The 209,252-nt window shown below is 43.9% G+C and overlaps 1 protein-coding gene across 4 annotated transcripts; it reads right to left on the minus strand.

The window, feature by feature from the left end:
* Positions 1 to 1,432: 1,432 nt before the first annotated feature.
* On the minus strand, positions 1,433 to 158,287 carry MYOF (myoferlin). Of its 4 annotated transcripts, none has more exons than XM_083149353.1 (54): positions 158,078 to 158,287; positions 127,798 to 127,853; positions 125,919 to 126,010; positions 96,642 to 96,750; positions 90,752 to 90,845; positions 86,547 to 86,701; positions 84,856 to 84,984; positions 75,518 to 75,580; positions 74,762 to 74,812; positions 73,679 to 73,709; positions 73,094 to 73,209; positions 72,039 to 72,165; positions 71,450 to 71,553; positions 71,285 to 71,353; positions 71,164 to 71,207; positions 68,937 to 69,019; positions 66,893 to 66,931; positions 62,807 to 62,928; positions 60,716 to 60,829; positions 58,859 to 59,036; positions 57,356 to 57,480; positions 56,920 to 57,026; positions 56,463 to 56,655; positions 53,928 to 54,083; positions 53,023 to 53,154; positions 51,445 to 51,608; positions 47,874 to 47,988; positions 47,311 to 47,416; positions 46,463 to 46,605; positions 43,400 to 43,570; positions 42,217 to 42,328; positions 41,048 to 41,125; positions 40,004 to 40,185; positions 39,761 to 39,919; positions 38,137 to 38,235; positions 37,761 to 37,922; positions 36,039 to 36,204; positions 33,761 to 33,837; positions 26,873 to 26,884; positions 23,080 to 23,178; positions 21,668 to 21,793; positions 19,733 to 19,888; positions 19,539 to 19,630; positions 16,798 to 16,968; positions 16,235 to 16,383; positions 15,668 to 15,807; positions 15,186 to 15,274; positions 14,114 to 14,209; positions 11,642 to 11,783; positions 9,110 to 9,209; positions 7,046 to 7,221; positions 3,426 to 3,535; positions 2,926 to 3,073; positions 1,433 to 1,978 (listed from the first exon to the last, which is right to left on the minus strand). In XM_083149353.1, exons 1-54 carry the CDS (start codon positions 158,163 to 158,165, stop codon positions 1,940 to 1,942), a joined length of 6,156 nt encoding a protein of 2,051 aa, XP_083005479.1. In that variant the 5' UTR covers positions 158,166 to 158,287; the 3' UTR covers positions 1,433 to 1,939. The 4 variants fall into 4 exon arrangements, with proteins under 4 accessions (XP_083005479.1, XP_083005478.1, XP_083005481.1 ...); XM_083149352.1 differs by having other exon boundaries at positions 62,807 to 62,931; XM_083149355.1 differs by lacking the exon at positions 66,893 to 66,931.
* Between the last annotated feature and the right edge of the window lie 50,965 nt (positions 158,288 to 209,252).

Genomic DNA, 209,252 nt, shown 5'->3' on the forward strand with positions numbered 1-209,252 from the left:
CTGACAGGACCATGGTTCGTGTTCCAGGGCTAATAATGGTTCCATTCGATTGTTTTTAAACAATTTATGGATGCGTCACTGTTCTCATGTTCTGCACCATTATAATGCAATGGTTTACAGATGTGAAGCAGGACTTTGTTATTAAGCACATTCAAAGGATCAAAGCATTGGCAGAACAAACTACCATGAAGGCAAACCTGGCATGTGGGTGGCAGCACAAAAATGGTTACATAGGTTGAGTATCCCTTATCCGTTATCTAAATGATTCCAAAACCATATTCTCCAGAATGTACTTTTCTTTTTTGGTACTTGTGTATTATCACGGCGCCCCCGATGTTGATCGCGCAATGTTTTTATCGCATCGCATGCCATTCACCCGATGGCATGCGATGCAACGCGATTTTACACCCCTATTCGATTAAAAGTTGTACAAGCACCCTAATGGGTGCTTTTAAGCACCCTAATGGGTGCTTACAATGTTAAATGCACCCCCACGCCACCCCCCACTGTAAACGTGAATCCGAAGCATGGCGAGTGCAGCGAGCACGCGAGGGGCGACGGTACGCGTCCTACGACCTTTGCATACCCCCACTATCCACGTCGGCGTGGAGTTGATTTTATATAGTGTGGCGAGCACAGCGAGCCCGAAGCGTGGCGAGCCCCGCGAGGGGAAGCGTATACCTGTGAAGTTATGCGCTGCGCTCGCCACACTTTATAAAATCAACTCCACGCCGACGTGGATAGTGGGGGTATGAAAAGGTCGTAGGACGCATACCGCTGCGCTCGCCACGCTGCGGGTTCACGTTTATAGTGGGGGTAGCGTGTGGGTGCATTTAACATTGTAAGCACCCATTAGGGTGCTTATACAATTTTTTATCGCATCCCATTGCATTGTATGCCATATACAATGTCATACAATTTTAAACGTGTATGACATTGTACAACATCGCGCGATATCGTATGCCTTATGGTATGGGATGCGATGGGCGCTGTGACAATACACAAGTACCTATTTTTTTGCTAAAAACCTACATCTAACTGGCACTAATGGAAAATAACATAACTGGCACTAAATATGTGCAAGGACATGATTTCTTGGCATTCAACTCAGTGTCTGAGATTGTACACAAACATGTTTTAAAACCTTGTTTCATGCACAAATAAAATATATTTGTGTGTTTGATGTGTTTATACAACATAAATGCAAGATACCTAATTCAAATATAAAATTACACCAAAATACGGAATAATCAGTTATCCAGCTGATTAAGGGATACTCAACCTGTATCCCTTTTCTATTTTAATGTTAAATCTCCCAACCAACAGTAAAACTATACATATGCCTGATTGGCAGTCAACTCTGCACTAGACCCAAGTTGTTATACCGAGCATACGAAAAAAAAAATAATCTTAATTCTGGACAGAAAAGTTGAAAAAAGTGACATTTATTTAGTGTATACAGTACTTCAATATAATTGTAAAATTACTATATAAAAAGTACAAGAATATAACGGTGCTTTGTTTTGTTCCCTCATTTACATGTACACAAACTTATCTTTATTAAACATTATTATTTATTACTATAATATAAACACTTATGGGAATACATATTTGGCCCTCTCGATTTACATTGAACAGTAAGAACGGAAGACGTGACTGGGGGGGGGGTGGCAGTAAATGTATTATGGACCCACACCTGAGGTGTTTCTTTTTTTTTTTAAATAAAAAATATTTTTCACAACTCAGTTGACAAGTTATGACCCTATGAACCTTCTGTAACCTTGGTTTTAGGTCTCATTTATTATATATAGCAGACAAGCGAACAAGGTTAAATCTAAGAAAAAAGGTTTTTCAGGATCCAGGCCAGTGTACAGAACATATAAAATGCAGATGTTCTTCAGAATAGTGTTTGGCCTCCATGTGTTCGGTTTCGCAATCGTTATTGAAACGGTTTCACAATCTTCATTGAAATATAGTTCTACAAAAAGGAGAAAAAAAAAAGTTGCCAATATTAACATGTGACGATATTTATGAATTGGTTATAAAACGAAGAAAAAAGTTACATAAAACACCAAGTAACACGAGTGTCAAAACAGCTTGGGTTGCTTTTATATATAAGTTATTAATTTAATATTTTACATATCTTGTTTTAACTGAAATATTTGACTATCGCTTTGTACTGTAAACATTCTAACAGGGGTAGGTGGCAGGTCACTGGTCTGTTTACAGTTCCACGAGCAAACATTTTATGTATAGAAAAGGAAAACATTAAATAAATCCAAAAATTAATTATAACTAATGTGTACACACGATTAGATTCCCTTGCTATTCGATATAGATTCCATCTCTGTACTATTTACATACAATTCATACAATCTGCATTAGATTTCCACTATATAGTTATTGCTGCCCTGTCTATCTGGGTTTCGATTTGTGCCGTCATGGGAGAGCGCATCAGGATTGCAAGGTAAAAACCTGTGCGATTTGCATGCGATTTTGACTATATAGACAAAATCTCATGCTGGATTGCACCATACGTACACACCATTACACTACCTGTAAGAATAATACATCTAGGAAACATAAGCCATCATTACGCTTTATTAAACAAGATCGTTAAGTGCGGTAAATACTAATAAATACTTTGATTGCCAAGTGAATTTGTCAAAATTGGTGTGAAAATTGCCAATCAAACATTTTTATTCATCATAACGACCTGTAATGTTTACTTCATACAGGAAATAATCTTTTTTTAGATATTTTTTATTTGAATTTATATAACAAATGTGAACAGCGCTGGTATTTTTAGCCAATATTTGGCACAGCTCACAGATGTTGGCACTCAAAAGGGATAATAATAAATCTATTCAATCGACCAATTGCAGAAGTGTAACAACACACACACACAAACACACACAAACCTACCGGCAAGGAATACAAAAATATTCCAAGGAAAAGCAGTACGAGCAGCAGGACGATAAGGCCAATGAAAATCCATTTAAATCTGCGCCACACAATAAATTTCATGGTCTTGCATGGGTTTGTGAACCAAAGGAAGGAGGTTTCTGGTCGGCTGCATTTTGAAAGAAACAATATTAATCACACTAACAAACAGCAAAGGAGAAAGAAAGAGTTTGGTAGTTTAAGCCGAGCAAAATAAATGCGATTCAATTAATAATTAACTGCATGAGAAGAAAGGAAAAAACAAAAAAAAGTCAGCCTGTAAAATAGGAAAGCAAGAGGATAAAGAATATCATGTTCTAGGAAGAACGGGAGACAGTAAAACCAGAAAAACTATAAAGCTATCAGACTGTTGCCAAACCAGAAGTCTGTTCTGGACCCAGTTGGCAGAGGATCCAAATGCAAGTACGATAGATACTACAGTCATTCCCAACACCAGTGACTGAACATGAAAAACCTCTCACTTTGGTGGGTCTAACTTGGGGTTCATGTTGGGTTCATCACGTCCCTTGCCAGCTGGCCTTTCTTCTGTCTCTTTTTCATTTAGGACCTCCAGAGTCAGCTCAATTTTTCCCTTTTGGCAAATGAAAACAGGTTCATGACATTTCATTAAACACCTTACTGTGATTGTTTAGGGAAAATAATGTATTGTAGCTTTTAAGCGACTCTCTCATGAGCCCGATCCGGTCATTTTGTGTGAAAGCAACAATGGCCGATATAATGGCAACAATGCTAATTAGTCCTTAAGTGATATAGCTTGTTGGTCTTCAATCTCTGATGACAGCAATGTGTAAACAGTTGGAAGACTGTTATTGCAGTAAAGTACAGCTTACATTTACACAGATGGCTACAAGTGTAATGTATGTAGTTCTATTACACACACCTACGTAACCAAGGGACAAAGCCAGGCCTGAAAATGGTAAAATGTCATAGTTAGTCAGTACTGCAAAAGGAAGAAATTAGTGCATAAAAAAGCCGGCGGTTGGGAGCTTTTGCCTGGTGGCAGGGTGGAAAGCGGCTGGTGAATTTGAAAAAATATTTTGAAAAAAGACTGGGTGGTCGGTTATTGGCTGAGAGAATTCTTAGCCAGTTGTCAGCCTCCCATCTTATTGGCTGAGAGAATTCGCTCAGCCAATCAGCGTCCGGCCAATCTTTTCAAAATATTTTTTTCAAATTCAGCAGCCGCTTCACCACTGGCATACCTAGGATCGGACCCAACACACTGCGGGTGCTAAAAATCACCCGCGATGTGCCACTGATTGGTCAGATCCGATAAATTTAATGTGCAGCCTGTCCGACCCCCACGGGACCATGCATCAGGTTGTAGGGGTTGTCAAACATCTGATTTGGGCAGGTTTCTTGGCAAATCGACCCAAATCGGTTAAGTATATGGGCACCATAAGTGATCAAGTATATATGAAATAGTTAAAAGATAAAAAGCTAAAAAACGGAAAAGATACTTTTAGAGTACATACACAAAACAACGTTTAAGGCTTTTAATTCTGACAATATAATGTATCCTATTAGGGCTATTTTAGCCTGATTTTGCTTGAAAAAATACCCTGTCAATAGAGAACACCTTGGAATCTATTCGCAGCGGTAAATAGCGGCTAATAGGATATCCCAAATGAATCTTTAGTAGCATAAAACAAACCTAATCCTCTAAAATACAAAATGCCTTACATCACAGTAAAAAAAATTTTTTTATATATATGATTTCATGCCACTTTTCCCACAAGTCAAAGGAAATTTACAGTACCACCATTAGATTCCTCTTGTGGCCTCAACATCCTGAACATCTTGAAAAAGACATATACAGTGCAAAATACAGTAGGGTCATTCACCTCTTCTAATCTTGGCAGAATTAACCAAGCTCTCCCAGTTATCTAGCACTGGAATGTAGATCATAGTTACGGCATCACATCTTTCGCATTAATATTCTCCCATTATAGCTTGAGGAGGTGCAGGATAACTAACAAAATCCATTGCAGTATCTGTACCCGGATTAGACAGACATTACTACTGAAGGAACTAGTTTATAATTGTTTGGGCTTTCAATGGGATATCTTCCAGATAGAAGACAATTAAGACTCCTGAAAAATGCCACCATGGTGCCCATGACTACAAGTCCATAGGTCCACAGGACATAATACTGTAGCTTGGGTTTCTACAGATTGTAAACTTTATGGCAGCAGCTTAACCCTGATCTTTTGCGATTCTAGCAGCTTTATAGTTAATCTTTACTCCTTTCTCCAGCAATTAACAAGCTGCACCTGTTGTCTGGCCATTACAATTCTGGCTTTCCCTGTAACGAAGGTTGTTGAGCTTCACGCTCTCCTGGGCCATGTTCGTCTGTACTTTATGTTCTTTATGTCATAGCGTGTTTTTCCTGTGACATAGCATCTAGTGTACAGCATGATCCTGATCTGTTCCTGGCTAACACTGCGATCTTCAGAGGCACATGCATTATATTGCATTTCTCCTACATACTTGACCTGTATCAAATCAGCAGATGTTTCATTCTCTAGTTTCCAACAAGGTACAGATTCCAATCTCCGCCTGCATTAAATGCCACTTACATTAATTCTATTCCCTGCCTGTGGTATATGGCATGACCGTTGGCCAACAGCCACAGGTTTCCTTACCCTATTGCTCAATTTCAAATCAGATTGCTCACTCTGGTCGAACGACTCCCTAACTACAGTCAATACAACTAACTGCATGATGTGCGCTACATTAAATGTATCTTGCACCTCAAAACTTTATTCTGAGGGGTGCTTGAAAGGCGCCCATGTCTGGACCAGGAGAGGTGTCCCAATTAGTAGTGGATCCCCCTTGATTTATTACCATCTAAAGCCTTGTCATTCTTAGAGAAGGAAGAGAGCCCCAAAACATAGCAAAGCACAAGAACATTTAGCTTGGGTATATCCATTTGCCCAACATTAACTCAATAGCAGGTCTAGGGGGAAGACAAATGGCCAGCTCTGTGGAGTCTGAATTTGACCATTCATATCATGGATATCCAAAAAGTATGTGGGAATGGTGTCCCCCCTCCTTTGCTTATTGAAGCTGCAACCTACACTGATCAACTGGAGACTGCTTCCCCATATGGAGTGTGGTCAGAATCCTGAATGTGAAATCCTAAGGATCACAATACCAAAAGGCTCCAGCAGTCAGTATTCCCGTTGGGTTATGTTTAATGGTAATGCTACCAGGAGAGGTGGGTACTCGCCAAATCTGCCATCATTGCGACCGTCAGGATTCTGACTATTGGCATCCTGACCACAGCCATTTGTAACAGAACCTTTCCCTACAACACTAGCATGGACTCTGGTTAAGGATTTCAGAACCGTGCACTAACCATTCCCAAAACCTCTATCCGTTACTGTAGCTGCCTTTAGATTTTTATAGACTGACAGTAAAAAAAAAAAAAAAAAAAAAAGAAGTAAAAGATGTACATACAGTAGGCCACATACCAGACGGGTACATTATTGCATCAGTCATTGGACAAGCTGCAATATGTAGCAATCTGGCATAATGAATCATTCATTTGCTAATAAAATAGAGCAGTTTCAAAGGATGAAAGATCTGAAAAACATGTAATTAGCAAGAAAAGGAAAACAGTAATGTGTTCAGTCATAAGAGGACCGGTTCTCTCAGCATTTCCCATCAGTACAGCGAGCCAGTTTCATATTCTTTGGATTACCTGTCATTCCAGCCTTGCACGAGCGCCATTGTTTGGATACTATTCTCTAGTTTGAATACGCTAATCTGTGCACATGCTTTCTAAATAAATGTGGTCGTTCTGTCTATATCGAAGTGATATAGGGCCAGATTCTCTAAGCTTCAAAAGTGATAAAATGGAGAGTGATAAACAGCCAGCCAATCAGCTCCTACCTGTCATGTCACAGACTGTTTGAAAAATATCAGGCAGGAGCTGATTGGCTGGCTGTTTATCACTCTCCATTTTATCACTTTTGAAGCTTAGAGAATCCGGCCCATAATCTGGCAAAGAATTACTGTACAGAAATACTGGGTTTAGTTGAAGAATAGGATTAAAAGTTAGAATGAAGATGATGCTTACAGCCATTATACGTTTCCCATCCTGCTCGGCGTAACAAGGCCACCATCCTCTCATGGACTTCTGTTCAAAGAGAGAGGCAACCTTCGATGGTTTGGCATTGTCCATCATATCCAGGCTGCACTTCTGGGAGGTTTTGGCTGGGATTACGGTGCGGTGTAAATCAAGTTCAACAAAACCTAGAGAGTGCAAATATAGATTTCATCACCGGTGTCTTACTGTGCATCCTGTATTAAATATAGTTTTCTTGGCATTAGAGTGAACAATATAAATCCCACCGAACACTATGTGCATTCACCGGATTCACAGTACAAAAAAAATGTTCTGGAGCCTCTTCCAAAAGTAGATGCATACAGTGCTGTGAGCCAATCTATAGAGCCGCAGGAATAGAGTTATAGTGACTGCCAACATCTGCAGAATGTCAACTTGTCCACAAAGTCAACATGAAAAATGTTGACATTCTTATGGTAGGTCAGGTTAGTAATAGGAACTAGAGAGGGTTACTGATTGGCTACATGAGGGAAGGTTGTTAGGGAATAGAGGGAGGATTAGGGGTAAATTGAGCACACATTACAGTGATGTGTACCCTGCCTATATCGTGGGTGACGGGAGTCGGGACTCTGCAAGTGCTGATGTAGGGGGTGATGGAGCATCGCTGGCCTACTGGTTGACCAAAAGACTTGGCTAATGACAGCGGGAACATGCAAATCAGGCATCCGCACAAGACAATGTGAATGATATATCATGGTGTTCCATGTCAAAAACGATATATTGGGATATATGGTCTTGTGTGTACCTAGATTTAGGCTGATGGAAAGGAGGGTTAGAATTAGGCACTGCGGGGGATGTTTAGGGTTAGATTATTGGAGTTAAAAGTAAGTGTTAGGCACAGAGGAACAGAGGGTTAGGAGTTACCACTAAACTGATAAACAACCAGCTCCTAACTGTCATATTTCAAACCAAGCCTGTAAAATGGCAGGTAGGAGCTGATTGGCTGGTTGTTTATCACTGTCCACTTGAAGCTTAGTGCATCTGGCCCCTAACTATACCTGAAACACCGAAGTGAGAGCTGCATCGGGACAGTTCTAATCATATTGTTACTTCAGTGTTGACAAAATTATAAATGTCCGCATTATGGCCAGATCGACATTCTCATGCAAACTTGCTTATCAGTAAAATACACGGAACTCCGTTATGCCAAATCAGTCATTAATGTTTAATGAGATTTATAAATGCTCTTAGGATGTAGTATTCCACCTACTTATAGCAATGGTTTTCCTAATCACATTGTTCTAAAGTACATACAAGAGGACAATTTGATTAAATTCCAGTAAAAATGGGAGGCATTTATATACACATCTCAGTGTGGTCAAGCTTCAAAACACTCCTAAAAGCTGAGCAGTTACCCAAAGCCAATGAGCCCTTTTGCTCGGAGCCTTCCACTGGACATTTTAATAGATTTGCCCTTTTGATTAACGCCATCAGCACCTCTCTGTGGAAGACCAGGTCAAAGACTAACAGGTTATTGTTAGATCAATAATTTGGGTAAAAGCTTTTTATGACTCAGTCAGCACACTAGTAAAAGTGTCTTTCTGATTTACAACTTTCCCCAGAGGCCATCGCCTTTCCTCCTGCACGCATGGAGAACATATGGCTTGTCATACATGTATTTTAGAGAAGCAACTGGTCAGTCTCAAGGCCGGGGGTGTCTTACTAATGAGAACCATATGCCTCACCCGATTGGCTGTTAAGAAATTAAAAGCGGACGTTGATCTCAATAAAAATTGAAAAGTTGTCCATCGTTTCATAAATACGAGGCAGTGTGTCACTTTGCCTGCCCACAGCATCGCAACAAATCAGCATATTTGTAAACATACTTAAATCACCCAAGAATATGAAGCACAGCGGTGTCACCGGGGGCTGCGCAGAGCGTACTCTGGAAAGCGATGGGGGGCCCTCTAGAGATGAAGGTTTAATTCAATTTCTTCAACTTCTTTTAATGAAGTGTATTAGGGAAAAGGAATTGCAACCATCAATGTATCAAAACTAAAACCTGGAAATCCATACCTAAGTAGTCATCCAAGGAAAATTTGTCATTGTCCCAGATTTGAAGTAATAGTTTTGGTGGTAGCTTAAATTCTGTTTTATCAAGGCTCCAGAAATGTTCCTGAAATATACCAGAGAGACGTTAGGTCATAGACACTCTTGTTTCTTTTGTCAATGGTTTCCAATAATTCAATATAGAACTGATCAACTTGTATTATATACAAGACGCCAACTGATTCCTCCAGCGTTAACCCATTAATAACTTAGAGTAAACGCAATAAAGCATCACTGAGAAAACTGACATTTTTTCTGGAGTTGTATTTAATCCGGGTTCTTAAAAATGTAATACTAACAAGTGCTTGAATAGAATGCTAAATCTAAACAAAACCAAAACAATTATACAAAAAAGGTGTACTCATACATCAATGCAACAGTCACGCCAAGTGGCCCCTTCAGGTCCCATAAGACACTGCTATTGTTGGAGTCTTTTTGCAGAATTGAGAGTTATGGGGCCCATACACCAGACTTGTATCTTGGAAATCCCCCCGGTCCCCTGACAGTTGCGCCAGGTGACCAGGGATATTAAACATGCTTAAAATATCCTGATTCTCAAGAGGTTCGCTGAACCTGGACATTTTTTTTACACATTGATTAGCGATCGCTCAGTGTATTGGCAACATTAAGCATGTTAGTCGGTTAAAGCGGGTCAGGGGATTGAGCCCACACATGTACGGGCTCCTTCAGTCACAAGGTTTAGAAATTGGGATGCACCAGAAAACCACACCGATTAATTTGATATGCAACGTTTGTATATTTGTGTGCGACAGTGTGACTCTACACAAAAGGACAACAGAATTTGTCATGAGAAAAGCTGCAGTCTTAGCATTTCGTATACATATGTGCACAGATATACAGTCAGGTCCATAAATATTGGAACAGTGACAGTGTTCATATTTTGGGCTCTATACACCACCACAATGGATTTGAAATGAAACCAACAAGATGTGCTATAACTGCAGACTTTCAGCTTTAATTTACATCTAAATCAGGTGAATGGTGTAGGAATTACAACGGTTTCTATATTTGCCGCCCACTTATTAAGGGTCCAAAAGTAATGGGACAAACTAAACAATCCTAAATCAAACTTTCACTTTAATACTTTATTTCAAATCCTTTGCAGTCAATTACAGCATGAAGTTTGGAATGCATAGACATCACTAGACGCTCGGTTTCATCCCTGGTGATGCTCTGCCAGGCCTCTACTGAAAAGGTCTTCAGTTCCAGCTTGTTCTTAGGGCATTTTTCCTTCAGTTTAGTCTTCCTGTTTTTGAGGCTTACCAATGGTTTACATCTTGTGGTGAACCATCTATATTCATGCATATAAGTCTTCTCTTGGATATTGACACATACACCTACCTCCTGGAGAGTGTTCAACTGTTGAGAAGGGGTTTTTCTTCACCAGTGAAGGACTTCTTCTGTCATCCACCACAGTTTTCCATGGTCTTTTGGTGTTGCTGAGCTCTCCGGTGCGTTTTCTTTTTAAGAAAGTGTCAAAAAGTTGATTTGGCCACACCTAATGTTTTTGCCATCTCTGATGGATTTCTTTAGATTTTTCAGCCTAATGATGGTTTGCTTCCCTGATCGTGACAGATTTCTCATATTGAGAGTCGTCAGAAACAGAATCCAAATGTCAACACCTGGAATCGACTACAGACCTTTCACCTGCTTAATTGACAATTAAATGACGAGGGAATAGCCCACACCTGTCCATGAAATAGCTGTTGAGTTGATGGTCCCATTAAGGTGCGTACACACGGGGGCGATTTTGTGTAATATCGCTAGAAATATGGTCGCTGAGCGACCATATTGCCCGCGATGGGAGTGTGCACTGGCGGGCTCCCCCTGGAAGTTTCTGTTTCATCAGCGACCATCTCTGGTCGCTGATGAACAGGAGACACAGAGCAATATATTGCTCAGCAATATATCTCCCCCATGTGTACGGGGCTTTACTTTTGGTCCCTTAAAAAGTGGGTGGCACAAATAGAAACCTTTATAATTCCTACACCGTTCCCCTGATTTGGATGTAAATACCCTCAAATTAAAGCTGAAAGTCTAAGGATGATATTTGGTGTATCAGCGGTATAAGCGCAAGAGGACACATCTATATATAGACGCGCATACACAAGCACACATAAAAATGCACAAACAAAATATAAATAGGATGAAATGTAATAGGGTGAGCGAATCCGAAAACGAGAGATTTGGCAAGAAATCTCAAATATTTTTTTTAAAGCGGCAATCCTTTATACTGCAAAATGAAACTGCTTTTGCCGTGGAAATGATTGCCGCTTTAAAAAAACATATTACATTTCACCCGTAGTGTTCACCCAGTATCTTTCCCTTGGCTTCAACAACCTGCGTTAGGCACATTGGCAGCGCTCAACTCTTCATCTTATAACGTCTGCAGGAGCATATGTCTACCACACACACAGGAATCTGGTGCTTTCCGCTCAGCGTATATAATACAGGCACGGCAATGTATGAGGCGCCCACCTTCTTAGAAATAATACAGAGTTGTTCCGCTGGAAGATATTCAAATGGGAAAACAAATCGCCAGTTAAAGTTTCCTTCACCGTCCAGTGACCGATAGTGCACATCTGTTTTCTGCTTATTTTCTTCATTGCCAGGAATCCAACTGAAAAGTAATACGCAAACATATTTGGGTTTTATGTGACCTCCTTAACTAGCGCTTTTGGTACTATCCAAAAAAAGGTTTCACTGATTACAAACTGCAGACTTATTCCACATGCTGATCTCCGCCGCCCAGCCATGAAATCAAGTAACAAGTGCAGGAAGCTGAAATCTTTAGACGCAGGATTGGCCTGACCTCCGACGGCTAGTGTACTCATCTGGGGCTCATTTAGCCAAAACAAACACCAGAGATAATAAGCCAATTCAGGGCACCAGTCCCGGTCCTTTTACATAACTAGTTTTAGATGCTGAAAACAGCATTAAATAATTCAAATAAAAAAATGTAAAAAAAATAAAAATAAATTTCCTAAAAAATTCACTTTGGACCTGAACAGACATTTTTTAACCCTTTGAGTGCCAAGTGAATTTGTCAAGATAGGTGTGAAAATTGCCAACAAACATTTTTATTCATCATAATGACCTGTAATGTTTACCTCATAAGAATTATCTTTTTTTCCACAACATCTATTTGAATTTATATAACAAATGTGGAGTGATGCTGACATTTTTAGCAGATATTTAGAAAATCTCTCAGATGTTGGCACTCCAAGGGTAAACACAGCATGTATAACAACTTAGAAGAGGATTGGTAAGTACTTCATCTCTCTATGCTTCAATAAATACCCTCCTAGAAATCAGGGGTGAAATTTAATAGGATGAGAGATTCAGAAAGTGAGATTTGGTGAGGAATCTCCAGGTTTTTTTAAAGTGGCAATCTACATTGCAGAATCAAACTGGAAACATTGGCTTTTTATTAAATGTGTCCTTATACAATAAAAAGCCAATGTTTCCAACCCAGAAAGTTGATTCAACCCAGAAAGAGATTTTCTAAAAAATATCCAGTTTTTACTGGAGATTTCTTAGAAAATCTTTCACTTTCTGAATCGCTCATCCTATTAAAATTTCCCCCCAGGACTCCCAAGCAGAGACGGTTGAGCACAATGTAAGATATTAACATGCCCAAGTGCCGGAAGTTACTACACCAAATGGGTCACACTTCTAAATGCTACCTTATTTTCAGGGGACCTCCCAAAACGGAGGAAGATGGTATCCAACGATAAAGATTTAGGTGCAAAATGACAACGTTGATGCATAGAATAAGGCTTAAAGAATTCTTAAATAAAGATTGGCATTATAACGCATTCTTATACATACAAAGCTGCCCGACAGGTTAGCTTTTCTGCAGAGGTTTTTCTGGGTTGGAAACATTGGCTTTTTATTGTATACGAACAAAGTTAAAAAAATTTATTATCTTAAAAAAACTAAAATAAAAAACAAGAACATGGGGGAAAAAAACATTACATGCTAAACATAAATAAATAAAAATGAATTAAAGTAAAACATAAAACCCTTAACTGAACGTAAAAAATGTACATTGAAAACCGAGTCCGGTCTATAGTACGGATCTTTACATTCTAAAGGTCTCATTTTAGATTTAAAAAAAATACAAGCCTTGAAAACGTTTGCTAAAAAGCAATTAAAAAATAATAATTTCAACAATAAAATTGTCTATATAGATAATAACACATTATATTCAATGAGAATGTAATGTAAAAATATGAATTTCTCTTTATGTACAGGAATGAGAAAGTCCATAGCTTGGGTGAACCCCTCAAATCAGATATTTATTCACTCCGTGTTTGGTACAGAAATGAGGTCTACAAAACAGGATTTAGCCATTATTTCCAATTAGCCATGCGGGAACGGCAGTGTCCCTCAGCAGGGGGTGGGGGGTCTGCGGCTGTTGGGAGTCCCCCCCTGTCAGCTACTGAGCAGTGGTGAATAAACGAGCACCACAGCGTCAAAACAGGGGCATGGCCTCGTGTGAAGATGCACCTATAGGCCACTTCCCCTTTCTGGATAGCCACGCCCCCTGATTTTTGGGGCGCACGTCTGTGTCCCTCTTCAAAAGAGCCCAAAAATTGTGAGGTATGCAGAAGGCCATCACATGTAATCAGCAGACACCACATGCATGGCAGCATTGTGGAGGCACAAAATAAAAGGAGTCTGAACAGACAGTTCAACAGATTTTTCAGACTCCTTGAATCACTGACTGAGATTAGAGAAGTCATCAGCCTGATTGTCAAGAAACATGGAGTCGCAACCCCATGCTGAGAAGGTCAGGACCCACAGTAGCTGTGCTAAGCAGTCATTTGGCCAATCAAGTGACCTCTAGTAGTCACTGGCGGAACTTCACCTCAAAAAAAGGGAGGTGGATTTAGCCATTTGCCCTTCCTACCATATAATGGCAATAACCATGGATATATCACGTACCCTTTCACGTAAATGTCGCTCATTTCCTCCCCTGTAATACTCTTCTCATCCAGGATGACATCTTTGGTATTCCATACAATCACCCGGAGAATGTATCTAGTAACACAGAAAACATTAGAAAGAGCACAAGAAACATTTGTACTAATACTACTGCACTATGCAATATGTAAAATAAGCAATTATTGAGCATATATTTTTTGAAATGATATATACACACTGTATTTATATAAATATCTCCTGGGTAATTATTATGAACTAGGTGATTCATCACGCCCTACGGGCGCTCTTCACGCCGGCGTAAGGGGCTGCGCCCCCTTTATTTGTGAACGTTTGTATATGAGAAATATTGTTAGAATTGTATGAAAGATGCCTGTATTGCAACTTGGGTGTCCGCGAATAGCGGGAGGGGTTGCAGAGAATCGCTGAAGGGGGGTTGCGGTGAATCGTGGGAGGGGGGTCGCGGGGGGTGTGCCGCAAATTGCGGGAGGGGGGGGTCACGGGGTGGGGTGCGGAGAATCGCGGGAGGGGGGGGGTCACAGGGGGTGTGTGTGTGTGCCGTGAATCGCGGGAGTGGGGGGGGGGGGTGTGAAGCAAATCGCCACAAGAAAAAAATCAACACAGAAAGGTCAACACATGTAAATGTTGACATAAGTGTGGCACTTCATTGGTGTCCATGTGGACACATGACAATGAATATGAAAACGTAGGGGGGCGTTTTTGCCGAAACTCGCGGGAGGGGGGGGGGTCGCGGGGTAGGGTTGTGTTTTTGCCGCAAATCGCGGGAGGGGGGTCACGGGGAGGGATGTGTTTTTGCCGCGAATCGCGGGAGGGGGGTGCTCACCTGGTGGCTGTGGAGTAGCAGTGCTGGGCAACATGGGGAGGCAGAGGGTGTCTGGCACTGTGGGCTCACTGGGCTGGTTCTCTGTCATGTGAGTCAGTCATGTGAGTAAGAGGCTCCACCCAGCGTTATACACACACTCACACACTTTGAGTGACAGATGTAGCCAAATATATAAGAGATGTGCTTTGTATTTGCCATGTATTTAACCAATAACAGTTTACATAAACTTACTTTTTTGCTTTGCGGGGTGTGATATTGAAGGGTGGCCCTGGGTTTCCCAGGCTTTTGGGGAAGACATCAACCCACATTTCCAGTTTTCCCTGCGAGAAATGAAATCACAATTTAAGAAATCTAAAGGTTTGTGTTTTGGGCGAAAAGGTAAAACCTGCAAAGCTGATAAACTGAAGCAATGTGTATTCGATAATTATATTCTTACAAACTTGCTCTAGAGAGTAACAAGATCAACACAGAAACAGACGTTTGTATGAAGGCACATTTCCCACACCTGCTGGGAAGTGCTACCTTCTTTGTGAGCGAAAATACGCTTTTACACATGAGGACACACTGTAATCGGAGAACCGCATGTGGATAAAAGTTTCATTGAATGCAGACAGTTTTAATGGCAAATGAACTACCAGAGTTAGTGCGCTGCATGTTGCCATTCATACACTGTAGATACCTAGGAACAATCCTCCAGTACGAACCAGACTTACCTGTGAGAGGTTTGGCTGGAAGGTGCTATACAATGTCCGCGTTTCTACATGTTCCGGAACAAGACCTTGGCCTCGCACTACATAGAGAGCAAGTCTCTCGTTGGCAGGTCCAAGATGCTGATGTATTTTTTTGTTCGCTTCTAGATAGAAAATGGTCATGTTCGATTAATAAGCAGGTTATTTAATTAGGGACATCACAGTAAGGTCTGTGTGTGGGGATAACAGACTAGAAAAGGAATTACCACTTCTACCTGCTCTCCCATAGAAGCTACAGATAAGCCCACTCAGTCCAAGTCTCCCAGCCAGGCAGCAAGAGATACACAGATAATGCTACTAGGTATTCAGGAACTAATGTGTCATTTCATTTGTAATTGCCAATGCACTCGGACCAGAGTTTTAAATGGTTAAAACAAAAAGATTCTGCACATTGTATAAACCAGATTACTTTTTAAAATGTAAATAACTAAATAGCTAAAATGAAATGCACTAAATAATTGAAGGAGGACAATGGGATTGTGGAATATGGTGTGGACAGTACAGAGAATGAACGGGGGCTGATCAGCTCACCCAAATCTTCCAGCGAGTACTCCCGTCCGAGAAAGCTGACTTTAGTGCCATTCTCAGAATACACGGGTGGGGGAGTGCCCTTTAAACGGGCGACCGTCTGCAAAATCTCAGTGGGCTTTAGCTGATCCCTCCACTGATTTATCCCGGATCTGTAATGGGAAAACAGACAACTGCATTTAGGAACAATTTACTACTACTAAACAATAACCAACTTGACACATCTACATATGTGCAGACATTACTACCTACCCCTCCCCCACCCCGCCCTCTTAATCTCGCTGTTTAAGTGATTTGACTGAGAACGGTCTGTTCCTCCCATTCAATCTTTAGGATAGTCGATACATTCAACAGATGCAGAAATGCTTTTAATGTTGTAAATGTCTTGTACTGTAGTTTGCTATTGGCTCATTTATGTACTGTTAGGCACTACGGAACCCTTGTGGCGCCATATAAATAAATACAACCACTGCTATCCATAGTACATGTGCAGTTGCGCCTGAAAGTAAATACAGGGTGTACTACATGCAATTTGATCATGTTCAGGAGAGTACACAGATACTTACATACAGTAAGTCTGCGGCAACCCGCAGTGGCTCCCAAACCGAGACAGGAATCGGTTTTCCAAGTCTATTTTGGTTTCTCCGACTTTTTCATCCCGCGTCACAGTATCGTAATCATACACAGAAATCTTTAGGTCTTTTTCTTGGGGCAAGAAGCAGCTCAGCTCATACATTCTACAGGAACACAGACCAGAAGGACTTGGTGTCAGAACACATTTACTGTAGGTTACGGATACTGCAGGGATTTCCCAATATCAGAAAGAAGCACTTTTGTTTTCTACGTTTTGAACCGTCTAACTTTATACATTTGTTCTGCAGCCAAAAAGCAAAAAATTGTATCATGATCCAAAGTACAAACACTTAAAACAATGAGACTGGGATCTGCAATTATAACCGTAATGAGTGCACACGGCACGGCATCCTATGGCAACACCACCAGGATGGGGAAATATTATGGATAAGAGAAAGATTAAGCCGGCCATACATCTACAGATTCATCACATACTGTACAGTAACTCCCGGGGAGCTGCAGGCAGGAAAAAAAAAATACAAAAAATAAAACGCCATTCAAAACAAATGGGCGGCCGCGGATTGGCCAATCAGTGGCAGTCTATTCATTTGTATGGGTTTATTAATCTCCTGCCCGCCAGGGTGCAGAGCGGGGAGAGCGTCTCTCCTGCCGGGGCTTCACCGCTCTGCAGATAGTTGCAACTGCAACAGACCATATTGGATGGGATACATTATGGGTGCTGAAAAGAACCCACGATGTGCTGCCGGTGGCTGCACATACAACTTCTCTTATGTGCAGCCCCATCCAACTTCCGATTTAATGATCATGCGACTGCAGATCACACATGCGATTTCATCCAATTGAACCAGATTTCTCATCCCAAATTGCCTAGTGTATGGGGGCCTTAAGGCTTGCAGTAAGCAGGGAAGGAGATGGAGGTATTGGACCACCAGACACTATAGGGGAGGGAGATGTATTAAAGACTTGGAAAGTGATAAAATGGAGAGAGCTAAACTATCCTGCCTGCCATGTAAAGGCCCCCATACACTAACTCAATTTGGGCTGATTTCCCCGTTCCCGACAGATCGGGCTGTGAAATTGCCCCAAATCAGCTCAGTGTGATGTCCCCAATGTATGGTCCCGTGCGCATTGGACCAGAGTAGGAGGAGGTCGGACCGGCATGCAGGTCCGACCTCAGACCTCACTCCATCCTGGCAGGGGGCCGGGCTGGGAACACGAGTTGTATGTGATCTGTCACACGTTAAAGAGCAACCTGTGATGGATAGCATGCGACCCTGCCACCCAGGAAGGTCCAGAGCGACTCAGTTGGATCGGCTGGGCATACACTACTTAGCGGCTCCTTTCTCTTATCCACAATTCTATTGATGCTAGCATTTGACTTCCTGTAAAGTCGGATATGGGAGCTTACCCAGAGCAGGACATGTGTGCAAGTGTACCGTAAATATATAATTACAATATATACACACACGTTTTCCAAATTACAAACCAAAGCATAATTCCTGGACGATCAGAAATAGCGTCACACACCAATTCAATATTGGACCTTTCCGTCAGTTTTAGTCAATGCAGATTCGACTTTTTTTTTTTTTTAAGAAGCATGAAAAAAAAAAAAAAACTGTCAAAACTGTTGCCACCATCGACAAAATACACACGTGGATCGGCAAGCTTTCTGCCAATACACATGTTTTCTGACAGTCACAGGTTGAATACCGATTGTAGAATTGGCTGGTATTTCCAGCTGTCAGAAATGTTCTAACAGTTGAAAAAAAGGATTGAAGACTCCTGTGTGTCTAGGTTGGCAGTCAATAGATAGACGATAGAAGGCCAACACCAATTTTTGGTGATTGGTTTTAAACTTTCATATTTTACCGTCCACGTGGACTCAGACTGTAAATGGTAATGTGTGCTAAGTGCAGCAGAGGGAGGCATTTGGCCCACACCATCGGGGATCAAAGCGAACAAGGCGAGGGGATGTTATACGCTAATTGGGGTTTCGCATGTTCAGGTGTCAACAATAATATGAGACTTTCGTATTTCTGGTTGTCAATCTTTTGATGCGTCAACTTTTCGGCCCTCTAGCTCTTGTGCTTGTTGACCAAATGACTGGTCCGGTGAGCTATACAACACATGTATGCTAGATACCAAGAATAAGCATGGACATGGAAATGAAAAAAAAAAAAAAAAAAAAGACTGATGGAATTAATCCTACTGCTAGACCGTGGTAGATCTAGAGCAGTGGTAGCCAACCCTAGCCCTCGAGAGCTACCAACAGTTCACATTTTCCAGACAACCTAGCTGCTGCACAGCTGAACTCATTAATCACTGACACATTTTAAAAGATCCACAGATGGAGCTAATTAGCTCACTTGTGATTCTGTGAGGAGACCTGCAAAACATGCACTGTTGGTAGCTCTCGAGGACCAGGGTTGGCTACCCCAGATCTAGAGCTATAGAGATATAAAATCAGACCAAATGTCACATGCGAGGAAGTGACCTAGGTTGAAAGGCAGCTTTACCTCTTTTCCATATACATACACATATATACAGACATATATGAGCATGTGTCACTAATTTATATATATGTGCAAGTATACAGCCGCCAATTATTCATATAATTAGAGTCATCTCCCACATTAGAGTCAGCCATTGTATTTCTTTCCAAGAAGCTGGAATATACAAATCCTAGTGTTCCATTAATAAAAGTATTAGGTACCTGCCAAACACTGGATTCAGAGTATTTGGTATGTAGTTATCCCGATCTTCTATCACCTTCTTACTCAAAGTAATTTTAATGTAAGGATCACACTAGAAGCAAACAAAGTTCCAATTAATCTAAAATTCAGATAGCGGCCATAGAAACAAAACAATGGATGTAGAGAACGTTGGCTGTACGTAATGCACACTTACTAGCCCATTGCTGTCCTTGGGCTGCAAATCTATTCCTCTAACAATGTAAATGCGAACAATGCATTCCTGAGATACGCTGTCCGGCAGCTCACAGAATTGCCGAGGAGGGGGCGGGATACCGGGGTCATCCGAGAGAGGGTATATACGGAAGGAACCCTATAAGCAAAGACAGGATTTCTTTTACAATTATACATCATATAATACAATATTGACAATTTAAAAGCAGAGGAAAAAAGTCAGATTTGGGTGGCAATCCTGCATCGCCTGATGACCATGGGAGATGGTTTTTGCTCCTGGCATTATGTTATTGATAGCCAAGGATACCTCCTCTGGTATCCCTGGAGCATGCCAAACATCAGGAGACTCTCCAATGGAAGCCATTTTGGTACTTATGTAGTATCTGGGCGCCCGATTATTTGATTGTATGCCTTAACTTATGGCATACAATCAGATGCGATGCTCTGCAAAATCGCATCGCGACCAAATTGCATGCGATGGACGCGACTTTCTATAGGATTCAATGTTAAATGGTCCTGTCCATATCCCCACTATCCAAGTGGGCATGGAGTTGATTTTATATAGCGAGACAAGCCCGAAGCGTGGCGAGGGCAGCGAGCCCCGCGTGGGGACGCGGATTACTTAAAATGTATTCCACGTCCCCTCGCCATGCTATATAAAATCAACTCCATGCCCACTTGGATAGTGGGGATATGAACAGGACCATTCAACAAAATTGAATCCTATGGGAAAATCGCGTTAATCGCATGCGATTTGGTTGCATGCGATTCGATTTTTCCGACCCAATCATAACATCGGGCGCCCAGTTATTACACAAGTACCGCCATTTCTCCAAAGGATCATCATTAAGCAACGTAATGCCAGCAGCCAGCGCAGCTCCCACTAGGCAAGGCAGAAGTCTGGCACCCCCATGAGTTATACATACAAGTCTTATGGCGGGATGTATTCAAATACATCGCCGCCCCTCGCCATGACACAGCAGCAATGCTAGTGCATATGTACTAACATATGGGACTAGCATCACAATGCGGTGACTGAGGCTCCCCGCGATACCCGTTATGTGGTGTGGGGGGGGGGTGTGTCTCAGTCACATCCCTGGAAAGCGGCTGTGCCATGCGCTTCCTCCTCCCCCTGCAGCTGGAAGGACCCTCTGACTGTGACCTGTTGCTAGGGGGAGGAGGCGTTTCACGGAGGAAGGTAAGCCAGGGGGAGGGGGGTTTGCAATAGAAGCCAATAGGTGGCGATAACCTGCCCGGCAAAGACTGAGCGGCCGGGTCTTCGTACATTTGAAAATGCAGTAAAACCCCCGAAAAATGGGGATTTTACAGCATTTTTCCCTTAGTGCACCCGCCCTCAATCCTTACAGAAAGCACAGCAGCACCTTCTATCCGTAAAATGTTCCGTTGTGCTCCATATAGAGCAGCAGCCGCACACAGACCTATAATTCATATCAAATGAATCAGCAGTATCTAGTTGCAAGACATTTTGGAAAGAGTACGACAGCTGGTGCGGGTGACCCGTGCCACATGGCGGACTGAGGCTAGGTGTATGAGGAAGCATATGTAAAGGTATTCAGGAATGTGAACAAAGTGACCGTTAGCACATTATATGGGGACTTCATGTTCCTCTATACCAGTGGTTCTCAACCTCGGCCTGCAAGTTCCCCCAACAGTTCACATTTTCCAGGTCTACACACAGAATTGCATGTGTATTAATTAGAGTCACCTGCGGATCTTTTAAAATGTGTCAGTGGGTAATGAGTGCGCCTGCTGAGTGACCTGGAAAACATGAACTGTTGGGGGTACTTAAGGACTAAGGTTGAGAACCACTGTTCTATACCAAATTGTAAAAGGTTTGTAGTTGATATACAGACATGTCTCGTCACCATAGACCCAGATCAACCCAGGACCTGCTTACTTTAAATTCTCCAACCTCCGTGGGATCATCCTCCTCTTCAGACTTCCCTCTGTACAGCTTAAAGGTTTCACAAAAATCTGTCAACCCTTGAAACTCTTGAACGTCTTCCAGCTCACCGCTGTACACCTGGGACAGCAAAACAGATCAATCAGAGGATTAGAACAATATACAGAAATGGGACATTATCGCTGGGTAACTTCACATCACAAGGAAAGAACTTCACCTTTATATATTTTAGTGATTTATCAAAATGGCAGTATTACAATATTAATTTGGGTGGTTAGGGTACATGTTTTCTAACATGACAGCCAGCATGTCTGAACACTAATTATATATAGAGAACAAATATTAATGGTGCAAAGGAAGAACTAGGTTCCAAGATGATGAAAACATGAAAAATGGGGAGAAACAAGAACCACCAAGGTGGAGGACTCCAGAATCAGTGGATCCCCTAAGTGGCCATTCTCACGGTAAAAGGGGCATTGATCATAAATTGAATTTCTAATGTGATAGGATGGCATCCAAGATCACATTGCAGGATGAGAGATTTTACGGGTGGCGCGCATTAAGTGGCCCTTTCCATGTGATGTACTCAGTGTTGCAGTGGTTCCCAAATCCTTTTGAACCTTGGCGCTCTAGAGTATCAGAATATTTTTCACCCCTAGGTCAAAAGTTTCTTGTTGATAAATTTAGATAAAATATTAAATTAAGTAAATTGTGTTTATAAGTCATCAATTATGTAGCGAGGAACCAGATTTGCTTTTGTTGCCCACATATTTCATGATTGGTGGGCAGCAACTCTGGTTTGCCTATTGCTTTGCCCATAAGTATTATGAATTTGTCCTAGACCAGTAATTCAATGCACCCCTGCAAGTGTCCTAAGGCCCCCCCAGGGTGCCTAGACATACAGTTTGGGAACCACTGGTCTTATGGAAGTAATGACTTCTGCTGCAGTCTAACATATCCTAAATGCTTCAGGTCCTGAGCGTTTTGAACATCGGATTTTCCCATATTTTGGAATGTTTGATAATTCATCCCTGGGGGCTTACTCAATTAGCACTCTCGGGGGCTAGGTCTTCAACTGTCCGGAGGAAAAAATATGCCACTAACTGACCTTCTTGCATGAAACAAAAATGGCAATAAATGGCTTTTCACATGATCACAAAAAACTTAATGTGATCAATTAATTTCTCCCCCATAGCCTGAAGGCCATTTTATAATATTAAACATTCTACTTTTTTTTTTTTAAGTTTCATATAGCGCAGCAAATTCTGCTGTGCTTTACAATTGATAATCTTGTATACATCGAACCATGAGAAAGCAAAAAGGTGTCAATGTCTCAACTGTGGTCAAAAATCTATATATAAAAAAAAAAAATGTTATTATAATAATTGATATCAATGTCGTTTTACCTTTAGGGTGTCATAACCTTTCTGCAAGTATTGCCCACATTTCTCGTGTTCTCCTATGGACGAGTAATATTTGCTCCACCAATCAACGATTTCTTCTTCCTGTTGAGAACATAGAAATGGCTCAAGACTGTCTGCAGGTACAGCTGTTGAAATCCTGACATTACTCTTTATGTGTGATTCTGTTTGAGGTAAATGTTGCCCTCTACTGGGCATAATACAAGTTGCAGTACAATATTAACTTGGGAGCGCCTTTATTTTAAAACATGGGATTCTCACCCTATTATCAGTTATACAGCGCGCGCATTTCTCGGTGCTTTACAGAGAATAGTTTGAACATTCTGTCAACGTCCCTGTAGAGTTTACAATCTATATTCCCTACAACATGTACACTCATTTGTTTTGTTGGGTGCCAATTGACCTACCAGTATATTTTTGGATTGTTGGAGGGAAAAAAATTTCGTGAGCACTAAGATTAACCCTTTGTGTGCCAAGGGAATTTGATAAAAAAAAAAAGTGTGAAAATTGCCAAGCAAACAGTTTTATTAACCCTTTGAGTGCCAACGTTTCTGTGAGAGATCCTCAAAATATCCGTAAAAATGACAGTCGTTCACAGCGACTTTTTTTTGGGTGCAATATTTAAGTAATTGGCTTGTCTGTATTTGTACTAATAGAACAGTGGCTGTGAGTGACGCGATGCTGGCATATTTTGAGCATCACTCACAGCAACATTGGCACTCAAAGGGTTAAACCCACGCAAGTACGGGGAGAATATACAGACTCTCCAGACCTAGGGCCATGGCAGGAACCGCACCCATGACCTCATTGCTGCCCCGCTTAGTCCTTCGGTCTCCTAAACAGGCCTTGTTTCAGGGATTTCCTCAAAACGCACCAGTTATCACTAAATGCTGTAGATAATGTAGCCTTCTCATTACATTATTCGGTACTTGTTTCCTAGCACGGCACCTGTGGGGTCCCATCGCATACCATTACTTAAGGTATGCGATGTGACCCGATATTCAGGTTTTAACACCTTCATATACAATTTTAAAATCGTGTCGCATGCCATTACAATGGCATCCGATGCGACGAGATTTCCCATTGATTCCTATGTTAAATACCCCCCCAACCAGATTTTTAATTGTACACCCACCCTCATGGGTAATTACTATGTCAAATGCCCCCGCCCCCCCATTATCAACGTCAACCCGAAGCGCGGCGAGCCCGCGAGGGGCGGCGTTACGCGTCCTCCGACTTTTTCATACCCCCACTATCCACGTCGGCGTGTAGTTGATTTTAGATAGTGTGGAGAGCGCAGCAAGCCCGCGAGGGGATGCGGATTACTTCACATGTATTCCGTGTCCCCTCGCTGCGGTCGCCACGCTATTTAAATCAACTCCACGCCGACGTGGATAGTGGGGGTATGAAAAGGTCGGAGGACGCGTTGATAGTGGCGTGGCATTAACAATGGGGGGGCATTTGACATACTAATTACCCATCATGGTGGCTGTACAATTAAAAATGGGGTCTAATCGTATCTCAGACCCGATGCCACAAATCGGTGGCGGCATGCTAGGAAAAAAAAGTACCCATTATTCTGGTTGATTCGCTCGATGCAAATTTGCACCTTTGCGAGTCCACCAGAATCCGCCCTGCTATGGTAGGCCGCCCACCCGCCCCCCATTTGCATTCTCCTAAACCCTGCAAATGGATGTTTTAGATAAACAGCCATTCGCAGGCCGGGGGGGGGGGGGGGGGGGGGACACTCCCACATTTTTCGATGGTGTGCATGCATATATAAAGGGACTCTCAGGTCACACGTGTGCACATTCAGGAGGAACTGGGTGGGCAGCTGACATCCAGTGGCAATGGCCATGAAACGCTGGCCATTCCCATAGGGGAGTACCCCAGCCCACCGCCAACAATGTTGGGTGCGTGCATCCGGCGAACAGTCTGTTCACTGCGGCCGCACACACCTGGCGTGTGCACACTCTCAGAAATGCGGCTGTGCCAAACCATCAGTCCTCGTGCGAGTAAACGAACCTGAATAAGGTCCTGTATCTGAAGGTTTGCAGCAATTTCTAGCTGTGTGGATAACTAGAAGCGCCGTCAGCAGATAATGACTGCGCCTAGTTCCCAAATAATCCACCCTCTTGTTTAAGATCTGCTCCACGCTGGATCGTGTGACTGTAAAAATCTAGCGAGCAAACATTGGAAAAGTCATTCCAAGTGCTGCTAGTCCGCCAAATATGTAATACTATTCCTAGTTACAAACCACTGGATGGTGCAGGTCAGATTTGGTTTCTGTATGAATATTCATTAGCTAAACACATAACATGGAGACCGCCTCCGCCAGTCTGCAGCCGTTTGTGTACTTGCTACACACAGATAAATGACCTAAGATATTCCTACTACTGCATCTCAATCCTAGCATTCCACAGTCCTTCCAATAATTACTGTAGAACGGGTTCTCAACTGGAAAGCCACAAGTTGTGGCCATGCCCTTACATGGGATATACAGCCAGGCCGCCGCCTCCAAAGTACCAGGGAACCTTTAATTATCATCCCTGCTAGAGGATGCATTACATACAAGCCTCTGTGGATCAGATATGTGGAGAGGGCCCTCCCAGGATAATAACGCGACTCCGCTTCTAGTAAAGGAATGTAGCAGCAGCTCAACCACTCAGACGCATGAGAACTTGAAGTGGTGGGGAAAACATTTAAAGATTTCAAACTTATATTAAATTCACCTTAAACCGTTTCAATCAGCCCCCACCACCAGTTACATCATTCACCCTTAACCTTTGAGTGTTAACGTTGCTGTAAATGATCCTCAAAATAGCTGCATTGCTCATGACTTTTTTTTGGGGTGCAATATTTAACTATTTACCAGCAACAGTGTAACCCGCAAAATAATTGGCTCCAGTAACATTCATTACAAAGCAGCCTGTGACATCAACAAACAACCTCATTCAATCAGCAGTATTCTGAGGAAGCCGCTGTGTGTTAGGAGGCGGAGACACGCGCAAGTCCGATCTCTTTTGTTCACGGTACTTTCTTTCTGCACATTAATCAGTGACCATCTTGTGGGCGGATCCAGACAAGGCAAAATACTGGAGTGCTAACCAGACCAAGCCGAACCCGCACCCAGCCATCACCATTGGGTGCAATTCTAATCTACCTGGCTGATTTTGATCATGATTTTTATTACAACAAAGCGATAATTATATCGCACCATCTCTACCAACTCATTGTTGCAATATTGCACTGATTTTATCCATCTACTAACAAACAAATTTATCATTGACCTATGCCGTCTAATGGGACTGACCACATGCATCCACTAATCCATTAAACCTTCATTGCAAGGACTTCCATCCCACTTGGTGGTAAGCACCTCTGGACTAAAATGTGCGCCGATTGATTAATTTTGTTTATTGATGTTTTCTATTATAATTTTTTTTTTGTTTAACAAATTATCCTAAGTTTATATTTAAATAATATTTTAGCGCAGCGTCTGTTGTCTATTATATGTTTATCCCATACGTGGACAAAGTACCCACATTCCACTGCAGCCTGAATAAAAAATCATACCTTGCAATCATTTATTGGGTATTATACGCTGGGACTCTTTAAAGCGCATAACCACCACTTTATATTGGCCAATAACTGTTCAACATCTCTAAACTTTATCTGCAAATTGCATGGGAGCTGGATAATTTATAAATCTACAGCAACAGATTGCTATTGCTTGGCACTAATTCATTCTTCGTGAAATCCAGAATAGAATGTTTACCTTCTCTTGGAGCTGGATCCAGAGCAACATCCCGAAGCAGAAACATGAAAATCAAAACATAAAAAGCACAAATTAGAGCAGGATAAATAGTACAAATACAGTATATAAAAGACTGTCAGTCACCAAGGACACACAAAGGGTGGAGTTTAAAAAGGTTTATTACATAGAGTGCAAATCCGAACCATAATAATCAAATTATGATTCACAAACCTATTGTATGGCTTAATATACAATACATTTGAGAAGTTTTATTTTTGGTTGATTTGAAGCATTTGTATATGTACAGTATGTAATAAGGATATGGTGAGCTTCATTACATAACCATGCAAAATACCAATTATTAATTTTTTTTTTTTACCTGTAATTGGTCTTAAGATGGCAGAACCATTACAAACCTGAGATTATAGTAAAAAAAAAAAAAAACGAAGTATGAAGATATACAGTAGATATATGCTATGGCAGGTGCCTGGATCTCCTGGTTCGAAAGCTGCTTTGCCAGGCAGAGATGGCCTTATAAGACCATACCGATTCTGAACTGCACCTATGTTCCATATGGTCAGGCTTTACTTGTGTCTAATACAGTTGGGCGTTTTAAGCTATACCATGTAAACACTGTACAATGTCTGGGTCTAACAATGAGATTACTAATAATGCTCTAATAAAAGAAATGCACATTCTCCTGTGAATATCTCTTCTCTCTGACAACACTTCGCAACGTCCCTAAACGCTCACCATTGTAGTCACCCGTATCCATTCCAGACAGTAAGCCAATTTGAGCATGGCGTGCTGGCACCAATTACATTGGCCCTTTGTAGCTTGCGTAACACACACTACTTTACATAATTTTCTTCTAGAGGGAGCATGACCACGGCTCCTGTGTTTAGCCACACCCCCATCAGCACCCATGGCAGTCTCAACGACCCTGATCGGTTCTACATAATTATATGTATGTGAATGTATATGCTAGATTAGTTCATACTTCTATTTCTTATTGTCCGTGTTCTAATAGAAACATAGAATTTGACAGCAGATAAGAACCCTTTGGCCCATCTAGTCTGCCCATTTTTTAAACATGTTACCTCAAACCATATCTGATCCTTATTTTGTACAATGCTAAGAATCCCTTGTGATGCCATATACAATTTAAAAAAAAAAACGGCTATTGACCAACTGTGAACATCCTACTGATCTGACAGGGTGCATGTTGGTCTAGGCCAGTAGGCATTCTAGTGTTCTTAATGTCTAAAGATATGAGTGCACGCTAGCAGGATTGAGATAGAGAGAACTGAAAGACAAAAAAGTGCTAGAGGGCTTAAAAAATAATGGGGCAGATGTATTAAGCCTTAACTAGAGATAAATGCAAGGGTGATAAAGAGAGATAAACGTCCAGCCAATCAGCTCCTTACTGACGTTTTTCAAACACAGCCTGTAACATGGCAGTTAGCAGGTGATTGGCTGGACGTTTATCTCTCCTTATCACCCTCGCATTTATCTCTTGTTAAGGCTTAATACATCTGCCCCAATAAGAGCCAACAGGGATAAGAGGGCACACTGTAAAAATACTTAACATGTGAAATGTACTTCAATAGGTCATAAATTCTGTTAGAAGTTATCGCTCGGACCAAGTTAGTGTTTTTAGGTGTGAAATGGGTTCAGGTACAACATACAGAATTTCCCCAAATCAAATGTACTGAAAGCATCCAGGTAATTGAGAAGTGCCATCTAGCTACTACATACTGTACATAGGGTCAGCCATTTTGTCATGTTATCAATGCTTCGTGTGTATTCATATCCAAATTTATACTATATTGTAGACCTGAAGGGCAATGGCCTAGAATTATATGGAAATATAAGCAAATATTGGCCTAGAACTTCTCATATAACCACCCAACAAATATAACCAGATGGTGACCCTCTCTGTCTGGCAAATAAAAGTATTATCTGGGGATTACTGGCTCTGAGCCACCTCCCCCCCAAAAAAACAGATCATCAGCGATAGCATACAACATCAATCACTGCTAGGACACAAATGAGCCAAGTGATGGCACTGTACTCAAATACTACCATCAGCTATACACTGGGAAAGCGTACCTGTCACCTGCACACAAAGTTGGCCACAGTTTTGAGGACTGAGACAACTTTCAGTGTAAGAGGAAATATTTACCAATGGGACGATTCAATCATGTTCACAAAGAAGCATTGGCTGTGCAATAACGGCATGGTTAAACCAAGTAACCTAAAATGTATTCTGAAGATTGGCTCAGTCAACAAAATGGCTGCCTCCATGATTAGAAGACAGGTACACTTCAGTCAATGCTTCATAATGGAAATAATGTCTGTTAGATAAATGAGCTGCCCAATGACTTCTGTTAGGGTTAGCAATGAGGGTAAGATATCCACAGTGATGGTATGCATAGCCATACAAGCTCCATTTTGTGCTCAGTGATGTGATGTGGAGTTGGTTTAAAGTGATCTTTCCCCATCAACCCATTTGTGTAAATTTTGGAGAGCTTCAACTTGGAAAAATTCCACATTAGAAAAAGTAGGGATTGACTCATTTCTCTTAAGCGTATCGCGGTATGAGAAATGTTTTTTCCAATGTGAGAAAAAGAGAAAAAAATAAAATCAAATCATGTAACCTTGTAAATTGAGGATTACACAGTATTTAAAAGACAAAAAAAATCTCTCCAAAATCTTTCCACCATAAAATTCCAGGCACCGTTTATCATGAACCTGGAGATCACCCATCAGTGGTCCTTAAAACACGCCATACATACATGCACAGTGGCAGGAGAGGCCATTTTCCCGACTGCCGTTGACATGCTGCTTAACAACTGAAAATTGGAATATAACTTATGAAACGTACAATTGTGGTATTATTTACTTTTATTATACGGATATTGCAATGGTCTACTTTATGATCGTCGACTACATTATACGGCCCAATTAGGACTTCTCTATTTACAACTCAATGAATAGGATAAATGGTGTTCCAGCCAATCAGTTCACAACGGTTATGCATTTGAAAACGACAGTTAAGCCTGCAACACCTCAGAATGATACATAGCTGGCCAATCTGGCGGTCAATGGGACCATGCATCAGAAAGTGCTTACAATGCTTGCCAATGTAGGGGGGCTATGGAGAGGTAGGGGATACCATGCTGCACCAGGGCATGGTAAAAAGGCATTGCCAACAGTCATGGGAGTGCACAAAACCGGGCACACAGTGCCCAATATGCAATAAGCATATATCAAGCAGATATCAATGTAGTATGTACCCAGTCCTAAGCGCTGAAAGGCTGGCACAATCATACACCGCAAATTTTAATTCGCTAAATGGGTCTCTTTGTCCTCAAATGCAGCATACAAAATGGATTTTACTAATCCATATGGGAGATAAGACTATGAACAAAGTAAAATAAGAGCTCCATGATCAACTAGGAGAGAGACATATGTCCATTTTCAGAAACCTTTTAATGGACTTAAAAGTAATGTTTGTATTTTTGTTTGAAGAGAAAATGAATTCAGCTTAAACAAATCAAGTCATAACCTATACTGTATATCAAGTATCTCTCCGGTATAACCACTTCAGTCTTTACTGGAAGGGAGCTTCAAAAAATCTTTGTTTTCAGTATTTTAGTAAAGTCAGTTTGTAATCTCCTCTAGGAGAGAGTTTCCAATACCCTCTATCCCAAATACTTGTGTAGTTTCACAGTGGCAGTTACAAAGTTAGTGTAGCGTCCCTGTCAGAACCAGAGTACTGTTCCTGCGGCCAGCATAGTCAGCGTCTGAAAGAATCAGCGTAGAGTTGCCGCGGCTGCTTAAGTAGTTATCGCAATCAGTCAGATGTCCCTGTCAGTATCAGCCAGCGCTTATTACATTGTGTGGGAACCATTGACCATTTTTACATGCCTGACCCGACACGTCAAGTAATCCGGGTCCTCTCGCTGCGCTCGCCACACTTTATAAAATCAACTCCACGCCGACGTGGCTAGTGGGGGTATGAACAAGTCGGAAGAACGCGTACCGAGTCCCCTCGCGGGGCTCGCCGCACTTTGGGCTGGGGTGGATAGTGGGGGTTTCAAATGGAGGCATTTGCCAGTATGTAACATGGAGCACTGGCAAATGCGTCCTTTATTGTGCACGAGACGCACTTGCACACCACCCACCCCCCTTTGTACGGTGACTATGCTAACTACGCAGGGCTGCCGCGGAGACACTACGCTTACTACTCTAGGCAGCCGCCATGAAACTACATAAGTAAGGCAGCCGTTGGGCTACGCTGGCAACGTAGCTTCAACCATAGCTTAAGCTGCTGCCAAGAAACTAGACAAGTACCAAATTTTATATAGAACACTATCACATTTCCTCCCATTCCTCAGAGGAGCAATGAGTAGGAGCGACTGCAACCATGCTAATAACACACATAGCTCCCCCACTACCTATTGGATGAAGCCATCTAAAAAGGAGCCCATTAAAACTAAAGTTCTGAAGGTAGGCTAAAAAGAGCAGCATGTGTTAGAAGGGACATTTTAAGAGAGGATGAGACCTGTGTGTAGTCTCTTCCTCTGTCGATAGCAGCGCTGTGTAGTAGGGTGCAAATCTCCATAAAAAAAAAAAGGGGGCCATTTTTCCAGTGATTTTTAGATTACTGCTGTACTGCTCTAGTACTAGAGCGCTCAGACTAAACTGTGCATAGGCAGATACCCAGAAAAATGGCCACCATGGAATTTTTCCAGCGATTTCAGCAGCATTCCAGTCGCCGCTGGACTCCAGAGGGTATTCGAAAAATAGGTACATTTTGTGTGGTATATGCCCTCCTGGGACTCAGGGGCCCGTGCTTGCACCCTTTAAATAAGTAAATACGCCACTGTCTAAGCCTAAAATGATTGCAGATACCAAACAACGGATGGAGATAAACTATAACCATCCACACTATCTCCAAGGTTTGGTACATAGACCCAATAACAGGTGGCAAATACACAAATCACGGTAAGTTTATTTAAAAAAAAAAAGCATAAGCAGCTCACCAACATTCTTTGTAACTGAAGGTTAGTACTTTTGAAAGCGTTAATGTAGAAAAGTAGAAAAATCGCAAAAAATAGCTTGCTTGCTTCATTGCAATACTGCTAAAGGTATTGCAACTTTCCATTAACGCATACCCCTGTAGCACACCCAACGGAATATTTAATATTGCAAAATGTAAAAAAAATTACTCATGTTACAAAATATTCTGAATACGCAGCCATTCATGAATGTGGTCCAGATCAGGTCACCTTCTCAGATAGACATGCATTCATGAATGTGGTCCAGATCAGGTCACCTTCTCAGATAGACATGCATCCATGAATGTGGTCCAGATCAGGTCACCTTCTCAGATAGACATGCATTCATGAGTGTGTTCTAGATCAGGTCACCTTCTCAGATAGACATGCATTCATGAGTGTGTTCTAGATCAGGTCACCTTCTCAGATAGACATGCATTCATGAGTGTGTTCTAGATCAGGTCCCCTTCTCAGATAGACATGCATTCATGAGTGTGTTCTAGATCAGGTCCCCTTCCTCAGACATGCATTCATGAAGGTGTTCCAGATCAGGTCCCCTCAGAAACATATTAATGAATTTAATGCAAAAAACATAAGTGGACTGAATACATTTTAGATCACATGCTTACACATTATGAGAATTATAATATATCCAATTATAAAAAGGCCACACAACAGCTACAAGGCTCTCCGAAAGAAAGGCGCCACAGAGGGTTACGCTGCCCATACTGTGACAGGCTACATATTGTTCAACGCATTCTTTAAAATGCCATTATTAAAAAACAATAATGTAGAGAGCAACAAAAGTACAAAAAAACACAACATGAACAAGTATCAGGTCAGTTCTAAAATAACCGCAAATTAACTAAATTTCTTTCAGAACTACCCAGAGGTGAAAAATACATTTACTGGGATATTTCTCTCTACAGATGTAAATGTACAGTAGCTAGAAGGGACTTCGGGTGCTGCGTCAGCCATTGCACTAAAATGTATTTTTAGGAGAAACAGTAAGCGCACAGATAGGCCCCTGAACCAAGTCACGATAGGATGACAGACTGACAGAGAGGGACAGACATGTGTATAGATTACTACCTTGCTTGGGCTGCCCTTTGTGAGGCTCGATAGGCCCCACTTCTCTTGCTGCTGTAGGGGAATGCCAGCAGGGTAATGAGTAATACAGGTCATCTTACAATTGAGGCACAGCTTCAATGCTTAGGTTTTAATGAGGCGGGATATAATTGGTTATTTACTCATAGGGTTGGCATGGATCCGTTAATATACACAGACATGTGTCAAGGAAGGTAGTGGGAAGGAGGTCACCATTAAGGATAAGCGTAGGTCTCAAAACGTATTAATTGGGAACAACCAACAAACGAAGAGACATTGGGGCAGATTTATTAAGCTTGGAGAAGAGATAAACTGGAGATAACGCGGAGAAAAGGTAAAAGGAGATAAAGCAGCAGCCAATCAGCTCCCAACTGTCTTTTTCAAACACAGCTGATTGGCTGCTGCTTTATCTCCTTTTACCTTTTCTCCGCGTTATCTCCAGTTTATCTCTTCTCCAAGCTTAATAAATCTGCCCCTAGATCTTCACCCACCACTTTGTCAGTCCCAAGGTTACACACATTAATAGCAGTGGGTATGGGACGGGACAGATTTTGGGGGAGGTTTCGGAGAACATAAGGATAACACATGTTATAGTGTGAACACAATCAGACATTTGTGAAAGGGAGTTCGTAGTAACAACGTATTGCGGTAACAGTCTACAGTGCGCGGTTACTTGTGTGTTATATCCACTATGGAATTACGACATGCAATAATAAGGTGCGCAAGCACACATTACCTGACTCGCCAGAAGTGGTTTGGTGTCCTCCACCTCGATAACTACGTCACGAGGAGGTGATGAACACAAGAGTGCCACTGAAAGAGAACATGATGCACTTAAGTATTACTATGAAACCACCTGACCCAACTTCCAATTCTCCTAAACAAATCATTTAAAAGCAGAAAGTCTCCACTACACTGGAAATACAGAACACATTTGAAAATCAAAAAAGCAACTTCGAGAGCTCTGGGCAATTTTCAGCAGTTTTCTGAATGGTTTAGAAGCACTCATACTGTAGGGGAGAATTTAATTGTTATGGCTGTCCATGGTGTGTGAGCTGAAACGCCAGTGCCAGAGGCAGATGGCACCCAATGGAGCCATTCAATTGTAAACATTTTGGTGTAATCTGCCAGTGTGCTAAAAATAGAAATGCTCTCCTCCACACACCCCACAATGTTCTTACATAGTAGTGGAGGTTGGAAAAAAAATAATAATAATTTATTCCATCAATTTCAACTTCTAAATGACCCACAATGGTGGTCTAATTTATTACTGATCCACTATATTTTATTATGATTAAATGATTATACCCCTGTATACTTTTTTGCTAAAAAATTGTCTAACCCATTTTTAAACTTATCCATTGAGTCTGGCATCGCAACCTTCCCTGGCAGCATATTCTATACTGCCCTTACCATAATTAAACGCTTCCTTTTGCTGGGTGAGGAACTTCCTTCCCTGTAAACTTAAGGGATGACCATGTGTTCTGTGTACAATCCTCATGGTAAATAGATCACCCAATGTGCTCTGTATTGACCCTTTATGTATTTATATAAATTCCCCATCTTACACGCCTTTTATAATGTAAGTGTACCTAACCTGGCTAGCCTTTCCTCATAACTCAATGACTAACCCTTGAATCAATTTTGTTGTTCTTCTCTGAACCTTCAAGTTCCAAGATGTCTTTTTATGGAGTGGTGCCCTGAACTGTACATTGTATTCCAGATGAGGCTGTAACCAACTATTTATACAGTGGCATGATTACACCATCTTCCCTTGCCTCTATGCCCTTTTTACGCATGCTAATACATTATTGGTCTTTGCTGCTGCTCCTTGTCATTAAGCACTGCAGCCGAGTTTACAGTTTAGGAGAACCCCCAAAATACTTCTCCATTAATTATTCCCATAGATTTTACCCACTTCAATTATAGGTTGTACGCACATTTCTGGTCCCAAAATATATAACCTTAAAATCATCAATATTAAACCTCATCTTCCATTTTGCTGCCCAATCCAGTTTTAGGTCACCCTGAAGAGAGGAACATCCTGATCTGATTACCTTACCGTTTAGTGCAGTATTCAATGCACATTTACGAAATGTGCAGCGAATCCTGTTTAGGATTCGCTGCACATTCGCAGGGTTCCGGAGGGCTGGAGCATTCACTGCCAGCCCTCCGTGTCACCCTAATCAACTCATCAGGGGCAGCGAGCCCCTGGCGGTGAATTTTAACCCTGGAGGAAGGCGGCAGGCAGGGAGATGGAAGTCTCCCTGCCTGCGCCTGACTGAGGAAGGCTGCCAGGACACTGGCAGAGCCCCCCCAGAGCTGGCAGGGGGCTTGGATAATCAGCCGCTGCACTCCCAGGTCCCGATCGTGCATATGTATTGATCGAGACCAGAGTGCAGTGAATAAATGAATATTAATGAGCTGCTCTCGGCTCCCGGCCCCCTGCTGGCCAAAGCGTATAAAAAAAACCTATTAAATTAAAATATATATTAATGTGCTTTAAAGCACATGATTAAAAATAGCATGCCCCTTCTGATTTGATTTTTTGACCAAACTTCCCCCCCAAAACCCTTTATTTCAAAAGGTCACTTTCCTGTTCACCTAAAAAAAGATGTCGAATGCAAAACGGCGAATCATGGAGAAAGCAGTTCTCCATCCTAGCATTGAATACACTCTCGGCAAATCCCAGTGAAAACCCCATTGAAATACTCCAGCGACTTGCAGTGAACATGAAATGGAGAACTTGCCGGCATTCACTGTTTGCTTTCGGCGAACAGTGAACATTGAATAGGGTGAACCACATTTTCAGTGAAACAGATTCACCGCAAGGAGTGAAAACAGCCCGATTTGCCGAAAAAAAAAAATGAAGAATTGGGAGCATTGAATACTGGCATCTTCAAAAATCGGCTAAGACGCACTGTAAATAAATTCTGATCTCTTTTCTTGACTAAAATATAATTTTAAATACCAAGAAAAAAAGGTTTTAGCCATAATGGTCGTCATGCAGATACCTCTTGATTCCGGAACCTCATTTGGCCTTTTAGAGTAGGCATCACAGCGGAATTTATCTAGCAAATCAATTGTACACTGCCCCACGACCGGCTTCCTTCCGAATGGCCTATGGTCGATCACTTTGATGATTATAGGCGGGACATACATTTCTTCCTTCGGTAGGAGCTACAGGAAAAAACAAAATTTAGTCAGTCTGGATACTATAATTTTTATGATGCCAATGTACAAGTACGAAGCACATTCTCATTGGAGAACGGCATTCAAAATCGGACAGAAAAGACTAGAGAATATGCACTTTGGCCTGCTATAGAATGCATACATGGAGACGCAAACCCCTGATGTAACGTGCTACAAGTCGGCGGACGTGTGGGAGGCAGGTTGAACTCTTTTTTTTTTTTTTTAAAGGGGCATTCATTCACAAAGCATAGTTTTGCCTTGTAAAGGATTGCCTCTAAAAAAAAAAAAAAAAAAAAAATTATATATATATATATATATATATATATATATATATATATATATATATATATATATATATATACATATATACACACATATATATATATATACACACATATATATATATATATACACACACACACACACGTATATATATATATATATATATATATATATATATATATATATATATATATATATATATATATATATATATATATATATATATATATATATATATATATATATACACACACACACACACACACACACACACCCTCAGTCAGCCAGCATCCCAAACAGTCGCTAGACTTCTACTGCATTACATCCGGCCCATGGGGTTAACTATAGTGGGTGCAAGGGGGTGCTATTGTTATGGGACCCAGGGGGGCCTGGGGCCAGGATATAAAGTAACATACCTTTGCCAAGATTTGACTGCTAAGCAATTAGGTCTGATCCATTGCCCAGCCTGAATTGTATGACCTTATATTCTCAGATAGAAGTGTATTTAGTGAGTAATCTAATGGTGGTAAGGTGACACTTAACATACTGCACAGCTGTCCCAATTTTCAAGTTCCATTCTTTTGGGACAGTCCCACACACACCAGCAGTGTGCCATGGTGGGGGCAGTGGGGAGACCCCTGCCACTCATTGCTATGCTTAGCACACCAGTGGTGAATAGATGCTGTGTGAAGACAGAGGGACTGTGGGCATGGCCAGCTGCTCACAGGGCACTGCCCATGCCCCTATAGGGGGCTGGGGTCATTGTCTTACTGTGATGCCACACCCCATTACTGCGAGGAGCCTTGACTGCTATTTTTATAAAAGTTAGGAGGTATGCTGTAATGCAGCATAATATGAACTGTGGACACTGTATATCATGACATGAACTGGGGATAATGTGTGGTATAATGTGTACTGGCAGCCCTACAATGTGACATCATGAAAACTAGGGAACTACAATTGATTCAGATCCCAAGGCACTGCTATGGGACATATTAACCAAAGCATTATAATGGTTCAGAAAATGAACGAGGGCTCTATTATGGGGCATAAAAATGAATAACTGCTGCAGAGCGGCATCTCTCAAGAAGCACCAGGGCTCATTTAATATGTTGCTATGGGGCCCACAAACTTCTGGTTACACCCTTGAATGTACAGTTTCTAGAACAAAGATGCAACTGCAGTTTCAATATAGTTCCCACAGTAGTCGTCATCATCAGTCATGGAATACAGAGCTTCTTAACATAATACTCCGGTCTTACCACTTTCATGAAGAGCACAGAACTTTGGAAGTTGGGGGTCTTCTTAAGATTCTTGATAACCGCGGATTGGATAATCTCTCCACCGCACTCCACGATGAGGCTCGGTGACATGACAGCCGCCATCTGGTAGCTTTTCATGTTGCGCAATCCCCACGTAAGGATCTGAGGAAACAAACATTTTGTCTTGGAAATCTATCAATGTGTGAGACAGATCTTTTATTTAAAAAAAAAAAAGGCAAAGGAAACACAATATCGCCAAATTGAAAAAAGTTGATTTATAGATAAATGTTTTGATAACTAAAATATAATGCACCAAATCTATGTAACCAAAAAAAGGTAAAGGTTTTACACATCACACCCTGAAAAAGGGGCTTACCTCAATGGCGGTCAGCTGAACCACTGGGCGGATACCTTGAGGCACCATGTAAAGCTTTGGTGATCGTTGGGATGGCAATATTGGCAGATTTGATCCATCCTTATGAATTAAGGAGAAATTACATTAGCAAAAAAAAATTTTCTTCAAAATCATTTAATCTGGCTGTAGTATGTACTAAACACTTCTAGAAAAGGTGGATTAAGTTTGATCTCTCACATTACCTGATACAGCCAATCCTCAATCTAAAAATGTAAAAGCCAACACAAAAGCTCTACGCCCATGGAACAAGGTAATAAACAGTGTTCCAAATAAGATTGGTCAAATCTCTTATGGCCGGTCTGCTACTGATTTTTAGAGAATGGGATCTAGGAACAGACAGGAAACTCCTTATTCCCAGATCATGTTATTATGGGAGCTGCAAATAGACTAGTACTAATTTACTGGATTAAACGCTCTGTCCCATCGGTTGCAGAACTTAAAAGGGAGTTACTCTAGCTCATTTATATGGAATGAAGAGCAACATTACCGGATGTTCAAAATGGAATCCTTCGCTTCTACAAGAAACGCGGATTATATGTTGAAAGGTTAAACAATATTACCAAAGACCATATTCGAAAGCGTTTTGAAAACACCAACTGGTTTCTGTATAGGCAAATATCCACCCCTAAACCAGCTTAGTAAATATCTGGAATGAGAGCGAGCATTACAGAATCAGGCTTCTAAATGATCATTTTGTAGGTCATTCTGTGGATTATATCCTCATAGTAGTGATTTGCATGCCTCCAAGTCCCAAATCTACCATTTTAAGTGAGGCAGTCCTGATTGACAGTTGGTGAGGTAAGTCCCATACATAGCTGCTCGTAAACGGTCAATAGATGCCATGAGTACCTGCCATTCAATGGGAAGGCAATGGGACCCACATGGCCCATCATGTCTGGGATGGGACCAGTGTGCAGAGTTGTCCCAACTCACCATGACCATGTTTAGAGGAATTAAAATCAGTAAATCACTGGTTGAACGGTATTGTAGAATAGATTTAGATTACCCAATAGTGTTATTTGACATTTCACATACAGAACCTAATATGCAACTAAAAAATTGGACTTGAAAGACTAAAGAACTATTAAATGGTCTGAAACTTGTTGGTACAGCGTTCTACCACTGATGGATAGTCACCAATTGTGAACCTCTGCAGCAATATTCAAATGACAGCCATCAATGCCAGTGATTGTCCATCAATGGTTAACCCATACATGTCCATAACTACTGCTGAAGTCTCTGGGCAATGGGATGTGAGAAGATTTGCATGTGTAAAGCAATAAAATCATAGCGGTAAACCCATCAATAAAACAGCTTTCACACCAAAATTCCGTCATTGAACACTGGTTTCAAGAGCCATGAAACAGTGGCTAAAAAAAAAAAAAAAAACGTTTACACTGCAATCTGGACCCGGTATAGCAGCTGTATTCCCTCTGCCAGCGCTTTGAGACATTATCGTTGCCTCCAATTGCCGGTGAGCCAGCGGTCCACAGGCTTGTACTTGGACCCAGGTCGTACGAACCCGGTCATCTGTTTACACTGCCTGGTTATATGGGTCCAACCCTCCTAGCTTTAAAATACAGACCTTTTCACGAAGGATAAGTTCTGCAGCCACCAAGATGTCTCCACAGTGTTTTCCGGATTTCATTACAGGATACCAGAGGAGTTTTGGGGTGATGTCAATTCCAGGGTTCAACTTTACTACCGGCAAACAAACACTTCTCCCGAGAAATTCATCTTTCCCCTGAAACAAGCAGCAGAATAAGACATAAAGGGAGAGGCGGCCAGAAGTCAGCAAGCTACTATCCGCATGCGGCCTCATACGTACCACTTGGTCACTGTCAAATATTTCAAAGACTACATTGGGAGGACTCTGCGCTACTGATTGCGGATCACCATAAATTTCTACTTCATTGAAGATTAGGGTTTGGTCCCATGATGGATTCAGAGTTGATTTAATGATCTCTGTGGTTTTACTGCGGTGAAGGAATGACACGTGGGCATATGGATCTATAGGCAAAACACAAGGAGAACAACTGTGGGTGGACACAGTGACTTACTTTACCCTGAAACATACTTACATATCCAACTGCTCTCCAGGGGCAGAGGCTATAACCATCCCATTATACCATGTCTACCTATAGGTGCGTACACACGGGACAATATGATCGCTGGCAATATATTGCTCAGCAATCATATTGCTCAGTGTCCCGTCACACTGCCGGGAGAAGAGGCAGTGGAAGTCGCTGGTTGGAGAAGCAAGCTCCTCTGACCAGCGACCATTCAGGGGCTGAAAACAGGAGCATGTAATCGCCCCCGTGTGTACGCACGGAGTCAGGACATGTATTTAATAACCATTCCCTATCCTACATTAGACTACCCTAATTTAGGCCAGATCTATGAGGAAGACACCTTTGTTGTACTGAATGCAGGTGTTAGCTGTGGAACTGCTACGGTGCCACCTCCACACGGTCACTCGAGGGGTCGGAAACTGGGTTATGGTGGCAGTGACAGGTAGGTGGGAAGGGGGGGGGCAGTAGGTTGCCATTTTCGCTAGATTGTCAAGGATACGTTTTCAAAAATTACAGAAACAAGGAATTCATGGAAGAACCGTGAATGTGGCCCCCTAGTGTCTCTGGCCAGGCACAACAGCCTTATAACGACATCACTGTATCATCCATACAAACCAAACAGTATTGCTCAGTGGTACCCAACGGCAAACCCCACCCCCGATAACATAACAAATAAACTCGTTCGCCAACAAAGTTTGAGAACTCCCCAAAGTCCCATCTCATTAATAACTGGCAATTAGATATAACATCCTAAGCCTGAGCTTATAAAAAGGAGAAATTTCATGTTATCGGTGTCTTACCAGAAAAGCTGTCTTTATCCATGGCGGCGAGACCACGCGCCTGATACACGTAGCAGCGAAGGTGATAACTGAACATTCCTAGGAAATGAGAAAACTTCAATGAAAACTGAATTATTTTTTTTTATCTAGAAATTGACTAAATTGCGGGAAACAGTGGTATGTTCTAACCAGTCTGGTCTGGCATGTCTGATGCAGAGTTGACTGGAGTGCACATGAAGTACAATGGGGCAGATGTATTAAGCCTGGTAAAGTGATAACATGGAAGGTGACAAATGACAGCTGAATGGCTTTACTTTACCAGGTTTAATACATCTGCCCCATAATAAACATTACCCTCACCAACTGATAAACTTCTGTCCAGTCCGTGCTTTTACCATGACTGAATTGCAACCTTCCCCCACAATCTCTAGTAAAAATAAAAAAGTTGAAGCCAAGCTTCAGGTTGATTTCAAAATCAAGGTCTGTGAAAAGAATCAAAAATGTAAAGATGTACGGAATGACTGAATTAGGAGAGGAGTGGTTTAAACATCTTGGGATGGCCTTGTGGGGAGCATGCAAGTCGGCATCCAATTAGGATTCAGGGTTGGCAGAATGAGCTGGATTATAGGATCTGGTTAAAGAAGGAGTCAGCCTCTTGTTACGGATCTTGCCACCCTCCCTCACTTTTTGTAGGAGTGGTGGGTGTTTTTTTTGTGTTGACCATTTGGCTGGAAAGAACGGTAGGTTTACGGATTTCGGGTCTTATTTAAGGGTTGATCATGGTTGTTTTTAGTGCACTCACCTTCGTTGACTATAGGCATCTGTTGAATAACCCGGTCGGGGATAAAGACACCACTCAGAGAGGTGGGTAGTCAAGTTAGAAGGTCGAGTGGATACCACTTTGTTAGGCAGCATAGGTTTTATGGGTGGGGTTAGAAGATGGCCATTCTTTTTTTGCCACCATTATTTAAATCCTTTTAAGTATTCAAGTTTAGAGTTGTTTAAATAAATTCAACTAACATTTTCTGCCATACCCAAGTCTGAGTCTTTATTTTAGGTTAAGTATTATGCAAGCACAAGGTCATACATTAGTCACTAGGATGTTTAAGGCACACAGACTTCAGGTGCGTGCATTATATGGAGTGTCATCTACTGGTCTTCAGAGATCCTAGTAGACAGGGCACACTTACTAGAAAAGGTGCAGGACACAATGGGAGTGTTCGCGCCAAAGACAATTGTTGCGGATTCCTTCCCCTTCTCAGAACTCTTCTTCTCTTCTTCATCAGCACTCGTATCTGCCCCCTAGATACAATGAAGACACATGTAAAACAGCATATTCTAACCGGTAAAGAAGCTTAATGCTAGTTTGCACTTTTTTCTATAGCAGTGCTTTCCAAATCCAGTTCTCTAGCAGTACGTGTTTTCCATATTACCTTGCTGGAGCAATGGCTTTTTACTACTGACCGATTGATTATTAAAGATCCGCACATCATTTCAATAATCAATCTGATTCTTGGGCAAATACCAAAGATGACACTACGCCAATGTTTGCACAGTGTTTTGCGACTATGCATGCATTCACCTGATTGTACACAGACACTGCTGTTGCACACATAGTTGCTGGCAACAGAACGGTTGAGAGGTGGCCTGAATGAATGCAAATAGGCGCCTTGTCATATGCATATTATGGCAGTGTCAGTGAATGCAGCTGTGCTCTCAACGCAGTTCCAAACCACATAGGCAACATGTGCGAGACCCTGCACCTGCCATAGGCTGTTGCAAATGACAATGGTGTTTGCATTAGTGCACGATGGTTGAGTTTTCAGGACCAATGACTGTCTTATTGGAAAGATTTACATGGTCCGGGTCTCACACTATCATGTGTTGTACTCAAATACCCTGCTTATCATATGTTTACCAGATCATCTAGCTGTGGCATAGGCGTGTTAAAGGAATGACAACAGAGCTACATGTGTTGCAAATTCCTGATTTTATCTGGAAAACATGCACTGCTAGGGTTCCGTATGGACAGAGTTTGAGAAACACTGGCCTATCACATTAAATGCATCTATCAGCTCCTTAAGCCAGGCAGAGGTAGAACCACTCTTAAAAATAATGTTCTGACCAATTGGCAAGCAACCAACTGCTGAGACGACTAATCAGAATCACCAGGGTGTTCTCACCAAGGGTCTATACTATAGTAATATAGTAATGTTAAGGTGTCAAAATACAGTATAGGAAAGAATACCAGTGTCCCTAATGAACACTAAATCAAGTTACAACCTTATGTATTTAGGTAAATGAGCTACTGGAATATCATTAGTCAAACCCAGAAGTCCGTTCTCTCTTGCGGTTCCTTTTCTCATGACTTACCAGAGCTCCCTCCAGCTTGAAGATCGCTGATGCACCGAGACTTTCAGCAGGCGCCATCTTCCTCCGCCAGCGCCTTCGGCGGAAAGTGTCAGAGCTACGCGCCTTCAGGTGGAACTTCCAGCCTATGAGTGCAGCGTATTCCCAGCAGTCCTGGGTCTCAGAGAGGGTAGGCTATGTGGGAGAAGGAAAGGATAAAATGAATCAATGTTCACCTTCCATACATACTGGACATGGCATTCAGCTGTCCCTGACGTGCAGTGAGGTAAATGGCTGGGAAGCCACTGGATAGTATCAGAGCCAGCTGCACACACATGAACCTGATTGTACATATACGCATTATATAAAGCTGCAGCCGTATATACTGTAATACTCTGACTTTCGTCTTGCCAACTAATAACATGAAAACATTTTGATGCTGAAAGATTTAGACTTGCCACAGAAGGTTGGGTAGAGACCACCGTACTACACTAAATATTTTGTTACTATGTTATGCATGGTAATAAAGTGTATCGTATACTACACTAAATGTTGCCATACACTTGTACGATGTAATACTTGTTCATTTTGGCGATATATCATGTGAAAAGTGTCAAATTTGATGCCATTTATTTACAATTCCGATCAGATGCGCAGATGGTCACTGATGCACCAAGGATACACGGTATCCCGGGGCACTGAATGGGATGGCATGCAAAATGAGTGCAAATGATGCATGGCATGCGATCAAGTGGCCAAGGTACCGCACGTGAGGCTGCATGCGATACCTCAGCTACGTGTATGACCACCTCAACCCTTTTGTCCTCCGGGTTCTTACTCATGGTCTCAACACTAAAATGTCAAACTTGCTCTAGAGAACAAATCTAAATTTTTTTTAGCATGCCAGCACCAAGGCCAACAGCAACAGGTCTGTACAGCAACAGATAGGCAGGGCCGGCTCTACCATTAGGCAGCTTCAGGCATTTGCCTAGGGTGCCGGGATGTGGGGGGCACCACCAAGTCTGCAAATCAAAAAATCAAGGATGTTTATGAGAATCCTTGTTGTACTTAAATGCAGGTTGCGTCTAAGAGCTCACCTCCATACTTCCCTACATTGCAGCCCCCCCCCCCTCCTTGTACTCTGTTGTGGGTGGCAAAGGGGAGGGTGCAGATGGCCTCTAGGTAAAGCAGGGTACTTGCCCACCTTCCTGGTTGAGGATGGGAAGACCACAGGGGGGGGGGTAGCTTGAAGTTTTGCCTAGGGTGTTGAGAAGCCTTACACCAGCCCTGCAGATAGGGGGCTAGATTCTCTAGGCTTCAAAAGTGGCTGGCTGTTTATCACTCTCCATTTTATCAATCAGCTCCTACCTGCCATGTCACAGGCTGTGTTTGAAAAATGTCAGACAGGAGCTGATTGGCTGACTGTTTATTACTCTCCATTTTATCACTTAAGGGGTACTTTGCAGACCGGTTGGGGTACTTGAAAATAATATTAGTCTCCTGATGGCAGAAGGAGTCTTCCATTGTCATAGAGATGAACCATGTTGCATCATTTCCAGTTCTGTCTGCCGCATCATCAGCATCTACTCGTGCTTTTGCCCAACCACCAAGTCACTGGGAGCCATCTGTGCTGCCCTCAGAGCTCAGCAATTATCTGGCACCCACGCTGAAGGATGGAGAAAGCCGCTGCAGTAATCCTACAGGCATTAGCGGGAACCCCAAAGACCGTACGCAGCCAGCGGCAAGACAGAGGGTGACGATTCCTGAGCGCACATTACTCCTTAATAGCAGGACACGCATACTACTCACTTCCACTCCGCTCCTAAGTACTGTGGTTATTTCAATTTGAAAGGAGGGAATACCCCTAAATGAAAAGCCTAATAAAAGGGTACAGGAGAGAAAGAATGTTGGGAACCACTGCTTTAAGGCATCAGCCCGAACCATTTTGAAAACCCAATATATAGTGTAAAGCTATGCCCAGGAATATTAAGTATATTACAACTCCTTGCAAATACAGAAATTCCTTGTGTGATTTAGGCCAGTAACACCAGTCCAAGCACTGTAATGGAAATAGTCTAACATTCTGGAATCAGGTTCACTATAATTCATAACTTCTGCAAATCGTTCAGTGAGCTCCAGCGACCATTTTAAATATGCTAAAAACCGGGATGACATTTATGACATCCCAGCATGCCTTGCTACAGTTTTGCTATTTGGCAATCCTAAAACTGTTGCAGGGCATGCTGGGATGTGTAGTTCAACAACAGCTGGAGGGCCGTTGATTTAGGAGAAGAAAAGATTACTTATGTGATGAAAAGGTACCACTTATACCAAGACTAACCGTATACCGCAATAAAAAGGAATTTTTGCTGTGTTATCAAATAAATTCTAAAAGGATTTACAGGGCAGATTTTACCAAGTAAAACCTAAAACCTAGCATCTATCTCGGCGCAAAGTGAGATACAGAAAGTATCCCAAGGAGAATTGGGTATAAAAGTATGACAAGAGCTCCCTCTTGTGGGCTCTATCATTAACTACATCTATATGTACACACCAGGGCTTAAAGTGGTCCTGGAGAGGTGGTGGAACTCATTTCCCTCTGTCACCTAAATCTTCCCTTCCCCCCCAATTAGGCAAAGCCAGGATTAGTGGTAATGTTTAACACCCCCTGGTTCCCCAGGGCACTTGCATAGGTGCCCTGGGTTGGTCATCGAGGACAAATTCAAATTATTTATGGTCACTCGAATATACAAAACCAGTACTGATGGTTTTCAATCATAACAAACGTGTGCAAACAGAAATGAACCCTGTCCATCACCGGATAGCGACCCGAAGGATGATATACTGTATATAACAATTTACTTAATTATATTAAAACAAAAAAATTCTCAGTTAGAAATTTTTGATTTAAGGGTGCCACTGAGCTAGATCCATTACAAAAAACCCCCCACATATTACTACTTTAAAGGCATCATTACGTGCTAAAATAAAGGCTGATGAAGTAGAACATTTGAAAATGGAATTTGGTTTATATTGGCACGCCAACACCCTACAGTGGTTACTACATGTATATAGTGCGCCCCTTACCTTTTTAACCACTGCGTTTACATTGGGATCCTTCTTCCTTTTCCGCACTTGTCTGCAGCGCCTGTGAGTGTGATACATCTTCTCGCAAGCCACCCAGGATTTGGGTTTAATGTCTGGGGGGATGGTGATTCCATATTCCCAACCTGGAACAGCAGCTTAGTCTTAATTCATAAATCTAACCTACTACACAACGGACATGTATTCGAATAACATTCTGGCCTAATGGTCAGGAAAAAAAAAGAAAAAAGACCAATCACTCTTTCCTGAAATACAGGAATGAATGAAGATATCAACGTGCTAACAAAAGAACAGAACACTAACCTTTCACTAGTGTGATGCCATGGACCAGTTGGCCTGAAGGTCCCAAGCTCTGAACTTGGACCTTAGTGTTGGCCATACACTCTACGAGGGGAGAAGTCACACGCAATCCACCCCCCCCCCCCCCCTAAATCCCCTTGGGCAGCAAGATCACATGAAATATATTGTTTGTGGTCCTTCTCCATAGAATATATTGCATTCGGTCCCAGCCAAGCCTGCCTGGATTGGTTAGGGGACACATTTTATCTTTAGCCCGTGCGATCCTCAGGTGCCAATCTGATGCACACTGGACAATGCATTGTATCTAATGTCAATCGCATGGGATTTGGATGCTTTTTGCATTTGGACCCAAAATTATTCATTTTGAATAATGTTTAAACAAAGCAATGGTAAAAAAATAAAATTAAAAAGTAAACCAAGTAAAAACTGGAGTTCAAGAGGAAGGTAAAAAAGTTACTACTGTACATTATAAATTGTAGATTTGTGGTAAAACTGAAAAAAATAGAATAAAAATGAAATATATGTCATACCTTTCTCATCCACCGCTCTATTAAGGTCAATGATCCACGCGTCGTCATCCCACACCCATCCACTTGGGCACTCAAACTCCCCCGGAGAATGGCTTTTATCCCCATTCTGAAAAATATATTGACCGTCAAATTATGAAATAATGTGGATAAACAAGAAGTTGGATCTCAGTCCCCTTCCAAATAATAGTACCAAGAGCATTTGCTAGGGCACACTGGACGAGCGATATATCTGAACGATGCTGAGATATATATAACGTTGGGTCTTCAACACAGCCAATGCCTGATATATCTAGCGATATATCAGCACGCCATGCTGTGTGTACAGGCGATCCACCGACCACCTGTACAGCCGCACTGGGAGCCACCGGTGAGTGATTGACAGCTCAGTGGGCAGTCACATGCAGAGGCACCCACCCACTTGTGATGTGACTGAAGAATGCCAGGTTATGGACTACCAGTCAATGGTCTCATCTGCCAGTGTAGGACAGCTCAGACTGCACAGTATGCCACACTACAAATACTCTTAGAAAGTGTAATCTTTGTAAATCAGTGTAATGTCTTACAGCATCTGTGAACTCCTCATCAGCCTGCTTCCACTCCCCACCAGGATATCGGCTCTCATTACGAAACACTTCATCAGTGAACTCGCTGTGCCCAGCGTCTGCTTCCGTCAGCAAGCTGAAGAGACACAAATCCGCAAATCAGTCACAGCTACACGCTTATATGCCAGCAATAATCAGGGGACATCTCTTTATAAATTTAGTCACATGGTATTCTACAGCAGTGGTAGCCAACCCTAGCCCTCGAGAGCTACCAACAGTTCACATTTTCCAGACAACCTAGCTGCTGCACAGCTGCACTCACTAATCACTGACATTTTAAAAAAAGATACAGTTGGAGCTAATTAGCTCACTTGTGATTCTGTGAGGAGACCTGCAAAACATGCACTGTTGGTAGCTCTCGAGGACTAGGGTTGGCTACCCCAGTTCTACAGTATAACCTTATTTACATTCATGTTGATTTTTATGAGATTTTTTTTTTTTATCTTTAATAGTTTTTTTGGGTGCACTCTATAAATAGCAGTTATGAAAATTTATAATCACTCCTAATATATATATATGTTCAAATGCCTAACAAACCTGGAAAGCGATTGTGAACCTATAATTTTTTGCTACAATAAAAATAATAAAGTAAAAAAAATAATAAAAAAAAACACAACCCACACTTGTTCATCGGAGTAAAATACAATACACTGTCATTGTGTGGTTTGTTGCATTATTCCTCTTATTAGTGCAATATACATTTTTTTTCAGAGTTTAACCCATTCAGAGATTCAAGGTCCCCCTATGCATTTTGTCCTATGTAGACTTAATCAGGGGAATATTCTTGTGCAGTAAAATAAGATGCTCAATGGACTTTTAAATCTGGTGACCGTTATTGTGCAGAAGATAAGGAAAACTGTTTGGGTCACCCACATAAAGTAGTGTTCCCAGCTGCTTGCAATATGTTGATTGTTCAGAGTTAATGGTGTAAAGCAATAGTCCCAGCACTTTCAGTCTGGGGTATATAACTGATCTCCTTATTGAATATGCATGCTGTCTATAATCATAATCCGGGCATGATTATTTTTTACCATTTAGGATATGAGAGGGCTATTCAGAAACTAATACATAAAGCAGTGGCTCCCAATCTATTTTGCATCACAACACCCTATAGTATCCACGGCACCTCTAGGCCAATATTGTTTCTTATTTGGAAATAATTGATTGATAGATTGGCTGAGAGCGTCCGGCCAGTCTTTTCAAATCCAGCAGCGCTTCCCGCCCCGCTGCACGGAAAATAAAGCTAAAAGCGCACAGCCACCTCTGTCGGATCCCCGCAGTCTGGACCCCGCCACCCGGATCCCTGGACCACCGCTGTCCAGATGGAAGCAAGCCGGGATGCTGGGTAAGTACCTTTCACACCGGCCTGCTTCCCGGGCGCAACCCTGCTATCTAGCAGGGTTAAATTCCCAGGGAAGTTTTCCTGGGAATTCGGCCCCGGAACCTTGCACACCAGCGACAGTCGCGGTTTGTTCCCAGGGCCAACCTGGGAATTCAGGCTGGTGAGAAAGGGGTATTACTAGTAAATTCACCAGGTTTATTGTAGTGTCCATCCCAAGTTAAAAAAAAATTTTTTTGTTAGAACAGGACATTCTAGGGTTTTAATTGAACTAAGAGAGGAGACCGTAAAGCCACTACATTACATTTTTACCAAATCAATTTTGTCGTCTGATGTGGTCCTAAGGGACTGGAGATCAGCGGAAGTAGTACCAATAATCAAAAAGGGAACAAAAGATGACCCAGCAAACGTTCAACCTGTAAGCTTAACATCAATCATGAGGAAATTATTAGAGGGAATTTTAAGCAATAATATCCAGGACTTCTTTGAGACCCAGGGGCGGATTGGGACTCAAAACCGACCCAGGAGCGGGGTGGAGGCTGGCGTTGGCGGTGGTAGTGATGAACGCCTGGGGGGGGGGGGGGTGGCTGACCTGCTGCTTCTTTTTTCTGCTGGCCGGGTGGAGGAGGAACAGGAGCTGGGAGCCTGGGAGGTGCTGTGCACGCATGCACAACAGCCCTCCCATGGCCATTTTGGATTTGGACAAAGTGCTGCGGCCACTGCCCGCGGCCCAGCCAGCCCAGGGGCGAGCACTACCGGCCCCTTTTTGAGCAGTTTTGGGCGGCCCACCGGGAAATGGCCCGGTTTCCCGGTGGGCCAATCCGCCCCTGGAGAGACCTAGTATAAAGTGGAAACCAGCCTGGGTTTTTTAAAAATAGTTTGTGCCAAACCAATCGAATAAGCTTTTACGAGTTCAGCAAGAATTTAGATATTGGGAATGCAATAGACAGTCTACCTGGATTTTGCAAAGGCCTTCGATACCATACTACACAAGAGCTTTATTAATAAAATGGAGGAGGTGGGATTAGGGGAAAAATCTGTAGCTGGGTGAGGAGCTGGTGACAGGAGAGAGAACAGAGAGTGGTGGTTAACTGAGAATCTTCTGATTGGATACCAATACTAAGTGGGGTACAGATGGAGCGCCCCTTGTCCTTGCCCGGCACCCGCCAGAACATCGCCTCCATTGCCACAGGGTGCGCAAGCGTCTCAGGCGGGAGCTGGTGGCTGGCGATAGTTTTGCCAGCCACTGCAAGGAAGAGGCCAGCTACCTCTGTACCACAGGGATCGGTGCTTGGGCCTCTTCTATTTAAATTATTTATTAATGATATAGAGGGAATACTCAGCAACTTATCCATCTTTGTGGATGACACTAAACCGTCGTGTGATTTGTACAGATAAGGAGGTCTTCACATTACAAAAGGGACCTAAATAAACGAGACAAGATGGCAAAAAAAATGGAAAATTTGGTTCGATGTGGACAAAATGGAAGGTTATGTATCTCAGGAGACAATTTGCTACGTATGACTTAAACTGTGTAGAATAGGGTAAATCAGATACTGAAAAGGACCTAGGAGTCCAAATTAACAATAAACTGGGGTGCAGTGCTTAGTGTCAGGTAGCAGCAGATAAGCTTATAACTTGTATAAAAAGGGGCATGGAATCTAGAGACGTCAATGTACAGGGCACTTATTAGACTTAATCTAGAATTTGGAGTGCAATTCTGGGCTCCACACTACAAAAGCCAGAGAAGGGCAACCAAACTAAGAAAAGGGATGGAGACACTAGGCTTTGAGGAAAGAATAGTCAAACTGGGAATGTTCACACTAGAAAAGAGATGTCTAAGGGGTGACCTGATTTACATGTACAAAAACATTAAGGGCAATTAAATTGATTTGTCAAGCAGCCTATTTACAATGAAATCAGTTAAGAGGGCATGCACTTAGACTTAAGGAGAGAAGGGTTAGAACACTTAGAAGGAAGGGCTTTTTTTTTTACGGTCAGGGCAGTAAAATGATGGCACTCTTCCATGTGAGGTGGTGTCTGCTGATACAACAACGTAATTTAAATGAAGGCTAGGCAATCATTAGATAAAAACATCCAGGGATAGAACTGGTAATGAAAGGCCGAACTTGATGGACGCAAGTCTTTCAACCTAAACTACTATAATTACATAAAATTTAGAAGAAACCTCACCTCCTCTCTGGATCCACATCCCATTCCCCTTCCCACTCCCAGCCTTTGGGTGGGAGGAAACCCTCTTGTTTCAGCTTGATTGTTCCTGTAACGTCAGAAAACTTTGGCTTTTTCAGCAGACCCGTGGTTCCCCATTTCCCGAACATCAGGGCTTGGTTTTCATACTGATCAAAATAAGGATAAATGGACAAAAAACAATTAAGCACAACCAAACATTAAAACACAAAACAAACCATCTATGCACCACATTTGCCAATGGAAATACAAATTGCACGTCATCTAATAGCAGGTACAGTACTCCTTACTTCCATGCATTCAATGTGGCCAAGAGGGGAGATGTGTCAATTGGTCTAAAAATGGACAAGTGAAACAGGTGCCCAAAGAAACCAATACGATTCTTCCATTGAATGTAGCAGATAAATTAATGAAATGGTTTGGTAGCGATGGGCAACTTTCCCACTTGTCCTGTTCAGAAAGTTTGATGCATCGCGATTTACGTATAATATTCTATAAACAGGACAAACTCAAGTCAAGGCCCAAGTTCTCTCAAGAAGACGAGAGTTCTGCCTGACCAGAAACATCTGGGAGATAACTCTGACAAGCTGGACAGCACAAACTTTGTAAGCCCAGAGCTCAGGCTGGGTGTCGGCAACCAACAACAGTTGCACAAGTCCTGGAGGCAGCAACCACATCAAAGTTTAAGGGTAAGGAGGCTGCAAGAGGCAATGTCAGTCCCATCCTCATCAACATGAGGGCACAAAGCTTACAAATCCTAAGCACCTTGCTTTACACTTAAAACCAGAGTAATTATTGTGCAATAAGATTTAGTTTAAGTGGCATTTATTACATATGCCCAAATGTACATGTATAAATAACCAGCCTGCAGTAGAGTAATCCAGTTTTGTTGGTCTTTGGGATAGCAGTCGCCATTATGCAGCCTTGGGGCTGTCTGTTAAACCATCTACCACTTCTGTTACCATCTCTGCAAGCGCCAAGGCAGCAGTTACTCACTAGCTGCGGCACCTAGATTACAGGCCGCTGAGCTACGAATCGATGCATGCATGTACTGTATGTATGTAGTTCAGAGATACTATCCTTACAGGGTATGGGTCATTGGATTGACCACTGAAAGCTGACATGTCTTAGGTCGACATGGGCTTTTTTGCCCCGAATGTCGACATGGACATGTGTGCTGCGTCCTCTCGCATGGCTCCTCGCTTCGTTCAGCACACTATTCTATTCTCCCTTCACGCCCTAGTGGATGTCAGGGCATAAAATACCGCCTGTTGGCTCAAAAACCCATATGGACATTTAGTGGTCGACCCAACGACTGTACACCATCCTTACACACTGTGCTGTAATGTTACAACAGGTGGTCTCTCTCACAACAGGTTTGTATGCTAAGATTGCTTTGGGGTGAACAAAATAAAAATCCTATTACAGATATTTTATGATGCACTTTGGCATTTAAGAAATGTTTTACAGAAAGAATGAATCCTCTATTAAGCTCGCCCCTGTGCACTGTACCTTCCAATAGGCGTGAGCTGGCACACTGCGCTATAGAAGGGTCACACTCACCATTTCCGCGTACACACTGAAGGTCCCTTCTGCGTAGCTGTTAAATTTCTTTTCCACAGCAGATAGTCCCAGCCAGATGTTGGCTCTCAGCTGAACAGGAACCTTTACACCTTTGTTTTTATCCATTGGGTACTAGAATCATTTCCAAATAAAAGAAAGTGGTATTAGTACAGCACACACTCAGCCAGACATTTCTATAGGAGTCCGTGTCCAGTCTGGAAATATGGCATTTGGAGGATTTGCAACCACTATAAATGGCAACATTGAATAGATGGAAGTATAATGCCATATTTGCTAGTAAAAAATTTGCATAATAAAAATGGGAGGTATTCCCCACAGGACAGGTACCATCAGGATCCCATCACAATAGGTATTGAGGATTAGGGCACCTTTCTTGTGAGGTAAATGTTACAGTCTGGAGTTGCTGGACTTTGGGTGAGCGTACCTGTAATTTAAAAAGCAGCAATCATTTACAAAAAAGGCAAAAACCACCTGGTTTTCCCTTGCAGGGACTGGAAGACAGGTTTGTTTTGGCTTCTTAATGAATGCTGCTTAAAAAATACAAGCAATCTTGCTCAGAGCCCCACACATCCATCAACTCAGACCTAGTTAAATTTTCTTCTGTGGAGTGAACCTAAGAAAAAACATTGCCTACACAATACAATATATATAGGGGCCTTTGGAGATTAGCACACATCCATCAACTCAGACCTAGTTAAATTTTCTTCTGTGGAGTGAACCTAAGAAAAAACATTGCCTACACAATACAATATATATAGGGGCCTTTGGAGATTAGCACATAACAGTGAGGAAGGTGTGCTGAGGCCTCCATAAATTATTTCTAAAACTGTATTTTTGCGTGCCACCAAATTTACACTTTTACATAATCCTTTTTTTGTTTCTACCTGCAAGAAGATGGTCTGAGTCTTGCCACAGTATTTCCCACAGGCCTCTGGGCTGGTGGATGAGAAGAGCACTAGGTGGGCGGGAACACGTGCATACGCCAGTCTTTTCTCCGCTCTGATCATCCAGATGATTACATCTGGCATACTGTTCTGAGGCTGGGTGGAATATACAGAACAAAATTAAAAAATTATATACATAGACACACAAAAAAATGGGCACAAGAGCAAGATCTAGTTTAAATACATTAGGATACTAATTAGCACCATTAATTATTTGATCGCTACGAGAGTAATTCTGGGGTACTGAAAAGAGCGAATGTTTGACCACTGCACAAAAGTGGAAGCAAGGATGACGCAAGCAACTACCAACCAGTGAGCCTTACATCAGCAATAGGGAGACAGATGGAGACACTCTTAAAAAAGTTTCAATTTATTGAAAATACAACCATTTACAGGATCCCAAAAGGCATAGCTTTACTTGTGTGAGATTACATCAAACAAACCTTAATGATTTTTTTTGACTGGCTGACTAAACGATAAAGGAGGGGCCATAGACCTACAGATGGAGCCTTCTTCAACTAGCCTTCTCTGGATAGCCATGGCTCTCCAAAGCCTATTGTTCTCAGCTGCAGTACAATACATAGAATACAGTAGGGGATTAGCATAGGATTAAATCCAACAGCTCTGGCTCACTTAATTCTATTAAAAGTCTAGATGAGGAAGGCTCCATCTGTAGTTTACCTAAACTTTAGTAAGCTTTTTGACACTGCCCCACAACGCAAACTACTAAATAAACTCAAAAGCATGGTATTGAATACCAAGATGGTTGAATAGATAGCATCTTGGTTACAGGAGAGAAAACAGTTGTAGCAAATGGAGTGCATTCACAAGTGTGTAATGTTACCAGTGGAGTGCCCCAGGGATCTGTACTCGTCAAGTGCTTTTTAATATCTTCATTAGTGAAATTTGTAATGAAGAGCAAGTATGAAGAAGACACCAAAAAAGGTATGCAACAGGGTATATACAGGAGGGGTAAAAAAAAATTGAGCTAGGTATATTAAAGAAATGGTCAAGAGCATGGCAATTACGGTTGAATGCCAAAAAAATAGCAAAATCATGAACTTGGGTCTCACAAATCCAAAGGCTAAATATAATATTAATGACACTATTGGAAACTACTGGAGGAAAGGGATCTAGGAGTCGTATTTCAGGATATTTAAAAGGCAGGTAAGCAATGTATTAAAGCAATGAGGCATGCAAGTCAGTTGCATAGGCAGAGGAATCCACAACAGGAAGAATAATACCCCAAGTATGCGTCACAGGTATGACTTTATCAAAATTACGGTGTCCAGTTCTGGAGGCCATATCTCCAGAAGGATATAAATACACTATAGATGGTAAAGAGTAACTAAAATGGTGCATGGCCTACATTACAAAACTTATTCTGAAATACTAAAAAAAATAAAAAAATATCTCAATATGTATAATTTGGAGCAGAGAAGGGAAAGGGGGGAAACTCGAATTCATTGAGCGATTTAACATGGTCCAGGAGGGAAACATTCTACAGATGAAAGGAAGTATTAGAACATGAGAGCATGCACTGAAACTGGAGGGAAGGTGGTTCAGGGGAAATCTGGGAAAAAATTACTTCACAGAAGGGGCAGTGGACAGGTGGAATAGTCTCCCATCAGAGAAAGTAACGACAAATTAAACATGCATGGGATAGACAGAAGGACATTGTTGCTAATAAAAAAGGGATCAAATAGGGTTTGATGTAACAATATGGTAAAAAAAAAAAGGGGGGGGGGGCAGGCTAAAAGATATGCCCCCACCGAGCCCTGATCTTATCATCCAGTCTTTTTGGGTTTACATGAACAGATATAAGGTTTTAAAGGAAGCCTTCAGTGCCAGATGCACTTAGCTTCAAAAGTGATAAAATGGTGAATGATAAACAGACAGTCAATCCGCTCCTACCTGCCATGCCACAGACTGTTTGAAAAATGTCAGGTAGGAGCTGATTGGCTGGCTGTTTATCACTCTCCATTTTATCACTTTTGAAGTTTAGTGCATCTTGCCTTCAGCCATAGAAAATCTGTGGTAAGTTCCAAGATGTTTGGAACCATGTCCCTGCCAAGTTCCTTCAATACTGTGTGTGCGCAAGTTTTCCTAGAAGAAATTATGCTGCTATGAAGGCAAAGGGTGGTCACACTAAATCTTTATTTTATTTAGGTTTATCTTCTGTTTATTCGGCATTTTGTGAATTGATAACTATAAACCAGCTTCTAATTTTGAACACCATTTTACGGAGCATTATTTTTTCCACACCTGACTAAAACATTTGCAGCCATGTATATTAAGAGTTGCTTGAAAAAATGTTGCATGGAAGCACGAGTACCTGCATTTTTATATGGTAATTGAACTCTAACATCTAATAGCCTACAGTACAACATGCAGCCTGTATCATTAGGACATGTATAAATAACAATGGTATCACAGATGCTTCCTCACTCACTCACTACATTGCAGAGTACTGACCTCCTCGGCGATCTGTTGTAGCCTATCCAACCAGTCTTCAATTTCGGTCAGTGTAGGCTTTACCTCAATCGCTTCATCCCTCATCCTCACCGCAGCTTCTCCAATCAGCCTGAGAGAAGTCTGTCTGAGCTTCCGTAGCTGCATGTCCAGCACAGTCAAAGTGGACTTCCCTGTCACGGGGGGCAGTGGCTTCCTAAAAAAATAAATCAGTTTTTATTATTCAAAGACAAATTTTATAAACCTACAAAGGGACTGGCTAAACCTATTAAATGGAAACAAAATGAGTGAGAATCAATGAGAGCAGACGTGGAAATATAATCTGGGTGGGGATGGTGTGGATATGCCCCGAGTTTTATGTAAGCAAAGCATAAATGGTTGTTCAAACAAAACTCATCTACTGAAATAAGCGCTCTAGAACAACATTCCACATTTTTGTTTTTAATATAAAAATACATACATGGTATCTTCAATAAGCTGGTCAATTAGTTTCAGCCATATCTCCCCTAGTCGTTCCTCAGGAACCTTGGACTGGATGGCTGATTTGAGGGTTGAGATGTTGGATTGCTGCAGGAGAAAAACATACTAAAAGTCACCCACACATTTCTATGGACAGAGTAAGCCTAGAAAGCAGCAGCGGGAGGACTCCTATAGCAGTGAATTGCATGGGATTTGGCGGTTACTTACTGTATGTAGTATCATTTGAAGGGATATGGACCCTACTTATGAACCTTTATACGGAATCCCATTGGTTCATATTTTCTTGCATATATGTGGTTTTGCACCATTTTATTGCTGGGCAGGCTACCACTATAGATTCCCTTGGTTTACACCCCCTGGTAGCTATGGAGCCCTGTGGGAACCATGACATGCAGAGGAACAGGCAATGCACTCACCAGCCGTTCAGTCATGGCCAACAGAACATTGACTAAATCTAGTCGATGGCTAATGTCTTCCCAAAAAGAAGTTAGTGTTACCACAGGCTTGGTGGCGGACCACGGGAGGTAGTAGTAGAGGTTACCTGCAAGCACAGAGGAGGAGGTGGTTAGTGGATAATTATTACGACACAATCTGAACACTAAAATACTCTGTATAACTAGCTGTAAAGAGAAGGTCAAGTTGGATAATGTAGTTTGCCGGCATGAAATGAACGTTGCAGATTAGCATAAAGTTAGACTGGTCATTTACATAAAAATACAACATGGATAAACTGGGCAAATAACCTTAAGGCAATAACCTTGTGGCACACTAAATAAAATTTTAAAATTGCCAAAGGCACACCATGAGATCCCCACAGGGCAAAACACATTGGCCCCCACAGAAAAAAAAACTATGCCCCCATATAAAAAAAACAAAATCATACTGGTAAAAATAAAATACATTGTCCCTTTACATGAAAAGGAGACCAATAAATAACAGTTGAACTGGTGGTGGCTGTAAACTGGTTTGGGAATCTCTAGATCTGGGGGCACACTTGAGAACGGCTCAATGCACACTAGTGTGTGGTTGAAAAACACTGGTATAACGCTTATAATCAACATTTTACATGTTGGCCATCGGCAATAGGATTTGAACACTACAGGACAGTATAAAGTTCAGAAATCTTCATTACATACTGTATATTTGCAAAGTTTTTGTTATGCGACCAGGCTTTAGCAAGGCTTCCCCGACACTAAAGGTCCCTAATACTGCTTGACAAACAGTACTGGGTCATATACTGTAATTGAGTATGGCATGGACACACTATAATGTACCTAAAGAGAAAGCCAACTTATTAGGTCCCCAAAATGGCATTACAAGAATCAGCATGCTCTCCAAATGCTGGTCCCATTTGTGCCTCTCAGAGCTGCCATAGAACACGGAAGTTACTCAATTTAGAAAAAATTATCACGACGTGGCCTCACTGAACAATTGGTGGATTTCCACTAGGTACATACCTATGGGCGACATGCTGAGGGATGCAACACAGCATCTACACTTGCCACCTGCTAGTACAATGGTTTTAAACTTTGTAACTGGGAGGGGCAATTGTTAGTATATTGTGGTAGCGTAGGGTGTGCGAATAAGGTTGGTTCTGAGTTTGAAGTCGGGAGGGACTCAACAGGAAGGGGGTGACTGCTAATGTTGTGCCGAGTGGCGGTCTGATGCCTACATATGCCCATGGTCAACATGCAGTGTTAGGGACCACCAGTATCAGAAAAGTCTTAAATCATACTGTTGCAAATATATTCGGTACTTGTGTAGTTTCATGGCGCCGTGAAACTACACAAGTACCATATATTCAATGACCATGTTGTGTTCAAATGCTTATGCCCCTTGATGTGCCGGGGAAAACCGGTCTAAAGTAAAGCATTTCAAGCACCTGAAGGGTATAACTTATGTTCAATATATAAACATACCGTCAAATACGGCTCGGCTGTACTGAGTAGTTGATGCCAGGGGCTTACAGGTGCTATCAAACTTATTGCCGTAGTTGCCAATGCTGACTTCAAACTGTATGGCTTCTCCAATGTCTTGCAGCATGGTGGCCGAGTGGAAGACGGCGCACAAGCTGAACTTCCGTCTGCGCTGATATTTCTTTACAAGACAACAAAGCTGGATGTTAGTTTACTTACACACTTTAGCTTGAACCGTTATTCTAATTACAACATAGCGAAATGCCTTCTGGCCATTTCCTAAAGCTCCCGGCAGCTGCTCTTCTATTGTCTTTGCTTCCTAGCGCATTTTTTTAAGCTATACTGAGCACATGTATAAGAAGAGTCGGTACTCTTTACCTAGAACGGCGCCCACGATTGAAATCGCGGGCATCGCGGGTAAAATCGCGGTAATCGCGGGCATCGCGGGTAAATCGCGGGTACATGAAAATCGGGTACCCGCGATTACCGCGATTTTCCCATAGAGAACAATGTTAAAAAGCCTGATTGACCGCGATTTTAGCGTTAAATGCCTCAATGCCCGCGATTTTCCCATAGGAATCAATGTTAAATGGGCTACAGAGCCCAAATAGCCCCAATTAACCCTTAAATGTCCCCCCAATTTTTGTACGCCACCCCACGATCCACGCCAACCCGAAGCGTGGCGAGCGCAGCGAGCCCGCGAGGGGCGGCGGTACGCGTCCTACGACCTTTTCATGCCCTACTATCCACGTCGGCGTGGAGTTGAGAATAGAATAGTGTGGCGAGCGCAGCGAGCCACCGAGCCCGAAGCGTGGCGAGCGCAGCAAACCCCGCAAGGGGACGCGGATACCTTCACAGTTATACGCGTCCCCTCGCGGGCTTCACAGGTGTCCGCGTGGCCACGGACACCTGTGAAGCCCGCGAGGGGACGCGCTTACCTGTGAAGGTATCCGCGTCCCCTCGCGGGGCTCGCTGCGCTCGCCACGCTTCGGGCTCGGTGGCTCGCTGCGCTCGCCACACTATTCTATTCTCAACTCCACGCCGACGTGGATAGTAGGGCATGAAAAGGTCGTAGGACGCGTACCGCCGCCCCTCGCGGGCTCGCTGCGCTCGCCACGCTTCGGGTTGGCGTGGATCGTGGGGTGGCGTTAAAAATTTGGGGGGACATTTAAGGGTTAATGGGCTCTGTGGCCCATTTAACATTGATTTCTATGGCCAAATCGGGTGGATTGAGGCATTTAACACTAAAATTGGGTCCATCGCGGCTTTTAACATTGCTTCCTATGGGAAATCGGGAGCATCGCGTCGCGGGCATCGCGGGTACATTTATGGCCGGCCGCGACGCGACCGACGCGATTTTTCAGGTTTAACATGGTTTTCAATGGGAAAATCGCGGGCATCGCGTCGGTCGCGTCGCGGGCAGGCATAAATGTACCCGCGATGCCCGCGACGGGCGCCGTTCTAGGTAAAGAGTACCGAAGAGTCATTTCCCACAATTATACCATGCACAATAAAAACATGTGCCGTATATCCTTGTGAGCCTTTAGGGATTTAATGAAGCCTTTTCATGTTCAAATTGGTGTAACAAATAGAAACAAGAGTATTTTCTATTAGATCATTAAATAATTTAAATAACAAATGTAAAAGAAACCTACAGCCTAATTACACTAAGGGTAATTATTATATAGGCTGAACACTTATCACTAGGGAATGAGCTTCAGATGTTGGGTCACTCTAAACATGGCTGCCTGGTGGATGTTTTGTACAGTAATGTGGTAGTTATAATACAAACTATAGATATTTGCTGACAACAATTTTTATCCTTTGTAAGGTTCTCAAACACCTGTACGGGGGAGTTACCTCTACAACAAGTAGATCATCACTGGGTATATCCTCAAGCTTTGCAGAAGGAGTGTTATCGAGTTTGGTTATCAGTTCTACCAAGACTCTACCTCTGTATGCAACGCCTTCACCCTGCAGAAGAAATAAACCATACATTTAAAATGGAACAGTGTCTAAAATATACTTTGGAATGACAAACTATCACCTCTGGCTTAGATGTAAAGAACAGAGCAACTTCAAGCATACTACTCTTTAAAGATTAAAAGTTATGAACCAGAGATTCCACATAAATGATGGCGGTTTTGTTTTAGGTGTCACCTATAGGTCTTAAATTTTCAAAAAAAATTAAAGTTTCTGGCACTAATGATGCAAGCAGAAATAAAGCCAAAACAAAAGCAAGTGTCCAAACAGAAGTGCATAACGTACACAATCTAAGGCCCATATTCAATCCTGGACGTTTTTGTGGGTGAATTCTATTTGCCTATTCAATCCAAGTGCTGATTTTTCTCCTTGGCGAAAAAATGTGGTCTAGCGGTATAATAAATGTGATCTAGATGAGCAGAATAAAAAAGGTGATCTACATGTAGGTGTATATGAAGGGGAGTTACTGTAGGAGAAGAAGCAGAAACAGCTAGATCACCTGTTTTAAGTAGTGGCCAACTAAAATGAAACCTTGACAAAAATTTCAAAAACATCTCATCTGTTTGATTACAGAATATTAAATTCAAGCATATGCATGGATTGCAAAAATATAAAATAAAAATGTGTAAATCGATTTTTAGAATCATTTTATTATACAATTACAAATGTAGAGAGTTACAGAGAATGCGACATTGCCCAAAGAAGCCAATCAGCTTCTAATAGTCATTCTAGCACATGTTATGAAAGGAATGTTAAGAAGTCGATTGGAAGAGGTATCAAGCCTCTGGGGAGTGGAGAGGTTAGTCAAAGCAACCAATCGACTTGATACATTTCCCTTGTAAAGTGGAGAAGGGCTTGCACATGAGATTGAGTGCAGATTGAACGATAATAATTAAGCCGACTGAAAATATTGATTTGTGCAGAAGTATTCCAGACTTGGAATATCTATTCTTTTGAAAGGCTTTGTTCAATACAATCACCAAAGCAAAATTGCAATTCAATAGAATAGCATTGTGAAAATTGACAAAAATTTGTGACCGTCCCATTTACAAATAAAAATACAAATCACACCATCTTCTGTGTATGGGGACGATGGGGGACTGTCACTGCATTATTCTCTGCACTCATTAAACATTATGCCATTTAGAGCAAGGTTAATAATTTACGAGAAACATGAATAAACTTCCATAATGGATTATACAGTATATAAAATTACCATAGCTTTTTTGGTGACAGTTCCATTTTAATATTAAAGAGGGGTATTCAATCCCAGGTGAATTTTTCGCCAGGTGAAAAAAAAATCTGCAATGGTCACCCTTTTTTGGGCGAATTCGACTCGCCCTATTTCAATCCCAGTGCAGATTTTTTGCCTGGGTGAAAAATCCAGCATCAGCGATAACCGTGTTAAAATCAGTGAAATTGCTGCAAACTCCCTTATTTTTGGTGAATTTGTGGCAGCTTGCCCATCATGATCCGCTCCATCCCCCCCATAAAAAAAAGTGAAACCGCATCAGCAAAAATACTCAAAAACAGGTGAAAGCGCCAGTGATTGAATACAGATCGGTGAATAATTGCAGATTTTTGCCTGCCCAAGAAATTCGATTGGGATTAAATACGCCCCTAGGTCTCGTAAATTTATATTAAATCCTGCTGCCTGACCATCCACATGAACAGTGGTCTAATGCAGAGCCTGCAACCCAAACTCTTTTTTTATGGTCTCCAGGTTCAGAGCTTATGAATTTACAGGATAGGTAATCGTAGTATAAACCATGCGTGTGATATTTTACAGCAAGCACATACCGCAGAAGGATTCCACAGTCAGCTCTTCTGGAGCGTAAACCGAACCAAGCACACATAATATTTACACCAATCTAACTACATACTAATGCATTTCCCGCTCACATTCCCCTCAAACATAAAAAAAAAAAAAAAAAAAAGGAAGAGCAGCAAATACTTGATCAAAATTACCTTTCCAAAGTTTAGATCATCATATGGGTCAGAAAATCCAGTGAATTCTCTCAGACTACCGTATAAGTTCACATAACATGGTCCGAATGTGGGTAAAAATCCAACTTCCTTTTCATTAGTGCCTACTTGAAATAAATGGATACTAATTAATAAATTAGACGAAGAGAACAATTAAGCGATAAAAGGTATAAGTTGCTCCTATAGATTCTGATATTTTAGTAATATTTAAGGGTTTGTTTTAACATATCACGCGCCTCCTAAAGGAGGCAAATTTTTCATTGTACTTCTTCCCCCTAATTAGGAGGTGCCACGGAGGGAATGAAATTTTTTTTGACGTTAACAAAAATGACAGTTAAGAGATTTATTCAAACTTTCTTTCCTATAAGAGCAACTTATATTTTAGGAATAGTCTTCAATTAAAGAAAGGCTTTTATTCTGTATTCTCGTTGCCAGGTTTGTGGAATTTATATTCCCAATCAAAATATCCGCAGTTCAACATTACGCAGTACAACGTTTTACAGAATAAAAAAACAGCCTGAAACAATCTTGTTGTGATGAATAATACATTAGATTAAAAAAATTTGGTTTTCAAAACAGCACACAGTTAGTACGTTTAATATTTAGCTTTGTATAGAATGACCGTCGTCATGAGAGCAACCTGGTTAGAACGTAGATAGCAGCTTCTGTTGTAGCAGTGACGATTTTAGATGGTAGAATGAATTAGCGTTTTTTAAAAAAAAAACAAAAAAAAAAAAAACAACACAGGAATCCCTGAATAAGGGCATACATGATTAGCGGTAATAAGCAGCGGCAGCAAAACAAAATGAAGTATTTCATATCTTTACAATTTAAAATTTTCATTGATTTGATTAGAGACCAGGATTAAAAAGTATCATAAAAATCATCCGATAGTATTACCAAAAAGAGGAAAATCTCTTTTTGTACCAAAGATAATAGATGATAATAAAGTAGTAATAATGGCAGTCTGATTGGGTGCCTTCATTGGTAGAACAAAGTAATTTTTTTTGTAGGAAATCAATTTACAATGTAAACGTTAGAGTAGTGCAGGAAAGAACAGATGAAAGTGGTATTAATGGTTAGGGACTGTGCCCATTTATGGATTAGTCTATTACATCACAGTAACATGCAATACTGACTGATCAGGATCTATTTGTAGACCTGTATATACTAAAATAGTAATAATGGACTGTTATGTGATAAATATGCCAGGTGGCCTCAACTTGATAACTGGCGCCCATTGAAGGGCTCTCAGATCGTAAACTCCATATTGGTACAACTAGACTACAAAACTAACATTGATAAAACGGTACTTGTTTCCTAGCACGGCGCCCATCGCATACCATAAGGCATACGATGGTATGCGCTGCGAAGTTACGCAATGGCTGCCGATGTTATACAAATTTAAATTTTATACCATCGCATTGTATGCCATATACAGTACAATGGTATACGATTTAAAATTGTATAAGCACCCTAATCGTGGCGTGGCGAGCGCAGCGAATCCGCGAGGGGCGGCAGTACGCGTCCTCCGACCTTTTCATAACCCCACTATCCACGTCGGCGTGCAGTTGACTTTAGATAGTGTGGCAAGCGCAGCGAGCCACCGAGCCCAAAGCCGATAGTGTGGCAAGCGTAATACACGTCCCCTCGCCACGCTTCGGCTCGGTGGCTCGCTGCTCTCGCCACACTATATAAAATCAACTCAACGTGGATAGTGGGGGTATGAAAAGGTCGGAGGGCATGTACCGCTGCCTCTGACAGGCTCGCTGCGCTCGCCACTTTAGACATTTTAGAGTCAAAGCAAAAAGCTGGTTTGTGGGTACTTAAGCCAATTTATGTACTACCCCAATAGTTCATTCTGGGGATTGTTAACATATATATGCACTTGGTGGACAAACTAGTTTTTTTTTTCTGCAAGATTAAATGCGCAGAGGATATCAGAATCTTCTATAGCAGCAGCCACTAAAAATAAAATGCCAGGACGGTGTAATGGTTAGCGTTACTGCCTCGCAGCGCTGAGGTCATGGGTTAGATTCCCACCATGGCCCTAACTGTGCGAAGCTTGTATATTCTATCCATACTTATGTGGGTTTCCTCTGGGTACTCCGGCTTCCGCCCACATTCCAAAGATATATACTGGAAGGTTAATTGGTTGCCAACAAAATTAACCCTTGAATGACTGTACATGTGGTCGGGAATATAGGGGGTGATTTTGATGGACTCGGTAAGCTACGAAACTTGCAGCTTATCGAGTCCTTGTAACGCCGCCTTGACGAACTCGTCCCCCCCCCCCAATGCCAGGGGATGAGTCAGAAAGACACATCTGCTCACATTGGCCTGTAGCAGGGGAAATCATTCAAAGGTCAGCGACCATGGAATGTTTTCCCGTCCTCCACAAATATAAGTCAGTGGAGACAGACTTATATTTGTGGGCACAAAAACAAAGACATGATGGGCGGCTAACGTCAGCCAACCGCCACACTTCATCCTGCCCGCAATCCCATGGTAACTGCCATGAAATGCTGGGCATTCCCATGGGCACTACCCGAGTCAGACGCCCCAGACCCCCGTACCGCACTGCTCCATGCGAACAGCCTGGTGACATTTTAAAATGCCGTGGCCATGCGCAGGAGTGTGCCAACTCTGACCATCAGAGCAGTGGCCGATTTCGGTTGACTGCGAGTGAACCAGAATTGGCCCCATAGATTGTAAGCTCCACTATAAGAAACGGTAGCTTGTAACCTCCTATAAGAAACAGTTAATAAAAATAAGAGCCAACATCCAAATGGCAGTTTTGCAGGGTCTCAAACTCCTGCCCACAAACCGGCAAACCTAATCACTGAATTTAGTATTTAGCAAGGTTGATAGGCCTTTGTAATACATCAACGTCAATCTGCTTAAGGCAGGAGGTTTTAGCTATTTCAATTTCTTCAATTAAAAGGAGAAGAATCACAAAGTTTAAAATTAGGGCAAATTATTATGTATTGAATAAGAACACATATTGGGCAATTTTGTATTAAATAAGCAGGCAGATAATGCTGATCATTCTCGTAGGGGGTAAACATGTCCTAAGTGGGCATTCTTACGCTCTAGCATTACAGTTCTGTGACATTTAAAATAAAAATTCTGTCGAACCCATTGATTGGCCGTGGCTTTGAAAAACAGATTCAGAAACTGACAGGATGATTTCTCTGTTGGACGATGCGCAACGCCTCGGTAGCGATGCGTTGATGGCTTAGGTGCGGCCGTCCCAGAGAGGATTGCGCTTCAGAATGATTGTCAGACAGGGTGTGTTGCAACCATTTTGTGAGAGTGCTACAGCCAGTGACTGTATTTGTATGCTTTCACCTCTATCAGGTCATTAGGAATTCTAAGTCAAGGTAATTTAGCCTGAATACGCTACAATGTTTTCTATAAAAAGGTATTAGCAGCCTCTGGTTCTCAGACTGCTGTGGAACCTCCACAGCTGTACGCAGGGAGGTGCCAGGTGTGCCCGGAGACCCCCCTAATGTGCAACAAACCCACATCCCCTCGCTGTTTTGTCTGTGGCGGCCCCCACAAAAATGATCACCACCTTGGAGGAGGTGGGGGAGAATGACAATCGAGATCTGGCAGGCGGCGACATTTTTGAAAGGGCCACCACTGCCAGAATGTGTGTGTGTGGGCTGCTGTGGGTTGGAGGACAGACGCGGCAGTCAGTGGAGTGCGGTGTGCTGTTTTAAACTCCCTTGGCAATGAGCATGTAACCTCTCCCTCACTGGTGAAAAGACACGCAACTCCAATGGTGCACCCCCTAAGAAAATGGGCTGCCCATGCCTATAGTCACAGCATGCCCTGCCAGTCTTTGGGCTACAGGACTACAAAACATCCAGTCAGTAAGAGCCAGGAAATGTACAGAAATGAGAAAGCGCATTACATGCAGTTTAAGCAGCAACAATCATGCAGGTTCCAGTGCCAAAACCGTTTACGGGGAGAACTTTATTTTTTTTTCTATTATCTGAAGGGCTGAGGTACAGTTTGGGCAGTGGAGTAGAAAATCAAATCACGTCACACCACAATATACACCTTCCAATGCCGAAGACCCAACTCCCGAAGTCTCATAGTCTATATTGCAAAAAGAAAATGGTTAAAACAGTTTATGTTTGACAGAACTTCAGTTAACGGCAAGAAACTCAGCGACGCCTGTGACGGGATAAAATATAGTTAATAAAACAAAAACATTTTACTTTTTCCCAAACTAATTTAAAAACACAAAATTCTATATGTAGACAAAGGATTCTATTAACAAATTAAAACTCATGACTCACGTGCAATTTAAAATACACACGGAGATATGGACGATATATCATTCCAATTTATGACAAAAAGATATGAACGATATCAATTTGTGCGTGTATGGGTTGTACTCCTATTGTGGAGATGATGGCATACGAACGGTGTAACCGCACACATCGAGTATATGTATACAGTACCTGAGAGAGGTAGTTGTACACACTGGTTTTATATATGGATTTTTCAGTTTTAGATTATACTGCATATAATATCCTTGGGGCAGGGCTCCAATTTAATAGATACATTTTTGTATTTGATTTGCTGTCAGTACAGGGCAATCACATACCACATGCTATACCGGTTATTTACATACCATACACCTACAGATGAGAACACAGACTAATTTTTGGTCATGCCGACAAAAAGAAATATCATTTTTATACATGGTCAGATTAAGACAATGATACCGGATGCTTCCACCCAGTCTACAAGTCCGATCGTGTAAGTGACCATCAATTATTGGATATTTTGCACGTCTGACATACCGATAATGACTGCTCAGTCGCGGCAATACACTGTACAAATTATTGGCCTGATCAGCCGATGGCAGGCCAATAACGGAGCAGTATTCCCGGAATATGCTGCTGATTTACATATTCTACTATACGGGTAAATTAAAAAGGGTGCGCAATCAAAAAAGACAACTTGCTACAAATGTTGACATGAATGGTCGGTCGACTAGGAAAAAGGACCACATTCACAAATGTTACCAGGATAAAGGTTCATTCATTTAACAAGTTGACAAAACCCTACTTAAATAAACTAAAAATAGCATGTGTACGGGTGACATGCTGTTCTCGATATGTTAATGGTCTCAATTTTAACCATGTAGACATTCTAAATGAAACCCCTTCTAAAAAAAAAAAATGCAAGAAATCACAGCGCTAAGCCCCAATGTTACTTCTGGATATAGCGATTAATGATAGTTTATCAGCGTTACAACAAAAGGGAACACTCATGGGATCCCAATGAGTGTTCATGGATCCTGGAGGCTGCTTATCGGGGACTATGCGGACATAAGGAATAATACCCTATAAAAGTGGGTATCGGGGACGATGCCGCCGTTATAGGGTAGGCACAGGATAGCCCTCGGCAAACCCATTACTAACTACTTGACCTTGGGTGGCTGAACTGTATAGATCCCTGTCGAGACTTTACCAAATTACAGTTAAGTTTGTATTCTCACACCCCTCACATGGGAAGCAGGGCCTTGAATGGTTGCTAATTTAGTTTATAGTCTACAGATCATCATTGGCAGCCAGCTCTTTGCTATATATGTACAGTAGATTTAGGGGTGTTTCAAGTGATATTTGCGCCTTGTAGGAGTTTATTTAATCAATCTCGTTTATAGTACAGTATAGAGATTGATTTTCAAATTGGTTTTATATAGATTTGGGTTTCATTAACTTGAAGCGGTCATATATACAGTAATGGGAGAACTCTAAATTGCAGTTTTAAAGTGGTCCAACATTTGTGGGCTACATGCAAAAGCAGACATTATTTACCCTGCACAGAAAATAGAATTATAAGTGTTTGTTCCAGACACAAAAAACGATTGTGCTCTTTTTGCTTTACATGAACCAGGCCCAGAGTTCACACCTCTACTCCGAGGATGTGCAGCTGCTGGAAGGATTATGCCAATATCACATTATTGGTATTTCCACACTTTTATCCTGGGTCTATAGAGCCCAAAACGCTTGATTTTTCTACACATTGGTCATACACAAAAATTGTATTAATGTCTAGATTTGCCCCCCCCCCAAAAATAATAACTCACCGTCCATTTCTCCACCAGACGCAGCTATTTTTGACAAACTCAGGTTAGTCGTTCCGACAGCATCATCCTTGGTGAGTCTATCCCTGCACAAAGCATACGGCAGAGAATAAAACAGTTGATTGCATACTAAAGGGGATTTACAAATTATGCTCAGCTGTCTGATGAGAAAAATCTATATACTCTGCTTATTTCTAACATGCTTCTTTGTAGACCAGAAAAAATAGCTCTCATTTTATCAGGGTGTACGAGGATGATATCGCTCATTAAAAAAAAAAAAAATTTAAAGTTGGTTTTATATAGATTTGGATGACGGGGTTGTGTTGTGAAACCACATCATCGCTCGTATCTATGCCAATATGAAGGGACACCACCGCAGAGAGGACGGGCACTATTACAGCAGTGAGGAGATTAGGGACCAGCAATTTAGCAAGAGACCCAACGTAGCACCGGGAATCTACAGCAGTTCACTCAGACTGCGAGGGGAAGCAGAAAAAAAGACAAGCAGGGTACATAGCAGGGGCAGGTGGGTGAGGCAGATTCTGCTCTGTCACTATCTTGCTTGTATAATCTAAGGCAGAGCACTATATCAGAAAACCAAAAAGGGGTGTAGTCTTCGCATGAGGCAACACCCATTTAATGATTCATTTTTTAAATGAATATGGGGGTATAATTTTTGTTTTACAATTAACACTGGGAACCAAATGGTTTAGAAATGTCCTTCGATGTAGCTGCACGTAATGAAAGGCTCCGAAAAATGCAAGCGAAGCATAATCACATTAAAACATACAGTAGGAGGCAATTTAAAAGGATTTTAATCTGCACAAGGGAATTTTGTTAAAATCATGATGAATGTTTACTCTGCAGTGTGTAGGATGTTCTGCATAAAAAAAAAAAAAAAAAAAAGTCTACAGATGTAGTGGGTCCCATCTTTGCAGGGGATGGTGGAAGATTCAGCATCCGCTGCCATAAGGGGATGCGCGCGCATCCCCTTACAACGGGGCTCCCCGCCACCTTGCCGCACCCCCCCCCTAACCCTGTCCGTCTCCCTGAAGCGGAGACGGACAGGGTTCCCGTCCCCCCGCCGACAGGAAACTGAGACGCGTGTGAGACGCGTGAGACGCGTGAGACGCGTGAGACGCACGCGCGTCAGTCAGATGGAGCGCCTCTCCGCCGGCGGACAGATTCTGGCGATCCCGGCGCAATAATGAGAGGCGCTCCATCTGTAACACTTTTTGCGGTAATTATGTAATATCTGGGCTCCCGTTTTTCTTATGAGACCGCGTCCACTCGCCACGCTTCGGGCACGGTGGCTCGCCACACTATATAAAATAAACGTAGTTGGGTAGTAGGGGTATGAAAAAATGGGGTGCATTTAACATGGGAGCCCAGATAATACATAAGTACCCTTTATGCTTAATAGTCTTGCTGAAAGGACACTGTTGCTTTTCCCAACTGTAGAGGTCTTCGTACTAGTAGCTCTCCCACTTCTATACTTCTCTTTTTTTTTTTTATCTGCCTATTTCCTCACAAGCAGCATTTAGTAATGGCCATGGAAGCGATTATCATCGATGGTTTCAACTACTGATAGCCATACCTTTTATTTGATGGACCCATGGGCCAATCAGAACTTGGGGGATAGATAGATATCCACAATAGTGTTATTGTTAGGCGCACTATAGTTATTTTAAAGATGATTTCTGTCTTTCCTTATTTGCAAATTTTTTCAAAAGAACCATACATATATTTACACATAAAAAGTTTTTTATTAAAACATGAATTTCTTAAAACAGGTTCTTATTGTCATAGGAGTACAATCGTTGGTTTTACAGATGAAATCAGGGGTTTCTGATTTTGTAAACCCAAAGATTGTACTCCTATGACAAGAACCACCTGTTTTAAGAAATTCATGTTTTAATAAACAACTTTTTATGTGTAAATAAATATATGTATGGTTCTTTGGAAAAACTTGCAAATAAGGAAAGACAGAAATCATCTTTAAAATAACTATAGGGCGCCTAACAAGAACACTATTGTGGTAGTATTTGGGTAGAGGAAGCTCCGCTAGTAGGGAGCTAAGTGTTATTGGCGACCACCTACCGATAGCGCAATTCCTTGACATCAATGGGGAGAAACCATCTGGTTCTCCCCCATCGATGGCAAAAATATTCTACATTGGTAGAATCATCGATGGTCATTCCCTAGTAGCATTCAAAGACACACAACTTACCAGTCATAAACCGTGAGCTTTATATTTTCACACATTGAGGGGAACTGTAAAAGAACAACATTATCAGTTGTGATATTCAGACCACTGGTTCTCTTGGTAATAACTGCTCAGTAAATCTCACCTTTATCTGCAGATTGACCGCCTGGTTCCATTCCGGATTAGCGTTTTTTTCTATTATTTTAGTGGTGACCTGAAACACAAATTACAGCTTTAATAACACATTTATATGAACATAACACTCGCACACCAACACCACCCTGCACGCAATGAAATGTGAATGCAATACCTTTTTGCCAGCAAAGGCCACTTCTACATAAGGGTCTACTAAATTTTTCTTGTCAGAGTCTCCTCCAAATATTTCCTTCACCGTTTGTGCAAAGGCGTCGTCCACTAGGGCGAGAAAACGAAAACCTTATTGTATGAACAGCCAACGTAAAGACCGATACCATTCTTGTGTGTTCTAATGAGATGTGCTGCTCAGTTTCCCAGAAAATCACAACCCACCTAAAATGTTGTGCCTCTAAACCGAAAAAAAAAACCCGGTTCCAATCTTCTATTGGTTCTGAACTCTGAATTTAGGGTTTTGGAGTGCAAAAATTACACTTTTTGCAGTTTTATCAATTTATAAAATCGGTTCTAATTTTTTCCCCAACAACAAAAAAAAAAATTTGAGGATCTGGTGTTGGTAATGGATTCCATGCATTTCTCATCAAAATCACCATACGGGACATATCTATGCGATATCTATGGGCAAACCGACATTTGCTTTTACTGCCTAGGTGACTGCCGACCGGTGGCTACATTTTAGAGACAGACATGTCTTAATGCAAATCCCTTCTTATGCTTGGCTATGTATTGTATAGGGAGATACTTACTCTGTGGGATATCCTCCGCTCTGTAGATTTTGAGATAGAAGGTGACCCATCTCAGAGCTACTCCAGGTGGAAGCAGGAGGTTACTTTCAACATCATCTGAGTCAATGTCTTTGTCCCTTATTTCCACCTAGCAACAACATTTTAATATGTGCATATTAACAACCCAGCAGAAAATAAAATATAAACACTGGCTTAGGACATGAACCTATGATTGTTACGCTAACCCCTCTTCACAGGAGAACCCACAAGAGTTGGTGGCAGAACCCACCACACTCCCACTCCCCCTGTAAAACTAGAAAAAGCGAAAAAGTTGATAAAGCCAGGGAACTGGCGAAACGCATTGGTGGACTACCAGGAATACCCCTGTCCAGTTCTTAACCTCCCTATTGACCACTATTTTGGATCCGGACCAGTCTTTCACACTTTTTTCACCCCCTTCCCGCACACCAGGGAACTCCATCGGCACCTGGGGCAAAAACTACCTGAAGCCCTTCATCTAGAGGCCTATACTTGCCCTACTCAGGACATAAGGTGATACACCAGGAGATTGCCTCTCCACAAAGTACCTGCCATCTGGACACATTGGACCTAACCATTCACCTCCTATGGAAGACATTAAATAGGAACGGACCCATACACCTATGGTCACAAAAAATACGGTACCGTATGAACTGGACTTTTTAACCACATTTTTTATTAATACCATTTTTAATTAATTTTTTTCGTCATTCATTCTTTTAAGATTTTCATTAAAAGTGTTACTCTTATCCTACCATTGGCACAGTATTGGTAATTATTATCATTCTTTATTGTTATGCAATTACATTTTTTTATTGTCATTTGATTGTACTTAGCGCAGTGTTCTTCGCTTTTTCTTCTTTCCAGCTGGGGACTTACTATCCCCTTTTTCTTACACTGCAGCTTGACAGAGCAACCCATATCCCCTGCGCCCCCCCACACCGGTGGATAACTTGTTATCCACTATCCTTTCCTACCCTGTAAAAACTAGCCCTGGTGCAATCGGCGTACAAATGAATACATATCCGCTCACTTACAGGAGGGTCGTCTCCGGTCCCAATAACAAACATGCTGACTTTTAGGTATCCCTTCGCCCCAGAGTTCAAGTCTTCGGGATCATTGAGGAGAACCCATTTCCGCATGACGGCATGAGCTGTAAAAAGAGATGGTCAGAACGCTTGTTTCACATTACTAGGTGCCCGGCTATTCCTCACTCGCCCCCAGACTCCCAAATGCAACCAGTCAATGTCAGTTTAGTGGTTTGGTGTAAGTGAAGACGTGGTATTTGAAATGTTCCTTTGTAACTTACATAGGGTGGTATAAAGTTTACAAATGTAGCAGTATGAAAAGCATATTACTGGACCTCAACCTAAACCCAAAACAAAGTTGACCTGCCCACAGCAACCAGCTTATAGCTAGCATTTATCAAGTACACTCTAGAAGCTTATTGGTTGGTTTTGGCATCTTTTCCACTTGCTCATTCTTTAGAAGGTTTGGGTTCATCTTCCTTATGCTATAGTTTACTGATTATTGGTGATCCAAGGAGTATTTAAAAAAAAAAAAAAAAAACACAACAACCATCCAATTAAAAAAAGACAAAACCACAAAAAAGTAGTTCTTACCTGGCTCATCATATATATAACCAATGTCAAGCTAGAAAGAAACACAACATTTGTGAATTAGTGCCCGTTTCAGACTTTCCAAATCCCGAAAAACCCACCGATCCGATACCTTGACTTATCAGCCAGAATTTAGCACCCACTGTAGTCATTAATTTACATCACAAGTACTGGACCTTTTGAAAAATCCCGGGTCCAGAAACCTGGCAATCTGACCTGGGTTTATAGAAGAGCTTTACCCTGGTCAGACCTGGGTTGCTTGACAGTGTGAACGGATAACCCGATTCGAGTGACCCGGGTCTTGTTCCGTTTTGGGTGGAGGCAGCATCAGCTCCAATCGCTTCCTCCTTCGCCCCTCTGATGAAGTCAGCCACCAGGCTTACTGCGAGGTCACTGTCTGAGCTTCACCCTTGCAAATGCTGGGTCTCTCGCAGGACGGGCCCGGCATTTGCAATGTGAAAGGGGTATTAGTGTGCCTTGAGGGACGAGGTTGGGAATGTCTTCTCTAGATTGTAAACCCATTGGCTAGGAGAACAGGAGGGAGGAGGGCCCCGCTCCATCTGCTCTCACACTTCAATTACAACTCTTTACTCAGCTACCATCTACACCCGCTTCTCTTCTCAGCTCTACCAATGACAACCTAGCCCCTTGTAGCATGCGGGCAACTCCTATTTTCCTGCATCTCAGCTGTATTGTGCACTAAGAATTGTGCTACTTCTTGTTACCTGTGCTCAGGTTTGAGTTTTCAGTTACTGTCATGTTTAGTTCTCTGCACCCTGTGTTCTAATAAACAGAAAATAGAATAAATAATGAATGTGCACAAGGACTGGTGCAAGTGTACACCGCAGCTTTTGCTTAGAACACACTCGTTATCTTTACTGTCAGTATGCACAGTACCGTTCACTGCATCGGCAAATTCTGTCAGTCTGAACACGCTTCTGTAGAAGTGATCTCATGCGGGTCTGTACCATCTAGTTATGCTTATATAACAAGGTTTAAGCAATCCTTTTCATAGCCAACAAAATCTTATTCAAAGCACAGGAAAACTAATGCAATGGGGATGGCCAATTATACAATGTCATTTACCTTGAATTCTCCAATTAAGCTGTCAGCTCGTATGGACCCGGAGTTGTATAACTGAAGAGAATAAGAACAGTATGGGTCAGATGTAAGCACTGATCGGGAATGGAGGCTACCCCAAGACTCCCAGAATCTATTAAGTCAGAAGGATAATGGGAGACGCTGTTCAGGAAAGGTCAGATTACTTTGCGGGCATTAGACTGTACATAGAACTTGCGGTAGTGCATGGGGTCTTGTAACAACGAATGCAAGGCCCACTGGTGATTTCAGTAAAATCTATGATCACCTGCACTATTCAATCACCGAGATCTTCTGAATGTAGAAGTCGCCAAGCAAATCTTTTTATTAAACCCAGAGTGCCAACGTTAAAAATGCCAGTGACTTCTTTTTTTTGGATGCAATTTATAACTAACCTTCAATTAATTTACTTTTCTTTTAGTTAAATACAAGTCCAGCAAATTCGCTGTGAGCGGTGCTGGCATTTTTTAAGCATCGCTCACTGTACCGTTAACACTCAAGGGTTAAGTAAAAGGAGCAGGGAGTACAGTTATGCAAAAAAAGTGTAAACGTTACTGTGCTTCCCAGTGTACCACCTCACCGACATCCATTCCGTATAACTTAGATGTATATCTCCAACACACCCTCTCTTTATTCAAACACAGCCAAGCAGAACCCCATCTGTCCTAGTCTTGCAGTACCATCCCGAAGCCATGAGAATCTTACAGATAAATATTACAAGTAATACAATCAATTCAGCCTTACCCGGAGTATTACAGACTCGTCAAACAGTTCTAGCGGCGCCATATTCACGTTGTAGAAAAAAACCTGTCCAATAATGAAATAACCCACAACATTAAAAACACTTCCTACAGTAAAGAGGCGGAGAACATAATATGCAGAAATGAAGGATTCAGAGGTCTATACATTAATACGTCCCTGAAAATCGCCTGGCAACAGAGTTTAAGTATAATAGAATCTTTAATAACAGTGGCCCGGAGTGGTAACTTAGCTCCCAGCTTCACCTGCCCAGGCAGAGACTGTGGGCCAGATGTATCAAGCTTCAAAAGTGATAAAATGGAGAGTGGTAAACAACCAGCCAATCAGCTCCTACCTGCCATGTCACAGGCTGGGTTTGAAAAATGACAGGTAGGAGCTGATTGGTTGGCTGTTTATTAATCTCCACTTTAGCACTTTTTTTTTTTTTTAACTTCAATACATTTTTTATTGTAACAGAATTTTTTTAAATGGGGTACAGAAAAGAGAAAGGGGGACATTTGGGGGGGGGGGTGTCCAGGGGGGGGGACAGAGGTTCACATTAAATATACTTCTTCGCTTCGCAGAGCGAACACTGCAATAAATAACAGACAAACATAATTAGAAATCAATGAAGGATCCAAATATGAGAGGATATATGCAATCAAATGAATAGGGTAATTAGACATTTCCAAACCAGGGGGTTCCCTTGGTGGGAGCAGGGGCGCATACCTCCTAGTGCATCAGTCCTCAGGAGATTCAGCCAAGCTAAACTGACTGTGGTCTGATGTGGGGGGTGAGAGGAAGAACTTGACGCCCTCTCCCTCAGTTACATAGGCGTGCCATGGGAGCCAGCGGATGTGGGGGGAGGAATTCGAGGACGAGTAAGGGGTGAAGTTTGTTTCCATATTAAAGTGGAAATTGGTCTTCAGGATTACTGGTAGAAGGGAGGGGGGGAGGGCTGTTTCCATTGTTGGGCCAGATTGGCTCGGGCTGCGATAAGAATGTGGCCTAGGACCAGTTTCTTTTCTGTGGGGATGTCTTGGGGGTAGATGTGAAATAAAGCAAGAGAGGGGTCGGGGTTAACCTTCATTTTAAGTACAGATGATATTAGGTCGAAAACTTCTGACCAGTACCGGAGGATTGCGGGGCAGGACCAGAAGATGTGAAATATGGTGCCTATGCCTCCGCATCTTCTCCAGCAGCTGTTCGAGCAGGTCGGCCAAAAAGTGTGTAGACGGTCTGGGGTCATATATAAACGGTTGATAAGCTTAATATGCATCTCTGTATGATTTAGGCACTTTGACATCTTATAAGAGGTGATGAAGATCTGGCGCCATTGGGTAGGGGTAAAAGTTTTGCCCAAGTCTGTTTCCCATTTTATATGTGCAGTAGATTTAGAGAACTCTGTAGGGGATATGAGAATTCTGTACCAGAAGGTTATATCGCCTCTAGTGTGCGACAGAAAGGGTCTAGAGAGGACCGTCTGGGATAGGGCACTGGGAGGAGGAAATGCAGGAGAGTGGGATCTCCACCAGTGTGAGATTTGTAAGTAATGTAATTTTTCGGACTCGGGGATCTGGAAGAGGGACTGTAGGGAGGTAAATGAGCGTAGAGTCTGGTCGTCTAGTATATCTCCCAAGGTCGTGACTCCAAGGGCCTTCCATGTGCCCAGGTTGAGGTTGGGGATCAGTTTTGCTACAGAGGAGATGGAGATGTTATGAATGGGGTATGTCAGGACAGGTAGTGAGGATATTAGATGGTCCCAGGCTTGTAAAGTTGCCTTGGTGGAGGGAAGTAGGGGTAGATGGGCTGGTCTCATGTGTTTAGGAATTCTAATCAGGTCGACTAGGGGTATATGGTAGGTCTTTGTTTGTTCAATTGTAACCCAGTTTGTGGGGGGGTCAGTATCAGAGTAATGCTTGATGGGGGCCAGAAGGCACGCTGAGTGGTAGTGAAAAAGAACTAGGTGGTCCTATCCCCCAAAGGCTTTTGGTAATGACATCCTTGAGCGGGCGATTTTTGGAGGTTTGGTTGACCATACATATTTCGACATCAGGGATGTACATGCCTGGAGGGATTTCCGCAGGAAAATATAGGGGATGGTTCGGAATAGGTACATCAGCTTGGGTAAAAGGGACATTTTAAACGCTGCCATACGGCCCATCCAAGAGACCTCATATGCCATCCAAGATTTGGTTAAGGCCGAGAGGGTTGCGAACATTGGGGTCAGATTGACATTAAAGACATTGGATGTACAGGAGGGGATGAGGATACCAAGATATTTTATTGCTTCCTTTTGCCAGTTGTATTTGTATAGTGGTTGCAAGAGGGGCAGGGATCTGGACAGGTTAATCGGGAGGGCGTCAGTCTTGGTAGTGTTTAACTTGTAAAAAGAGGCGGCACTGTAGGCATCCAAAATGCTATGCAGGGGGGGCAGGGTGTTGATAGGGTCAGTCACAAACAGCAGTACATCGTCGGCAAAGAGGCTTAGTTTATGTCTAATAGATCCAATTTGTAGTCCTGGGAAGTTAGTATCATTGCGTATGGTAGTGGCCAGGGGTTCTATTGAGAGGACAAAGATAAGGGGGGATAGGGGGCAGCCCTGTCTGGTTCCATTAGATATGAGGAACTTTTCGGACAGGAAACCATTGCTGAACACCCGGGCCGAGGGGGAGCTATATAGTGTCAGGATAGAAGTGAGGATTCGGTCTTTAAAGCCAAAGCGCTGTAAAACCTCCCTCATATATTGCCAATTTAGCCTATCAAACGCCTTTTCAGCGTCAAGAGATAGAAGAAGAAGGCCTTGGTCTTCTTCTAGGGAGTCGACCAGATTAAACACCCTTCTAGTGTTGTCGGAAGCCTGTCTTCCCGGGACGAACCCCGTCTGGTCCGGGTGTATCAGCAAGGGGAGGAATTGTTTGATGCGGAGAGCCAGTGCCTTGGCAAATAATTTAATATCACAGTTCAGTAGGGCTATAGGGCGATAATTTTGGCATAGGGCTGGGTCCTTTCCCGGTTTGGGGATTGTTACTATCCGAGCTTCTAGAAGCTCTGGAGGGGCTGATCCCAGAGAGGACAGTTCATTAAATAGGTCTGTCATTTGGGGGGTAAGAAGATCTTTAAAAGTAGTATAGAAATCAGCTATAAAGCCGTCTGGGCCTGGGGCTTTGTTTCGGGGGAGGGATTCGATGGCTGTACTTATTTCCCCCTGCGACCATGGGGCATTGAGAGCTTTTTGCTGTTCTATAGTTAAAGATGGGAGTAGGGTCCTGTCTAGGAATGAGTCAATGGTTTCTTTAGATGGCTGGGGGGTGGAGGGGTCTGATGAGAGGTTGTACAGTTTCGAGTAGTACGAAGCAAACTGGTTCGCAATGTCCTTTGGGTTGATTATTTTCTCATTAGTGGGAGAGCGAATATATTTGATTTTATTTCTAGCTTGCTGGGCACGGAGTTTTCGGGCGAGCATTCTGCCCGACCTGTTACTAGAGAGGTAAAATTTGTGGCGAATTTTGTTTAGGGCTGCTTGGGTGCGGGCAAGAAGGAATTTTTGGAGCTGGCTGCGGGTGCTTGCAATTTCTTTTTTAAGGGTAGTAGATGGGGATTTTTTATTTTGTGCATCTAGTTCTGTCAGTCTAGACTCTAGGGATTGTTGAATCTGCATGTTCCTCCTTTTAAGGTTTGCACCTGCTTGTATCGCTGCTCCTCTGGTGACCGCTTTTAAGGCGCGCACCAGTGAGTGATGATTGATGTGTCTTGTGGGGAATTAGTAGAAAGGTATGAGGTAATGGAGTTCAATATGGTGGTTTTGGCTGTGGAATCTGTTAATAAGTGGGGAAAGAGTCTCCATGGTTTTGAAGGAATATTTGAGTTATTCATGTGTATTTTCCAGATGACAGGGGCATGGTCCGACCAGGTAATGGGAAGGATATCGATGTCTTTAGTATTTTGGAGGGACCATTTGTCGCAGAGGATGTAATCTATTCTAGAGTATGTGTTATGTACGGGGGAATAAAACGTGTATTCCCGTCCTGATGGGTAGGTAGCCCTCCAAACATCATATAAATCAAATTCTGTCAGGAGGTTGCGGAAGGCTAACGAGGGGCCCGAGGTTTGTGTGGAGTGGGATACAGGGATACTGGATTTGTCAAGCCTAGGGTCAAGGGCTAAGTTGAAATCTCCGAGAATTATCAAGGAGCCTTTCGCAGATTTTTTAATTAGGAGGAACAACTTGCGAAGAAAGGTGACTTGATTTGTGTTGGGGGCATATAGCGAAACAATGGTTGTCATCCTATCCTCCAGTAGGCCCACCAATATTAGGTATCTGCCATTCTTGTCTCGCAACTGGGAGTGAGGTACAAAGGAGGTGTTTTTGTTAAACAAAATAGCTACTCCGTTGCGTTTGGCTGGGCCGTTAGCATAAAAGGCTGTAGGATAATACGGATCTCTAAACTGGGGGGGGTTTAAGGAGCTGAAGTGCGTTTCCTGAATGGCTACTATATCTGCTTTTTGTTTGTGGAAATAGGAGAGGGCAAGTCGTCTCTTGTTTGGGGAATTCAGCCCCTTCACGTTTAAAGACATTAGGGTAGGCATTGGGAACCTGGGGGAGATGCTAATGTATAGCTAGGACCTGAGAAGGGGTGCAAGAAAAGGGAGGTTTGCGGGATTGCAGTGACCGTTGCGAGCCCTGGAGGGGGGGGAGATGGAGTGGGGAGGGAGACAGAGGCGAGGGAAAGAACTAGGGTAAAGGGAAAGACAAAACAAAAGGGTCCTGTGTATTGGACCCGCATGACTACTGCAGGGGAAAAAAGGGGTCTTGCAGTAGTGCGTGGAGAGTTGGGGGGCGGCATGGACTCCTAGGGAGGAGAGAGGGGCCGCCACTCACGTGGTATACATTTTAAATGGGTACGGAGAGACAACAGACATGCTAACTGCAGAATATAGGTCAAAAAAAGAATATAAAAAAGAAACTTAGTACCTATAGCATATTAGGTGCAACAAAAACAAGTTTAAGCTAACTCATGGCCCGTTAAATAGGCTCAAATTATAACGTAATTAACTGAATAACACATGTCTTGCATGGTGAACTAGGCTATGGAACTAATACTTATCGTAAATGACCCGTCCCAGTGGAGGGCACATCAAGAGCATGTGCATCAGCCATAAAGTTACTTGATTGGTCGTTCTTCAATGAACGGGGAGACTTCAGGTGGAGGACCAATCGTGCTGCAAGGTGTTTGGATGCTTCGGCTCCTGGTGGTCCGCGACAGATATACCCCAGTCCAGCAGGAGTCTAACCCCCGCGTCCAGGGAAGAGATGGTGTAAGACGTGTCTTCGTGGTAGATAATCAGCTTGACCGGGAATCCCCACCGGTACCGGATATCATTGGCTCGTAGTGCTACTGTGATTGGGGCGAATGCTCTCCTGCTGGCAATCGTTGCGGGAGAGAAGTCTTGGTAGATTTGTAGGCCACCAAGTGTGTCGTTGTTCTTCGAGTCCCGGGCAACTCTCAGGATACGTTCTTTTATTGTGAAGAAGTGCACCCTCAGCAACGTGTCTTTAGGCAGATCAGCGGAGACTGTTCTAGGTCTTGGGAGGCGGTGGATGCGGTCGATTAGGAGGTCTTTAGGGTCGGCGGTGGGGAGAAGTCTGCGGAACAAGGTGGTTGCGTAATCTTCCAGCTCTGCGTTTGTCACTGAATCGGGGATACCCCTGATTTTTATGTTGTTTCGTCTGGATCTGTCCTCCAAATCTGCTAGCTTAGACTTGAATTGATCCATTTCACGCTGCTGGCGGTCGTAAGAGTTGACTAGATCGTTGTGAGATGTGACTATCTCCTCAAGTTTACGTTCCAATTGGTCGGTTCTGTCACCTATAGCGACCAGTTCCGTTATAACCTCTCGAATTGCAGACTTTAGGTCTTTAGACATCTCTGTTTGGAAAGCGGAGAAGACTTGGCACAGGGATTTCACTGTAACTGGGGCATCCGACTCAGTGTCCACTCCTGCCAATCCTCTGAGGGACGACATGCTGGGCTGTATGCCCTGGGTGGGGGACATTTGGGGTGGTTGAGTGATTTGGGGTGGAGAGGGCTGGGGTGATTTCCTGGTGGGGAGGGATATCTTGCATGGGGGTGCCTCTTTTGGTCTCTTGGGAGGCATGTTGGGGCGTTGTAGCACAAGGAGGTAAAGTCTGATATAACCGGCACCGGTGGGACTCTTATGCAGGATTACATTAACCCGTTGGCCTCTGAGGTCGCAGCATTAGTGAGTGGCAGCCAGCTGGCTCGTAATTCACCTGGGTGGCCCTAGCAGGGGGGCCCCCGGGTCAACGCCCGTCTGTTCAATTATCAGGATCAGATGGCTCTGATCGTGGGAAAGAGGCTCAACTAATGACTGGGGGGTTGTGGGCTGCTGCTGATAGCTGGCAGTTATAGTGGGCTTCCTCTCCCCCCTGAGCTTAAATTGTGTTGCTTATGGGGATAGGGAGGTAGAGGAGGGCAGGAGAGTGAGGGTTGGAGTAAATGAGCTGCCAGGCACAAGCACTCTGCTCAAGGAGTGCCTCACCCAAGATGGCGGTTATACAGCCTGTAGGGGGCTTTAAACACTGGCCCCTGTATATGGTGTGGAGGGTAGGGAAGCTCCAGGTGTGTACTCACTGATGGCTGGGGGCCCTGGCGTCCGCCCAGCGAGTATTGATGTGATCCTCTGCCTGGATGATCTCTAGTAGGGCCGGCCTGTAGACGCTGCCGGAGGTTCTTTGGGTGTCCCCTTATCAGCTGTAGGTGTGAGGGGGTCAGCGGGGCTTTCCGACGCTGCTTCTGAGCAGCTCCCGGCGTGTAGTCGTGACGACGGGGATCGGCGTTCTCAAAATCTAGTCCCCGGCTCCGGCCTCCCGGCTAGGCCGCAACCCGCGGAAGCGCTTAAAAGCACTTCCCGGCTCTGCGACCGAGACCAGAGGCGTCCGGAGCACTTGGGGGCAGCTGGGGTGCAGGTGGGGAGAGTCCCCGAGTTGTGCTGGGGCCGCACTGCGTTCCGGCCGGTAACGAGCACAGGAGCTCCTGTGTAGCACGTCTGCTCCCGTCGGCGTCCAAGCCACGCCCCCCCACTTTAGCACTTTTTGAAGCTTGATACATCTGGCCCTGTATGAGAACGCATTGCCCTTGGACCATACATGTTCCGGTGCTGGAATGTAGAAGGTTACCACCATGGATAGCGCATTGTTTGACCACTTGAGGTATTTTTACCCTTTCATTAGTACATTTCAAATACTTTGCATGATTGCTTTAATAAAAATGTTACATTTAGAAAGTGTCAACAAAAAGTAAGTGATACGAGAAATGGACATGAACATACATGTAGCAATGGCGGTGGGGGCTCCAGCAGACTGACACCCAGGTGGTCCCTGCACCAGCCAAACACATGGATTTAGGTCATGCTTTGCTGTAAGTGTGTACCTAGGTACTCCAGCAGACAGCACATCTATGCCGGCCTGAGTGCATGCTGCATATCAGACTGTTCCTTATTAGCCGGCAGGTGGGTAAGAGCACCATTATGACCACACCACTTAACTTTTATAGTACAAGCAGATGGTTAAGAGCAGGAGGAGTACCTACATCTGGTTCTAACTATACAGGAGGACCTACCATCTATGCAGTGTCCCAGGGCCACTGAGGAATAAAGGGGCCCACTGCTGCCCCTGTCACCTACTGTTTTTACCTGCCTTTGCCCATCAACCTCTGTCTCTCCTTGTCACCCACTGCCGTGTTGTTTTTTGTGAACTTGGGTTAAGGTGGAGGAGGTGGGCCCAAAGTACATTGTGCACCTGGGCTCACCACCCAGAAGCCTGTCACTGTATCTATGTATTACACACACTTTTGCCACTGTATCTATATATTATATTACACACACTTTTGCCACTGTATCTATGTTTCTATGGGTTTAGTACTGGGAAGATGGAAGAGGAGGCGGCAGCTGGAGACCTATCAACAAGGAAACCACCTTGCACACTGCCCTCCCCCACTGGTAAGGTTTATGGCCAAACACTGTCATTAGACATTGGCAGGAGGGCATGACCAGGAACTGTATAGACCGCCTGCCACCTACCTACATCCCTGCTCGTGTATAGTACTCAAGGTAGACATAGGTACTGCAGGGTTGCCGACCCTCCCGGAATTTGCGGGAGTCTCCCGAAAATCGGGTCCTTCCTCCCGGCCCCCGGAAGGGTGGGCAACCCTCCCGGAATCAGGGGGACCCCCACTGAGCCCCACAATCGCGGCATTTATATGCCGCAATCCGCGGGTCTCAGGGGAGGGGGCGGAGCTAAAATGGCACAATCGTGACGTTTTAGCCCCGCCCCCTCCTTGGATATCAGTTATTTAGTCTATTTCCCGTAATGGGGGTGGGGCTTAATGAAGTCACGGTTAAGCCCCGCCCCCAAAAATCGTAACGAAAGCTTCCTCTCCGGGCTTCTCCCGGAGAGGATTTTCTAAAAGTCGGCAACCCTGAGGTACTGACACGAACATGACCAGATGAGAGAACACTGACAGAACCCAATTACATTTTAACCCCTCAGTGACTATAGTAAGTATTAAGGTAAACAGACGCCAAAACAATAGGCTGGTACTGTGCAACTACTGTAGGTTTATGATAACAAAAAGTGATTTAACCGGAGCAAATCTTTCATATGCATTGTTTTAGTTTGCTTTATATCATAAGCTGCAGTACAGCCGATGTGTCCCCATAGCACACAGGCAAGGGTTAAATTGAGGGGGAACAGGGTGGATTGAGTTCCACCACCTCTTATGGTGAGGTTGAACATTTTTACCTACACTTTGGCCCTACACAGTAATTCTCACAGAAAAGCATTATAGTTTGCAGGAGGATGCCAAAATCCCTACCACTGGCCCTGCTTCTGCCTAATGGGGGTAGGAAGTGGGGGTAATTAGGTGGCAGAGAGAAATTAGTTGACACACCTCTGCATGACCACTTTAAGCAAGGCTTGCCTACCCGCCCGGAATTGCCGGGAGGCTCCCAAAAATCGGGTCCCCCTCCCGGCCCCCCGGGAAGGTCGGCAATCCTCCCGCTTTTGCCTGGCAGCCCCTGCACCCCCCTTTTATTACCGCACTAATTACATGGGCATGGGACATGTCCAAGAGTAAAAGGTTTTATTTCCAGATCGGTTGAGCACCAATACATACTTTAACCCCTCTATTAACTTGAATGTTGCCTACTATATAACCGAAAGCTTGCAGCATACATACCCTTATAGTCTGTAATTGGAGAATATATACCACCAGGGGGCAGGAGAGGGACACCAGTCCTTCCTGCAAGAGCCAGGCACTTACCTCATCAAAAAAAGGGTTGTTTCCTCTTTTGATTCTTGTTCTGTGGGTCTGACCTCCCACACTGATCTTCACAACAGGTTTTATGTTGTTACCGGACAATTGGCGCCCTTCAATTACTCTAATACGAATCTATTCAAAGAAAATACAAAATTTATAAAAATAAAAAACAACATCTTCTGTAAAGCTGTAGGAAGGTGGTGTGTATTCATACCTATGAACATAATCTATGTAGAGGGTACATATGTCCATACTATGTGATTAGCTACTCACCAATGCTAATGTACTGTAATGTGGGCAGCACGGATGGTGTAATGGTTAGCAGTACTGCCTCACAGCGCTGTTATGGGTTCAATTCCCACCATGGCCCTAACTGTGCGGAGTTTGTATATTCTTCCAGTACTTAAGTGGGTTTCCTCCAGGTACTCCATTTCATCTCACAATCCAAAAATATACTGGTAGGCTAATTGGCTCCTAACCAAATTAACCCTAGAATGTCTGTGTGCGTGTACAAGTGGTAGGGAATATAGATTTTACGCTTTACTGGGGCAGGGACTGATCCGATTGTTCAAATATCTCTGTAAAGCGCTGCGGAATATGTTTGCGCTATATAAAGTACCGGCCAATCAGCTGCTGCTGTGTTTGGAGAAGGACAGTTAAGAGCTGGCTGGCTTGCACTTTAGAACTCTCCAATGCTTAGTACATAGATCTCTCTGGGATGCTGTGCTGTAAACCTGAAATTCTGCAAGTTAAAAAAAAAGGACGAACATGTCCAAACAGAAACCAGCGAGCCAGCAGAATTTTGTGGCGAGCCCTGCCGTTTTAATGTCCACACTCCCCATTTCCACCTCGCCGACAGGAACCAGTGAGTGAAGGGGAGGGAGTGGAATACTCTAACTTTAAGGTATCGGCACAGCGGGCTGGCATAGCTCGCCGCCAAAGCATTGAATACCCCTTAAAGGAGGTGATATGCACCAGCCAATAAACTCCTAACTATCAAACAGTCAAAAATAGGACTAGAAGAGAAAGGAGAAATGGTCTATACGCACAATAGACTGCATATGGTAACTATTGATTTTACTACATGTAGTATGCTAAATATTTGGCCACTGTACAATGCAGGAGAACCAGACATTGGCTTTTTTAACCACAGCGTCTATGCCTAATCTAGAATTCCACAGGCTATATCTACAATACACAGGTAAAATACATTCATGTACATTAATGTGGACAAACATTTAAGTTACACATTTTGCATTATAGCGCCTTACTATGCAGTGAGTTACCACCTTCATTTTATGTGGAACACTATAGAGGGCTAGCAAAGGGAATCATGCGTATTATTTTTATTAGAATTATATTATGGAAAGATACGATTTGTCTCTTGATAGGTGCTCTCTACAGAGATCCACTTATGACTGGGGTAGGAGTTATTCAGTGCTCAATTAGACAGATATTTAACCCGCTGAATCAAAATCCGTGTTTAAATCAGTAAAAAAAAAAATTAATTCATCAGAATGACCTGTAATGCTTACCTTATATATATAGGAAATATATTTTTTTTAAACACATTTTTTTTATTTTAATTTATATAACAAATGTGAGCGACGATGGCGTTTTTTAGTGGATATTTTGTGTATCTCACACAGATGTCGGCACACAAAGGGTTAATTATATTTTGCTGGCAAACGTACCTGGAAATCTTGAATCTTGTTAGAGAGTATCCTTCTGGTTTTTTTCCCTTTCGAAAGCCGCCGAGCAATTTGGTTTTCAGTTTGACCTGGAAGCGTTGGCGAACGTGGATTGAATCCAGAGTCAACAACATCTTCATCTTCCTCATCCTCGTTACCTACAGCATAAAAGAAAGGGAGATCAATCATTTTAAGACCGATCACATCCATAAACACTGGATCACCCTACAAAATAGACACCTGTACAAGACCGTGCATGCGAGTTCCTTTCCAGAAAACACTAAGACACAAAGTAGAATATCTCCAATTTCCAACCTTCTGTGATGGTCACTTTCCTCTGAAATTGTTCCAAGGTGGACATTAATATTACAGTGAGTTGCAAGCTCATCACGAGATGCAGGAACATGGCAGCAGCCCGATCCATCCAAGATTCTGCCATAAAGTTCCTGCCGGTGAATTATCCGCACAAGTTCAGAGGCCGTGATAAAACATCGGATAGCATCACTAATCCATGGATAAAGTACTGACAACACAGCAGAGTGCAAGAGATTTTCCAGAACAATTCAAAGTAGGCTGTAGTGTTACACGCAGAGTAGGAAAGTTCCTGTTCCAAGGGGAGAGGTCCAGGATAGCATCACATTGGTATGGAGAGATTGCATTTTTCTGGCTGAAGCTCAAGCTGTGTTGCATGCTGGTTGAAGAAACACCTTAAGACAGTGGTTCTCAACCTCTATCCTCAGGACCCCCATGCAGTGCATGTTTTCCAGGTCTCCAAACAATCACAGGTGACATAATTAGCTCCATAGCTGTATGTATGTATGTATGTATGTATGTATGTATGTATGTATGTATGTATGTATGTATGTATGTATGTATGTATGTATGTATGGTTTTTTTTGGTACTTATGTAATATCTGGGCTCCCTTTTTTCTTATGAGACTGCGTCCGCTCACCACGCTTCGGGCACGGTGGCTCGCTACACTATATAAAATCAACTCCATGCGTAGTTGGATAGTAGGGGTATGATGGTCGCTGATGAAAAGGAACCTCTGCTGGCGGTGCCGCAGAGGTAATCAGCTGGTCGCAGCAGCACCAGCGATTGGAAAGGGGCTGAAAACGGGAACGCGCACCCGGCGATTTATCGCCGGGGCACACTCCCAAATCACTGGCAATATGGTCGCCAGCGACCATATTTCCAGCGATTTCAGCCCCCATCTCCCCTGTGTGTACACCGCATAAGAAGGATATGTATCAAACAGTCTAAAAAGGAGAACAGGTGGTTAATTGCCCATTACCACCAAATTGTGCTAGATTAGAACTAGAAGCAGATTGGTTGCTATTGGCAACTTCTTGTCGTCTATAGATGGTTTGATGCCTCTGCCCCTAGGTCCTGGTTTTCTCTATGCTCAATGATGTAACAGGCTTCCCAGCAGAACACTCACTGTTATGGAGCAGACACAAATATACCAGTCACACCCGACTTACACCTCAGCAGGAGAGACCAGTGCATCCAACCAGAAGAACAGGTTCTGTCTGGTAACTGCAAACTAGGGTTTTATTTTGCTTTACAACAGAAGCCAAAACAATCTCAGTTTAGTGACATAATGTTAAAGATTAAAAGGCACAAACACGCTGGGTTTATGTAGCTAATTTCATGCAGCGGGTGTGTGACCAGCTCAGATATGATCCTACATGACAGAAGCTTCTGATCACCTCCTTTTAGGGGCCCATTTACCATTGGATCAGGGACGTAACTATAGCACCGCAGCCCCCGCGGGGGGGGCGCTGTGCATGTGCGGGCGCCGGGGGCTACAGTGCTATAGTTACACCCCGCCATCCCCCGCAGTCTTTACCTGTCAGTGTCTTCAGTACGCGCTGGTCCCGGCTCCCTTCTTCTGCTATGAGGACCACAACAAAATGTCCGCCCCCATTTAGCAGACTGTTCTGTGAAACTGTCTGCTGCATGGGGGCGGACATTTTGTGGTGGTCCTCATAGCAGAAGAAGGGAGCCGGGACCAGCACGTACTGAGCGTAGGTAAGACTGCGAGGGATGGGGGGTTTGCACGGGCGACGAGGCGGGGGTTGGTGCAGCGGGGTGCGTGGGCGCCCTCCCTTTAACGGTGGGGGGGGGGGGGGCGCCCAAAAGCTAGTTACGCCACTGCATTGGATCACATATGCAATGCGATCTGGGCGGAATCGCTTTGCAATATACGATTCTTTTGGGTGAATGTATCAGCCTGCAGACAGGGACTTCCGCTCTACTTTGACAAGTGCTGGGGCTCTGTGCATGTGCGGTTAGCTCTGTTTGCACTGTCCCAGAGGATACCACCATATCAGAATGGCAGTAGCCTCGGGACACACTGCGAGGCTGCCTGATGTTGATACAATCAGGAAGCTTTGTATCCCCCATAGTAACCTATAGACCAGGCTGACGCGAGCGAGGCAGGAGGGACCGGAGATTCCAGCCGCAGTCCCTCCTACATAAATTCTGGCAATACTTCACATTTGCGGCTAACCTCCTGAAAACTTTTTTTTTTCCCCCGGGGAATTGGCCGCAAATATTATATGATAAATGGACCCCTAATGCTGGCCACATATTAGACCAACTTTCCTCCAACTAGCTGGTTGGATGGAATAAAAACCTGGTAATGGATAGGAGCAAATGTAATTTGTAATTAAGTCATTTGTTTCCCAAACCGGAAAATGGACAACAACTGTCACTCAGACAATGTACTGGAGTTGGACCCATTTGAGGTCACTGAATGTTTTCGTCCATTCTCCTGAGTTTGAAAGTGAATTGCTTATTGGCATTTGCCCCGATCCAGTACCAGATTCTCAGTCTAACCAACCAACTAGTTGGATGGTTGGGGGAAAGTTGGTCTGAAGTGCGGCCAGCATTACAGTCTCCTCCCCAGGAGAAACACGGAGAGGAGACTAAGCAGTACTTCCAGAGGGCGGGGCCTGATCTTGGATGTCTGTGGGGTGGAGCTAAAATGAGATGGACGTTATTTTAGCCCCTCCAGGAAAAGCTGCGAACAGCTGTATTTAAAGGTCGGTGATGGGGGGCCCGATTTTCGGGAGCCTCCCGGCAATTCTGGGAAATTAGGCAACAGAGTGGTCGATACATTCCTCACACTTATTTGGGCAAGACATACATACATATTACACAAAATGACAGGTCATCATCAGTATTACTTAAACACCGCACAGGCCAGAAAATCGTTTCAATACGCTAATTTACCAGCCACATTCTCCAACAGCTGCCATAGCACACAGGAAGAGCGCACTATGGGCAGTCATCTCTGAAATATTTCCCCTCCAGGCTATGAAAGAACTATACAATGACAGGAAAAAGGCCTCGGCATGGCTACAGCTACAACATAGCATCAAACACAAGCCTCAGTAATGGAACATTGTTATCAGTGGGGAAAATAAAGAGCCAACTTCCTCTCCCGCACCACATGTTATCTGATGACCACTTAGGATTATATAGTATTAGAGCAGTATATATTAGCTCTATGTTAGTCTATTCCCGCTGTGGGAGGCAACACTTCCATGTACTATGCTGAAACATACATTTATTTCTATAACGGCAGTCAAGACACACCAAAATGTCCTTACAGGAGTGTCAGTTTGTCTAACCAGATGCGTTTTGTCGGGAGGGCAACTTCATCAGTACTCTGCATTTGGACTTACATTAGTGGTTGCTTGGGAACTAGGATTTTTCGATTTAATGTAGATTTAATTTCTGCAGTAACCGAAAGCCTCGCACAACTTTTTTATTATTTAAACTTCAATACCAGCTCCCAAGTCAATAGTAATGGACATGAACGTGTGTCATCCTCTGCAATGATTGTGTAAATATCTTCAGGAAAACCTAACCCACACCCCACCCTCCCTTCTAACTGGACCAGGCAGGGTCTGGACATAAACAGACCTGAGCATAGCGCGTGCACTATTTTCTCACCCCCATGAGCCCTTGATGCTGTAGCTAAACACTGCCCTCGCTATCCCCTCCCCAGAATGCTCACACTCTCGGCGCTATGGTCCCAAGCTACGCCCACTACTGTGTCACAAGTACCGTCTCATTGTGCTTCCTAATCCTCCTTTACAGAAAGGAGACAACATGACAATAAGCCAGAACATAATGAACAAACCAGATATATAACCAGCCACACACCCACAGATGTGTTTAAAAGTTCGCTTACCCCCTTCTGTGTGTATATTGGTCCCTCCTGGATCACTCGGATTGCCGATAGGGGAAGCAGGAGCTTCGTAGGAGACCATTAGATCAATATTTGCCTGTGAATAAACGCAAGTGATAATGGCTTAAAGTTAGAGATAGGATCGCCCAATATTAGGTGGGAATATGAATGTATGGCAGTATACGGATATACATCTACTAGGAAGAAAAAAAAAATCACTACACGGTAGACAACTTATTGCATATAGAAAATAAACCAGAAGAGCCAGGGCAGAGAATAAATCCATTACAGTAGATGCTATAATTGGGTTGTTTGCAGCCAATGCCAGTTGCTATGTATAGAAAACCGATGGATGATTAAGCCAGAGGTGACAAACCACCAAAGGTTGCTTGTGCTGCATCTGGTTTAACAGTTTGTAGGGGTTGTTGAAAGTGTGCTGCTGCTGACAGCCAATGGGTGCAAGGGGAGGAGTAGTCAGGCTAAGAGGGACTTGTGATCTAGGAAGTCTGCCTCTGAGGAAATTTCCCCGCCTCCCATCCCTATTTTCTGTCTCTACTTCTTCTCTTGGGCGGCGGTACAGAATAGTCATTTGTGTAGATGAAATAGTGTGTAGAGAGTGGGTGCGCTCTACCGACATCAATGGTCATGAGCCATACCTCTTTGCACGTAAGATGGCTGCTACTACCGACCAGGTTGTTTGGCTGGGAGAGTGGATAATCAGCGGTGTGTGAATGCTATGGTGATCCTACCCCCCCATTTACTTTCCTCTGACTTTGGTGCCACGACAGTTTTATAGTTTATGGTCAGTTGTCAAAAATAAATTTGACATTCATTATTTGAAACGCCAGCACTTGTGTCCGTTTCGTTATTTTAGTTTTAAGCTAAGTTTAGTTTAAGTGTCAATGGTTTAAGCAGAAGGATACCGATGGTGAGTTTAATTAGAAGCAGTGTGAACAGCACTGCATCTGACTCACTGGCCTCCCTTAGCTCCCATCTGTAGGGAGAGACGTCATCACCTCTCTAAACTCCATCAGCGACATGTAGTCCCCCAAGCATGCTAACTAGGAGAGTATTACCCTGTAGGAGAGAGTGGCAGAACACTACTAACAGTGTATAAGGGACATTTCTCCTCCTCTGTGGCATTATGTGTAAGGGGCACTAGTACTGTGTATGCATAATGTGTAAGGGGCACCAATGGATGGCATAATTTATACAGGGAACTGTGTGGAGGTATTCTTCAAGAGCTTAACAAGTCTCTCAGCGGGGAGCGCACAGAAACATCCAAAACCTCAATATCCGACTTCCAGACAGAAATAATCACCAAGACGGAACTTAGAAATGAAGGAATGTGGCTCAAGGCCTCAAGTGGAACCAGAATATGCAAGAAACTCAGACTAGAAACTATTTCCCTGAAATATGCTGCAGAAAAATCAAGAAATGAGCTGAACATATCTGCATAAGGGCATTTCACCCTGGAAGCATCATCCTTAATAAACCGTTACTTGCTGCCAGTATTCCAAACTACTGAGTATAGAAGGCATACAGAGATGGCGTGATAAGGTATTGCAGGGAGGGGATAGCTAGGTTGGATAACACAGTTGCATCCTGAAGCTCTGGCCTGGTTATATAAAGGAGAGATTACCAGTGGCACAACTATCAATTTTACAGCCTCCTATGAAATGTTTCTGATGCTAGAGTACCTTGGCAAGTGCAGCCTCAGACTTCGATGTTCACGCAGCTGAGCATTTATCGTAATCAGGCGCTAGGTCTTTTGGAAGTAGGTTTATGACCTGTGTCACATGTAAACTAAACTGACTGCCGACATACCGTAGATAAAAACCATTTGGTGTTTTTTAAATTTTATACCATCAAAGAACATCAAAAGTGTCTTTGAAAGTGTGGGCAGGTCCATGTGATGCCTAGGAAGGTTTATGATGACAGGGTTATCTTTAGGGGACCTGCTGGGTCCCAGGCAAGCACCTTGGTTGCCTTGTGGAAACTCTGCCTCTGGGCCTTATCGCTGATCTAATGTGTTATTGCAGGTCCAGTGGATGCTTAGCAGAAATTATGCTTCACGTGCCTAAAACCCCAATAAGTGCAGGTATAGGGGGAAAAGGACATTGGCAGTGGGGTTAATAGGATGGGCCGCAGCACACCTGTTAGCAGTGGTAAAGTGCCGTCAATAGGAACCCCCCCCTCACTGGGAGACTATGGCAGTCACACACACTATCAAATACTGTATACACATTACTCAAAAATATCTAAAAGAAATACTCAAGACTTCACAAGTCTCTCTCCGCAAGTGTGTAGCTTATAAAAACAATGCCCAGTACAGTTTTGAGCCATCCAGAAACAGATATCCTTTCCATCATAACAGGACTCATTAGCAGAATACCAATAGGTCTTTAATATTCAGAACCAACGCCTTTCCCAGTTACTTCTTCTGTATCTGGCAAACATATAGGCAGGGCCGGCGCTACCCACTCAGCAGCTCCTGCAAAGCAGGGAGGCGCCATGCTGAAAAGGCGCTGTCTCCCTCCCTGCTCTGCTAAAGATGCCTTATCCCTCACTGTCACTGCCTCCTGCACACCGCCCGCAGCGCCTGTCTGACAGCGGGCGGCAGTATGGAGAGGCTGAGCAGCTCCCTGCACCGCGCACACACTGTCCTCCTCCTGTGACCTGCCCCCTCTTCCTCACGGACACTTGTGCTGAGGCATGTAGCTCTGTCTGTGAATGCCTGGATGACATGTCATGTCCGGATCCGCCCCCTACCCATTGCTACCTGCGCCTGTCAGCTGTCAATCAAATAATGAACAGGCAGCAGCGCCGCTTCCCCTCCCTTCCCCTCCCTTCCCTCTTCTCAGTGTGCTGTGCCAGTTCCACTGCCAGTCCTCAACACTCCGCCACCTCTATCTCCTCCCCTCTTGCATGCCGTGCGATGCGATCTAGCCCATAACGTATGCGATTCTCACAGCGTGTATGGGCATCTTTAGTGCCTGCAACATTTTGTGGACACAGAACTGAGATGGTGTATGCATACATGTACATGCACCCGAGATCCTCCATAGGATCGCATGTTGCATACACTCTCACAATCGGGCTGCAACTTGTTGCAATGGCAATGTGAAAGGGCGCAAAATGTATGGTTTGCAGGAGGGCGCCGGACACCCTAGCACCGGCCCTGCATATAGGGCCTTATTCTAGTTCACTCTCTGACAAAATCCTTCTTAGATGGACAAAACCATGTGCACTGCAGGTGGGGCAGATGTAACATGTGCAGATAGAATTAGATTTGGGCGAGTTATTTTGTTTCTGTGCAGGGTAAATACTGGCTGCTTTATTTTTACACTTCAATATAGATCTCACTTTGAAGTAAAACCCCACCCAAATCTAATTCTCTCTACACAAGTAACATCTGCCCCACATGCAGTGCACATGGTTTTGTCCATCTAAGAAGGAATTTGTCAGAAAGAGTGAACAAAAATAACCCCCCATAGTAACGGTTAAAAATAAATAAAGTAAAAAAAAAAAAAAACCATGTCAACCTACTTGGTGGTGACCCAATGACCATATCACCCACACTAGTATGGGGACTTGCAGTCCAGCTACGAAAATGTATTTTCACAGCTTCAGGAGCATGCGCCAGCTCCTGATGGCATTTGTTCCCAGACCTGGTTGTGAAGCGCTAGGTAGTCCCATTGTAAGGAGTTTCCTCCATCTAGGAAAGAGACTCCCCTGCCTGTCGCACAGCCCAATCCTGCTTCTATGGGTTACAGCTGATGCCAGACCCATTGCACAAGTGTCAGGACCCAGGGCTGGTGAGGTCTCCTCTCAGCATAGGGGTAACTGCAGCTCCCCTACTAAAAGTAAGTAGAGGCCACCACTGGTAGTAACTAAAGGTTGGTACACACTGGGCAATATTGTAAACGACCATGCACATCATTTTCATGCACATCGCCCAGTCTATATGCACAGGGCTGGCAACAGAAATCTTGGGGCCCTGTACACTGATATTTCTGGGGCCGGCCGGCAAAGAGTTTAACAAACACCACGCCACCAACGGGGATAATAGCAAACAGACGGGCCCCGACCGGGCTCTGGGGCCCTTCAGATCGCTCGTCACACATGTCGCCTTTGACCCCCCCTGTCGCCGGGCCTGTATATGCACTATAGTTAATGATGCATGTGCCTGTGAATCTTTAACTACATCCTTTGTATATGCAGCTCTGAGAACATCATTGACAACACTGAGGAAATAGTTTAAAAAATTGCTCAGTGTGTAGGCACAATATTGTTTGTCCAGGAGTTCAAGGGAAATCCTGAGTGACATTGTATGGGTTTGCAGTGTTGTCTAGTGTGTACCAAGCTGTAAGCTGGGCATACACAATACAATTATTTGGCAGATCTACTTTATCGGCTTGGTAGAAATGAATATCTGTTAATGGTTTATTAGACCAAATGACAGTTGACGGATTTCTCCCAAAACCTGGAAAATGGACAAAACGGTTAATTGACAGATTCCCATTCCAACCAGTATAGTGCATGATCTGCTTTAATAGATGTGGGACACACTACTTCACTACTTTCAGATCAGCTCCAAGCTGGAGCAATGAGGATTTCCAGTCTAGAACAGAAAATGTAGCTTGTTAACGGAACCGCCCAGCCCCAGATAACTACCATAATGAATAGGTCCCCAAAAAAGAAAGTCAGAAAAAAAAAAAAAACCTACAAAAATTTATATACACATCTCCCCCCTCCCAAAAATTTTTTAAATAAAACTGGTCACTTACAGTCCAAAGTACTGAACTTTCCAAATCACAAGACAACATTTAATGACCAAATCTAAGCAAGTTAACGATCCCCTGAAGCAGTTGGAGTAACACAACTATGGAACAAAAACAAGTCTAGCTACAAACTAGAAGATATTACCAGTAAAATATAAAATCTATAAACAAGGGTTTTATTCCTTTCATTGCAGACTAAGTAAAAATCGATTATAGATCTTTACATAATTATATTTTTAGTTACATATGCAAAACCATCAAGGGAATCCGCCAACAAAATATTTGAGACAAAATGGCATTTGAACTCCTTTCCACAATCCATATTCCGAGCCCTGTACTCTGCATTTGAGGAAATGTAGCAAATTTTAGTACATTTGCTGACGCTACAATCTTTAGATGGCAATACCCAATCAAAGCCTAGGTCAGTGGTTCCCAACCCTGGTCCTCAAGTACCGCCAACAGTGCACGTTTTGGAGGTCTCCACAAAGAATCAGTGAAATAATTAGTTCCACCTGTGGATCTTTTAAAATGTGCCTGAATAATCTGTGCGCCTGCTGGGTGACCTGGAAAACATGCACTGTTGGGGGTACTTGAGGACCAGGGTTGGGAAGCACTGGCCTAGGGGATTATTTTTGCATTTCTTTATGGAGTAATCAAATTCAATCCCTCCCTGCACCTTAAGTGGATGAGCGTCAGACACATGGGCCAAAGGACTCCAAAGTCCTAAAACCAGAACTCCTACTGCAAATGATAGCTCTTATTAGGACAGTAATGCTTTGCAGTATCCCCCCCCCCCCCCCCTATCAGGATTTCGGCAGTCGGGATTTTGAACGCCGGGATTTTGAACCACTCCCGTGCAGCTGGCTAGTTAATGGACATGGAAGTAGATGCCGGGTTAAGTAGCCAGTTCATGCATCAGATATTCTTAAAAGAAGGATGGTCCATTTGTAGTGCCAGTAACAAGTCTTGCTCATCTTCATCATATTATCATATCCCCTAAAATGCTATTTTTTGGTGGTGAGTTAAAAATTAATCATTCATTCCTCCAAACAAACAAACAAACACAAACCCACACAAGATGACCACTCTGAAGAGACCTCAAGACTTACCCCAATGGGCTGCCCCTTTTCACTCATCAGAGCGATGCCTTTGAATGGGAGGGATCGGCTCTGTGGTCCAGCAAGCTCCTTAAGTGGTATATTTGCGCTTCCAATAAATCTGGTAAAAAAAAAAAAAAAAAGTCACTGCATAAGGAAAGTGTAATTTTAGGCTTGTACAATATATAGGACTTAATCAATTACATGAACATAATTACACTAAAGTTCTGTTCATCTCACCTGGAAAATGTGACCCAAGAGGAACAAAACTCCCTACTATAGAAATGACAGTCGCCAACAGAGGATGTGAATTTACAAATCTACTTCGACAGATGAGAGGGGGGGGGGGGGGCGATGATTGTGTTTACCCTCATTTGTAAAACACTGGCAGATCTGTTGTCAACAGGATGTTGGTATATTTATGAAGGTTCATAAAAATATAATACTTTATTTACAGTGAGGAGAGTTCTCATATGGTGAGCACTCATTGACCTTTATCATAACTTCATTAACCTTGAAGTTATGATAAAGAGTGGTAACAAATATCACTCGCTCGATGCCATGGAAGAAAGCGGTGGAAGCACTGTGCTGTTTCTTTAAGATATTTGCACCATGGAGGAATGCACACACATACATACAACCGCACTCGCCATTCCTACGATTGGGGTGCAGTGGAGCGTGACCACACACTCTAGTAAATACAAACACAGGGGGCCCAGCACTCACTACAACAAGCTAACTCACCTTAACATTCAAATAATCAATTAAATAATGGGGTTTTAGTTCATGAATTGATCAATGCATTAAAGCTTGCAGCCCATCGCCAAGGGACCCCATTTCACTGCAAGTCCTACACTAACAACTGGTCTCAAGAACCTGGCAACTACTGACACATTATAGCTAAAATTAACATGTGAATGGATACTGGGGGTGTACCTGCGCACTGAGTGTTCCCTGGTCAGACTAGCTTCAAAGCACTTAAGTATAGTCTGACAAACTATACTAATATTGGTAGTCATAGGAAATAATGGGGGTTAGTGCTGAGCTTTGCCCTGGTGTGTGTCCAATCGAATATAAATGTAAATTGTGTCTGACAGTGATGCAAAAAAATGCTTTTACTGAGTGGTATTGTAAATTAAACAAAATAAAACACAAGCAAAGTTGTAACACAATGAATTGTCGTCTGCAACATTGCAACTGCAACTGGATCTCCCCAAAAAGACTTGCGCACCGGGCTTGCTGCCCGTCTTGCCAAGGTGATTGGGGGTAAGCAGACGATTCCTTGGTTTAAAGTCAAATGTCCCAAAAGTTTGGTTGCTGGTAATTGCAAAAATGCAGAAAGTCTCCTGAGTGCGGCCTCCCGCTGTTCAGACACAATGTCAGAATTCGGGTACCCCTTTAGAACTTGCCACGGTGTGGGTGCGGATTTTCGGAAGAGTTTACTGTTGGTGCAGCCTAGGGTGTGCCAGTGTGCGATCAGCCTGTCAAACGTGTTACCGCCGCATGCGTGTGGATCCCACAGCGTGTAGCGGTCCTGGTGTTTCAGGCGTGTGCACTTGAGCGGGTGACAAGATCACCTCGCCGTAACCGATAGTGTCGGTGTGTGCGTGGTGTCCCGCCGCCCGACTGGGAGCCCTCCTGCCTCTCGTGCAGTGTCTGCCTCCTACTTACCCTTCCTTTCACGGATGGTCCTGCCGTGCTGTGTCCTCAGTAACAGCGCTTGCTGTAGTCTTCCGGGGTTGTGTCACAGAGGTGCCGGGCGTTGTTTGTGAGGGGTCCTGATCGTGGATAGTGTCCGTATTCCTCAACGCGTTTCAGCCTTCAAAAGCCTTCTTCATGGAGGTTAGTGTGTCTGGTATGGAGCTGGTTTAAATCTCCTCCCTAGTTCTGTGATTGGCCAAGAATGCCGCTCGTTCATTGGTTTATGTGCTTGTCAGTCCCACATGATTATATCACTGAATGTCTCCAGGTGTCTGTATTTTGATACTTTGTCTAGATTCTGTCAGACAGGGATCGCTGTATCCCTATGTGTTTACTACAAAGTGTCGGCTTAACTTAGTGTCGATGACTGGATGTTTGTCTGAGTAAATTATGTATACAGAAATAAAATGCTAGTTGCGTGTTTAGGTTTGATCTACAGTATAACAGTTACTTCAGTCATGTTACATATCATGCATCGTAATTTTCCATATATTTGTTTTTAGACAGGTCCGTGGTATTTATGTCAATACGGGGTTACTGTTCTGTCTCTAGGTAGCAGTAGGGGGTGTATAGTTGAAGGAAAGAAAAGACTGTCTTGTGTGTGGCGCACTTGGAGAAGAAGATAAATTGATTACACGTAAAAATTAACTTTTAATGTTTTAATTAATAAAATGGCGACATATAAAACACAACATACATGGGTGAAAGTGGGGGTAAGAATAAAAAAGGAAAAAACTGGAGGTTTTTCCTGCTTAGTGGACCCCTTAATCCCTTAAATCCTGTAATAGATCGGAGTGTGGCACATAGAATACCTATATTATTATTCAATAAATCTCACTGTGGAGTAGGTATGTGGTGCACTAAATACTCCTAAAAAATATATATCCTGTGGATCCCCTTGTAAAAAGATCTCATATGTTTTATTATTCTGCGTTTCACCAAAAATCTCCTGGTGTGTATCCTGAGTATTTGAGCACTTGGTGAGTATCTGAGGTGATAATAAAAATTGTCAAAGTGGGTACACTTTGAGATATGTCCTTATACGTGTAACACATCGAGTGGTTCCTATAGATAGGAGATAGAGTCAGCCTGGTACACCTGTGATTCAAAGTGACTCACTCACTGCGCTACCTAGTTTGCGTCCGTATTGACCGGAGGAGAACGCTGGCAGGGAAGGTCGCGGTGTGACGACCTGACTGCGGCGTCTCTCCCTCCTTACTACAATACACTGCAAATGCACCAAAACCTCTGAAAATATTTATCCTAATAATAAATATAAATGAACATGTGAAAAGTGTATTTACGCATTAAAAATAAAAAGACTCATGTGTATACTACAGGTGTATAAACTCCCGACTAATGTGGTCACATGCACCCACAAAGTGGTTGAATCGCTACATTGTGAAGTGGTTACATATACCCAGCAATAAATTGATGTATTGCCAAGCGAACACACATCATAAGATTTGAGCCGGCAACATATCATTCAATCACTGTCCGTGGGACAGGATCTCAAACGATCCAGGCTGCTACTGTTTAAAAGAGGTCACTGACAGCATATACCCCATACCAACTCAATACTGCTTACCCACAGGGGAGAGATATCAATTAATACCTACATAAGGTCTGCCATACTAAATTGCTTAATTGAAGCAACCTCACCCATTAAGGTGGATACACACCAGGCAATTTTAGCCTAAGACACGTCAGATACGACGGTGTGTACACACCTTTTGAGAGCTGTGAGTGATAGTATACACAGATCCCGGCTCTCCATTCTATAAGCAATAGCTTGGTATATGATTCACACCTACCATCTGTCTCACCGTACTGCAGGATATACCAGTACTGCTCTAAATTATATGGTTGTATTCTTACCTATAGATCGTTTACAAATTGCCAAAGAAGTCACTATCCAGGCAATTTTTGCCTATAAAATTGAGTTTACACACACCAGGCAATCTCAAGTACGCTGAACACGGCGTCATTGATATATTGACTAGGGTAGCGGGTGACAGCTCACACAGATCCCGGCTCCCTAGTGTATCAATAGATTATGCCACTTTGAATCACAGGTGTACCAGGCTGACTCTATCTCCTATCTATAGGAACCACTCGATGTGTTACACGTATAAGGACATATCTCAAAGTGTACCCACTTTGACAATTTTTATTATCACCTCAGATACTCACCAAGTGCTCAAATACTCAGGATACACACCAGGAGATTTTTGGTGAAACGCAGAATAATAAAACATATGAGATCTTTTTACAAGGGGATCCACAGGATATATATTTTTTAGGAGTATTTAGTGCACCACATACCTACTCCACAGTGAGATTTATTGAATAATAATATAGGTATTCTATGTGCCACACTCCGATCTATTACAGGATTTAAGGGATTAAGGGGTCCACTAAGCAGGAAAAACCTCCAGTTTTTTCCTTTTTTATTCTTACCCCCACTTTCACCCATGTATGTTGTGTTTTATATGTCGCCATTTTATTAATTAAAACATTAAAAGTTAATTTTTACGTGTAATCAATTTATCTTCTTCTCCAAGTGCGCCACACACAAGACAGTCTTTTCTTTCCTTCAACTATATGTCCAATTCCTGTCTCAGTGGCAGCACACCCCACTACTAATTGAGTGCATATTTAATAAAGGGGTTTACAACACATAGAACCATCTTTACCTGTGCGATTGGAAAAAAGCTCTTCTTTGTGTCCAATCCAATGGTGAGATTCATTCTCACTTTCGAACCAATCAGCACGGTACAACTTTTTATGTGATTTGAATACATACAAATATAACTTGTATTAAACCAGGAGGCCCGACCAAGTCCTCTATTTGACCTGCCAATATGTCTCTTTATGGGGCATCAGCGCCCACACTACCTATGTTCACGGCAACAACATCAACAACACAGGCATTTAGCCTCAGCCAAGAACTTAATAGCAGACAAACCAATCTAAAAAAGTGTCTAGAAACTATGTTGGAAAAGGACATAACGCACATAGATACAAGACAAGAAGATTGGATGAATGACATATACAATTTGAAACTGGCATTAGCGAAACAAACAAAGACCTTTTGGAACAAGGCAACATTTGAAAGCTACATAAGACAACAAATAACACCGAGAGGTCTCAGACCCAGAATATTTCCCTCCTACGAGCTAGCAAATGAATCCCTTAAAAACGAATGGGAAAAGATACTAACTACCTGCTCCTTCAGCCTTATCAATGTACTCATCAAACATGATGAAATCATGTTAGAGAAATACACACAGGAGATTAACACCCTGGGTGACAGACTTAAAAACTTTGAGACCCTGGACAAATTCCAGAGAACATACCAAAAGATCAAAACGGAATTAGAAGACATAGAAAAAGAACTGATTAGCAGGAAAAAAGGAAAACTCCAAAGAGACCTTAACGATTTCCAAAACAACAAGGTATATAAATGGAATCCTAACAACAGGAGGAGACCACAGAATAACACAACAGGTTATACTACGTCTGACGTAGACTCCTCAGAAGGTGAACAAACGGAATTTTCCCAGACTAGCAGAACTAGGAGGGATTTTTTAGGGGTCAGTCCCCGGGATACTCGGGGAATACTGGAACGAGATGGAGGAGGACAAGGAGAGGGAAGAAGAGGAAAGAGAGGGCCAAGAGAATGGAGAGAGGACCGCAAAGATACCAGAAGATACAGGAGGTAACCCCGGTGGACTCCCTGAGAATCATAAATCTCACAGATCACACCCTAACAGAAGCACAAACTTCCATCTTAAATAAAGGCCTCTCTTTCTCGCCCACCAAAACCATTGACAGATTCGAATTCCAAAAAGACCTCCAACTATACACAAGAAAACTACTATTAAAGAAGTTTTTCAAAAAACGCTCGGAACAGTGCCCCAACACACAAGAGGAATCTCTCCCAGGGATAATTCACACTGATCCCTCCCAAACACTGATTGACCAATACTTTGATAATAGCGACATGCAGATGCTACAGATACTCCAGGACTTGGCGGATGTGGATGAAAGTATTGACACTATACCCACCCTAGCCACTGGAACACAGAGTACATCCCTTAAGAAAAAATCCACCTTCTTCCCTGACCCCTCCATCTGCCCACAAATCAGAGTATTTCTGGAACTCGTCAGTAGGGAGTTCGATGAAATAGAGAAGAACAAGGGGGTGCACCATCTGCATGACAATCTGACTAAATCGGAAAGAGAAGCCTTACGTGAAATCAAAGATTGGAAAGACACGATCGTGAAACCCTCCGATAAAGGGGGTAACATAGTGTTGTGGTCGCGAGAGAAATATCAGACAGAATTAAGGAGACAACTAAATGACTCATCCACCTACAAAAAGTTGATCTTCAACCCTACCAATGATTACTTGGAGATCTACCAGAGAATAATAGATCAAGGAATGAAAGACGGGGTCATAACCAAATCCCAATTTGACTTCCTAACGGTAAAAAATGTGAAAATACCTACCTTTTATCTGTTGCCCAAAGTGCACAAGAGTGAGGAGAACCCACCAGGAAGACCCATCGTGTCAGGAATAGGGGGCCTCACTGAAAAAGCGAGCCAATTTGTTGACCACCATTTAAGGCGCTTTGTTACCACCTTGCCCTCCTATGTCCGTGACACGATGGACGTCCTTAACAAGCTACAAGACATTACGCTGAATAAAGAATCATGGCTGATTACATGCGATGTCGAGAGCTTGTACACAAGCATCATACATGACTGTGGGATACAAGCAACCAAATATTTTCTAAGTATGGACCGCCACACACCATTAAACGACTTCATTATCAAATTATTACATTTTGTTCTGTCGAAAAACTATTTTGTGTGTGAAGACCGTTTCTACCTCCAGGTGCGGGGGACTGCGATGGGGAGCACTTGTGCCCCCACGTATGCAAACCTGTACCTGGGGTGGTGGGAACGGGAGCGGGTCTTTACAGAAGAAAATGAAATGTACACGGTACACATCTTATTATGGCTGCGATACATCGATGACCTGCTCATAGTGTGGGAAGGCGAGGTAGACCTATTCACCAAGTTTCTTGATATGTTGAATATGAACAACCTCAACCTCAGATTAACTTCACACATGAGTCAGCAAAAGGTGGAATACCTAGATCTCCTGATATTCGTGGAACCTAATGGAACAATTGCCACGGATATCTTCCGCAAAAGCACGGCAACAAATTCATTGCTTCACTATGACAGTTCACATTTTCCTCCAGTAGTCAAAGGACTCCCAAAAGGTGAATTCCTACGAACAAAGCGAAACTGCTCAAAACCAGCAACCTACAAAGAGAGGGCAGATGAATTGGATCAGAGGTTGAGGAACAGAGGCTATAGCAAAAGAGCCACACGAAAAGCACGAAAAGAAGTCAATTCATGTGATAGAGAACAACTCCTTGTACCCAAAACCAAATCCATTGAGAAACCAGAAAAAATCAGATTCATAGGCACGTTCTGTCAGGAGTGGCAAGAGGTCCAGCGAGCACTGGATAAACATATTAACATCCTAAAAACTGATAAAGATTTGGAAGAAATCCTCGGAAATAAGGTTGATATCAGTTGGAGGCGAAGTGCCAATCTGAGGGACCTCCTTGTACATAGCCACCTCGAAAAGGAAACCAGAACAACAATTAAAAAACAAGGCTCCTTCAAATGTGGGACTTGTAGAATCTGTACCCACATGAACCCCCAAGATTCTTATGTTGACAGATACAATAAAAAATGGAGAATCCAGAAATATATTACATGCGATACAGCAGGGGTCATTTATAACATCGAATGCCCCTGCAAGAAGCAGTACATCGGGAAAACAAGAAGACCCCTGAAAACCCGGATATCTGAGCATCTCCTCAGCATCAAAAATGCTGCAAGGGATCAGACAAACTTCAAGACCTTGACGCCAGTAGCAAAACACTTTGCCAGATACCACCAAGGCAACTCAAAAGGCTTGAGAGTGTATGGCATGACCAAAGTGGAAATGGGAATTAGGAGAGGAGATTGGGATAGAGAACTCCTCAAGCAGGAGACGCGACTAATATTCCTTATGAACACCATGTCTCCTAATGGCTTAAACGAAGAGAACAATTACTCAGTGTATCTGTGAGATTCCAAGTGGATATACAAACCATACAGAACTACCATCCCACTTCGTATTCAATATCTGCCCTACACTTCCCACCATTTATCTTGAGTATCTACAGGGATGGGATTGATGCCTCATCCATTCCGAGGACCGAGATACGGGCATCAATACCCTACACCCCAACATCGTCTCCTCCCTTTTTCACCACAGATGTACTACACCCTACCAAGAGGGAGTGTTGCTTCATGAATATGAGAGTACCCATTCCAGATACAGATATTTAATTCCCCACAGATCACCGTTTACCCCCTGCGGAAAACCCAATAGACTCCTTTAACAATAAAAGGTTACCATCACCAGTTTACGCTATCATCAACCCTATACCACCAATACCCTATATCCCCACATCAAATATTCTCCCTTCAATCCCAGTTTGTCACGAGTGATAACCTTTGCCGTTTGATATGTCTTTTCTCACTTTTTTATTCCCCAATCACATTATAGCTTAATATAATTTTGCATCCTCATATTTCACATGTATTATTTATTATTTATTAATCAATATTCCTTATTTTTATTATTGTATATTTATAAAAATTGTTATATATATATTTATATATTTTTATATATTTTTCCTTATTGACATATATTTTTTCATTGTATCCAGATCATTTAATGTGTCTAAACTCACCCCTTTATTAAATATTATTCACGTAAATATTTTATTTTCACCACAGTGTATATTTCACACATATCACAGCATATGACAAGGATTTAACATCAGCTTTGTCATGATACACGATAAAAGTCCGCTGCACAATCAGAACATCACAATTCTCCTAGCATCACTTAGATGGCACAATCAGAATATCACAATTCTTTTAGCATCACATAGATGGGAAATCCTGGCTCCCCCTTTTGCTATAAATTCTTTAGCATCACACTCACGGAAAATCCTGGACCCCTTCCGTTATAAATAATAACGGTATATGTAATAAAACATTCTTTATTTATTAAAGAAGTTTTCCGGTATCCATGAACTAATATAAGAGATTTAAATGAAGCAAGAGTATTGCTATATATACGCATACTCCATTCCCCCTGTCAGATCTACTATAACACATTAATTGGCCATTCCTATCTCTCCAGCCCAGCATGAATGACAGCTAATAAAGTCATTTTTTCTTCTTTTTTTCTTTTTTCTTTCCTCTTTCCTCTGGTGTCATGTGCGCATTATCGCAAATCACGGTACCCACAAGCTAGATCTGTCATTGAGAACAATATAATGCTGAACGAGTATCCCACTGCTAAAACAAAGTACTAGTGCTAGTAACGCAAAAACAAAGTCAATGTCATTTTCTAAGACCAATTTCCACAGAGACACTCCCACACCTGAACTCATGAATATTCATGGGCAGGCAGGTACTTAAAGGACTTCCGGGCACATACCTGGTTGGTCCTGATGAAGCTGCCCGGCGATACGCGCGTCGACCCACACACTTAGTGTGTAAAAATCCCCCTTATCCCTTCCCCTTGTAAAATAATGTATTTTGATCTGTGAAGTGCGCCACTAGGTAGTTACGCTAGAGATAGTGCCGAGCGGGAGACCGGCTCTGAGCTCCCTGCTGCACGGCAGCCAGCTACACGCTGTAAAGGGAAGCCGGCACACTCACTCACTGCGCTACCTAGTTTGCGTCCGTATTGACCGGAGGAGAACGCTGGCAGGGAAGGTCGCGGTGTGACGACCTGACTGCGGCGTCTCTCCCTCCTTACTACAATACACTGCAAATGCACCAAAACCTCTGAAAATATTTATCCTAATAATAAATATAAATGAACATGTGAAAAGTGTATTTACGCATTAAAAATAAAAAGACTCATGTGTATACTACAGGTGTATAAACTCCCGACTAATGTGGTCACATGCACCCACAAAGTGGTTGAATCGCTACATTGTGAAGTGGTTACATATACCCAGCAATAAATTGATGTATTGCCAAGCGAACACACATCATAAGATTTGAGCCGGCAACATATCATTCAATCACTGTCCGTGGGACAGGATCTCAAACGATCCAGGCTGCTACTGTTTAAAAGAGGTCACTGACAGCATATACCCCATACCAACTCAATACTGCTTACCCACAGGGGAGAGATATCAATTAATACCTACATAAGGTCTGCCATACTAAATTGCTTAATTGAAGCAACCTCACCCATTAAGGTGGATACACACCAGGCAATTTTAGCCTAAGACACGTCAGATACGACGGTGTGTACACACCTTTTGAGAGCTGTGAGTGATAGTATACACAGATCCCGGCTCTCCATTCTATAAGCAATAGCTTGGTATATGATTCACACCTACCATCTGTCTCACCGTACTGCAGGATATACCAGTACTGCTCTAAATTATATGGTTGTATTCTTACCTATAGATCGTTTACAAATTGCCAAAGAAGTCACTATCCAGGCAATTTTTGCCTATAAAATTGAGTTTACACACACCAGGCAATCTCAAGTACGCTGAACACGGCGTCATTGATATATTGACTAGGGTAGCGGGTGACAGCTCACACAGATCCCGGCTCCCTAGTGTATCAATAGATTATGCCACTTTGAATCACAGGTGTACCAGGCTGACTCTATCTCCTATCTATAGGAACCACTCGATGTGTTACACGTATAAGGACATATCTCAAAGTGTACCCACTTTGACAATTTTTATTATCACCTCAGATACTCACCAAGTGCTCAAATACTCAGGATACACACCAGGAGATTTTTGGTGAAACGCAGAATAATAAAACATATGAGATCTTTTTACAAGGGGATCCACAGGATATATATTTTTTAGGAGTATTTAGTGCACCACATACCTACTCCACAGTGAGATTTATTGAATAATAATATAGGTATTCTATGTGCCACACTCCGATCTATTACAGGATTTAAGGGATTAAGGGGTCCACTAAGCAGGAAAAACCTCCAGTTTTTTCCTTTTTTATTCTTACCCCCACTTTCACCCATGTATGTTGTGTTTTATATGTCGCCATTTTATTAATTAAAACATTAAAAGTTAATTTTTACGTGTAATCAATTTATCTTCTTCTCCAAGTGCGCCACACACAAGACAGTCTTTTCTTTCCTTCAACTATATGTCCAATTCCTGTCTCAGTGGCAGCACACCCCACTACTAATTGAGTGCATATTTAATAAAGGGGTTTACAACACATAGAACCATCTTTACCTGTGCGATTGGAAAAAAGCTCTTCTTTGTGAGCAGTAGGGGGTGGCATAGTGTCGTCTTGTTAATTTTTTTTTTTTTTTTTTACATATGACTGCATTTACCTCGTTGTCCAGATTGAGACCTTTTGGCGCAAAGGTTTTAAGGGTGTACATCCATTTAAGTTCAGCTTTGTTTAATTTATGGGTGTAATCTCCCCCTCGCCAACTTGGATTTATTTCTTCTATGCCTATGAATCTGAGGGATCCTGGGTTGCTGTTGTGGTGTGTCTTGAAAGGATTAGAGAGATTATGGTCCTCGTATCCCCGTTTGATGTTCCTAATATGCTCGCATAGGCGGTCTTTCAGTCTCCTTTTAGTGCGTCCTATATACTGCTTCTCACAGCCACATTCAAGTAAATAGATAACCCCTTTACTATTGCACGTAATCTCTTGTTTTATTACGTATGTGTCTCCCTTGGTGTTTGATTTGAATACTGCAGTGGGTCTTGTTGATCTTTGTGTCTGATTTTTGAATCCTGTGCACTGTCCGCAAAGATAGAAGCCCTTATTGGTGGGGTTATTGTCTATGGTTGTTTGTGTCATTTTTCTAGGTGGGATGTGATTTCTAATTAATTTCTGTCTCATCTTGGCAGGGGATGGCGCTGGCGTCGCCAGCCACCATGGCGATGGCGAGAAGGGGACGAGCGCGCGCGCACAAGAGGCGCGCGCGTCCCCTTCCGACGGCGCTTCCATCCGTTCCCCCGGGTCCACGCCGGCGGTAACCCGGGGTCCCCGCCACCTGCCCGCACCCCCCCCCCCCTAACCCTGTCCGTCTTCCTGAGGCGGAGACGGACAGGGTTTCCGTCGCGCTGGCGACTGAGACGCGCGTGCGACGCACGCGCGTCTCAGTATATTCACTGGCGAGGCTGCTGGTGGGTCGCCAGCGGGGACGTTCTGGCGATCCGCCAGCCAGGATGGGAAGTGCCCCATCTGTAAGTCAGGTGCTTTCCTGAATATCAGTCTTGGTATTTGTGGTAGATGATCGTTTAGGGTTTCGTCTTCTAACAGAATCGGCAAGTGTTTGGTCAGAATCTTTCTTAGTTGGTTCGATTGTTTGGAAAATGGTGTTATAAATGGTATCTCTGTCAATGTAGTATCTTCATTTTTAGTTTTGTATTTGAGTAGGTCATCTCAGTCTGTTTGTCCAAATGCTGTGTTGATGTTTTTTTCACTGTACTGTTTTTCTTTGAACTGTAAAGTCAATTGTTCCCCCTGTTGTATGTAGTCCATCATCTTTGAACAGTTGCGTCGTAGCCGTGTGCCGTGTGAACTGGCCCTTGGGCACTGCGTTCAGCCAGCTAGGGTGGTGCCAACTGGTTGACAAGATATAACTGTTGACGTCAACCTCTTTTTATATGTCTTGGTCTGTATTTTGTGGTCCTCTATGAAAATATTTAGATCTAAAAAGTTCACTCCGATTTTACTGTAATGGGTAGTGAAGGCTAGATGGTTTTTATTGTTGTTTAGTTGTGTTATGAATTTTTTGAGTGATGGTTCGTCCCCTTTCCAGATAAAAAAACAGATCAATATATCTCGTCCAGAACACGAAATTCGCCTCCAGCCCACCACACCTCCAAACGTGCCGGTCCTCCCACCAGCTCATGAAAAGGTTGGCATAGCTGGGGGCAAATCTCGTGCCCATTGCTGTGCCCGTGATTTGTAGATAAAACTGATTTTCAAACCAGACAGAATTGTGTTTTAATATGAATTCTATGCTGCTAATTATGAAATTGATCTGTTCCTGAGTCAAGCTGTTGTCTTTTGTGAGGTGATATGTAATACTTTCTAAGTTACGCCAACACTTTGTAGTAAACACAAAGAGATACAGCGATCCCTGTCTGACAGAATCTAGACTAAAAGTATCAAAAAATACAGACACCTGGGAGACATTCAGTGATATAATCATGTGGGACTGACAAGCACATGAACCAATGAACGAGCGGCATTCTTGGCCAATCACAGAACTAGGAGGGAGATTTAAACCAGCTCCATACCAGACTCACTAACCTCCATGAAGAAGGCTTTTGAAGGCTGAAACGAGTTGAGGAATACGGACACTATCCACAATCAGGACCACTCACAAACAACGCCCGGCACCTCTGTGACACAACCCCGGAAGACTCTACAGCAAGCGCTGTTACTGAGGACGCGGCATGGCAGGACCATCCGTGAAAGGAAGGGTAAGTAGGAGGCAGACACTGCACGAGAGGCAGGAGGGCTCCCAGTCGGGCTACGTGACACCACGCACACACAGACAATATCGGTTACGGTGAGGTAATCTTGTCACCCGCTCAAGTGCACACGCCTGAAACACCGGGACCGCTACACGCTGTGGTATCCACATGCGTGTGGCGGTAACACGTTTGACCGGCTGATCGCACACTGGCATACCCTAGGCTGCACCAACAGTAAACGCTTCCGAAAATCCGCACCCCGCACCCACACCATGGCAAGTTCTAAAGGGGTACCCGAATTCTGACATTGTGTCTGAGCAGCGGGAGGCCGCACTCAGACAGAGACTTTCTGCATTTTTGCAATTACCAGCAACCAAACTTTTGGGCCATTTGACTTTAACCAAGGAATCGTCTGCTTACCCCCAATCACCTTGGCAAGACGGGCAGCAAGCCCGGTGCGCAAGTCTTTTTGGGTAAATAGTTGTCTAGAAGTATTGTGATCATTTAGACCACTGTTGCAGACGACAATTCATTGTGTTACAACTTTGCTTTTATTTTATTTTGTTTAATTTACGATACCACTCAGTAAAAGCATTTTTTTGCATCACTGTGTGAGACACATTTTACATTTATATTCGATTGGACACACACCAGGGCAAAGCTCAGCACTAACCCCCATTATTTCCTACTGTATGACTAAAATGAACATGTGTTTTTTCTTGGTTTAAAGCTCAACTGGCAAGTACCTTATGGCTTTTAAAGAGGAGGCAGTCAACACACGTGAATTAGTATTAAAAGGGGCAGCTGTCACAGGTTTCAGATGAATGAGCTTATATAGGGTGCATGAGAAAGTTATGATCACAGTAAAGTAAAATGGGGTCCCTTGGCTATGGGCTGCAAGCTTAAATGCAATTTACACAAAGGATTTTTTTGGATTAACAGTGCGCTGGGTCGCTGCCTTAGGTAATGTTGGAAAGTATGAATCACCTTACATACAAAGCACAAATCCAAACAAGAGAAATACCAACATCCTCTAGGCGCTGCTCAACAGGAGTTTCCTCCTCAGATTCATAGGACAAATACCCTGCAAGCTTAAATGCGTTGATCAATTCATGAACTAAAACCCCATTATTTAATTTAATATACTGAAAAGTGCAGAGATCTAAAAATGCAACAATATATTAAAAAGAATGCTGCTGTAATCAATGGCTACTTGATATATAATTGTATATTGTGCATATGACAGTTCACTCAGAAGGCAGTATTCAATGAGAATACTTGGCCTGTGCAGCGCATCCTGTTTTAGGATTCGCTGCACAGTCGCCATGTTCCGGAGGGCTGGAGCATTCGCTGCCAGCCCTCCCTGTCACCATATTCAATGGCGCAGGGGCTCGCTGCCCCTGACTGCGATTCTTAACACCTGCAGCGAATGCCGCAGGGAGCTGAGGGACGGCGGCAGGCAGGGAGATGGAAGCCTCCCTGCCTGCGCCGGACACTGGGGCAGAAGCAGGGCTCCCGGGGACACAGGCAGCAGAAGCTGCCCCCTGGGAGAGCTAGCAGGGGACGTGGGTAGCGAGCTGCTTGCACTGCTCCCGATCGTGCATATGTAATGATCGGGAGCAATGAATATATGAATATCTAATAGCAGCTCTCGGCCCCCTGCTGGCTGTTCGGTGTAAAAAAAAAAAAAAAAAAAAATTATATATTCATGTGCTGTAAGCACATTAAAAATAGCATGCCCCTTCACATAAAATTCCTGATTTTTTTACAAAAAAAAAAAAACTTTTTTTTTTTAAAAGTTCACATTCCAGTTCACAATGTAGGGATGGCGATTGCTACACAGTGACACACAGCGAAAATCACTTAGAAAGCAATTTGCCATTTGATCATTGAATACACTCACGGCGAATCACATTGAAAAACCACAGCGAATTGCGGTGACTATCAGACGGCGAATTGTCCGTCATTCACTGTTCGCTGTCGGCGAATATTGCACGTTAAATAGGATGAATCACTTTTTCAGTAAAAAGATTGGTACTTGTGGAGTATCACGGCTCCCACGATGGCCATCGCACATAAAAAAAATCGCATCGCATGCGATTTTTAACAGAAAAGCATCCAAATGCATTGAAATTAGTATGAAACATGTTCAATGGCCCCCAAATGGCATTTTTGAGGCTGTACTACCCCCACTATCAACGCGAACCCGAAGCGTGGCGAGCGCAGCGGTACGCATCCTACGACCTTTTCATACCCCCACTATCCACGTCGCCGTGGAGTTGAGAATAGAAAGTGTGGCGAGCGCGGCGAGCCCCGCGAGGGGACACGGATACCTTCACAGGTATCCGCGTCCCCTCGCGGGCTTCACAGGTGTCCGCTCGCCATGCTTCGGGCTCGGTGGCTAGCTGCGCTCGACACACTTTCTATTCTCAACTCCACGCCAACGTGGATACTGGGGGTATGAAAAGGTCGTAGGATGCGTACCGCTGCGCTCGCCACGCTTCGGGTTTGCGTTGATAGTGGGGGTAGTACAGCCTCAAAAATGCCATTTGGGGACCATTGAACATGTTTCATACTAATTTCAATGCATTTGGATGCTTTTCTGTTAAAAATGCGATTTTTTCAAAAACAGCAAAAAACTGCAAAAATCGCATCCCATCGCATGCCACTATATATGGCATGTGATGGGAGCCGTGATAATCCACAAGTACCAAAAGATTCACCTTACAGCACGAAAATAGCACATTCGCCGTAGAACATGGCGAATCAGCCTCATTGAATACTGCCCAGAGTCTTATTGAGCAATTTTTGTAGTATGTTACTTGCCAATATGCTGAATAATGCAGCAGTTTTGACGATGGTGTCGCTGGTCGCTGCTGTGGCGCCGGGACTCGACACCCACAGCAGGGGTACGGGATGCCGGAGCTGACTGTAGGTGAGGCAACTAAGTGCCGGAGGCAGCATTTTCAGTCTGCCGTGTGGCATGATGTTTGGACTGCAAACATCCTGTGCACGGCATCTCTCCCCACACAGGTCGGTGGTGTATGCTTGGCCACAGATAGGTGCTGTAGATGTAAAAAGTGCAGTGAAAGGGTCTCACCCGTAATAGAAGGATCTCCCCCTCTTCTCCATGTGCTGATGGAAGGACTTCACTCCCAGTGGCAAGAACAGGTGTATAGCCCTGTATACACGCTTAGATTTGATGTTAGATTCGATTTTCTATTAGATCTGGCATTGGATCTTCCCATTCGATTTGGCATTAGATCTGTACTTTTGCATTCGATTTCGATTTCACAATGTACTCATTCGATTTACTGGATCGAATTGAGATTTCCGTGGCTGCATAGAAGATTTTTGTGTTCGATTTGGTGAAAACGGGAGCGCGCATGGAATCGAATGCAGATCGAAAGGGACACAAAAACCATTCGATTTCGATTCGATTTTGCTTCTATAAGCAAAATCGAAAACGGGCAAAAAATCGAAGCTTGTGTACAGGGCTTAAGGCTGATCAACAGTGATCAGTGTTTCACCATGAATTTATAGGCATGTCCAAACTGTGGCCCTCCAGTTCTTGACATGCAAACGGATTCAGTATGAAACACCAGCGGTCAGAATCCGGATAGATCGCCGGGTGAACGCTCCCGTTTTCATAACCACTGTCAATCTGCACTGTCCAACCATGGGCTTGCTCTGGAAAACCAACAGAATAGCACTACACTATGGCTATGGTTTATAAATATTCAGGTCCGGGGGGTGGGTGTCCCTGTCGTAGCCTTCACCAGGTACATGGGAAAGGGGAGATTACAGCCTGCCTTTGTGGTCCCGGACTGTTCGGTTTTTATTACTTAACCGGATCATGCGGGGAGGCTGTACTCTCCTCCTTCTCCTCTCCCTGGTGACAGGTGTCGGAGCAGCCATAAGCAAACACAGGGGGGTTCCTGGTTGCCCAGAAACCCCCCTCTTGGCAAGTGCCTTAAATTATGACAAAAATAGCACTGGCATATAATATGATCAATCGAGCTGCCACCACATCATACAGTGTAAGGGACAGAGCAGAGCTGCTGCACATGCCCAGTGTACCAGCTTTTTTTTTTTTTTTAAGTCACATTTGCTGTATGTGTGGATCTGAAACCTCAAACATCGCAATGGACCAGAGAGAAGCTGCCAGAAGGAAGAGACAGGAGCCTTACCATGAAGTGGGAGATTGTGAGTTTAGAAAGTGCAGTACTGGTTCTATTATGTTTCTGTATTATTATATGTTTAAGCTTTTCCCGACTACTTCTCTTATTTAAATGTTCACAACAGCCTATCTGTAATGTTGAATATTAATCTTGTATTCCGTGCAGTATACAGTGTATAAATAAAAAAAACAATATTCAAGGCTGTTACCCTCCCTCAGACTCACGTATTTACCCAGACCCCCCTCTAAAAATCCTGTGTTTGCCACGGAGAGCAGCCACACCAGACAGGACACCCCGACAATGCGCCCCCCACCCCTGGACCGGACACTACAAGCTCCAGAATTACATAGAATGATGACTGGAGCCTGTCCAGTCCAGCATTCCAGTGTCCTGTCCTGTTTTTACTCATACCCCAGATTGGGGCTGAAGGAACCTACAGTACTAGGATCAACCTAGTCTCAGTCGGAATAGGGTCTATTTATCAATACAGCGATAAGGAAGTACAGAATGTTCACTAATTAGCGAAGCAGCTGAGCGATTCTACCCTAGACCAGAACTAGCCAATTTAATGCTTCACTGGTCTTATTTGACTAGATGTTAATCTAGAGCAGTCCAGGTATTGTTAAACAGATCTGGGTAATTTGGCGACTAGAGGGTTTTTGCCACCTTGTGATCACCAACGATCAATCATTCTTGTGTTGGGTGAAGCAAAGAAAAAAGGTGAAGAGTCCTAAAATAGATCTGTGAACACCGATTGCAGCCGTGCGAGATCACAAAACTTGTTACACATTTAACAATCCTTTAAGAGTGTTATTGCAGGCGTTGGACATAAACCCGCACTGACTGGAAGGTTAAAGTTAAACTAATACGTGCAGTTTGAACCGATGCCCAGTATGTGCTACAGCAAGTAAGAGTTTTCTTTGGAAAGCGGCCTGGGAAGACTGCCAGAATAACTACAGGCAAACAAAAATGCTGAGATCCCCAGAGCAGAAAGGAAGAAAATTCCTCTGTATAGCCGAGTCAAGGGGCCGATCTCTCACATGTACAGACTCCTCCACTCAAGGTTAACAAGTTGCAGCACATTCTCCAGCTTACAGGCTAGTGAGTAATCACCAATGATGTTACAGCCAGCATAAACACCTGAACTATAAAAAAAAACAATTCTAGAGGTTTATTAAAAGCCGCAGCGAGGGGGGTTTGTACGGCGAGGATGGCTTTTTGGCGAGGAAAAGCCACTCCCGCCATCCAAACCCCTCGCCATATTCAATGTTTGCCCAGAATCAGATCACCTTAAATGGAGAGGTTCATCGCAAATGCATCGAGTCCGCTGCATTTTGTGGAGAGCCCCGCCGTTTTGATGGACACACTCCACATTTCCACCTTGAAAGCGATTTTTAAACAGCGGCTTGAAGGGGTGGGGGATCAGTTGAATACTCTGACGGCGAGCCATCGGCACTGCTTGCTGTCATAGCAACGAATACCCATAGTCTCACCCTGATCTCATTTACAAATGTGTGACGTTATAACAGATTTTCTATCTGAGCTGGTCAGTGATGGAAATTTCACCATTTTGCCATATATCTGTAGGAAATTGCTGCAAGCATCGCAAGAATCGTGGCATTGTCTGGATAGTGGATTGACACTTAAGCCCCATGGGCAGCACAGATGGTGTAATGGTTAATATTTCTGCCTCACAGCGCTGAGGTCATGGGTTTGATTCCTACCATGGCTCTAACTGTGGAGTTCGTATAGTCTCCCCCATGCTTGCATGGGTTTCCTCCAGGTACTCCGGTTTCTACCCATAATCCAAAAAATAAACTGGTAGGTTATTTGGCTCACGACAAAGTTAACCCTAGAATGTCTGTGTATATATCTATATTACAGGGACCCCACCCCACTATGGGGGTGGGGTCCAGGGGAATCTGGTACCTCCTCAGCTGGCAGCATCTTCCCAGTGATAGTTGGGAAGATGGAGCATGTGCAATAAAGAACATAGACTCTTGTTTCAATATGTGGGTGCCATCTTACCTAAAGATATCACTGGGAAGATGACCAAGTATAGGAATGCTGCGTCAATCCAGTCACGAGGAAGTCGTACCCACAACCACACCCCCTTCCTTAGCGAAATTGAAAACTGGCAGTAGGTAGGGGGCACTGCAGGGTCAGACTGCGCATGGTATGATCGATGACACCGCCGGAATCATCGACTAAGTCAACAGAATGTTATGTAGTGAACTCCATGATTAACAGAAATACGGGAAGTCCTATATAAAAGTAATGTTTAACTAATTGCACATTTACAGAACGAAGCGGTTAGCATTGTTACTAATTCTAAGGTTAATCAACGCAATTTCCATAGCCGAGAAAGGAATTGTTTATTCAAAAGTTATTTCTTTGCAAACATCCGACAAGGTTTGTCCCTTCTAGAAAAGCTGTTCCCATCAGGTTTTATTTGGGAAAGTCTTAATTTATTTTAGCCTGGCTTAAGGACTTGTATTGTCATTTGGACATTGGCTGTTTACCAGAACATGCTCCCTAGGTAACAAATAGAGTATTTAATAAGAAGAGCACAAATCAACTGCTGCTCTCCTCCAGTACTCTCCTGAAGGTCCATGGACGAAGTCAGCCAGCACCAAAAGTAGGATTGGAGGACTACTTCAGGTTTCAAAGGAGGGCTTCCCAGTAGGAGGAGACAACCAAAACTAATGTACAGGGTAACCGTATTATCAATCAACTAAGGAACTGATAGAACAGTGAAATGTATAAAAACTTGCAGCAATAAACGGACGGTGTCCAACTATCAACAAATAGATCCCAATTGTTTCAAACACAGCCTGTAACATTGTAGATAGGTATAGTCAGTATAGTCTTCCCGTGCCTCCGGGTACTCCGATTTCTCCCCCAATCCAAAAATATACTGGTAGGCTAATTGGTGACCATCGAATGTCGAATGATATGGGTGTTCCCCCACAGTCTGCAAATGGATGTTCATGTTACAAAGCTTTTCAGATTTCCCTTGAACTCTCCAAGGAATCTGATCTGACTCTGGGCTTAAAGGCCCCCATACATTAGGACAACTTGTCCTTCGGACAAGTCAGCCCTAACCATCCTGACAGCTCCCCGGGCTGGGGGTGGTGTCACATACGATTTGCCACTTGATGTGCCAAGTTGTGCTTGTGATAAAATCGCAGGCAGTTCCCCAGGGAGCTGCAGGCGGCAGACGCCGGCAAGGGGGACCAGGGAGCGGGGGATAGTAGTAGGGGGATGCCGCCTATCAGACTGCCGGGCAGAGGGAGGGGGTGGCGGCGCAGAGTGCCAGGCAGTGGAGGAAGCCGCTACCATCAGCGCAGGAGCAGGGAACCGGACAGGAAAAGAGAAGATGCTGCCGGGCTGAGATCTCTCAGCCAATAAATGGCCTCCCATTCATTTGTATAGGCTTTTTTTTTTTTTTTTTATTCCTGTTCTCCTGCCCGGTTCCCTGCGCCGCTCCCGTGCTGATGGTAGCGGCTTCCTCCCCTGCCCAGCTCCCTGTGCCGCCGCCACCCCCCTCCCCCGGCTCTCTGGTAGCCAGCATTAACCACACAGCTCCGGGCTGCACATAAGTTTTAGCGAATTTTGTGTGCAGCCCATCCAACCTCCTGACTCCAATCCAATGCACACGGGACCGTGCATCGGTTTGGACGGGATGTCCGATATGGGTAGATTTCACGGCCTGATTAATCCAAATCAGGTGAAATTGTGCCCGAATCGTATAGTGTATGCCTTAAATGTTCTCTATTCACTTACATCTGACCAATTCAGATCAGATGGATCTTTGGTGCAGCACGAATGATTTTTCGTCAGATGCATCAGAGACTCAGCCGCACATCTGATCTCAGGGAGCTCAGATACAGGGCCAGATGCACCAAGCTTCAAAAGTGATAAACCAACCAATAAGCTCCTGCCTGACATATTTCAGACTCCATGATATGGTAGGTTGGAGCCAAATGGCTGGTTGTTTATCACTCTCCATTTTATCACTTTTGAAACTTAGTGCATGTGGCCCTTGTACCTTTTTTGTCAGATCGGTCTGTCATATCCATTGGAATCTGAAAATAGGCCAAATCTGACTATTGGATGGGGGCCTTAAGACTGATCTGAAAAAAAAAAAAAAAAAGGCAAAATCTGCACTTCCTCAGATCAGATTTGCGGCAGAGTCTCAGATCCATCTGACAAAAATATATATATATATATATATATATATATATATATATATATATATATATATATATATATATATATATATATATATATATATATATATATATATATATATATATATATATATATATCTTTGGTGCTGCACCAAAGATCCATCTAATCTGAGGCGGTCAGGGTTTATCATAGATCTGATCAGATGTATCTGAAGTGAGAGTGAAAAATTAGCCCAGTGTCAGATTCCTGTGAGTTCAAGGGAAATCTAAGGCGATATACAGCTTCAGAGATGTCTGCGTAGTGAATTGGGGGGGGGGGGGCTCATGCATGGAATCTGTGGGAGCCCATAAAAAGACGTAATAGTGTTACAGGTAGATAGCTGCTAACAAGACCGAGACATTTATATTTCAGCAGACTGTAAGCATGCAGCGCAGTGATGTACAGACCAGACTCATCTGCAGCACAGTGAGACCAGACTCATCTCTTCCAGCTGCTTACAAAACTGCAGTGTGGGGGACACCGTGGTAATGTGTTACCCCCACAGAGGTGAGGAACCACCAGCAGATAGGGACATAAGACCCCTTTTAATGTCCAAGCTACTTCTCCTTTAAACACACAGCAGAACAGAGACGCTGTCGCTCAGGGCTGAGTCAGCCAGGAAATAAGGAGTAACACAGGAATGCACAGACAGTAACCCCTGCAGAGGGGTGTACATTATATTCCTCCTGTTGCCAGGACAACAACCACTACAGAAGGCTCCAATAACTATTTTACTTCCCTTTTCCTATAAAGTTGCAGCTATTTTTAAACCTGATCTGTTCACTTAAACGATTGCTGGCCAGGCCCATGGTTTTACTTGGGTGTAAATGAATGAAAACGTGAAAGTTGGATGTATACTGTAGTTAAAGTCTATATAGAGAAGCCTAAATACAAAAAAAGTTACAGCTACTGTAGCTCAGGGGTATGGATCAAAGGCTAGACCGTGTCTAGGTCAACAGGGCGACAAATAGGTCAATGCGAGCCACTTTGTGCAATGTCTACACGTTTGTAGCCAACCATAATCCAGAAAGATTCTAGGCGCCACATGTGTCAACCATATTGTAAAAGGTTAAAAACATTTCCTTGTAAATAGGGTGTCAGCTATCCCTTTAGTATAAAGTCTAGGACAGGCATGCCCAAATTGAGGCCCTCCAGCTGTTGTGAAACTACCCCAGCATGCCTTGCCATTGTTTTAGCATTCCCGAATAGCAAAACTGTGGCAAGGCATGATGGGACTTGTAGTTTCACAACAGCTGGAGGGCCATAGTTTGAACGTGCCTGGTCTAGGCCAGGGATGTACTTAAATACTGTACAGTGAAATGTATTGGTAACCTTTTCCAACTAAGATCATTTACCTCCTAGTTATCTTCTATAGGTCATCTTTATTCTCTATTTTCCACTATTTATTTCACATACATTAAACGTCTGTCCACATATTGTGATAATAAATATTAACTTATTAGGTACACATACATTTATGTTCTATAAAATCAGTAGTCGCTGAACTCCTAATCATGATTCACACACACTTTATTTTTTGTAAGAGTCACTGTGTGGTCGGAATGGAAATGTAGAGGATTGTTCAGGGTCACGGGATGAGAAAGGAAACGTGATAAAGGGTGAGGACCTGGGGCATTATACAGAGTAACCAATAGGAAGATGTGAGTTATTGTCAGGTGACCCTGCAAAGCCATTTAATACCACGCACATATCATGTTATATCTTTACCTGTCTGGATATCAAGTTTTAAAAACTACACACATACTATAGAACCAGCCAAGACCAAGTCATTTTCTCTATCACAGAACGGGCTCTTCTGCCACTATAGGTACCAGCCACTTCTAACTGGTAAACCTAGGACACCATTTATCCATTATATTACTATTCTGTAATAGGATTATTTATAATTAGCTGTTCCCTAAAGCACCCAAAATCTTCTATCATTGCAATAAAAGACTACAGTTTTCAGTTAGATTTTCAAACATATGCAGCAGCAGCAGCACAGGATTTCCATAGCACCACAGGATGGACCCCTAGCTGCCATAAAAAGGATGGATTAGGGATAAAGACACATGGGGAAAGAGGCTGGAGAGAGACAGAAGGCTGGAATGATGGGGCCGGAAGCTTGAGAGACACAGACGAAGGGGACATAGGGGGCAAAAGTCTGGTTGAAATCCTTTTGGAGGAGGCCCACATTAGTTCTAGTCACACTTTCCTACTCGTAAGTGCTGGGAGACTTCCGATTTTTCCTGCTGTCTCCCAAACCCACAGAAGAGTTGTCGGTACTGTTTACCTAGCACGGCGCCCATCGCATTGATCGCATGCCATTATAGTGGCCTGCGATGCGATGGCTGCGATTTTACATTGGAAGGTAATTTAACATTGTTCCCAATCAACCAGATCAACCCAATGGCCCCGATTTTACATAGGCAACAATGTTAAATTCACTTCCAATCAACCCAATGGCTACGATTTTACATAGGGAACAATGTTAAATAGCCCCCAGACCACAAATTGAATTACCACCCTGAAGTGTGAAATGCGCCCCCCCCCCCCCCCATTGTTAACGTCACCCCACGGTCAACGTCATCCCGAAGCGTGGCGAGCGCAGCGAGCCCGCGAGGGGCGGCGGTACGCGTCCTCCGACCTTTTCATACCCCTACTATCCACGTCGGCGTGGAGTTAATAGAAAGTGTGGCGAGCGCAGCGAGCCCGAAGCGTGGCGAGGGGACACGGATACCTTCACAGGTATCCGCGTCCCCTCGCGGGCTTCACAGGTATCCACGTCCCCTCGCCGGGCTCGCCACGCTTCGGGCTCGGGGGCTCGCTTTCTATTTTCAACTCCACACCGACGTGGATAGTGGGGGTATGAAAATGTCGGAGGACGCGTACCGCCGCCGCTCGCCACGCTTCGGGATGATGGGGGGGGGGGGGCATTTCACACTTCAGGGTGGTTATTCAATTCAATTTGTGGTCTGGGGGCTATTTAACATTGTTCCATATGTAAAATTGTGGCCATTGGGTTGATCTGGTTGATTGGAAGGGAATTTAACATTAAAAACACATAAGATGCATGCGATGCCTGCGATTTGCGGCAAGATACCTGCGGTATAGATTGTGGGCGCTGTTCTAGGTAAACAGTACCGAGTTGTCAAATCTCCCATAATCCCACCTGCTTCCTAGTGAAGCAGGCAGGATGAGGAGATCATACTGTACATTGACTTGTGTCATGTGGAGGCTGTGCTAAATCTAATGTTGCTTAATTTAGCCCCACCCCCTCCCTGCATACCTACAAATAGTGACATTTTGGGTGCAATGCCTAGTAATAGGCTTCTCCGAAAATAAAGCCCCATACACATTAGAGGATATTGTGAAAGATAGCACTCAGAAAAAGGGCCTTCTGAGTGATATCGGTACTTGTGTACTAGCACGGTGCCCATAAGGCATGCGATGTGATGGCAGCCGATATTATACAATTTTAAATTGCGAATTAAAATTGTATAAGCACCCTAATTACAATGTTAAATGCACCCCCACTATGAACGTGAACCAGAAGCGTGGCAAGTGCAGAAAGCCCGCGAGGGGCGGCGGTACGCATCCTACGACCTTTTCATACCCCCACTATCCACGGCGGCGTGGAGTTTATTTTATATAGTGTGGCGAGCGCAGCGAGCCCCGCACGGGGACGCAGAATACGAGTAAAGTAATACGCGTCCCCTCGCTGCGCTCACCACACTATATAAATTCAACTCCACGCCGAAGTGGATAGTGGGGGTATGAAAAGGTCGTAGGACGCGGATTGCTGCGCTCGCCACGCTTCGGGTTCACGTTCATAGTGGGGGTGCATTTAACATTGTAAGCCCCCATTAGGGTGCTTATACAATTACACATCGTATAGGGGGCTTATACAATTTTAAATCGCATCGCAGTGCATCGGGTGTATGCCATGCAATGCGATGCGATTATATGTCGTGCAACCAAATATCGTGGGCGCCGTGCTAGTACACAAGTACCGTGATATCTTCCACAGTATCGTCTAGTGCAGGGCTGGGCAACACCGGCCCTCCAGATGTTGATGAACTACACATCCCAGCATGCCTTGCATCAGTTTCAGCATGGCCACATAGCAAAACTAATGCAAAGCATCCTGGGATGTGTAGTTCATTAACATCTGGAGGGCTGGTGTTGCCCAGCCCTGGTCTAGTGTGCACACTCAGTTACCGTGGGCCATTAATGATTGACGTCTGCTAAACATAAAGATCAATTTCACTATATAGTCTAACGACCCGCATATTAGGTGTGTATTCACAATATTGGGACTTGCGGACAATATTTATATTGTCTAGTGCAGGGATGGGGAACCTTCGGCCCTCCAGCTGTTGAACCATACCTCCCAACTGCCTCTATATTGCAGATGTATTAAGCCTGGAGAGGAGATAAAGTGAAAGGAGATAAAGCACCAGCCAATGTCATTTTCAAATACAGTTCATTGGCTGGTGCTTTATCTCCTTTCACATTATCTTCAGTTTCTCTCTTTTCCAGGCTGAATACATCTGCCCCAATATTGGCTGCACACGCAGTCACAATTTGGATTATATTACCAGTACCACAAGGGCTGTTTAAGCAACTCAGTTTGTGGTTAGGGTTCATAGTAATGGTCGGCAAAAGTATTAATGTCACACACACAAACAGCAGAGCCTCTTTTGCTTGTCCACCCTGTGCAGGCTTTTGTATAGTTCAAGTTTATACAGTCAAATGAGAGAATGCAAATATAGGTTCAGACAAGAAACGGCAATATGTTCCTTTTCTATTAATACAGGTTGCTAGCACCTCTTTTGCCTTTCCCAGAATACAGCAGCACAACTGGAAGCTGTGCTGCCTGTTGTATGTCAGGCTCTGGTTACATACTGACTCACATATTGTACAAACCTCCAGCTAATAAGCCAATCAGACGCTAGGAAGAGGTGATCCCCGCCCAGGCTTGTGCGTTTGGTTACACACAGAGATAATCCTTTCACCCCACCCAATCTATTTGCTTATATTGTTTGAACACACACAAGAAAAACAGAAGTTCTCTGCAACTATTATGATTATTATTATTAGAGTAAACATTCTATACCATGTGAAATTACAGCAAAATAATAATGTGAGGGGTAATAATCTGCCAATATAACCTGTTCACTGAATGCAGTGTTCCAGCGCTAGAGTATCATCGGTGGATATTTTGTAGGTGTGTGCCCCGGTGTGGGACAGTTCCTCTGCTCCCATTAACTGAGCAGCAGCAGCGATCCCAGCATGCTGGTTATCTGCTTGTAAGCTGTAGCAGAGAGCAGCGTTTTGAAATTAATGACATTCCGGCCACAACTAAGAAACTCTACCTGCAGCTGTTTGGCTCCCAAACGGTGGGAAATTCAATCAATGCTCCTGAATTTACGGCCAATTAGAAATGGCCACCATGAGCCAATCAGCGCTTGCAGCACCATACTCAGCCCCATCGTCTGACAGACTCTGCCGGGATGGGCAAGCAGAAGGTGCAGCAGCAGCGAAGAAGTGATGAAGAGTTGCCAACAGTTACCGAAAAGGCTAGAAGACACCGGGATCAACAAAGAAGATTACTGGTGCCGAGCATAGGGAGGCACCGTGCCCGAAGCATGGCGAGTGCAGCGAGCCATGCGAGGGGACGTGGTGGTACGTTTTGGTGTCCACGTCGACACAACATGTGCCGACAGGCAGTATTTCATACCCTACCATCCACTAGGACATAAGGGTAAAAATAAAAATAAATGTCACTGTACCTTACCGGTGTCGACCATGACAGTGTCTACCTAATGACTGTCTAACAACTTGCTGGTGACCAACTGATCACCCCCGTGGGCAAAGTCAGGCCCTCTTTTCCTAATAACACATGGCGTTGTGGAAAGGGCACATTTGTCAGATTTAGCTGCAAGATCCAAAGCAGTTTTCCTTTTAAAAACGAAACTTTTTAAAATTATTTAACATTGCTGTCTGCTGGGAAGGCGTACTCTGACCGTAAGCTGTCTGCTGGGAAGGCGTACTCTGACCGTAAGCTGTCTGCTGGGAAGGCGTACTCTGACCGTAAGCAGTCTGCTGGGAAGGCGTACTCCGACCGTAAGCAGTCTGCTGGGAAGGCGTACTCTGACCGTAAGCAGTCTGCTGGGAAGGCGTACTCCGACCGTAAGCTGTCTGCTGGGAAGGCGTACTCCGACCGTAAGCTGCCTGCTGGGAAGGCGTACTCCGACCGTAAGCAGTCTGCTGGGAAGGCGTACTCCGACCGTAAGCTGCCTGCTGGGAAGGCGTACTCTGACCGTAAGCAGTCTGCTGGGAAGGCGTACTCTGACCGTAAGCTGTCTGCTGGGAAGGCGTACTCTGACCGTAAGCTGTCTGCTGGGAAGGCGTACTCCAACCATAAGCTGTCTGCTGGGAAGGCGTACTCCGACCGTAAGCTGCCTGCTGGGAAGGCGTACTCTGACCGTAAGCAGTCTGCTGGGAAGGCGTACTCTGACCGTAAGCAGTCTGCTGGGAAGGCGTACTCTGACCGTAAGCTGTCTGCTGGGAAGGCGTACTCCAACCATAAGCTGTCTGCTGGGAAGGCGTACTCCGACCGTAAGCTGTCTGCTGGGAAGGCGTACTCTGACCGTAAGCTGTCTGCTGGGAAGGCGTACTCCAACCATAAGCTGTCTGCTGGGAAGGCGTACTCCATGGCTGTGCAACACCGGCCCTCCAGATGTTAGTGAACTACACATCCCAGCATGCCTTGCATCAGTTTCAGCATGGCCACATAGCAAAACTAATGCAAAGCATCCTGGGATGTGTAGTTCACTAACATCTGGAGGGCCGGTGTTGCCCAGCCCTGGCGTACTCCGACCGTAAGCATTATGTGAGAGCAGCAGGAGAACATCTGGGAATATTTATTTTAGCCATTGCACCTGTTCTAGTACTGTAAAAAGGTATACGGTTGTTAGGTTGACACTATTAAGGTAGTCATGCATTGGGACAACCACTGAAGGTCGGCATGGCTTAGGTTGACACATGCGAGGGGACACTGCACCAATACGGTGACCATGTCTACATTCGGGACAACGAAAGAGTGAAAACACTCATGTCAGCCTTTTGACTGTCGACCTTCCCATTGTTAAAAATGCTTGTGGTCCTTTAGTGGTCATCCCAATGCATGCCGACCTTAAATTTGGTCAATCCAATGACCTATACGTAAAAATGGACCAACACGAAAGAGTAGAGTCGTACAATGGGTGCCATCATTGATCACTCTTCATACTTTCCAAAGCAACAAAGATACCACAAACCGGTCCTCTGCCTCAGTAACAGTCCCAAACACAAATGGCAGAAGCTGGTTGTTGTCCGATCCTAATGTACAGATACAGTCAGGTTTCCGCGTAATACCACGAGAGGAGGGAGCAGAACGTGTTTATAACCAACTCAAGCGAACATGCTAGAAAGACATTTGGCTAGAACTGCATTATCAAGCTTACGAAGGGATGTATTGTAGCTGCAGAGTCAAACAAGGACTAGGTAATATATAGAGAGCACCTACTTGTCTTTTCCAATCGTTTCAAAGTCTTTCACAACCACCTCCAATGATGCGGCGTGGTCGAGAGCTAATCCCTTCAGATCAAACTCCAGAAGCTGAAAGAGAGAAACGGTCAGATGGGCTATATGTATCAGTATGTAAGCCACAACTATTTCATGTCACATCACTGAGAGTCACAGGAGTCTCATTCTCTAGCTCCTGTCACGAGATTACAAATCTAATTAGATTCTTCATGCTGCCAAGTTCCAGACTAAATACTGTAGGTCACGGCTCAAAGAACGCAACTTATTACTGACCACCACATATCGAATGTCATTCTCTACAGCTTTCCATGCATCGTGGTAACTTCTAGACCTCATCGCCAATAGTGATTACAAGTATTTAGAACACCTGTACAACGCATGAAACATTTTCCAATGACCACACACCTGCTTGCAGATAGGTATCTGGATGGTAGGTTGAAAGCAAACAGTTGACATGACAATGGTCAACACAAGTCCAGATGGACGCAGATTGGAAATTTAACTGCACAACACAGAGGAATTAAAGGGACAGGGTACAGAAATAGGAAGTCCTCCTGATGTGCATCTCCAAGCCTTTGTGCCAGAGTAATGTTGCTACACTGCATTACACACAAGCTGTCCCATTTACAAACCTCTTGCGTAGGTGGTCCGAGCCTGGTACACCTTGCACTGCTGCAGCCTGGATGGGTTGGGATCATTGGCTCAACATGCAGGAAGGTCCAAATGGGGTTTTTCAGGTATTTTTGTCCAAAATTTCGTCAGTGGACACTGAAACGTAGCACTGCGTGCGCTCGCCATGCTTCTGGCAAGGTGCCGCGCTACACACTGCACACTATTTTATCCTCCCACCATGCCTTAGTGGATGGTAGAGCATGAAATACCACCTGCCGGCACAAAAAAAAAAATAATTGAAAAACCACGTTGAGCTTTTCAGTATCGACTTTCCTGCATGTCGACCTTATTGCATGTCATTCACTGGGTGGTGTGTAATTAACCAGGACCATTTCATGAACTTTAAATCATGGCAGAATACTAAATCACTTGTAGTTTTTGTGGGGAATGTGCTTTTATACATCTATAGCTCTCTACCCATATAGACACTTGAAAATGGTTAAAAGTACCTATGTCGGCATTTTTTCAATCGGGACTGGAAAAAAAAAATCCCCGCCCTACATGGCGGGTGGTGCAGCCAGGAGCATGGCAGACTGCAGAGGTGTCCGTTGCCACCGAGAGCGAGTGAGTGTACAGCAGCAGAGCAGACTGGTGGGGGTGAAATCATGGCAATTTTTGGGCCAAATCTCAGGATCCCATGAGTGGCCACCCTACCTGCAGGGGTGCCTTGGATTGGTGGTCCAGGACCAATTCAAATTAATATATGGGTCAATTTATCAGGCAAATTGAGAGATGGTAGCTGCCAATCTGGTCCCTCACAACATAATTTTATCTGAGGAAGACATCTAAAAAATAATTTAGTTAAATATTCTTCCAAATTTCCTAAAAATAAAAAGTTTAGGAACCACTGATCTATGCTAAGGAAGTAAGTAGGAGTAAAGTAAATCTTGAAATTCAAACAATAAAACAAATACAACCAATTGTACTACAGTAATTCTAAGGGGGTATTCAATCCCCGCCGCCATTTCCGATGGGAGAAATAGCAGCGGCACATATTCAAGTCGGGGAATTTGCCTAGGGCGCAGACGGGGCTTGCATCGGCCCTGCTCGACAATCCACGGGCATTTTTCGCGGACACACCCCCTTTACACCGATTTGCAGATAAACTGGCGAGCGGAACGAAGACGGCACTTTGTCTAAAAAGCAATTAAAATAAAAATATTTAAAAAAATAAATAAATAAGTTACCTCTTTCCATACTGGATTCAGTTCATTGTCGATAGCTTTAGTTTTCCTTTTATCCCCTATAAAAAGAGAAAGAAAAACATGAATAAGGGTCTTTAAATAGTTTCTTTGAGGATGTACTGTAGAATATGTTAATCCAGCTTGACCTTCAGCTAACAACCCCTTGAACTCCACATTGGTCAAACAAATGGATGACTAGTGTTTGCGTAAATAGTGACATTGTTCCCAACGGTTTGTCCAGGAAATGCGGTTTGAAAGTGGAAATTGCAAAACCAGCAATATTAGAAGTTCTTCTAAATAAGTTTATACATAGCATTCCACAGGTTTACGGGCAGGCATTGTGCATACTACCATAACAGATATCAATATAATTATGCCTGAATCTTCAGACTGAGAAGTGAGCTATACGGTTTGGATGGAAAAGGCATATAAAAACAAAAACTATATAAAAATCCTTACAGAGTATAATGCAAAGTCCCTGAAGCACGTCTGCCTGTACGCCAGAATCTCGAAAAACCGCTGAAAGAAATTGTGCGTTTTTCACAATTAGGAAGTGCATTTCTCCCAGAAGGTTTTCGGATATTCACCATGGGATACGGTCAAAGTAGGATATTCACCATGGGATACGGTCGAAGTATCGACCACACATAGGTCGACACCGTTGGGCCGACAGGGGGGGGGGGTGTCGACAGGTATCTAGGTCGACATAGGTGCCCGAAGCATTGTGAGCTATGCGAGGGGCTGCGGTTGCCTTCTAACTGTGTCCATGTCGACATTAGGGTAAAAAAAAAAAAAAAAAAAAACACATGTCGACCTTCCGATATGCCCTATGTCGACCTTAGTGTGGTCGATAAAACAATCCACACCCATTCACCATCTTCCTATCCTGTACATAGTGTTACCGCATTCACTACTAAATCCCGGCGATCGGAATCCCAGAGGTCGAAATCCCGACAAGGGGGGCCGTGAATCGTCCGCCCTTGCGGGCCCAATGCCTCGCTACACTCAGCACACTATTTTATTCTCCCTCTTTGGGGGTTGTAGACACCCAGAGAGTCAGGGGTGGGGGCGCCACCGGAGCGCCCCAGGCGAGTCGGGGTGGGGGGGTGGTACCTGTGTAAAAAACTTGCGGCCCCGGCGTCCCTGCAGTGCTGTAGCGGGCAGGGGTGTCCGTGCCGTGGGGGAACCTGCGGCGCGGTCATTGTGTGTAAAGCTGGCTGCGGCCGGCGGGGTCCCTGCAGTGAATAGAAAATAACTAGCGCTTCCCGCACCGCCGCGCGCATAGAGCTAGTTATTTTCTATTCACTGCAGGGACCCCGCCGGCCGCAGCCAGCTTTATACACAATGACAGCGCCGAAGGTTCCCCCACAGCACAGAACTGCCGTCCTCCAGGTGCCGGCGCCCTAGGCAAATGCCTAGAGCTGCCTAGTGGTGGCGCCGGCCCTGCATAGAGTTAGAATTTGTCGGGATTGTGGCGTCGGTATTTCAACCGCTGGGATTTTTACAGCATACCGGGTTACAACCGGTCAGGGATTACTCAGGTAATTAAGTCTGGTGTCCGGAGTATGGACGGGTGGTGTTCCCGGACTATACAGTGTCCGGGAACAGGCAGACGCTCCGCCACTTCCTTTCTCTGTCTCCAGTGCGCAGCCATTCACACCAAACGAGAGAGACGCGCTGTGCGCACGCCACCAGGAGAGAGCCGGTCTGACAATCAGGTTCATGGCTTTCAAAATTTGCGCCGGTAGTGGTGGCTCCTGATTGGCTGTCAGACCACAAGCTTGTGTGAAATCTGAAATGGCGTGGACCTGCTCTAAACAGCCAGGTTGCACACCACTCTGCCTGGCTGCTTGCAGCTGTCACAGCCCTAAACTTCCCTGCATGACGGCCCTAGCAAGCTGCACTTATGTGGCATAATACGTAATGGGCATCACTGTGTGCAAAATCAAGAACAGAATTGAAGCAAAGGTTAAAAAAAAACATTATCGGGTCAAGGGGTGGTACACTGAGAATCTCACAAAACTAAAAAGGTGATAACCTTACCCGTATGAGGGCCGAGCAAAATTAGTTTATTGGGTACTTCTATGTAAGTTGGGCGCCCGATTAGCATCGCATCACATGGGCCATTTTAAGGGCATGCGATGCGATTTTTTTCATTTAATTTTATTACACCACAATATTTCATCGCATGCGATTTTATCGGGTGTGCGATGCCATTACATGAGGTATACAATAATATGATTGCATGTCCTAAAAATAGCTTTTACGGACCCCCCCCCCCCCCTCGCCACACTATACAAGATCAACTCAATTCCGATGTGGATAGTGGGGTAATGAAAAAGTCGGAGCACACGTTCCGCTGCGCTCGCCACGCTACGGGGTGCCGTGTGAGTGAGTGAAACCTATTTTTGGGACATACAATCATATTATAGTATACCTAATGTCATGGCATCGCACACCCTATAAAATCGCATGCGATTTTGCGGCAGATGCGATGCCCTGAGGCTGAGAGAGCAGTGAATTACATTGGAAAATCACATCACATCGCACGGCCCTAAAATGGCCCATACAATGCGATTTCCCTACGCAGAATAGCCCACTAAGCAAATTGCTTAGTGGGCGCCCAACTAACATATAAGTACCGTTTATTGTAAATCAACCATTTAGCATGCACTAAGCAAACGGAGTGAATGGAATCATCACTGTACACAGCAAACAGTGAGGCTGGCCGGGCCCTGGTAACATTTTAGGGCCGTGAACTAGATGTGGGAGGTCTGGCCACACCTTTAGCAAAAACTGGAGTTTAACAGTTCTGGAGCAGGGGGAGCCAGGGAGCCTCTCTGCCATTGACATCACAGACTCCGCAGCTGCCTCTGCAGTACAGAACACTCCAGCAAGTGCTGTGGCCGCCCAGGAGGGGCGGGGGTGCGGCAGACCGGGGACCCTGCCATGCCCCTCGGTAATTAGTACCCACTTCCCCCTCCCGGCAGCCATGACAGCAAACACAGGGTGACCGATGCCCAGAGCAGCGAGTGCTCTCCATATCATTCACTGCACAGGGGCAACAGCCAGGAGGCTGCAACAATGACAGCAATTATGGGCACTGCACAGAGGGCCCTTACTGGGTATAGTGGCACCTGCGGATGTGATGTGCTACACATACCGCGTCCCCAGATGTATGACGGCCGTGGCTTAATGCATGAAGCACTATGCGCCCCAGTCTATGCGCACTGCCATCTACAAGACAGTACACCAATTGTTTTTTTTTCAAGGGCCTACTGTGAGAAAACGAGGGCCAGTTTCAGTGCTGCATGGGCGTGGCCAGTACCATGCGACTTGCCCAATCTGCTGCATCGAGAGAGGATGTATCCCTACATCCATAAAAGTACATTAAAGGGGAAAAAAAAAAAAAAAAGGTTGTGCCTTAGGAAGAAAATATAAAAAAAAATGAAATCTTAAAACATTTGTTTTTTTGTATACCGATTGACAAGAGCATAGCCAGCTGGGTGGCTGGTCATCATACTGTCATAGCGATAGGCCTAATCTTCTGTTGAAGCCTAGGAGCTGTAGATTCATCCACCACAGTGCTAATGTGGCATCCCAGAGTGCAGTAACAAATGGAAGTAGCTTCACAAGAAATAAAACAAGTGGGCAAATAATTCTCTAGTGGAAGGAGTTTGAATACCTATATAGTTTTGCCAACAATCAGCCCCCAACCCACCCTACACCAAAAAAAAAAAAAAAAAAACCAACAGCTAAGTGAACAATGTTCCATTTGATTACAGCAAAGTATGTACAAAACTGATGTGGCCGATGCATACATATTATTGGGCACATAAGCAAAACATAACATTTGGGCTACATAATCTGACTAATCAGACACAAGTAGTGATTGTGTTCCATCATGAATCACTGGCAAGCACACGGAAACACAAGGGTGGAACTTGATACAGTCACCCACTATTCCTTTTCATTCAAAAATTTCATCACATTATAAACTTAGCATGGTTCTGCCAATAAGCTGGAATTACTAACTAGACATGGGTTCCAAAAGTCATCAAGACAAAGGAAGTAGCAGTTCCTCTATGTACAATGGTAACAAACCATGTCAATAGAACAACTAAAATAAGTGTAACCTTTATATACATTACCGGTCAAAAGTTTGGTGTCACCGGATTTTTTTTTTCAATGAAGATCACATTAATCAGAAATCGGCTCTATACATTGTTAATGTGGCAAATGACTATACTAACGGCAAACGTCTGTTTTTTTTTAAAGAAATATCTTCAAAGGGGCATAGAGGCCCATTTCCAGCAACCATCACTCTAGTGTTCTAATGGTACATTGTGTTTGCTAATCACGCCAAAAGACTAGCACATTGTGACATAGGGCGGGATGTATTAATATACATCGCAACCCTTCGTCTGACAGCCGCCGCATATGTACTAACTTATGCGGCTAACATCGGGTTGCGGTGACGAAGAACCCCCTTGCGATACCTGTGATGTGGTCTGCGGGGGTCTCAGTCACATCCCAGCGACTGCCAGTGTCCCCCTGCAGCCGGATGTCCTCCCGGCTGTGACACTTGCTGGCGGAGGAGGAGGATCAGGAGGACGGGAGAGGGAGGCGCACGGACGGCGGGCGGCGATAGAAGCCCATAGGCTTCTATAGGGTACCGCCACTCTCTGGATGACGATACCATGCCAGGCAAAAACGGGGCGGACGGGTAATGGTAAATAGGAAAATGCAGTAAAACCCCCGTTTTACCGCATTTTCCCTTTAGTACATCGCGCCCAAAGTGTATCTAACGGCTGACCAGTAACTGCTGTTGATGGCACTTGTTCCAAAAATTGGGTTGGGAAGGGGGATCAAGTCCGTGCCGGCCAACACACTTGCCTCCCCTGCTGTGGTGGGAAGAAAAAAAAAAAAAAAAAAAAACCAGTGCAGTAGGGTTGATTGGTGTGCATGTATATAACATGAGGGGAAGTTGGGGGTCAGGCAGGTGTTCCTGGAGATTAACGACGATGCAAAGATATTGATAAAGCAGGAAATTAAAGCCCCATTACACACTAGGCAGTATTGTCTCTGAGCACTATTGTTCAGAATATAATCTAGTGTGTACACTCAACATCGTGAGAAACGTGCGCTGTTAATGATGATTGAGGTCTTCCAAACATGCAGGTCAATTTAACTATCTAGCCAAGCGACCTGCGGCTCTCGGTAAAGTCATTGAACAATATCGGCTGCTGATAATGTTCAGTGTGTACAGACAATCTTGGCCATCTGCAGTTGAAATGGTTAACTATATCGGACACGCTCCCCATCTGCCATCATGCACAGGGTTTAACAGGGGTTGCAGAATAGCACCCTCTGCCTTGCGCAGTTGCACTATGCTAGCTTCAGGCCTGGCAGCCGAAAAAGGGATTACCTCAACCCCAATACTTCCTATGTTAAACCTAGATGGCAGACATGCTGGGCCCAGAAACTCAGTACATAGATTTGTGCCTCAAATATTTAAATATAGGAGCTGAGTAGGGTGAACGTTCCGCTTTCCAGGAATGGAGAAGGGGGAGTGAAACTATGCCAGCAAGAAAAAAAAAAAAAACACACACACAACATCTGCCCGGCCAGTCCTATACCTCCTGTGCTCTGTATGAAATTAGGGAGCACCAATAAATGTTTCCAGAATGTGCAGCAGTGAGTGAAGACTACAGGGGTGGGGGGAGAACAGAGTACTCTGAAATACATACATACAGTAGGAGCACATCTCATCTATCTTGTTTAGGCCATGGCTCAGGATGGCTAGCCATGGCTATCCTATTGTTCTCAGCTGCAATACAATGCATAGAACAATAGAGTAGGGCAGCGGTTCCCAAACTGTGTGCCGTGGCACCCTGGGGTGCCTCAGAACACCTGCAGGGGTGCCCTGGCTTGGTGGTCCAAGACCAATTCAAAATGATTAATTTTGAATGTAATAGGCAAAACTAGTGCTGGTGGCTTCCATTCATAAAATATATGGACAAACCGAAGCAAATTCTGACACTCACCACACAACTTACCCTAAGGATGACATATAAACACAATTAACTTCATTTAATATATTTTACTAAATTACTCCATAAAAAAATTTTCCCTAGGGGTGCCATGACAAAATTTCTGATACTATAGGGAGCCGTGAATCAAAAAAGTTTGGGAACCACTGGAGTAGGGGATTAGCAGAGTAATCCAATTACTCACTTAATCCTATTATAGCGATAGATGGCAGTGGCTCCCACTGTACATACACTTTTTTTTTTTCGTATTTCCAACATTACTTTGTACTATTTCCTTTCTTGAAACTACCATCAACGCTGCAAGACAACGGCTCTATGAAATTTGGCAGCCGTGACTCAATTTAAATGAGTGTTTTATTTTTGGAGGTTTTCGGAGAGGGAAACAGGCACGCACTGTTGGAAAAGATTTATAATGTTCCATGATATTGTCTACAAAATGTAACTTCCTATGAGGAAGCCTGTGTGGTATCTTTGTGCGGTACATTAAGGAGACCAAAGCAGATGAGGATAAAAACCCATCCGCAATTCTGATTACGCATGCTTTCAGCTAGATCATATAGATAGTGTGTTTGGCATGGAGATTGCAGTGCAGTGTATTCTTGTTAATTATTAGACCTAGCAATCCTTTCCTCCTAGTTACTCAGATGGACGGTTTAAAAAAAAAAAAAAAAAAAATAAAGTCTGTTAAGTTCAGTCTTTCATAACGTCTTACTGCTTGGATACAGGGAGAGAATAAACAGCCCTGTTACCAACTGTGTGCAAACTGGCCCCACAATGCTTAGAAAGAGGACTTTCTGATTATAGTGTAGCAAATGTATTCTATGGTTCACTCCTCCCATGTACTCAACTACTGGTCCTGTAGCCACAATTCAATTTCTGGTTGAAAACTGACATTAAACTCATGTTTACATTCTGGGGCCGATTCATGATCACTCGGACCCGAATTTGGCCCCGGCTCCAATGGTCCGGGTTTGGTAATGTGCATTTTTGTGCATATGCAATCCCTGGCACAGAACGACTAGAGAGTTCCATACTCACTGGGTTGTTCGTTGCGAGGAGGGAGGGCCACTGTCCATATAAGGGCCACCATATTGCACCTGACTGCACTGCCTCCCAGCCTTCAAATACAATCTGAAAACCCCTCTCATTACCACAGCCCACTCTACCACCATCATTACATCCTTCTACTGTCCCAATCCCCAAACTAAAAATTAAGGAAGGTACCCACTCTGCCAAAAGCCCACCAACTAGACCAGACACCATGGTGAAGCCATGCTCACTTACATGCAGGAACCAATTTGGTGGGACATCAATAGTATTTTCCCCATCTAGTTAATCTCCTGTATTTATGAAACCTAGGTTCACCTTCAGTTCACAGCTGTTACACACGGAGTGAATTTGATACTTTTGGGTTACTAGTACTCCCAGGTCCAGTGGCGTAACTAGATATATGTGGGCCCCATAGCAAAAGTTTGTAAGGGCCCCTATTTATCACCTAATGCTGAAAAATATATACAGCACATGTAACTGACAGTCAAAGTGGGCCCCTCTCAGCTCTGGGCCCCATATCAGCTGCACCCCCTGCACCAATGGTAGTTACGCCCTTGCCCAGGTCCTTTCTTCATCTCAGTATTAACTTCTGTATTACTACAAATAGAGAACAATCTCACAGGCATTCTAGATTGTCCTAATGATTCTTATGTGGTGTACACACTGTACAATTTGACATTAGATTCGGACTATATAGTCGGATCGCATAGACACCGAATGGAGATAGAAATCTTAAGCATGTTCTATCCCGATTCGATGCGCGTTCCCGTTAAGCTGAAAATCGAAAAGCCAAATTCACAGTACAGCACTATATAATGCAGATTATATATAGATAGTATGAATTGTATATAATCATCTTGGAAAAAGTGCGTTAGCACGAAACGAGTCGATAGCCTGCTCCGTGGACCATCTGCCTCTTTCTTGCCCGCCCGACTTCCAAGCCCAAACAGTGGCCAAGGATTGACACCCCTTCCGAACGGACCGGAAGGAGGAGACGTGGCTTACTTAACTGCCGCCAGCTCCCTGCACCGTCCTCCACTAGAGGTAGGGCAAGAGTCAGGCCACGGACTTTTAAAAAAGTACTCCATAAGGAGTGTAAACATATGGTTATATATGCACACACACTTTTTTGTTTCTTTTCTTTTTTACTGCAGTTTAAATTTACTTCATTTATTCTTATTTATATTTTTATTTTATTTTCATTACATTTTATATATTTCTTTACACCCCATTTCCTATACCTTCTACATTTTCCTATTATCTGCCATTTTATTTGCTCTAACCCAGTGGTTCCCAAACTGTGCGCCTAGGCTCCCTGGGGTGCCTCGGGACACTTGCAGGGGTGCCTCTGGTTGGTCGTCCAGGACCAATTCAAATTATTTATGATCAATTATTTCTGGACAAAACCAGTGCTGGTGGGTGCCAATCATAAACTGTGTACAATCAGAACTAAATCCTGCCCTTTACCACATACCTGAACCTAAGCAGCACATATAAGCACAATCTACTTAATTTGATATATATTTTTGGGGGCCTGGGGGTGCCGTGGAAAAATTCTGATACTCTAGGGTGCCGTGATTAGAAAAAGATTGGGAACCCCTTGCTCTAACCCATATCCCAACCCCATGCAGGTGTGTCTCCACTTTATTAAAAATTTCCTCCCACTACCTCCCATCCTTCCATAAATGTACCACTATTTCTAATTGAGCTGATCTGCAAGACGGCGCAGTATATAATATATATATATATATATATATATATATATATATATATATATATATATATATATATATATATATATATATATATATATATATATATAATGAATTTTATGTAAATAGCACATGAGTTAGCAAAGATTGCATACAGATTGAGCGCCTCATGCAGTGCCGGGAATCATCAGAATGCCCCCGCCGGTGGAGAGGTGCCGCATCTGACTGGGACACGCGAGCATCCCAGTCACACAGCATAGGAGAGCAGAAACCCTGCCCGTCTCTGCTTTGGGGAGATGGGCAGCCCCGGCAAGAAGAGATGCACTCTATCCGCAGCAATTGCATCGTTGATTAGCAAAGGAATCTCACCGTGTGTACACACCATTCATTTAAGAAAGTGGTGTCAAACTCATGGCCCTCCAGCTGTTGTGGAAATACATGTCCCAGCATGCCCTGCCACAGATTTTACATAATGGATTGCTAAAACTGTGGCAGGGCATACTGGAACGTGTAGTTCCACAACAGCTGGATGGCCATGAGTTTGACACAACTGGTTTAAGACATCACAGTTCCCACCTTTTTACAATGGTATGGTCCATAAAGAAGGAAGCAAAAGCACACAATATTGTAATACTGCTGGATGTGATCAACTCCACATGTGGGTCACACGTGTCCAGAGGTCAAATTCCCCACATTCCCTTCTTGGCACCAAACGTATGATTGATAACGTGGACTAAAGACTTCTAGGTGTATGTGTACTTGCATGAAGGTTGTTACAAGCACACACAAAAGGTTACTCCATAGCTTTGTTCTCCACATGTGGAGTGGATATACATCTAGTAGTATTAGAGTATTGTATTCTTATGCCTGGTACACACCAGGACGACTAGGGCCCGATCCCCTCAATCTAGATCCAATTCCGACCAATTGGATGTAGATTGTGTGGTGATTGGGCCCTTTTCTGTCCTGGTGGGGACCGATACCGATCCGATGCGCGGTCCCGCGGGTCGGTCAGTCGTTATTCAGATCCTACCTGCTGCAGGTAGGATCTGAATAACGACCATACAGCCGGGTGCGGGTCACCATCGGATCGGACCCGCTCACGGTGCACATCGTGAGCGGGTCGTGCCCCCCCCCGCGCATCATCGTGAGCGGGTCTGAAGAAACACTGACGACCTGCTCACAATGTGCATCGTGAGCGGGTCGTTGTGGTGTGTACATCACATTAGTTTTCTAATTCTCATATGTATGAACTATACTATAACAAATAGGTGGAGGCCGTAACATCATGCGAGAATCACACCTAGGCAGGGACTTCAGGTGCACACACACTAGAACGATTTTTGGGCCAATGTTTACTGATAAATCGGTCGAAAATTGGCCGATTTTGGTCCGATGCGCGCTCCCGTGGATCTTTAGCTGAATCTTCTGATCTTAAGTGCTGCACAAAAGATCAGAAGATTTAACAAAAGATCCATAGGAACGCACACGGGATCTTAAGAAAAATCTTTGGTAAAGATGTGCGCTTGCCTGAAATCTTTTGTCCAGGACGGAAAAAAGATTTGAAGGCTAATGTATGCGCACATCTTACGATCGCAGATCTTTCTAGTGTGTGGGCACCTTTAGAGAAAGGAGTTAGGCCCCCATACATTAGGCCGACTTGTCCTTAAGACAAGTCGGACCCAATTCTCCTGTGAGCCGCCCGGGAGGCTCACACACAATTTGGCACTTGATGAGCCAAATTTGACATGTGATAAATCTCTTGCGATTTATCACATGTCGGGGCGCAGGGGGCGGGCGGTGAGGGTCAGGGGGCGGCGGGTCCCTGAGTGCTAAGCTGGCGGCGCCGGGGAGTGCTGACCTGGCCGGGCGGTGATGATCATAGATATCAGCAGCACTGCGGGACGTGACGCGCAGTGGCGGGTATTAGATTTTAAAATTCCTGTCAAATTACTAGCCGTTCTCTGATTGGCTGAGCTCTCAGCCAGCCAATCAGAGAATGGCCAGTCATTTGACAGGAATTTTAAAATCTAATACCCGCCACTGCGCGTCCCGTCCCGCTGCCGATATCTATGATCATCACCGCCCGGCCAGGTCAGCACTCCCCGGTGCTGCCAGCTTAGCACTCAGGGACCCGCTGCCCGCCCCACTGCTCCCCCGGTGTCTGCATGCATATGCCTGTCAGGTGGGCAGGCATATGCATACAGGGAAGTCGGACGTGATCGTATGTACTGACTGTCCGACCACCCTGATCCGGTCCGATGCTCACAGGACCGCGCATCGGATCAGATATCACACACACCTGTGATTTTGGGCCGATTTCACCCGATTATCGGCACAAAGTGCCGAAATCGGATGAAATCGTCCCAAAATCGCATAGTGTATGGGGGCCTTTAGTGCGTTACAAAAATAAGAACAATGTTGCCATCTTTGTCATTGTCCAATGTATTGACTTTGGGGTCCAATTGGTCAAGGTAAACCGGACAATAAAAAGGTGGCCATACACTAGGGCGACTTCCCAAGAAGAGAAGTCACTCGCGATCCCACCTTGTACTGTATGCAGTCATATTGAAAGGCTTGGAGATGCAATTTATCGAACCTGCAGCCCCTGCGATTTTCAGCCTCCAATGTGAATGGACCGGATATGAAAAATATGTGATTTGGATGCTTATGTTACAGCGATTGGTTGAAAAATAACCAAATCGCAAGGAAAACCTGTCCTAGTGTATGAGCACCTTTACAAACAGTAGTTTGATCATGGTTTAAGGAGAAGGTCAATTTATAATTTAGTGGCTTCCCATTAATAAACACATGGAAAACTGTCAGTTTTCAGAGACTGGGCAGGATGCGCTAAAGCGAAGATATTGTAAAAACACAAATTAGGGGTTTTTTAAAGGCATTTTCGAATGCACTAAAGACGATGTGCTGGGGTACTGCTGTGGGGGGGGGGGTATCCTATTGAAGGGGATGGGATTCACTCTGCAGCGCTCCGAGACTGATCACTCCCAGGATAACCCAAGGCCATTGCCATCACTCATCACTGTGCAGAGACTCCTGGGTTTCAGTCCTGGCATTCCAGCGCCAGAGCTGCATTGCAAAAGGACAGCTCTTACCCCAACAGCTGATATTTTCATTAATAATCACATAGGTTAGTGTTTAAATAATATCTATCTATCCAATAGAACTCCCATGTTCTAAAATAAACTTGCCCCTGATCGATAGCCAAGCTTTTATGGTGGCTGGCCACAACCCTAAGAATGGGCCCTCGCCAATGCATACCCTTGGTGGACCCTCTTATGTCCCAGTCCGACCCTGAACAACATTTAGTTAACATGCAAATGGAAATAGTTGTGCCTCTTCCTGCAGTGTTGGTGGTGTTTGGAAGAACTGATACAAACACAATAGAGTCAATATTAAATGAAGGCATTGTTGTTCAGATCTGTGCGATGCCAGTGCTGTTAGCAGACTGTGTACATTAGGGAGGGGAACACAGCTCAATTGTCCAGTAAACAAACAGAAGATAGAAGAGAAAACCTTTCCTAGGTCAGGGGAGGAATGCAAATAGCCGTCTTAGTGATTACTAGCTGAGAAGGTGCAATTACGGAATTATCTTTCAGTAGGCAATCAATGCAGGGTCAGGCCACCCATCTTTTTAGATCTTCATGATTACACAAACCCTACAGTTTACAGATTAGCTTTGCAGCAATAGAAATCCGTAAGACACAGATGCGCTTAGAATACATCACTGTATCTAGGTAGACAGTCAAAAGGTCAAAGGATTAACTTTAGTGAAAAATGTCAATATGGACCCTCAATTTGTGTAGCACGTACCCTTGTGGTTCTGGGATAATGGGTAGGACTGAGTCTAGATAGACAGTCATGTGGTCAAACAAGTCTAGTTAGAGGCGTTAACAGTCAATAGTGTCTAGATAGGCAGAGACAGAAGATAGTTTGGTCGATGGGAGCATGATCGTCACGAGTCACTTTTTTGGACATCTGTCAACATGGACACCATGCCCAGTGTCCTCTTGCATGACACGGTTATAATCTAACTATGCCCACTTGGATGGTGAAGTATGAACCAAGTCGGTCTGAAGTAAAAATCACATGAAAAACGCATGTCAACCTTGTAACTGTTGATAATGTTCTCATCGACCAAACGCTTATGTCTGTCTATCTCCCGATATGGTCGGCCTAGACGCTGTCAACAGTCTTTGTGTCCAACTAGACGTTTACAACCATGAGTTGTCAACCACATGGTTGTCGATCGGATACATATCCTCACATGGTTGCCAATTGTAGCCCACGTCGATCATAATGCATTAAAAGGAAGAAAAAAATAAAATCATGAAAAACGCATGTCGATCCATCACCTGGAGACTAGTAGCACAACATAGAACCACCTCTCCATCATACATGGACCTCAAGTTCATACAACACCTCAAACACTATGTCAAAGTGCAACAAGCGCACATTAACCACCAGTGCCAGTTACCTGTTCAGAAGGTTAAGGCTCTATTTTGGCAGATGTACAGTATTCATGTTTAGCGATGCACAATCTCCCTTTTTCCTTGCATTTCATATCATGCACAGAAGTCACCTAATAACAATCAGCTGTCTTGACCATACCCGACTAGTCACTGTCCGACCTTTACATTATGACCACTTTAGCATTTACATATGACAGTCAACACGACAATGCTGGGAGAACATTTGTGCATGCCCGCTCTACAGTACAGGACAGGAGTAATTTTTTTTGGGTGGTTTTAGTTTTGTACAGACAATCCATGTCTTCCCAATTCCAGTTGACTTCAGTAGGCTTGGGATAGATCAGCAGTCCCTCAGGAATGATTACAGGCAGGCTGCCATACACATATCCGTGCTTGGAAAGGCTGCAAATATTTAGCAAATTCCTCATTACCCGATGCTGTAATTATGGGAAAAACAGGATTTCCCTCAGACTAGTCAAGTGGTTCCCAAAGTTTTCTTTTGGATCACGGAGCCCCCTAGAATATTACATTTTATTTTCCGCAGCACCCCTATGCTACACGTTTCTTATTGAGAAATGAACAACAAATTAGTCACTTGTGTTTATAGGTCATCCCTTGGTTCAGTTATGTGGTGAGGGATAGGATTTGCTACAGTTTACACACACACACACACACACACACACACACACACACATTATTGATCCAGACAACCAACCCAGGGCACCCTCACAAATGACTCCAGGCACCCCCAATATGCCACAGGGGGTATGGTATAAGTTACCTACAGTTGGGACTCAGAGGTTAGTCAGAATCCTGACCCATCAGTAACACTACAAGGGGGGGGGGGGGGGGTTCAGTGCACACTGAAACTCCTAGCACGCTAGCTACACTTGCCATCTATTCTATTTTCCCTATATGGGGGTCGTGGACCCACACAAGGGAATATAGGCGTGTCAGGATTCTGGTGTCTTATAAATCACAGCCGGAATACTAACTATCGGGACTCATCCAACACCCAAAGTTACTTATGCCAGAGTCATGCCGAACAGGCTTCTGGGCACTTTAACTAGCAGTGTCCTGGTCAGTGATGTACCCCCAAGGAAGAGGCAGTAGAAGATGTGTTTTTTACTGAGTAACACTTAATTGAAAGGTTATGTCTAAATTCACTCTTCATTCTTTTTTGGGGCTATGTTCTGAATCGAATAGCAAGAGCACTGGCTGTTTCACTCCAACTATTTTTCCCTGAATTCAGTCAAGAGGACAAGCTTGTGAATAAATATATTAAGTGGTAGGGTCATTCTAATTCAATTTTTTTTTTTTTTTTTATTGGTGGTGCTTCGTTCACAGATCCCATTTTTACAGGAGAACAGTTAACAACTCAAACTCTAAATGCCATGGGCTGGGCAATTTTAATTTGGAGCTTGATGCAAGAGGTTTTAGAAGGTAGAACAGAATGCCACCTATTCCAATTATCCTAAGCCATAGTGACAGTATCCCTTTGGTGAGACGGAGTGTTAGGGAGGTATAAGTTACTCTCTCAAATGTCCAGGATCCCCCAAAAAGTATGTGAACCACCTGGATCTGGCCCACTTCAAAGGAAATGGATGATCCAAGCGCCTGATGACCAGATTATTGGTGAACTACAAGCAGCAGAAGAAGTGGTTGGTCCACAATTGGCAATTGTCATCACCATGACCCCTACACTTCCTACTTGGACATAAGACATTGAAAGAGTATGCAATTATGAGGTTATATATTATAAAAAAAAAAAAAAAACCTTATCTCCATATACAGTAGGGATTACTGGAGGGGAGATAGTGGACAGGAGCTTATTGGGCACCACTAACTGAGGATTTGGTACTTATTTCCTAGCACGGCTCCCATCGCATAAGATTGTATACAATTGAAAAGATTTTTAATTGTATGTACAATATCGCATCTTATGGATCTCATGGATCTTATGCATCCATAAGATCCATAAGATGCCATAACATAAAAATAATAAAACCCCAAATAACCATTGTTAACGCCACCGGCACTATCAACACCAACCCGAAGCGCAGCGAGCGGGGGGGGGGGGGGGTAGCAATTAAAATTGGGGTTTTGGGGGATTTTTACATTGGTATAAATGTAAAATTGGGTCTCAGGGACCATTTCACATTGATTCCAATGTAAAAATCTCGTTGATTGCATCGCATGCATCTTATGCATCATCAGCTGCACTCATTAATCACTGACACATTTTAAAAGATACACAGATGGAGCTAATTAGCTCACTTGTTATTCTGTGAGGAGACCTGCAAAACATGCACTGTTGGTAGCTCTCGAGGACTAGGGTTGGCTACCCCAGATCTAGATCGTGGGCGCCGTGGTAGGAAATAAGGACCAGGGATTTTAATCCCACTCATTTGCAAACATTTATTTTATTGATATTATATTAAGTCAAACTCCCATGATTAGTCCCGCCTCTTCCTATGGCTTATGATTCATTGCATTACACTCCATATTATAATAGGAAGTGATCGGTATGTGGGAGGGTCATATACTTTTATGGGTGTCCGTTGGTATTCTCCCAAAATGTGGGTCACCAGATGTTCTGAGAGAGCAGAGAGCAGGTATGATTGGGATACAAGTATAGCATGTTTTTTCTTCTACATTGAGCAAGGAGAGATTTATAACACATTGGGGCACTTTCAGGACATCAAGATTTTTGTTATCATTTCTCCAAGTAAAGGAAAACAATGTGTGATTTTGGTTGTGATTACAGCACTTTTACATGCCTACCAACCATACTGATTGGTGTGGGGTTAGGTGGTATTTCACAGTCATACACTGGAGGAAAGTGCATCTACTGCATGCATCACAAAAAAACAACGGTGGCCATTTCTCACAGCAGTGAATGGCAATCCAATACCCTTTGAGCCAAACGTCCTTCGGCATGTGATGTATTGCATGCGATCCCGCTCACTGCTGCTGGGAGGGGACCCGAGCCGGAGGTCTGGCGCGCAGCAGGTCAGACATCTGATACACATGGGACCACGCATCAGAGGTCAAATATCTTGACTTTGACGCTTTTTACCAGATCTGTCAGAATCAGGTGGAAAGTGGCAGATTAGTGTATGGGGCCTTTAAATGATCATTTAAAATAACCTTTAATTTCTTTAAGGAAGAAGGGGGGGGGGGGGGGGAGTGTAGCGCTAGAAGTTCTACAGATGACATGCACATAACATGTAGCATGCAGAGATAGTTGTAGTCTGAAGGTGTATGTATTGGAGACACTTTAGCATGCCCAAAGGATAGAAAAACAGGTTATTACCTGAGCCAACACCCAGACCTGTGAGCACATTTCCAGGCATGTTTATCAAAGAAACTTACCAAAATATGTATTTTCACATTTAGGATCACCCGAACGTATTAAATCCTTTAATTTTTAGGCTTTGAATTTGCATATAAAATTTCCCATTATTGCAATTGCCCAAATTCACTAAGAGCCATTGTTTGGGAGAGGGCATTAAGAGGGGTCCCCAACTAGTTTCCCAGCCAGAGAAGAAATGGAAGCCAGGCCAGTGATCCGCTTTGCAGCTGAACAGGAAATACCTGCACCTGGAGATCAGGCAATCAGTGATCTTTCTGCTCCAGCCACCTGGTCCCCAGGCTACTGCTCTGTAACCCCCGAACATTTTACAGCATTCAGTACCGCTCATATGTATCAGACCAGGTGGCCGGAGTAGAGACTCTTCTTAATAAAAGGAGGAGGGGGGCAGTGATCGTTGTGGCAACGCATGATTTCTTAAATTTCTGATTTTGGAGAGTGGATTCAGAGTCACAAGGGAAGCTCTTGTCCCTGCATGAATAATCAATACATCCCTGCAATGGATTAAAAAGTTATTGCATTGCAGATTGGGACAATTTTATCACATCCAACCCATAATCAGTGATGCGGATTGTGACCCTTAAGCTGGGTACACATATATACAATCCAACCGTTTGGCCGACTGTACTCCCGTCGGACCGTCCACAAACAACAGCCGATCCCGCGCGTACACACCTGTACAATTTTACTTGCGACGTCCGATGTACTCCCGTCCAAACAGTCGCAAGAAAAAGATTGTACCACCGTACACACTCTCTCGATTTGGGCTTTTGACACGATATATATGAACAAAATTATCATAATGGGCTGGGTTAAGGGCATACCAAAACAAAGAGGCGTGAGTACAGAACCTAAACAAAAGTGACGGGGTACGCGTCTACTAAACTTCAGTATAGAAATGCCGGTCTGGTCCCGCAGTTAAATTTGAGAGGCACAAGCAGACAGACCATAGCCCTTAAAATGGCCAAGGATAATACAAGGCACAGTTGCTAATATTTCAATATGCAATACATAATGGGACACACACGGAGCACCAAACTTCTATAAAGCCGGGTATGCGACTAGTCAGTTTGCGGTAGTCACCCTGCCAAACTTCTATAAAGCCGGGTATGCGAGTATAGTCAGTTTGCGGTAGTCACCCTGTAGTAGCATACCCAGCTTAATAGCAGTTTGGCAGGGTGACTACCGCAAACTGACTAGTCGCATACCCGGCTTTATAGAAATAATGAACTACAATAGTTACACTATAATAAGTACATAGATTCCATTCATGAAGTTGTAATGGCTGGACGAACATGCATATTAGATGTAAATGTGTAGCAGCAAATGATATCAGAAATAAAAAGGGGAGATTTATGAGGTGAATATACTGAACACAGTTTATTTAATCAGTAATAGTGCAATGTTACAATGTTGTCAAAACAAGTCTAGATGGTAACAATTGGAAGCAACACATGTAACAATGTTAGATAAAAGGGTATGTGTTGGGTCATTGCTCATATATATTACCAGATTTAAATTTTTAGGAGTGTACCCAGCCTAAGCGGCTTCAGGGATCAATGCTGAGCAAGGTAGCAGTAGTGTTAATGATAAGAAAGTTCCTACTAGTAAGGGGAGTGGTCAGAGCAATAGTGTTATTTTAGCCACACCCCTGCCATGCAGTGCTGGGAGGGGATGTTCCCAGACAAGTGTGGATGCGTACACACTTTGGGCTAGATTCTCTAAAGTGATAAAATGGAGAGTGATAAACAGCCAACCAATCAGCTCCTACCTGCCATGTTACAGACTGTTTGAAAAATGTCAGACAGGAGCTCATTGGCTGGCTGTTTATCACTCTCCATTTTATCACTTTTGAAGCTTAGAGAATCTGGCCCTAAAGGTGCCCATACACTATGCAACTTCTCTCCTGGTCCTTCTCGGGTGGCAGGATCACCGTATTAGTCAAAATCTAATACAGTCTAAATTGCACAGTGTTCAGTCTCATGTGATGCAGATTCGACAAGTGTTTAGCAGTATTGCATAGAAAAAGAGTGCAGGCAAGTCTATCTTGACTATTTAGCTTAAAGAATGTATTTGGTCTAAAGACAAATAGCAAGATAGTCTAAAGGGGTGTTTACATGGGCCATTCGGCTAGAGATTTTGACTACATCATTAAAATCGCTTTGGTTTGCCTAAAATCGCCCCGTGTGTACTTAGCGGGCAACAGTGAATATTTTGACTAGACGTTGCAGCATCTATTTGAATGTACATGTGGGCTGCAGCTGGGGATGGCCACCGGCAAAATCGCGATTCACATAACTTTGTCAAAATCTCCCAGCTAGTGCCCAGTGTGTAGACCTCTTCGGATCTAAAAGTACATCTAAAGTGCAGTTAGCCAAAATCGAATAGTCAAAAGTCCTCCATGAACCAGAATCGCACATTGTGTCCAAAAAGTTAAAAAAAAAAAAAAAAAATCCTCTGAATATAAAGAATTGAACAAGATCAACTCTTCCAGGCTAAACTTTCCAAAGAACCCCTCAATGCAACACTTTGGAATGGATCTTATAAATTTCCATTGTTTTACAGATAAAGTCTTCCAGTCAGAACCTGAAGTCCCCAATACGTATTCCATCTGCCATGAAAATGCTTTAACTTTACTGATGTGATCGAGAGATTAGGGTGGTATCAATCCATGCCGATTTTTCCAACAGTTGGAAATTCGTAAATTTTTGGTCGATTTACATTCAACCCAAGTGCCGATATTACAACTCAGAAAAATTGGCAGAGTCAGAAAACATGTGGATCAGCGAATTACTCACCAATACACACGTTTTAGTTGAAAATGTAGTCATTAGACACTTTTTTGCCATTGCAGATTTGACAACATAAAAACCATCTGAAAAGGCTACATTGAATTGGCCTGTCCGGATTTTTGGACTAGCCGAAAAGTGGGCAAAGAATCATGCGCCGGGGATGTCCTGCAGAGACTGACCGTCAGCAAAGGCCTGGGGTTCCTGCATTTCAATTACCCAAAGTCTGCTAGAATCTATCTACATACTTGAGGCAGACAAAGTTTCTTAAGTTTTTTCCTATAGGTCCCACGGCCACTTCATCCAAAGTCAGTTCCCAACCATCCTGGGAACTCCCTATCATTAGTCATTTGGAGTAAGGTGAACAAATACTACATACTCCATTACCCCCTTATGGTTGCCTAATGATTACATTTTTCGACATCTGATAGCTTTCTTTTAACTCGAAAATAAGCTGGTCAGTTGCCAGTCCGTGACATATCAAAGAAATTGCCGGTCTATGCTGTATTTACGCTCTAGTTGGCTTCAGTCATACTAGCAACTTTTTGAATTATACTATTAAAAATGGTCTACCAAATGGAGGGCTTACACAATCAGTGAACATTATAGAATTCGGCAAATGAGGGGGATAACTATTATGCCTAGGTGCATAGTCTCCCGTAAATCTGACCCTGCGCTTCAGGAGACCTTCAGTAGATTGTGCTGGTAGTGGACCTAAGGGAATGACTCAGACTAGATCAGCCCTGACCTGCATTTTAGGAACCATGTTTAAACAATAAAAAGCAATGCTTTGGCCCCTTGGCAATGGCTCACCTTGTGGAAAGCACACTACTGGCCTTTATTTATTTATTTATTTATTTATTTATTGTTTGCTCTGTATGTTCCGTGACTTACTGACCTTGTAGTAAATAAAGTCCTTTAAAAAAAAATAAAAACATAAAAACAGGAGGAGAAGGAAGGACAGACATATGGTGGGACTTCCCACTGATGAGTCTTTTGGAAGGAGGTTATTCAACTTTCTTCTGAAATACTGGGGTTCCAAACCCCCTTTTAATCAACTTCTGGCTACTCTCCCACACTTCCATCCCTCTATCAAAATACAAGCAATCACTTCTTAAACATCTTAACAACGCAGCAAGAGCGGTGATACCAGTCCATTGGCGGTCTCCAGATCCTCCCACGGTCTGGGAGTGGTTCCAGAGAATAGAGTTCTATAGAGCCATGGGCAGTGTCTGACTGGGGGCATGAAGGGCCCACCGGGGAATGGTGTTATAGAGGCTCACTTTGGCCAGTCCCAGAGGGGTGTGGCCAGCTGTCACAGAAGTTTGGAAAACCTTTAAAGTAAATCATAAATTCTGCTTGTGCATGCATAATAAATGTACCACATTAGTAACAGTGCTCTGTAGAAGAAAAACCATAGTCCTTTGCAGTATAATGTAACATTTGTATAATGTATAATTTGTGTGCACAGTCTGGAACCTGATCCCTATAGTTGGAGGTGGGGCCCCCAGGCAGTGTCGACTACCGGGGCTTTCCTCTGTACCCCTGTGGGCCAGTCCGACACTGGCCATAAAAGACATTATTCAGCAATCAAAAAGCACTCAGATTACACAGCCACCTGGCTCGCCTTTAAAAACCACTACCACCTATAAATGCCATATACCAAGATTCCCCATAACTGACTGCCAATACAAACTATCAAACAGACCAGAGAGTTTTACCTACCAAAACACAACTGGTTTGACTATCCTTCTCCCATGCCCATAACTCCACCTCCCCTCCTTTCCAAACTCTATTCTCCCCATTGTCTTGTCAATTTTGCTGTTAATATGACTGAAGTGTCAAAGCATTATGTTATAATTCGAAGTGCTTCGTCAGACTAGACATATCAAGAAGAATTTATGCCAAAGCAATCCTCCGTAAAGCAGAAATGACAAACAGCATGGATGGTTAGAAGAAGATGGGCGACCCACAGCTGTGGGTCTAGCATAGTGATCATGGAAATTGTAGCAACCCAAACCTCATTTTCAGGCATTGTCATTACACTTGTTCACTTATACAGTGACAGGCAAGCTTTGTAACTGGTCACCCTTATGCCAATTGTGGAGGTCAGCCTTTGGTGGGCAAGGAGTGTGGCACAACAATAGCCCCGCAGCCCCCTTGGTAGCGGGGGCACGGGGGGCTATTGTAACACCGCCACCACAGATTTAGTTGTTGCTGTGGTCCACCATAAGATATTAAGAGCATATCCCACATTCTCCACTGACTTTATACTACATTCCCCTACAGACAAATAAAACTCTGGGACGGGAGTGAAGATCATAGAGATGCCAAAACACCTGAGGGTAGTGCATTGCGGTTACCACAGAGTATTGTTACAGTAGTCAGACAGAAGCCGTACAGCTTGATTTCCCATAACTACTGTATGTACTGCAATGACTGGCATACAATGGTATTACCAAATATATATTGGGCACGGCTGGGACAAGATTTATATTTAAAGGGCATGAGAAGACATCTATCTACATTGCGGCCCATACAATTCAGCAAGAAGAAGGGTGACATCTAGCCTGGGCAATCCTTCCGAGACCCCAATATTGACTCCCGAGACGCCCAATTGTACCAACTCCTACAGAGAGCAAGATTAAGCCTTGTTGGTGCCTGGGGAACGTAAGACTTTGGGTGGGGGGGGGGGGGGGGGGATGAGGTGGGTTATATTTAGATAACGGGGGTTTTACCGCATTTTTGCATTTACTGCATCCGGTCAAGAGTCAGATTTAAAAAGCATTTCAATCAATTTCTCATGCTGTTGTGCAAATGGAATAGACAACAGGTGGAAATTATAGGCAATTAGCAAGACACCCAAAATAAAGGAGTTGTTCTGCAGGTGGTGACCACAGACCACTTCTCAGCTCCTATGCTTTCTGGCTGATGTTTTGGTCACTTTTGAAAGCTGGCGGTGCTTTCACTCTAGTGGTAGCATGAGACAACTCATACAAGTGGCTCAGGTAGTGCAGCTCATCCAGGATGGCACATCAATGTGAGATGTGGCAAGAAGGTTTGCGGGTCTGTCAGCGTAGTGTCCAGAGCAAGGAGGCGCTACCAGGAGACAGGGCAGTACATCAGGAGACGTGGAGGAGGCCGTAGGAGGAAAACAACCCAGCATCAGGACCATTATCTCTGCCTTTGTGCAAGGAGGAACACTGCCAGATGACCTCCAGCAGGCCACAAGTGTGCACATGTCTACTCAAACGGTTAGAAACAGACTCCATGAGGGTGGTATGAGGGCCGGACATCCACAGGTGTGGGTTGTGCTTACAGCACAATACCGTGCAGGTCTTTTGGCATTAGCCAGAGAACACAAAGATCAGCAAATTCGCCACTGGCGCCCGGTGCTCTTCACAGAGGAAAGCAGGATCACACTGAGCACATATGTGACAGATGTGACAGATGTGACAGTCTTGAGACGCCAAGGAGAACGTTCTGCTGCCTGCAACATCCTCCAGCATTACCGGTTTGGCAGTGGGTCAGTAATGGTGTGGGGTGGTACTTATTTGGGGGGCCGCACAGCCCTCCATGTGCCATTAGTTACCGAGATGAGATCCTCAGACCCCTTGTGAGACCATATGCTGGTGCGGTAGGTCCTGGGTTCCTTTTAATCCAAGACCTCATGTGGCTGGAGTATGTCAGCAGTTCCTGCAAGACAAAGGCATTGATGCTATGGACTGGCCCGCCCATTCCCCAAACCTGAATCCAATTGAGCACATCTGGGACATCATGTCTCACTCCATCCACGTTGCACTACAGACTGTCCAGGAGTTGGCGGATGCTTTCGTCCAGGTCTGGGAGGAGATCCCTCAGGAGACCATCCGCCACCTCATCAGAAGCATGCTCATGTGTTGTAGGGAGGTCATACAGGCACGTGGAGGCCACACACACACACACACACACTACTGAGCCTCATTTTTACTTGTTTTAAAGGACATTACATCAAAGTTGGATCAACATGTAGCGTTTTTTCCACTTCAATTTTGAGGGTGACTCCAAAGCCAGACCCCCATGGGTTAATAAATTTGATTTCCATTGATAATTTGTGAAATTTTATTTTCAGCACATTCAACTATGTAAAGAACGAAGTATTTAAGAAAAATATTTCATTCATTCAGATCTAGGAGGTGTTAGGTTAGTGTTCCCTTTATTTTTTGGAGCAGCGTACATTTAATAAGCAGACCACTTAGAAGTATAATTCCAACCGCTTGTGGATTATTATTATTTTTTGTATTAAACAGAAACCTACCTGCCCCTCCTGTGAATGGCTCCTTCCTTAGGGACCACTGATGAGGAGGTACTACACAAAGTGAATGCTGACCCCCACCTCCAGTCCCAATCATCAGATTGCTAGAGTTGCTGACATATTTAGGGTTGCAGGTGCCAAATAGAATGGGACAACTGAGTCAGCGGCCTGAAGCAGAGTACGTAATTAGAACACTGTTCTGTTTAAACAGATAAGTGATCTCCTACAGGAAGAAAGTTACACAGTAATACGCCGCTATCCCAGCCACGTACAGATCCACTAGCAGTGGAAGATTTTCCTAGCCCATGCGTCACGCTGCAACTTGTCGGAACAAAAGGGCAGAACGTGTGGCACTTCGTTCATTTAATAAGAACAAGATGCAAGATGAAGAGGCACAGGGCATGGCTGGACAGGCCCCTCCAAAGAAACAATGCCCTGGTGTTAAGATGGATGTAGGAAAAAGCAAAAATGTGTCATCACTGAGCAGGCTGGAAACATTACACCAGAAAACAGTACAAAAGCATAGAAGCAAAGTTTTAGTCTGGTGCAGTTTTCTTCAGACAAAATGTAATATTTATAAGATACTTGGCTGATGGAGAGGATTGCAGGTCATTAATTTGTGGTTGATAATAGGGCCGTGATGGCAGGGCCGGCGACAAGGGGGAGGGGGTGGTTTTGGGGGACAAGTGTGACGGGCCACAGTGATCTGAAGTGCCCGAGAGCTTCCATGCTCCAGCACAGCCGCCACCTTTAGTAGCTGGCCTGTCAGTGACCCTCACAGCCAGGCCGTCTACTGTGCACCATCTGTGTGTGGCCGAGTCAGACTTACTGACTGTGTGCCACTGCCGCCTACTGTGTGTGCGCCCTGCCTCAGAGCAGTCTACTCTGTGTGTGTGCACGGCCTTGGGCCGCAGGTGCACAGCCGTACCCGCAGCTGGCGCTGTGGCCTCAGTCTGTAGCTCCTGTACTTATACTGCGCATGCACAGGTAGTCTGTTCTGTGCTCTGCGAATGACCCGCCCTGCCTGCTCTACATTCTTTTTTTAAAGTGACAGGCCAGCAGCAGCAGGAAGCAGCAGCCAGGCCAGCAGGACTGAGTACGAGAGAAGTCCGCACCTGAAAGCAGGATCTGGAGCAGCGGAAGGTTAAATGAGGCTCACGCAGAAGAGGGTTGTGTGGATTTGGGATTAGGTGGGGGGGCCCCAAAAATATCATTGTACAGGGCCTCAAGATTTCTGTTGCCCATGCTAACAAGTAGGTTAATGTCACCGAGGGCATATGGGTGGATACACTGCTGTGCAGAGCTTTGCATACTGAATATAATGTTACATGTTTTCTGGCTATTGGAAAGCCTGCTGCTAGTGTGCATAGATGAGGATGACGGTTCTAAAAGAAAAAAATAAAGATAGTGGTGGACTGGTCGCAGACATGCAACCCTGCATAGGAATGGACTGGCCCACAGGGGTACAAGGGACCCTCACCTGGTTGTCCCTACGGTCTACTTATTAATCTGGTACACGATCATGCATGCACTAGCAGTACGTACATACATACATACATACATACGTACATACATCTATCATGGAACCCAGGCCATGCACTCTTTAATTGTTAGCCAAACTCCAATAAACAGTTGACCACACCACCTCTGGAGGTTAGTCCTACCCCCAAAAAGGGCCCCCTGAGTGCATTCCTCAGTGGGCCCTTCATGTCCCAGTCCGACACTGACCCTTCGTAAGGACGAATATCCAAGTTAAGTTCCAGGGGTAAAATGAGCAAGTAGCTTTAGCCTCATTGTCCACAGAACAGTTTTTTTTTTTTTTAAATATAGTGTGACAAGGAATCACATACACTGGATAAGTTGAAGCCTTGGTCTTTATTTTGTAGCAGGTAAAACAGCATAGGCAAGGATGATTACAGTATACAGGTGTCACAGCATAGAACACACTTCTCAGTATATTCCAGTGGTCCCTACCATAGCCCACACCCCCATGCCTATCACCTGGGCAGCTGTTCCACCATCAGGAACAATGACCTCCCGACCTGGAAACACTTGTATCAGGAGAGCACAGGTGCTGCTAATCAGCCCAGCCCTGATCACATCAGTTTTCCTGCTGCTGCTTTAAAAACCTAAACCGGATCCTCCACATTACCTTCATGTGGAAGTATGCGGTCCCTGCCACACTAGATTAGTTTCTTAAAATGTCTAAAAAAGGAACTTCTGTCACATTTAAGGGAACTAGATGAATTAAACTGGTAGTGTCAGACCGGGGGTTTGACAGCCAATCACATGCTGCCAATAAAGTCACTTCCCCAACACCCTCACTCCATTATACCTGTCTAGATTTAAAGTGGAGCACAGAGATCAGGTGCAGTCCTTATGTAGGACCCATCCATCCTACATAAACATGCCCTATGGAAAATACACAACTCCAGCTGCCCTCCTGCTACCATATTCACTGCTAGTTTAATCTTCTTATAAACAGGCAATGACAGATTGAGGTTCCTAGTAACCCCAGGGTAACTAGCGGGGCTCCTGCCAATAAATATATCAATAATATATGCTGGCAAGGTTCTTAAACTATAGCAAAATGTACTGAACACCGATATAGCTATAAGGGGCCTTAGTGCGTGTGGGGCCTTCAGCGTTCACCATGTTATTCCGGCTATGCAAATAGCGGACAGATTTATAATGCGCACCTTTATAGTAGATTTGCTGGCTCTGTAACTTAGGCAATACTAACAGAGTACCCCGCCCCCCTCCCTCTATCCCTGTCTGCATTGGATAACATTTCTGTTGCATATTAGTGTATGAAGAGATTTATGCAGGAGAGAGGTTAGCTGCACAGTTACACAACTAAGGTAATAAGACCCAGCTACATACATGCCAAGTAATATTTACCACTGTTTCCTCACTGGAGCCTGGGCCGGGATGTCCCTTCATAGCCTAAGTACAATACTAAAGACAAAGTGAAACAGCTTCACCGCAGCGAGTGTGTGTCAGACATGTTTTTTCCATTACAAGTTTGTTCAAAGTCAGTGACTCAACAGGCAATTATGCAGGATACAAGATCTGGCCCAGATGTGCGAGATCTCATCGGATGACAGAAGTTTGCTAAAGTATGTTCTGTGGAACAGCGCTAAATCCTCACATCTAACAAAATATGGGCATCATCGAAGGCACTTCGTATCAGAGAAGCTTCTTTTAACAAGTTACAGCTCATTAATACGGTTTATACCCAGTTAAGGAAAAAATATCCAGAGCCAAAAAATAATATAATGACCAGTCAACATTTATACAGAGAGCACCCCCTATTGGTAACTCCTGGTAATGACAATTTGAAATGCATTTCCAAAAATGGTGATTTATTTGGTGTGAACTGATACCCCTTTCACACTTCAAAAATATCACGGGTTTTTGCACATGAACGCGCATCAACCCGGGATTTAGCTCAGTGTGAAAAGGTCTTGAAAGAATATCCCAGGATGAACATCCCGGGATTTCTAACCAGGTCCTGGCCTGGGTAGATTCCGGAATCGACCCGGGATATGGTCAGTGTGAATGGTCCCGTACCCGGGACTTTAAAAAAAAGCTGCTGATTGGATCTTTCTTGGGCTCACAAATGCTGATGTCATCTTTCAGAGCCCTGGAGACCCCTGCAAATACTTATACATGTGATTAGAAATGATTTCCCGGGATCAGTGTGAATAGGGCTGTCCCGGGTCGATCCCAGGTCTGAGTGCAGTGTGAAAGGGTACATTCCTGGGAACACATTCCTGGGTATGAACCGGCTCTGCGAGTGTGAAAGGGGGTATAAACCGGCAGGACACACTAATACATTAAAGAACTGCATAGCAAATATATCTAGGCCACAATACTATGCAGGGCCGGATTAAAACAGGGGCAAAAGGGGTCAGTATCCCTGGGCCCCCCCTCTAGCTAGGAGCCCCCTGTGGTGGCATGTAAAGAAAAAAAAAAGTTTTGTGCATGGGAGTGGGGTAGTGCAGCAGCATTACCTATCTGCCAATGTGACAGTGACTAATGGTGCTGAGCATCGGGAGCCAAGGCACACTGATTGCACAAGTGTGTAGTGCATTACTGGGAGTTGACCAAGTCCCATGACAAGAGGGCAGAGGCTGACAGATTTGTGCTGAGCTCTGATTGGTGGAGCTCATTACATGCTTCTCAAGCCCATGGAGGACAGCAGCAGCAGCCTGTTCATGGGAGGGTTTTTAATCAGAGGCAGGGGGTCCCCCTGTCTAAAGTGCCCCGGGCCCCCCCGAAGGCTTAATCTGGCACTGAAACTATGTAACATGTCATCTTACCTACAGAATCCACCAAAAGAGGGAAGGAATCTAAAGCTGGTCCTACATTAGTGAGAGTTGGCCACTTTTCACCCAGCTCCAACAGATCAGGCTGAGAAGCGGCCAAATCGTGCGTGTTTGACAACCAATCCAGGGTCCCGTACCCATCAGATTGGAGTCAGAGATAGGACCTGCAGCACAAAGGATCTGTTGGATCGCACGGCCTCCAGAAGCGGCGAATGGTATCACATGCAAAAGGACCGTATGCGATATATCACATGCGATCCTGCTGCCCGGGAAGCTCCCAGGTGGCTCATGGGAAATCTTATGCGACTTCTCCCTCTGAGATTGTGCGGAAATGCGGAAATGGTATCATTATTACCATTTTCTATGTGCACTCTATAAAACATTTTATTTGCGAGAAGTTGTGGTACTAGAAAGCATATTTAAGGGTGGAGATAACCATAATACACCCCAGGGTATAAACTATGGTAACAAATAATTAAGTCTATGCAAGTATGCAGCTCAGAGGAATGAGGCACCGCCTAATGACACTGAAGCAATAGGACACAAGAAACATCAATCTATATAAAGACACATGCCAAGAACTATCTACGATGTGTGTTTCTATTATAGCCATACACATTATACATTGGTTATTTGAGCAACAATGAAAGCCTGGCCCCAGACCCTCTTCCCAATAAATATACGGTAGTTGAGATCACCAGGATTGCCCACAGGACCAGGCCTGCTCAAGGTGTGGTCACTGGTTCTCTATAGACTTGTAGAAGGTGAGAGAGTCATGTGACCTGTGTCGTAAAGGCTGCCAAGCGGAACAGAAGGACAATTGTTCCTAGGGCCACTTGTTTAGACATGTGACTACTGTCAATAAAAGAGGAAACATTGTAGTGTTCTGTAATGACTATACAGGGTTCCTAGCAGGTACATCTTATTAGTGCTCATTGGCCTACATGATCCACCAATCATTATTAAGCTTAATACACAGGATTACCAGCTCTGAGGCACTCTGCTCAGCCTATATAATAAAGCGGGGGTGCTGCTATATTGTGGGTCTCTCTGACCAAAAAGATGCCCATTCCATCTCTGTTGGTAGATTATGGGCATGACACGGGTTTCAATACGATTTTAAATATTTTTTATGGAACTCACGATACATTTAGCATAACACAACATAAAGGGTACATAGTCACGAATACAAGGGCCAACAAGGTTAGTTACAAATAACCAAGGTAAGCAGAAGGGATATGTTGAAAGGAAACATATGATCACTTTGTAAAAAAAAAAAAAAAAAAAAAAAAAAAAAAACCAGTTAGGCCCAATATATATCAAATAAGTACAAAAATTTGAATCCGATATGACATAAAATACTATTATACTAAGATACCATTTCTTGAGATACTGCTTAAGCGGTTTCTGGTTTGAATGAGAAACACTACAATCATTTTATGCAGGTTACACAGCACACCAGGTGAAATACACAGACACTTTTACCCAGCAAAGCATTCATTAGACCAGGATATAGCAAACTGTCCCAATAACTGTGTTTGCAGAACTAAAAGTCACAGAATGCGGTAGATTTACTAAAGGCCGATGATGACCGATGTTGTGTCGATACTGTGCAGTTTAAAAAGCAATACCAATCGATTGTGGACTACAACACACTAGCCCAGGGCTGGGCAATTGCGGCCCTCCAGATGTTGAGGAACTACACATCCCAGGATGCTTTGCATTAGTTTTGCTATGTGGCCATGCTAAAACTGATGCAAGTCATGCTGGGATGTGTAGTTCCTCAACATCTGGAGGGCCGCAATTGCCCAGCCCTGCACTAGCCTTTAAAAAATGAACATCGATTATGGAGGATTTTAAAATCGGTCAGCATCGACCTTTAATATAAATGTACACCCATAAGTGAGGCAGGGAATGCAGGATGCTGAGAATTCCACAACAGCTGGCAACCATTGTGATAGATAGCAGTGATACCACACAGGGACAGCAACTGCATCCAAACGTTTCGGCTGGTGCCGATCAGACACGTTACACTGTTGCAATCACACAGGCAGCTTTGTCCTTGGTTACAACAGAGAGGAAACAACTCGTTAGAATGCACTTATAGGGAAAATACCATATAATACTGTCTGAGTGAGCTCATAAGAAAACTGCAGCAATCTGCAGCTAGTACATCCCAGCCATGCCTTACCTCTGAAGGTGACTGTGACTATAGGATCCGGCCTCCCAAGCTTGGTTTTAGGGACATTATAAGCTGCCTCCACAAAGACCTTCAGCATGGTTGCACAGTGTTGGGGAGATCCTTCCTGTATATGGGACAGAGCTGCTGCAGGGAGCCCCCTTCCTGAGCTCAGCCACAAGCAGCGCCGCTGGTCAGACTGGGAAGCAGCTGCAGACACCGGATTGTTTCTTTAAAAGAAAAAGTTGGGTGGATCTTGTGAGTGCTGATTACTCCCTTCTGTGCACAATACCTGTGACTGATGTCAGCGCAGGTCTCAGCCTGTCAGTCAGCCTCCTGTAACTGAGCACAGCATGCAGCATTCACTCCTACTGACTGCTGTATACAGTATATACTGGCTGCCCAATGTTTCATTCTGTTATCAATTAATTAGTGTGCTGCTGGAATCCTGTGCATGTTCTATAAATGGTAAGTGTGGTGTGTTATGTGCAGTAGGGATCATTGGAGGAGTTTATATTAAACGCTGGACAGATCATATTACACAGCACTGTACAGAAAATAATAGGACCGGGTAAAAACCGGTACAGTCCAGACTGCGTGAAGTATACAGATTCAGGCAGCAATCTTTACACACTAGAGCAGGCATGTCCAAAGTTGGCCCTCCAGACAAGGGCGTAACTACCATAGGTGCAAGGGGTGCAGCTGCTATGGGGCCCAGATCTGAAGGGGGGGCCCATCTTTACCGTATAAGTAATATGTTTTACATACATTTATTACCATCAATTACTCAATAGGGGGCCCTTACAAACTTTTGCTATGGGGCCGTACGAATATCTAGTTACGCCCCTGCCTCCAGATGTTGTGAAACTAAACATCCCAGCATGCTTTACAATAATTTTAGCATTCTTTAATAGCAAAACTGTGGCAAAGCATGCTGGGATGTGTAGTTTCACAACATCTGGAGGGCCAACGTTGGACATGCCTGCACTAGAGAGTGGTGTACACTGGGGGTGAGGCACAGCCTTTCCTGTAATACTAGCGTATATGCCGGCGTTTTGAATTGATAAAGTATGTCAAAAATACAAAGAATATATTTAAAAAATCTTATTTTATTATTCTAATCATTTTTATAGTCAAAACTCTGGAGTATAAAGTCTATGGCAGGTGAGGCACTGCTACCATTTCTGCAGATGTCTTATCAAAACTCATACCCCATGGCTCATATATTGTGTGCATATCTGGCTCTGGTACTTGCCAGGGACTCTTGAGCCATTTACCTCAACGCACGTCCCTCAATACATCATTACTGATATGAATGATAATGATATTGTGATATATCGTCCAGGGTTTTCATTAACAATGTGCTCTCCCATGGGTGGTTTATGATATCTTTTGTAGTCTGTACATGATGCAGGTCAATGTTGGCTCTATTGCAATTACGGCATGTTCAGGCGGGGGCTGGGTGACATCACTGAATGATGATATTGTTAATGATATCGTTCAGTGTGTATGAACTATGTCATTTGCCCGGGAGTTTCACCGATATTGTCAATGATATCGCTCGAAAAGTGAACTGTCTAGTGCAGCTGTTGTGAAACTACAAATACCAGCATTCCTTGCCCCAGTTTTAGCACTCCCTATTAGCAAAAGTAGCAATGCATGCTGGGACTTGTAGTTTCACAACATCTGGAGAGCTACAGGTGGGCCAGGCCCGGTTTGGTGTGTATGGGACTTTAGATACTGTGGAGATAGTACAGCCCTTCCCTATCTGTCCCCATCTGGGGGGGTGTCCCGTGACTGCTGTAAAAAGGGGATAATTCGATCTCCCCAGTGACTGTTGTCACATACACACCAGAAGAGACAGGGGGGTGCTGTGTGTACAGCTGTCCCGGGCCCCGGCATCTGGAAGGGCCCGGGCAGCTCACCTACCTGTGACGGCTGACAAACTGGCTCTGGCTGAGGTCATCCCTGGCCACCTGATATGTGTCCTCTGCCGCCCGCTCCGCCAGCTACCCTGACCCCATGTGCTGCCCCCCAGCCAGATCCCCGGCACCTCTTCCTCCCCTTCATCCCCGGCTGCCTGATATGTGTCCTTTGCCGCCAGCCAGATCCCTGGCACCTCTTCCTCCCCTTCCTGCCCTCAGCGGACATTTCAGTTGGGGTCCCGGCTGCCAGTTAATGAGAGCTCCCCGTCCTCAGCATCAGCAGCTCCCGGCCAGCAGCAGTAAAAAAACTGTAAGTATCACCATATGTAGGAATAATAAGGCATTAAAGTGGCATAATGGGCCTTATTCTAGTTCACTAATTCTGACAAAATCCTTCTTAGATGGACAAAACCATGTGCACTGCAGGGGGGCAGATGTAACATGTGCAGAGAGAATTAGATTTGGGTGAGTTATTTTGTTTCTGTGCAGGGTAAATACTGGCTGCTTTATTTTTACACTGCAATATAGATCTCACTTTGAGGTAAAACCCCACCCAAATCTAACTCTCTCTGCACAAGTACAGGGACCAGCGGGGAAGCACTTTGCTATGTGCTTAATACTGTTACACTGTGCACCAGGCAAAATACAAGTACTTTTACCCAATGAATTTTGTTAACGGTCGCCCCTAGGCTACTTTGGGCTAATGATGGTAAAGCTTACAACATTGCATCCCCCAACCTGTTTTGAGGGAATATCCTGCAAATATTTAATGATAAATAGCTCAACAAGGCTGAGTACACACTCATATCATTTAGATCAGGCATGTCCAACCTTGGCCCTCCAGCTGTTGTGAAACTACATGTCCCATCATGCCTTACCACAGTTTTGCTCTTAGGGAATGCTAAAACTATGGCAAGCCATGCTGGGATGTGTAGTTTCACAACAGCTGGAGGGCCAAGGTTGGACATGCCTGATTTAGATCTCTGAATTATCTTCTTTGATGTTGGTTTTTCTAATTATTACTAATGTCCTTTGGCGTGCTGGGGGTTGAAACGCGTCGACGTCACTTCCGCCTGTCATTTCCGCCTGTGGGAAACCTCCGTGGTCACGCTGCAAAGCCGGACAGCTGCGCTCCTTCTCTCTTCAATTGGAGCCGCTACCAGCCAGCCCAAACGAAGTATCACAAGCCAGCTGAGAGCGCATATATCACTCAAATCACCGCCGTCCTCACAGAACCCGCTCCATGCGGCGCACCTGGGGCTACCAATAATCTGCCTTGTCGGGTCGAGCCGTTGGAAAGATCCGGCTCCCCGTATCCTGCTGCCTACATACTCGAGCGGATGGTGAGATATTACATCCATTTACACTGGACTGCACATGCTTGTTAATAACAGACTATCTGGCGTTTATTGCTTGCTCGCTAACCAAGCTAACTGTGCCCTAACTGACTGTTTTGCGCTATACTAACCATCGGCTTGCTTGACAATCACTTCCTAATAATCCTATTGGAATTTACCCCTCATTAACCCTTTAGTGACAGATACGGAGATTCCCACATCAACCACTATTTCAAAGTGCTTTATTATTGCCATTGGGCATATTTTAATTATATATTCTTTGATCTATCTAACCTGATAGTTTTATATGCATGTTTTTATTTCTTTGTCAATGTCTTATATGTAATTTGTGTTATTTATACCATATGCCTTCCTTTTTATATATAAAATATATTTCTACCTACAGTGTGTCCAGTGTTCATTTTACCTGGTGGGCTTCACACAACAACTAGAAGAACATATACCCAGCAGCGCAAAGTGTTTATTTCTTTGTGCTGTGGGTTAACACTCACTCACCTCACTATTGGCACCGGAGGGGCATTACTAATTTGATTGAGCAGCTTTCACGCTGTTTAGATATTTAATGATAAATAGGTCCCCAAGGCTGGGTACACACTAGTACACGGGTGTCAAACACAAGGCCCGCGGGCCAAATCCGGCCCGACAGACCTCGTCATGTGGCCCACGCAGCCGCTGCCAGCCTTCACCTTTTATTCTCTTTTTTTAGATCTTTTTTGAGAGGTTTTTTTTGTTAGATTGTAGCGCTCAGCGCCTGTCTCCATACACTGTCTAGTGTAAGGCTCACAGTCTGCCTTTGTCCCCTTGCAGCACTGTAGTTAGACGTCACCCTGAGTGACAGCTCGCTTAAGCGTATAGCAGGGCAGAGACCCCTGACCCTGCTGGCAGCGTTCCCTTTCCTGTTAGGAAGTCCCCGCGAAGTGTGTGCCTCGGAACGTGTGTGACTCCATCCATGCTGTTTGTAGCTCCACGTGCACCGGAGCGCGTAAGAGCAAGCCCCGCTGTAATCCCGTTACAAGCGTGACCTTTGCACAGGGAGATCCATCATCATTGGCAGCAGCGACGACTGGGAGAGATACCGCCAGCGTAAACCAGTTGATAGCCATTAACCCTGCACAAGCCGAACGCTACAGCTAAGTAACAATCAGACACTGTGATTCCCAATGTACCAGTTATATTACTGCCTGAAGTTAACTGCAAAAGTACTGTTGTAATCTACAAGCTTGCTACTTGAATAAATCCTCCAGTTGGTTATATCTTCGAAGTGTGTCGTCTAACAACCACACTGCACGTACTTATAGACACTCTGCCAATAGGTTATGGGCCCAGCACGTCACGTGCGCGAAGATTAACCCCCTAAAGACAAAGTGCTAGCGCAGTACATAATAGAACACAAAGGAATTATTTTGAATTGCCATTTGTGGAAGAGTTAACGAGAATGCACAGTACAGGGCATAGCATGAACTTTCCAAAGCTCAAAGGCTCAGAGAATTATACTACATGGAAGTTCGCTATGGAAATGCAGCTTAAGAGGGAGAAGCTATGGAAAGTCACAATAGCCCCAGGAGATAGTCCAAACCCAGAAGAGGTAGACAAGGCCATTGGCACAATAGGCCTGGCTGTGGAGCAGCATGTTTATTCTACTATCTGTGGGAAGGAGTCCGCTAAGGACATGTGGACAACTCTACAAGGTGCTTATGAGAATAAAGGCTTAATGAGAAGGATAAGTCTGAGACGCACACTGTATGGAACAAAGCTGAATGCATGCAAGGACATGAACGATTATATTGATAAGATACTATCGATAGCTCAGCAATTGGCATGTGTAGGAGCAAAAGTGGATGAGGAAGAAGTGGCGATGGTAATGCTGCAGAACTTGACAGAAGAATTTGACTTCCTAGTTGTCGCACTGGAGTCAAATGAAACCAAGCTTACAACTGAAGTTGTGAGAGCCAAGCTACTACAGTTCCAAGAGAGAATCCACAAGGATGCCATAGCTGAGGGTTCTGCCTTAGTAGCAAAGGGTGCGAAACCCAAGAAATGCACGTTCAAATGCTATGTGTGCCACAAAGTAGGGCACAAGGCTTCAGAATGCAGGATGAAGAACACTAGTGGCATGCACAAGCGGCATGACAAGAAGAACGAGTCAGCACTGAATGTAACAGACAAGCCAAGGAGGGATCTCTGGTACATGGACTCGGGAGCCTCTAGACACGTCAGCTGCAATAAGGAGTGGTTCAATTCTTTAACACAGTGTACACCCACAACAGTTACCGGGATTGGTGAAAAGGTCCTTACTGCATCAAACGTTGGGACAATCACAGTGAGACTAAGAATTGAGGGACAGACAGTAGTCACAGATATTCAAGACGTCCTGTATGTACCAGAATTGGGAAGTAACCTCATCGCAATCAGCGTACTCGAGGCAAAAGGCTACAGAGTCCAGTTTGCAAAGGGCAGGTGTATGGTGCATAATGAAAGAGGGACTGTAATTGCTTCAGCAACGCGATGCAACCAACTATACGTCCTAGACACAGATGAATGTGTAGCTTTGGCAGCCTCTGCTGAAAATGAGTCGATGGAACTCTGGCACAGACGTTTAGGACACTTAGGATATGATAATGTCCAGAAACTAGCTGATGGGATGGCAACAGGAATCACAGTGAAAGACACCGGAAGACCTGTGTGCGAGAGTTGCATAAAAGGCAAGCAGTCCCGCAACCCATTTCCCAAGTCAGCAGGCAGAGCAGAATCACGATTAGCTCTGGTGCACACAGATGTGTGCGGACCAATGGAAGAGGAGTCAACCAGTGGTTACAAGTACTTCATGACTCTCATCGATGACGCCACAAGAATGACACACGTATACTTCATAAGGAAGAAAAGTGAGGTGGTCAAGAAAATTGTGGAGTACAAGAACCTAGTAGAGACTCAGACGGGCCTAAGGCTAAAGGTCCTGAGATCCGACAATGGGGGAGAGTACGAAAATGAAGAACTAACCGACTTTCTCAGAAAACATGGCATAAAGCATCAGCTGACGATGGCCTACACGCCTGAACAGAATGGCGTAAGTGAAAGGGCGAACAGAACAATCGTTGAAAGAGCACGAGCGATGGTGAACGATGCTGGCCTGGAGAAGAGTTTTTGGGCAGAAGCTGTATCTACTGCAGTATACCTGAAAAACAGAACACCTACAGTGGCCGTGAAAGGGAAAACCCCCTTAGAGGCCTGGTCTGGGAAGAAGCCAGACATCAGCCATCTCCGTGTCTTTGGGAGCAGAGCTTATGCGCATATACCAAAGGAGAAAAGGAAGAAACTTGACCCAAAATCAAGACAGTGCATATTGCTAGGCTATTGTGAGGAGAGCAAAGGGTACAGGCTCTGGGATGCAGAGAACAGACGTCTTCTGAAATCAAGAGATGTGACATTTCAAGAAACAGCATCACCCACAAAAGCAAAAGAACAAGAAAAGCAAGCACTAGTAGAGGTGTGTGAAATAGAAAGCATACCTGAAACAGAAAATACTGAAGAGGGAAGCAAACCAACAAACAGAGCTTCTGTAAGAAGAAACAAGGGCATACCAGCCAGAAGATATGAGGAAGAATATGCGAATATAGTTTTCAGTGAACCTCAGAGTATTCAAGAAGCGAAAGCGTGCAGTGATTGGAAGAAATGGAAATCTGCAATAGACACAGAGCTATCAGCACTGAGAGAGAACGATACTTGGACCATAGTAGATAGGCCAAGCGACCGCAAGACAGTCAAGAACAAGTGGGTCTTCTGCAAGAAGTTAAATTCAGACGGAGAAGTTGCCCGTTACAAAGCCCGTCTTGTTGCAAAGGGATACACACAGAGATCCGGGATTGACTATGGAGAGATATACTCACCTGTTGCGAGGTATAATACTCTCAGGTTAGTAATTGCAGTCGCCACCTTACAAGACTTACTGCTATACCAACTAGACTTCGACTCAGCGTTCCTAAATGGAGAACTACTTGAAGAGATCTATATGGAATCGCCAGATCATTATAATGAGGATGAACTTCAGACAGAAAAGGTGTGTCTTCTGAAGAAATCCATATATGGCCTAAAGCAGAGTGGTCGTTGCTGGTACATAAAATTGGACAGAGTACTACTTGAAATGAATTTTATTAGATCAGAGACTGACCACTGCCTTAATCACAAAACTCTAGGAGAAAAGTTGTTCATCATAGCAGTCTATGTGGATGATATACTTATAGCAGGTCACGAAGATCACATTACAAGTGTGAGAGATCAACTAAAACAGAGATTCAAGTTGAAAGACTTAGGTCCAGCCAATCATTTGTTGGTAATGAGAATTGTTCAAAACTTGCAAAAGGGAACAGTCACAGTCGACCAACAAATGTACATCGAGGCAACAATCTTGAAGTATGGAATGGCAGACTCCAAGTCAGTAAATACACCAATTGACAAAAGCATCAAGATTACAAAAGGTATGTCACCAACCACACAAGAAGAAGCAGAGGAAATGCAAGATGTTCCTTACAAGAGCGTGGTTGGAAGTCTTATGTATGCAAGTATTGGAACCCGTCCAGACATCACTCATGCAGTCAGTCGGGTGAGCCAATTTGCAATAAATCCTGGAAGGCAACACTGGATCGCAGTGAAAAGGATCCTGAGATACCTAAAAGGTACAAGTTCCTTGAAATTAAAATTCGCCAAGACAAGCAATTCAAATTTGAAAGTCTTCTGCGATGCCGACTGGGGAGCAGATGAAGATGATCGTCGTTCCCACACCGGTTACCTGTTCACACTGGCCGGAGCTGCAGTTAGTTGGGCGAGTAGAAAACAACCAACCGTTGCTCTCTCAACAACTGAGGCCGAATACATGGCTCTTACAGAGACATCAAAGGAAGCACTCTGGATCAAAGAGACTTTGTGAGTTGGTTCTACTTTATGAAGAAGAGACTATCAGTATCGCATGTGACAACAGGGGAGCAATAGATCTTTCCTGTACTACCAAGCATCATGGAAGGTCGAAACACATCGCGATAAGACACCACTTCATCAGAGAACTAGTGGAGAACAAGTCCATCGATGTTGAATACATTGCAAGTGAACAGAATGTTGCTGACATGCTCACAAAAGGACTGTCGTCAAACTTGCTTATTAAGTTCGTGAAGGACTGTGGACTTGTCTGAGTTCAAAATGTTGATTTGAAGTTTTGATGTTCTGAATGTCTTTTCTCTCTAACTATATTTTCGGTTACAGGTATTACAAAAGGACAAAGCATTGTATTAAGTTCTTTTATGTAGCCGAAGACAGCCTTGAGCGAGGGGGAGTGTTAGATTGTAGCGCTCAGCGCCTGTCTCCATACACTGTCTAGTGTAAGGCTCACAGTCTGCCTTTGTCCCCTTGCAGCACTGTAGTTAGACGTCACCCTGAGTGACAGCTCGCTTAAGCGTATAGCAGGGCAGAGACCCCTGACCCTGCTGGCAGCGTTCCCTTTCCTGTTAGGAAGTCCCCGCGAAGTGTGTGCCTCGGAACGTGTGTGACTCCATCCATGCTGTTTGTAGCTCCACGTGCACCGGAGCGCGTAAGAGCAAGCCCCGCTGTAATCCCGTTACAAGCGTGACCTTTGCACAGGGAGATCCATCATCATTGGCAGCAGCGACGACTGGGAGAGATACCGCCAGCGTAAACCAGTTGATAGCCATTAACCCTGCACAAGCCAAACGCTACAGCTAAGTAACAATCTGACACTGTGATTCCCAATGTACCAGTTATATTACTGCCTGAAGTTAACTGCAAAAGTACTGTTGTAATCTACAAGCTTGCTACTTGAATAAATCCTCCAGTTGGTTATATCTTCGAAGTGTGTCGTCTAACAACCACACTGCACGTACTTATAGACACTCTGCCAATATTTTTTGCACTGCCGGCGGCCATGTTCCTGTGGTCTTTTAAGATGTCTGCGGCCACAGGAACATGGCCGCCAGCCTCCACGGCTACGTGGAGGAGGGCCCGGAAGCCTGTTCCCTCTTATCGAGGCAGTGGCAGACGCTGGGTGGGGACGTCATGACGATGACGCCTCCCACCCACGCGTCTGCAGAGAGGAAGGAAGTCAGGCCGAGTCGGGGGGCCGCAGCAGGACAGGCCGCGGCGCAGAGAGTGGAATTGAAATTACTGGAGCCGCAGCAGCAGTAAAGGAGCCTGAGGGATAAAATACAGTAAGTTACATAAAAAAACAATATATCTGGTGGTGGTGTCATGGCATTACTTTTATATTATACAGGGGGAGCAGCCTGTGGTGTCATTATTATTGTACAGGGGGAGCAGCCTGTGGTGTCATGGCATTATGCCATGACACCACAGGCTGCTCCCCCTGTATAATAATAATGCCATGACACCACAGGCTGCTCCCCCTGTATAATATAAAAGTAATGCCATGACACCACAGGCTGCTCCCTCTGTATAATAATAATGCAATGACACCACAGGCTGCCCCCCCTGTATAATAATTTGTGTCATGGCATTACTATTGTTATATTATACAGCGGGAGCAGCCTGTGCTGTCATTGCATTATTATTATACAGCGGGAGCAGCCTGTGCTGTCATTGCATTATTATTATACAGCGGGAGTAGCCTGTGGTGTCATTGCATTATTATTATACAGCGGCCCTTTGAGGGTGACCAAACTGCTGATGCGGCCCCCGATGAATTTGAGTTTGACACCCCTGCACTAGTAGATGCGCAGATATATTTATCGATATATCGGGCATAGTTTGTGATGCACAGCCAATGTGATACTGTATGTCTGCAAACTATGTCATTCACAGACATATCGCTGGTATTAGCGCTGGGGGAAATTCAGCTTATGGGTAGACATTTGCACCTGGACAAACCATGTTGTGATGCAATAATTGTAAATACAAATGTTTTTCCTTAGCGTGGAGGGATAACATTGCAACCCTCCACATGTAATACACAAACATTAGGCAGGATTATTTTACCACTGTGATTTGGGAGTGAGTTACTGTATGACATGCACCTCCCTCGGGCCTCTTTGTACGTACATCTTAATTTCTTTGATCTCACCCCTGGGCGCTTAGGTAATGTGAGATGCAGCCTGTATGGGAATTTCTGGCAAGAATACGAAAATATGGGCATACTTGATGGAATTCCCACACAGCCTGCATCTCACAGATACTGTATAATATCAGCCTCCTAGGGGTATATATAATGGAAGATTGAGGTTGATCGATAATTATAATTTTTTTATTTTGTTCTGTTTTTAGGATCGATGTCTAATGTTTAAAATTGATCTTTATCATTGTTGGGCTTCTAGGGCTAAAACACACATTATTGTTAGATTAATTTTTCTATTTATTTCTAAATGTTAGTAAACACCCAGAAAGTCCAAAACATCAAGATTGTATTAAAAAAAAGTTTAATCTGAAATCAATCACAATTGACCAAAATGTACCCGTCATTGTCAGTCAAGATGACTAAAAATTATGTTAAATGGACACTGCAGCAAAAAGTTTTTGTTAAAATCCTAATGTAAAATCATCTATCTATCTATCTATCTATCTATCTATCTATCTATCTATCTATCTATCTATCTATGTTTAGTGTCCGCATGTGTGTCTCCGAAACACTGCCATCTGTTGGCAGCGAGTGAAACAACATCTCTTTCTCTCTCACACATGCACTGCTTCGAGCAGGCTTACTAGTCTTTAATATTTATTATGTGGTAGAAAATATAGAAGCGCTACGGAATATGTGTGAGCTATATAAATAATGGTTAATAAATAATTAATAATATATAAGTATTGGTACAATTTCAAAAGTATTTTCTCTGAAACTGACCTGTTCAATATGGGGGTGGGAGTGCCCCCGCTGTTGGTCATGTGTGATTGCCATCACCCGTGGGGAGCTAGGTAAAGGCGTTTGACCACAGGTGATGGCAATCATACATTACCAGGGAAGTCCAGGAACAGAGCATTTTCTCCCTCATGGAGAGGGTCAGGTAGGCAAGTATGCGGACTAACTGTGTCCATATGGTACTATAGAGATCCCGGGGGACAGGAATGCACTTAATTTCCTGTTGCAGAAAAACAGCTGTAGCTCTGGAAAGTGCTGGGGGAATATTTAGTAAAACCTCCAAAACAGACCAAAAACCAATCAGATTCTGCCGATCGTATTCTAGAATGCAACAGAAAAATGATAGCTAGAATTTGATTACTATTACTGAGGGTAATGCCAAACTTTTTTTTTAAAGGTTTAAAGGTGCATACACACAGGAGATTTTGGGTCTGTATGATTTTGACTGTGATTTTCCTGAAGCCTATATCCATACAATCTTATCTATATTTACTTCATATTTTGGCTATGTCTGATTTGGACTATACTAGAACACTACACTGTATACAATATAGTCAAAATTGGCTTGCCTACACAGTTTATTTTTTGTGCGATGCCGATCCCATAGGGGCATCACAAGCTGTATACACACTGCTAACTTGTCTTCCGATGTTGACTATATAGTCAAAATCGGAAGCTCAAATCGCACCATGGCCCTTATTCAGGTCTGATCGCAGTACAAATTTGTTCTCAAAATGGGCAAAACCTTGTGCACTGCAGGTGGGGCAGATGTAACATGTATAGAGAGAGTTAGATTTGGGTGAGTTATTTTGTTTCTGTGCAGGGTAAATACTGGCTGCTTTATTTTTACACTGCCAGTTAGATTTCAGTTTCAACACACCCCATCCGAATTTAACTCTCTCTGCACATGTTACATCTGCCCCACCTGCAGTGCACATGGTTTTGCCCATTTTGAGAACAAATTGGGCAGTGTCCCGTGGCGGGGGGGGGCAGTTGGGAGTCCCCCCCTGTAGTCCATGAATAGATGCTGTGCGCATGCGCACAGCGCCTATTCTTGCAGGCAGAGGGGCTGGCCCCCACCGCGGCGGAAAACAAGGGCATGGCCTCGCGGCAGCGCCACGAGTATAGACCACACCCCTTTCAGACAGGCCATGCCCCCCAAAATTCAGCGCGCACCCTGTCCCGCCTCCTGGGGGCCCAGATGTTGGGAGGTATGCATCTGACACCAAATAAAACCTGCATGCAGCATGTTTAGCTATTGTAACTACAAACATATTTTCATGTTATTTTTATGCTTTCCTTATAAAGTACTGATATATTATTACCATACTTGCCTACCTGACCCTCTCCATGGGGGAGAAAATACTCTGTTCCTGGACTTCTCTGGTAATTTGCCTGTCTCCACTTCAGGGAGACATTCAGGGTTAGGGGGCTGCGGGGAGGCGGTGGGGACCGGCGAACAGAGACGGGGAGGCGGCGGACGGCAGCGGAGAGCTCCCTTGGAACGGGACACCCGAGCATCTCGTGCATGCGTGCCCTCTTCCGGCGGATGGTAGTGCCTGGCGGCTGGCAAGGGCTGGTGATTCTATTGCCAGCCCTTGCAACAGTGAGAGTGGCTCCCTCTGTATGCATTATACATAATACCTAGCTGCTCAGTAAGGAATGAAGAGTAAGAGCTGAACTAACGAAACAACAAAAATACTGGATGAAAATGAAGCATTATATGATATTATATGATAATGGCTGAGAAAGTGGTCTCTGGCAATCTAATGGGTTGGAAAGTAGCTGAAGAAGACAGGAAAGCTGCAGTATGTGGTGTGGGTCATTGTCCCAGTAATTTGTGCAAAGTTGGCACTGATAACACAAGACTCCAGGGAACTATTGAAGAACATAGGTGAGGGGTGTGCGGACAGCGTGGGACCCCCTGGGTCAGGGGCCCATGTGCGCTTACCACCCTGCACCCTGATTAACCAATAGGCTGAGTAGGCTCCAGTGTTGGGCCCTGGGGGGCGCAGCTCCGGCACAATAGATTGCGCTGGCATGGGAGCTCTTCCTGGTACCACTGAAGCTAGGGCCAAGCAAGGTCTCGTGATATCTACCCTGGGAACTGTGGGAGCAGCGGTGCCTGCTGGGATTGCCGGCATCGCTGAGTCAGGAATGCCGGGAAGAGGAAATCCTGTGAGAGACGCCACTGAGGCTGTGATTGATGCCACTGCCACCAAGTGGCAATATGAATTAAGCTGAGACGCCGAACCTGTTTTTAGCTTGATATGAGTGAGAAAATTAGTGGTGGGGAAGGGGGTCAGCCATTTCTGCATAAGCCTAGGGTGTCTGGAACCCCTAATTGAATCTTCAGATCTAGTCTGTATTACTGAGACTTGGCTGGATGAAAATGTAGCACCCATCCTGGAAGCTGCTGTTCCAACAAACTACTCTGTCATTCACAACCCCAGACTGAACCGCAGGGGAGGTGCGGTGGCCATCTGCTTTAAAAAAGCACTTAAACTTAGGGTCTGCCCAATGGAAATGACTCACTCATTTGAGTGCATTGCTGCCTGGAGTTCTGCACAATTGGGTTTCAGAGTACTTCTCATCTACCGGCCACCTGGAGATGGAAACACATTTCTACAAGAGTTTGCAGATATTGTTGCTGGGCTAGTTCTGGAGCACCAAAGATGGCTCATCCTCGGGGATTTCAATGCATGGGTTGATGATGAGCGCTCACGCCTTGGCCAAGATCTCATGTGCACAATGAATGCTCTCGGGCTCACCCAAGTCATCCCATCTGCTACACATAAAAGTGGTCACACTCTTGATCTTGTCTTCCAGATTGGATTAGAAGTCTCTGACCTAAAGATAAACCCAGTCACATGGTCAGAACACCACTCAATATGGTTCTCAGTCGCAACCCCTCAAAACAGATCTCTGCCCATGGAATTGACCAGATATCACCCAAGGAGGGCTATGACTCCTCAGGCCATGGCAGCTAACTTGGACCTCTCGGCAGTAATGGGGACCTGTAAAGATCCATGTTCCCATGTCCATTATTATAAAAGGGCTGTGACAGCGGCACTGGATACTTTTCCGTACAGTGGAGATGCTTTGCAAACCAGCATGTCTGCAGCCTAATGTAACCCTCTCCCAGTCAAGATGCAATGAGTTTCCAAAATTCTTTGCAGATAAAGTATCTATCATCCGGGCTGGAATCCCCACAGTGACACCAAAGGAGTACCAACATACCAAGCCTGCCAGTGTAAGACACCTGCCTTCATGGGACATCTTTGACCAAGTGGATGTACAATACATTGCTGGAATTTCCCAACTGTTGCATCCCTCCTCCTGTGATCTGGACCCTGCCCATCCAAACTTCTTTTAGGGTGTATGGAAATCGGCCCTGCATTTGCAAAAATAGTTCAATGCTCTTTGCAGACAGGCTTTTTTCCCGAACCGCTAAAGGAAGCAATAGTCAGACCACTTCTTAAAAAATCTCATTTAGACCTGACTGCATGACCAACTACAGGCCAGTATCGAATCTTCCTTTTCTAGGAAAGGTTATTGAGAAAGTGGTTACAACTCAACTAGAGACCCACCTGTCAACCCATGACATTTATGATCCATTCCAGTCAGGATTCAGGAGAAGACATAGTACAGAAACAGCTCTGGTATGTGTGCTCAATGATCTTCTAAATGCAAGGGATTTTAATTGACCGCCTGAAGAATTTCTGTGGTCTGGGTGGCACAGTCCTTAGCTGGTTCAAATCATTTCTTGCTGGCAAGTCACAGAGAGTCTCATTGGGAGTATACTCTTCACCACCAGTGCCGTTGTCTTGTGGTGTCCCACAGGGTTCTATACTCTCTCCTATGCTTTTTGCAGTGTATATGCTCCCACTGGGTGACATAATCAGACCTCATGGCCTGGTCTACCACTGCTATGCAGATGATACACAACTGTACCTTTCCTTTGCTCCAGGCACTGATAACACAATAACAACCTTAAATGGCTGCCAAGCTGGGCTCCAGGAGTGGATGGGTGCCAGTTGGCTGAGACTGAACCCAGATAAAACAGAAGTCCTGATGATAAACCACAGGACAAGACGGCAGCATAGCCAACTGACAGGTCTTATGCTGGGGGGCACAGCACTAAAAACTCTGATCATGTGCGAAATCTGGGTGTTGTCCTGGATAGTGGCCTGACACTTAAACATCAGGTGTCAGTCACAATCAAATCCTCATTCTATCATCTAAGGAATATAGCCAGAATCAAGCATTTAATTCCCTCAGAAGACCTACCTAAAGTCATACATGCATTTATATCATCACGCCTAGACTATTGCAATGCTCTCTACTTGGGTCTCCCATCAAAAGAATTGCATCGCTTGCAGCTGGTACAAAATGCAGAGCCACCAGACTATTAACTAACCAGCCCCGCTCCAGTCACATAACTCCCATTCCCTACACCTTTCACTGGCTTCCTGTAACATGGCAAATCGTTTTCAAGATTGGCTTACTCACTTTCAAGGCCCTACATGACCAGGGCCCAAGGCACCTGCAGCAGCTGCTGATTCCTTACTGTCCTACTCGATTACTACGAACCACTGAAGAAGGACTACTAACAGTACCCAGATTTCTCCCTGAATTCATCTGGGGGTCGAGCTTTTAACTTTGTTGCTCCAACTCTATGGAACTCCCTTCCTCGCACAATGCGAGACGCCCCCACTGTAGAATCCTTTAAAAATAGACTAAAAACGGACCTACTCACTCAAGCATTTTACTGATATCTACTGTTAAGCTTGTTTTGTATTTTGAGCTGTAAAGACAATGGTGAAGCACTTTGAGTCCTATTGGGAGAAAAGTGCTACAGTATATAAATATCATTATTAATATCATTATTAATCAGGCCCTGCCTGCACCCAATACCAGATAGTGCTCTCCTAACGGGGAGACTAGAAGGTGTTTGACCCGGTGTTACACAAAGCTTCTGCTACAGACCAGGACAACCAACCAAGTAAAAACCACAGATAAGCAGCGCTGAAGCGATGGGATAATTAAAATTGGCAGATTGGATTGAGTTTACATATGTGATTATTCTAAGAAATGTAAATCATGTACAACATATTTAAACGCTTCATGCATGTAAAAGTGAGTGGCAACACATTAATAAATGGGCAAGGGTATGCTCACTAGCCTGTCATAGTCTGTTCTTAATTTGCCCCTGGATGTCCAAACACATAAATGGTATATCAGATGGTGGATATTGAGGAGTACAGCTACCATCCGCTATTGGGGGGTGATAGTCCGGCTCTACAATGCCTCATAAGCTCGGCTGAGCGGAAGCGACGAGGAGATCGATAGGTTATCTGCGTTATGCCTGTAGAGCCGGTAGACCTGATGTGACGATTGCATGATACAGTGTAATAGGAATTAAGGGCCTAATTCAGATCTGTTCGCCAAATGAACAGGTAAAACCCTGCCCGCCAGGCGAATGGCCGTGGTTTCATGCGAATGGGTCTGTATGCCTACGCATCCCTTCGCATGCAGCCGTACAGGTGAAAAATCATCATAATAATATTATTATTTATTTACAATTTCTTATATAGCGCAACATATTCCATTGCGCTTTACAATTGGATATAATAAAATAATGATAATAATATCTACACAAATTCAAATATCAAAAACCAGTAAATACTGGTATAATTAGTCTGTGAAGGTTGATCTTGCCCTGGCTGTGTAATTGCTCACAGAGCTGAGCTCAGGTTGCTTTGCTATAGGTGTACTACTGTATATGTAGCCAGCTGGCTCGGCACAATGCATTCTGGGAGTGTTGCTCATTTTCGGCATCTCAGACATTTGTGACGTATTATACAAAGAATCCTATTGTCCTATACGTTACTTCTAAAGCTGCAGTAAACTGCGTAGTGACATTTCATTGCCATCCGGACCAATGGTAAATGATACCGTTTCTGAATAAAAACAAATCTTAAAAGTTAGGCATTACAAATAAACATACGGTAGCATTGTCACTACCAGGGAAGGCAAACAAATATCCTATTAGGGTCTCATAACAATTGCCCCCTGTGTGACGGAGCGGCGGCCATTTACCCGAAGACCAATCCCCGCGTTCAGTGGCGACGGCATCTCGGCTTCCTGCTGGGGCAGCGCTGCTGATCTTACCTGAGGCCTCTCACTTCCAGCAGCCTCGGTGATTAAGTTATGGGGGACCGAGAGAAGACATTGCTGTATCTGGCAGCAGGATTTAACTAGAGGTATTCTCCTTGAGAAAGACCACAGGTGTTTGGAGCTCTAGTTTCTTGGTTTGTGGGACCGTGGATGGACTTTGGACCAATTACCTGCCTGGCCTGAGGTGGGTGCTGGAAGGAGTCCCAACAGTCATTTACCCGACATCAGGATCCCGACTGTTAAAACACTGACACACGGGTTCCCGACAACCACCGGCTATTTTCCCTCGTGGGGATCCACGACCCCCATAGAGGGAAAATAGAATAGGTGGTGAGTGTAGCGAGCCACCGTTCCCGCAGCGTGGCAAGTGCAGCGAGCCCGCAAGGGGCTTTGTTGCGCTCGCCATGCTGTCTGAGTCCGGCCAGTCGGGATCCTGACGTCGGGCTAATGACTGCCGGGATTCCGACTGTCAGAACCCTATACCACAACCGCCTGAGTTGGATGGTATTATCCCAGGTTGTTACACCTAACTTATGCGCATATGAGAACTGAAGTCATTCTAGTTCTCCACCATCTTTGGTAATTGCCCATTTTTATTTCACTGTTCCACTTACATTTTGTGTGTTTTATGTATGAATAAAATGGTATTATACCATATCTTTGTTTATTTTTGGTACTGGTTTGAGTCATCTCAAAACAATCCAGTCCTATCACAGCTGATTCAGGGTATCCCATTTCTTTCTCTCGCTGTCCATTGTTTGGAGAAGAGGAGACTTTTTCCCAGAAGGAGGAACGTACGGTATTTGCACTGTGGCGTGATAATAGTGAATAGTACTGTCCCTTCCCACATAGGCCCTTATTCAGATCTGATAACAGTACAAATTTGGGTACTTGTGAGTTATCCGGGCGTCCGATTTTTAAATCGGGTCGGATCGGGACATCGCATCGCATCGCATGCGACCATCGGATGCGATGCGATGACCCGATTTTTCCATAGGAATCAATGTTAAAATGGACTGAGTCCATTTTAACATGGAATTCAATGGGAAAAAGGGGTCCTTTTCATACCCCTACTATCCAAGTGGGCATGGAGTTGGATATAAACCTGTGGCGAGCGTAGCGAGCCACCGAGCCCGAAGCGTAGCGAGCCCCGCGAGGGGACACGGAATACCGTCCCCTCGCGGGGCTCGCTTCGCTCGCCACGCTTCGGGCTCGGTGGCTCGCTACGCTCGCCACAGGTTTATATCCAACTCCATGCCCACTTGGATAGTAGGGGTATGAAAAGGACCCCTTTTTCCCATTGAATTCCATGTTAAAATGGACTCAGTCCATTTTAACATTGATTCCTATGGAAAAATCGGGTCATCGCATCCGATGGTCGCATGCGATGCGATGCGATGTGATATCGTATTGCATCGCATCTGATTGTATGCCTTAACTTAAGGCATACAATCAAAAAATCGGACGCCCAGATAACTCACAAGTACCCAAATTTGTTCTCAAAATGGGCAAAACCATGTGCACTGCAGGTGGGGCAGATGTAACATGTGCAGAGAGAGTTTAATTTGGGCGGGTGTGTTTAAACTAAAATCAAAGTTGCAGTGTAAAAATAATGCAGTCAGTATTTACCCTGCACAGAAACAAAATAACTCCCCCAAATCGAATTCTTTCTATACATGTTACATCTGCCATACCTGCAGTGCACATGGTTTTGCCCATTTTGAGAACAAATTTGTACTGCGATCAGATCTGAATAAGGGCCATAGGGACATATCACTCCTATCCTTAGCCATTGGAGGGAACACCTACATCTTTGTTCTTGCCCTATTTGTTACTGGTGTAGAGTCACCAATTCAGGTGTACCCACCTTAGGCTGCCAGGCCCACCAACTGACTTTTCTTCATCTTTGTTTATACCTTCCATATAGCAGCAATATACAGGATCCTCTTGTCAAAAGTCTTAGCAACTGAAACGTCAACTGAGTGACACATTTGCCTTTTTATTTTACTGTGAGAGTCCCTTGAGTGCCGCCGTTATTATATTTGCATATGAACATGCTTATTGGAGGGACATACTTTTTATCCAGCCTAATACTAATGACATATTTAACCCTTTGACTGCCAACATCTCTGTGAGAGATGTACAAAATATCCGCTGGAAATGCCAGCGTTGCTCACATTTGTTATATAAATTCAAAAAATGTGTAAAAAAGATTCTGGGGGAAATTTAATAGGATGAGAGATTCAGAAAGTGAGAGATTTGGTGAGAAATCTCCAGTTTTTTTTAAAGCGGCAATCATTTACACTGCAAAACCAGTTTGATTTTGCAGTGTAAATGATTGCCGCTTTAAAAAACTGGAGATTTCTTACCAAATCTCTCACTTTCTGAATCTCTCATCCTATTAAATTCCACCCTATATTCCCTATATAAGATAATAATTACAGGTCATTATGATGAATAAATATGTTTTCTTGGCAATATTCACACCAATTTTGACAAATTAACTCAGCACTCAAAGGGTTATACATATGTAAAACAGCAGAAGGTGCAGTATAACTATAATACTAGTCCAGAAAAAATGTCATGTGATACATGTCTGGCCATCTCCATCCCCCTCCCTCTAATCCAGTAAAGTGTGATCTCCAGGACCAGGAAGCAGCAGATGATAAAACCAAGTATTTAGTTAATTATAACAAACTGACTGTGTTTCTGCTACTTGAATGTATATTTACTATTTTAGAAGGTCGCATTCCTGCTGAGTCACTGCAGTGCAGACATTTAGATATGACATTGTATAACCATGGGTTATACCAGTGGCGTAGCTACGTTTTGGGCGCCCCCCCTCCGTTAGGGGGGGGGGGCGCCCCCACCCGCCACCCTGCCAAGCACCCGCCCCGCCGCCCATGCAAACCCCCCACCAATCCCCCGCAGCCTTACCTATCTCGCTGGCCCCGGAGGCTCGGTTCTTCTGCTGAGGACCACCACAAAATGGCCGCCCCCATTCAGCAGACAGTTTCAGAGAACTGTGTGCTATATGGGGGCGGCCATTTTGTGGTGGTCCTCAGCAGAAGAACGGAGCCGCCGGGACCAGCGAGATAGGTAAGTCTGCGGGGGATTGGGGGGGGGTGTAACTATAGCACGGCAGCCCCCGGCGCCCCCACATGCACAGCGCCCCCCCGCGGTGGTGGGGGCTGCGGTGCTATAGTTACGCCACTGGGTTATACAATATATGGCTATTAGCAGGGCTATTTTTCAGCAGGCTCCAGCAGGAACTGAGGCCCTTATTCTAGTTCACTCTTTCTGACAAAATATTTCTTAGATGGACAAAACCATGTGCACTGCAGGTGAGGCAGGTGTAAAACCCCACCCAAATCTAATTATCTCTGCACAAGTAACACCTGCCTCACCTGCAGTGCACATGGTTTTGTCCATCTAAGAAATATTTTGTCAGAAAGAGTGAACTAGAATAAGGGCCTTAGTTCCTGCTGGAGCCTGCTGAAAAATAGCCCTGGCGATTAGGTAACAAGACTTATGCTATAATTTATGTTTATTTATATTAATTACATTGGTACGCTTTTCCCCTTCTATTTAGTCCCCTTCTGCTTTAACACACAAATGCATCTCTTATTTTTCAATGCACAAAGTCGTCATTATCTGTTTTCTGTCTCAACAGTTCAGTTGTTTTCTTCTTTACCTCAGTAACTGATGCAAAACAGGTTCCTTCGAGTTCAAATTTGCCTTTAGGGAAAATAAAGAGGTCACGCGGTGTTAGGTTTGGCGAGTATGGAGGGAGTTCTAGCACTGCAATCTGTTTTTTGGCCAAAAACTTCTTCGCAGAGAGAGATGTGTGGGCTGGTGTGTCGTGCTGATGGAGGATTAAACCATTTCCCCACAACTCTAGACTTTTTCTTCTGATTCTAGAACATTTTTGTAGTATAGTTAATTACCTGTTGCACCTTTTGATACCCATTCTGTGAAATAAAACACCCTAAATATCAAAGAAAACTATTAACATGGCTTTGAATTTGCTTTGATGTGCTTTCTTCAGTCTTGGTGATGCTGGTGTTATCTAGTACATGGACTGCGCATTGTCAGGATTGTACTGGAACAGAGGTCGAACTACCAATGGTGCAGTGGGTGACTGCACCCGGACCCCTGGGATCTATTCATGAAACAGTGAATAGAGCGGAGAAGTGGGCCAGTCTAGAATTTGCCCAGGGCAGCCAATCAGCTTTGAGGTAACATTTATCAGGTGCATTCTATAAAATTCTACATCCCAGCTGGTACTGTAATGTGGCATAATATGATTTGGGCACAATGTTTGTATATCATAACGTTAATTGGGGATATGGTGAGATTTTGTTGGCGGGCATGTTGACAGGCGTGTCGGTGTCAGGGACTGAGGCGGAAGATGCTGTTCCACTGGCACTGTTGGCTATGTATGTCAGACATTCTGGGCAACGAAAATGTTGATTATACGGGGCCCAGGGCCAGATTAACAATAGGATGGATGGAGCTGCAGCTCCAGGCCTCCCATATAAAATAGGCCTACGGCACACTAACAGTTTTAACAGGGAAAAAACTTTTGCTGTCACAGACCGCCAGCGGCCACTCTTTGGCGGTTTTCAGGGGACTGCCTGAAGAATCGGGAGCCTCCCACTACTTGCGGGAGAGAAGGCAGGTGTGCATAAAAACATTAAAAAGAGGTGAAAATCTTGTTGGTGTTAAACGCAAGGTGAGTGATGTTTCTTTAACTTAAATAACCTTATTTGAATAAGACACATTAAAGAAAAGACTGTAGGTCTGCTGAGACAATGGACTAGTGTGTAGGCAGGGCTATTTTTGTGCAGGCTCCAGCAGGAACTGTGGCCCTTATTCTAGTTCACTCTTTCTGACAAAATATTTCTTAGATGGACAAAACCATGTGCACTGCAGGTGAGGTAGGTGTTACTTGTGCAGAGATAATTAGATTTGGGTGGGGTTTTACACCTGCCTCACCTGCAGTGCACATAGTTTTGTCCATCTAAGAAATATTTTGTCAGAAAGAGTGAACTAGAATAAGGGCCACAGTTCCTGCTGGAGCCTCCACAAAAATAGCCCTGTGTGTAGGCATGGAATGGAAATAGATCTGCGAGCTGGTCTACAGTAGGATTGTATGAACAGTCTGACCTGGAATCTGATCTTCCGAGGATTGGACAAGTGTGTACCCAGCTCTAGGAGTGGACTGTCTTTTAGCTCCACTTTATCTCCCCCCAAGGTTCAGTAAGTAGACCTCTATCAGTGGCAAACACAGGATTTTTGAAGGGGGGTTCTACAGGCAATACATAATCTCCCTCTCTGCAGAACATCGGAGCGTGTGTGTGTGAGTCTGGGGGAGAAGTAGAAGAAAGTGGCAATGACCATGGACTTTAAGGCCCCCATACACTATGCAATCTGGCCCTGATTTCATATGATTCCCAATTAATCAGGCGATGAAATCGTCCCAAATCGCAGTTGTGTGACATCCGATCCGATGTGCGGTCCAGTGAGCATCAGATCGGATCCGGAGAATATACGGGCTGCACATTAGATAAATCTTATTTGCAGCCGCCAGCGGCACATCATGGGGGCTTTTTAGCATTCATGATGTATAGCATCCGATGGGGGGAAAACTCCAAGAATTAGGCTAAGGGAGCCTGGTGGGGGACACCGAGAGCCAGGTGGGGGGATGCAGGGAGACGGGCAAATAAAAAAAGAGCTCTCTACTATCAGCCAATCAGTGGGTGCCCATTCATTTACAGTTTTTTTTTTTTTTTTATTATCCTGCAGCCCGGCTCGGGCTGCAGGATACCCCCTACCCAGCTCCCTCCACCTCCACACATGCAAACTTGTCCCACCTCATGGTAATGAGGCTCCTGTCTCTTCATCCTGCTAGCTGCTCTCTAGCTCAGATCCACACACACAGCAAACTTTGGCCCTTATTCTGATCGGTGCATACTTTCCCGAATTCTTTCGGATCGCGTTTTTTAGCCGTCTGCGCATGCGTGGGGAACGCCATGCGCATGTGCCACGCATGGTCTCCGTACTTGTTCTCACTAATACCGTACAGAAATGTGCACCGCAATCACTCGGGCAATATGGGCGTGTTATGGGCGTCATGCGGAATGACACAGGGGCGTAGTTTCAAAGTGGGCTAAACTGGGCGGAAACATGGGCGGACACGGGGGAGTACACATATTTTGGTAGGCGTGCATTCGGACAGCACGCCGAATGCACGCGAACAAAAAGGGATGAAATGTGCGGTGTCCAAAAGGCTAGTATTGCTTAGCGGACACCACTCGGTCATGCGCTAGGCAATCGGAACGCCTAATCAGGACGGACGCACCTCAACCAATGTCAGCTGAACACAATACAATCACCTACTTTACTCATTACTTGTTAATTACACACTTGTCACTGCTTCAATTGGAACCATTGCAGCTTAAATGGACCATTACTAAACACACACATATATGCTGCATTTTTCACACACTTTTACACTGCAAATAATGAACACAATAATACATACATATTAATAATACTAATACACATGTCACTTCTGCATGGATCAATTAATACAGACATTTGGGGGGCCAAAATAACATTTATTAAAGAAACTTAGAAAATAATTTTGAAACCATCACAAAATAAATGGTACTATAACAGGACTAAAAGTAAATAATATATAATAAATAGCCACAGCAGAATCATTAGGAACACATCAGGTGGCTTCACAACAAAAATACATCACCAACACTTCAAGTACAGCACACAGTAATGCTAGCCGAAACAGGGCAACAGGGGAACCAAACATGACATTTGAACCGCGGGCAAATGTGGTGACCCTCGGCACGGAATTTGACACAGGATGCTGACACACACAGCTCAATGGAAGATTTGGGAAGACATAACGGTGGAGATTAATGGGGACACAAGTTCATTTGCGTGCACGTTTGCCCCTGGCAGGCTCCTTGCCACGTGCAGCAGCTCTTCGGCCTCGCCCACGGCCACAGTCAGATGGTGGGTCACGTGGAGCACATGCTGGGGAGGGGGTGGATCTTCTTCCCCCTCTGGCAGCAGGGAGTGATGATTGTAATGCACCAGAAACGGGTGACATTAGGACCCTATTGGTGGTAACTAGCTCCACCATAAGTTCATTATGGCAGAGGAGGAGTTCATTTTGCCGCAGGGCTTGATCAGCCAGCACCTGCAGGCTAGCAGCAATAGATTGCTGGCTGGCACTCATAGCCTGCAGGCTCGCAGCAATACTCTGCTGGCTGGTGGTCAAACCCTGCAGCACCTCCTCGGCCCTACGCACCCGCTCTGATGCCGAGTCTCCCTGCTGCACAATACTTTCAAGCACATGCCCCCACGTGGCCAATTCAGCCGCGGAAATTGCCGGCTGCTGCTGCACGGGCCTGCTACTGGGGCCAGGTGGCACAGACTCCACAACCTCCTCAAGAGATTGTTGACCAAGCGGTGGGGATGCTGTTGAACGAGAAAATACCAATTACCACACATTCCATGCAAAATTCAAAACATCTACTTATGGCCTGGCAAATAATTACCTTCAAGCGTAGAAGCCATCACTTCCGCTGGGGACTCGCTGTCTATGGTGCTCACCCCCCGGACCTCCTCCACTGCAATGCAGCACTGTGCCATCTCTTTCAGGGGGGTGAGCTTCAGCTTTGATGGCATGGGGTCAGCCCCAGAGGTGTGGCTGTGTTCCCACCGCTGGGTCAATTTCTTCTTGAGGTTGCCTTTGAAGTCGTGCCACCTGCAATCAAAGTGTACATATTAATACATGTCACTCCTCATGTTTGCTGTAGCACCCATTGCAATCTGAAACATAATACAACATGTGCCTACTGACACCAAACTTACATTATATTCATTTTGCAAAACAACCCTTAGAAGATACAACCACAGTCACCCTACAATAACTATCAATTCAATGTCATGGCAAACATGTCTGTGCCTCCAAGCAACGTGACCACCCTTTGACCAACTCCATCTAATATTTTTTTTGTTATTTATTCAATGTTATGCCAAGTTTTGTCTCCCTGTATTGTTCCTTTGTACGGCGCTGCGAAACACTTGTGGCGCCTTATAAATAAAATTATAATAATAATATTGAATGTAAACATTACTGGACTTGTACTGCTCAAATGTAACACACATGTACTTGCCTCTTCTTAACGTGCTCCGCCTCATGAACTTGTGGAGCCACCGCATTAATCTCCGCCATTATCTCCTCCTAGATCTTCCATCTCCTTGTGTGTGTCAACTTTACCGGTGGGCACTCTATCAAATCACGTGCCCGGGTCACCAGGATGTCAAGCTCCTGCGGTTCATATGCCATGTTTCTTGTGGTTGGTTCCTCTGTTGCCCGACTGCGGCCACGGGCACGACCACTGGCACCGCCACTGCCACTGGCACTGCCACGGCCACGGCCACCGGTTGCTGTACTTGAAGTGCTGGCCTGGCTACTCTGTTGGGAAGCCACCTGCTGTGTTCCCAATGATTCTGCTGATGCTGAGGATGGGCCAGCTGCTGATTGGCCTGATGTTGATGGCCCATCTGGCTGTTCTGGGTTGAGGGGGACATAGGTGGTGTTGGACTCCATGCGGGACAAGAGGTTCTGCACCACCTGTTCTTCCTCTGACTCTGAGCCAGCCATGTTTGCAACAACTGTTTGCCTTTCTAGGACAACTTTAAATACTATTTCTGTAATTGGCGTTAATCAGCTGCAACCTGCGTTCCGTACGGCCGCGTTCCGTACGGCAGCGTCAACCGTGCGGCGCATACGGCACGCCCCTTGGTGTGGATAAATATTTCTCAAAAACCTGGCAAACTCAGTAAGTCTGATTTACAGTAGTAGCTAAATGCAGATTTGAACACCAATGACCAAATAAAACTGAGGTTAAAACTGAGGTCACACATGAAATGTATATTTGAATGTACATCTGTACTGTGCACTTGTTTGGTATGTAGTACAACTGACACTACCCATTGCATATGTAAATCCAGTCCACCACTTAGCCACAAGTAATCAGTGCTAGCATCCAAATCACATGTGAAAGCACTCCAAATTCTGGCTGGATGCTAGCTACTTTTCATTCCACCTCTGTAGTATGGGCCAGTAGAAGGTAAGTGTACACATGGCAGCATGGCCTAATTTTGGGAAAAGGTCTGCCCTTATTTGCTATGTTTCTGCTGCATAGCTTTCATTATAAAATAGCTGTTTAGTACCTTGTTGAGTTAGGTGTAAGTGTCTAGTGATGCAGACTATTTCACCTGTTGCTTATACCCATGTTTGGTGAATGTTATAGATTATATATAATGTATACCAAATCATACCTCCCAACTTTTGGCTTGAAGAAATAGGGACACTCGCGCGGCGAAGCCGCGCGAGTGCCCGAAAAGGGGGCGGGGCATATGCAAATGAGGGCGTGGCTTATGCTAATTAGCCGCGACCTCTTTTTTATACGAGAATAGACGCTGTGCGCATGCGCACAGCATCTATTCTACTAGATTGGGGGGTCTCCCAACTGCCACCCCCCGCAGCGGGACAATGCCTGCCGCGGGTGGGACAGAGGGACAGGACCCGAAAATCGGGACTGTCCCTCTAAAATCGTGACAGTTGGGAGGTATGCCAAATATCACTCTGATCAACCAATGACAGCACATGATTGTTTGATTTGTGCCATTGCTAAGATGGCGGCCTATGGCAGAGCAGCCCCTTTTTCCCCTGCAGAATTAAGGACACTGGTCACCGTTATGGAGACCAGGCTGGGCCGTGCAGGGCCATTCATTACCAACCGGCAGAAACGTAATGCCTATGCGGTGGCCCGCCGGCGCATATACGCCCGTACGCAGGTGCGGCGGACCATCGCACAGCTGGAGCGGCGGTGGTCCGACTTGAGACGACGCCAGCCGGATTTGCTCCAGCAAATTAGGGCCAGCATAGCGAGATGTGAGTGTTTATACATTAAATGGCCATTTGTACATGATTGCTTACATGACCTTATTTAAGGCAATAAGGCCACCAGCCTGATCATGAGTGAAACATGGCATACACTATATGTGTGCTACTTCCTGTTTGACACCCTGTAATGGTGATAAAATATGTAATTGAGTAGGATTAATGTTTGTGATGCTTACAATGGCCCAAATGTCACAGCATACCTGCCATGTTACAGGCTGTGTTTTGTAAAAGCCACTAAAGAGCTGTTTGCCTGTACAATTATCTGTACTTATAACCTTTGCATGTATAGCTTGATAAGGCTTAATACAAATGACCCCTAATCAGCACTTATTTGTTTTTCCCCAAACACAGCACGGGATCGAGCAAGACAGGCCCGGGAGGAGCCAGAGGTGGGCCAGGAGGAGCTTGCCCAACCAAGGGCCCAGGAGGTGCCTCAGGAGGAAGGGATGGCAGAGGAGGTGGCACAGGAAGTGGAGGAGGAGGAGGAGGGGTGGGCTGTGGAGGCGCTGCCACCAGAGGAGGACGTGCCACCAGAGGAGGAGGTGCCAGCAGTGGAGGCCCCTCATGAAGAGGAAGAGGAGGAGTTTGAGGCCTGTGAGGTTGTCCAGGCGGCAGAAATTGGTATGTATACATAAGGATTAATTTTTCCTTTTGTCATCTACTATTTGCTATGTAGCACTGGTGATTCAATTGTGTTTTTCAATACTATAAAGTGATAAAACAAACTGGGTAGCAACAGACACACTTAGGGGTTAGATAGGGTGGGCAAACCATCCCTTTCATCCAGGACACAGGTTGTGGGGATGGCTTTCAGGTCGATTTTAAGTGTCAATGAACCAGTGTAGTTAATCTGTATCCTGGAAGAAAGTGATGACGTGCTCATGTAAGGGTTACATGTCCCTGCTGCAAGCGTACAATCTGTAGGCTCATATAGGTGAGTATAGTTTACAGGTGCTTAATTTGACCAAACTAGATTCAGTATGGCATAAATGGAGTATGGACAGGCGTGGCTTAGACTGGAGTAACAAGTGGTCAGTGCCCCTGGGCCCTCCTCTAGCTAACCACCCCCTGCGGTCTGCATGTATGTTTGCCACCATAATTGTTTGATGATTTGATCTTAGTAATGATTTTGTGCATGGGAGTGGGTTAGTGCTGCAGCTTCCCCTAACTGGCATTATGACAATGATTTCTGGAGCAGACCATCAGCAGGCAAGCCATGCTTGATTGCACCAATGTACTGTGCATTCCTGAGAGTTGTGTAACTCCCCTGCCAGCAGTGGCGGAACTCCCGGAGGCAATGGAGTCATCTGCCGCCGGGCGCCAGCCTTAAAGGGGGCACTGGCTCCATTGCCTCCAAATGTTCCGCTCATTAGTCTCAACACTAGTCCAGAGTCTAGTGCTGCTCGGCGGTACCTTAGTTCTATGTAGCATCATGACGCGCCCCCCTCCTCCCTGTCACCCGGTGGGCTGCCGCTGCACTCCCTCAGGCATTGCTCTCAGTGAGAGCCAGCAAACAGTGACTGCTGACGAGGAGTCGGGCCGGGGCGGGAGACTACACAGCCAGTGCGCACGGGTGCCGAGTGAGGCTGAAGCAGCCGCAGCAGCGTGATGAGGTGCCGGGAGCCGGGTAGGAGACACTGCAGCGTGTGGGGCCAGTGGAGACAGCAGCCGTCAGCAAGAAGCCGGGGGGGGGGGGGAGATGCTGTGGCTGCGGCTGCCATTGCCCGCCTGATTGACCATCGGTATCAGTATGAGAGCAGCGGGTTGATTGGGGGACAGCACATGTCTAGAGAGTGTGTGTGTGTCCCTCATGCTGGGCTCCCCTGGCAGAGGAGGAGGAGACCATCTTTGGGGACTGTTCTGCAGTCTGTCCCACAGCTTACCTCCTCCTTCCTGCCTGAACCTTAACCAGGGGTGCCACATCGGAATATGGGGCAAGGGGGCAGCTTGCCCACCCCAAATATGAGATGCACTAACAGCGCCCCCCACTGCGGCCGCATTACACATCCTTCCTACTCACAGTCTGTCACCCCACACCCGTAATTCTCACCACTTACAAATTGTCACCCCACACCTACTCCCCACCAGTCATAGTCCATCACCCCACATCCATTGTTCCTACTATGAGGGCACCGGAATATATATATATATATATATATAAAATCGGGGAGGGGGGGGGGGGGGGGGGGCACCGACATGTATCTTGCCTCCGGGCGACTGGGATGAACTTACGCCACTGCCTGCCAGGCTCCATCATATAACAGACACTGAACTTTAAACAAAGGGGGTTACAGGTAGGTGGTTTGCGCCAAAGATTGCAGCTATATGTATATCTGTGGGACACCAGTTTCCCAAGAAGCATATGTAGAAAGGAAATAGATATACACTTAGCGCTATCCTGAAGTTATACCAATTAGATACACATAGTATATAATTTTTCTGTTATTTTTGGGGCCTCAGTTCTTCTTGTGGATACTCTTTTGAGACCTTACTGACCTTAAGTCAGATCCCTATTTTCACATAAAGGTATCTTTCTTTTCGGAGTACACCTTCACTTCACGATTCCCTCTGTCCAAATATTCCCAAAGTAAAAACGTCCTACTGATTACTGACCTTAAATTAAGGCCCTATTTTCACATCAAAGGTATCTTTACTCTGCGACCCAGGTACTTCCACAATCCCTTGATTCAACCGTCCACACACCCTGTGTATTAGGCTCAACACTCACCTCTATATGAGGCCCTATGTTCACTGCAAGGTTTCTTTGTTGGAGACCACCGTACACACTGTTCTCCACGGCCAAAAAATCTCCAAATGCGGGGAATTCAGTATAAAGAATTTATTCCATCCAACATGCAAAAAACATAGTAAAAAGTTCCAAAGATTAAAAAAGTACCCGCACAGGGATGGTATGAGACCACAATTACCCTCCTCCTATATCCGGATAATGGAAGAGAGTATTACTGGATGAAAAAAAGTATATGGTCTCACCATCTGCTGTGCCTTCCTCCTCTCACCAACGCGTTTCAGGCTATTAGATACAGCCCTTTTTCAAGGTGTGAGTGAGTGTCTGTGTGGAAGGGTATTTATACCCATTCTCCACTACAGATTTTAAAAAACCAGATCTGGATCAATTAAAATCCAAAACATAAAATTCATGCATACATATTAAAAATACACACAAAATACACATTAAAAAGCAATCCTCATCGCTACCTAATACATAGATTCATCCTCTCTATTGCTACTGTGCCCGATATAACAGTATATATACAAAGTGCAACGTGCTTACAAGGTAATTATTATGCAATGGGAACGCGGAATCTCCATGTTTTGCATGGAGCCCAGTTAATTCCACTTAATTCATCCGGTGTGTATGTATTACCGGAAGCGCGCACTCGCATTTCCGGTCCACCGCGTTCTTCTATTCCCACTGCTACGCTTTCCAGGTGGCTTGGTTCCTACGCACTGCAGCTTATCCCGGAAGTGGGTGTGTGGTGTTACATCACATCCTCCTTATGGAACGCAAACCAGGATCCCTTCTCCGCGTATATTCTTTATTGTTAGCGGCCATTTTCCCTGGGTTTTGTTTCATTAAGGCAAGCACGATTTGGCATAAATTCAATCTTGTGGGCGCCATATTGGAGTCTGAATCTCGCTCCATAGACATACAAAAACAACATATAAAAAAGGGGGTTAATACGTGGAATAATTACTCCCTATATTAAAGAGACATATATTATTAGTGTGGAACTTCATAATCCCCAATACTATTACAAAAAGCATTTCAATTCAAAACCTACGTTGAGCCCCAATGGCTCAATAGTTTTATGTGCATAGATTTTTTTCATTTCCATGCATGACAGTCTTTTTTCTTTATCATTTACTCTCCAATTATCCTTTATAATATTAATGCCACAAAAAGATATAATGTGGCTGGGATCTTTGTTGTGTATATTTTTGAAATGTGTAGAAACATTGTGGGTCTCAATCCCCTTCCTTATGTTCCTTACGTGTTCTGCCATACGTGCTTTCAGCATTCTAATAGTTTTTCCTATATATTGCTTATGGCAGGCACATTCAATTATGTATACACAAAATTTGCTGCTGCACGTAATAAAATCCTCTATAGTATGCCATTCTCCTGTTTGTGTACATTTGTATTGATTCATAACAGCACCCTCACCCTTACACACCCTGCACATAGAGCAGGTCCCGCACCTATAGAAACCTTTTGATTTGATGTAATTAAAAGGTGTGGGTGTGTTTATTGCGCTTGATACAACAAGATTTTTTAAATTGTTCGCCTTTCTATAAATGAAAAGCGGGTGTTCATTGATGTGCTGTTTTAGCAAAGGGTCACTTTTCAACAGCCCCCAATGTTTTTTAATAATTTTTTCTATTTGTTTTGACTGACTAGTGAACCTTGTGATAAAGGTGACCCCTCTCTGTTCTTTAGCAGGTTCCAGCACTGTAGGTACATCCCCACTGTATTTTTGTACCGATGTTTGTCCCTTTAATCTAGCTTTTTGGATTATCTTTTGTTCATATCCTTTGCTTTTGAATTGATTTTCCAATTTTTCTGCATGGATCTCGTATACCTCGAGATCTGTGCAGTTTCTGCCAATTCTTTGAAACTGGCTGCTCGGTATACTACGCAGCCAGTTAATATGATGATTACTAGTATAATTAATAAAAGAATTGCAGTCAGTAAGTTTTTCGTAGTTTCTGGTCTTAATAGTACAATCTTCTATATATATATGAAGATCCAGAAAATTTACGTGAGTTTGACTGATTTCAAAAGTAAGGTTAATATTTATGTTATTGTTATTTAATTCTTTGCAAAAATCATCAAGGGAGGCACTATCACCCTTCCACACAAACAAAATGTCGTCTATGTATCTGCTCCAGGACACTAGGCTGGCACCATGCCGCATGTTGTTAAATACGCTTAGCTCTTCCCATCGTGCCATGAACAGGTTCGCATAGCTTGGTGCCAGCCTAGTGCCCATAGCAGTCCCGGTCAGCTGGAGGTAAAAATCATCATTAAACCAAAAATAATTATTATTTAAAATCAAGGCTATTCCTTCGAGGATGAAATTCTTCTTATCTATAGGTGTATTTTCTTTATCCAGAAAGTAAGCAATAGCATTGAGTCCTACAGTATGGTCAATAATAGTGTACAAAGATGTTACGTCTGAAGTGACCAATGTGCAGTCCTCTTCCCACTGTATGGTCTTTAAGAGATTTAACGTCGCCATAGTGTCTTTCAAATAAGATGTGGTTTTTTGAACCAAAGGCTGTAATAAAGTATCAAGATAGTGGGAAAGGTTGGACAAAACGGAATTGGTCCCGGCAACAATCGGGCGACCCGGTGGGTTATTCATATTTTTGTGTATTTTAGGTAAAATATATAGCACCGGGATCGATGGAGTTTCGATCATAATGTACTCCTTTACCTTTTCCTCTAATACACCTTTTAATGTGTACAAATTTAAAAACACCTCTAGTTTTTTGCTTATAGTAGCCGTTGGATTTCCCCTAAGCTTTTTATAGGTTTTTAAGTCCGCCAGTTGCCTGTAAATCTCCTTATTATAATCCTCCGTGTTCAGGACTACCACACTTCCACCCTTGTCCGCGGGCTTTATAATAATTGCCTCATTATCTTTAAGGGTTTTTATGGCATTTTTTTGGCCTTTTGTTAGATTTGGATTTTTATTAGGTTTGATCTGGATCCTATCAAGGTCTTCCCTAACTAATTTCTCAAATGTCTCTACCAGACAACCTTTTTTATGTGTGGGATTAAACGTAGATTTTTTTCTAAATACAGATATTGATTCTACCTGACTATTACTTATAGTGTTGAGGTCTCCTTCTGTTTGATCTTTTTCTGCAAAAAAACGTTTAAGTGACAGTTTCCTCACGAATTTTTGGAGGTCAACAAACACTTCAAATTTATCCACCCTATTTGAGGGGGCAAACTTTAAACCCTTTTCCAGAAGGGTAGTTTCATCTTGGGTTAAGGTGTAACTACTGAGATTAACTATTTTCGTTTTATGTTCATCAATTTGGGTAGTATCATTGGGTGGGATAACCCTATTTTCATCCATAATTGATTTTCTGGGTTTTTTTCTCTTGGGTCGATTTAGGCCCTTACCTCTCTTTCCCCGAGCCCTCTTTTTTATGGTTATCTGTGTCTCGGGGTTATTGGTCTCTCCCCTAAAAAATGCTCCTCATCTCTTAGTTCCTCAAACCTATTTGGGGTTTCCCATGATGGTCTCTCCTCTCTCCAATTCTCCTTTTGTCTATAGTTAGTCCGTCTCCACCTTTTTTCCTTGGGTCTCTCCCATCTTTCTACTTCTCTTTTTTCTTCATACCATCTGTCCTTATTATTTTTGTGGTTATTTCTAAAAGATGGCTCTGCATTATTTTCATATCTCACAGGGGGATTCCTTATTGGGTAGTTTTTTCTAAGGGTATATCTATTGGGATATTTGGGGGTTTCTTTTTCCTTCTCTTTTATCTCTTCAATTCCATCCCTATTAGCGAAACGTTTCTGTTTGTTGGTAATGCAATATTGGTTACCCTTTTTATAGTCATTTTTATCCCTCCAGAACTTTTTTTTCTTTTTTACCATTAGTTCTTTCTCATTTTTTTCTATTTTATACGTTACTGCCTCTTCCAACTCTTTATACTCTTTAGACTTTGAATATGGCTCAATCAAAGATTTATATATTAGGATATCCTCCTCAAGCCTATGTAGTTCCTCATTTTTCTGATCAATGATCAGCTGCATAAGCTTAATTGAGCAGTCATCTAGAGTTTGAAACCATCTCTCCATAAATTCCTTGGATTCACATCCAAAGGAAGGGATTTTCTCAAGTCTCAATCCGCGCGGGACTATTTTCTCTTTACAGTAGGTTTCCAGTGTGGTCAATTCCCACCAGATCTTTCCCTCACGGATTAAGGCTTTTTCCAATTTTAGCATGGCTGTATCGAGATCTTCATCTAGGGTTATTATTTCACCCTCATTATTTTCTTTTTGAAAGGTTTCTTTCGCATATGTACTGCGACGACCTCTATGAGCAAACATTTGCTCATAGAGGTCGTCGCAGTACATATGCGAAAGAAACTCTAGATGACTGCTCAATTAAGCTTATGCAGCTGATCATTGATCAGAAAAATGAGGAACTACATAGGCTTGAGGAGGATATCCTAATATATAAATCTTTGATTGAGCCATATTCAAAGTCTAAAGAGTATAAAGAGTTGGAAGAGGCAGTAACGTATAAAATAGAAAAAAATGAGAAAGAACTAATGGTAAAAAAGAAAAAAAAGTTCTGGAGGGATAAAAATGACTATAAAAAGGGTAACCAATATTGCATTACCAACAAACAGAAACGTTTCGCTAATAGGGATGGAATTGAAGAGATAAAAGAGAAGGAAAAAGAAACCCCCAAATATCCCAATAGATATACCCTTAGAAAAAACTACCCAATAAGGAATCCCCCTGTGAGATATGAAAATAATGCAGAGCCATCTTTTAGAAATAACCACAAAAATAATAAGGACAGATGGTATGAAGAAAAAAGAGAAGTAGAAAGATGGGAGAGACCCAAGGAAAAAAGGTGGAGACGGACTAACTATAGACAAAAGGAGAATTGGAGAGAGGAGAGACCATCATGGGAAACCCCAAATAGGTTTGAGGAACTAAGAGATGAGGAGCATTTTTTAGGGGAGAGACCAATAACCCCGAGACACAGATAACCATAAAAAAGAGGGCTCGGGGAAAGAGAGGTAAGGGCCTAAATCGACCCAAGAGAAAAAAACCCAGAAAATCAATTATGGATGAAAATAGGGTTATCCCACCCAATGATACTACCCAAATTGATGAACATAAAACGAAAATAGTTAATCTCAGTAGTTACACCTTAACCCAAGATGAAACTACCCTTCTGGAAAAGGGTTTAAAGTTTGCCCCCTCAAATAGGGTGGATAAATTTGAAGTGTTTGTTGACCTCCAAAAATTCGTGAGGAAACTGTCACTTAAACGTTTTTTTGCAGAAAAAGATCAAACAGAAGGAGACCTCAACACTATAAGTAATAGTCAGGTAGAATCAATATCTGTATTTAGAAAAAAATCTACGTTTAATCCCACACATAAAAAAGGTTGTCTGGTAGAGACATTTGAGAAATTAGTTAGGGAAGACCTTGATAGGATCCAGATCAAACCTAATAAAAATCCAAATCTAACAAAAGGCCAAAAAAATGCCATAAAAACCCTTAAAGATAATGAGGCAATTATTATAAAGCCCGCGGACAAGGGTGGAAGTGTGGTAGTCCTGAACACGGAGGATTATAATAAGGAGATTTACAGGCAACTGGCGGACTTAAAAACCTATAAAAAGCTTAGGGGAAATCCAACGGCTACTATAAGCAAAAAACTAGAGGTGTTTTTAAATTTGTACACATTAAAAGGTGTATTAGAGGAAAAGGTAAAGGAGTACATTATGATCGAAACTCCATCGATCCCGGTGCTATATATTTTACCTAAAATACACAAAAATATGAATAACCCACCGGGTCGCCCGATTGTTGCCGGGACCAATTCCGTTTTGTCCAACCTTTCCCACTATCTTGATACTTTATTACAGCCTTTGGTTCAAAAAACCACATCTTATTTGAAAGACACTATGGCGACGTTAAATCTCTTAAAGACCATACAGTGGGAAGAGGACTGCACATTGGTCACTTCAGACGTAACATCTTTGTACACTATTATTGACCATACTGTAGGACTCAATGCTATTGCTTACTTTCTGGATAAAGAAAATACACCTATAGATAAGAAGAATTTCATCCTCGAAGGAATAGCCTTGATTTTAAATAATAATTATTTTTGGTTTAATGATGATTTTTACCTCCAGCTGACCGGGACTGCTATGGGCACTAGGCTGGCACCAAGCTATGCGAACCTGTTCATGGCACGATGGGAAGAGCTAAGCGTATTTAACAACATGCGGCATGGTGCCAGCCTAGTGTCCTGGAGCAGATACATAGACGACATTTTGTTTGTGTGGAAGGGTGATAGTGCCTCCCTTGATGATTTTTGCAAAGAATTAAATAACAATAACATAAATATTAACCTTACTTTTGAAATCAGTCAAACTCACGTAAATTTTCTGGATCTTCATATATATATAGAAGATTGTACTATTAAGACCAGAAACTACGAAAAACTTACTGACTGCAATTCTTTTATTAATTATACTAGTAATCATCATATTAACTGGCTGCGTAGTATACCGAGCAGCCAGTTTCAAAGAATTGGCAGAAACTGCACAGATCTCGAGGTATACGAGATCCATGCAGAAAAATTGGAAAATCAATTCAAAAGCAAAGGATATGAACAAAAGATAATCCAAAAAGCTAGATTAAAGGGACAAACATCGGTACAAAAATACAGTGGGGATGTACCTACAGTGCTGGAACCTGCTAAAGAACAGAGAGGGGTCACCTTTATCACAAGGTTCACTAGTCAGTCAAAACAAATAGAAAAAATTATTAAAAAACATTGGGGGCTGTTGAAAAGTGACCCTTTGCTAAAACAGCACATCAATGAACACCCGCTTTTCATTTATAGAAAGGCGAACAATTTAAAAAATCTTGTTGTATCAAGCGCAATAAACACACCCACACCTTTTAATTACATCAAATCAAAAGGTTTCTATAGGTGCGGGACCTGCTCTATGTGCAGGGTGTGTAAGGGTGAGGGTGCTGTTATGAATCAATACAAATGTACACAAACAGGAGAATGGCATACTATAGAGGATTTTATTACGTGCAGCAGCAAATTTTGTGTATACATAATTGAATGTGCCTGCCATAAGCAATATATAGGAAAAACTATTAGAATGCTGAAAGCACGTATGGCAGAACACGTAAGGAACATAAGGAAGGGGATTGAGACCCACAATGTTTCTACACATTTCAAAAATATACACAACAAAGATCCCAGCCACATTATATCTTTTTGTGGCATTAATATTATAAAGGATAATTGGAGAGTAAATGATAAAGAAAAAAGACTGTCATGCATGGAAATGAAAAAAATCTATGCACATAAAACTATTGAGCCATTGGGGCTCAACGTAGGTTTTGAATTGAAATGCTTTTTGTAATAGTATTGGGGATTATGAAGTTCCACACTAATAATATATGTCTCTTTAATATAGGGAGTAATTATTCCACGTATTAACCCCCTTTTTTATATGTTGTTTTTGTATGTCTATGGAGCGAGATTCAGACTCCAATATGGCGCCCACAAGATTGAATTTATGCCAAATCGTGCTTGCCTTAATGAAACAAAACCCAGGGAAAATGGCCGCTAACAATAAAGAATATACGCGGAGAAGGGATCCTGGTTTGCGTTCCATAAGGAGGATGTGATGTAACACCACACACCCACTTCCGGGATAAGCTGCAGTGCGTAGGAACCAAGCCACCTGGAAAGCGTAGCAGTGGGAATAGAAGAACGCGGTGGACCGGAAATGCGAGTGCGCGCTTCCGGTAATACATACACACCGGATGAATTAAGTGGAATTAACTGGGCTCCATGCAAAACATGGAGATTCCGCGTTCCCATTGCATAATAATTACCTTGTAAGCACGTTGCACTTTGTATATATACTGTTATATCGGGCACAGTAGCAATAGAGAGGATGAATCTATGTATTAGGTAGCGATGAGGATTGCTTTTTAATGTGTATTTTGTGTGTATTTTTAATATGTATGCATGAATTTTATGTTTTGGATTTTAATTGATCCAGATCTGGTTTTTTAAAATCTGTAGTGGAGAATGGGTATAAATACCCTTCCACACAGACACTCACTCACACCTTGAAAAAGGGCTGTATCTAATAGCCTGAAACGCGTTGGTGAGAGGAGGAAGGCACAGCAGATGGTGAGACCATATACTTTTTTTCATCCAGTAATACTCTCTTCCATTATCCGGATATAGGAGGAGGGTAATTGTGGTCTCATACCATCCCTGTGCGGGTACTTTTTTAATCTTTGGAACTTTTTACTATGTTTTTTGCATGTTGGATGGAATAAATTCTTTATACTGAATTCCCCGCATTTGGAGATTTTTTGGCCGTGGAGAACAGTGTGTACGGTGGTCTCCAACAAAGAAACCTTGCAGTGAACATAGGGCCTCATATAGAGGTGAGTGTTGAGCCTAATACACAGGGTGTGTGGACGGTTGAATCAAGGGATTGTGGAAGTACCTGGGTCGCAGAGTAAAGATACCTTTGATGTGAAAATAGGGCCTTAATTTAAGGTCAGTAATCAGTAGGACGTTTTTACTTTGGGAATATTTGGACAGAGGGAATCGTGAAGTGAAGGTGTACTCCGAAAAGAAAGATACCTTTATGTGAAAATAGGGATCTGACTTAAGGTCAGTAAGGTCTCAAAAGAGTATCCACAAGAAGAACTGAGGCCCCAAAAATAACAGAAAAATTATATACTATGTGTATCTAATTGGTATAACTTCAGGATAGCGCTAAGTGTATATCTATTTCCTTTCTACAGACACTGAACTTTGTTAGCAGAATTGTGATTGGTGCAGCGCGTGACATGCTTCTCAGAGCTTAGTCATGGGTGGGTTTGGATTGAGAAGGAGCAGTATGACTGTGAGGTGTTCTACAGAGTAAAGGGTATAGGGCAAAAATCAGGCTTTCCATGTAGTATGTATGCATGTATGTATAGGTGTATGTGTCATATATATAGTTATATATGTGTCTATATATATATAGATATATGTATATATATCTATATATATACATATACACACACACCTGTCACGGTGCATGTTTAAAATGTAGGTATGACTATGTTAAATGTATGCATGAATATCATTATTTATTTTTTTATTTGTATTTCCTCCACAGATGAGCCTGCCCAAGCAGAGGAGGGTCGCCGTGGGGCCCTCCTAAGAATTAGAGCCCACATGCGGCACATTTTGGACGAAATGGACCGGCTCATTGATAAGGAAAATTAATTTCTTACACATTTATTTTTTCGTGTTTATTATAATAAATAGTTATTTAAAGTTCAAAGTTGTCAGTGTTTTTTTCTAACATGCTAAAGTATATGTGTCACTTGTTTAAAATCTTTTAAATAAGCAAAATGTAAATAGTGTATATAGATGTATGTTAGGGTCACATGCTGTAAGGGTTAATGTGTGTCATGAATGTAGTAGGAATGTGGGTCAGTATAGATGAGCATTTAATTGATTGAAATTGATAACAATCCCTTTTTCATGAGGTTGCCTAATTGCCTAAGTGGGTCATGTGATCGCTGTGTGTACTCAGTAAAAAAGTGTGGGATTGAGCGTAAATACTCCGCATCGGGGCGTACGGACAGCTTCCCGTACGTTCTGACGCGGTAAGACCGTGCTTGTGCGGGAAGACCGTGCAAGAATCTGTACGTTTCCACCGCACACGCACGGTTTGTATGTCGTCCGTACACACGCCCTGTTCTTAAAGAGTGAGTCCGTCCGAATGCGGAGGACACGTGGGCGTTTCTACGGACGTTGGCCGTACGCCACCGCACAGCGTGGCGTGCGGACCGCACCGTAAGAATTGGGGAAAGTACGCACCGACCAGAATAAGGGCCTTTGTTTGTGAAGCTTCTTCCACTGGGTGTGTGCAGCAAGTCAGAGATTCGATTCAGAAACACTGGCATATATTATTAACAGATGAGGACCTGGCCTCTAAATTGAATCCGAAACCTGACATGAGCTGGCGAAGAGCATCTAATCTTAAGGACAACCTGGTCCGCAGCCACTATGTGGCAAAACGTGCCACACAGCCTACAACAGTTGCAGCTGTAAAGCATGCAAGCACATTACCAACACCCAGATAATCAGAGAGAACTATATTATATATAAGAATTGTTATTAGGCAAACGTTACCCGAAAACATTTTCGCTCTTGTTGCAATTTTTTCTAGGAATTGACCTAATTATCGGCAGTAGTTCGTCATTTATGTTGAACTCCAATAAACGTATAAACGGTGTGTCGACATAAATATACTTAAAAATTTATTTTAGAAAAAAGCTTCATATTAAAAGTTACGTTTTAGGTACTTGTTTCCTAGCACGGCCACAATCGCGTTGAAAAAAGTAAAAATCGCGTCGGTCGCGTCGTATGCGGCTAAAAAAGGCTTAAATGGTCCAGACGCGATGCCCCAGATTTCCCATAGGGAACAATGTTAAATGCCTCAATTTCACCAAATCATCATAGGGAACAATGGTAAATGGGCCAGAAAGCCCCCAAAACACCCCAGAACAGTGAAATGTCCCCCCAAAAGTAGTTTACACCACCCCACGATCAACGCGAAACCGAAGCGTGGCGAGCGCAGCGAGCCCGCGAGGGGCGGCCGTACGCGTCTTCCGACCTTTTCATACCCCCACTATCCACGTCGGCGTGGAGTTGAGAATAGAATAGTGTGGCGAGCGCAGCGAGCGGACGCGGATACCTTCACAGGTAAACGCGTCCCTTCGCGGGCTTCACAGGTATCCGCGTCCGCTCGCCACACTATTCTATTCTCAACTCCACGCCGACGTGGATAGTGGGGGTATGAAAAGGTCGTAGGACGCGTACCGCCGCCCCGCGCGGGCTCGCTGCGCTCGCCACGCTTCGGGTTCGCGTTGATCGTGGGGTGTCGTAAAATACTTTTGGGGGGACATTTCACTGTTCAGGGGTGTTTTTGGGTTTTTTCTGGCCCATTTACCATTGTTCCCTATGATGATTTGGGTAAATTGACCCATTTAACATTGTTTCCTATGGGAAATCGGGGGCATCGCGGCTAAATTGAGGCATTTAACATTGTTCCCTATGGGGAAATCGCGGGCATCGCGTCGCGACCATTGCACCCAATTTTTTAGTGCATGCGATGGCCGCGATTTTTCCTCAACACAAGTACCACGTTTTATCTTTACGCCATCCGTACACCCATTACACTTCATTATACTATATCAAGCGTGCCCCAAAAACCTTTTTGGTTCTTCTTCAGTCTCTTCTTATAGACTACACCCCTTTTCAGTAGATACACTGAACTCTATTTGGGAGCACCACCAACCAGCAATTGCCAGTCAGGGTTTTCCCCGTATGGCCTTTTTCTCATGTTGGTTCATAATAATTATTACCGTTTAATTTGCAGCCATTAATTGTTTCTAAAGCCTGTGCCAACCCACCCCCTATCTCAATCTAAGTGTGCAGCAAGTCCGCAATGTCCCTTAAAATGCGTGATGTGGCTGCAGCTCTAGTATCATATAACATTGCTATTGTTATCATAATTTAAGCCACTGGCTCAAAGAGTAGGGGGTTTCCCGGCAACCAGAAACCCCTCTTGCGAAAATAAATGAAATACTATATATACAGTATAATATTATTAGAAATAAAAATGAGTAACTTGTGTAGTAACTAACATGTGACTCATTCCTAGTATTTAATCACTGGAGGCTACTTATGACTTACTCAAATAATACTTAATACGGGCAGGGCACTTATCTTGCTTGGAGAGTTCTTTTCATTCCTTCTTTGATCTCAGACTATTGCATCATATAATTAATGAAGTAGCAGTTATAGAGCGCGCTCTCCTATTCATTCTGTCAGCTCTCTGGCATGGTTACATTATACCCTGCTCAGTCTGTCCTACATTACCAAAACATGGCATTATTACTGCATGGATGCATACAGTACATACTACCATGTTGACGGCAGCAGCACTGGGGTACAGGGTCCTCAAAAACGCATTTCGCCGTGCTCAGGGCATCTTTTTCAATTGAAAAAGCCTCCCTGAGCACGGCGAAACGCGTTTTTGACGACCCTGTACCCCCTGAAGCTGAGGACCAGAGAGATATGCAAGCCACAATCTGACTTTGCAATTTCAACCTCTCAACTTGTCAGCTACCACGGTTCCGACAGCACAGGCGGAGTACTGATGGAGTGGTAACACAGCTCAGCCCCGCAATCATCCCTGAGTTTGGAGAGGACGCAGCCGCTGTGACCAGCGTATTCCAGCTCGCTAACTAGTAATCCAGCGTGAGAAGGACAGGCGCTGTAAGGTGCCAGCAAGATTCCGTGTACACGCAGAGGTCGCCCCGCTGGACATTACCAATTACCAACCATTACCAATGGTGACGGACTGACATTACCTGCGGACAGTCAGAGAGTACTGCATTTGTGCACACCTCCATCCCCCCATATTCTGGACCCCACTTACAAACGGAGTGCCACACTTGCCCCACCAGTTTCCATAGGGGTGCACAGGTGGATATATAATAATCTACACTCAGAAAATCTCACTGCGAGTTTCAAACCATCTCCCGGCTAATTGATGGGACACTTATCCTGCAGCAGGGATTGACAGCAAGTTGCTGTGTTATCTGTGAAACAACTTTTTGAAATTTTTTGCATTCCTGGGACCAGTACTGGTAATTATGAACATTTAATTCAAGCGGTTATCAATTTGGTAACAATTGTATCCCCAGTTTTTAGTTTGCGTGCATGCAATTAATTGATTTTATTGTGATATATTATTTGTTATTAAATTGTATTTTTGTGTGTACATACGGCGCCTAGTGTTTTTTTCCTTTGTTTTTGTGAAAATCATGCCAACCGGCATCTACAGTAGCTGCAGATCCATTCGCAACGGACTCGCCAACGAATGATTTTCCCAGTGTGCACAGTCTGAAAATGCATGGTCTAAAAATGCATCACTATCGCCCCTGTTTTGCCGCTGTGGGGGCATGTCCAGCGGCCCTGTGAGCTGCTGGCCATGCCCCCAGCCCCTCTGCCTGCAGGAATAGATGCTGTGCTCATGCGCACTGCGTCTATTCAACGCAGGTGGTAGAGAGGACTCCCAACTGCCCCCCGCCACGAGACACCGCCGCCCCGGGCAGGATGCGTGAACATCCCCAAAAAACAGGACATTCCAGTGGAAATCAGGACAGTTTGGTATGCTCTATACTGGCACACGGGTATGGATCGTTTTATCGACCATACTTAGGTCGACAGTCATTAGGGTCGACACCGTTGGGTCGACAGATGTCTGGGTTGACATAGGTCAAGGTCGACAGGTGTCTAGGTCGACATAGGACAAGGTTGACATGGGTTTAGGTCGACATAGCGGTAGATCGACATGGGTTGTGTTGACTGGTCGGAAGATCGACATGGGTTTTTTAACTTTTTTTTTTTACCCGAATGTTGACACAGTCGACATGGACACAGTTGGAAGGCAACCGCAGCCCCTCGCATCGCTCGCGATGCTTTGGGCACAGTGCCTCGCTGCGTTCGGAACACTATTTTATTCTCCCGCCACGCCCTAGTGGATGGTAGGGCATGAAATAGTGCCTGTCGGCACATGTCGGCTCAAAAAACAGTAAAAACAAAACCATGTCGACCTTCCGACCCGTCAACACAACCCATGTCGACCTAACAATATGTCAACCTAATAACATGTCGACCATTTCCTATGTCGACCTGTCGACCTTGACCTATGTCGACCCAGACACCTGTCGACCTTCCCACCTGTCGACCCAACGATGTCGACCTAATGACTGTCGAAGTGTGGTCGATAATTCGGCCGTATACCCTGGCTCTGTGAGCTAGTGGCCATATCCACAGCCCCTCTGCCTGCAGGAATAGATGCTGTGCTCATGTTCACATCATCTATTCTACTCACCACCACCACGCTGCGAGACACCACGGGCAAAACGTGGGAATGTCCCCAAAAAAACGGGACGTGGAAATTGGGACAGTTGGGAGGTATGTTCTACACTACTGTACTTTGCTGTCCTGCTTACAAGTCACTCTATATGGTGTATTTTTTGCCTCATTTTAAAGTCCCTATTCTATTCTATTCTATCACAATGAAGACATTACATCCAATTGTGCAGAAATGTAAATATCATTTTGTGGACATGGATGTTGAGATTCCGTATATAAATGTAATGTACATATTCCCAATAGGAGGTAGCCGTATTTCTGTAAAGGAATCAGTCGGTGAATGCTGAGCTAATATTTACATGGAGGGTAGATAAGAAAATAAATGTTGACTGTTTCCTCTGGTTATATATACATTTAAAAAGGAATTAGAGAGAGGTCATTCCTATGCTGATAACAGGATGAGCATAATAATAACAACTAGTATAATGCAGGATTAAAAGGGTGATATACTCTAAAAGATCTGGAACTTGGAATGTCCACCCTGACCATACCTACAAGATATATAAACCCAAACAGTTATTGTCCAATTACAGCGCACACCTGACCACCATCCATCTGAATTTTCAGATAAAATGAATTTGTCTAGTCAAACTTTAATTATTGTTGGTGATCTGTATTGGTCACTAGAGGGGTACACATGTTCCAACTTTCATTCATTTTGGTTAAAATTGGCAAAATCCTCAATGCATACTTGCCTACCGTAATGGTCTCTCTGTAGCTTTTCAAGTGGCCGGGCTTGTGACCATTAAGCCCTGCCTCCCATTGAGCCTGCTCCAATTCCCATGTCCCGTGTCTCTTTGGAGAGGGGGTGGTACTAAATGATGTGATTTGCATTATTTTAGCCCCGCCCCCTCCGCATAGAACCACAAATGCTGAAATGTGACTGGCAGAGGGAGCACGGTGCGAGGGCCCCACTAAATGCGGGTGGGGGCAAGAAGGGGGACCCAATTTTTGTCCATTGGTAAGTATGCCCAATGGCCTTTGCTTTGCTGGTTTTTACCTGAGTTCACCCTATCTAACTTGGATTTTCAAGTGAACAATGTGTCAACTTATTGGATACATTGTTTGCAATGTTTTATTAACATTTTGTATCATTAATTCTATTTGTATTCTAACTAAAAAGAAACTGGAATTGTTTCAACTGATTGTTTAGCTAATTGATTAATAAATTAATTGCATAACTATAAATAAAGTCTCCTCAAGAGCAAAGTTACTTGTCTTGAAAAAGTTCCCAGACTACTACGGGGACGAAACGCGTCATCACTCTATGCGGATTGGAAACCCATTCAGCAAAACTTCCAGCCTGACTCACAGCTGAAGTGCAGCTCACCCCACGCTGCCGGCAACTACAGGCGGACTACACCGGCTTGCTGCCGAGACGGGTGAACGCCAGGTCTGTAAGGTACACCACCTCCCCAAGAAACATCTGGGATATTTGCCGGGACCTCACGTAAATTAGCACGGAGAGGGTGCTACTTCAAAAAGGGTGAGCATAGTACACAAAACCTGTGACTGCAAAAATACCTTCCTGTGCTATAATTATTATAAACACCGGTAAGCTTACATATACTTTTCCATACTGTCCCATATTTTTTTGTGCACAAATTGGACTTTCCATACTGGTACCATTAAATCATCATTATGGCCCTTATTCTGAATGGTGCGGATATTCCCGCATTCTTACGGAGCGGTCCGCACGCCACGGTGTTCTGCCGCGTGCGGCCATCGTCCGTAGAAACGCCCACGTGTCCTCCGCATTCGGACGGACTCACTCTTTAAGAACAGGGCGTGTTTACGGACGACATACAAACCATGCGTGTGCGGGAGAAACACTCAGATTCTGCACGGTATTACAGAGTATTACAGAGTATGCTCGGGAATACCGCATCCGAACGGGAGCCAAGCGGTGCTACCGCCCGTAAGCGGAGTATTTACGCCAAACAACCCACTATTATGTATATTCTGCAATATGTGGGGGATTAGTAAGGTTTCCTTGAAGCAGCAATGGTTTCAATTAAAGCACCGACAAGCGGCCTATTAGTGAGTAATGAGTAAAGGAGTCGATTCTATTGGGTTCAGGTGTTAATGCTTGTAGTCATTAGGCGGTACGTTCGCCTACCGCATGAACGAGTGGTGTCCGCAAAGCAATAGTACACTTGTGGACACCGCACATTTCTGCCCTTTTTGATCGCGTGCATTCGGAGTGCTATCCGAATGTACGCCCCCCAACATAAGTGTACTCCCCCGTGTCCGCCCATGTTTCCGCCCCGTTTTGCCCACTTTGAAACTACGCCCATGTGTCATTCCGCATGACGCCCATAATACGCCCATATTTCCCGACTGATTGCGGGGAACAGTTTTGGACGGGATTTGGCCGAACAGGTACGGAGTCAAGGCGTGGCACATGCGCGTTGCGTTCTCCACGCATGCGCAGACGCCGTAAAGACGCGATCCGAAAGTATGCGGTAAAGTACGCGTCAATCAGAATAAGGGCCTATATGCATATTACTGCAAACTCCTATTCATCAACTAAAGATTGCTGAACTTTTTAAATTTATCACAACTCATAAAATTGGGATTCCAATTCAGCATTGATTTGTTATATATTTGATTTTAATTATTTTTTATAAATTGTTTAAATTGTGTATTTATATATTTATTTTTATATAAAGTTTATAACAGCAACAGTGTGTCAATCATTCAATTTCTCCAGCCAAATATACTGTGTTTCTAGTAATATTACTCAGCAGCGCAAATTCACTTCAACTCCCTCCATTTACATGAAAATGCTTCAATGACTGACAATAACATTATTCTTAAATAAAGCCAAAGTCCTATATAATAAAATGCTAACGCTGCTCCTAGGGGGAATTCAAGTGTTTTGCGCTCCAAAAGCCACTAGATGGTGCTCCAACATGGCAAGTGAAGTTTTGCTCTGTTTGGGCGTGCACCGCCGCTGGTGCTGACATTACCGTTATATTGCTGGTCACCTAGTTTGACAATATTGCTACAGATTGTCATTTCCTGGAAACGGAAAAGCCAGGAATATCCAATGACTCTGAGGGCCAGTGACTTGGTATGCAGTCATTAGATCTACGGTGTCTAGGTCAACAGTCAAAAGGTAGAAAACTATTGGTCGACAGTCAAAAGGCCGACATGGTCAAAAGGTCGACAGTCTAAAAAGGCCAACGTGGTCAAAATGTCGACATGATAAAGGTCTACATAAAAAAGGTGGACATGAGGTTTAAATTTTTTTTTTGAGCCAACATGTGTCGACAGGCTGTATTTCATACCCTACCATCAACTACAGCGTGGTGGGAGAATATAATAGTGTGCAGAGGGCAGCGAGCCATGCAAGGGGACGTGGTACACTTAGACGGTGTCCATACTGATCTATGTCGACATCGACACCAAAAAACATGAAAAACTCATGTTGACCTTTTCCATGTCAACCTTTTGACAATGTCGACCTTATCATTGTCGACATTTTGACCCTGCCAACCTTTTGGCTGTCGACCTTTTGACCCAGTCAACCTTTTCACTGTCGACCAATAGTGATAATTATAATTTTTATGTTGTTATGTTTAGCATTACTGTCTCACAGCAGAGGTCATGGGTTCAATTCCCACTATAGTTCTAGCTGTGTGGAGTTTGTATATTCTCTCCTGTGTGGGTTTCCTTTGGGTACTCTGGTTTCCTCCCACAATCCAAAACATATACTGGTTAGTTCACAGGTTCTCAAACTCAGTCCTCAGGACCCCACACAGTGTTTTGCAGGTCTCCTCACAGAAGTTAAATAATTAGCTCCACCTTTGGACCTTTTCAAATGTGTCAGTGAGTAATGAATGCACCTGTGCACCTGCCGGGTGACCTGGAAAATAATCATAAGACAACTAGAACAAAAAGTCAGCACATACTGTAGCACCACCTAGTGGATATTTTGGTTAATTACACAGATGAAAGTGAATAAACTCGCTTCTCTGATTTTCATGGTTTCTGGATGTCTGACAGAGAATGTCTTTGTCAACACAAGCAAAAGGTTGCCGCATGGAAAGGTTGAGGTTTTTCACATTTTTGTTTACATATGTTTACTTTTTCATACTTATTTATACATGTGCATACCTCCCAACTGTCCAGATTACAGCGGGACAGTCCTGCTAATTAGAGACTGTCCCGCTGTCCTTCCCATTGGTCGCAGTGTCCCGTAGGGCGATGTGTAGGGAGGAGCTGGAGATCACTGAGATGCCTTGCGCATGGGGGGGATGGAGCCGGGGGCTGCCCAGCTGCTAGGGGAGCATTAGGCACACCCCCAAAGTGATGACATTTAGGGCTACTTGGCTTGTAGTCCCGCCCCCTTCATGGGAGGTTCAGATTTAAAATATTCAAAAGTTGGGAGGTATGCACATGTCTGCAGCTACCAACAAGGATTTGTATAGAAATGTCCTAATAAAATGGCCACCGCCATTGAGAAGACAAAAGATGCCATGTATGAACTAATACATAGGAACGCCTACAGATGGGAATGTGGACCCTTCAGCTGAGACGCTGCTGAAGTCTGCTGCTATGTGTACAACCAGGCCCTTGTCAGGGGCGCCTGTTCTCTTGACTGTTTCTGTCTCCTGCTGTGACTTCTGTCTTCTGATGCGGTGGTGTAACGCAGAGGTTCTCAACCTGAGCGGTAGTGCCCGCTGGCGGGCGTTCTTGATTTTCAGGGCCCGGGCAGTGAAACGAAAGGGGGCGGTGAGGGGGCAGTGGGCGTTTTACGGGACTTTACAAATATTTTACCCTCTTGACAATTATACTGTGATTATTCGTGATTTGGAATGACTGTTCTACTCTTTTACTTATTTATATGTTTTAAAGTGGTTGAAAATAAAAGGTTGTCTCCTGTGAATACAATTTGAAATTCTGACGACATTATGTCTGAGTTATCAAAATAGTGGTTAGAATTAAACAGGCTTTGCGCTCACTTTTGACATGTCAGCTAACAAAAACGTCCCACCTTGTGAGTGGGAAGAGGGGGGGTACGCAATATAGTTAGGTAGTTAGGGGGCACTGGGCAACTGGCCATTAGCCAAAGGGGGCGGTCGGCTGGAAAAGGTTGAGAACCACTGGTGTAACGCATAACAAGGGGTGGAGGCGTGACAATAGTAAGGAGGTGGTATGTAAGGCGTGGTGCCTGCAATCGCATCATTTTAGCCAAGCTCCGCTACAGAATGCAAAGATTAATAGCATTATACAGCAGGGTATGTGGCTTTAATGATGATGCAATTTAGATAGATTTGCCTCATCGGCACGCAGATCGCCCACTTTACTCACTAAGGGGGAGATTCTCTAAGCTAAAAATGCGGTAAAAACCCCATTATCGGGGTTTTTACCGCATTTTGGGATGCTGTAAGTGCGGCGGGGGGGGGGGGCATCGCCAGAAAATCTGGCGATGCCCCATAGAAGCCAATGGGCTTCTACCGCATCCCACCGCCACCCCACAACGACGCCCCGCACGGACCCCCGCCGCCCCGCATCGCCCCCTCACCTGTGTCCGGGCAGCACAGAGCTGTGCTGCCCGGACCTGTGACCTCCCTGCACTGATCCTCTTCCGTGTGCAGGGAGGAGGAGAGCCCGGCGCAGCAGCAACGCCGGGTGTGGGAGGGAGGGGGGAGCCGCCGGGACCTGCTGGGACTTGGTGACTCTCACCGCAAAGGACAGCTCTTAACGCAAGAGCTGTTCTTTGCTATAATTATCGCATATGTTAGAACATATGCGATAATTATAATTGCGAAGGGGGGCGGAGATTTTTAGAGAACCTCCCCCTTAGTGGACAGTCGGGCAGCGGTGCAGCACCAATAAGGAGACTTGGCCCTATTGGGGCCTGGAGATCCTCTCGATTTTCAGGAGTTACCCATCTGTAAATGAAGAGTAGGAAAGTATGTTAAGAAGGCAATATTATATCTGCATGATCTGCTGTGATAGTATTTATGAATCATACTGGAGTGGCTGAGGGTAGGCTAGAGGATCATATAATATATGATAGATTGACATGTTATAATAACACAGAACCCAGCATCCCAAACTTTGACAATTTCTTTTTTCCGCACCAATTGATGCCCCACTCCCTAGTGCAGCTCCACCCACATTATCCACAGCTCCACCCCTAGGGGGTCCTGCCTATTCTGTGATTCCTGGGACCCATAAATTTAAGGGGCATCTGCCCATAGAAACCTATCCGCCATTTAAACCATGTACGACAAACTAACGCTTACTGAATGTATGGAAAAAGTTTAAATGTCTTGTATGTCCTGCCTCCCCTTGTGTCCTTTGCTTGTAACTGCTCCGTAATCCGCCAAAAATTCCTAGTATACGCGAGTATACATGGGCAATAAAGTTGATTCTGATATGGCTGCAGGTGGGATTGGAGGGATTGCAGCAGGTATTGGACCCTCCTTCACACATCCAGGTGATACCGAAAATATACAGGGTATTTTTAGGGAAATAGATGCAAAAATTTCTTGATAAAGACTATGCTGTTAGCATACCTCCCAACTTTGGCACTTCAGCAGGCCGGACTCTGCTGCTGCGCGCCGGAGGCGCGCGTTGAAATTTTCGGGGGCATGGCCTAATTTGGGGCGTGGCCTATACTCGCGGCTCTTCCGCGAGGCCACGCCCCAATTTTGCCGCTATGGGGGCATGACCCAGAGGCTCTGTGAGCCTCTAGCCATGCCCCCAGCCCCCTGGCTGCGGGAATAGACGCTGTGCGCATGCGCACAGCGTTTATTCCACGCTGCATAGCAGCTGACAGGGGGGACTCCCAACAGCCCCCCCACACCGCGGGACACTGCCGCCCGCGGGTGGGACAGCGGGACAGGCCCTGACAATCAGGACTGTCCCGATAAAATCGGGACTGTTGGGAGGTATGTGTTAGAGAAGGATGTAGTGTACTGCAACAATATCCATAGTCAAAAGCCACCTGACATGTCAAGTAATTGAGAAATACTTGCCTACAGCACTTCTGAAAAAGCATTTCAGGAAGATTGTGAAAGCAATTACTATGAGAAACAT

The sequence above is a fragment of the Crinia signifera genome, chromosome 6, assembly GCF_055691185.1.
Source record: "Crinia signifera chromosome 6, ASM5569118v1, whole genome shotgun sequence".
Lineage (NCBI taxonomy): Eukaryota > Metazoa > Chordata > Amphibia > Anura > Myobatrachidae > Crinia > Crinia signifera.

Bases quoted from the DNA above. Each gene is read 5' to 3' on its own strand.
- MYOF (XM_083149352.1), bottom strand. From the start codon at position 158,165: ATGCTGAAGGTCTTTGTGGAGGCAGCTTATAATGTCCCTAAAACCAAG. The intron at 14,210-15,185 runs GTAAGTTTATGT...CTGTGTTACTAG, and splicing joins ACACCCCGCAAAGCAAAAAA to ATACATTCTCCGGGTGATTG. The intron at 11,784-14,113 runs GTACGTGATATA...ATTACTTTTCAG, and splicing joins AGCGACATTTACGTGAAAGG to TTGGATTCCTGGCAATGAAG.